The 283726-nt window shown below is 43.0% G+C and overlaps 12 protein-coding genes, 1 long non-coding RNA gene, 3 other non-coding genes and 2 pseudogenes across 46 annotated transcripts in view; 7 read left to right on the top strand and 11 right to left on the bottom strand.

The window, feature by feature from the left end:
- The window catches only part of Prkar2a (protein kinase cAMP-dependent type II regulatory subunit alpha), an 84236-nt gene extending 61766 nt beyond the window's left edge, over nucleotides 1-22470 (bottom strand). The window contains exon 1 of the mRNA XM_047563469.1: nucleotides 21945-22470. Within this exon, the coding sequence (XP_047419425.1) occupies nucleotides 21945-22191 (247 nt within the window). The 5' untranslated portion in view covers nucleotides 22192-22470. The remainder of the gene's footprint in view (nucleotides 1-21944) is intronic.
- Nucleotides 17066-21799, bottom strand: LOC124992759 (transformer-2 protein homolog beta-like; annotated as a pseudogene).
- Nucleotides 22471-28542: 6072 nt separating the features above from the next.
- LOC124993525 (proline-rich protein 3-like) lies at nucleotides 28543-29092 on the top strand (annotated as a pseudogene).
- A 2986-nt stretch (nucleotides 29093-32078) lies between these two features.
- Slc25a20 (solute carrier family 25 member 20) lies at nucleotides 32079-63731 on the bottom strand. Its single transcript, XM_047563769.1, has 9 exons — nucleotides 63485-63731; nucleotides 58262-58354; nucleotides 52576-52703; nucleotides 48719-48809; nucleotides 35764-35881; nucleotides 34757-34829; nucleotides 34290-34399; nucleotides 33272-33396; nucleotides 32079-32860 (listed from the first exon to the last, which is right to left on the bottom strand). The coding sequence occupies exons 1-9, from the start codon at nucleotides 63587-63589 to the stop codon at nucleotides 32798-32800; spliced, it is 906 nt and encodes a 301-aa protein (XP_047419725.1). The 5' UTR covers nucleotides 63590-63731; the 3' UTR covers nucleotides 32079-32797.
- On the top strand, nucleotides 46225-46301 carry Trnai-uau (transfer RNA isoleucine (anticodon UAU)). Its single transcript has one exon. It is a non-coding gene; the product is annotated as a tRNA-Ile (tRNA).
- A 32954-nt stretch (nucleotides 63732-96685) lies between the features above and the next one.
- Nucleotides 96686-151239, top strand: Arih2 (ariadne RBR E3 ubiquitin protein ligase 2). Of its 6 annotated transcripts, none has more exons than XM_047563764.1 (19): nucleotides 96686-96857; nucleotides 101353-101414; nucleotides 103988-104338; nucleotides 119060-119105; nucleotides 119200-119296; nucleotides 122454-122484; nucleotides 131863-131930; nucleotides 136083-136146; nucleotides 138494-138644; nucleotides 139308-139429; nucleotides 140784-140893; nucleotides 142609-142726; nucleotides 143633-143683; nucleotides 143774-143795; nucleotides 145744-145895; nucleotides 146282-146425; nucleotides 147011-147079; nucleotides 148624-148707; nucleotides 148923-151239. In XM_047563764.1, the coding sequence occupies exons 3-19, from the start codon at nucleotides 104084-104086 to the stop codon at nucleotides 148992-148994; spliced, it is 1656 nt and encodes a 551-aa protein (XP_047419720.1). In that variant the 5' UTR covers nucleotides 96686-96857; nucleotides 101353-101414; nucleotides 103988-104083; the 3' UTR covers nucleotides 148995-151239. The 6 variants fall into 6 exon arrangements, with proteins under 6 accessions (XP_047419720.1, XP_047419718.1, XP_047419721.1 ...); XM_047563762.1 differs by having other exon boundaries at nucleotides 103985-104338; XM_047563765.1 differs by lacking the exons at nucleotides 119060-119105; nucleotides 119200-119296; nucleotides 122454-122484 and adding an exon at nucleotides 128459-128521 and having other exon boundaries at nucleotides 96687-96857; nucleotides 103985-104338.
- Nucleotides 151240-151989: 750 nt separating this feature from the next.
- On the bottom strand, nucleotides 151990-163257 carry LOC124992696 (uncharacterized). The gene is made up of 3 exons (XR_007110174.1): nucleotides 163111-163257; nucleotides 159885-160054; nucleotides 151990-152126 (listed from the first exon to the last, which is right to left on the bottom strand). It is a non-coding gene; the product is annotated as an uncharacterized LOC124992696 (long non-coding RNA).
- Nucleotides 153998-168702, top strand: P4htm (prolyl 4-hydroxylase, transmembrane). Its single transcript, XM_047563845.1, has 9 exons — nucleotides 153998-154454; nucleotides 154653-154734; nucleotides 163126-163316; nucleotides 164180-164276; nucleotides 165550-165712; nucleotides 166506-166691; nucleotides 167377-167467; nucleotides 167660-167783; nucleotides 168243-168702. Exons 1-9 carry the CDS (start codon nucleotides 154098-154100, stop codon nucleotides 168461-168463), a joined length of 1512 nt encoding a protein of 503 aa, XP_047419801.1. The 5' UTR covers nucleotides 153998-154097; the 3' UTR covers nucleotides 168464-168702.
- Nucleotides 168703-168839: 137 nt separating this feature from the next.
- Wdr6 (WD repeat domain 6) lies at nucleotides 168840-176261 on the top strand. Of its 2 annotated transcripts, none has more exons than XM_047563840.1 (6): nucleotides 168840-169100; nucleotides 171934-174397; nucleotides 174500-174583; nucleotides 174669-174785; nucleotides 174895-175013; nucleotides 175113-176261. In XM_047563840.1, exons 1-6 carry the CDS (start codon nucleotides 169001-169003, stop codon nucleotides 175574-175576), a joined length of 3348 nt encoding a protein of 1115 aa, XP_047419796.1. In that variant the 5' UTR covers nucleotides 168840-169000; the 3' UTR covers nucleotides 175577-176261. The 2 variants fall into 2 exon arrangements, with proteins under 2 accessions (XP_047419796.1, XP_047419797.1); XM_047563841.1 differs by lacking the exon at nucleotides 168840-169100 and adding an exon at nucleotides 169125-169445.
- Nucleotides 175794-178823, bottom strand: Dalrd3 (DALR anticodon binding domain containing 3). Of its 3 annotated transcripts, XM_047563842.1 has the most exons (12): nucleotides 178623-178823; nucleotides 178246-178541; nucleotides 177866-178122; nucleotides 177707-177786; nucleotides 177497-177625; nucleotides 177090-177163; nucleotides 176932-176993; nucleotides 176748-176830; nucleotides 176480-176662; nucleotides 176291-176404; nucleotides 176125-176193; nucleotides 175794-176024 (listed from the first exon to the last, which is right to left on the bottom strand). In XM_047563842.1, exons 1-12 carry the CDS (start codon nucleotides 178785-178787, stop codon nucleotides 175905-175907), a joined length of 1632 nt encoding a protein of 543 aa, XP_047419798.1. In that variant the 5' UTR covers nucleotides 178788-178823; the 3' UTR covers nucleotides 175794-175904. The 3 variants fall into 3 exon arrangements, with proteins under 3 accessions (XP_047419798.1, XP_047419799.1, XP_047419800.1); XM_047563843.1 differs by lacking the exon at nucleotides 178246-178541 and having other exon boundaries at nucleotides 177866-178064; XM_047563844.1 differs by lacking the exon at nucleotides 178246-178541 and having other exon boundaries at nucleotides 178623-178822.
- Nucleotides 178824-181232: 2409 nt separating this feature from the next.
- Nucleotides 181233-182858, top strand: Ndufaf3 (NADH:ubiquinone oxidoreductase complex assembly factor 3). Of its 5 annotated transcripts, none has more exons than XM_047564740.1 (6): nucleotides 181233-181375; nucleotides 181755-181796; nucleotides 181901-182093; nucleotides 182263-182329; nucleotides 182428-182528; nucleotides 182602-182858. In XM_047564740.1, the coding sequence occupies exons 3-6, from the start codon at nucleotides 181995-181997 to the stop codon at nucleotides 182716-182718; spliced, it is 384 nt and encodes a 127-aa protein (XP_047420696.1). In that variant the 5' UTR covers nucleotides 181233-181375; nucleotides 181755-181796; nucleotides 181901-181994; the 3' UTR covers nucleotides 182719-182858. The 5 variants fall into 5 exon arrangements, with proteins under 5 accessions (XP_047420696.1, XP_047420697.1, XP_047420698.1 ...); XM_047564741.1 differs by having other exon boundaries at nucleotides 181234-181262; XM_047564742.1 differs by lacking the exon at nucleotides 181233-181375 and adding an exon at nucleotides 181461-181479.
- Nucleotides 182859-183485: 627 nt separating this feature from the next.
- Impdh2 (inosine monophosphate dehydrogenase 2) lies at nucleotides 183486-188468 on the bottom strand. 2 transcript variants are annotated; one of them, XM_047564074.1, is made up of 15 exons: nucleotides 188178-188468; nucleotides 187682-187730; nucleotides 187381-187482; nucleotides 187222-187296; nucleotides 186682-186888; nucleotides 186113-186200; nucleotides 185840-186039; nucleotides 185673-185763; nucleotides 185481-185576; nucleotides 185151-185222; nucleotides 184347-184490; nucleotides 184106-184250; nucleotides 183869-184012; nucleotides 183701-183784; nucleotides 183486-183612 (listed from the first exon to the last, which is right to left on the bottom strand). In XM_047564074.1, exons 1-15 carry the CDS (start codon nucleotides 188273-188275, stop codon nucleotides 183591-183593), a joined length of 1617 nt encoding a protein of 538 aa, XP_047420030.1. In that variant the 5' UTR covers nucleotides 188276-188468; the 3' UTR covers nucleotides 183486-183590. The 2 variants fall into 2 exon arrangements, with proteins under 2 accessions (XP_047420030.1, XP_047420031.1); XM_047564075.1 differs by lacking the exon at nucleotides 185151-185222 and having other exon boundaries at nucleotides 188178-188447.
- A 371-nt stretch (nucleotides 188469-188839) lies between these two features.
- Qrich1 (glutamine rich 1) lies at nucleotides 188840-238018 on the bottom strand. 4 transcript variants are annotated; one of them, XM_047564066.1, is made up of 11 exons: nucleotides 237861-238013; nucleotides 236357-236416; nucleotides 225944-226273; nucleotides 216153-217187; nucleotides 205225-205402; nucleotides 204499-204653; nucleotides 202998-203112; nucleotides 192526-192634; nucleotides 192027-192178; nucleotides 191629-191719; nucleotides 188840-189622 (listed from the first exon to the last, which is right to left on the bottom strand). In XM_047564066.1, exons 3-11 carry the CDS (start codon nucleotides 226250-226252, stop codon nucleotides 189430-189432), a joined length of 2337 nt encoding a protein of 778 aa, XP_047420022.1. In that variant the 5' UTR covers nucleotides 226253-226273; nucleotides 236357-236416; nucleotides 237861-238013; the 3' UTR covers nucleotides 188840-189429. The 4 variants fall into 4 exon arrangements, with proteins under 4 accessions (XP_047420022.1, XP_047420024.1, XP_047420023.1 ...); XM_047564068.1 differs by lacking the exon at nucleotides 236357-236416 and adding an exon at nucleotides 226835-226920 and having other exon boundaries at nucleotides 237861-238010; XM_047564067.1 differs by lacking the exon at nucleotides 237861-238013 and adding an exon at nucleotides 237185-237528.
- Trnaa-ugc (transfer RNA alanine (anticodon UGC)) lies at nucleotides 210803-210875 on the top strand. The gene has a single exon. It is a non-coding gene; the product is annotated as a tRNA-Ala (tRNA).
- On the bottom strand, nucleotides 232025-232131 carry LOC124993889 (U6 spliceosomal RNA). The gene has a single exon (XR_007110403.1). It is a non-coding gene; the product is annotated as a U6 spliceosomal RNA (small nuclear RNA).
- Nucleotides 238019-239176: 1158 nt separating the features above from the next.
- Qars1 (glutaminyl-tRNA synthetase 1) lies at nucleotides 239177-246819 on the bottom strand. The gene is made up of 25 exons (XM_047564126.1): nucleotides 246671-246819; nucleotides 246378-246521; nucleotides 246089-246236; nucleotides 245499-245608; nucleotides 245282-245357; nucleotides 245006-245070; nucleotides 244425-244478; nucleotides 244231-244291; nucleotides 243719-243790; nucleotides 243500-243585; nucleotides 243070-243156; nucleotides 242365-242464; nucleotides 242170-242248; nucleotides 241981-242089; nucleotides 241752-241882; nucleotides 241573-241665; nucleotides 241324-241461; nucleotides 241162-241249; nucleotides 240932-241075; nucleotides 240717-240821; nucleotides 240414-240506; nucleotides 240174-240301; nucleotides 240013-240079; nucleotides 239813-239938; nucleotides 239177-239320 (listed from the first exon to the last, which is right to left on the bottom strand). The coding sequence occupies exons 1-25, from the start codon at nucleotides 246701-246703 to the stop codon at nucleotides 239270-239272; spliced, it is 2388 nt and encodes a 795-aa protein (XP_047420082.1). The 5' UTR covers nucleotides 246704-246819; the 3' UTR covers nucleotides 239177-239269.
- Nucleotides 246820-250057: 3238 nt separating this feature from the next.
- Usp19 (ubiquitin specific peptidase 19) lies at nucleotides 250058-261518 on the bottom strand. 15 transcript variants are annotated; one of them, XM_047564089.1, is made up of 28 exons: nucleotides 261346-261518; nucleotides 259664-259923; nucleotides 259370-259408; nucleotides 259091-259219; nucleotides 258871-259004; nucleotides 258496-258798; nucleotides 258158-258380; nucleotides 257857-258013; nucleotides 257685-257756; nucleotides 257454-257569; nucleotides 257131-257351; nucleotides 256851-257046; nucleotides 256634-256767; nucleotides 256365-256523; nucleotides 256165-256275; nucleotides 255367-255477; nucleotides 255186-255287; nucleotides 254340-254480; nucleotides 254136-254254; nucleotides 253762-253899; nucleotides 253340-253653; nucleotides 253127-253237; nucleotides 252819-253035; nucleotides 252583-252735; nucleotides 252317-252477; nucleotides 252057-252235; nucleotides 251048-251187; nucleotides 250058-250534 (listed from the first exon to the last, which is right to left on the bottom strand). In XM_047564089.1, exons 2-28 carry the CDS (start codon nucleotides 259785-259787, stop codon nucleotides 250528-250530), a joined length of 4011 nt encoding a protein of 1336 aa, XP_047420045.1. In that variant the 5' UTR covers nucleotides 259788-259923; nucleotides 261346-261518; the 3' UTR covers nucleotides 250058-250527. The 15 variants fall into 15 exon arrangements, with proteins under 15 accessions (XP_047420045.1, XP_047420046.1, XP_047420049.1 ...); XM_047564090.1 differs by lacking the exon at nucleotides 251048-251187 and having other exon boundaries at nucleotides 261346-261517; XM_047564093.1 differs by lacking the exon at nucleotides 251048-251187 and having other exon boundaries at nucleotides 257131-257345; nucleotides 261346-261517.
- A 187-nt stretch (nucleotides 261519-261705) lies between these two features.
- Nucleotides 261706-274691, bottom strand: Lamb2 (laminin subunit beta 2). The gene is given in 40 exon segments (XM_047565086.1): nucleotides 261706-261949; nucleotides 262029-262188; nucleotides 262280-262456; nucleotides 262654-262795; nucleotides 262873-263080; nucleotides 263372-263537; nucleotides 263539-263721; nucleotides 263798-264039; nucleotides 264113-264297; nucleotides 264390-264420; nucleotides 264423-264519; nucleotides 264521-264636; nucleotides 264639-264761; nucleotides 264850-264872; nucleotides 264874-264944; nucleotides 265053-265270; nucleotides 265359-265583; nucleotides 265665-265828; nucleotides 265912-266143; nucleotides 266368-266511; nucleotides 266582-266774; nucleotides 266969-267101; nucleotides 270132-270259; nucleotides 270337-270495; nucleotides 270684-270816; nucleotides 270892-270971; nucleotides 271252-271364; nucleotides 271485-271664; nucleotides 271860-272048; nucleotides 272366-272486; nucleotides 272570-272695; nucleotides 272697-272773; nucleotides 273004-273051; nucleotides 273054-273066; nucleotides 273156-273344; nucleotides 273728-273801; nucleotides 273883-274018; nucleotides 274104-274276; nucleotides 274407-274492; nucleotides 274577-274691. Coding segments are annotated over 39 exon segments (5394 nt in total). The 5' UTR covers nucleotide 274492; nucleotides 274577-274691; the 3' UTR covers nucleotides 261706-261812.
- Nucleotides 274692-283726: the final 9035 nt, after the last annotated feature.

Raw genomic sequence — 283726 nt, 5'->3', positions numbered from 1 at the left:
TTTTGATGGCTTTCTCTATTTCATTGCTTAATATTGATCTGTTTAAATTGTGTATGTTCTCCTGGTTCAGTTTGGGAAGAGCATATGTCTCTAGAAATTTGTTGATGTCCTCGGTATTTTCTGTTTTGTTGGAATAAAGTTTTTCAAAGTAGCTTCTCATTATGTTATGTATTTTGGTGGTGTCTGTCATGATATTTCCTTTTTCATCATGAATTTTAGTAATTTGAGTTTTCCTTCTCCTTCTCTTTGTTAGTGTGGCTAAGGATTTGTCTATTTTGTTTACTTTTTCAAAGAACCAACTTTTTGTTTTGTCAATTTTTGAATTTTTTTTTTTTTCAATTTCATTGATTTCAGCTCTGATTTTAATTATTTCCTGTCTTCTACTTTTGGTGTTGTTTCTGTTCTTCTTTTTCTAGGGCTTTGTCATTTAGTTGTTGACTTTTTATTCTTTTCTTGAATGCGCTCCATGCAATGAATTTTCCTCTTAGTACTGCTTTCATAGTGTCCCACAGATTTTGATATGTTGTATCATCGTTCTCATTGACCTCTAAGAATTTTTTTATCTCCTCCCTGATGTTTTCTGTTATCCATGCTTCATTTAATAGCATATTATTTAGTCTCCAGGTGTTGGAGTAATTTCTATTTTATTTGGTCATTGATTTCTAATTTCATTCCATTATGATCTGATAGAACACAAGGTAGTATCTCTATTTTTTTGCATTTACTAAGGGCTGCTTTGTGGCATAACATATGATCTATTTTCAAGAAGGATTCATGTGCTGCTGAGAAGAAAGTGAATTTGCTCGTTGATGGATGGAAAATTCTATACATGTCTGTTAAGTCCAGGTTATTGACTGCATGATTGAGTTCTATGGTTTCTTTGTTTAGTTTTTTGTTTGGAAGATTTATCCAGAGGTGACAGCAGTGTGTTAAAGTCACCCAGAATTATTGTGTTGTGGTCTATTTGATTCCTGGAATTGAGAAAAATTTGTTTGATGCACATGGATGCACCGTTGTTTGGGGTATAAATATTTATGATCGTTATGTCTTCCTGATTTATAGGTCCCTTAAGCAGTATGAAATGTCCTTCTTTATCCCTTCTGACTAACTTTGGCTTGAAGTCCACTTTATCTGACATAAGGGTGGAAACCCCCACTTTTTTACTGAGTCCATGTGCGTGGTAGGTTTTTTTTCCCATCCTTTCACCTTTAGTCTGTGGATGTCCTTATCTATGAGATGAGTCTCTTTAAGGCAGCATATTGTTGGGTCTTTCTTTTTAATCCATTCTGCCAGTCTATGTCTTTTGATTGATGAGTTTAGGCCATTAATGTTCAGGGTTATTATTGAGATATGATTTGTATTCCCAGTCATTTGGACTTATTTTTAGTTTTTAACTTGGCTTGGTTTCTCCTTTGAATGGATTTTCCTTTAAGGTAGTTCCTCCATTTGCTGACCTACATTGTTGTTTTTCATTTCCTCCTCATGGAATATTTTGTTGAGACTATTCTATAGCACAGGCTTTCTACTTGTAAATTCTTTTTTTTTTTTTGGTGGTGCTGGGGATTTGAACCCAGGGCCTTGTGCTTGCAAGGCAAGCACTCTACCAACTGAGCTATATCCCCAGCCCCCTATTTGTAAATTCTTTTAACTTTTGTTTATCATGGAAGGATTTTATTTCATCTTCAAATCTGAAGGTTAGTTTTGCTGGGTATAGGATTCTTGGTTGGCAACCATGTTCTTTCAGAGCTTGAAATATGTTGTTCCAGGCCCTTCTAGCTTTTAGAGTCTGGGCTGAGAAATCTGCTGATATCCATATTGATATCCCCCTATATATAATCTGATGTTTTTCTCTCGCAGCCTTCAAAATCCTATCTTTAGGACTGGAGAGATAGCTCAGTCGGTAGAGTGCTTGCCTTGCAAGCACAAGGCCCTGGGTTCAATCCCCAGCACCACAAAAAAAAAAAAAAAAAATTCTATCTTTATTTTGTATGTTAGGCATTCTCATTATAATGTGCCTTCGTGTGTATCTGTTGTGATTTTGTGCATTTGGTGTTCTGTTGTTCATTGCTTTGGTTTGTATCTCTGTGCCTTCCTCAATCCCGATAACTTTTAAATTTGGTCTTTTCATGATGTCCCATAGTTCTTGGAGATTCTGTTCATGATTTATTACCATCTTCTCTCTTTGGGCAACTTTATTTTCAAGATTAAATATTCTGTCTTCATTGTCTGAGGTTCTGTCTTCCAAGTGATCTAGTCTGTTGGTGATGCTTTCCATTGAGTTTTTTTTTTGGTGTATTGTTTCCTTCATTTCAAGGATTTCTGTTTTTTGTTTGTTTGTTTGTTTGTTTTAGAATCTCCATCTCTTTGTTGAAATGATCTTTTGCTTCCTGAGGTTGCTCTTTCAACTGCTTATTGGTGTGACCATTCATTGCCTGAATTTGCTCTCTTATCTCATCCTTTGCTTCATGAATCATCATAATCATGTATAACCTGAAGTCCTTTTCTGACATTTCTTCTATCATACTGTCACTGGATTCTATTAATATAGAATCTAGATTTGTTTGGATCATTTTCTTCCCTTGTTTTTTCATGTCATTCATGTATCTTCCCCTCTAGCAGTACAGATCTGAGGTATTGCAGTTTCCCCCCTATAGGCTTACAGTGACCCTATAAGTTTCCAAAACCTTTTCTTTAAGGGGGAGATCAATATTAGCAGTGCCCAGTTCAGACAGTATGCAACCCTAGATCAAATAGCTCCAATGAGGATGTTAACAATGTTATCATAATAAAGAGAATGAGTTTAATTATTATCTTCAGTATAACAAATAGACTTGTAATAAGGTCTACAGTTTCTAATGGAGGACAAAAAGGATGAGGAGAGGTGTAGGATGTCACTGTTAATGGGATAAGAAAAGAATATATAGAAGTTCTAGATCATAAAAAGAGAGTGTAATCAAAAGAAGTCGGTTGTTAGCATGGGAAAAGGGAGAAAGAGACTCTGAGGGAACAGATAAACAAAAGGAAAAGAGCAAGAAAAGTAAAGAAATAAAAACTTAAATTTTTTCAATAAGGAGAAAAAGGAAAATCTATACTATAACAGTCAGATAGCATTCAAACTTCCCAGTCTTCAGGAGACCGATGTATGAGAGGTACCTTACAGTGAGCTTCCAATCTCCAGCAGGCATCTCAGCATGGGATTTGCCCCACCTAAAGATGAGAGATATAGCTTCCAGGATTATCCAAGATGGCCCCTCTAGCTTCCAAATGTGTTGGCAAATGGGGAGCTGCAGTTTGGAGTGTGGGCATGGTCAGCTGGAGGTCCTGGAGACGGGGTGTGGTTGGTCTTTTGTGGGATCCTGGAGGCAGGGTGCAATCAGTTAGGGTCCTAGTGGCGGGGAGCAGTCAGTGGATTTGAACTTCCAGGCAACGGCAGGCAGCTGGTGCTCCACTGGCAGTCTGTGGTCAATCTGCTGACTGCTGTCGGACAATTGAGAGGTGAACCTCGGGCAGTGGGTGATGCATAGGTGAAAAGTAGGCAATGGACAGGCAAGCGGCAGGCAAAAATCTGTTGCTTGTATTCTTGATAATTTGCTATTCTAATTGGGGTGAGATGGAACCTTAGTTTTGATTTCCATTTCTCTTATTACTAGAGATGTTGAGCATTTTTTCATATATCTGTTGATTGCGTATAGATCTTCTTCTGTGAAGTGTCTGTTCATGTCCTTAGCCCATTTGTTGATTGGGTTATTTGTATTCTTGGTGTAAAGTTTTTTGAGTTCTTTATAGATACAATGTAAATTTCATTTTAAATTTTTAAAATCTTTTTTAGGTGTACATGGACTCAATACCTTTAGTTATTTATTTTTATGTGGTACTAAGGATGGAACCTAGTGCCTTACATGTGCTAGGCAAGCACTCTACCACTGAGCTACAACTCCAGCCACTGCAAATTCCATTTTAAAGTAATTAATCAGCATTACACTAAATTGAAAATAAACTGAGCATCAAGTTATACTTTTCCCTAAATATGGATAGGTTTTCTTCTGCCCATGGTCAATACATTAATCATAAAAATAAAAATATACCATATACCTTTATGATGGGAAAAAAAACTTTCTCAGTTTTTTTTTTTTTCTACTTTTCACCTATCACATTATGTTTGGTAGTTACCTAAATTCTTACTGCTAAACTATATCATTTGCATAAGCCTTTTTAAAAATTTTTAAGTTTTATTTTTGTGTTACTGGGATCAAATTCAGGGCTTTGTATGTGCTAGGCAAATGCTCTACCACTCAGCTACATCCTGAGTTCTTTTTTTTTTTTTTTTGAGAGAATCTCACTAAGTTACCCAGGCTGGCTTCAAACTTGTGATCCTTCTGCCTATTTTTATTAAAAAAATATATAAATGCATATACACTGCTGGGCATGGTGCACACCTGTAATCTCAGCAACTCAGGAGGCTGCCAGGAGGATTGCAAGTTCAAGGGCAGCCTTGGAAACTTTGAGAGACCCTGTCTCAAAAAAGGGTGGGGATGTAGCTCAGTGGTAAAGAGACCCTGGATTCAATTCCAGTACAGACAAATACAAATGAATGAATGAAAAAATAAACTCAGAATACAGAGGAACTCCCTTAACATAATAATGACCATATATTAAAAGCCAACTTGATAAAATTGCGAAGACCATTCAATGGGGAAGACAGTCTTTACAAAAACAGTGCTAGGAAAACTCAATCTCTTCATGCAAAAAACTGAGGTTGGACCCTTACCTCAGACAATATTTTTAAAATTAACTCAAGCCAGGTTCACTGGTGCACCCTTGTAATCCCAGTGGCTCAGAAGGCTGAAGCAGGAGGATCACGAGTTCAAAGTCAGCTAAGGCAATGTAGTGAGGCCCTGTGCAACTTAATGAGACACTGTCCTCTAAATAAAATATTTTAAAAGGGTTGGGGATGTGGCTCAGTGGTTAAGTGCCCTCTAGATACAAGCCCCAGTACCAAAAAAGAAAAAAAAAAGGAAAAAAAAAAAAAAAAAAAAAAAAAAACCTGAAAATGGATCAAACATATAACTTAAGAACTAAATTATAAAACTTTTAGAAAAAAAATGAGAAAAATCCTTAGGACATCTAATTTAGCAAAGACTTTTTAGAGACAACACCAAAAGGATATGCAACAATAAAAAAAGAGATACATTGAACTATATCAAAATTTAAAACTTCTGTTCATCTATGAACATAATTAACAAAATGAAAAGGCAAGCAATGGAATGGAAGAAAATTATTTGCAAATCAAATCAAATCTGAAATATCTAGAGAAACAAAAAGCCCACAACTCAACAAAAAAAAACAAACAAACAGTAGGCGAGGGAAGGGCTGGGGAGATAGCTCAGCTGGTAGAGTGCTTGCCTTGCAAACACAAGGCCCTGAGTTCGATCCCCAGTACTGCAAAAAAAAAAAAAAAAAAAAAGTAGGGGAGGGAAAGAGTATATATTGGGAATTGAAACACAGAAAACTGTATTATATGTATTTATGAATATGTCAAAATGAACTCTACTATTACATATCATTATAATGCACTGAAAATAAATATATTTGTATCTGACAAGTGGAGTCTCTTTCTTCTTCCTGATCATCATGTGAGTTGCTTCCCTCTGTCACACTCTTCTGCTATAATGTTCTGCCTCACCTTGAGCTCCAAGGAATGGAGACAGCCTTCATGGACTGAGACCTCTGAAACCATGAGCCCCTAAATAAACTTTTCCTCCTCTAAAATTGTTCTTGTCAGGTCTTTTAGTCAGAGCAGTGAAAAAGCTGACTACAACATATGTATATGTGTGTATGTACATAACATAATCACTAAAATATATAATAGCAAAAAAAGGAAATGAAAATTGCCTAGAAAAATAAACTAAGGAAATATTGGTACTGATAAGAGTATAAACCTCTCCACATCCATTAAAATTGTAAAGATTTAATAGAAAGGTGGATCAATGGTACAGAAAAGAGGACACGGACACAAACCCAAATAAATACAATTTTCTCATACTAGACAAAGGGGCCAAAAATATGCAATGGAGAAAAGATAGCCTCTTCAACAAATGGTGCTGGGAGAATTGGAAATCCATATGCAACAGAATGAAACTAAACCCATATCTCTCACCATGCACGAAACTAACTGAAATGGATTAAGGACCTCAGAATCAGACAGAGACCTTGCATCTTATAGAAGAAAAAGTAGGTCCAGAGCTTCAACATGTCGGCTTAGGACCAGACTTCCTCAACAGGACTCTCATAGCACAAGAAATAAAAACAAGAATCAATAACTGGGATAGATTCAAACTAAAAAGCCTTCTCTCAGCAAAGGAAACTATCAGCAATGCAAAGAAAGAGCCTACAGAGTGGGAGAAAATCTTTGCCAATCAGACTTCAGAGAGAGCACTAATCTCCAGAATCTATAAAGAACTCAAAAAACTCTACACCAAGAATGCAAATAATCCAATTGACAAATGGGCTAAGGAAATGAACAGATACAGACACTTCACAGAAGAAGATCTACAAGCAATCAACAAACATATGGAAAAATGTTCAACATCTTTAGTAATAAGAGAAATGCAAATCAAAACCACCCTAAGATTCCATCTCACCCCAATTAGAATGGCGATTATCAAGAATACAAGCAACAACAGGTGTTGGCGAGGATGTGGGGAGAAAGGTACACTCATACATTGCTGGTGGGGCTGCAAATTAGTGCAGCCACTCTGGAAAGCAGTGTGGAGATTCCTTAGAAAACTTGGAATGGAACCACCATTTGTCCCAGCTATCCCACTCCTTGGCCTATACCCAAAGGACTTAAAATCAGCATATTACAGAGATACAGCCACATCAATGTTCATAGCTGCTCAGTTCACAATAGCCAGATTGTGGAACCAACCTAGATGTCCTTCAATTGATGAATGGATAAAGAAACTGTGGTATATATATACAATGGAATATTACTCAGTCATAAAGAATGATAAATTTATGGCATTTGCAGGCAAATGGATGAAATTGGAGAATATCATGCTAAGTGAGGTAAGCCAATCTCAAAAAACCAAAGGACGAATGATATTGCTAGTAAGTGGATGGGGGATGGGAAGGGTTAGCTTTAGGGTTAGAGTTAGGGTTAGGGAGGGGGGCAAGAAAGGAGGAAGGAAGGATTGTATAGAGGGAAAAGAGGGGTGGGAGGGGTGGGGGGGAAGGGAAAAAATAACAGAATGAATCAAACAACATTACCCTATGTAATTTATGATTACACAAATGGTATGCCTTTACGCCATATACAAACAGAGAAACAACATGTATCCCATTTGTTTACAATAAAAAAAAACTGATATAAAAAATAAAGTATAAATAATAAAATTATCATCAAAGAAATTGAATAAACAATTTAAAATGCTTTCAAAAGAAAAAAAAAATGTAAAGATTTTTTTCCCATTCTGTAGGCTCTCTCTTCACATTTTTTATTGTTTCCTTTGCTAAGAAGAAGCTATTTCGTTTGAATCCATCCCATCTATTGACTCTTAATTTTACTTCTTAAACTTCAGGAGTCTTGTTAAGGAAGTCAGGTCCTAAGCTAACTTGATGAAGATTTGGGCCTACATTATAGTCTCTTAGGCACAGGGTCCCTATTCTAGGGCCTAAGTCTTTGATCCACTTTGAGTTGATTTTTGTGCAAGGTGAGAGATAGAGGTTTAATTTCATTTTGTTACATATGGATTTCCAGTTTTCCCAGCACCATTTGTTGAACAGGCTATCTTTTCTCCAATGTATATTTTTGGCACCTTTTTCTAGTATGAGATAACCATATTTATGTGGATTTGTCTCTGTGTCTTCTATTTTGTACCTTTGGCCTACATATCTATTTTGGTGCCAATATCATTCTGTTTTTATTACTACTGCTCTGTAGTATAGTTTAAGGTCTGGTAGTGTGATGCCTCCTGCTTCACTCTTCTTGCTAAGGATTGCCTTGGTTATTGTGGGTCTCTTATTTTTCCAAATGAATTTCATGATTGCTTTTTCTATTTTTATGAAGAGTGTCATTGGGATTTTAATAGGAATTGCATTGAATCTGCATAACACCTTTTGATAGTATGGCCATTTTGACAATATTAATTTTGCCTACCCAAGAGCATGAGAGATCTTTCCATCTTCTAAGGTCTTCTTCAATTTCTTTCTTTAGTGTTCTGTAGTTTTCATTATAGAGATCTTTCACCTCTTTTGTTAGATTGATTCCCAAGTATTTTATTTTTGTTGAGGCTATTGTGAATGGGTAGTTTTCCTAATTTCTCTAGCAGTAGATTCTTCACTTATGTATAGAAATGCATTTGATTTTTGGGTATTGATAATATATCCTGCTACTTTGCTGAATTCATTTATGAGTTCTAGAAGTTTTCTGGTGGAATTATTTGGATCTTCTAAACATAGAATCATTCCATTGGCAAATAGTGATAATCTGAGTTCTTCTTTTCCTATTTGTATCCCTTTAATTTCTTTTGTCTGTCTGATTGCTCTGGCAAGAGTTTCAAGGACAATGTTGAATAGAAGTGGTGAAAGCACACCCAAAATTTCTAACACTGCCTTATCCTTCTACACCTCTTATACACAGACAAGAATTTCCAACTGACAAGCTTGTCACCTCCTGTATACTCAAGAGCTTCAAACTACCATATCCACTATCAAACTCATGAACTTCATCATCTTTTCCAAATTAAAAGCTTTCTCATGTTCGTTTCTTTTTTCTTTTTCTTTTCTTTTCTTTCTTTTTCTTTTTTTTTTCTTTTTGTACTGGGGATTAAACGCAGGGATTGTCAGGACTCTTTTTTTTTTTTTTTTTTTTTTGCAGTGTTGGGGATCCACCAACCCAGAACTTCATGCGTGCTAGGCAACCACTTCCCACTGAGTTATAGCCCCAGTCCCCATGTCAATTTCAAGTACAAGGAAAATGGATAGGAAAAGAAAAAGTATAGTTAATTGTGCCTCAATATCTGCAGGGGATTGATTGCAGGATCCCCCCAAGGAGGGGGAAATTATGGGAACATTTTTAGAAGTCCAAATGGATAAAATGTTTAAAATCAGTAAAATTGTCAAACCTAGTTCAAGATTTAAATACTGTATGTGTCAGGGTAGGGAACTTGCTGTAGGGATTGAACCCAGGGACTCAATCTACTATGGAGCTACATTCCCAATGCTTTTAATTTTTTTGACACCGCATCTCACTAAGTTGCCAAAGCTGGTCTTTAACTTGAAAATACATCTTTCTTTCTTTCCTTTTTTATTTTTTAGTTGTTGACATACACATTACCTTTATTTTATTTATTTTTATGGGGTGCTGAGGATCAAACCGAGTGCAAGTAAGAAAACAGAGCCTCACTATCCTCACAAATTCAATGACAATAGTACTACTTACCACAAAATACCTGAGGGGTGGACTCAATGACCTTATGAATCAAAGTGCTGAGACTGTAAAATGTTAGGGATTTCAATTTGGAGGAGGAGGGTTGTTTATTTTTCAAAATCATATATGTTTAAGAGATTAGAATTATCTTTTTTTTTTTTTTTTTTTTGGTACCCAGGGCACCATGCTGAGCTAAATCCCCAGCCCTCACTAATTTTATTTTCAGACAAGTTTTCCTTGAACTGTCCAGGATGGCTTGAAACATGATCCTTCTGCCACAGCTTCCCAATGTGGTGGGATTACAGGTATGTATCACTGAGCCTGATAGCTTCACATTTTGCTTTCTTTTTTAAATTAAAATTTTTTTGTATTTATTTAGCCTATCAAACATCTTTTGTTAGTTACTTTTTTCTTTTTTTCTTTCTTTTTTTTTTTTTTGCAGCACTTGCTAGGCAATTGTTTACCAGAGCTACCTCCCCAAGTCCTTTTTATTTTTTTAATTTTGGGACCAGGTCTTGCTAATTGCCCAGACAGGCCTCAAATTTGTATCTCCTGTCTTAGCATCCCAAGTAGCTGAGATCAGAAGCGTGTTCCACTGTGCCTGGCTAGTTACAATTTTTGAGTCTTATCATGTGCAAGTATCATGCCAACTATTTTAAATGCATCATCTTATGTAATTTTCACAACAGTCCTATTACCATCCCATTTTGTTGCTGAGAAAATTAAGACTCAGAGAACTGCCCCTTAGGTCACATTGCCAGGAAGTGGTCAAGCGAGATTTGACTGATCTAAATTTGACAACTGAGGGCTGGGGTTGTGGCTCAGTGGTAGAGCACTTACCTAGCACGTATGAGGCACTTGGTTCAATCCTTGGCACCACGTTAAAAAAAAAAAAAAAAAAAAAAAAAGCAAATAAATGTATTTTGTCCATCTATAACTAAAAATATTAAAAATAAATAAATTTGACATCTGAGGAAAAGTAACAATGTGATTAAACAGAAGTTCACTTTATACTTTTAATTATGGACCCAAAGTAACATTAGCATTCCCTCCAATGGAGGGAATGGATGGAGGGCTCATCATATCATGCTGCCTGCTTGCATGATGCTGCCCCACCAGATGATAAGCACCTGCAGGCAGAAACACTGTTACCTTCCCCTGTCTCAGTGCTGAACAGAGCGAACTATAACAGAAAGGCAGAAGGGAGGCTGAAGGCCACTGCAGGGTTTTAGCCTCTCCAGTGAGTACACTACTCCACCCTTCTTTTTCCTTCTAGTTAGATACTTTAGGAGTGACTTGAAGTCTTTGTGGTGCTCTGACCTGCTCCCACTTAGTCAAAGGACAGGGTGCATGATGCAAACTGGGCAGATTACAGTGTTCTCACTGGTCCACTATGGTAACTTGTTCCAGAATGGGAAACTGACCCAAGGCAAGTCACTTAAGAGTTGTTTCCTAGAACATACCAAATGAACACAGAAGAATAACTCATTCTCTAGTTTGGATTAAGAACTACCAAAGGCACTAGGGAGTCAATGGAAGATCTTCAACAAGAAGTATCACAGAAAGATGATTCCAATGAGAACATCACAATGAAAGACCAGTATTGGGCCTATTGTAATAGTCCTACAAGAACAGTGAAAAGAGAACATATTAGGAGATATTTTGGCTTTGTAATGTACCTCACTGTAAATACTGCCATGAAAGGGAAAACCTGTGACCTTAAATCCCTTGTGCAGAGATGACCACTGTGAATCCTTTATTCACACAATCAGGACTTACTGGGTATCTAGAAAGCATTAAGAGAAAAATGTTTAAGAGAATGGAGTCTGAGCCATGCTGCTTTATTTTAAATCTCTACCTCACCTCACTCATAAGCAGACCTTTAACAAGTTAGTTAACCTCTGAGTCTCAATTTTTCTCATCTATAAAAGCAGAATGATAATAGTACCTACTTGATATTGTCACTGCTAGGCAGAAATGGAACCATTGAACTAGTTAATAAAAGACAAGTAGTAGTTCAGCAAGCAAAAAAGAGGGGGAGGATTAGTACAACCACTTTGGAACACAATGTTGATATTCCTCAAAAGACCAGGAATAGAACCACCAGATGACACAGTTATCCCACTCCTTGGTATTTATCCAAAAGAACTAAAATCAGCATACTATAGTGATACAGGAACATCAGTGTTTATAGCAGCACAATTCACAACAGCCAACTTAGGGAACCAGCCTAGGTGGCCCTCAACAGATGAATGGATAAAGTAAATGTGGTATATATACACAATAGTTTTATTTAGTCATAAAAAAGAATCAAATTATGGCATTTGCTGGCAAATGGATGGAACTGGAGAACATCTTGCTAAGTGAAATAAGCCAGACTCATAAAGTCAAGGGTTGAATGTTTTCTTTTGTATGCAGGAGGCGGCAGAGGGAAAAAAAAAAAAAAAAAAAAAAAAGGTCGGTGTGGAGTTTGTGGATCCTACAAAAACAGAGGGGAGATCAGTAGAGTAGAAATAGGAAGTTAAAGGAGAGAGAGGAGGTACAGGAAAAGGAAGGAACTACAGAATAAAATTGATCAAATTATGCTATGTACATAAGTGAATATACCACACTGAATTCCACCTTTATGTATATTTATAAAAAGCCAATTTAAATAAATGAATGAATGAATGAATAAACAGAAGGACAACCAGTAGAGCAGAAGGGAGCAGGGGAAGGAATGAAGAGAAGGAAAGAGGAAGCACTGGGGACTGAAATAGAGCAAATTATATTCCATGCATGTATAGTTATATCAAAATGAATCCCACTATTATATATAGTTATAATGCACTAATACAAACATTAAAAAAAAAAAGAAAAAGAAGACAGGGACGACAGCATTTCAAGCAAAAAGGAAGGTATATGCAAAGGAAAAGAAACAAGATAGAGAACCCCTGGGTTCAAGCCCAATACCATTAAAAGAAAAAAAGAGTGACACTGACTGGGGGTATAGTTCAGTGGTAGAGCACATCCTTAGCATGCCTGGGGCCATGGGTTCAATTCCCAACACACACAAAACAAAACAAAACAATGAAAAACAATGAAACAACTGGTGACTGTGATAGAGCCAGGATATAAACCCAGGTCTACCTAATTACTGTTTAAGTCAATTTCTAGTGAAATTAATTAACATGAATCAATCATCAAGGGTCTATTTAAAGCATCTACTTTCTAGACCTGAAAAAAACTGTAGAAGTGACGAGTCAACTTAAGGAAAATATTCCTTGTTAATAACATTCCCTGACACTAACTCTTCTCACTTAGTTCATATGAGGCCTGAATCACCACATGTGTATTATTCAACTGGGGTTTCCCAGTATTCCCAGTATTCACCCTGGCCCTATGGAACTAGTTCTCAACACTGCTTGCCTAGGATACAAATGTCCTCCCCTTTAAAAGATTTTTTCATGGGTCCCCAGTTCATCACAGCATTTACAAAACAAGTGTGACTATTTTAAATTGATGCAATACCAGTTTGCAAGTATATTACATGCTTAGATTAGAGCAGAAAAGAGAAAAATGGCCTTAGTAACTGATGCAAAAAAAAAAAAAAGTTAAACTCTATAATCAAATACAAAGGGGTTGGGGCTGTAGCTCAGTGGCAGAGTGCTTGCCCAGCATGTGTGAGGCACTGGATTCAATTCTTAGTACTCCGTAAAAATAAACAAATAAAAGCACACTGTCCATGTACAACTACAAAAAAATTTTTTTAAATAAATAAAAAGCAGAGTAGAAAAATTAAGCCATTTTCCTAAGAATAAAATTTAAGTTGGCAAGGTGGTTCACACCTATAAAAACTTAGGAGGCTAAAGCATACCTGTAATCCCAGTGACTAGGGAGGCTGAAACAGGAGGATCACAAGTTTGAGGTCAGCCTCAAGCAAAGATATTTAAGATCAGAGATGTCCAATCAGTTTAGAAGCATTAAACTCCTTTCTCATTAAGTAGCATTTCTGATGCCATTCACCTACTAAACTGCAAAACATTTTTTTTTTTTTTTTTTTTTTTTGTGGTGCTGGGGATCAAACCCAGGGCCTTGTGCTTGCAAGGCAAGCATTCTACCAACTGAGCTATCTTCCCAGTTCCTGCAAACCATTTTTAAAATTTGATACTCACAAAGTTAATCATACTCAGAATTACTGGGTTATCACTAAGAAAAAACTCTGGAGCACTGTCAACCAGATGGTGCTTCTGTTTTGTGAGCTGAGAAACTAATCCACTAGTTCAGCATTGGCTATTTGGTCTGGAAATGGTGAGACAAATCATCTGCCCCATTAATGATCATGGAGTTATTAAACACAAATGCTTAATAATCTCCCAAAGAACCCACAAGATCACCCAAAAAAGTTAGGAAATATGCCTTTTTATAGCATGAAGCAAACTCCTCTATTCATAATTTTACTTTAAAAATATCAAATGCCTAAAACACAAAAGTGCCTAAAACACTGCAGACTGAAAAATAACTATCCAGACAATGGTTTATCCAAAAAATCTTTCTTTATAAGGAACACAAGAAAGTGTGAGAAAGTAAGGTTTGTGTAGAGCCACAATTCCACTTCTTACAACTCTTCATACTTCTTCATTGTGAATTATAAAGCAAAGGAGAACAGCTTTGGGGCTGGGGTTGAGGCTCAATGGTAGAGCACTTGCCTAGCAAGTGTGAGACACTGGGTTCGATTCTCAGCACCATAAATAATATATAAATAAATAAGTAAGTAAAGGCATTATGTCCACCTACAACTAAAAATATTTTTTTATTTTAATTTATTTTTATTGTAAACAAATGGGATACATGTTGTTTCTGTTTGTACATGGAGTAACAGCATACCATTTGCATAATCATACATTTACATAGGGTAATGATGTTTGATTCATTGTTATTTTTTCCTTCCCCCCACCCCTCCCACTCCTCTTTTCCCTCCATACAAAATACTTTTTTAAAAGGAGAACAGCTTTATTATAAGGTATGAACAGAGGAAAATCTGACTAGGTAAAATACCCAAAGCACAGCTACAAAAAAACAAAGAAAATAAACTGAACTTCATAAAAATTAAAAACTTTTGCAGACACAGTGGCAGGTGCCTTATAGCCCCAGCTTCTAGGGAGACTGAGGCAGGAGGAACACTTGAGCACAGCAATACAGTGAAAACCCATCTCAATCAAACAAAATTTAAAACTCTTGTGTTACAAGAATGTGAGAAGACAAGGCAAATGTGGTGGTGCATGCTGTGATCCCAGAGACTCCAAAGCTGAGGCAAGAGAATCACAAGTTTGAGGTCAGCCTCAACAATTTAGTAAGACCCTACCTCAAAATAATAAATAAAATAAAATACAATAAAAATAAAAAGGACCAGGGATGTAGCTCAGTGGTAAAGGGTCCCTAGGTTCAAATAAGAGAAAAATATTTGCAAACCACATATCAGATAAGGCACTAGTATCCAGACTACATAAAAAACTCTTATAACTCAACAACAAAAAGACAACCCAATTAAAAATGGACAAAGAAGTTGGGCATGGTGACACACACATATAACCCCAGCAATTCAGGAGACTGAGGCAGGAGGATCACAAGTTTGAAGTCAGCAAGAGCAACTTAGCAAGACTCTGCCTCAAAATTAAAAATAAAAAGGGGTGGGAAATGTAGCTCAGGGGTAGATCCCCTGGGTTCAATCCCCAGTACCAAAACAATAAAGTAAACCAAAACAAAAAAGGACTTGAATAGATTTTTCTCTAGGAAAAAAAATATGCAAAATGGTCAGCAAACACATGAAAACAGGTTCAATGTTATAAGTCATTGGAGAAATGTAAATCAAAACTACAATAAATTAGGGCACACACCTATAATCCCAGCTATTCGGAAGGCAGGAAGGGTCCTAAATTCAATTCCAGCCTGGGTGACTTTACAAGATGCTATTCAACAAAAGATAAAAAGAACAGGAGTGCTCTGTGGGAGAGCATTTGCTTAACTTGCACACGGGCCCTAGTGCAATCCCTAATATTGAAAACACACACACAAGGTATCATTTCACAACCACTAGAATGGGTATACAGTCATCCTCTCCAATTCACAGGAGATATGTTGCAAGACACACTCCACCAGGCCTGAAACTACAAATAGTACAGAACCCATAGCTATCTCTTGGCTTTCAAGGGAGGAATGGTTCCAGGACCTACTCAGATAGCAGAATGCAGAGATACTCAAGTCCCTTACACAAAATGGCATAGAACTGGACATGTAAATCAGTGGTAGAGTGCTTGCCTAGCATGTGTAAGGCCCTGGGTTCAATCCCTAGTACCCACCTGCCAAAAAAGAAAAGAAATGCAAAATTTATAATCTGAAAACTATAAAACATTTTTGCAAGAAATTAAAGATCCATGCAAAGTCCTGGGTTCGATCCCCAACACCGCACATGCACACACACAAAAAAAAAAAAGGAAGAAGAAGAAGAAGAGGAGGAAGAGGAAGAGGAGGAGGAGGAGGAGAGGAAGTGGAGGAGGAAGAAGAAGAGGAAGAGAAGGAGGAGGAGGAAGAAGAGGAGGAGATCTAGGTTAGGTGTGATGGTGCACATCTGCAATCCTAGCTACCAGAGAGATTGAGGCAGGAGGATCATAAATTCAAAGCCAGCCTCAGTAACTTAATGAGGCCCTGAGGAACTTGGTGAGACTGTCTCAAAATAAAAAATGAAAAGGACTGGGGATGTGGCTCAGTGGTAAAGTGCCTTTGGGTTCACTCCCCAGAAGGGGGGTTGGGGGATGGGGGAAGGGAATTCCAAGGAAACTAAAATAGTCAAAAATCAGTGAAGTTGGAGAACTCACACTTCCTGATTCCAAAAGCTACAGTAATAAAGACTATGACACTAGACATATAAATTAACAATTTATTTTTAGTTAACATTAACAATCAAAAAATGTGTTTCTTTTGGTGTTGGGGATGGAACCAAGGGGGCTAAATGTACTAAGTACCATTTGGCTATATCCTCAGCCCCCAATCAATGATTTTTATCAAGCTTTATTTTTGCTTTTTGTCATGTGGTAGAATTTTCCAGACCGGCTTTGATCTTCAGAATACCCTGGATTCAGTTGAAAAGCTTTGTTTGTTTGGTGCTGGGGATTAAGCCCAAATACACTTTAAGGTAAACTAGCATACCAGTCCTTGCCTTTTTTTTTTTTTTTTTTCCAAGATAGGGTCTCACTAAGTTGCTGAGGCAGGCCTTGAATTTACAATTGTACTGCCTCAGCCCCTGACCAGTCACTGGGATTATAGGTGTGCACCACTATGCCCGCTAAGTAGAAAAACCTTTTAAATGAAGTTTTGTATAATAGAAACTTCTCAACAGTCAAAATACATAGAAAACATATTTTTCTAAAAACACTTAACTTTGAACAAAGCACCAAACTACACAAATGCAAAATTAAAACGGCATTTCAACTCAACCAAAAGTAGTCATCATAAAAGGTATAAGTCACCTAACTTCATTAGGTTCCCTTTCTAAAGTGGAGACAATAAAAAATATTGTCCGCAAACAATATCCCAGTTCTATGGCAGGTTTCAGAAAGTCTTCAACTTCATGCTTTAACAACAACAAGGCAAGTAGGATCAAGTTTTGGAACATAGGGACGGTGACCACTTTCTGTAAATCTTATCCTTGTCTTGAGTAGCCAGATCTCTATGCACCTCCTCCTCTGTATGATCTGCTATAGTAGTCACAAACGTCATAGCCTCAATTGTATCCTCTGTCATAGTAATCCTAACAGCTTGAGGTGCCATCTGTAAATCTTACCACATAAATAAATGCCTGGTATTGGGGTATGTGGTCTTTTTGTATCAGCTCTGATTCTATGTCCATCAAACTCCATTTTGTTAGCATGTTCTTTAGCTTCCCTGGCATCATCTATATTTTCAAAATAGACAAAGGCAAATCCTCTTACCGGGTGTGGTGGCACATGCCTGTAATCCCAGAGGCTTGAGAGGCTGAAGGAGGACTGCAATTTTGAGGCCAGCCTCAGTAATTTAGCAAGACCCTAAGCAACTTAGTCTCAAAGTAAAATATAAAAAGGGCTGGGGATGTAACTCAATGGTAAGGCACTCCTGGATTAAATCTCCAAAAATAAAAAATAAAAAAAGCAAATCCTTTTGAATGCCTAGACTGCCGGTCATACACAACTGACACATAAACAAAGGGGTCATATTTAGAGAACACCTCAAGGTCTCTTTCTGTGATATATAAGCTCAACCCAAACATTCGAAGACAACAGTTCGGGGTCAGGATTTGCCCAACTGACAACATGACCCCTCTGAGTAGACATGAGAAAATAACTGTGGCTGTGCCATCTATAATAATCTCACCTGTAACATCTGCTACAGGAATATCTATGGAGTGGGATGGAGACTGGGGCCTTGGATAAGATCTTTGAGAGCTTCTGGATCTAGACCTAGATTCAGATCTGGACCTCAACTTTGATATGGAACGCCTATAATCATCCTTGGAGCCAGAACATGCAGGGGTATGTCTTGCGGATTTCACCAATCCCTGAGCCCTTCCAGTTTTGGGAGCAGAACAGGAATCCACTCACTGCTATTGCTCATGACTCCTTGCATTGTCACTCCTTGCTGAGTTTCAATCAAAGTTGCCAACCTACTACAGCACCTTCATTATATAGGGTCCACAACAGACTCACAGGACACACTGTTTTCCGAGCTTCTCAGAACACCTGGCACCATCTCCAAATAGGCTTTAAATCTCCTAATTTTTATTTTAGGGAGGGGGGTATACCAGGAATTTAACTCCAGGGGCTCTTAACCACTGAGTCACATCCCCAACTCTTTTTATTTTGAGACAAGGTCTAAGTTGCTTTGGGCCTCACTGAGTTGCCAAGGCGGTTTTGAAACTGCTATCCTCCTGCCTCACCCTCCCCAGTCACTAGAACTACAGGTGTGTGCCACCGCAGGCCTGCTTAAATCTTCCCAATGAAAAGAATAGTCTTTTGGGGCTGGGGTTGTAGCTCAGTAGCAGAGCATTTGCATAGCTTGTGTGAGGACCTGGGTTCCACTCTCAGCACCACATATAAATAAATAGATAAAATAAAGGTCCATTGAAAACTAAAAAAATATTTTTTTAAAAAAAGTTTACCAATTCCTCAAAAGTTTAAATTCAGTTACAATAGGGCCCTGCAATTCTAGGTGTATACTTAAGAAAAATGAAGATTTATATCTACCACACCAGCATGGTGGCACACATCTGTAATCCCAGGAAATCTGGAGGCTGAGGCAGGAGGCAGAATAACCAAGTTCAAGGCCTGCCTCAGCAACTTAGCGAGACCTTGTCTCAAAATAAAAAATAAAAAGGGTTAGGGATGTAGCTCAGTGGTAAAGTGCCCCTGGGTTCAATCCCTAGTACGAATAAACAAACAAACAAACAAACAAATCCACCATAAACTTGTACACATGAATGTTCACAGCAATATGATTCATAATAGTTACAAAGTGGAAACAATCTAAATGTTCATCCACTGATGAAAGGATAATAAAATGTAGTATAAACAATGTGATGGCAATAAAAAAGAACAAAAGGCCAGATGAGGGGGCCCATGCCTGTAGTCCCCACACTAGGGATGATCACTTGAGTCTACAACCAGCCTGGCAACATGGCAAGAACTTGTCTCAAAAAAAATTTAAAAATGAGGATGACCCTGAAAATATCATGCTAAGAGCTGGGCATGCAGCTCAGTGATAAGAGAATTGCCTAGCATGCACAAGGCCCTAAGCTCAATATCCAACACTGCAAAAGAAAAAAAAATTATGCTAAGTGACAGGTATAAATTATGTGGTTCAATTTATATGAAATGTCCAAGATAGGCAAATCCATAGACAGAAAGATCAGAAGTCACTTAGAGATGAGAGGAATGAATAAATGTTGGTGGGTGATGGCAAAATTTATGAGGTTTTTTTTGTATGTAATCCTAGGGATCAAGCCAGGACCTCATGCATGCTAGGCAAGTACTTTACCACAACTGCACACTTCTTTTGGGGGTAATAAAAATGTTCTAAAACCGTGCTGGACACAGTGGTTTTTGCCTCAGGAGGCTAAGGCAGGAAGATTCCAAGTTCCCATGTTAGTGAAACCCTATCTCAAAATTAAAAATAAAAAGGGCTTTAGATATAGAGCACCCCTGGGCTTAATCTCCAGTACTGAAAAAAAGAATAAAAAACTGATTGTAAATTATATCTTCATAAAGCTGTTACCAAGCCAGTTGTGGTAGCACATGCCTGTAATCTTGCCTCGGGAGGCTGAGACAGAAGGATTGAAAGTTCAAGGCCAGACTCAGCAATTAACAACTCAACAAGACTCTATCTCCCAAAAAAATAAAATAAAATAAACTGTTACCAAAAGAAAAACTGGCAGATTCTCAGATATAAATGTTTTATGGTTTTTACAAAAGTGAATCAAGGGCTGGGGTTGTAGTTTAGTGGTAGAGCGCTTGCCTAGTATGTGTGAGGTACTGGGTTCAATCCTCAGCACCACATAAAAAATAAAGGTATTGTGTCCAACTACAACTAAAAAAAAAAAAAAAGTGAATCAAGTCTGAATGCCAGTTCATTGTTCTTATGCAGATTAATTTATAAGTCTCTATTCTTTCAGTTCTCCACAATTTAAATACACATTATTTCATACTTTGATATTCTGTTGTTGTGTCTAGAATGTAACTGAGGGATAGAGCATTTGCCTAGCATGCAAAGTCTTGGGTTTTCACAAAGACCTGGGTTTGATCCCCAGCACCACATACACATACACACACACACACACACACACACACACACACAAAGATGACAAAGAATGAAGACATAAAACAGAAATTTGTAAACTTATCTGAGACTAATTCCTAAAACATTAATTTTTTTGTGTAAATAAAAATAGGTGTGAAGCAGATTATAGCTTTTGTAATTTACAGATTACAGAGAAACAAACCTAGGAGTCATTCCAGAAATAAAGCTTTTAAAAACACATTTATCCCTGGCAGATTTTTGTCACTGTCTTCATTTTAAAGATAAGAAACTGAATCAAACAGGTTTGACAACTTGTTCGTGACCATGAAGCAAACCTGTGGCAGAGATTTGGAAAACTTCTGATTTTCCCAAAACCCATAATGTAACTAACATGCAAGGGAAACACAGAATAGCAATTATCTACTCTTTCTGCATGAATAAACTTAGGGACACTGCTGAAGCTTACAACCTCCCACAGAAATGACCATTAACTCTTTGCCAGTTGTGACTTGAAAAAGTTTTCCACACAGTGTGATATAGTAACATTAAGATTCTTCATCTCTCAAGTGTTTTCATCGTTTGGTTAAATTCTGGTCCATAAAAGTAGTATACTTATATTGTTAAATTGGCAAAGCATATGTGGAAGAAAACAAGAAAATGAAACTACTTCTAGACATTCCTTGTTTAAACAAGATATAAAAAGTGTTACTTGTTTTCTTTCCTGCAACACACTAAGTAAGATAGTTAATGTTTGCTCACCAAATATTATTCAACTACTTTAACTAAATTAAAAATATGAGCACTAATCATCATATATACATATATTACCCCCAGGGACCATATGTTAAGAAATGCATACTCAATCAAGCCAGGCCCGGTGGGGGCATGCCTGCAATCCCAGTGGCTAGTGAGGCTGAGGCAGGAGGATCTCAAGTTGAAAGCCAGTCTCAGCAATTTAGTGAGACCCTGTCTCAAAATAAAAAGGGCGGGGGATGTAGCTCAGTGTTTAAGCGAACCTGGGTTCAATCTCCAGGAAAGGAAAAAGGAAGGAAGGAAAAGAAAAGAAACAAAGAAAGAAAAAAGAAACGAAATGCACACTCAAGCAAGCAGGAATGAAATGATCTGTCTGAAACTTCTAAAATTCTTCAGCGAAGGAGGGAGAAGGTATAGGCGAAACATCTGTGACACATTGACGGGTTGAATGTAACAGCATAAAGGGTTCATTCATCTGTCTATGCTCCAAAGTTTCACACTAACCTCCAAACTGAATTATTTCATATCTACCGTCCTGGTTATTAAACATGCTGGAGGTGAATGCTCTGATCTTCGGAACGAAGGCAGGTTAAGGGTCTCAAGCAAAGGCAAAAAAATCTTCTGGCTGGGCCCAAGTGGGCTCCACGCCTTTCCGGCCCTCTCCTCCACCAAGACCGAAAACCTCACGCTTCCTTCAAGGCTGAATCGACAAATCACCCGGTGTGCTCTCGGACTCCGAGAATCGCGCAGCTCAATTTGGAAATGACACACGCTGGGCGCTTGCCGGCGGCTCAGGAACCCAACAAACTCCATATGAGAGCTCCCAGGTTCAGGCCCTGGGCAGTCGGATTGGCCCGGCCGTAATGCCCGACCCCCCGCACCGCTCCGGAGAGCTCTGAAGACTGCTTGCACCCCTCCCTCGGTTCTCACCACGAACCCTGACTGGTCTGCCGCATACCTTCCAGTTCCACGTCCTCCTCTGAGTCGCCGTCCGCTTCGGCTACAGTGTCCGGGCTGGGCTCTGGCGCGTGTAAGTCTGAAGGAGGGGCGGCGGAAGGGAATGAGGCTTGGGCGCGGGCCTCACGCAGGCGGGTGAAGTAGTCCACCGCGAAGTCGACGAGGTCAGGCGGTTGCTGCCGCAGCACCTCCACTGTGTACCCCTGTAGCAGCTCTGTGAGCCCCGGCGGGATCTGAATGTGGCTCATGCCGGCGGCGGCCTCGGGGTCTGGCGAGTACGGGCCGCCGGCGGCCACAGCCTCCGCGCTCCTTCACACCGGCCTCTCACGAGGCGCCCGCGAGGTCTCCTCACGAGCGGCCCGGGTATGCCTTCCTCGCGTCGCGCCCCTTTTTGACCGAATCTGTTTCCAAGCCACACAACCCTACGCGACCGCGGCCAGTGTGGTGCCGCCGCTGCTGTCTCTGGGCCGCCGCCTCCGCCGCCGCCGGGGGCACCCACCCGCAGGCGAGTTGGACACGGGGGGCGGGTGCCCGAGTTGTGACGCACGCGGCCACGGGCGTGCGCGTCCCCGCCGAGCTCCGGTCTTCAGTGCGCGTGCGCCGCTGGGCGGCAGCCCCTCAGGCGATCTGTTCCAACGTGCTGAGAGTGGTCAATCTGCCGCTCCCAACTGGGAACCGGGCAAATTTAAGTAATAAATGGTCTACCTGCAAGGCAGGCTGGTTAGTGCCTCTCACTTGGTCAGGAAGACCCTTCATTTGTTCTTTTAAATATGCTAAGAGCCTCTTAAAGGAAAGAGGGATACAGATGCAGAAACACGCCCACCACAGTGTTTCTGGCTCTGGTAGAGGGCAAGAGGGCCCGCTTTAGGGGATAACAGTCACGCTGACCCCAAGGAATGAGGGGGACCCGCTTAAAGGAAGATATGGAGGAAAACGATTTTAGCAAAGAGCACAAGAGCAAAGGTCTAGTCAAATTAGGGCCACTCTGACTGACAGGTGGAATAGTGGAATGATGAGAGTCTGGCATGAAGGCCTAGTAGGAAGTAAAACTTTCAGTGAGAGAGTTAGTTTGAGAGCCACCAGCAGAGAAATAACCTTGAAAGAGTTCACTCAGTCAGCTATGTACAGTGAGAAAAAAGAATGCCTAAAGCAGGGAAACAGCTTTTACTTCCTGTTCCTCCTTTTGAGCACTACCACCAGAGCACAGGTCTAGATCTGTGAACCCCTTCTCTCTCTACACTCCACCGTGGACCTTGGGCCAGCACTGCTTGATATAATTGGGTAGACCATAAAGTACTGTTATCTTTTGCCTCTAAGGAGAGGACATAGGTGAACAGGAGAGGCCAGGCTATTACTCAACTTACTTCCCTCCTCCCACTAGATTGGAATGGAATAAAAGAAGGTAAAAACCTTCCTGGGATGTCTATGCCACAGTCTAGATGCTGACCAAAGACCAGAAACATAGAACGGTCCTCCCCCTCCTTTTTCCTGCCATGCACAGCCAGTGATTAGCTATAGGCTTGGGAACATGAAGGACATTTGGGATGGTTAAGCAGCGCCTGGTAATTACACAGCATTAATTAAAATCCTCACTAGCACCTCCCATAAAACTTGGCACACATCCAGGAACTCAATGCTGCTGGGAACTGTGCTGCTGGAAGGAGCATCTCATCTCACCCACTCTGGTGGAGAAACCAGTCCAGGGTTTAGGTTAGGTAGGCCTGTGATTGCAAATAGCAGTATCTCTGGGAATAAGCTCCTTGATTATAAAGAGGAATACTGAACCATCAGCTTTGTGAGAGAAAGTGCAGTGTCCAACTTGTTGCCTGCTGGGTCCATATTGCACACTCCTGGAGAGGGTTTACTGACTAAATGAATGAAAATTTCAACATAGCAAGCAGAACCAAGGAAACTGCTCTTCTTACTTCAGTCTCAACACTGGATCCTTTTCTTCAAATTGTGATGATCTTAGGATATGAAGACCTCAGTAAGGACAGGCAATGAAGGGGTTAGGAGGCCCCTCAACTCTTCCCTGCTCTTGGATTTATTGACCCTTCCAAGTTTCTCAGAGATTAGCCCTTGACAGGCATACCCAGAAAACCTGGTGTGACTCTCACTGCACCAGCACACCTGAGGATCTGTCCCTCTTTATGCAATCCTATGGCCATTTTTTTCTGGAAAGGCAAATTCACAATTCCTTTCCAGGGCTGAGGAGATAGCTCAGTCAGTAGAGTGCTTGCCTTGCATGCATAAGGCCCTGGGTTCGATCCCCAGCACAGCAACAACAACAACAACAAAAAAAAAACAATTCCTTTCCAAAGTTTGGCCATACTGTCAGGTTTTATGTGTTTTAAAAGGGGGAAGGCACCTGTACAGTTAGGACTCTGACCTCAATAATAATAGAGAAGAAAAAAGCTACTTCAGGGACTAGGGTTGAACTCAGTGGTAGAGCGCTTGGGTAGCACATGTGAGGCATTGCATGTGATCCTCAGTGTCACATAAAAGTAAAAGAAGGTATTTTGTCCATCTACAACTAAAAATATTAAAAAAAAAAAAAAAAAAAAAAGCTACCCCAGCACTGTTAACAGCTGGATGTGAGCAAGTTCTCCCAGTCCAAGCAACCCCACTGGCCTCTACCAGAAGCAGCCAGTTCTACCGGACTTGCTCTTAGATGTCCCAAAACTCCACCAGTCAGCCAAGTCAGCAAAGAGCATTCAAATGGCATCCTCGCTGGTTACAGTGTCACATACCTATACACCCAGCTATTTTGGAAACTGAGGTAGGAAGATCACAAGTTTGACATCAATCTGGGCAACATACTAAGACTCCCATGTAAATAAAAAGAAAAAAAATGAACAGAGATTTAGCTCACTAGTAGAGTGTGTGCTTTAGCATAAGCGCCTGCATTCAATCCAATCACCAGAAACAAAAGAACAGAAACACAAAAAAAGGCATCCTAAAAGGAATGAGGGCCACAGAAATTGGAAATCCTATAGCTGCTACTCACCTGCCTCCACAGACCAGACTCAGTCAAGATGAACAACCAGTCTCCATGTCCAACTTGACTCCCTCCCTCAGCCTTTGGCCCCAGAGCAGGGGTCTATCTCAGCCCTTTCTGGTCAATCCTTCATTAACAAGCGGAGCCCCAAGGGGCTTCATGATTGCCCATTTAAGCTTGCCAAAGAAGAAGGCCCTATAACAGGAGAGAACATCAGAGACCTGATCTCTGCATCTTCCATCTTTATCCTGAATCCATCCTGCTTGCATTCAAGCTTGCCCAGCTGCTCTACTGGAGGTTACCATAACAACCAAACCTATAAGCTTCCAGTAACTAGAAAACAACTGCCAACAGCAAGTGACGGGGGTAGAAAAGGCCAAGAGCAGAGACACTCAGAAGTAAAATAGGAGGAGGCTCCAGAGCCCTGGATGACAGAGTTCTATTCACAATCCAGCAGGCAGTCAATATCTTGCATAGATTGCCACACCACCAGCCCCAGGCATAGACCTGGACACTATGGGGCAAATTATCACAGATGTTTACAATTTTACAATTAAGGATGCATAATAGTACAGGTGGGACACACAGTTGTTTAGGCCAATAGCAGTGGGCCTTAATGAAAATGCCAACTTCTATTTCCCAGTGGAACAGTGAATTTCATGATTTTTGTTTTTTTTTTTTTTTTTTTTTTTTTCCCCTTTGTGGTGTTGGGGATTGAACCCAGGGCCTCATACATGCTCAACAAGCACTCTACAACTGAGCCACATCCCGTCTCTTTATGAACTTTTTTTTTTTTTTTTCCCTTTTTTGTGGGGCTGGGGATCAAACCCAGGGCCTTGTGCTTGCAAGGCAAGCACTCCACCAACTGAGCTATCTCCCCAGCCCATCTTTATGAGCTCTTAATAGGTTTATTATTTAAAAAGTCTCTCCCTCAGGCTGGGGAGATAGCTCAGTTGGTAGAGTGCTTGCCTTGCATGCACAAGGCCCTGGGTTCAAATCCCCAGCACCACAAAAAAAAAAAAAAAAAAAAAAAAAAAAAAAAAAAGTCTCTCCCTCACACCTACTGCACCTCTGTCCAGGAAGAAGAGAGAAGCTCAAACTCCTCCAAAACTCTGCTCTTGACCCACACCCCAGGCTTGCATACCTTATCCCCTCTGCCTACTGGGGGAACTCAGCCACAGCAGGAACAACTCCTTACCTGACCAAGGCTCACTTCTCTAAGTCACTCCAGTCTCCCACCTGTTTCCTCGAACCTGCTAGTTACCTGACCATTTCTGCAGGGCAGCCCCTTGCTGATCCAGTCCTCACAGTTCGCTAGTACCTACCACCACCACCCGTTTCACCTTTGAAGTGTTCATGAGCTGGGCGTGGTAGCACAGGACTCAGCTGAGGCAGGAAGATTCCAAGTTCAAGGCCAAACTCAGCAACTTAGCAAGGCCCTAAGTGACTTAGTGAGACCCTGTCTCAAAAAATAAAAAGAGCTGGAACTTACCTCAGGGGTAAAGCATCCTGGGTTCAATCCCCAGTACAAAAAAAATAAAAAATGAAAAGAAAAAGAAATCTTCATGAGCCTGTAGTTGGCAGAGGGGATTAGGGAAGTGGGCTATTTCTTCCGCCTTCACTCAAGTTGCCTTTCACTCTCCAAAATGCCTCCCTCATGAGGCCACTGCCTTTGGTCTGATCTGTTTTAACAAACATTCATGTTCCAGGGAGCAGTTAATTCCCAGGCCTCCTGTTTCTGTACCTGTCAGTCAACCCCTTCCTCAGGACACTGTGTCCCAAGAAAGTGTCAGGCTCTATAGTGAAACCATGGTCTTTTTCTCAGGACCAGGGAAGAAGCTGGGAAACAAGGGGAAACCTAGACAGGGAATCTTGCTTGCATATTTACCACAACAGAAAAAGCAGAAAGGGAGCCCTCAGGCAGCACCTAGCCTTAGGGCCTTCTCAGTGTCTGTGAGGACTTTGTATGCTACCCTTGATGTGATTCACAGGATAGGTACCTGGGCTTTGACCCAGCAATACAGACAGGCCTCCTGGAGTCTGGGTCAAGGAGCCCCAAGACAGCTTCTGATAGCATCACAAGTCTTTCTTCAGGACACCGAGACACCCTCTCTCCATTCTATTATCAACTTGTCAGTGACCTTTACAAATCACTTTATGCAGTCTGAGTTTTGGCTTCCACATCTGAAAGTGAGGGTAAAAAATCTCTATTCATTAAACTTTGAGTTACATGATGAAAAAGAAATGAAATAATGGGAGCTGAGCTTGGTGGTACACACCTGTAATTCCAGCAACTTGGGAGTCTGAGGCAGCAGAATTGCAAGTTCAAGGCCAGCCTCAGCAACTTACTGAGACCTTAAGCAACTTAGAGAGACCCTGTCTCAAAATAAAAACTAAGGACTGGAGTTTTGGCTCAATGGTAGAGTCCTTGCATAGCATGTGTGAGGCCCTGGGTTTGATCCTCAGCACCACATAAAAATAAAATAAAGGTATTGTGTTCACCTACAACTAAAACAAAATATTTAAAAAAAATAAAAAGGGCTGGGATGTGGCTCAGTGTTAAGCACCCTGAGTTCAAGACCTGGTACCAAAAAAAAAAAATTTTTTTTTTTTAAAGAACTGGGGATGATGTAGCTCAGTAGTAAAGCAATCTTGTTGAACTCAATCCCCAGCACTGACTATGACAGTCAGAGAAATTGGGGAGGGACCCAATTCCCTACCCTGCTCCCACCCTACTTACCCCTGTCAGAAGAGAAGACCTACATCAGGAACAGGTGGCATTTCAAAGTGCATCATAAAAGGAAGCCCCAGCCAGGAGGGAGTTACTCACTATCTGCTCTGTTCCCTTCACAAATATACCTCCAAGGGCTTCCCCATTTGATTTAACATCTATTGAACACTAAAAAAAAAAAAAAAAAAAAAAAAAAAAAAAAAAATCTGTCATCACTAAGAAACCAGTGGTGCATGCCTGTAATCCCAGATGTTCAGGAGGCTATGGCAGGAGGGTTGTGAGTTCATAGCTAGCCTCAGCAACTTAGTGAGGCCCTAAGCAATTCAGTGAGACCTGTCTCTAAATAATACAAAAACAGGTTGAAGATGTGACTCAGTGGTTAAGTGCCCCTGGGATTAGTCCCTGATGCCAAACAAACAAACAAAAACCAGAAACACTCCATTTTAAAATGGGAGGGATTTGGGGATGTAGATCAGTGGTAGAGCACTTGCTCAGCATGCATGAAGCCCTGGATTGATCCCCAGCACTGCAAAAATAAACAAAAGAAACAGGTGCTTTAGAAGGCAAATTATCCAAAGCACAAACTGTAAAAATAATCCTAAACCATGGGAATGACTGACATTTGGCTGGAATGCATATATACTAATTGGAGTTTTTAGGCAAACACCACAGTTTCAGGACAGTCTCAAGGACTAGGTGATAGATGATCTCAAGAAGAGCTTTGGAGGGGCTGGGGTTGTAACTCAGTGGTAGAATGCTTGCCTAGCATGTGGGAAGCACTGGGTTTGATTCTCAGCACCACAAATAAATAAAATAAAGGTCCATCGACAACTAAAAAAAATATTTATGAAAAAAAGCCAGGCCCTTCCTCACTGCCCTCCAAATCCCATTGCTGCAGCCATGATGCCGAAACAAAAGAAGCAGAATCAGCAGCAGCTGCGGCCACCACAGCAGCCACCACTGCCTGAGCGGGAAAAGACTGGAGATGAGGAAGATGAGAGTCCCATCAGACCACCCAGCCTTCTGGGCCCTTGCCCCATGGCCAATGGAAAGCCTGGTGACTCCAAGTCAGCTCTTCACAGAGGTCCTCCAGGATCAAGGGGACTAATGATTCCACCACTGCTGATTGGGCAGGCCCAATCCAGGAAGGCCTCGGCCCCAGGTCTGGCCCATATGGTCGTGGTTGATGAGTGGTCAATGCTAAACCCCCTTTTCCGGGGCCAGGCCATGGGGTCCCTCCAGGGAAAGCTTTCACAAAGAGCAGAGAAACCCTCCAAGGCTCAAAAGCTGGTCTCTTATCAAGAATACCTAAGGAAGGCCCCAGGTTATGGAAGACAAATCCGACCACCCTGTTTGTTGACACTTTTCCAAAAAGGGCCACTGTAGATACCACCCAGGTGTCAGTGGACCTCCTCTGTGAGACTGTGCCTTCCCATCCAGGCTGGAAGGAGCCCTCTGTGACCTCATGGCCATTTAATTTCCCTCTGTCCCCATGATGGCTACTGTGAGGTTCTTCCACCCAACACCCTCAATCAATGACACATTCACCCCCATCCATTACCTCCCTAGTTTGGGGTCCAGAGTTGTGTTTCATCACTGGTGTGTAGTGCACTCTGTCTTCTAATCCAGCCTCCAGAGACTTGCCTTCAGGACCCCTTCTTGCTCCCTTCAACTGCCTCTGGATCTTCTTCCCTTTCACCAAATAACTGCTAAACAGGAAACCTCTTTGGTGCTATTTCTTGCGCATATGTCCACCTGTCCCCAGTATTGCCTTCAATTCCTGAGAGCCCTGGAATGGTTTCCTACCCGCTTTAGCTGCTTTTTTAAAGTCCTTTTTATGTGACATCCCAATGTTTTCAGCTGCTTGGGAAACTCACCAGGTTTTCTGACCTGGGGTCAGGTTTGGGTGACTGGTACAGAGTTGGTCCCTGAAAGGCAACTGCCCCTGCTTTTAGATTTTGTAGTTTTTCTGTCAGTAGCATGATCCCCACCACTATGGTCTGTGATCACTGTGCTTTGTTAAACTCTGCATCCCCTTGTAGCCTTTCTCAGTGTCCATGGCATTTTTGTGATTTCCCAACACTAGAATAAGTTTTCCTGCCAAAATGAATGAGCCTCTTGCTGCCCTCTATAGACTTTCCCCACCTCCCAACTTGGGAGAATTGTGAAATTCCACAAGACTGCCTCCCTGTTTCTTCTGGTGTTAGTTATTCTGGGTCTGACACAGGCCAGTGATGTCTTGTGAAGTCTCAGATGGGCCTCCCTACCAACTCCTTTTCAGCCCATTTTAGTTAGACTATGTCATTGTGAAACCACCAGTCCTTTCATTTGAATTCTGTAAAATTCCACCTGGCCTACCTTTGAGTGGAACCTGGACAGTACTGTTGCTCTCTTTTGACACTCTTCCCTCACATCCCTGGCACTGGTTGTTTTCTATGAAAACGGCAGTGAACAGTTTTGGTTTTGAGCTGGCCCTGGGGAAATGGGTCAGGAGTTGTGTGGGCAGAGGGAGGGATGAAAGTCACTGGAGAATTGAGAATGATTTTTTTTCTTTTTAACATTTCTCATTTCTTTATATTAGTAATAAACACAGTGGAAACCAGCATTTTCCTTAAAAAAAAAAAAAGTCAGGTATAGGTGGCATATGCCTATAATCCCAACACAGCAGCTTGGGAGGCTAAGGCAGAAGGATCACAATTTCAAGGCCAGCCTCAGTAAAAGCAAGGCACTAAGCGATTCAGTGAGACCCTGTCTCTAAATAAAAACAAAATAGGGCTGGGGATGGCTCAGTGGCCAAGTTCCCCTGAGTTCAATCCCTGGTACCAAAAATAAATAAATAAAAAATAAAGAAAGAAAGAAGAAGAAGAAAACAACAAAGAGCTTTTGAGCTAGGCACAGTGGTGCATGCCTGTAATCCCAGTGACTCAAGAGACTGTGGCAGGAGGATCACAAGGTCAAAGACTGCCTCAGTAACTTAGCAAGACTCAGTTTCAAAACAAAACAAAACAAATTTTAATTGAATAAAAACTAAAAAGAAATTTAAAAGGACTAGGGATGTAGCTAAGTAGTAAAGTATCCCTGGGTTCGATCCCCAGGACCAAAAAATAAAGGAGAGAATATGAGATATTAAAGATCCAGTATGTGAGGAGACAGGCTTTACTCTGAATTAACCTTCCCAAGCAGACGGTTCACAATTTTCATGTTTAAAAAATTGTATTTTCTACTTGATCTTAATTCTTATCTGGTCATCTAGAAAATATCTTCCCAGAAATAAAGCCTTCTTCCTTAAGCTCCCAAATCTTTATTTTCCTACCAGGATGGCCATACCCCTAATTCCCAGATAGAGGTGGGTCTCTTCTCCTTTCATTCATACAGAGTGATAGTTCTAACACCAAAATCCAAGGATCTCTATGCATCTGCAATGAGGCAGGAAGTGCCAGTGGAACTGTAAATGCCAGATAGGAAAATGCCAGAAGCTGGAAACAGTGGTTCACACCGAAAATCCCAGTAGATCCTGAGGCAGGAGGATCACAAGTTTGAGGCCAGCTTCAGTAATTTACTGAGACCCGGCCTCAAAAAAAAAAAAAAAAAAAAAAAAAAAAAAAAAAAATTAAAAGGACTGGTGAGGTAACTCAGTGGTAAAGCACCCAATGACCAAAAAAAAAAAAAAAAAAAAGACAAGACAATACCAAAAAACCCAACTCTAATAGCTTCAGCAAGTTGTCTCCACTAGACAAGGACAGCCTAGCTCCTGACTCCACTCTAATTTCCTCTAGTGTTTTCTAGACATACTTGCATATTATCATCTACCTGATTAGCAAAGCTAGTCTGGCTACACTAGATCACACAGCAACCCCAAGCCCACATGAAAATCCAGGATTGCTTATGCTCTTTCAGGTTTTTTTGTTTTTAGGGTGTGTGTGTGTTGTTTTTTTATTTTTACTGGGGATTGAACGCAGGGATTCTTTACCAGTGAGCTATATCCCCAGTCTTTTTTAAATTTTTGAGACAGGATCTCAGTTGGTCTTGAACTTGCAATCCTATCTCAGCATGCTGAGTTGCTGGGTTTTTTTGCCCTTTTAGAACAATTGATTTTCCATCTCAGATTACCCATGTGGCTCAGGGCTGAGAAAGGAATGAATGAAGGGATGGATTGCAGGCTAGGCCTATGGGGGCCTGCATCCCAGGCTAACAGTGAGGGCTGTAAGAAGTTACTGATCAAGTCACCCTGTTCTCCCCACCCCCTTGAGTACCTAGGGCAGCCAGAAAAGTCTGGGCAAACCAAAACTTCCTCTTTCTCCTCCTAAGTCTCCCAGGGAATGATACTGAATCCCTAATGGCCTCCATCACCACAGGTTGCCAACTGAAATGTCACAGAATCACAAGAAAAAATAACACACAATGCAAAAATTAGAAACAATATTTATTGTTTCCTGTAAAATTGGGTGCTTTCATGAGACAAAAGTTGCTTTCACACTTATCCAGTAGTTTGGGACTGCCTTCATTGGGTAGGAGGGAAAATTCTCTCTCCTGGAAAATTAGGCCACTCTAGCTTTATTTTTGTCTATTTGCTTATGTTAAAAAAAATAAAAATAAAAATCCAATGGTTAACAGGCTATCTGTTCCTAGGTATATCCACCCAGTACACTTTTACAGATGTAAAGCCCACATCCTTATGTGCAGCACAGGATTAGATGGATCCTGGATGTCAATTAGGTATCCCTGACTGAAGATCAATCAGCTAATCAGCTGGTTGAAAATATGCATAGTGCTGCCATTGATAGATGGAGATTACCTCTTTATCAAGGAGTATTCTGGGTATAGTAGGGCTAGCAGTCAACCCCAATGTAGCACTCTGGCCATAGGTGGTAACTGTTTTAAAAGCTACTTATCTCCATATTCTCTTGAGATCCCCTAAAATTGACAAGGGTGAATTCAAGTTTCAAAATGGCACTCCAAGTTATACAAGGTAGAGGATATCATTAAGGTAACAGTTTCACCAACCCAAGCAGAGCTCTGATCCCACCATCCCCCTCCCCTCACCCTTCAGGACTGCCTAGTCCTGCCCACAGCTTCTCCTCAATGACACTTTCTAGCATCCAGAAATCTTGAACAGCCTTCAGCCTCACAAGTTGGGGGCAACCCAATTAAGAAACTTCATGGCAACTTCAAAGCCAAGGAAACAAGCCTAAGAAGGGGAGAAAGAAAAAAACAAACAAGAGTATGACTATTCATAGATACACCCATAGCACCATGCTTGGTTGGCCTGTTAGGACCAGAACCCCTCCCCTAACCCCACTTCCATCCCAAGGAAGCAAGCTATACTCGAATTCCTAAAAGGAGAAGAAAACAGGTCCTACAATTGCCCACTTCTGATGATCAGGTCATGATATAAAAGTCCCTTTACCTCAGAGAACTTTAAAGTCAATCCTTCTGACAGCTTTAGGAAGTAAGCAAATAAAGGAGACTGGAGACTGGTTGAGGGTGGATTAGTGGGGAAACTGAGTATCTAGTGCGATCCCAGGAGCAAGCAAAAGCAGCCTACCTGTACCTTGCTCTGAGTCTAGAAGGAAAATTACAACTCCTGACAGCTACTCACTGCATTGGCTGGGAAGGCTCGGATCATCACTGCATTGAATCCTTTGTACAAGGATGTGATTCCTTCATCCCGGATCAGCTCTCTCAGCACATCTCTGAAACCATTAGGATATTTTCCTGGAGGTGCTGTGGGGTAGAACCCAATTTTTAAGGCTTCAGGAACTTCCTGACCTGACTCTGGCAACCCACATGGGAACAATCTAATAGTTAAGTCTTCCTGTAGGGTCAGGGTTAGAATCAAGTAAAGAATACCATGCAGTTCATCTAGAACTAGTCCACAAACAACACAGTTCACCTTAGGGCAAGTATACAAGTACTGGTACCAAGGGAGTAGGAAAGAGGGGTAAAGAATGAAACAGGAATAGGGGTAAACTCAGTGGGTTCTAGTAATGTACCTAGTCATGCTAGGCACTTGCCTAGCATGCACAAGGCTCCAGCACCAAAAAGAGGGAGGGAGGGAGAGGGAAGTAGGGAGGGGCAAGGGAGGGAGGGAAGGAGAGAGAGAGGGAGAGAGAGAGGGAGAGAAAGAGGGAGAGAGAGAGGGAAAAAGAAAAGAAAAAAGAGAAAGAATGGAGGAGAAAAGAAAAAATAAAGAAAGGAGAAGAACAAGCTTTCTGGTCATGCAGGGGGAGGGAAAATGGATTTGATTTCTTCAGTTTTTCCAGTACTGGGGATTGCATCCAAGGGGGCTCTGCCACTGAGCCGCATCCCCAACCTTTTTATTTTTTATTTTGAAGCAGGGTCTCACTAAATTGCCCATGCTGTCCTAAAACTTGCAATCTTGCCTTAGCCTCCCAAGTGTAGCTGCCACACTAAGCCTGGATTTGACTTCTTATGTCCTTTATTTGTTTAGGCTGATGTGAAAATGAATTTAAGGTTCTTGGAACATAAATGATCATGAGGTAAAAAGTTAGTCAGACAGATGGGTGCTTCCATGGAGAGGAAAAGTATCCCAGGGTCTTAAGAATTTTGCACCCCAGGGATAGCCAGTGCTAACCATCCACAACCACCCCACTCACCAGTCTGGAAGCGGGACTTGAGCACATCTGGGGGGATTGCCACAGCCCAGTTGAAGATCCCTGCAATGCCCCCAGCTACCAGGATCCGAGGTGCACTGAGTTCACTGACACTGCAGAACAACCACCACATTCCCAGTCAGACAAAGACTGTGAAAGTGGTGGTCAGACCATCCCCCCTGTTGCAGACAAGGAAGTTACTGAAAGGGAGAAACTGGCTGAAGAGAGAAGGTCCAAAGGCAAGACTCCCCAGACATGATAGCATCTACTTCTTGGAAGCAGCCTATTTCAAATACTTGTTCCACTGGGTGAGGCACAGAGTAAGAGGTGTTATCTGAAACTCAGCACACATGAGAGGAAAGGGTACATGGAGGAAGAAATAAGTGTCATTTCTGCCTTCAGACTAACCACAGGAGAGGACAACCCATCCATGAATGGAGAAAGTGGCTTCTAAGATCTAATGTTCTCACCTCTTTCCCTCTGGAGTGAAAATGTTTTTCAGCCACTCATATGTCATGAAATACATTCCACTGGCTGGAACATCTGTTAGTAGCAAAAAAGAGGTGAATTAGTCTATCTATAAAATCCCCACAAACTACTTGGACTTAGAAGAGGCAAGCTTGATCTTGGACCATCGAAGAATTCCTGAGAAGTTCCTCATCCTATTTGTTAATCACTTTGCAGTTATCAGATGTTGCTCTGGCCCAAGCACTGCTGCAAGTGAGTATAAATACACATTTCAGGGCTGGGTTTGTGGCTCAGTGGTAGCATGCTTGCCAGTGTGTGAGGCACTGGGTTCAATCCTCAGTACCACATAAAAATAAATAAAATAAAGGTACTGTCAAAAATATGTGATAAAAAAGTATTAAAAATAAGAATGAAAAGTAATAATAAAGTTCCATCCAAGCAGTCACCACTGACATGCCCACTCTAAGAAGTAATAACCACAGCTAATACATCTGGCCTTCCTTCAAGCTACCATTTCAGAATAACAGTAGGATTATCTCTGTCTCTCCTAATTCCACAAAAATCTGTCTCAAAACCAGTCTGGCGGTTTGGAGAAGGCTGGTGGGTATAGCCCAATAGAGCACTTGTCTAGCATGCATGAGGCCTTGGGTTCCATCACCAGCACTGAAAACACACACACACACACACACCCCAGGAGATTGCCAAGTCACTCTCTCTTATCACTCATCTCTTCAGCCAGGATTTTGATCTACTAGCTCATCCCTCCCAACTACCACTGTTATGATTTCTACTCCTGAAGACACATAGGAAGAATGGAAGGTCCTTCCATTCTTATCTATGACCATACAAGATAAGGTAAGACTGCCTAAAACCAGGTCAAATACTGATTGTCTTGGCAGAGCTGTGGCATATGCCAACACTAATCTGGCAATCCTCTCAGGACCTTTTGTGGTATACCCTCCTCTAGTGACCTCCTCACGTGATCTCAAATGAGGGCCTCAAAGTTTACCTCGCATGAGGGTAAGCACAGTCCCTTTGTAGATGCCTCGGATCCCAAACTCCTGGTATAGCTTCTTTGCACAGTCCAAGGTACCAGTGTATTTGGTTTCCCCTGAAGAAGCCTGAATCTGGGAGGGAGAGAAGGTCATCAGGTCAGAAACAGCAACATCAAAGTCAACAGATCCGGCTGAGTGTGGTGGAGTATACCTGTAACACCAGCTATTCAAGAGGCTGAGACAGTAGGAATAACAAGTCAGTAAGAAACCCTGTCTCAAAAAAATAAAAAGGGCTGAGCTGAGCATGGTAGTACATACCTGTAATCCCAACAACTCAGGAAGCTGAGGCAGAAGGATTGAAAGTTCAAGACCAGCCTCAGCAATTTAGCAAGAACCTCAGAAACTTAGTGAGACCCTAAGACAGGGTTGGGTAGAGCATTTACTTAGCATGAATGAAGCCCTAAGTTTGATCCCCAGCATCACAAAAAGAAAAAGATTTTAAAAAAATAATAAGTTGGATGGGGATATAGCTCAGTTGGTAGAGTATTTGCCTTGCATTCACAAGGCCCTGGGTTCAATCCCCAACACCACACAAAAAAACAAGAAAAACATAAGCGTGGCCTGGTATGGTAGCACATGCCTGTAATCCCAGCAGCTCAGGAGGCTAAGGCAGGAGGACTGCAGGTTCAAAGTCAGCCTCAGCAACTCAGTGAAGCTCTAAGCAACTTAGCAAGACCCTGTCTCCAAATAAAATATAAAAAGGGCTGGGGATGTGGCTCAGTGAGCACCCCTGGATTCAATCCCTGGTACTAAAAAAAAAAAAGCATGTTTATGTTTTTCTTATTGATGAGAATAACCCAGTGGAGAGTGAAAAACTGATACTAAAGAAGAAAGAAAGAGGAAATATTAAAGCAATGTCTATGGCTGGGAAAGAAGGGATGAGATCTAGTACACACACAGAGAGCCAGGGGTCTAATAGAAGCAAAGATCATCCTTGGTAGAAATAAGCAGGTCATGTACAGATGCACCATCACATAGGCAGGTGATGGTGATAGAAAGCATCTGATGAAGTCCTCTCCTGATGGTTTCAGATTCCTCAGTTAAGCAGAAACGAAGTGTTATGGTTTAGATATGAGGTATCCCCAAAAGTTCATTTGTTAAACAATGCAAGAATTTTTTAGACGTGAAATGACTGGGTTATGAGAACATTAACCTAATCATTGGATTAATCCACTGACAGGGATTAACTGGGTAGTAACTATAGGCAGGTAAGGTGTGGCTTGAGGAAGTAGAGTAGGTCACTGGAGGTGTGCCTTCAGGGTTTATATTTTGCCTCTGGTAAATGGAACGATCTCTGCTTCCTGGTGCCTTTGCCTGAGCTGCTTTCCTCTGCCAGACCCTTCCACCATGTTGTGCCACATATTGGGAAGTCCCAAATAAACTTTTCCTCCTCCATGTTGTTCTTATCAGGTCTTTTGGTCACAGCAGCAAAAATAAATAAATAAATAAATAAATAAATAAATAAATAAATAAATAAATAAACAACTAAAATACCAGGTCATCCACTAGAGGGCAGGGGTTTGAGAAGAAGGAAGAGACAAAGAGGTAGCTCAGCAGAGCAGGGGAGTGCAAAAGAAGAGTACAGATAGGTCAATGTCTGATCTAAAAGTAGAAAAGGACTTTGGGCATAAATGAAATGGAAAAAGTCATAGGAGAAAAAGATGATGGACAAAGCTATTAAACACAAACATTCCTTAGGACAAAATCAATATCCAGACTTTTGCTTCTGAAAAGATGAAATAGATGTACTTTTCCCTATTCCTCCTGCTATAAATTCAACAAGATAACTATGGATGCTAATTTTTAAACAAACATTAAAGACTCTGAAAGTTTGGAGAAAAGATATAAGACCAGTTACTAGGGACATTGAGACTTCAGGAATAATGTGGTGAATTTCTTTTTGCCTCTTCTAACTCAGACTTGAAGCTGAAAGAACTGGGAACCTAGAATCAGGCACAGACTGAGGGAAAAAAAAAAAAAAAAAAAAGACACAACAAAGCTGCAAAGACCTTCTCCACAAAGGACCAAGAAAGGAACTGTCTAAAAAGACAGAAATTTTTTAGACATCAACCTCTCTACTCCAGCCAAACACCATAGAAAAACCTGCGACCTCCTCTGCATACATCAACAAAAAACAAGTGGGAAGCCTAGACTTCCACCCTCATGAGGTTGTAATGAAGCATGCAACATGCTACTGGGTGGAGTCAGCAAAGGCAAAGTAGAGAACAGGGACTTTCATCCCTGACAGCCGATAACCATCACTTTCCTGCCCCATGGTATCAGTAGAGATGTTGGAATTCCCACACTCACCCAGCAATAAAAAAAAGAAAAAAAAGTGCCCCACCCTTAGGTATCAACAGAATCCAAGGTAAATGGGAAGCCTAGGCTTCTGCCTCCACCTAACAGTAATGAGGCCTCATCCTTCCCTTCTCTGCTACAGTACTGTCAGAGAAAGTCAGTCAAAACAGAAAAGTTCCTTGAGTTTCTACATAATACATAAATACTCAACTTTTAATAGAAAAATCACTTCTCAGCCAGGTGCAGTGGCATACACCTGTAATCCCAATTACTTGGAAGGCTGAGGCAGGAGGATCACTAATTTAAGGCCAGCCTAGGCAACTTAGTGAGACTCTATCTCAATATAAAAAATAAAAGGACTGGGTATGTAGCTCCGTGCTAGAACACCCCTGGGTTCAATCCCCAGTACTGCAAACAAAAAGAAAAGAAAAATCACTTGTCATACTCAAAGTCAGAAAATCTTACACTGAACCAAAAAAGACAAGCAACAGATGATAACTAAGATATCAAAATTATTAGAATTGTCTGACAATGATTTTAAGGCACTCATCATAAAAGAACCTTTAAAATTCAATTATGAACATGACTGAAACATGAAAAATAGAAAGTCACACCAAGAAATAGATAGGTTTCAGAAGAGGAATAGAAGATTTAAGAAAAAAAAAAAAGGAACTTTTAAAACTTAAAAATACAACTGAAATAAAAAGCATTGTGAATAGCTCACTCAACAGAGTAGAAAAAAAAAGTGCAGGGGAAATTGGTGAATTAGAAGAGAGAACAATGTGAAATTAGGCAATCTAAACCAACAGAAAGAAAACAGAATGAAATGAAATGAACTAAACCTCAAGGAACTTTGAAGTTATAATACAAAATCTAACATTTCTGTCTTCAGAGTTTCAGAAGATGAGGACAAAACAGGGTGAGACTAAAAAGAGGGTGGAACTGAAATAGCTGCTGAAAACTTCCCAAACGTGTCAAAACATAAACTTACAAGTTTAAGAAGTTCAGTGAACAACAAACAAACATAAAGAAATCTATGTCAAGACACATCACAACTTCTAAAAACTGAAGACAAAGTTACTTAAAAATAGCTGGGCTTCAGTGAATAAAAATCAACTTTCCTATAGGAAAAAAGCCATCTGAATGACAGAAGAAAGGGAGATAAGAAGGAAGTGGCCAGCATGGTGGCATAGGCCTAGAATCTCCATGACTCAGAAGGCTAAGGCAGGAGGATTGTAAGGTTGAGGCCAGCCTCAGCAAATTAGTAAGCTTCTTTCTCAAAAAAAAAAGGGAATGGAATATAGTTCAGTGGTAAAGAATACCTGGGTTCAATCCCCAATATTGGGGGGGGGTAGGAAATGGCACAGTATTTTTCAAGTGTTAAAAAAAAAAAAAAGAATTGTCAACCCAGAATCCTATATCCAGTGAAATATCCTTCACAAATAAATAGGAAATCAATCATACTCAGATGAAGGAAAACTAAGAACATTTACAAAAGGAAACAATTAAGTAAACTTCAAACATCAGGGAGTAAATAACATGGTAATCAAAATATGATACATTATATAATGATAATAAGAGGGACATTATACAATGATAAAAAATTAATCCACTAAGAACACATAGCAATCCAAAAATGCATATAAAAAACAACAACCACACACACACAAAAAAAACTGCAAACTATGTGAAGCAAAACTTATCGAACTGAAAGAAACAAAGCCTCCACAATTAGAGCTGGAAATTTTAAATTCCTCTATTAACAACTGGTAGAACAACTAGGCAGAAAATTGGCAAGAGAGAAGAGCTCAGTAACACTATCAAGCAACAGGAACTAATCATCATTTACAAAGCACTCTACCAAAAGATAACGAAATATACATTTTTTTCCAAGAGCCCATGGAACATACTATCCAGGGTCATAAAATAAACCTCAACAAATTTTAAAGAATTTAAATTATAAATGTGTTCTTAAGCTTGAAATGAATAACCATTAAACACTTGGATGCTAAATTACAGTCTTCTAAATAATCCACAGTTCAAAAAGAAAATGTCAAAGGAAATTTTTTTAAAAATTGTGCTGGGCATGGTGGCACACACTTGTGATCCCAGTACCTCAGGAGACTGAGGCCCGAGGACTACGAGTTCAAACCAACATCAGAAACTTAGTGAAGCTCTAAGCAATTAAATGAGACGCTGTTTCTAAATAAAAAATAAAAAGGGCTGGGGATATAGTTCAGTGGTACAGTGCCCCTGGGCTCAATCCCCATTACCAAAAAACAAAAAATTTCACTTGCCTAGCACTAACTCAAAGTGAAAATATAAATCAATATATTAAGATTTGGGGGACATAGCTAAAGCAATACTGAGAGGTAAATATATATAACTGACATCAGAAAACTGGAAAAGGTTCAAATCAATAATCTAAGATGTTATCTCAAAAACCTAGAAAAAGGAGACAGGTGTAATGGCACATGCCTATATCCCAGCTACTCAAAGGCTTAGGCAGGAGAGTTGCAAGTTTAAGGCCGGCCCGAGCAATTTAGCAAGATCCTGGCTCAAAATAAAATTTTAAAAGAAAGGGGTCATTGTGTATATAGTTCATGGTAAAGCACTTGCTTAGCATGCTCAAGGTCCTAGGTTCAATCTCCATTATAGCCAAAAACAAAAACATAAACAAAAACCTAGAAAATCAAAATGAATCCCAAACAATCAAGAGAAAGAAAAGAGCAAAACTAATAAATCAGAAAACAAAAGCAATACACAAAATACATCAAACAATTCTTTCTTTGAGAAGATCAATAAGTTGACAAACCTCTAATGAGACTAACAATGAAAAAGAGAGAAGTTGCAAATGATTAATACCAGTAATAAAACAAAAGTTATAATCACAGTCCCTGCAAGGCATCAAAAAGAGTGTAAGGGAATGCTATATAAAACTGTATGCACACAAGGCTGGGGTTGTGGCTCAGTGGTAGAGCACTTGCCTAGCACTTGTGAGGCACTGGGTTTGAGCCTCAGCACCACACAAAAAGAAAAAAAATAGAGGCACTGTGTTCATCTACAACTAAAAAAATATATTAAGAAAACTAAAAGTGTGTGTGTGCAATATGTTTAGGTTATTTACATTTAAAATAAATAAACAAAATAAAGGTACTGTATACATTTACAACTAAAATTTAAAAAAACTGTAACACACAAATTTGACAACTAACATGAAAAAAATGTGTAAACTGCTACAATTCACCTAATAGGAAATAAATCATTTGAATTGCCTTAAAATGATTAATAGAATTGAATTTGTAATTCAAAAATTCCTTCCCAAAATTATCAAGTCTGAATGATTTGACTGGAAAATTCTATGTTTAAATAAGAATTAAAGACTGGTATGATGGCAAACACCTGTAATGCCAGTCCAGCAACTCAGGAGGCTGAGGCACGAGGATCCCAAGTTCAAGGCTGCCTTGATAACTTAGTGAGATCCTGACTCAAAACAAAAAAAAAATTTTTTTTAAAGGGCCGGGGATGAATCTCCAGTATCCTGAATTGAATCTCCAGCACCACCAAAAACAAAAAAAAAAAACAAAAAAAAAAAACAGAGAATCAACATAAATTCTACACAATATCTCTCAGAAAACAGCTGAGAAAACCTTCCCAAATCATTTTACATTGCTAATATTACCACCACACCAATACCAAAGACAGTACAGAAGCAAGGGGTGGGGAGGCACAGACAAAAATCCCTCATGAATACAGATGCAAAAATCCTTAAAAAATATGAGCAAGTAGAATTCAGTGTATATATATATATATATATATATATATATATACATATATATTATATATAAATTATATATAATATATATAAATTATATAACATATATAAATTATATAACATGACCAAGTTGTGGGGCTTATTCCACAGTGCAAGTCTGGCTCAATATTTGAAAATCAGTCACGACAGTTCACCATATTAATAGAATAAAGAAGAAAAAGGGCATGAATATATATTGATGCAGAAAAAGCATTTGACAAAAGCCTAAATACACTCACAATAACTCTCAGAAAAAATGTAAATAAAGAGTAACTTCTTTAACCTGATAAGCAGCATGCATTATTATTTTTAAAAATTTTTTTTAGTTGTTGATGGATCTTTGAACCCAGTGGCTCACATATGCTAGGCAAGGGCTCTACTGCTGAGCCACAACCCCAGCCCCTAAATAGTATTTTTTTTCTTTTTTTTTTTAATTTATTTTTATTGTAAACAAATGGGATACATGTTCGTTTCTGTTTGTACATGGAGTAAAGGCATACCATTTGTGTAATCATAAATTTACATAGGGTAATGTTGTTTGATTCATTCTGTTATTTTTTCCTCCCCCCCCCGACCTTAGTGTAGTTTTGATTTGCATTTCTCTTATTACTAAAGATGGTGAACATTTTTTCATGTTTGTTGATAGCTTCTAGATCTTCTGTGAAGTGTCTGTTCATAGCCTTAGCCCATTTGTTGATTGGGTTATTTGTATTCTTCTTGTAGAGTTTTTTGAGTTCTTTATATATTCTGGAAATTAGTGCTCTATCTGAAGTATGAGTGGCAAAGATATTCTCCCACTCTGTAGGCTCTCTCTTTGCATTGCTGATAGTTTCCTTTGCTGAGAGAAAGCTATTTAGTTTGAATCTATCCCAGTTATTGATTCTTGCTTTTATTTCTTGTGCTATGGGAGTCCTGTTAAGGAAATCTGATTCTAAGCCAACAAGTTGAAGATTTGGACCTACTTTTTCTTCTATAAGACGCAGAGTCTCTGGTCTGATTTCAAGATCCTTGATCCATTGTGAGTTGATTTTTGTGTAGGGTGAGAGATAGGGGTTTAGTTTCATTCTGTTGCACATGGATTTCCAGTTTTCCCAGCACCATTTGTTGAACAGGCTATCTTTTCTCCATTGCATATTTTTGGCACCTTTGTCTAGTATTAGAAAATTGTATTTATTTGGGTTTGTGTCTGTGTCCTCTATTCTGTACCACTGACCTACCTGTCTATTTTGGTGCCAATACCATGTCGTTTTTGTTACTATTGCTTTGTAGTATAGTTTAAGTTCTTGTATTGCAATACTCTGTTTCATTCTTCCTGCTAAGGATTGCTTTAGCTATTCTGGGTTTCTTATTCTTCCAGATGAATTTCATGATTGCTTGCTCTATTTCTGTAAGGTACGTCATTGAGATTTTAATTGGAATTGCACTGAATTTGTATAGCACTTTTGGTAGTATGGCCATTTTGACAATATTAATTCTGCTTATCCAAGAACATGGGAGATCTTTCCATCTTCTAAGGTCTTCCTCAATTTCTTTCTTCAGTGTTTTTTAGTTTTCATTATAGAGATCTTTTACCTCTTTGGTTAGATTGATTTCCAAGTATTTTATTTTTTTTGAGGCTATTGCAAATGGAGTTGTTTTCCTCATTTCCCTTTCAGCTGTTTCATCGCTTGTGTATAAAAATGCTTTGGATTTATGCATGTTGTTTTATAGCCTGCTATTTTGCTGAATTCATTGATGAGGTCTAGAAGTTTTCTGGAGGAGGTTTTTGGATCCTCTAAATATAGAATCATGTCATCAGCAAATAGTGACAGCTTAAGTTCCTCTTTTCCTATTCATATCCCTTTAATTTCTTTGGTCTGCCTAATTGCTCTGGCTAGAGTTTCGAGGACAATGTTGAATAGAAGTGGTGAAAGAGGACATCCCTGTCTTGTTCCTGTTTTTAAAGGGAATGGTTTCAGTTTTTCTCCATGAAGAATGATGTTGGCCATGGGCTTAGCATAAATAGCCTTTACAATGTTCAGGTATGTTCCTACTATCCCTATTTTTTCTAGTGTTTTGAGCATGAAGGGGTGTTGTATTTTATCGAACGCTTTTTCTGTGTCAATTGAAATAACCATATGATTCTTATCCTTAAGTCTACTGACATGATGGATTACATTTATTGATTTACGGATGTTAAACCATCCTTGCATTCCAGGGATGAACCCCACTTGATTGTGGTGCACAACCTAAATATGTATTTTTTTAAAATACATTTTTAGTTGTTGATGGACACAATACCTTTATTTAATTTATTTATTTTTATGTGGTTTTTGAGCATTGAACCCAGTGCTTCACAGGTGCTAGACAAGTGCTCTACCACTAAGCTACAACTCCGGCCCCAGCCTTTGTTATTTTAAAACTTACATCTAACATTATATTTAACAATGAAAGATTGAATAGTTTTCTCCAAGATTAGGAACAAGGCAAAACATCAACCTTTGCCACTCTTTTTCAACATAGTACTAGAAGTTCAAGTTCTGAAATACAGAAATAAAAGGCAAAAATCATGTATGAGGACATAAAACTTTATATTTGCAAATTACATGATTGTGTACATAAGAAACCAAAAAAAAAAAAAATTTCAAGAATAAGAGAGTTACTAAAGGTAGTAGGGTACAAAATAAATATACAAAAATAAATTGCTATAAAGTACCAGTGATCAAGTTGATGACCACATCAATACTATAATATTATCTGAACTACTATTTTATAAGGTGGAGAAAGAGAGAGAGAAATGCCTAGTTAGATATCAGAAAACAAGCACATAGTCAGGGGAGGTGGCACACACTACAATCTCTGCAATTTGGAGGCTGAAGCAAGAGGATTGCAACTTTAAGAACAGCTTGGACAATTTAGCAAAGACTGAAAATAAAAAATAAAAAGAGTCAGGTGCTGTGGCATATGCCTGTCATTCCAGCAACTTGGAAGGCTGGGGCAGGGGGATCTCAGGTTCAAAGCCAACCTCAGCAACTTAGTGATTATCTCTAAGCAACTTAGTGAGACCCAGTCTCAAAATAAAAAATAAAAAGGGCTGGGTATGTGGCTCAGGGTATAAGCACCCCTGGGTTCAATCCCCAGTACCAAAAATAAAGAGAGAGAGAGAGAGAGAGAGAGAGAGAGAGAGAGAATATGAATATGAAGTAGGAGGGGTCAATATATCCAAAATCAAAACTAATTATATGACAATAGTATAGACTGTGAGATACTGATGGGAGGATAGATACATAGATCAATGGAACAGAAAAAAGAACCTAGAAAGAGAACTAGTATTGGTACTGAACCCAGAGTCAGGCTAGGGGAGTACTCTGCCACAGAACTACATTCCTTCCTTTTTTAAAAAACAAATTAAATTTTTGGAAGCAGTAATAGGGATTGAACCCAAATGTACTCTACCACTGAACTATATCTCCAACCCTTTCTATTTTTAATTTTGAGATAGGGTCTGGCTAAGTTGCCCAAACTGGCCTTGAACTTGGGATCCCCCTAATTCAGCCTTCTGAGAGAGCTAAACACCACCAGGTCCAGGCCCAGTTAATATTTCCCTTCCTTTCCTTCTTCCTTTTTTTTTTTTTTCTTTTTGTAGGATGGCAGATTGAACCCATGGGTGCTGTACCACTGAATTATATCCTTAGCCCTTTTTATTTTTCATTTTGAGACAGAATTTAAGTTGCCCAGGCTGGCCTCAAACTTGTGGTCCTCCTGCTTCAGCCTCCAGAGTGCTAGAAATTACAGATGTGGGCCACCCTGCCTAGCCACTGTTGATTATTAAGAAAGGGGCAAACACAATTTAAAAAAAAAAAGTCTTTTCAACAAATGATACTGGTATAGGTGATCATTATAGGTAAAAGTAAAAAAGCTGGGGATATACCTCATGGTAGAGCACTTGCCTAGCATGTGCACATCCCTGGGTTCATTCTCCAGTACTACAAAATACATAAATAAAAGAACAGATACTCTAAGAAAGGCAATAAACTTTAATTTTTTTTTTTTTTTTTTTTTTTTTTTTTTTAAGATTCCAGGTGCATTGGTACAGGCCTATAATTCCAGCAACTCAGGAGGCTGAAGCAGAAGGATCACAAGTTCCAGGCCAGTCTCAGGAACTTAGTAAGGCCCAAAGCAACTTAGCCAGACCCTGTCTCAAAATTAAAAATAAAAAGGACTGGGGATGTAGCTCAGTGGTAAAGCACCCTGGGTTCAATCCCCAGTACCAGAAAAAAAGAACACTGACCTAATTCTCACACATTATATATATAAAAATCAGGGGGTGGGGAGATAGCTCAGTCGGTAGAGTGCTTGCCTTATAAGCACAAGGCCCTGGGTTCAATCCCCAGCACCCCAAAAAAAAAATAAATAAATAAATAAAAAAAATAAAAATCAATTTAAAAAGGGATCAGAGATTTAAAAGTAAATAATAAAATTATACATAAGTTTTATAGAAAACACAGGGAAAAAAATCTGCAGGATATAGAGCTAGGAAAAGAGTTATTAGACTTAACAATGCTTGATCCATAAACATTTTAAGCTGGACTTCATGAAAATTAGAAACATATGCTCTGCAACAGACCTTATTAAGAAGTTAAAAAGAAATTTTAGACTGGGAGAAAATATTTACAAACCACATATCTGGAAAAGCACTAGTACCTAGAATATATAAATGACTCTCAAAATTCAATAGTTTAAAAAAAAAAAGAGTTCCATTAGAAAATGGACAAAACACATGAACAGATCAAAGACAAAAACAAGATGGCAGGGCTGGGGTGTGGCTCAGTGGTAGAGTGCTTGCCTAGCATGTGTGAGGCACAGGGTTGGATCCTCAGCACCACATACAAAAATAAATAAATAAAGTTATTGTGTCCATCAACTAAAAATATCTTTAAAAAAAAAACAGATGGCAAATAAAGACGTGGAAAGATGTTTGATCCCTTTATGTGGGAAATACATAAAATTCCAAAAGGAAATACAAATTTAAATAAGACATTAATCTACCTGTATCAGAAGAGCTAAAATCAAAAATTATAACCAGGGTTGGGGTTGTGGCTCAGTGGTAGAGCACTTGCCTCCAACATGCGAGGCACTAGATTCCATCCTCAGCATCACATAAAATAAAATAAAGGTATTGGATCCATCTACATCTTTAAAAAAAAAAAGCTGTTAAAAAAAAACCTATAAGCATACCAAATGTTGGTGAGGATATAGAGAAGCAAGAGCACTCATACATGGCTACTGAAAATGTTAAATGGCATACCCAGTCTGACAAACAGTTTGGTAGTTTCTTTAGAAACTAAGGATACAGTCAGACATGGTGGCACACACCTGTAATCCCAGCAGCTTAGGAGGCTTAGGCAGGAGAATCACAAGTTCACAGCTGGCCTCAGCAACTTAACGATCCTAGGCAACTTAAGTGAGACCCTGTCTCAAAATAAAAAATAAAAAATGGGCTGGGAGGAGCTGGGATTGAGGCTCAGTGGTTAAAGCACTTGCCTAGCATGTGTGAAGCACTGGGTTCAATCTTCGGTACCACATACAAATAAATAAAGTAATTAATTAATTGAAGTTTTTAAAAATGGGCTGGGAGATGAGGTTCAGAGGTTAAGTGGCCTTGGGTTCAATCCCTAGTACAAAGGAAAAAAAAAAAAAAAAGGCCACGGGGGAGAAAGAAAGTAAGAAAAGAAATGAAACTAAGGGTACAGCAGGGTGTGATAGTGTACACCTTTAATTCCAGCTACTGGGGAGGCTGAGGCAAGAGAATTGCAAGTTTGAGGCCAACCTGGGTAACTCAATGAGACCCTGTCTCAAAATTAAAAATAAAAAGGACTGGGGTGTGTGTGATGGGGGAGTATAGCTCAGTGGTAGAGCCCCCTGGGTTCAATCCCCAGTACTGTAAAAAAAAAAAAAAAAAGAAAAAGAAAAAGAAAGAGCTGGGGTTGTAGCTCAGTAGAAAACACTTGCCTGACACATGTGAGCCTAAGCACCACATAAAATAATAAATAAAATATTGTGTCCCTCTACAACTAAAAAAAAATTTTTTAAAAAAGAAAGAAAAAAGAACCTAAGAATGAAACTATTATGCAGCCTAGAAATTGTACTCCTAGGCATTTATCTCAGAGAAATAATTATTTTTTCACAAAACTATCTGTATATAAATGTAATACCAATTTTCTTCAAAATAGTCCCAAACTAGAAACAACACAGATGTCCTTCTATGGACAAATGGCTAAATTGTGGTCCATCCATCCTACAACTATTACTCAGCAATAAAAATGAATGAACTATTCATATACACAGCAATCTGAACAAATCTCCAGAAAATTATACTGAGTTGAAAATGTGGTTCGGGAAAGTACATACTTATAATTCCATTTAAACATGCTTGAAATTACAAAATTATAGAATGGAGTACACATTAAAGGTACTGGGCTTTTGGAAAATTGACAGAGACATACAACATCTCAAGTAGGAGCAGCCTCCCTTCTACCTCTGTTGAAGCATGACTCACCTTGTACAGTTCCTAAAATGGCTACTAATAAGAGTGGGTAGGTCTGGGGTGATGTGTCATGGGTATGATATTTTTTTAGTTTGTTATAGTGTGCTGGTTCTCAATTCTACTAAAATTGTTTCCATTTTCCTGGAAACGCTGAAATTGTTTTGCACACCTACCTAAAGTCTTTATAAAGGATAAAAGGATATAAAATGCAAACAAAATTGTACACTAAATGGAGAAAGTTAGCTATCGCCCCCCCATATCACACCTTTACCTGTAATAAGCACTTGATCCGTTCTCCAGGGGTCATAATACCTGTGGTGAACACACCAGATAACATCCCAGCTGCAAATAATTGAGGATAGCTGCATTGAAAACAAAACCAAAATCAGGCACCTGTGATTAATCACCAAAGACAGGAATCCCAGCAAAGAGGATGTTTGTAAGAGAAAGATAAGAACTTGTACTGGAAAGAAGCACAATCACAAATAAATCTGATTTCATATAAAAGTCAAGTTCTACCCAAGCACAGCGGCACATGACTATAATCTCAGTGACTTGGGAGGCCGAGGCAGGAGAACTCTAAGTTCAAAGTCAGACTCAGCAATTTAGCAAGATCCTAAGCAACTTAGCAAGACCCTGTCTCAAAATAAAAAATAAAAAGGGCTAGACATGTGACTCAATGGGTAAGTGCCCCTGAGTTCAATCCCCAGGACCAAAAATAGAGACCAGTTCCAAGAGTGTTCTGATGTCAAACTGACCAAAGCAAGGATCTCATTGGCAAGAACAATGTGAGCCTGGTCACAAGGCCCACTTACTTGAAGTATACAGTCAGAATCCCTCATCCATGGGAAAAGCTTTATATTGTGATATGGTTTCCACCGCTTGGACTGCCGTAGTCAGTGACTATGGACAAGTTCCCAAACCTGTTAGATTTGGATTCCCTATCTATAAAATTCTGGGCTGTTGATGGGGAAAAGGCTCTAATCTAAAATCTGGACCTCAGTAGACACTTGTTTCCCTCCAATGTCATTTCTCCTGGACCACCAAGAGCCTGAGAACACTTTAAGCCAAGACTCAAGGAGGACCACTTCAAAGTCAGGAAGAATGCAAGGCTGTGGCCACCTCTACAGACTGAGCAGTGGCCAGGCCAGTTACAAGGAATGTGCAATTAAGACTAAGTTAGGGATAGTACTAAGTTAGATGATGGCTCCTGTAGCCTTGTGTGAGAAATGGTCCCCCAGGGGCCAGAGGTATGGGTTCTCACTCTGGCTCCCACAAAATGAACCACATGGAATATAAGGAGGACCTGAAGGTCCAAGTGTTTATTACGAAGGCAGTCTGTGCCACTTCTAACACTTTCTTTTCTCTTTGGTAATAGCAATACCACCATGGTCTAGAGGCAATGGGGCACAAAGTCACATTCAGCATTTCAACGGAGTCCCCATAACTTAGCAAGTGTTGCTGAAAAACTTCACATAGGCCTGAGACCCAAGATCCTGCTGACCCCAAGTCTCTTACAACTAAGCCTTCAGGCAAGTCCCACCCAAAAGGAACCCAAGACCTGGGGAACAAATATCAAATGGCAATGGGGGGACATCCACTATAGACTCTTCCCTCTAAGCATAGGTTCAGCTTGCACAGTCCTGTTTTTCCATGTACTTATTCCAGGAAGGACTCACATGTCTACCTCAGACATACCAGGCAAGCATATAGGCTGACTATTGAACAGTCAAGAGACTTGCTCTCATTCATAACCAGTTTCAAAGTTACAGTTTAGCCAGGTGCAGTAGCACATGCCTGTAATCCCAATGATTTGGGAGGCTAAGGCAGGAGGATTACAAGCTCAAAGCCAGCCTGAGCAACTTAGCAAGGCCCTAAACCACTTTATGAGACCCTGTCTCAAAATAAAAAATAAAAGAACTGCAGGCGTTAAACACCCCTGGGTTCAATCCCTGAACCAAAACAACAACAACAAAAGTTCCAGTTTATATTATTGTCCCTAGAGGAATTCTCTCAGCAACTAAATTTCCCCTTTAAGACCAATATGCTCAGGCTAGGGTTGTAGCTCAGTGGCAGAGTGCTTCCCTAGCATGTGTGAGGCATTGGGTTTGATCCTCAGTACCACATAAAAAAAATCAATAAGTAAAATAAAGGTATGGGGTTGTGGCTCAGTAGAGTGCTTGCCTAGAATGCGTGAGGTCCTAGGTTCAATCTTCAGCACCACATAAAAATAAAATAAAGGTATTGTGTCCACCTACAACTAAAATAAAATAAAATAAAAATAAAGGTATGGTGTCCATCTACAACTAAAAGTATTAAAAAAAAATGCTTCATTCTTTTCAGAATGTCTAATCCTAGGCTGGACACATCTTATATCCTGGGACTAGGGACTTGACTTTGCTCTGGATGGGATCTCTGTATGTGCTCAGGGCCCTATGTGAACACGGTGACCACCTGGCCTATTCTGCCACTCAATTCCTGCCCCCATTCCAGAGAGGGACCTGTGAATTCTGGACCATTCTAAGCTTCTACCCTGAGGCCCTGGTTACACTCCTTTCTGCATCATTCCCAAACACCACCAGAGAAAGGTGAATACAGTAGGGCTGACAGGATTATGCAGATGGTGTCCTGAGTGTCTTCAAGCTTTCTTCAGGCAAAGGTTATTTCTCTGACAGCTGATGTGATTGTACAGGAACACAGCCCATACGCATTGTCCTGGTGTAGCATGTGAATAGACATATATGCTAGAAGACCAGGTGTTCAGATTGAACATATGTCCGTGAGACACTTGGACTACCAATAGTCAAGCAGCTTCAAAATAACCTCTCACATGTGGTAGCTGTTGTGGCTAATCATAGAAGCTTGGCACATTCAGAGGGTCACATGAACTCCAGAAATAGTTTCCTGTTACAAGAGCTACTACCTACATACTAGACCCTCACTCTGTCTGCAATGGCCTGAAATGGTGACAGAATACAACCACATGGCACATAGGGATTCCTCCCTTGGGCTCATAGATGCCAAGCCTATCCAGCCTTGGTGATTCCTGTGCTGGTTTCAGCCCTCTCACAGGTTGTCACCCACATGGCTCAGATTAAGTGCAGATTGTCAACCCAAGTTTCCACTCAGAATTCCCTTGCATTCTGAGAAACTCATCTGTTTTCATTAGATGGTTTTAAATTTTTGAGCTATTATTCTGATTCTGCTGTGTCTTTATGCCTCAATTCAACTTCTTGAAGTTTGTTTTTGTTTTTTGTGATACTGGGTATTGAACCCGGGGCCTCACACATACTGGACAAGCACTATACCAATGAGCTACGTCCCCAACCCTTTTCAATTTTATTTAGCAAGACGAGGTCTCACTAAATTGCTCCAGTAAACCTTGAGCTTGTGATCCTCTTGCCTCAGTCTCCTGATTTGCTGGGATTACAGGCATGTACCACCACTATGGTTTAGTGGATTTTCTTGTAATACACTTTACACCAGGCATGGTGGGCATACCTGTAATCCCAGCAATTCAGGAAGTAGAAGGAGGAAGACTGCAAATTTGAGGCCAGCCTCAGCAATTTAGCAAGATCCTATCTCAAAATAAGAAAAGAAAAATGGCTGAGGATATAAGTCAGTGGTAGAGTACCCCTAGGTTCAATTCCCAGTACCATTAAAAAAATACACTAACTTATTTCACTTTAACAGAAAAACAATATTTATAATCATAATCATATTATAATTGTATTATAAAAATGAAGTAAAGCAAAAGCTGGAACCTTCCTTAACCAGGTGACAGAAAGGAAGGTTTGCTGCTGTATTTACAACCATATCAGGTGCTTCCCATGGCATTTTACACATATTTTAGCATTCAGACCTCCCAACAGCATGTGCAGTTGGTTTTACTAAGATCCCCAGTAATTCACATTACCTCATAGAAGACATAACAACCTGGCAGGGAAGGGCTTTTTTTCCTCCTTTTCCCTTTTGGTTCACAGGTACTCCCTTCTTGTGGAACTTCTAGGAGTCAGTCCTGAGAGCCCATGGGACAGTCACTGCCTATCTGTCAAGGTTCTTTCCTTTAACCCCTGTCACACCACCAAGCAGAATAGCATCAAGTGCACTAGACCTGTGAGTACTCACCTGAGCACATCCTCTGGGGATTTCTGTTGTAGTTTCTTCCCCAAACCAAACCCAAAGAAGCATACAGCAAACATAGGGGTGACCCCGATGATAGGGGCAGCCATGCCCCGGTATAGACCTGTGATGCCCTGTAAGGAATCAGAAGCAGAAATTGTTTACAGATACCTCTACCCTTTATACTACTGAAAAAACTGTGTCCTCTAACCTGTGGCTTCATTCTCTTCTCCAAAAGAAAAGCTGTGTCCTCTAACCTGTGGCTTCCTTCTCTTCTCTGAATAAGAATTTTTAAAAGGAAGAAAACTTTCACATGTATCAGAAATAATTGTCCTCTAGGGCTGGGGAGATAGCTCAGTTGGTAGAGTGCTTGCCTCACAAGCACTAAGGCCCTGAGTTCAATCCCCAGCACCGCAAAAAAAAAAAGAAAGAAAGAAAGAAAAAAAAGAAATAATTGTCCTCTTAACACTGCATAAGCCAGAAAGAGTTTCCATTCTAGAAGGCAATATGGCAATTAGTAACTTATCATACCCTTTTACCCAGTTATCCACCCTCTATAATTTGCTCTAAGGGACTACTACAGGCACATGCCTGTAATCCCAGTGATTCTCAGGAGGCTGAGGTAGAATGATTAAAAGTTCAAGGCCAGCCTTGGCAATTTAGCAAGACCCATCTCAAATTTGAAAATAAAAATGGCTGGGGATGTGTCTCAATGGTAGAATCCCCCTGAGTTCAATCCCCAGAACTGCAAAACAAAAACAAAAATAAGAAACAAAGGAAAAAACTCAGATGTAAAATGAATGACATTGGGCATTCATAAGATACCAAAATTTGGGGGGAAAAAAGCTGCCAGATAGGAGATAAATTATGGGAATACTATAAATGAACTATCACACAGCCACAAAATCACATTGTGACATAAAAAGGGATTACTAAGTGGGGAGAAAAAAGTGAACAACATAACAGGATGTACAATATGATATGATTTACTTGGGGCTGGTATTACAAGTGATTAAGAAATTTTTGTGCCAGGTGTGGTGGCATACACCTGTAATCTCAGCAACTCAGGAAGCTGAGACCAGCCTCAACAATTTAGCAAGACCATCATCAACTTAACAAAACTGACTCAAAATAAAAAATGAGCCAGGCATGGTGGTGCATGCCTGTAATCCCAGTGACTCACGAGGCTAAGGCAGGAGGATCTTGAGTTCAAAGCCAGCCTCAGCAATTTAGAGAGGCCCTGAGCAACTCAGTGAGACCCTGTCTCTAAATAAAAAATAGAAAGGGCTGGGGATGTGGTGTGATGGTTAAGCGCCACTGGGTTCAAGCCCTGATACCAAAATAAATAAATAAATAAATAATGAATGTATGAATGATTAAAAAGGACTGAGGATATAGCTTAGTGGTAAAGTACTCCTAGGTTCAATCCCCAATGGTAAAAGAAAAAAAAAAAAAGAAATTTTTGTATTTTCTTTTATTTTAAATACTTTTGTAAGTTGTTGATGGACCTTTATTTTAGTTATTTATATTTATTTATTTATTTACTTATTTATTTATATGGGATGTTGTGAATCAAACCCAGTGCCTCACACATGCTAAGTAAGTGCTCTGCCATTGAGTCACAAACCCAGCCAAATATTTTCCAAGGTAGGGTTTTATTTTCTCTTTTTTTGGGTACCAGGGATTGAACTCAGGGGCACGTGATCACTGAGTCACATCCCCAGCCCTATTTTGTATTTTATTTAGAGACAGGGTCTCACTGAGTTTCTTAACACCTCAATTTTGCTGAGGCTGGCTTTGAACTCAAGATCCTCTGGTATCAGCCTCCTGAGCTGCTGGAGGCATGCACTACCACGCGCAGCTTCCAAGGTAGTTTTGATTTTTGATGGTGCTAGAGATTGAACCTACTACCTCATTCATACTAAACTTTACACACTCTAACATTGAGCTACACTCCCAGTCCTCTGTATTTACTTAGTATTAAGATATGATTTTTGTCACAACTGCACATCTATTTCCATGAGTAGTGTGGTAATGAAAGTAACTATGTAGTAGCCAATAAACACTTGGACAGACAAATAGCTATCACAACCTAACAAGATAATAAACCAAGGAAGAACATCTTGGACTTGGGAGACTAGGGATCCAGTCCAAGGGAGATGAAATAGATTTATAGAATGTTATGGGCTACAGTGGGCCTGAGAAGCAGTCAGTTTACACAGGAGTAGAAGGACAGAAGATTCCAGGATGGATGTTTTCAAGAAAAACAGAGCAAAACAACACATATTGGAACAACAGAAAATAACTATTTAGGCAGTATGGAAAACCAAACTGTAGAATACAGAGCATTTAGGGTATGGAATGACAAGAGACAAGCAATCCAAAGAAATGATTAATATTTGAGGGGAAAGAGATACTCACCCTGATTTGAACATTGTATACATGTATCAAAACTTCACATGGGGGCTGGGATGTAGCTCAGTGGCAAATTGCTTGCTTTGCATACACAAAGCCCTGGGTTCAATCCCCAGTTCCAAAAAAAAGGAAAGACACACACACAAAAAGAACTTCACCAAAAAAAATTAGGAAAATGACAAACTTCACATGGTACCCCATAAATAGACACAATTTTTCTGTGTCAATTTAAAATATTAAAAAGAACAAGAAACAAAGGAAATTGACACAATAATTATTAATCCAACTCTAGAAAAAAAATGGAAAGTTGTGCAAAGAATGAAGAACACACCATAGAGCATTACTTGATTAAAAGAAAAAATATATAAAACTATAATCATGAAAATAGTGATTGATGAGTGATAAATCAGTGATAGAAAGCATGCTTAGTATTCATGAAGGACTGGGTTCAATCCCCAACAAGAAGAACAATAAAGCAAACTGAAATAAAGGACAAAATGTGATAAAATTATATGGATGGGCAGGGGGCAGAAAGAAGGAATAGAAAGTGTAAGAATTAAAATAATCTACCACTAATAGGTAGCTAAAATACATTAAAAATGTATTAAAAAGTAGAGCATGGTGGCACACACCTGTAAGCCCAGTGACTCAGGAGGCTGAAGCAGGAGACTTGAAAGTTCAAGGCCAGCCAGGCTTGGTGGCACATGCCCATAATCCCAGCAACTGGGGAGATTGAGGTAGAAGGATTGTACATTTGAGGCCACTTCAGCAATTTAGCAAGGCCCTCGACAACTTAGTGAGACCCTGTCTCAAAATAAAAAATAAAAAGGGCTGGGAGGTGTGGCTGAGTGGTTAAGCACATCTGTGTTCAATCTCCAGTACCAAAAAAAACCCCAAAAAAAACCAAACAGAAAAAAAAAAAAGAAAGAAAAATAAATTTCCAGGCCAGTTTAACAATTTAGAGAGGCCCTAAGCAACTTAGTAAGACCCTGTCTCAAAATAAAAAATAAAAAGGGCTGACAATGTGGTTCTGGGGTTAAGCACCCCTAGGTTCAATCCCCAATTTAAAAAAGAAAAATTATATATAAATTTATATATATAGATATATAAAGATAAATAAAATACAGTAGTGAACATGTATTATATAGGTAGGTAGAAACAACAAAAATAACTCAAAGAGCTAAAAGCAGCAGCCTCTGGAAAATAAGAAGACCTCTTTGTTTCTTTGTTATAAGCCTTTCAGTAAGGAAATAAGGGTCTTTATCACTTTAATAAAAAATAAGAATTCTGAAAACAAATACAATAAAAGAATTTAAAAGAATTGTTCCTTACAGAAAGTAACAGGAGAAACAAAGCAAGGCTGCACATTGGGAGGGCTCTGTAGACCCAGGCTGGAAAAACATCTTACTGTAGACCCTGGGCATCATCATCTTTCCAGAACCAAAGGGGCAGTTGCATATATCACTATTCCTCCTGGATCCTGAAAAGGACTAATACTAGGCTATAGGTGGATTGACTAAGGACAAAGTGCAGAGGCAGTAAACAGAGAAAAAGACGGAAATCTGAGAGGTATCTACAAAAGTAGTATGTGACAAATTCCTGTCAAAGCCTCTTCTACCGCTCTCTGTGTGGACTGAGAAGGATGCCCAGATCCTGTTGCACTACATGCATGCCTCCTAACAACTCATCTAGTCTAATTTTCACTCAAATGGTCTTCCCAGCTTCGTGCAACAGAACCTGGACCTCTGCCTGGTAGCTCCAGAAGGCAGAGCACAGTCTGGCACAGGAAGAATCAAGGACATGTACAAATGTGGAGTAAGAAAGCTTAATCCAGCAAAGAGTTGAGTTTGGGGGATTGCTGGTTGTTGTTTTATTTAATTTTTGAAAGGGAATCTCACTGTGCTGCCTTGGCTGATCTTGAACTCCTGGGCTCAAGTGAACCTGCTGCCTCAGACTTCCCAATAGCTGGGAATACAGGCACATGCCACTGCTCCTGGCTTAGGAGTTGGGTTTCTACAAGTCATTCTCCCTAGGTCCCCAGCACATGCCCAGGTCTTAGACAGTTGCTCAATAACATTTGTTGATCAAGAGGCATGTAAACCTGCCTCTATTCCTTAAAGGCAGAGGACTCTGTGCAGACATAAAGCCTACAGCCTCCATCAGACACTGATCAGACTCTGCACTGGGCACCATAAATATAAATAGGGTCTTAAAATAGAAAGGGCAGAGCTGGCACAGTGGTGAATGCCTGTGATTCCAGCAACTCAGAAAGCTGAGGCAGGAGGATCACAAGTTTGAGGCTAGCTTCAGCAACTTAGCAGAGGCCCTAAGCAACTTAGTGAGACCCTGTCTCAAAAGTAAAAAAAAAAAAAAAAAAGGCAAGGGATGTGGCTCAGTGGTAAAGTAACTCTGGGTTCAATATCCAATACCAAAAAAAGAAAAAGAAACAAAGAAAGGAAGGAATGAAGAAAGGGCAGGGCAAGCACAGTGGTATATGCCTGTAATCCCAGCTACTCAGGAGGCTGAGGCAGGAGGATAGCAATTTTGAGCCCAGCCTGGGCAACTTATTGAGACCCTGTCTCAAAAATTAAAAATAAAAGGGAATGGGGATGTAATTCAGTAGTTGAGTGCTTGCCTAGCATGCACAAGACTCTGGGTTCAATCTTGGATATTGAAAACAATTATATAATTCCAAACCAATCAAATGTCTCTGTCTAGATGTGTGGAAACTCTGTTGACCTCTGTGTTTCTAAGAAAGGCTGACTTTTCCTCTGTACTTCACATGCATTTTTCTTTCTTTCTTTCTTTCTTTTTTTTTTTTTTGTTTATTGATGGACCTCTATTTTATTCATTTATTTATATGCGGTGTTGAGGATTAAACCCAGTACCTCACACATGCCAGGCAAGTGCTCTACCACTGGGCCACAACCACAGTCCTCTTCACATGCTCCTCTGATATGGAGCCCTGTCAAACTGATTGATTCAGATGTGATTTCCATTCATTTCATATCTCCAATTATTACTAATTCTCTATGGTGCCTTACAAAACAGAAACATTTTATTGATTTCACTTATCTGTATAGGACAGTAGCTGAAATCACTAATGACTACAGAGCAGATAATAGGATGTCTATGTCCTAGCATGAAGAGAGGTACAGCTGTGGAATAGACCTCCAGCATAATCAAAGTTATCCTATCACCTGGGGAGGGGTTAACAAATCAATTCCTTGAATGTGTTCCTATGAATAAGAGGAATGGCCAGCACCAGATACCATACCTCCCTAATAATAGTCTTTCGGAAACAGTCAATGGTCCCAGAGTACATCGGTGGCTGCCCAGGCAAACTTGGTGGCTGTGTCTGCAGTCGGACCTGAAAGCAGAAGTTAAAATAAATTACTCTCCAGAATCATAACTATCTGTCAGCAGCAATAGCCCCACTGTCTGTCAAACTGAATAGGGAAGCTTGCACCTCTGTACATGTCTTCAACATTCCCTTAACCTGTAGATTTGGACTTTTTATTTCATTAATTATTTCTTTTTATTGCCAAATAATATCTTATTGTATATCATATTTTGTGTATCCATTCATCAGTTGCTAGACATTTGTGTTTTTACCTCTTGTGTGTGTGTTTGTATGAGTGAGGATCTCCTATGTTGCTCAGGCTGGTTGAACTCCTGGGTTCAAGGGATTACCCTACCTCAGCTTCTAATAGTTGGGATTATAAGTGTGTGCCAGTAGTGCTGCTAGAGATATTCATGTATCTATATGAATTTTTTTTATATGGATGTTTTTTCAGTTATCTTGTGTACTGTATTGGTCAGTGTTTTCTAGAGAAACTGAACAAATAGGAGATACATAGCTCAAAAGATTTATTATGAAGAGTTGGATCATCAAGTATGAAGACTGAGAAGTTCCAAGACCTGCCATCAGCAAGCTAGAGACCCAAGAAGATACAATATTTCAGCATGAGTCTGAAGGCAGGAAAATTCTGATGTCTCAGCTCAAGCAAGCAGACAGGAGTAGCTTCCTCTAACAGACTTTTTTATTCAGGACCTGATTGGACCAGATCCACCTACATTAGGGAGTACGGATCTGCTTTATTCATTCTACTAGTCAAATATTAATATCCCAAAACACCCGCACACCCAGAACTATGTCTGATCAAATATCTAGGTACAATAAGATTCAGTAAATTTGACACATAAAATTAACCATCACAGGTATTCATCTTGATTAGAATTTTGGATCATATGTTAATGCTATTTAACTTCTATGTGTTCTGCCACCGAGCTACATATCCAGTTCCTCTTTTTTAACCTTTTGAGGGAACACTAGACTGTTTTCCAAAATGGCCTCATCATTTTACATCCCCAACAGCAGTGTACAAGAATTCCAATTTCTCTACAACTACATCAACACTTTATTTTTTAAGTTATAGCTCTAGCCATCATAGTGGGTATGAGGTGGTATCTAATTGTGATTATTGATGGTTTTTTGTTTTTTGGTTTTTTTTTGTTCCAGGAATTGAACTCAGGAGCACTCAACCGTTGAGCCACATCCCTAGCCCTATTTTGTATATTTTATTTAAAGACAGGGCCTCGCTGTTGCTGAGGCTAGCTTTGAATTCACGATCCTCCTGCCTCAGCCTTGCAAGTCACTGGGATTGTAGGCATGTGCCACAGTGCCTGGCCTTGCTGGATTTTTTTGTTGTTGTTTCAGTACTGAGGATTGAACCCCCAGGTTTCACACATGCTAGGCAAGTTATATCCCCAGCCCTTTTTATTTTTTATTTTAAGACAGGATCTTACTAGGTTTCCCAGGTTGGCCTCAAATTTGCTATCTTCCTTGCCTTCAGCCTCCCAAGTAGCTGGGATTATAGGCTTGGACCACCACATCTGGCTTCTCACTGCATATCCACGATGTATGATGATGTTGAACATCCTTTCAGGAGATAATGGGTCATCTGTTTATCATCTTAGGAGAAATGTCTAGATCTTTCATCTATATTTAATTGAATTATTTATCTCTTCACTGAGTTTTAAGTATTCTTCATATATTCTGGATGCCAGTCAACTTCTTGACTACAGCCTCAAAAAAGACCCTGAGACAGACCATCCACCCAAGGTTTCTCCCCAAAATCTGACTCACAAAGATGGTAAGAGTTAATGGGTAATTATTGTTTTAACCCACTAAGTTTGGGGTTAAATTGCTATGGTTCAATAAATAAATGATGCACTCAGTTATTTCTGTAGTCCCTTTCTGCTTAAATCCTTCTTAAGTTTGCCACCATACTAAACTTTCCAAAACATCCTTTTTAACATGTTGGTCTTGAACTTGCAATCCTCCTTTCTCTGCCTCCTAAATCTCTGGGATTATATGTGTTCATATGTGTTCATCATGTTCAGCTGTTCATTTCATTTCTTAAAATATTTTTTTAGTTGTCAATGGACCTTTCTTTTATTTATTTATATGTGCTGCTGAGAATCTAACCCAGTGCCTCACACATGCTAGGCAAGTGCTCTGCCACTAGGTCACAACTCCAGTCCCTGTTCCTTTATTTCTTTAGAATTTTTCATCGATGTATTTGTTAGGGCCTTACAGACCACAGTAAGGAAGTCATTCTCTAGGCAACAGAGGTGACATACAAGTCTGGGCTTACGGGACAGAACAGTAGAAATGTACAGAGGCTACCAATGCTTTCTATCCAGAATCTCTTATATTGGCCTTCACCTTCTACATGGTCAGACATAACTTCCCCTAGTTAGTAAGGGGAACCAAGTAGATCAAAAACTTTTGATTTGGGGCTGGGGTTATGGATCAGGTAGAGCGCTTGCCTGGCATGTGTGAGGCACTGAATTAGAACCTCAGCACCACATAAAAATAAATATAAAAATAAAGCAAAGATATTATGTACATTTATAACTTAAAAAAATTACACAAACAAAAAAAAACCTCTAATTTGGGCCATGGATAAAGATCAGTGGTATAGTACTTGCCTAATCTGCAAAAGGCTCTGAGTTCAAAAAAAGGATTTCTGACTGATACCTTTTTGTGACTCAACCACTGAGCCATATCCCCAGCCCTATTTTGTATATTTTATTTAGAGACACGGTCTCACTGAGTTGCTCAGCACCTCACTTTTGCTGAGGCTAGCTTTGAACTTGCGATCCTCCTGCCTCAGCCTCCCAAGTCTCTGGGATTACAGGTGTGCCCACTGCATCCGGTGTGATTTTTTTTTTTTTTTTCTTTTTTTTGGTACTGGGGATTGAACCCAGGGGCACTTAACCATTGAGCTACATCCCCAGCCTTTTTTTATATTTTAACTCACTGAGTTGCTTAGGGTCTTGCTAAATTGCTAAGCCTGGCTTTGAACTCACAATTCTCCTGCCTCAGTCTTCCCAGCTGCTGGGATTACAGGCATGCACTACCGCACCCAGTTGTAATTTATTATTTTTTTTTAATAAACTTTATACCTGTCATCTTGACACCAGTCATCCCAACCAGTGAGAATTTTAAAGTCTTCAGTTGGTGTTATTTCACATTCTGACCCCCTACTTCAAGCCAACACTTGCCTTGATTCTTACCAAAAAACATACCTTAGAAAATCCAAATGCAACAGTGAAGGAAGTGAGGCCCTAAGGGAGGTGTTTAGGTCATGAGGGCTTCACCCTCATAAATGGATTAATGCCAACTACAAAAAGGCTCAAGGCTCGAGTTTGATCACTTGCACTCTTGTCCTTCCACCTTCTACCATGAGATGACACAGTATAAAGACCCTGGCCAGATGTTGGCCCCTGAATCTTGAACTTCCCAGTCTCTGAAACTACAAGAAATAGATCTCTATTCTTTATATATTACCCAGTCTCAGACATTCTGCTCGGTAGCACAAAATGGACTAAGATACCATGCCAAATTTTCTGGGTCTCCCTACTCTTTCAATCAGAATTCACCCAGCCTTTCAATGTCTGCACTAAGAATTTTCCAAGCCCTACCTCTGAAGTATTGAAGTTCTTGATTTATTAGGACATACGGGCCACAGCTCAGTTGCCTTGAACCCCTGAAAGTACTTCAAGGTTAGGCTTTAGTTGGGCCAACCTAGCTTCTGAAGCCAAAAGAACAGTCAGCAATCTGTGGATTTAGTTTACCCTAAAAAGAGACTTTCTGAATGTCAAAGTGCCAGGTAGTATTTTCAGTCATTTATAATTCAGTACAGAGGTCGTTGGCTCCTTTCCTAGGAGTAATATCAAGGACAAGAGAATAGGGAGATAGAAGCAACATGTACATAAGGCAATAGGGTCTTTTTTTTTTAACGGTCCTAGATACCACTGTCTTAGAAGCACCAACATACAGTATTTACCATCTGCTGAATAAATATCTGATTTCTTTTTGCACAATGTCTAACCAACCCAGCTGCTTTAATCCTGGTCACAGAATGACCCCAGTATGAGCTCTACCTGAGGGCAGTTTCATTCTTGAAAGACATCAAACAATCTGTTGCTCAAGCCTGCTGAAAGTAAGAGCCTTGTTTTCCTGTGGAGGAAACTGGATCCACACATATAGGCTTCTATGTCTGCTACCCACAGGCCCACCCTGGCCATGACCTGTCATTTTCCTTCAAGATTACAGCCAAGAAATAAGATTAGAAAACAAGGATGAAGTTTCGAATGCAAAGTCACAGGACATGGACTTTGGTCTCCAGCAAGGCCTTGCTTAAAGCGTTGCAAGGGGAAGAGTTGAGAAGTGATTTGAAAAAGACCAGGGAAATGATGAGTTTCCTCTCTCCCAGAGCCTTTGACCATGATTTCCTCACTGGGAGCTTTTTTTTTTTCAATTCTAGGCATTGAACCCAGGGCCTCACTCATGAGGGGGTTGAGAATCAGGTTATGGATCAGCCTGGCCTTTGGTAAAGTTGGACATACTTTCCTTGGAAAGGGCTCAGTCACTAAGGATTTCATTATTTCCCACAGGGGAGCCTCTACACAGTATTTATGGAAGCTACTGTGGGTCACAGAATGAAAATTGCAAAGTGCCTCATCGAGCAGGAAAACGTGCAAAAGAGATGGAGATGAAGCACTCTCTTCCCAGGGTCGTCTGTAAAATGACATTTCCAGAATAACCATACCGCTGTCTTTAGTTGTCCTCCTGAGATGGGCTTTACAAGGGACCTGTTTCAAACTTGATGATAAAATGTTACAGTTGGCTGTAATCAGGGATTTAGGGAGACGCTTTCTCTTTTTTATCCAGGGTCAGAAGACTGCCGGACAGAGACCTTTAAATAAGACCTCTTGACAAAGCGATTTGAGACTGCTCACTTTGAGCAGTCCAACTCTTTGAGGCGCTAGGTACAGCTTCCGCCCACTCCTGAAAATGATTCTCTAGACCTTTCATGGAAGCTCATAGGGTTCCTCTTCTGTCCAGGAGCCGAGCTTCGGCAAGGACTCCGCTTTCTGAGCCTTGTTCAGGCCTCCTCCCCAACCCCGCGCCCCAGCCTCCCCGCACCTTGACGGTGTCCAGAGGGTGCCCCACGAACACCAGGCACACGCCGCCAAAGCCGCCGGCCAGAAAGTTCTTGAGCGGGCTGATAGTCTTCGGCTCGTCTGCCATGGTCAGTCCGTCAGTCAGTCTGCCTGTCAGTTCCCGGCGGTCTTGCTCCACCGCCCTAGCTGCAGCACGGGTGCCGCCGACCTTTCACCTACTTTAGGTTAGGCGGGGCATGAGCCCAGGGCAGGTCCGGAGGAGGGCCCAGTTGGACTCGCCGCGCTTCCGTCAGGGGGTTGCTTCCGGCTGCGGCCCCGCCTCAATGGGCGTGGCTTGGGTGCGACGGGCCTTCATGCAGTGAGGAAGGTGAGGGGAGTGGTAGCAGTTGTGCTTGTTCCTCCTATAAGTCGTTTTGGGGTAAATGTTTCCTTCGTAGGGCTTTTGGTCTCCAATTCGTTTTCTCCCTACACGAAGGTCTCTTGCACTCTGCTCACCGGGCACTCTTTCAGGTGCTGGAGGCATAGCCAGAAGGACAGCAAACAGGTTCCAGCCCTTGTGGAGTTTACACACCTGTAAGAAAGGTAAAAGAAAAATGCATAGTGTATCAGGTAGTAATAACTGCTCTAGAGAAAAAGCCGGGAAGAGTTTGTGTGAAACAAATAATTTGCAATTTTAACTAGTTGAGTAAGGGAGGATCTCATTGAGGTGACTGTATTCAAGATCTGAGAAAGTGGAGAAGTGAGTCCTATCCATAGGTATGGGGTAGAGGATGAGGGACCTTACAGGCTGAGGGAAAAGAAAATGCAAAAGCCCTGAGGTGGTTTATGCTTGAGAAATCACAGGAGGAGAGGAACCCCTAATGAGGATAGAAGTAAAAGACTTGGTATGTTGGACTGGGGTTGTGGCTCAGTGGCAGAGTGCTTGCCTGGTATGCAGTGAGGCCCTGGGTTCGATTCTCAACACTGCATATAAATAAAAAGGTCCATCAACAACTGAAAAATGTTTTTTTAAAAAAAAGACGATGTGATGTGTTACTGTGAGGATGATACCACCATTTACTGGTGATGAGTTCTGGTTCCTCAAATGTTGAAGTTTGCACATTAGAGAAGCATGCCAAGGCAAGCATATTAAGCAGGTTTTATTTAAAGGTAATAATACAGACTTCTCCCAGTGGGGAGAAGGGGGCCATAGCTTATGTTCTAGAGTCTCCAGAAGTGAGCATGCTCTGTAACTCTTATAGATTAGGGTCTTCTTTGTTCTGCCCCCCCCCCCAACACACACACACACACACACACACACACACACTTATCTCTCCTTCCTGCCTACATGATTAGGCCCAGGAGTGGCCAGTGACATAGCAAAAAAAGGTGAGCAGCAGATGGGGGTGGGGGGAATGGAGATTCAGGTAGGGGCCCTGGGGACATCAATTAGCAATTCCCTGCCTGCAGCATTTTGGGAGGGATAGTTAGGTAGGTAACCTTGGTGACCAAAAGGGCTCTGGAAACACTGACATTCCAGTCTCCCAGGGGAGGTCTCTAACTTCCCAGACTCTGATGGCCTCCATTTCTAGATTTGACCAGATTCCCTATTCTACACTAACTGCCTGTACTCAATTTTGACTTCAAGGGCATCAGCCTCTTTCTGAAGGAGATGGGTGCCATTGCAAGGTTATGAGCAGGTCTGAGTCTGAGTTAAAAGATTCACTCTATAACTATTGGTGAATATAGACTGTAAGGAATAAGGAAGAAACAAAAGAGACTTGAGGCTTAAACCATGACCAGAGATAGTGACTTGGACAGGACTTGGCAGAGGAGATGGTGAGAAGTTGCCAGATTGTGGATATGTTCTAAAGGAAAATCTAAAGGAACTGTTAATGAGTAGAAAATGACATATGAGAGAGAGAGGTTAGGGAGTGATACTCATGTTTTTGACCTTAAGAACTACAGAAGAGGTATCACCTTTAATTGAGGTGTGGTGGTGGGGACACAGGAAGAGCTCAGTGTTAAGTGCCCCTGAGTTCATCCTCAGTTAAAAAAAAAATGCAGTGGCAAAGCAGCAATGGTTAATTCAAAGCATAAAGTAGACCATTTCCCCACTGTCAATTTCTACATTTCATTTCTATGGAATATGAGTGGTGACATCTTAAAGCTATTACCTACTGAGAGAGGGCAAAGTTGGGGAAAGTGACCTGAAGTCCTTGTTCTCTATCAGGTGGGACATGGATAGTTAAGGGTATTTAGCATCAGGGCAGTCCAGAGGTTCTTGGTGGCAGTTGGTGGGTGACTGGACAAGGCATACATAGGACAGGGATCATGCAAGGACAACAATAAAAACAGTGAAGTATTAACATTTTTGTAAACAATTAGTACAAAAGTATTTCAGCCAGTCTCTGAAAACCAAGTAGACAGTAACTCATACCAGTGAAAAATATTGCATTTATCTGGGTGGGAGGTTAGGAAAATTTGTAGTCTATGAGATTAGGCTCAAATCAACTCAGGACAAACTTGATTCTAGTGTCCTTGGAGATCATTTTTATTAGGCACTCCCATACAAGAACCCTTCTTTTACAACCTCCAGCTTTACTTGCTCTTAATAGGGCTGAAACAAGTGTACATCTTAAGTTACATTAAAAAAAAATCATCTTTCCTTTTAAATGTCCATGTATGACTGTGCTTTCTTCATACTTCCTGCCAGGTGTTTAAGACCAAGTTGGTCAAAATTAACCTTGTTCTTATCCACTCTTAGTGTCAGCTGAGAATCCTCAGAATCACTTTGGGGAACATATGAGAAGCCTGTTGGCTCCTTTAGCCTTCCTCTACTAGTCTTGCCATCTGTCAGGATGGGGCAGAATCTTGCTGACCACATATGGCTTCCTTTTGAAGCATCAGAGACATTTCTCTCTCCAGTGACCCTCCTCTTTGCAAAATGAGCACTGCTTGGCTTCCTCTTTTCTTTTTTTTTTTTAATTCATTTATTTATAGGTGGTGCTGAGAATCAAACCCAGTGCCTTACACGCGTGAGGCAAGTGCTCTACCACTGAGCCACAACCCCAGCCCTGGCTTCCTCTTTTCTAGAGATCGGGAGACTTACTGGAGTTACAGGACCCTTAGAAGGATCTTGTCATTCTTTGGATTATGGCTGACCTTAGAGGGCAAGGCCAAGATATTGGCTGCTTTTTCCTTGGCTCTTTTATTTCCTTGACTTTGGCCTCCAAGTTTTTTGTTTTAAATATCCAACAGACGTGCTGAGGTTGTAGCTCAGTGGTAGAACACTTGCCTGCAATGTATGAGGTACTGGGTTCTATACTCAGCACCACATAAAATTAAATAAAGGTATTGTGTCCATCTACAATTTTAAAAATATTAAAAATAAATAAATATCCAACAGGTGGGTTTCATTTTTTTTTTTTTTTTTTTTTTTTTAGGCAAGTACTCTACCACTGAGCCACAACTCCAGCCCCTTAAAAACACTTTTACCAACTAAATACTTTTTGCAATTTACCTAAACCTTAAGTTTTATATTATATCACCTGTTACCTAGAGATCGCAAAAATCTTTACAACAAAAAAATATTTATCTTTTGAACACAACCTTAAGTAAGCTTATCTAGCCTACTTTGGAGCCATCCTAACATGGAGGACAAGAGGTAGAGCCTTAACTAGGGTGAGGCTGGCCTCTTGAAAAATCTTAAAAGTCTTTTATTTCTGAATCTGATCTCTGCCCTTTTCTAAAATGTCATTCTACAAAGTACTCATGTATTATTTCCTGAGTCTTTCTGAATATCAGTTAATACAACAATACAACTGAAACATTATCAAACAGAAAGGCTGAAGAAAACTCTTAACTTCCCTTTTGTGGAAAAGGTGGCAGAATGTTTTCATGTTCCACATTGTCAACCTGTAAACAAATCAGGCCTTCCTTATTACCTTCCAAAAATACATTTAAATTCCCATCCCAGTGTAAAGAGTAACACAAAAGTTCATATATAACTTATTGACAACAGGTTACCTTTATCCAGTTACAAAATATTAAATGACATAAATGCCAATCAAATTTGTTATTTCTGTATAAATCTGAAGGAAATGATTGCTACAGACAATTTTGCTTGAAGAATACCAACTTTTTATAGTGGTATTTATTTATTAAAACATTTGTATACTTGAAGATCATGAATATACCTAATAATACAAAAAAGCCAGTAATGGTTAGTGACACAATTACACAAATGGTCTTACAATAACTAAGTTTAAAGTTTAGAATCCATAGTGGACAGTAACAATAATCACGAGTTTTGCATGGGTGAACAGTAGTAGCAAAAGTTAAAGAGTAGTCTTAAATCTCTTAAACATTTAGGAAACAGTATTAATGATCATGAATAGTGTTACTCAAAACTAACAGATATAAAGGAAGTTTTCAAATAGCAGTGTGGTTCTTCTATGTCAGATACAATGTATAAAAGAGAGCACTTATTGGTTACCTTGCTGGTAAACCCTACATAAACTTTCATTTTACAAATGTTTAATTAACACTTAGACAAAAAGTTCAGACAAATATGATTCTCAGATATATGTATATCTCTAGTCACATATTAATAATATGATAATAGGGTATCAACTATTTTGTAATAACATAAAATATAGTTGTTTATTTAACCAGTTACAAAGTAATCATTTAAAAGACTTTAAAACAGGTACAAACCCTAATTCCTTTAAGACTTACTCTATATCATAAAACCTAACAGACACACACACACACACACAATTTTTTTTTTTTTTTTTTTTGTGGTGCTGTGGATCGAACCCAGGGCCCTGTGCTTATAAGGCAAGCACTTCGCCAACTGAGCTATCTCCCCAGCCCGACAATTTTTTTTTTAATACTGGGAATTGAACCCAGGGGTGCTTAACCACTGAGCCACATCCCCAACCCTTTTTTTATACTTTTTTTTTAGAGGCAGGGACATGCTAAGTTGCTTAGGATCTCACCAAGTAGCTGAGGCTGGCTTTGAACTCGAAATCCTGCCTCAGCCTCCCAAACGGTTGGGATTACAGGTGTGCACAACGGCACCTGGCAAGAAAATTATCTTGATACATAAGAACAGATCAATGTTTGAGACTTTGCTTCATATCAGTACATTAGAATTTGAATAACTTTAAATGACTAATTATAGTCAGTTTAATCAAATACATGAACTTTTTGAAGTTTACCTTCCATAAACCTTCTACAACTAACTTAGACATTCTACAACTTATTTACATCCTTAGTTTTGTCCTCTTTTTCATCTTGAACTTCAGCATAAGAATATTCCTTTCCATACAAAATATTTTCTCATCCAGAAACATGTATTTTACTTTCTAATTTTCTGTAATAAAATATACTTCCATACTTATATCTGTTTTCTAGTTTACCCTTTCTTAAGTTCATATTCTAAAACAATCCTTATGAATGTTATCTGTGCATTTAATTTACACAACAAATTTCATCCCATGAGAGGGTCAGAAAATTTGGCATATATAAGAATTGCATCTAAATCTTTTTTCTCCCAGGTTGCATTCAAGGGGTTGCAGCACAGGATATTTTTTTAGCCTGACCTGTTTCCCTTATTATCACAATACCATTAACTTTAAGTGAGTTCCCTATTGCCATTTGTATCCAGAGTCTCCTTTTGAGCCTTTTTGTTAAACTAGCATATTGCTATTCAATGGAGGAGGCCCGTTCCATCCTTCTCTTTCCACTTCTTTGAAGATCCCTTTGCAGAGGCTGCCAATAAAACACAGGTTGTCTTTAGTTTCTGTTTTTTCTTTGCTGGACACAGTTGTTTATGCTGTCAGTCTCCCATGCACTTAGTTTGGTGGGATGCTGTTATAACAAGAATTGCTCTGACCCAGTGATGAATACCCCATTGCTAAATGGGATAATCTGTCAGATTTTAAAAGAGGAGACCATTCCTGTCCTCAGGTCATAAACAAACACTGCTGGAACCTACTGTCATGTCCTCTGTAGCCAGCAGCCTATACCACCCATGGGCAAAAGGGACTTGAAGGCAGGGCAGAGGCCAGGATCTCTTTGCCCATTTTTCTACAGCCCAGGCAGCTTTCCCAGGATTTTTTTTTCCCCTGGTCCAGGGCTGGTATTTTGTTTTGTTTGTACCAGGGATTGAACCCAGGTGTACTTAATCACTGAACCACATCCCCAGCCCTTTTTAAGTTTTATTTAGATACAGGGTCTTGCTAAATTGCTTAGGGCCCTGCTAAATTGAGAGCTGATGTTCTTTTATTTATTTACTTTTTTGTGCTGGGGATTAAACCCATGGCCTTGTGCTTGCAAGGCAAGCACTCTACCGACTGAGCTATCTCCCCAGCCCAAGGGCTGATGTTCTTGATCCACAGGGATTATCTGTGATTGGCTGAGACCAGTCTGAGAAATACTGCTGGGACTGCCAGCACTGGGTTGAAAGGATCTAAATCTGTTTTTTTTTAACCCTTTTTTCTGGTGTCCTGTTGTAACAGTGGTCCACTTTATACTTTGAATATAATCTTTGCTGCTCTGCCACTGCAACATTTTTTTTTTTTTGGGGGGGGTAGGTAACCAGGGATTGAACTCAAAGGCACTCAACCACTGAGCCACATTCCCAGGCCTATTTTGTATTTTATTTAGAGATAGGGTCTCATTGAGTTGCTTAACACCTCGCTGTTGCTGAGGCTGGCTTTGCAACTTACTTTTAAAATAGACGTTTCTTTTTCTTCCTTTCTCCCTACTCCTCCCTAATCTCACCCTTCCCTAATCTCAGGTGAAACCGATTACCTTTCTTTCCCATCCTAAGCAGAGTTGTCTGTCCCTGAGTACACATACACCTCAGGAATGAAGTAATTCAGACTTTGGGGATGGTACCAAAAGATTTCAGAAATGACTATCTACCAAATTAACAAGTGAATTACAAATCCAACAGAGAACACATGAAATGTAGCATTTGAATCACCTCTATAAAAGCCCCCAGTTCCTGCTGATGGATAGAAGCACAGTCTTTGAGACAGGAGTCCCCTGTGTTTCTCCTTTGCTAGCAAAGCAATATACCTTCTTTTTCCTTTTTCTTTAAACTGTGTCCTCGTTATTGGATTGGAATCGGAGACAAGGACCAAGTTTTCAGCAATGCATCCTTGCACACTAGAGGTAGTGTCTTTTTGTACCTTCAACTTAGTTTATGATTATTCAGACTCCTTATCATGAAACTGCATAAATGTCTGTACATACAGAATTTCTTCCTTATACTTTATTTCTATCAGATCAACTCCAAGTGCAAGATTATATAATAAACCATTCAAAGGCCAGATTGTGTTACAGTAAAACATTTTTCTCTTAGGCTTTGTAGGTATTGGGGTACCTACAGGTTTGCTTGCACCTGAGGTCTTTCCTCTCGGTGTGCTAGTGGCCGCCATCTGGCTCCCTCTTTGCAGGGTCGCTCCTTTGTGTGAGCGTATCCCTGGTGGTCTCTCTGCAAGTTGAAAGGGCATTGAGATCTTGGGACTGCAGCAAGGTAGGGCCTAGGGAACCGGAAGCCCAGATCCCTCAGATTGCATCTGGTTTTGTGTAGACCAGTCTGGGTCTGGCAAGGCTGTGGCAAGCCTGTGGAAAGTAAGAGACTAGGGGCAGTTCCCTGGGGGAAGCACAAGTTGAAGAAATGAGGGGCTGGGGAGACAGCTCAGTCGGTAGAGTGCTTGCCTTGCAAGCACAAGGCCCTTGATATAATCCCCAGCACCCCACCCCCCCAAAAAAAAAAAGAAATGAGAAAATTGGGCTCTCTCCAGCTCAGTGAGTCCTGAAGTACACAAGGACCAAAGGGGCTGGTTACAATGGGTGGGAAGACTGGAAGTGAGTATAAGGGCATCTTGCTATCGGCTCACCCACCCAATGGGTCCAGTACGTACTGGACTGGAGCTAACATCAAACTTCAGACAACCCCACCTATTGGCAGAGAAGGGAACAGAAAAATTTTGGAAGCCAACTGAAGCAATCATTTAATTTTCCATTGAGACATTCCCTTTTTAAAAATTTTTTTCTTGACCTCTCTCACACCTCTACCATCTTTGAATCCGAATATTTTTCATGCATCAATTTATTGAGGAATGGGATATCTGAATAGTATATGACAGTTTTGTTGTATATTCTTATATTTTTACTTTAAAAAAAAACTATATATTTTTCTCTCACCTGTCTCCCTGAATTCTCTTTCTCACTTCTCTCATACTAACCATCAACCTCTTCCCTTGCACTTTCTATAAATTTTTACCTCTGTCTTCTTTCCTCCTCCCTCATAAACATCACATCTTATATTACTTCTGTTCCCTCATTGTCCATTATTTGAAACAGTAAACCCTTTTAGCAAACTTACTGTTTGTAGACAAAAAGACAAAAAGTGAATACTTCTTTTCTGTTTATTGTAACAAAACTGTAAATGCCTTAATAGGAGCCATTTGGTTTAAGGTGATATATTGTTTGCATTGGGTACTGTTAATATTGGTCTCCCCCTTAGAGGTGAGGTACTGGAAGCCTTCAGGGACACTATAAGACTTGAGGATAGAATCTATACTGCCTCAGATCCATACCACTAGATGAGAAGACACACAAATAACATGAAAAAACAAGGGAACAAAGTACCTCAAATAAACCAAGATGTTCCAACAATTGAATCCATAGACAACATAGTTCAAGAAATGTCAGAGGAGTTTAGAAAACATATAGTTAGACTGATCTTTGAAATAAAGGATGGTGTCAGAGAGAAAATACAGGAAGTAAAAGATCACTTCAATAAAGAGGCAGATATTATTAAAAAAAAAAAAGAATCAAGCAGAAATCCTCAAATGAAGGAAACAATAAACCAAATTAAAAATTCAAGGGCTGGGGTGGTGACTCAGTGGTAAAGCACTTGCCTAGCACGTGCAAGGTACTGGGTTCGACTCTCAGCACCACATGGAAATAAAATTTAAAATTAATAATAAAGGTTCATTGCAAACTAAAAAAATGTTTTAAAAAAATTCAATGGAAAGTATCACCAATAGACTAGACCACTTGGAAGACAGAACCTCAGACAATGAAGACAAAATATATGCTCTTGAAAATAAAACTAACTGCATACAGAAGATGGTAAGAAACCATGAACAGAATTTCCAAGAAATATGGGATAACATGAAAAGAACAAATTTAAGATTTAAAGACTGAGAGAAAAAAATCAAATTGCATATCCGGGGAACCAATTCTGATCTCAGTTAATTTCTCAACCCAGACCCTCAAGGCCAGGAGGTCCTGGAATAACATGTATCAAGCTCTGAAAGAAAATGGATGCCAATCAAGAATTTTATATCCAGCAAAATTGAGCTTCAGTTTTTTGTTTTTTTTTTTTTTATTTATTTTTTTTTATGTTTACATAGGGTAATGATGTTTATTATATTTTTCCCCTCCCCCCCACGAGCTTCAGTTTTGAAGATGAAATAAAAATTTTCTGTGATAAACGAAAGTTAAGAAATTCACAACTAGAAAGCCTGCACTACAGAACATTCTTAGCAAAATATTTCATGAGGAGGAAATGAGAAAAAAAAAAATGAAAACCAGCAAAGGGAGGAACTACACTAAAGAAAAGGTCAATCAAAGGAGAAACTAAGTCAAGTTAAAAACCAAAAATAAACCAAAATGACTGGGAATACAAATCATATCTCAATAATAACCCTGAATGTTAATGGCCAAAACTCATCAATCAAAAGACATAAACTGGCAGATTGGATGTTTTTAAAAAAGACCCAACAATATGCTGTCTTCAAGAGACTTACCTCCTAGGAAAAGACATCCACAGACTGAAAGTGAAAGGTTGGGAAAAAGCATATCACTCACACAGACTGCATAAACAACCAGAGATTTCCATCCTCAAATCAGACAAAGTGAACTTCAAACCAAGGTTAGTCAGAAGGGATAAAGAAGGGCATTTCATATTACTTAAGGGGGAATCACACATCAACAAGACATAACAATCATAAATATTTATGCCTCAAACAATGGAGCATCTATGTACATTAAACAAACTCTTCTCAATTTCAAAAATCAAATAGATCACAACATAATAATACTAGGTTACTTTAACATTCCTCTCACCTCTGGATAGTTCTTGCAAACAAAAACTAAACAAAGAAACTATAGAATTAAATAATACAATCAATGATTTAGACTTAAAGGACATGTATGTAGTATTTCATCCATTATCCAGCGAATCCACTTTCTTCTCAGCAGCACATGGATTCTTATTGAAAATAGACCATATGTTATGCCACAAATCAACTCTCAGCAAATAAAAAGCAAAACCAAACAAACCAGAAATAATACCTTTTGGGCTGGGGATATAGATCAGTTGGTAGAGTGTTTGCCTTGCAAGCCCAAGGCCCTGGGTTCAAATCCTCAGCACCACAAAAAAAAAAAAAAAAAAAAAAAAAAAAAAAAAACCTTTTCATTTTATCAGATCATAACAGAATAAAACTAGAAATCAATGATAAAATAAAAAATAGAAGCTACTCCAACACCTGAAGACTAAATAGCATGCTGTTCAATGATGAATGGATAAAAGAAGAAAGCAGTGAGGAAATAAAAAATACTTAGAAGCAAATGAGAACACCAACACAAGATATCAAAATCTCTGGGACACTATGAAGGCAGTGCTTAGAGGAAAGTTCACTGCATTGAGCTCATACACTAAAAGAATAAAAAGTCAACAAATAAATAACCTAACATTACATCTCAAAGCCCTAGAAAAAGAACAAATCAACACCAAAAGCAGAAGACAGAAAATAATTAAAATAAAAGCTGAAGTCAATGAAATTTAAACAAAAGAAACAATTGAAAAAAATTGACAAAACAAAAATTGAGTCTTTGAAAAAATAAATCATATCGATAAACTCCTAGCCACACTAACAGAGAGAAAACTCAAATTACTAAAATTCATGATGAAAAAGAAAATGTCATAACGAACACTACTGAAATACGAAAGATAATTAGAAACTATTTTGAAAATTTATACTCAAATAAAATAGAAAATCTTGAAGACATCAACAAATTTCTTGAGACACACAATCTACCCAAACTGAATCAGGAGGACACATACAATTTAAAGAACAATTTGAAGCAATGAAATAGAAGACACCATCAAAAGCCTATCAACCAAGAAAAGCCCAGGACCAGATAGATTCTGTGCTGAGTTTCTACAAGACCTTCAAAGAAGAATTAACATCAATATTGCTCAAATTTTTCCATGAAAAAGAAAAGGAGGGAACCCTTCCAAACTCATTCTATGAGACTAGTACCACACTGATACCAAAACTAGACAAAGACACATCAAGGAAAGAAAACTTCAGACCAATATCCCTGATAAATATAGACACAAAAATTCTCAAAAAAATTTTGGAAATTGCATACAAAAGCATGTTAAAAAGATAATGCACCACGATCAAGTGGGGTTCACCCCTGGGATGCAAGAGACAAGAATCATTCAATTATCTCAATAGATGTAGAAAAAGCATTTGACAAAATACAGGACCTCCTTATGTTCAAAACACTAGAAAAGCTAAGAATAGTAGAAACATACCTCAACATTGTAAAAACTATCTATGTTAAGTCCAAGGCCAATATCTTTCTAAATGGAGAAAAATTGAAAGCATTCCCTCTAAAAACTGGAACAAGACAGGGATGCCCTCTTTCACCACTTCTACTCAACATACTCCTTGAAACTAACCAGAGCAATCAGACAAAAGAAATTAAAGGGATGAATAGGAAAAGAAGAACTCCAACTATCACTGTTTGCCAATGGAATGATTCTATGTTTAGAAGATCCAAATAATTCCACCAGAAAACTTCTAAAACTCATAAATGAATTCAGCAAAATAGCAGGATATAAAATCAATACCCATAAATCAAATGCATTTCCATACATTAGCAATGAATCCACTACAAGAAAAATTAGGAAAACTACCCCATTCCACAATAGTCTTTAAAAAAAAAAAAACTTGGGAATCAATCTAACCAAAGAGGTTAAAGACCTCTATAATGAAAACTACAGAACACTAAAGAAAGAAATTAAAGAAGACCTTAGAAAATGGAAAGATCTCTCTTGTTCCTGGATAGGCAGAATTAATATTGTCAAAATGGCCATACTACCAAAAGTGTTATATAGATTCAATGCAATTTCTATTAAAATCTCTATGACATTCTTCATGGAACTAGAAAAAGCAATCATGAAATTCATTTGGAAAAATTAGAGACCCACAATAGCCAAGGGAATCCTTAGCAAGAAGAGAGAAGCAAGAGGCATCACAATACCAGAACTTAAACTATACTACAGAGCCATAGTAACAAAATGGCATGGTATTGCCACTAAAATAGACATATACACCAATGGTACAAAATAGAAGACACAGAGAAAAATCCACATAAATATGGTTATCTCATACTAGAAAAAGGTGCCAAAAACATACATTGGAGAAAAGATAGCCTATTCAACAAATGGTGCTGGGAAAACTGGAAATCCATATGTAACAAAATGAAATTAAAACTATCTCTCACCTTGCACAAAAATCAACTCAAAGTGGATCAAAGACTTAGTCACTAGAACAGAGACCCTGTGCCTAAGAGAAGAAAACATAGGCCCAAATCTTCAACATGTCAGCTTAGGACCTGACTTCCTTAAAAAGACTCCTAAAGTGCAAGAAGTAAAATTAAGAATCAATAGATGTGATAGATTCAAACTAAGAAGCTTCTTCTCAGCAAGGAAACAATCAATAATATGAAAAGAAAACCTATAGAATGGGGAAAAGTCTTTACCACATGCACCTCAGATAGAGCACTAATCTCCAGGATATATAAGGAACTCAAAAAACTTAACTCCAAAAAAAACGAATAACCCAATCAATAAATGGGCTAAGGAACTGACCAGACACTTCACAGAAGAAATACAGTTGATCTACAAACCTATGAAAAATGTTCATCATCCCTTGCAATGAGAAAAATACAAATCAAAACTACTCTGATTTCATCTCAAGCCAATCAGAATGGCAATTATTAACAATACAAGCAATAATAAGTGTTGGCAAGGATTTGGGAAAAAAGGTACACATACATTGATGGTGGGACTGCAGATTGGCACAACCACTCTTGAAAGGAGTATGGAGATTCCTCAGAAAACTTGGAATGGAAACACTATTTGACCCAGCTATCCCAGTCCTCAGTTTATATCCAAGGACTTAAAATCAGCATAATACAGTGACACAGCTATATCAATGTTTATAGCAGCTCAATTCACAATAGCTAAATTATGGAACCAACCTAGATGCCCTTCAATAGATGAATGGATAAAGAAAATGTGGTATATATACACAATGGAATGTTGCTCAGCCTTAAAGAAGAATGAAATTATGGCATTTGCAGGTAAGTAGATGGAACTAGAGAATATCATGCTAAGTGAAATAAGCCAATCCCAAAAAACCAAAGGCCAAATGTTTTCTCTGATAAGCGGATGCTGATCCATAGTAGGGAGTGGGTAGGGAAGAATGAAAGAATTTTGGATTATACAGAGGGGAATAAGGGGAGGGGTGGGGCATTGGGGATGGGAAGGATAATAGAATGAGTTGGGCATTACTAACCTATATACATGTATAATTACACTACTGGTGTGATTCTGCATTTAAAATAATTTTTTAAAAAAAGATTAACATAGGCTGGGGTTGCCTAGCATGCTGCCTATGGTAGAGTGCTTGCCTAGCATGTGTAGAGGCACTGAATTTGATTCTCAGCACTGCATATAAATAAATAAATAAAATAGAGGTCCATTGATAACTTTAAAAAAATCCACTGTTTTTGTTGTTGTTGTTGTTGTTGTTATTATTTTTTAAAGATCAATGTAGCATGGCCCATGTCTTAAAGGGTCAGTAACAAATACAAAAGAAGAAAAAAGAAACAGAGACAGACAGAAAACCATGACTGACATATGGAAATCTTTAAAACAGACCAGGACATACAGAATTTATTCCATTTACTTTACCTATGACAGACCAACTCCAATTGCAAGATTGTATAATAATTCAGAAAGCCATTCAAAGGCCCGATTACAGTAAAACATCATCTTTTTCTTAGGCTTATACCTATAGGTGGCCCTTTCAGCCAAGATCTTTCCCTAAAGACTACCTATGTGATCAACACAGTATTGTTCATGTCTTAAAAGGGACAGTAACACATACAAACTAAAACACACAACCAGAGGGAATTCCCAAAACCATGACCAACAAACAGATAAGAACCTAAAACATATCAGGAGAATAAAAATCCCTAGGTTCTTAAGTCCTGCTTAACCATGACTCCTATACCAGTGGTGCTACAGATGTCCTGACAAAGAGGGACCAAGTGTTCACACAAAGAGGAACAAGATGTGTGGAATCAAGGGACTCAGCATGCACGCCAGGGACTTACCAGATGACCAAGTATATTGTGACTTTATTGCATTCAGTTTCATTTTTCTCAAAGTGAACCAAGGTGGAGCAACCTGCTCTTCAGGGACAGAAGGAAGTAGTTCCCTGAAACAAGAGCTTTGGCAGCTGCTAGGAAGGTCCCTTAGTCCCTCCCTTTATTTACAGGAATAGCTCTTCCACTTCAACCCAGATCAACATACCTACCAAGCTCAGGCAGAAGGATCTCATTTTTTTTTTTTTTAGTTGCAGATGGACACAATACAGTCAATACAGTTATTTATGTATGTATGTATGTATGTATGTATGTATGTATGTATGTTATGTGGTACTGAGGATCCAACCCAGTGCTTGCTAGGCAAGCACTCCACCACTAAGCCACCACTACAGCCCCCAGGAGGATCTCTTGAGCCTGGAAGTTTGAGGCCATCCAGGGCAACCCACACACAGTCTTTGGTTGGGGATGTGTGAGAAACAAAGTCCAGTGGCCTATTTTCAGAACACAATATTTAGCCTTAAATGTAAAATTACTTGGTAAAATCAGCCACAGAGGAAATAGAACAAATGGCTACCAGCAGTTAAAACATGAGTGTGACAAATTCAAAGCCCCTTGACAAACGGGAGGTGAGGGGAAGGAGCCAGCATGATCTAATAAACTTCATTGAGCCAAACAGCACTCAATTCAGGAAGGCCTTCCAGTCACAAGAGAAAAAAGGGATGTGGGAACAAGTAAAGGTATATTTCTTTAAATAACCCAATAGGAGACAGTAAAACCTAGGTGACATTTGGAAAGATTTTGCACATCTTAGTACTCAACCAATGAGGAACTAGGGGATGGACCCTGTGTTCTAGGGGATAAAATGCTTATTGTAACCACTGTGGGTTGTGCCTGCTATACCAGATGCCCAATCTTGCAAGATTGTCATTAGTTTTGCTTTTTCAGTATGGAGATTCCTCAGAATGGAACCACCATTTGACCTAGTTATCCCACTCCAAAGGACTTAAAATCAGCATACTACAGTGATGTAGTCACATTAGTGTTTATAACAGCTCAATTCATATAGCTAAGCTTATGGAACTAACATATATCCAATGGAATATTATTCAGCCATAAAGAAGAATGAAATTATGACATTTGCCAGTAAATGGATGGAATTGAAGACTATCATGCTAACTGAAATAGCCAATTCTAAAAAACTAAAGACTGGATGTTCTCTCTGATATTCAGATGCTAACACACAATAAATGAAGGAGGGAAGAATAGAAGTTCATTGGATTAGATGTAGGGGAATGGAGGGGAGGGGAGGGGGATGGGCATAGGAAAGATAGTAGAATGAATCAGACATTAACTTTCCTATGTTCACATATGAATACATGACCAGTATAACTCCACATCATGTACAACCACAAGAATAGGATCCTAATTAGAATAAGTTACACTCCATGTATGTATAATATGTCAAAATATTGTCAAACAAAAGCCTTGCTTTGTGGTATACCTTATGTCTCTTAGTCCTTTCTTTGGGTCTGAACAGGTGAGACTGTTTCTCACAGATGTAGTTCGGTGTTAGACCATTTGCCTAAACTAGACAAGGTCTTAATAAAAAAAAAAAAAATAGCCAGGAGTGATGGCACACGTCTGTAATCCCAGTGACAGCAAGAAGCCAAAAAGCCAGCCTTAGCAAGAAGTGAGGTGCTAGGCAACTCAGTAAGACCCTGTCTCTAATACAAAATAGGGCTGGGGATGTGGCTCAGTGGTTGAGTGCCACTGACTTCTATCCCTGGTACACCCTCACCACCCCCCAAAAAAGGAAATATCTAAGATAAGAGACTGATAAGAGTCTGGTCTGCAGGTATATCTCAGTAGTAGAGCACTTTCCTTTGCCTATCATGTATAAGGTCCTGGGTTCGATCCCTAGCATCACCAAAAAGAAAGAGAAAAGAAGAGACTCAATCAAGTCTTTTCAACTGAGGCACCACAGAGTACCAAGCAGGACAAATAAAAAAATGCATCTACATGCACTGTAGCACCAATATGGCAAATTTTTAGGATAAAGAGATAACATTAGTTATCTGCCATCAGAGAAGGTATAAGAAAGCAGCCAGTGGAGGATAAGACAAGGAGAGGAATCCTGTCCTTGTTGACAATAAATCCCATTACCATGACAACTCCTGTCACTGAGGACTTCTCACCATGACAAATTCCTGTCAGTTTCAAATTTTAAAATGATCAATGGGGGTAAAATGCCCAGTATTCTTTTTTGTTGTTGTCAATGGACCTTTATTTTATTAATTTATATGTGGTGCTGAGAATCAAACCCAGTGCCTCACATTTGCTAGGCAAGTGCTTTACCACTGACCTATAACCCCAGACCCAAGTGGCCAGTATTATAATTAGGTTTTCTAAAGTAACCAATGGAGGGAAGTATTCTACCCAGGTATCACAAGGTAACCAATGGGAGCAAATGAGGTAAGATCTTCTATCAGGCCTGTATAGGGAAGAGAATGTCCCACAGTTCAGAATATAAGTCCCTAATTTCCAGACATTGAGGTCTTCAGCTTCTCCCTAACCCCCTCACCCCAACCTCTCCCCTTCTTTCTCTCCATCCCCACACTGCTGTATCTGATGGAGTGCTCTCTTCACCTTCAATAAATCTGTACTTTGCCGGTTACTTCTGTGTGTCTTGTTCAATTCTTTGGGAAACCAAAGATCTGGACTTCAACTGGACATCCCAAAGGTAACATTAATAAAAGAATATTGAAAGCTTTCAGAGGAAAAAAAAAAAGCAATTGAGGAACAAGAATCAGAACACATCAGATTTCTCATTTTTTATGCTTACTGCAAGAAAAAATTTGCAACTTCTAAAGCAAAAAAAATTTGTTTTGAACCTAAAACCCTATACCCAGTCAAACTGACATTCAAGTGAGAGAAAGGAACAAAACAAAGAAAAAAAAATTTGCTGCCCAAATTCTTTCTCTGAAATAATTACTCAAAGATATCCTAGAGTCAAACAAATAATCCAACAAAGAACAGTAAGCAAAGAAACTTTGGAAATTTGTATGTTTTTATGATTACTGAAGATAGAACAAAAATTCCAGAAGATTCACAGGAGAGGTAGCATCCGGACCATAACCAAGAGGTTTCTTACTGTATGTGGTTGCAATCAGTTAGTCATTCCTAAGTTTTAAAAGTTAGCATAACCTCATGCCAAAATACAAAAAAAAAAAAAAAAAAAGGAAATGGAAATTAATAACACCTAACATCCCAAAATACTAAAAGTAAAATATTAGCAAATCAATTCCATCAGGGTTTCAAATGAATGAGGTATTGTGACAAGCATGGTTTAAAATCAGCGAGTGCCATAATTTTTTATCACAATACTAACATGGTAAAGAATAAAATTCCTATGACCATCTCAACATATGACAAAAGCATTTGATATTTCTGGTAGACATGGAGTTGGGCCACCTAGAATCTCCTTCAACGAACGTGGTTTGTACTGTCCAGCTGTGCGGAATGCAGTTGCAGACAGACTCCAGCTCTCAGTCCTTCAGATCTGTCCCAGCTTCAGACCTCTCTAGAAGCCACACCCTTCCCAAGACTTGCCCACAAATGGTGACTGAGCAAGGTAGACATAAAAGGGCATGCCCAGTCCTGCCTGGTGGGGGTTATTCAGACAGATAATTCTTTCTGTGTTCTCTGTTGGATTGATGGAATATTCATTGAGACCCGTATCACAGTTTAATTTCTCCCCATGCCTTATTTTTCTTTCCGTTCCTGCAGAAAAACCTTACATAGGTTGGTTCAGAATAAATATCTTGTTCTCTAAATTCCAATTCAACATTTTTTTTTTTTTTGTACTGGGAATTGAACCCAGGGGTGCTTTACCATTGAGTCGCATCCCCACCCCTTTTTATATGTAATTTTGAGACAAGGTCTCCCAAAATTGCTTTGGGCCTCACTAAATTGCTAAGGCAGGCCTTGAATTTGCAATCCTCCTGCTTTAGTTTCCTGAGTTTCTGGGATTACAGATGTACCTGGTTCCCAAGGAGCTCAACCACAATAATACTATTTGAAGGATATGGAAAACAACCCCCAGAGAGAAAAGGATGACAATGGGTCCCAGGGTGAAAAGGAAAATAATGGGCTCTGGACTTTAACCATTTCCCAGCAACAATGGGCTTTGAACTTTCACAACTGTTCCCCCTGACTGCCCAACCCACATATTCTGCTATGATTCAGTTTAACTAAAAACTCAGACCCCTACTGTAACCAGTTGCCATTTTCTCTCTTGAAAATGTGCCTCTGCTGATTAATAAATCATTGCTGATCCCTTGAGGTCTGTCCCTGTTTTGGTTAGTTTTGCTTTCAGTAGTCACCAAAAACAAATAAAAGGAAAAGAACATGAAACTCTGCAAACTTAAGATTTGAAGTAAGTCCCTTTGTAGTAGATAACTGATTTTACTGCAAATAACTGTTTCTACTACTTTTACTGCAAAGCAAATTACTTTATAATGAATTGAGTAACAAAACCAATAGAAGATATTGTTATTCCTATTTCACAAATGAGCAAATAAATCACAGACATGGGATTCCTTGCAAGGTCACACAGCTAGGAAGCTTCCAAGAAGCTTACCTGACTAGCTCCAGACATTACCTTCTACAGACCTAAAAGGGCAAAGTCTGTGGGAGAAGTTAGAGTGTTCTGAACAGGGAAATAACATGTTTTATGTTTTAAAAATATCTTTCTAAACAATGTAAAGATTAAATATAGTAGAATAAGTATAGAAGCAGGGAAACTAGTTAAGGGACTAAGGCTCACATCTATGGATACATGGGGGTGGCTTGGCCTAAAGCAGCAGGTAAAAATTAAATACTAAAGTTAGGACTTATGTTGGAATTACTTTTGGATTGAATGTGAAATTTGAAAGGGAAAGAAAGATTCACAAATGTTTCATGAACTTTCAGCTTGAGTAAACAGGAGAGACAATACAGTTAATGAGCTAGGAAATGCTCTGGGAGTGGGAAGTTTAGGAATAAATTTGATACTTTTATTTGGAACAAGTTAAATTTGAGTGTCAATATGACATACAAATGCAGGTATTGAATAGACAATTGAAACTATTGAGTGAGACATTCAGGAAAATGATTAGGACCTGGAGTGTGCTAGGCTGACAGATCTGACTCCATGAGAATGTTATAGGTCAGACTCTAATGGAAATGACTAACCAGACTCCATTTTGCTCTGAGACTCCATGTTATGTGAGAAATAAGCTTCTCCCACGGGAAGACCCTGCCTTTGTACCCATCATCAGTTACTTAGTGTGACATGTTTAACAATACAGAATGACAATTCCTATGTGAAGAAAAATTGCTCTCTTTTGATTCCTATTGATCCTAAACAATGTACCATGTGAACCGTGATTGTGTGGATGTTAGTAACCATTCTTTAGTTTGTACATAGGTAAGGGTCATTTTGACCCACTTCTCCTTCTGTTGATGATCTCATGATGTTAGTTTGTAATTTAGAATCCTAGCAACAGACACTTAAGATTGATGTGATTTTTGGTATAAGAACCCCTACAACCCTATGGTCAGGGCTGTTATCCCAATAGTCATTTTGGGGGGCACTGTGTGAGATAGTCAGCCAGCCAGCTTAATAAAAACTCTCAAATTTCGACTTCTCAGTGGTGATTGGTCTATTCTTAAGTTGCGCCCCATAACAGAAGTCATGAGTGTATGGGAGGGACTAAGGCAAAGAAATTGTATGAGGGGAGATGCAAGATTGCGGACTAGAGGGAGGCTGCATTCCTTGTTGCTCCAAAACTTGGGTTTCAAGCAGAGGATATCTGTTTCTTGGTGGGGCAGTTTTTGCTGCTTATCCATCCCCTGCTGTTTACCCCATTTGTCTGCTGGATCACTGTCGGGGTACCGCGGACCCCACCCTAGTCTGGCACTGAGCCGGGGTGGCCCAGTTTGCAACATCGAGGACCTCAGTCTGGGGCCCCTGGTTTGCAACAAACAGCTAACACTGCTGACTCATGCTCGCTGCATGCCCTCTTGTTGCCCTTATTGTATTACATTGTTATCATGCTCTCCCCACATGCTCAGTAACTCTGATTGGCTGCTGTATATGAGGTGATTCTTGTAACTGCCTAGAGACTGATCTCAGGCTGACTCTGATTGGCTTATGCTTGCTATATAACCCAGACACTTCCTCGAATAAAGAGCATTGTTTGTTGGGCATTGTTCGTCGTTCATTGTTCGTCGTTCTTTGGTCTTTGTCTTTTGGGCTTTTTTGTTCGTGTGAAAAGGAAGCGTACGCGTTATCGTTGCCTCCGCCGGCGGAGGGCAGTGATAGATCACCTGCAGTCTGCCAGCATATCCATGTCTTTTTGAGTGCAAATTGCTCACTGTCAGGCGCCTATCATCACTCATTTGCCTGCCTCTGCCTGACCATTGCCTGCCTTTCACCTACACATCACCCACCACCCAAGGCTCACAGTAGTCAGCAAACTGAGACAGACCCCCCCAGTGGAGCACCAGCTGCCTGGCAGTTGCCTGGAAGATTACTGTCACAGTACCTGCGGGTTTGGTTACACGTGGCTGCTGCCATTTGAGACAACAGCCAGGTCCCATAGGACCCCTGGCCGGATGACTGAGCCCCATTCTCCAGGATCCCTCAGCCCGACTGATCACTCCCTACCTCCAGGAGCCCCCACATTGACTGACTGCTGCCCACCACCAGTACCCCCAGACCAACTGATTGCACCCTGTCTCCAGGTTCCCACAACCAGACTGACCACACCCCACCTCCAGCACCCCTGTCCGACCAATGCATCCCACCTCCAGGACCTCCAGCTGACCACGCCCACACCCCCGAGCTGCAGCTCCCCATTTGCCAACACATTTGGAAGCTAGAGGGGCCATCTTGGATAATCCTGGAAGCTATATCTCTCATCTTTAGGTGGGGCAAATCCCATGCTGAGATGCCTGCTGGAGATTGGAAGCTCACTGTAAGGTACCTCTCATACATCGGTCTCCTGAAGACTGGGAAGTTTGAATACTATCTGACTGTTATAGTATAGATTTTCCTTTTTCTCCTTATTGAAAAAATTTAAGTTTTTATTTCTTTACTTTTCTCGCTCTTTTCCTTTTGTTTATCTGTTCCCTCAGAGTCTCTTTCTCCCTTTTCCCATGCTAACAACCGACTTCTTTTGATTACACTCTCACTCTTTTTATGATCTAGAACTTCTATATATTATTTTCTTATCCCATTAACAGCGACATCCTACACCTCTCTGCATCCTCTTTGTCCTCCATTAGAAACTGTAGACCTTATTACAAGTCTATTTGTTATACTGAAGATAATAATTGAACTCATTCTCTTTATTATGACAATATTATTAATGTCCTCATAGGGGCTATTTGGTCTAGGGTTGCATACTGTCTGAACTGGGCGCTGCTAATATTGATCTCCCCCTTAAAGAAAAGGTTTTGGAAACTTATAGGGTCACTGTAAGCCTATAGGAGGGAAACTGCAATACCTCAGATCTGTACTGCTAGAGGGGAAGATACATGAACGACATGAAAAAACAAGGGAAGAAAATGATCCAAACAAATCTAGATTCTATATTAATAGAATCCAGTGACAGTATGATAGAAGAAATGTCAGAAAAGGACTTCAGGTTATACATGATTATGATGATTCATGAAGCAAAGGATGAGATAAGAGAGCAAATTCAGGCAATGAATGGTCACACCAATAAGCAGTTGAAAGAGCAACCTCAGGAAGCAAAAGATCATTTCAACAAAGAGATGGAGATTCTAAAACAAACAAACAAACAAACAAAAAACAGAAATCCTTGAAATGAAGGAAACAATACACCAAAAAAAAAACTCAATGGAAAGCATCACCAACAGACTAGATCACTTGGAAGACAGAACCTCAGACAATGAAGACAGAATATTTAATCTTGAAAATAAAGTTGCCCAAAGAGAGAAGATGGTAATAAATCATGAACAGAATCTCCAAGAACTATGGGACATCATGAAAAGACCAAATTTAAAAGTTATCGGGATTGAGGAAGGCACAGAGATACAAACCAAAGCAATGAACAACAGAACACCAAATGCACAAAATCACAACAGATACACACGAAGGCACATTATAATGAGAATGCCTAACATACAAAATAAAGATAGAATTTTTTTTTTTTTTTTTGTGGTGCTGGGGATTGAACCCAGGGCCTTGTGCTTGCAAGGCAAGCACTCTACCGACTGAGCTATCTCTCCAGTCCTAAAGATAGGATTTTGAAGGCTGCGAGAGAAAAACATCAGATTATATATAGGGGGATATCAATATGGATATCAGCAGATTTCTCAGCCCAGACTCTAAAAGCTAGAAGGGCCTGGAACAACATATTTCAAGCTCTGAAAGAACATGGTTGCCAACCAAGAATCCTATACCCAGCAAAACTAACCTTCAGATTTGAAGATGAAATAAAATCCTTCCATGATAAACAAAAGTTAAAAGAATTTACAAATAGGGGGCTGGGGATATAGCTCAGTTGGTAGAGTGCTTGCCTTGCAAGCACAAGGCCCTGGGTTCAAATCCCCAGCACCACCAAAAAAAAAAAAAAAGAATTTACAAGTAGAAAGCCTGTGCTATAGAATAGTCTCAACAAAATATTCCATGAGGAGGAAATGAAAAACAACAATGTAGGTCAGCAAATGGAGGAACTACCTTAAAGGAAAATCCATTCAAAGGAGAAACCAAGCCAAGTTAAAAACTAAAAATAAGCCCAAATGACTGGGAATACAAATCATATCTCAATAATAACCCTGAACATTAATGGCCTAAACTCATCAATCAAAAGACATAGACTGGCAGAATGGATTAAAAAGAAAGACCCAACAATATGCTGCCTTAAAGAGACTCATCTCATAGATAAGGACATCCACAGACTAAAGGTGAAAGGATGGGAAAAAAAACCTACCACGCACATGGACTCAGTAAAAAAGTGGGGGTTTCCACCCTTATGTCAGATAAAGTGGACTTCAAGCCAAAGTTAGTCAGAAGGGATAAAGAAGGACATTTCATACTGCTTAAGGGACCTATAAATCAGGAAGACATAACGATCATAAATATTTATACCCCAAACAACGGTGCATCCATGTGCATCAAACAAATTTTTCTCAATTCCAGGAATCAAATAGACCACAACACAATAATTCTGGGTGACTTTAACACACTGCTGTCACCTCTGGATAAATCTTCCAAACAAAAAACTAAACAAAGAAACCATAGAACTCAATCATGCAGTCAATAACCTGGACTTAACAGACATGTATAGAATTTTCCATCCATCAACGAGCAAATTCACTTTCTTCTCAGCAGCACATGAATCCTTCTTGAAAATAGATCATATGTTATGCCACAAAGCAGCCCTTAGTAAATGCAAAAAAATAGAGATACTACCTTGTGTTCTATCAGATCATAATGGAATGAAATTAGAAATCAATGACCAAATAAAATAGAAATTACTCCAACACCTGGAGACTAAATAATATGCTATTAAATGAAGCATGGATAACAGAAAACATCAGGGAGGAGATAAAAAAATTCTTAGAGGTCAATGAGAACGATGATACAACATATCAAAATCTGTGGGACACTATGAAAGCAGTACTAAGAGGAAAATTCATTGCATGGAGCGCATTCAAGAAAAGAATAAAAAGTCAACAACTAAATGACAAAGCCCTAGAAAAAGAAGAACAGAAACAACACCAAAAGTAGAAGACAGGAAATAATTAAAATCAGAGCTGAAATCAATGAAATTGAAAAAAAAAAAATTCAAAAATTGACAAAACAAAAAGTTGGTTCTTTGAAAAAGTAAACAAAATAGACAAATCCTTAGCCACACTAACAAAGAGAAGGAGAAGGAAAACTCAAATTACTAAAATTCATGATGAAAAAGGAAATATCATGACAGACACCACCAAAATACATAACATAATGAGAAGCTACTTTGAAAAACTTTATTCCAACAAAACAGAAAATACCGAGGACATCAACAAATTTCTAGAGACATATGCTCTTCCCAAACTGAACCAGGAGAACATACACAATTTAAACAGATCAATATTAAGCAATGAAATAGAGAAAGCCATCAAAAGCCTACCATTCAAGAAAAACCCAGAACCAGATAGATTCTCAGCCGAGTTCTACAAGACCTCCAAAGAAGAACTCATTCCAATACTTCTCAAAGTATTCCAGGAAATAGAAAAGGAGAGAACCCGACCAAACTCATTCTATGAAGCTAATATCACCCTCATACCCAAACCAGGCAAAGACACATTAAGGAAAGAAAATTTTAGACCAGTGTCCTTGATGAATGTAGACGCAAAGGTCCTTAACAAAATATTGGCAAATCGTATCCAATAACATATTAAGAAACTTGTGCACCACGATCAAGTGGGGGGGTTCATCCCTGGAATGCAAGGTTGGTTCAACATCCGTAAATCAATAATCGTAATCCATCATGTCAATAGACTTAAGGATAAGAATCATATGGTTATTTCAATTGACACAGAAAAAGTATTTGACAAAATACAACACCCCTTCATGCTTAAAACACTAGAAACAATAGGGATAGTAGGAACATACCTGAATATTGTAAAGGCTATTTATGCTAAGTCCACGACCAACATCATTTTTAATGGAGAAAAACTGAAAGCATTCCCTTTAAAAATGGGAACAAGACAGGGGTTCCCTCTTTCACTACTTCTATTCAACATCATACTTGAAATAGTAGCCAGAGCAGTTAGACAGACTAAAGAAATTGAAGGGATACAAATAGGAAAAGAGGAACTTAAGCTGTCACTATTTGCTGATGACATGATTCTCTATTTATAGGATCCAAAAAACTCCTCCAGAAATCTTCTAGACTTCATCGATGAATTTGGCAAAATAGCAGGTTATAAAATCAACACGCATAAATCTAAAGCATTTTTATACATAAGCGATGAAACATCTAAAAGGGAAATGAGGAAAACAACTCCATTCGCCATAGCCTCAAAAAAAAAAAAAAAAAAACAAAAAACTTGGGAATCAATCTAACCAAAGAGATGAAAGATCTCTCTAATGAAAACTACAAAACATTGAAGAAAGAAATTGAAGAAGACCTTAGAAGATGGAAAGATCTCCCATGTTCTTGGATAGGCAGAATTAATATTCTCAAAATGGCCATCCTTCCAAAGGGGCTATACAAATTTAATGCATTTCCAATTAAAATCCCTATGACATTTGTCATAGAAACAGAAAAATCAATCATGAAATTCATCTGGAAGAACAAAAGACCCAGAATAGCCAAAGCAATCCTGGGCAGGAAGAGTATTGCAGGAGGTATCACTGTACCAGACCTTAAACTCTACTATAGAGCAATAGTAACAAAAACGGCATGGTACTGACACCAAAATAGGTAGGTCAATGGTACAGGATAGAAGACATGGAGACATACCCACATATGTACCGTAACCTCATACTAGACAAAGGTGCCAAATACTTACAATGAAGAAAAGATAGCCTGTTCAAAACATGGTGCTGGGAAAACTGGAAATCCATATGCAGTAGAATGAAATTAAATCCCTATCTCTCACCGTGTACAAAACTCAACTCAAAATGGATCAATAATCTAGGAATTAGACCTGAGACTTTTCACCAAATAGAGGAAAAAGCAGGCCTGAATTTTCATCACATTGACTTAGGACCAGACTTCCTTAACAAGACCCCATAGCGCAAGAAATAAAAGCAAGAATCAATAAATGGGATAGATTCAAACTATAGTTTTTTCTTGGCACAGGAAACAATAATGTGAAAAGAGAGCCTACAGAGTGGGAGAAAATCTTTTCCACACACACTTCAGACAGAGCACTCATCTACAAAGTTTATAAAGAGCTTAAAAAACTTTGCACCCAAAATACAAAAAACCCAGTCAATAAGTGGGCTAAGGAAATGGATAGACACTTTACAGAAGAAGATATACAGGTGATCAACAAATATATGAAAAAGTGCTCATCATACCTAGTAATTAGAGAAATGCAAATTAAAACCACCCTAAGATTTCATTTAACTCCAATTAGAATGGCTGTTATCAAGAACACAAGCAGTAAGTATTGGCGTGGATGTGGGGGAAAAGGCACACTCATAATATTGCTGGTGGAGTTGCAAATTGGTGCAGCCACTCTGGAAAGCAGTATGGTGATTCCTCAGAAAACTTGGAATGGACCCACCAGTTGACCCAGGTATACCACTCCTCGATTTATACCCAAAGGACTTAAAATCAGCATACTACAGTGATGCAGTCACATCAATGTTCATAGCAGGTCACTTCACAATAGCTAGATTGTGGAACCAACCAAGATGCCCTTCGATTGTTGAATGGATAAAGAAACTGTGGTATATATTCAGGATGGAATATTACTCAGCCATAAAAAAGAATAAAATTATGCCATTTGCTGGTAAATGGATGAAGTTGGAAAATATCATGCTACATGAAATAGGCCAAGCCCAAAACACCAAAGGCCAAATCTTTTCTCTGATAGGTGCATGATGATATATAACGCGGTGTGGTGGTGGTGGAGGGGAGAGAAGAATGAAGGAACTTTGGATAGTGTAGAGGAAAATGGTGTAGGAGGGAGTGGGGGATGGAAAGATAGTAGAATCAAACAGACAGTATTACCCTATATATATATGTATGATTACACGAATGGTGTGAATCTACATTGTGTACAACCATAGAAATGAAAAGTTGTACTCCATTTGTGTAGAATGAATCAAATCCAGTCTGTAAAAAAAAATAATAATAATAAATGAATGTACTAAAAACAGTTCAAAAGAAATTTAAAAATTTGATATGACACTCTTCATTTCAATGTAAAATGAGCATAGCAGTTGACTTATCAAATCTATTTCTAGGATCAAAACATTTTTCAATTTGAAAAACTACATACATACAAAATATTCACTGAAACAATGTAAGTGTGAAAAATTGGAAAGAGGAGATCTGCAATAGAAGTGTGTTCAAATAGATGACCTCATGTTTTTTTTCTGGTCCGAGGATCAAAACCAGGATTCCTTTACAACTGAACTACAGCCCTATTCCCTTTTATTTTTTATCTTGAGATAGGGTCTCACTAAATTCCTATGACCAGCCTCAAACTTGTGCTCCTCTGAGTAGTTGGGATTACAGGCATATGTCACCACACCCTGCTTCAAATAGATAATAATACACCCATACAATGAAATGTAGGAAAAGGGTACAGTACTGTAGAAAGAGGGTATATACTCTGGAGTCAGATGGTCAGTGTTAGAAATCTTAGCTTAACTATCTTTCTTCTTTTTTCTTTTTGGCAAGGTGAGAGGGACTGGGGATTGAACCCAGGATTACTCTATTGCTAAGCTACTTCCCTAGCACTTTTTTGTTTTATTAATAATTTATTTATTGCTGTGGTAGGCAAGTGCTCTACAACTGAGCTACATCCTCAGATGTCTCAACCTGCACTACAGTTAGTTCAGAAAACTGCATGAGGGATATGGGAGATTAGAAAAAAAACAAACTGAAACACACAAATAGAAAAAGCTGAGACCCGATGGAGTGCAATGGCTGTGAGTCAGCTCAGCATATTTATTATATACGTTATCATTAAAAAGGATTTATTTTATTTTATTTTATTTTGGGTGCTGGGGATCGAACCCAGGGCCTTGTGCTTACAAGGCAAGCACTTTACCGACTGAGCTATCTCCCCAGCCCCAAGGATTTATTGTGAGCAAGTTTTTCAAAGCATTCAAAGTGAAGGACAAACATGTGTGCATCCTAATTATAGTTATCAGCTTATACCTATAACTCTCTACCTGTGGGCAGCTGGTATTTGAACCCAAGGTTATGGACTGATAACTGGCACAGAATCCCCCTTTTAACAGGGCATCACCATAGCAAATGGGCAATCTTTGATATATGCCTTTGCACTGAGAAATTCCCAAGAGAGGTAAGCCTCTGTCTCTAGAGATAGGTTCTCCCTAAGTTGCTTAGGAGGGCCTCAAACTTGTGATTCTCCTGTTCGTTCTCACAAGTAACTGGGATTACAGCTAAGCACCACCATAAGACATTTACATGCTTTTCTTACACAGTGTTGGTATTACTTCATTGAGGGCAGGGCTGCATTTTCTTCCTTGAACCAGAAGGGACACTTGTAACTCTATCAATGGTAAATATGGTAGAAATAATGCTTTGTGATTTTGAAAGCTAGATCATAAGAGCAAAATAGCTACTACCTGGCTTTTTGTTTTCTTGGGGGGAGGAGTACTTGGAATTTAACTCAGGAGCAATTTACTACTGAGCTACATCACTGGCCCTTTTTTTTTTTTTTTTTTTTTTTTTTTTTTTTTTTTTGATACCAGGGATTGAAGCCAGGTGCACTTAACCACTCTATGCCACATCCCCAACCCTTTTTATATTTTTATTTTCAGACAGGGTCTTGCTAAGTTGCTTAGGGCCTCCCTTAGTTGCTGAGGTTGACCTTAAATTTGCAATCCTCATTTCTCAGTCTCCCAAGCCACTGGGATTACAGGCATACATCACCACACCTGGCTTGGCTGGCTGTCTCAAGACAACTGTCCTTGGATGTCAGGAAGCAAAGGCCACATGGAGAGATCATATGCGTATATGTTCTGCCTGATAGTCCCAGTGAGAACCCTCGCTGACAGTCACCACAGACCACCAGATGGATGAATAAACAACTCTCCTTATGACTCCCTACCCAGATTTTGAGTCTTCTTGCTGAGTATCCAGACATAGTAGAGCTGAGATAAGCCATACCTACTGTGGCCTGTCTAGATTCTTGTTCAAAAGAAACCATGAGACACTTTCCCTCCCTCCTTTCCTTCTTTCCTTCTTTCTTCCCTCTCTATCTCCCTCCCTCCTTCCTTCCTCTACTTGGGATTGAATCTGGAGGCACATTACCACTAAGCTACATCCCAGGCCTTTTTAAAATTTTGACAGGGTCTCACTAAGTTGCGTAGGGCCCCGGTAGGTTCTTGAGGCTGATTTTGAACTTGTAATCCTCTTGCCTCAGCCTCCTGGATCACTGGGATTAGAGGTGTGTGCCATCATGCCTGCTTATATTTATTTATTTCATATGCATTTGCATTTTGAAAATGGAGTTTCTTACAAATGGCTTTGTATCTTATTTTATTAAGAGTATTTTGCAAATATCTTTCCATGCCAATAGATGCCTCAGAACAGCTTAGTTTTGATGGTGCCAAGGATTGAACCCAGGGCCTCACATCTGCTAAGCACACACTCTACACCATTGAGTTATACCCTCAGGTCAGAACAACATAATTTTTAATGGCTTTCTTCACTGTATTTCTTTTTTTTTATTATTAATATAAATATTTTCATTTTAATTGCAGGTAGACACAATACCTTTATTTTTATGTGGGGCTGAGGATTGAATCCAGGACCTCAAGCATGCTAGGTAAGCACTGTACCACCGAGCAATAGCCCCAGGCCCTCTTCACTTTATTTCTTTGTGTGTATGTATGACACTGGGGATTGAAACTGGGTGTACTTTACTACTGAGCTATATCCCACCTTTTTATTTTTTATTTTGAAACAGGATCTAAGTTGCCCAGGCTGGCCTCAAAGTTGCTATCCTCCTGCCTCAGACTCCTGCACTACTGGAATTACAGGCGTGTGGTGCCATGCCTGGCTTCATTATGTTTGTTTGTTTTGGTTTGGTTTTGGGGATTGAACCCAGGGGCACTTAACGACTAATCCACGTTCCCAGTTCTTTTAAAAAAATATACTATATTTAAAGACAGGATCTTGCTGAGATGCTTAGGGCCTAAATTGCTGAGGCTGGGTTTGAACTCATGATCCTCCTGAGCTGCTGAGTTTACAGGCGTGTACCACTGCATGGAGCTCACCGTGTTTCATCACAGTTTAATAGAGTCCTTATTTTTTTGACATTTGAATCCTGCAAACTTTTTTCTATTAGAACCAGTTTTCAGCCAGGCATAGTGGCACAGACCTGTAATCCCAGCAGTTTGGGAGGCTGAGGAAGGAGGATAGAATGTTCAAAGCAAGTCTCACCAATTTAGGGAGGCTCTGTCTCAATATTAAATTAATGGCTGGGAATGTGGTGTGTTACCAAAAAACAAACCAGTGTTCCAAAGCTTTTACTTTTTTTCCCTCAGAATTGGGGATTGAACCCAGAGCTTTGCACATGATAGGCAAGTGTCCTACTACTGTGCTTTCCTCTGCCTCTTCTTATTTTTTGGGACAGGGTTTCACCAAGTTGCCCAGGTAGGCATTGATCTTGAAATCTTCCTGCCTCAGCTTCTAGACCAGCTGGGATTACAGGTGTGTGCTACCATATCTGGTCCCAAAATGTTTAATAGAGTGATACTGAAAACAAGGCTGAATCTGTGCTACTAAGAAACTCACCATTAGCAGGGTAAATATAAACAGGTGAATAAAGGATAATACAGTTGGTTCTCTGTTCCTTCTCCACATCTGATTCAACTGCAAACCAAAAATATCCACCCCCCCCAAATTATTAATTTTTCCTTGTGTTTTTCCTAAGCAAGAGTATAAAAACTATTTATATATATTTTAATTGAATTAGGTATTCTAAGCAATCTAGAAATGATTTAAAGTGTACAGAAGTATGTGTATAGTATTTATGCGTATACATAAATACGATGACATTTTACATAATTGACTTGAGCATCCTTGAATTTTGGTAAGGTGTCCTGGATGAAATTTCAACTCTCTACCCCAGGCAGATACTGTGGAAGGACCGTACATAGGGTTCCAATATTCCAATAAGTATCAAGTGCTCTTAACACTTAGTATCTTCATTCTGTATTTTGCAAATGCAGGAATTTTTTTTTTTTCTTTTTCCTTTTGGTGCTGGGGATTGAAACCAGGGGTACTTTACCACTGAGCTACATTTCTGTTTTAGTCAACTTTGTCACTGCTGTAACTAAAAGTCCTGACCAGAACAATTGTAGAGGAAGAGGAAAAGTTTATTTGAGGACCCATGGTTTCAGAGGTCCCAATCCAGAGATAGCTGGCTCTATTCCTCAGGGTTTAAGGTGAGGAAGAACATCATGGCAGAAGAGTATGGTGGAAAGAAGTGGCTCACATGATGATCAGAAAGCAGAAAGAGAAGTCTCCAATTGCCAAATACAAATATATATCTTAAAGCCACATCCTCAATGGCCCATCTCCTACAGCTGCACCCCCACCCCACCTTCAATTACCACTCGATTAATCCCATTAAGTGATTAATTCATTTCCCCTCTAAACATTCTTGCATTGTCTCACACATGAGATTTTGGGGGAAACCTCACATACAAACCACAACACTCCCCAACCCTTTATATTTTTTGTTTTGAGACAGAGTCTTGCTAAGTTGCTGAAGTTGGCCTTGGACTTAAGATTCTCCTGCCTTAGCCTGGGGCCAGTAGGATCAGAAGTGCTACCATGCCTGAAGTTCAGTAATTCTTTAAAAAAAAATTTTTTTTTTAGTTGTAGATGGACAACTAAACTATTTTTATTTGATTTTATGTGGTGCTGAGGATTGAACTCAGTGCCTCAGACATACTAGGCAAGTGCTCTACCACTGAGCTACAACCCCTGCCCAGTTCTGGAATTCTTTAGAAAGACTGAATGTGGGGTTGGGATGTAGATCAGTAAAACACTTACAGCGCATATGCAAAGCCCGGGGTTCTATCCCAGCTCCAGAAAAGACAAAAAATAAAAAGAATCCCACCAGAAAGACCGAATGTCCTCTTCTACTCCATGGAGTGAATTTACTACTAGTAACCCAAAAGAGATTTGAAATTTCATTTGCAGAAAATGTATTTTGGGTCTATTGCTATTATCATCATAATTTACATGGATATGTTTTGCCACAAAAAAAATGAAACAAGTACACTGGATTATAGTACACAGATTTTTGGGGGGCGGGGACGGTGGGGGTGGTAGCACGGATTGAACTCAGGGGCACTCGACCACTGAGCCACATTCCCAGTCCTATTATGTATTTTATTTAGAGACAGGGTCTCACTGAGTTGATTAGGGCCTCACTAAGATGCTGAGGCTGGCTTTGAACTCGTGAACCTCAAGTCTCAGCCTCCGGAGCTGTTGGGATTACAGTCGTGCTCCACCGCGCCCAGCAAGACGCAATCTTCTACAGCTTGTAGAAGCCGGAAAACTGCATGGCAAACCAATTCGTGGTGGGGAAAGTCAAAGCCTGGAGTTGCATTGCGGCTCGCGGGTCACCTAGCAACTCCTCGAACAGAAAGCAGAAATCCCCAGTCCAGCTCCCCTCTGGTCAGTGAGGTGTGCGAAACCACGATCTTTTATCCAGGCTATGGATACCTGGGTATGAGTATAAAAGTGGAGTGAGCAGCCGGTCAAAAAAGCGACGGTTAAAAGTATTTCGGTTGGAGGAGCTGGTAAGCAAATGCAGGAAAAATATCTCGACCATCCCTTCAATTAGCCGAACTTCTGCAACCTCCCGCAGCCGGCAGAGTGGCGGTAGCCTGACCCGACTTAGCGGAAAACAAGTTTCCAAGAAAGCAGCTCCAGGGGAACCCTTACTAGCAGATTGTAGCTACCCGGGCGACCGCGCGGCGACCCCGGCCGGAAGTGACGCAAGTGCACTGACTACTTCCGGAGCTGCTGGGACAACTCCGCTAGAGGAAGCAGCGCGGGCCCGACCGGCGTCGGTCCGCCGCCTCTCCCGCCACTGCTCCCCAGTCTTGTTGTTTTGACTCGGTCTCACCTGGTCTGGTCCTCTTGGGCTCTGCAGCCGCGGAGCCGAGGCTCCAGGTAAGTGCGCGACGTGAGTCGAGGCCTTGTTTACTTTGACTAGCCGATGTGGGGGGGCCTCTTCGCGCGCCTCCCCGACCCGGCCGAGCTCAGTCTTCGCCGCCTTTGAGGCCCGGGCCCCCACAGCCTACCTTACGTGGTTCCAGAGTCTCTGTCGCCTGGGAGATTCGGCAGGAAACTCCGGCAAGGGCGTATAAGCCAGAGTCTCTCTGGCTTTTCTTCTCAACTCGCAGAGAGGTCGGAGGCCAGCGCCTCTGAGCGGCAGGCGCTGGCACATCTGGGCACTCTCCGCACGGCGCTCCGAGGAAATGCGCCGCCTCTGGGACTCTCCACTTGAGTCATTTTGGGGAGTTCTGGCAGTGGTGCCCGCGTGGTTTGTTAACGCCTGTTTTCTGAAGGGTCTCCCGCCAGCGCGTGGACTTCTTGTTCGCGCGAATGTCCCGTTGATCGCAGCTCTAGAATGATATGACTAGGAACTGCATCTCCACCTCGCCCGAGGCTGCTGAGCTACGGTGTTCTCAGATGATTTCGCTTCAGTGCTGATTGTTACTATGTCCCATAGAACTTTTTGTCACAATGGATATTTTCTGTACATTTGTTGTACAGTATGGTAGCCACTAGCCACACGTGGCCATTGTATGTTTGGTATGTGGCTAGTCAGACTGGGAAACTAAACTTTACATTTTTCTTTTAAGTTAAATTTGAATAACCGAACTTGGCTATCTTATTAGGAGAGATGCAGTGAAGGGTTTTGAAACTAAGTTCCTGATTCATGTTTTTGTGCCAGGCTGTTTTCTTTGGAATTGTAGTTACTAATGACCAGTGCTAGGTAATCATAACTAAAGTAAACGTCCGTCAGACTTGCCAAACCTTCTTTTTGTTCTTATCAGCTTTGAGAAATCTTCAGTTTGGACCCTTTTCCGGGTGTGCCCAGGCCTGGTGTGCGAGCCTAGGGTGGGTGGCAGATCTATGAACATGTGACATTGACTCTGGAAGAAAAATGGTTTAAATTACTCCATATTTAATATCCAAATGAAATCTAAGCTTCACCATCAGTTTTGTTATTAAGGGAATAAACAAGTCTGATATGGTGATGTACACCTGTAATCCCAGCTATTGGGGAGGTTGAGCAGAAGGATCGAAGTTGGAGACAAACCTCTGCAATTGAGTGAGACCCTGCCTCAAAATGAAAAATAGAGGGGGGCTGGGGAGATAGCTCAGTTGGTAGAGTGCTTGTCTTGCAAGCACAAGGCCCTGGGTTCGATCCCCAGCACCGCAAAAAAAAAAAAAAAAAAAAAAAAGAAAAAAAAAAGAAAAAGAAAAAAAAAAAGAAAAATAGAAAGAACTGGAGATGTAGCTCAGTGGTAGACCACTCATGGGTTCACTTCCCAGTATTGGGGTGGAATATTGACCTCTTTGAGCAGGGTTGGCACTCCTGTAAGTGGAACACTGATTTTGAACTTTGAAAATAAAAAAATTAGGTATTTACTTTTTTGGTAGTACAGGAATTGAACCTAGGGATACTCTACTACTGAGCTACTTTCCCAACCCTTTTTATTTTTTATTTTAAGATAGGGTCTGCTAAGCTGCCCATACTTGAACTTTCAATCCTCCTGCCTCAGCCTCCCAAGACACTGGGATCACAGGCATGTGCCACTCTAATTGGCCAACTTTTTATTTAAATCTGAACCTAGAATACCCAGGAAGTAGAATTAGAGTTCTCTTTTCCCCACAGTTCTTGAGTATTTGATTGGTGAGTAGCCTCTAGTCAGTGTCTTAAGCACAGATATTGAGGATAAATCAAAACAATTTTGAAAGTACATTCTTTTTTTGGTGTTATCCCAGAGGCTCTTCCTGCAACTTTCTAGCAGGCTCTTTGGGGAAGGTGATGGCTAGTTATGAATCCTCATAGACCATGGGTGTAATGGAAGGCTGATGTTATGTTCTGTCCTTTGTCAGTTGTATGATGCTGGGGAAGTAAATTATTTAACCTTTATAGACTGTAGTGTCCTTATTGGTAAGAAGGGGAAAATAGCCACTTTGACTGGGATGGTGGCAAATGCCTGTAATCTCAGTGACTCAGGCTAAGGCAGGAGAATTGCAAGTTCAAGGCCATCCTTAGCAAATAAGTGAGGCCAAAAAAAGGGGGGGGGTGGGCTGGGGATGTGGCTCAGGGGTTGAACACTCCTGGGTCAATCTCGTAATTAAAAAAAAAGCCACTTTGAAGGGTTATGAAGATTAATACTGTTGTTAAATGAGATCTATTGTTATCATTTTTGACAATGCTGGGGTTGAACCCAGGGGTGCTCTACCACTGAGCTACATCCCTAGCCCTTTATGTGTGTGTGTGTGTGTGTGTGTGTGTGTGTGTACACATACAAATGTATATATATTTTTTTCTTTCTTTTTTTTTATTGTGGTGCTGGGGATTGAACCCAGGGCCTTATGCTTGACAGGCAAACTGAGCTATATCCCTAGCCCTACATATATATATATATATATATATATATATATATATATATACACACACACACACACACACATATATATGTATTATATATATATATATATTTTGTTTTGTTTTGGTACTAGAGATTGAACTCAGGGGCACTTAACCTCTTAGCCACATCCCCAGCTCTTTTTTGCATTTTATGTAGAGACAGGGTTTCACTGAGTTGCTGAGGCTGGTTTTGAACTGGAGCTCCTGTCTCAGCTTCCCAAGCGGCTGGGATTACAGGCATGCACCACTGTGCCCAGCTAATGAGACCTATTTTGTGGGTTTTTTTTTTGTTTGTTTGTTTTTTACTTTGGGGATTTAACCCAGGGACGCTTAACAACTGAGCTACATCCCAGCCTTTTTTTTTTTTTTTTTTTTTTTTTGGGGGGGTGCTGGGGAATCGAACCCAGGGCCTTGTGCTTGCAAGGCAAGCACTCTACCGACTGAGCTATCTCCCCAGCCCCCCATCCCAGCCCTTTTTAATTTGTATTTTGAGACAGCATCTCGCTAGGTTGCTTATGGCCTTGCTAAATTGCTTAGGCTGGTCTTGAACTTGTAATTGCTGCCTCACCTCCCTAGTTGCTGGAATTAGACATGTGCCCCCATGCCTGGATAAACCTATTGGTAATAGTGATTTTTTTTTCTTTTAAATGGGAGCATTAGTCACATTAGTTTGCCCAATAAATAGTATCTTATGTAAAAATACAGATAAAGAAGCTTTAAAAAATCAATCTTCCATTATTTTTTACTTTTTCTTTTTTTTTTTCCCCTAATACTGGGGATTGACTCCAGGGGTGGTTTACCACTGAGTTACTCCTTCAGCCCTTTTTATATTTTATTTTGAGAGAGGGTCTTGCTCACCACACTGTTGAGGTTGGCCTTGAACTTTGCCATACTCTTGCCTCTGCCTCCTGAGTTGCTGGGATTACAGCTTCCATTATTTTGTAAATAATCTTCCACAGTCATTGTTTGGTCTTAGATTTTTCACTTAGTTTATAATTTTCCTTTCTATATATGAAATATTTCTCTGGAAGTTATAAACCCAGCTTTTCAAGAAATCCTAAAGAATAAAGCAGTCGACATAAAATTTCTTATTGAATAACAGACAGTACTTACTAGTCTGATGGTAGGGTGTATGTCTCTAGGAAAGCCAGATGTCCTGGAAGTATGTCAGAAGAGAAATGGGAGATGGATATTAATATTGCCTAGAGGGCAGCCTATTGGACACAATTTTTTTGAGAATTAATTTTTTCAAGAGTAAAGTGAGATCTGAAATATTACAAGTGTTCTGTGTTAATTAGCATAGCAGAGGTAACTTTATAGTAGTTCAAGTCAGTTACATATTTCTTTGTCAACCTCTGTGTAACCTTTGGAATTGAAATAGTGGTATTTAATTCAGGGACTGTGAAGATTGGACTATAGGAATAAGGAAGTAGGCTTTCAAACTGGGGGAAAGGAATTGGGAATCCATTTCTATCACTAGTACCCCAGATTAAATTGTAACACTGTTAACTTTGAGTGCTTTCTCTTTTTAGAAGATAATTTTTTTATTTTTATTTTATTTTATTTTTTGTGGTGTTGGGGATTGAACCCAGGGTGTTGTGCATGTGAGGCAAGCACTCTACCAACTGAGCTAAATCCTCAGCCCTGATATGTGAATTTCTTTTGGAACCTAAAATAGTAGTTGCTCTGGTCCCTTGTTTTTTTCTGTTTATTTATTTTTGTGGTGCTGGGGATTGAACTCAGGGCCTCATACTTTTTTTTTTTTTTTTGCGGTACTGGGGATCAAACTCAGGGCCTTGTGCTTGTGAGGCAAGCACTCTACCAGCTGAGCTATCTCTCCAGCCCTAGGGCCTCATACTTGATAGTAAATGATCTACCACTAAGCTACATCCCCAGCCCATACTTGTTCTTTTAAATCTTTGTTTTTGAAAATATAAATTTTGTAAAAGCAGATACCAGTTTTAAAAATATAAATATTTTGTCTTTTCATTTTAGATGGAAATCATATGACACAATATTTGGGTGACAGCTGCCTCAAAGGTCTTCATAAATTACAGGTATTTTTAATTTAAAGATTAATATTTTTTTCTAGAGGAAAAGATACCATTTTTAAGTTCATTTGTAATTAGGTTTTATCATACAAAATTTGTTAAAAGTTAAATTTCAAACATCATTTTCCTATCCTATATGTGTGTATGTGTAGACACACACACACTTTTTTTTTTTTTTTTTTTTAAGTGGTACTGGGAATTGAACCCAGGGGCACTCTACCACTAGCTATGTCCCCAGGTCCCCCCATTGTTTTTCTTTTATTAGTGTATTATAATTACACATAATAGCCAGGTTCATTTTGACAAAATCATGCATGTATGGAATTTTGATTTTTTTTCCATTTCAGTCCTTGATGCCCCACCATTAGCCCTTTTATTTATTTACTTATTATGGTGATATGTGTTAGGAATTGAACCCAGCACTTCATGCATGCTAGGCAGATGCCCTACCACTGAGCTATACTTCCAGCTTTTCCCAGCCCTTTTTATTTTTCATTTTGGGACAAGGTCTTGCTAAATTATGTAGACTTGCTTTGGAATCATTCTACCTCAGCTTCCCAAGTTGCTGGGATTATAGGCATGTGCCACTGTGCCTGACTTGATTTGTTTTTTTTTTTTCACTACCTCCTCTTCTCTCTCCATTTTTAGATTTAAACACTAGTTGATATTTTTTTTCTTGGAAGTTACCACTTGAAATAGTATTTGTAGGGCTGGGGTTGTAGCTCAGTGGTAGGGTGCTTGCCTAGCATGTGTGAAGCACTGGGTTCGATTCTAAGCACCACATATAAACAAACAAAGGTCCATCGACAACTTAAAAAAAAGGTATTAAAAGAAAAAAAAGTAGTAGTATTTGTTGAGAGAAGTTAGTATTTCCTTGAGTAGAAGTTAAGATTGTGACTGCTTTTTCAACTAGTGTTCTTTTTTCATTTACATATAACTGAGTAACATTTTGATCTGTGAAGATTTTTTCAGTGACTGGTTGGATTTGAACTCTTATTTTTTACATCCAAAATAGATTATGGTTTTTTCCTAACCTGATCTTGCTGGGCAGAATATGTGTAATTTTTTTCTTCACTGTTGAATCACTTGCTTTTCCTCCTTAGTACCTTGTTTTTTCTTAAATTTTTTTTAGTTATAGGTGGACACAATACATTTATTTTATTTATTTATTTTTATGTGGTCCTGAGGATTGAATCCAGTGTCTCACACGTGCCAGTCGAGTGCTCTACCACTGAGCCACAACCCCAGTCCCCTCCTTAGTACCTCTTTAAAGGTCTTGCTAAGTTGCTGAGGGCCTCTGTAAATTGCTGTAATTGCTTATGATCCTCCTGCTTCAGCCTCCAGAATTGCTCCAGGTGTGTGACCATACCCAGCTACTCAGCAGAACTCTTTAAAACTGAAAAATCACTTAACTTGGCAGATTCAAGAAGAATGTTGAAGAGCGGTGTGGTTTTTAGTTTCCTTTTCTTTTCTTTTTTTTTTTTTTTTTTGCGGTACTGGGGATCGAACTCAGGGCCTTGTGCTTGCAAGGCAAGCACTCTACCAGCTGAGCTATCTCCCCAACCCTAGTTTCCTTTTCTTATTCATTTTTTTCTTTCTTTTCTGGTCGCCCCCCCCCCCCCCCCCCCCCCCGCGGTGCTGGAGATTGAACCCAGGGGTCTTATGCTTTTGAGGCAATCACTCTACCAACTGAGCTACATTCCCAGCACCATCTGTTTTTTAATATATAGTTTTTAGTTGTTGATGGATCTTTAGTTTATTAATTTATTTATATGCGGTACTGAGAATCAAACCAAGTGCCTCACACATGCTGGGCAAGCGCTCTACCAATGAGCATAACCCCAGTCCTTTCTTTTTTTTCTTGTTCCAGGGATTGAACCTAGGGGTGCTTAACTACTGAGTCACATCACCAGCCCATTTTATTTTTTATCTTGAGACAGGACCTTGCAAAGGGCCTTGTAAAGTTGCTGAGACTGACTTTGAACCTATTCTCCTCCCTCAGCTTCCTGAGTCCCTGGGATTGTAGGTGTGTGCCTCTACACCCTGTTTATTTTTCTTTTCTAACTATGCACCTATTTCCAGTCATCTGAGATGGATGTCTGTGAAAGAATAGTTTTCTTCCCCTCACACCGAGAAGGAACTGTGTCCCTACTTATATACTGTCTGTGCCACCATTCACTGGGACGTGATTAGCAAAATTTTAAACTTTGGTAGCTAAACCTTTAGATTATCTCTTCTGTATGCAGTCAGCTGTGAAATTATGATTCATCTTTAAGGACTGGCAAGAAAGACAATTCCATTAGAATTTGACTCCCTGATGTGGAATAGAAAGTCTTGCCCTTTTGTGTCAGGCCCTACTTGTGGAATCATCACTAGCTGCTTTTGCTTCAAGGAGGAGTGTTTCCCTTTGATAAGCTTGAGTCAGGGACATGATGGTGAGATTCCTCATGTGAGACTAAAGTTGGAATATGTCGTTGTGGGCGTAAGGTCAAAGCTATGCCATTTAGGTTCTTTAATGGTTTTTGTTATAATTTCTCATGGGGAAAAAAATAATGTTTCTTTTTTTCCTCTCTTAGAAGACAAAAACACTAATGCATTTGAGACAGCGGTAAAGTTTTGGGGGGAGGGAGAGAAAGCAACTCCTTTCCTGATCTGCAATTTGACTGGATGCTAAGATGTCCGTGGACATGAATAGCCAGGGGTCTGACAGCAATGAAGAGGACTATGACCCAAATTGTGAGGAGGAAGAAGAGGAAGAGGACGAGGACCCTGGGGACATAGAGGATTATTATGTGGGAGTAGCCAGCGACGTGGAGCAGCAGGGGGCTGATGCCTTTGATCCTGAGGAGTACCAGTTCACTTGCTTGACATATAAGGAATCTGAGGGTGCCCTCAACGAGCACATGACCAGCTTAGCCTCTGTCCTAAAGGTGAGTAGTGTCAATTCCAAGTGTACTCTCTCCTGTTAAATCTAAGGATGAGCTGTTGTTAAATAATGTCTCTTCCAGACTGACTGAATGACCTTGTAGCTTGAAACTAAATTTAAGTATATGTTGCACCATCTGGATATTTTGTTACCTTTACTTGTTTTCTGATATATGCATGTTCTGTGATTCCCAGATTACTAAGAATTAGAAAGGAGGGGTAGAAAGACTAAAAAGATAAGAAGTATGTAGTTGCAGAATTGTACAACTTTGTGTTTCGGAAAGTAATTCTTATGAATTCTTATGCAGTGGATAAGCATCAGAATCACCATCTTTTATTAATTTTTTGTGGTACAGGGGATTAAACCAGGGGTGTTCTACTACTTGAGTTACATCCCCAGCCCTTTGTTTTTTCCGTGAGACAGGGTTCACTAAGTGGCTTAACCTGGCCTCAAAGTTGCAGTCCTCCTGCCTTCACCTCCCAAGTTGCTGGGATATAGATGTGCACCACTGCACCCAACTACCATCCTCTATGTAATCCTCTTTGACTCATAAGTGTCTTGAGAACATCGACATCCCTTGGTTTGCCCTAAATAATCAGTGCCTTTGGGTTAACGAACTCACTGACTTTGTATATTGATGACTACTATCTAATGTTGAAAGAGATTTAAGCAGTAACTCTAGGAATAAAGTAGGTTCTTATGATTTATATTTAAATAGATTTTGGGGGATATTAGTATGGACATTTTGAAGAGTGGTTATTCCAACAAGGATATTTTCTTGGCACTTAAGATAGTATACCTTTGGATGTCTTACATCTCAGGCCAGTTATTGTTGACACTGTTTTTTATAGTTATTTAAAAGTTTCCCAGCATGTTTCCTTCTCTAACACTGGCCATCATGTGAATGTTGGAACATTTCTGTTACTTAACTGTTTTCACTGATCTTCCTTCATTAACCATTATGTGGATTTTGTATCTGATCAGATTTGAAAGTTAGAGGGGATAGTGGCATGCTTTCAGTCAAATAAATTTTCTTGTTGATATTTAAGTGGAAACTAAGGTGTGCTATGTATGATTTCTGTAAATGTTGCTTTATTTACTACTTTAGAAATTTTTTTCCTCAAGTGTTTAGCAAAGGCTAAATACCTTGGAGGAATATAACTAGGGCATTATTAGCAACTGATTGGAAGCTAAAAACAGAAGCTTTTTTGTGTGTGATTCATTTCTAGGAATGATTTGTAAGATGTCCTGTCTTGTGCTTATCAGAAAACTGATGAATAGGGCCCTTGGACACTCTGGGTTTGGAGTTTCTGACCTATGACTATAACAAAGATACAGGGACCCCACTTTTGGAGGGCATTTCCCTAGTAGAAAAGAGGCATTAGTTTTCTTCTTTACTCATCATGTATGCCTCTCCTTTCTGGTCAAGTAGTTTCTTTTGTTTTAAACATACTGTTAGCTTAAACACAATATTGGTATTTAAAATCGGAAAAGATATCAGAAAATTTGTGGATGTACACTGGACAAGGTCATTTGACCAAGGCCATTAGGAGTCTCTCATTTTATGCATAGTTGTCGTTTATCAAGATCTCTGCACTGGATGAAGTGGTGCACTCCTGTAATCCCAGCAACTCAGGAGGCTAGGAAGGACGATCCTAAGTTCGAGGCCAGCCTCAGCAATTTAGCAAGACCCTGTCTCAAAATAAAAAATAAAAAGGGCTGGGAATGTGACTCAATGGTTGAGTGCCCCTGGGTTCAGTCCCCAGAACTGGGCCCCACCCACACAGACAAAAATTTCTGTGTCAACTTTTCTGGCCTACTTGAAACATCTGAGGGCCCCAGTACTACTACTACTCCTACTTCTTCATTCTTCTTTCTTCTTACTTCTTCTTTCTTCTTCTCCCCCTCCCCCTCCTCCTCCCCCCATTTTCTCTTGTGGTAAAATACTCATAACATAAACTTTACTATTTTATGTTCTTCCTTCTTGTGACATGGTCAGCCCCTTCCAAAACTTTCCCTTCATCTTCTCCCTTTTAGTGCCCTCAGGACTTTTTCCACAGTCTGGCTTCTACTTTTCCCTGAGTCAGGGTACTTGAGAACCCTTAGGACACAGTGGTCAGACCCTCCTTTGGTCTGTACTGAAACAGTATAGGTATGTCTATATTTTTAATCTTCCAAATGCTTTATGTTGTTTTACACTTTCACATATTTTTGTTTTTGTTTTTTTGGTATGAGGGATTGAACTCAGGGGCAATTAACCACTGAGCCACATCCCAGCCCTACTTTGTATTTTATCTAGAGACAGGATCTTACTGAGTTGCTTAGCACCTCGCTTTTGCTGAGGTTTTCTTTGAACTCGCCTCCCTAGCCGCTGGAATTATAGATGTGCGCCACTGTGACCAACTCCCTTTCACATATTTTGCATGATCTATTCAAATAGATTTTTGGGTCCTGACCACCATTCCTGTCACAATATTTCTTAGATTTGTATGCCCACCATGCTAATCAAGCACTCTATCACTGAGCTGTATCCCTAGCCCTGTCACATCATTTTATCCACATTGAATAATTTCTTGGATACTTGTGGATTTTTTTTTTTTTTTTTTTTTTGTATGTGGGATTTAATTCAGAGGTGCCTTACCACTGAACTGCACCCCAACCCTTTTTATTTTTATTTATTTATTTATTTAAATTTTGAGACATAGTCTTGCTAAAGGTTTTTGCTAAATTGCTGAGTTTGTCTTTAAACTTGTAGTCCTCCTGCCTCAGCCTCTTGATTCTCTGGAATTAACAGGAATGTGCCAACACACCTGGCAGTACGCATGGATTTTGTTGATTGTTGACCACGGTAGCTGCTATTGTTGGTGTGAGCTAGATTTCCTAATCCTTGCTGTACATCCTTCTCTATTGTCATGAAAGGGCATTATACCAAAAAGGCAAGCAAAAAACTTGGAACAGAAATGAGGGAATAAAAAGAGATGGAAGAAAGTTGAAACAGAAGAAAAGAATAAAAAGGAAATGGGGCAAAGTAGTAGTTATCCACAAAAGTTTGTTTGGTAGTAGAATAAGATTTTGTTTATTTCTCTCCCTAGTCCTCACTGAGGAAGGAACATATTAACATGCGTTTTGTTTTTCTGGGATTGGTCATCAAGAGTCATAGCTTGGCTATACCTAAAGGAACTCAGTGCTGTTTCAAGTGCTCAGAAACTTTGCTGAAGAGGCTGAACTGAAGCAATTGATTAAGAATAAATAAATAAAGAAGGGGGAGCTGAGTTGTAGCTCAGTGGTAGAGTACTTGCCTAGCACATGTGAGGCACTGGGTTTGATTCTCAGCACTGCATATAAATAAATAAAGTTCTCATCGACAACTAAAAATTTTTTTAAAATTAAAAAAAGAAGAAGAAGGGGTGAGGATTGTGATATGTGTTGTCCTACCCCTTGGGAAATTGAGGCAGGAGAATCATTTGAACTCTGGAATTTAGGGACATTCTGAGCAACATAGTGAAACCTTGTCTGGGGAGGGGAGGGGGTGTAGTAAAGGAAAAACAATCACACACAGTTTTTCTCTATTCATTGTAAAAATTAAAAACTGGCGTTTTTATTTTTATAATATTTTTTGAGTATGGAAGGGAATGATTTAAGAATTGAGTTTACTCAGTGGTATTTATAATCTAGTTCTCCTGTTATATGTTTTCCTGAAAATGGGATCAGTAGTGACAGTCAACTAGGTCACCCCTGGTGTACTCATCAGTTGTGCTACTTGTACAATTCTGTGACATATTGAGATATTTAATTTTTTTGTATGGTTTAGGTACTTTTGGCTTACAGAAATTGTTAGGTGTATATAACTTAAAATTATAGCCTGTGAATAGCTGTCTATGAATAAAATCTGTTTAAGGAGTAGCTTAAAATTTTCACTATGTTACTTGTTTGTTGTATCCTGGAAGTTGCCTATAGATGAGCCATATTATAGCTTAAAATTAAGCCTTTTAGGAATTGAAGTCTTTTAACTTAGAAAATTCCTATTGTCTGGGATACTGGGTTTTTAGTTTAATGAGGACCCTGGTGTTAGACAGTAACGTATGTTCTGGGACTGGTCTCCAACTAAGATTATTAATCAAGAAAGTTGCTGGGTGTGGTCACACACCTGTAATTTCAGCCATGGGAAAGGGTAAGGTAAGAGGATTGCAAGATTGAGGCTAACTTCTGCAATTTAGCAAAACCCTATTTAAAAATAAAAGGAACTGGGATGAAAAAAGGAGGATTGGAGCAGGGATGCAGTTCAGCAGAACAACCATAGTTTCAGTCCTTAGTAGGCTTAAAAAAAGATGATGAAGGAAGGAAGAAGCATAAAAAATCAGATGAAGAGCTGAATATAAAGTACAGAGAAAATACCTGTTATTGGAGGAAAACGGCAGGTATTCAAATAGAGGCAAACAGCTCTCTTGTTACATGAATGGAATAATCATGAGAGATGAGATTACTGCCAAGAGAGGTGTTGTGTTGTAGGAGTAGAAGAGTGGAAAATCTCTGACAAGTATTTTTAGCAATCATGTATAAGTCTTTAAAGAGAGAGTTACCTTCTTTACTTCCTATGTTTTTATGTGAATTTTATTATCATAGATGAAAGAAGTCCTTTTTCATAGTGATAGATGGATGAAGAAATAGCTCGTTTTGGAGAGCGCTCGCCTAGCATTCGCAAGGGCCGAGGTTTGAATCCCTGGTGCCTCAGAGGGAAATAAACAAACAAAAAACTCAGTGATAGACATTTAATTGCAAAATGTGTAGCAGTTAGCTAAGAAGAATTTTGTCACTTATTTAGTGAATTTTGTTAATACTATTCCATCAAACTCTTGAGGCAATTACTGACAGACTGCTCAGGAGTCTCAATGTTGGTAGAGCCCCAGAGGGAGCCCAGGCAGTCATGACTGGCTTTTGTTGCTGATGGGCCAGAAGTCTCTCTCTCCATGTGTGCTTCTTTTCTTAGACAGGGGTATATCCAGGGGAAGCAAAGGTTGTTCAAGGACCCGCTCAGTTGCTTATTGAGGGAAAACAAGCCACTTTGTACCACATCTAGTTGAGGAACTATAGTAAGCTATCTGAGCTTTTGGGTGAGGCAGGAGGACCTTGAAGGTGACCTGCAGAAGTTCATACCCCATAGACAGTGAGAATTGGAGGTGGGAAAGTTACCTTCAGGGCTAGAGGAAGAGACTAAGATATAGTATAGGTAAATGGGATTAAAATTGAAAGAATCATGAATGTAGTCCAAAGTGTCTTTGTTATTAGAAGAAAGGAATGGTTTTTTTAAAACTTCTGTAACACTTAAGTGGCACAGTGAACAACACTGCTCACTTCTCAGGTCTGGTGTTCCCAAGATAGGATTGAAGAAATAAGCCAGTTATTATGTGTTCTTATTATAGTTCTTGCTTTGTGAATTGCTGTATTAACTGCAGTAGAACTGGGAAAATGTTTCCTAAACTATTTCATTCTGCCACCCTCTGCTTGAATTTGTCTTAAAAATTAGTGTTTGCTCCAACAAAATGTGGGTAAAAAACTCTTTAAAATTCTTCTTCTTTGGCTCATTTTTCCCCTTTGTGGATGAATCTTAATGACTTTTCAGAACTTTTGACCTTAAGTACAGAAATCTTATAGTCTTGTGTTCCAGAGAACCTGATTTCTATGCCTTTGTCACTTGTAACATGATCAATTATGTTTTTAACACAAATATTGATACTTAGCCTTTTTCTTAAGCAGCACCAAATACATGTATTTATCAGTGAAGATTTTAACTTTAATTATTAAATCAACTTTCTTTTATCCTGATATAGCTGAATTTTAAGACTTATTAATTAACAAAGTAATTTTTTTCATTGTTACTACTCATGGGAAAGTATTTTCAAGCTGAGCCCAGTAATGCTGAGTGTTTCTAAGCTGAGCAGCCATCTGATTTCTGTTTTTGTGTCTTGGTATCAGATATTTTTGGATGCCTGTATCTGAGTAGAATCTATATTAAATTCCTGTGTTTTAAGTAGTTGGCTGTTGATGATATTATGATGCTGGAAGTGTGATGTGTTTTTCTGGTGTATAAGTTATTTTTAAAAGGGGGATGAGAAATGTCTAGAGTGACATTGAAAATTGCCTGAACACAACTGGTGCAAAGTTGTCTCTGACTGACTTAAAAAGGTTATTGTCTTTACTTTGTGACTGGCGTCTCACACAACATGCCTCACTACCTTCCAGAAGAGTTCTACATCATATTCCAGGCTACCTTTCATTGTAATCTTCTTGTCATGTGTTTATACTACCTAAAGAACCAAGCAAAACTGTGCGCAATCAAGAGGTGATTTCACATTTGTGTCCTGATTTATGTTTATTTATTTATTTTTGGTGCTGGTGATTGAACGCAGGGGTGCTTAACCACTGAGCCATATCCTCAACCTTTTCATTTGATCTTTTGAGACAGGGTTTCATCAAGTTGGTTAGGTCCTTGCTAAGATTCTGAGGCTGGCTTGGAACTTGCTATCCTCCTGTCTCAAACTCCCAAGTCACTGGTATTACAGGCCTGTGCCACTGCTTGTGTCCTTATCTTGAAGTTTTATTTAAGTTTTTATTGTCAAGTTGTTACTACAGGATTAAAGAATATCATTCATGATTCCATTAACCTAAAATAAAGTTTTATTCCCTGCTCATTATCCCTTAGGTCTTGTCCATATTCATAACATATTACTGTGCTGTTGCAATTCATTAATTTATTCAGTCAATATTTACTGAGTACCTGTTATGTGCCAGGCACTGGAAAAGTAACTGTGAACAAAACAGACAAAAATCCCTGCTTTGCTGGATATTCTAGAAATCATTTTACATGCATATTTATGTATTCTGCTTTTGTGTGTGTGTGCATTTCCCAATGTTTTCCTGTTATTTACTTAGTCCCCATAAATACTTAAAATGACTTTATAGTACACTGTCTTGTTCTTGAATCATAATTTTCTCCAGCTTTATTCTTTGGGCATTTAGGTGAGTACTTTTGTGTTACAGTTGTGGGGGACTGGTTGTATTGCTACAGATATCTTCATGGATGTGGCCTTTGTGTCTGTTGGGCTTTGTCTAGAGCCTGGGGTAAAGGTTAGGTGATATGGTTCCAGTCCTTTTTTTGCTGTTTAATGTAATGTGACCTCTGGCAAGTCCCTCGAAATCTCTAAACTTCAGTTTCCTGATCTATAAAATAACGATTTTTACCTCCTTCACAGATTTAAATGTGATAATAATGTGTGTGATGTGCTTGAATATTCAAACAAACATTGCTTGGACATCATGGAGGTAGGACAAGAATGGAGCAATTGGAATGTCATGTTTGCTGTGATTTCTTAAAAACACATTCTCAGAATTTTGCGTCTTGGGTGGTAATGGAGGAGTCACATTAAGGAAGGTTTTAGGCAACATATTGCTAACAAGTGCTGCTAAATGTACATATGATATTAGGTCATGATTGGATAATTTTGCCTTAACTCGTTGGTGCCCTTCTGTTGAGGCCCACTGATAAGAAAAATGAAAACACAAAATGAATTTTAAATAAGGGCCAGAAAAAGGATACGGGAAAATATAGCCTGGTGTTATTCCTACATTTCAGGTCCACTGCAGTGTTTGGTGTTGACAGGCACTACTTAATGAAGTGCTTAGTTGATTTGGGGTCTCTGTTATTGAGGAACTCCCTTAATTTTCTGTAACTTTTGTTCTATTCCCAGTCTAATCCTTTTTTTTTTTTTTTTTTTTTTCACTTTGTCTTTGCCTCTGTTACTCCATGAATAATTTGAGGGATTAGAGATGTCAGCCCAAAAGAGGGATGAATTGTAGGAAAGATTTGAGAAAGGTACAGATTGAGAAAGCAGGAAACTTATCTCACTTCTCCTGAAATGTGTCTGCCTGTGGCTTCATTACTTAAACGGGCATGGACGGTCAGAACATGGACGGTCAGAACATGGACTTGTTGTGTTCCTTTTTTTTCTTTTTTTAATGGTACTGAGGGTCGAATCCAAGGGGCACTTAACCATTCATCTACATCCCAGCCCTTTTTTATTTTTCATTTTGAGACAGGGTAAAACTAAGTTGCTGAGGTTGACCTAGAACTTGTGATCTCCTGTCTCAGCCTCCCAAGTAGTTGGGGTGGCAGGCGTGTACCATCACTCCCAGGTGTTTCTTTTGATAATCACAAATCTTTGTAATCAGAAATGGTTTCACAGTGGTAACCACAAGTTATCAACACTAAGTAAAGAGGTACAAACAGGATAAGTGCAACGTTTGTCTAGAGACTTTTTACAGGAAAACAGAGCTGTTCCTATATTTGTGAACAAAATGTTGTCTCTGCCTGCTAAAGTTGATCTCTTTGGCAGTTTCTTTCATGGTCAGCTCTTGTTTCTTTTATCCCTTATTTTAGTCTCCCCATCATTTCTCAGAGTCTGTAGATAGCCTTGTCTAGTTTTTCTGTCTTAATTGTTGGTACCACCATTAACCAAGCTGTAAGCTCTTCCCAGGAAGCCTTCCCTTATCTCCCAAGTTCTTGCTTTATGCATGTTTCTTGGTATACTTTACGAAGATTACAAATTAATAGCTTGTAAGCCAGGGTGTGAATTCTTTTTCCAATGGAGTTCCACAGTTTTTCTTTGCATATCAGCACCTACCAAAAATGCTTGATCATGTTGTGTTCTTGGTAAGTTTTCCTTGTTGTTAACTGGCTGAGCCCATGTCAATAAATGCAAATATTGAGAATTTAACCCCAAAAGTTCTACTGTATGCTCCCACTTGTAAACGAAAGACATACTTGTCAAAGGGCCTTTTTCATGAAAAAGCTGGCCTCTGAGTAGAGGTGGGGTAAATCTGATGGTTGTCTAGTTCCCGGCCTGTGATACATACTAGAGTTAAATTTGGCCATTCTCATATAGAAACCTGAACTTTATACAGTTGTAAAGAAACAGTCTTCAGGGGTGAGGTTAAAGCCTTTTCTATTTTATTCATGTGAATGTATTAAAAAATAAAAGTTAAATGATTCAGGTTACTGAATTAGGGAGGAGTGTTTGCTTTCTTTGACTGCTGAAAAGTATGTGTCCAGTGTTTGGAATGTACTGATTTCATAACCATAGTGGGAGTAGGCCATAAACTGCCCAGTTATACTCACAAGTTGAATAAACTTTATGTAATATTTTTCATATCTAAATGTAATTATATATTTCATTGATTATCAAGATAAAGTAAGTTCTTATGCCTTTTCAAATAATGAGTAGCTGTAGACACAAATAGTATCTATAATCATAATTACAATGTGTTTTAAAAGTTTTGAATTTTATGATAACTGAAGTAGAACTTGCCAGATCTTTCCTTCCAAACTTATTAACACCAGCTTCTGCTTCAAAACGATTGGCTACATTCATATTCTTTTACATCCCCTCTATTTGTTTTTGCTTGTTTTGGTATCAGATATCTGTAGCAGTTTTATTTGCAATAGCCAAAGATTGGAAACAACCTAAATATCCATAAACAGAAGAATGAACACACATATACAGGTTGAGCATCCCTAATCTGAAATCTGAACCTTTTTTTGAATACTGTTGGTGCTCTCTGGTAAAGTATTTTTTTGTTTGTTTGTTTGTTTGTGGTGCTGGGGGTTGAGGGCCTTACACATTTTAGGCAAGTGCTTCTACCACTACCTCCCCAGTCCCTTGACTGAAACACGGAAATCTGAAACACTTTTGGCCCCAGGTATTTTGCATAAAAGATATTCAACCTGTAGTGGAATACTCTTAGAACAGCATACTTCTCAGCAACATAAAGAGAATGAACTACTCATATAAGCAACATTGATTAAACCTCAAACTAAGTATATCACCTGAAGGAAATCAGGGAAAAAAGAATAAATGTTTATAATGTCAATCATGTAAAGTTGTAGAAATATGCAAACTAATCTATTGCAAAGGAAAATAAATCAATGGTGATCTGGAGGACTGGAGAGCACAGAGAGAATTATTAAAGGGAATGAGGTAAATATGTGGTTGCCCCTCCATTTTTAATTACCATAAAAATGAAAATAAAGGCACACACATAAGTTTATATTAACAAAAAGAATGGCTTGAGACTGTCATGGGACATCATTAAACATGGAAACCAGTTTGTTCAGCAGATCAGATTTGACAGACAAAACCTGGAAAAGATAAGTGTGCTGCAGATATGGGGATTAATTAAAGGTCTATCTATAGAACGGTCATTCTTGCTCCCATTTAGTTTCTGGAGGGAAAAATCTGCTTTTTTTTTTTTAGTTTATTTTTATCGTAAACAAATGGGATACATGTTGTTTCTGTTTGTACATGGAGTAACAGCATACCATTTGCGTAATCATACATTTACATAGGGTAATGATGTTTGAATCATTCTGTTTGTTTTCCTTCCCCCTACCTCTCTTTTCCCACTATACAGTCCCTTCTTCCTCCATTCTTGCTCCCCTCCACCCCCCATTATGTGTCTTCATCCACTTATCAGTGAGATCATTCGTCCTTTGGATTTTTTTTTTTTTTTTTTGGGTGCTGGGGATCGAACCCAGGGCCTTGTGCTTGCCGTCCTTTGGATTTTTGAGATTGGCTTATCTCACTTAGCATGATATTCTCCAATTTCATCCATTTACCTGCAAATGCCATAATTTTATTATTCTTTATAGCTGAGTAATATTCCATTGTATATATATACCACAGTTTCTTTATCCATTCATCAATTGAAGGACATCTAGGTTGGTTCCACAGTCTGGCTATTGTGAATTGAGCAGCTGTGAACATTGATGTGGCTGTATCTCTGAAGTATGCTGAAAATCTGCTTATTTTTAAGAAATAGAATAAACCAGGGAGAAATAGAACCCTTAGAATATGATATTTAACTGATTTCATTTATCCCTTGAGTTTTGAATAACGACTGCTTCTGATCAATCACCCTAAAGGAAAAACCTGTCAGTTGACAGGTTCTATCCATATACACAGAGCTTAGGGTTAATTTTCCTGATCCTTGTCTCCTTTTAAGGAAATAAAGCTAATATCATGTAACATAAAATTAACCATTTCTGAGCTGGAGATGTGACTCATTGGTAGAACACTGGCGTAGCTTTCGCAAAACCCTAGGTTTGATCCCTAGCACTGCTCCCCATCCCAAACAAGAGCATATGCTTAGCATGCACAAAACCTAGGTTCATTCCCGAGTACCAAAAATAAATAATGTGTACAATTTAGTTGCATTTAGTACCTTCACAGTGTTGAACAGCCATCATCTCCATCTAGTTTCAAAGTGTTTTCATTGTCCCTAAAAGAAACCGCGTACTCATTAAGCCATTATTCCCATTCCCTGTAGGCACTGGCAGCCCACTATTATTTTGTCAATTTACCTATTCTACATATGTCACATAAATGGAATCATGCAGTACTTGACCTTTTGTGTCTGACTGCTTTCACTTAACATAATACTTGAGAGATTCATCCAAGTTGTAGCGTGTATCAGTACTTCATTTTTTTTTAATAGTGACGTTTGTTTCTCAATGTGAAGGACTAACCAAGAATCATGAGATATTGAGGAAAACATGCAAAATGAAAGAGACATAGAAAAATTGACTTCAGCCAAAACAGATCAGCAGATAATTTTGCTTGTCTTTTTTTGTTTTAATATTTTTTTAGTTGTTGATGGGCCTTTATTTTTATTTATATATTTATTTATATGCAGTGCTGAGAATTGAACCCAGTGCCTCACACATGCTAGGCAAGCATTCTACCACTGAGCCACAACCCCAGCCTAATTTTGCTTATCTTTAATAGTGGACTATTTAGTATTTTCTAGGATATTCAAGATGTGGCATCCTTAAAACTTATCAGATTCTATCAGGAAGAAAAGAAAATAAAAAGCTTATGGGACAGGTTAATAAGTTTGCTAAATTAAAAAATATTCCATAAATCAGAAGTTAAAAATCAAGAAAACCTTTCATTTTTATCTTCTAGAAGGAATGGATTTGGTAACCACTAGAAGAACCTAGACAAATGACTGGAAAAGATTTCTCCTGGATAGGAAGACTGGTAGTGGTGGAGAGAGGAATGAGATGACAGCGTCGTTCCTTTTTTTTTTTTTGGTTTTTTTTTTTTTTTTTTTGCGGTGCTGGGGATCGAACCCAGGGCCTTGTGCTTGCAAGGCAAGCACTCTACCGACTGAGCTATCTCCCCAGCCCCTGTCATTCCTTTTTATCAATGTGATGTATTTCTTTTCTCTCTCTCTCTCTCTCTCTCTCTCTCTCTCTCTCTTTTTTTGGTACTAGGGATTGAACCTAGGGGTACGTATTCACTGAACCACATCCCTAGCCCTTTGTTTTTTATTGAGACAGAGTCTCACTAAGTTACTTAAGGCTTTGCCAAGTTATTGAAGCTGACTTTGAATTTGCAGTCCTCCTGCCTCTGCCTCCCAAGCCACTGGGTGGCTTGTACCACCTTACTCATCGAAGTGATTTTTATGAGCCATTAGGTTTTCTTTGTCAATTGATAATTGCAGTAGGTTAAAAATTGTTTCTCAGTAAATGAATGCTTCCGTAGAAGAACTTAAAGATTTCTTTACCTTTAATTTTGGTCCTTTGACTTTTTAGAATGATGAGAGAAGTATTGATAAATAATATAACCTTTTATACTTCATATTTTTCTGATGGAACCACTGTAGATATCTTTGATTATCTTATTCTGTTGAAAAACAGTGACTTCTTCATACTCCCCTGAACAACTTCATATTGCTCTTTTCCCTAATTTTGAGGAAATTTTGTCCCCTCAGACTTCTATCAGCATCTCTGCTCTTCCTGCTAACCTCAGGACACCTCAGTCCTCCATCCATTTTTACCGTCCTCAAAGGAGCTATATCTGGGTGCTCCACTAGATTGAGCATTGCTGAGGGCTTGGATGGCTTTTGGGTCTGCCAGCACTTCGGAGGTAGTGGGTGTGTGATGATTGGAGACTGGACTACTAGTAGACAGGCAGAGGGTGGTATTAACAGATGGTATAGACATTGCCCTGGATGCTTGAATATGTTAGGAAAGGAAACAAAACAAATAAAAATCTGTTCCTTTCAGGAGCTTCCATTCTGTTCCTTCTTGTTTATGAGGTTTTACATAAAGGTTATAAAAACTAGATTATGTGTTTTGAGCATAGCAGAGTAGATAGCTTAGGATAGCAGTCCACAGGGTGGAAACCCTGTCTTCAATACCTGCTGTTGAAATCTGGCTTCGTCATTAAGTTGCGCTGGCCTCTTTCTTCCCTTTGGAGAAGAGGAGGGGCACACATGGTCCTGCCTACCTGGTATTTAGTATTCCCTTTCTTTTACCTAGCTGGAAGAGACAAAATACTGTTTGAAATAACATTTGGAAAAGATGGGATTGTAGTTTCAGGAATGGAGATTCAACTTTTATTTATTGTGTGTGGTTCATTTGCTACTGGCTCCCATCTACATTTCTTTTTTTTTTTTTTTTTTGTGGTACTGGGGATCGAACTCAGGGCCTTGTGCTTGCGAGGCAAGCACTCTACCAGCCGAGCTATCTCCCCAGCCCTACTTTTCTTTTGATTGTGTTTGCTGTATATGACCATCATCTGCTGAAATGAAGTTACTCTATGTGATATACCCCTGGAAATTCTAGAAGGGACTGTAACTAGCATTTTGTACCAAGTACTTCCCAGAGGGTTTTCAATTAAATGCCCCCTAAAAAGATATGCTGGCTAGGATTTGCTTCACAATAATCTGGAGGGTTGGAATGGAGACAGAGTGGGCCTGACCACAAGTTGATGTTAGAGCTGGGTGATAGGTACATGGTTTTTATTATTTTCTTTACTTTTGTAGATGTTTTGAGATTTTTCATAATAATAAAAAAGTACCCTTTATGGTCAAAGAATGATATTTTTTGTATTATTCTATTTTGCATAAATTAACTTTTGAGTTTTTCAGTTGATTTTAATGATTGGCAACCATAGTAGTTAGGAATGTAATAAGGTTAGACTGGTGAGAAATTTTCAAATTTGTGTTTATTAATCAGATTTGAAAGCATGTATAATATGGGTGCTTCAGTTAAGTCAGTCATCCTTCCAGTGGGCCTATAAAGAAAAAGTGAAAGGGGGCAAAGTTATGATCAATTGCCTGAGAGCTAACCTTTTTAGAGACAGAATATGTAAGTGTGAAATATGGGAAAAGTGAAGTCTCACCACTTAAATTAGACTTTAGGGATAAGCCGTGCCTATTAAGTCAGAAGCTCTCTGGGACATCCTCTACTACTACCACCTCCCATGCTGATTTTTCCCTTTTCTAGTCTGGTGTTCACCTATTTCTTCGTCTCTGTGCCTTCACCTTGTTTCTTCCTCTTACCCTTTAGTACCTTCTTATTTCCCTCCCCTCCTTCACCTCCTAAGACCTGAATCCATCCATCTTGACCTCTTTAGGTTAGATTTCCTGTATCATGTCCCTTTCTACCCCAAGTTCAGAAACTGACCCACAGTTCACTCCTTTTCTTCATCTCTACTTTTTATTGAGTGACTACTAGTGTTTGTTATCAAATGTGATTGGACCACATAGTGGCTTAACACAGGCTGAGGCATGAAGACTCATTCATGTAGCCTTAAAAGATTTCAGGCAGTTGGCAAGTAAGAATTCTAAATAAAAATTGAAACTACCACCTGTATTTTTTCAGGCCGTTGATGCTCACTGCCATCAGCTGCATCCTCCCTATGGCACTGGTAAGTGTGGGAAGGGCTGTTGACAGTTTTGGTGGGCTGCTGGATTTCTTTTTTCTGGGGGAATAAATGCAAGCTGTGTTAACTTGTCCTTTAGGGCTGGACAGCTTGAACCAGCTAGAGAAGGTTAAAAAGATAAAGCAACTGATCATGTTCTGGATTTCCTTGGAATTGTCAGGAACAGAAGCAATTCAGTATGTGCCATGATCTTTATATAAAATTAGTATGTTCTATGCATTATTTTTGAATATAACACACTGTCCAAGTGCTCTGGGATGTCAAATAATAAATTTCCTGAAACTCTTCAAAACATTTGTCCCAAAGATAGATGTTGACTTTGTATTAGAAAAGGTCTTGAATGTCAACTGTGCTTAGAATTTCCTTCAGTAGCAGGATATATCTTCCTTGGTATTTTAAGTTTTTTGTGGTTAGGGGGCCCAGATGTTTGTTCCAGTGATTAACTTGAAATTTTGATAGACTCTTGGTTAAAGTTTTTAGTTGTGAGAAGCTTAGTGTAAACCAGAAAAATTTGAGGCTATCATTTACTAACATACTTCATGTGGACTTGGGATTTGTGATTTGAAAAATGATTTCACCACAGTCTGCTTTCTGTTCAGAGACCTAGTAGAGAAAATAAATACTGATTAAAGTTGAAAAATAAAGTGAAACTGCAAGTCACAAAACTATTAAAGTGTATACCCACAACAGAATTGCTGTTGGCATTGTCTCCTTTCTACCCTGCAACTGTCTCTTGTAGTAATCAGTAAAAGACCACAGAGATTCAGAAATTTTATTTTTTACCAGGGTAGTTTCATTCTAAACTGACAGTTGGAACTTCATTTCTCTGATCCCTAAAACCCTTTGAGACTCTTGAAGAAAATGCCTCCAGAACATCTTATGTAATGCTGAAGTTTTGGTTTTGTGTGCTATGCTATTGACCATGTGAGTAACTGCTTGCTGGTAACAGCAGCTAAAGCATTTATATATATTTCATTGTATCTCTGTGAGAAAAATCTCAGCATCATTAATCTGTATCTTGGATTTCCCTGTGGTCTCTACTCTCAACTCGACAGCCCTGCTTGTGGATCAGAGATAGAATCGTATGGTGCATTAATTAGTTTTTCATTTTTGCAGTACCTGGGAATTGAATCCAGGGCCCTCACATATGCTAGACAAGTGCTCTACCACTGAAATACATCCCCAGCCCTTTTTGTTTTTTATTTTGAAACAGGGTCTCACTAAGTTGCCCAGGCTGGCCTTGAACTTGGAATCCTTCTGCTTCAGCTTCCCAAGTAACTGGGATTATAGATTTACTAATCCTTTATTAAAAAGCAGAAAGGAAAACTTGACTTTCTAGCAGCTGACTACTTTATCTGTGCACAGTGTAACGAAGTGGCAACTACTCAGTGTGTTTGAGGCCCTGTGTCAGAGATAGACACCTTTCAAGTTTCTGTCATAAAGACAGAAGACACATAAAGATGATATAAAGACACAGGCTCATGACCTTTGGAAAGTACTGATGATCAGAAGCAAAGTCCTTTTTAACATGCATGTAGCTAAATGCTTCCTGAAATTACGATCTGGAAACCACCAAATTGTTGAAGTTTCAATGTAACAGCAAAACAAAACCATATTGGATTAAGGCCTGTGGGTAATGCAGAGCAGTATCTAGAGTAAATGATAACAAAGGTGAACCCGCAGTCCTTGTAGCTGAAAGGGAAGCTCCCCATCACTGTCTGATTCATTGTGGTACAGGTTTTAAGGGCACAGGGGAAAAGGCAGGGAAGATGGGCTGTATTAGGCCTTTGCTCTAACCCCATCTTTGTGTGTGTGTGTGTGTGTAGGGGGTGCTGGGGATTGAACCCAGGGCCTTGGGCTTGCAAGGCAAGCACTCTACCAGCTGAGCTATATCCCCAGCCCCTGACCCCATTTTGACCCTGTAAAAGCCTTCTTTCTGTAGGCCTCCCAGAAACTTGTGGGCATCTTCACTCTTTAATGAACTTTATGCATTACTTGTTTGCCTCTCCTCTACCTTGTGCAGTCAGACTACCTTTCCCAGTTCTCAGCAAAATGAAGAAGAGGTCTTGACTTTGGTGCTTATGTTCATACTAATTAAGGTTCAGGCACAAATTTGATTGCTCAAAGAGAGGGCAGAGAATGACAAGAATGAGAGCCATATCTTGAGGAACAGTGACAATTATGGAGCTGGTAGTTTGAAAGTGGAACACTAAAAAGGTTTGGTCAGGAAGATTGAGAAAGAGTCAGAGTATTTTGAAATTATTAACATTGTAAACCTGTGTGGAAATTATATGACTTTTATACTATAATTCATAATGTATAGTCAACCTTTAATTAAAAGTGGGTTAAAGGGAAATTTTTAATTTTGAAGAAAAAGTCAATTTGCAGTAGCATAAGTTTCAACCCATAAGTATATTGTGATATTTGTTAATGCATGCAATTGCCATTGAATTAAATTTGGCAAACTTTCCCCCTCTTTTATTATGAAAACTTTTAAACATCAAAAAATTTGAAAGAGTTTTACGGTGGATATCCATAAATCTACTATCTAGATTGTATAATTGCCAATATTTTGCTACATTTGCTTCATCATTTCTGTCAGTCAACTTTCTTTTTTAAATAGTTTATTGAAGCAATTTTACATACCATTAATTTTATCCATCTTAAAGTGTACCATCATGTTTAATAAATTTATACATCTATGCAGCCATTACCACATTACCAATTTTAGAACATTTCCATTACCCAAAAAGTTATCTCTGCAGTTAATAGCCACTTGTAGCCCCAAGCAACTACTGATCTTCTGTCTCTATAGCTTTGTCTTTTCTAGATATTTTATATAAATGAAATTATTCATAGATTTTTGTTGCTTGTTTTGTTTGTTTATTTATTTATTTATATTTTTGGTACCAGGGATTGATCCCAGGGGAGTTTAACCACTTAGCCACATCCTCAGCCCTTTTCATTTTTAATTTTGAGACTGGGCCTCTTGCTAAATTGCTGAGACTGGCCTTGAACTTATGATTCTCCTACCTCAGCCTCATGAGTTGCTGGTATTACAGGCATGCACCACTGCACCCAACTTGCCTGGTTCATTTAACATAATGTTTCTGAGATTCATCCATATTGTATCATGTGTCAGTTGCATGCTCCTTTTTACTGCTAAATAATGATTTTCCATTGTATGGATATATCACATTTTGTTCATGCATCCATTCATCAGTTGATGAATATTTGGGTTGTTTCCAATTTTTGGCTGTTATGAAATATGCTGCTGTGACCATTCATGTCCAGGGCTTAATGTAGATGTATGTTTTCATTTCTCTTGTATAGATATCTAGGAGTGGGATTGCTGGGTCACATGGTAAGTGTATGTTTAACATCTTAAGAAATTGCCGAACTGTTTTCCAAGGCAGCCCAATTATTTTACCTTCCCATCAGCATTATGTAAAGACTCCAGTTTTTCTACATTCTTGCTAACCTTGGGATGGTCAGTCTTTTTTTGTTATTAATTATTCTAGTGACTGTGAAGTGGTATCTTTTGGGTTTAATTTGCATTTTCCTAATGACTAATGATATCATTAGTCATTAATGTAGTTAATGATCTTTCCTTGTGCTTATTTGCTATTCATGCCTTGTTTTTTCTTTTTTCTGTTGTTTTTTTCTGGTGGTGAAATGTTGAAATGTCTGTTCAAATCTTTCACTGTTTTTTTTTTTTTTGGTACCAGAGATGGAACCCAGGGGTGCTCTACCACTGAACTATATCCCTGTGCTTTTATTATTAATTTCAAAACAGGATTTGTTAAGTTGCTGTGACTGGCTCAGATTTGTGATCCTCATGCCTTGTCTTCCTGAGTAGCTGGAAGTACGGTGTGTGCTACTGCACCCTGTTCTTTTGCCCATTTTTAATAATTGGATTATGGGGTAGGGGATATAACTCAGTGGTAGAGTGTTTGCCTAGCATGTGCAAGGTCCTGGGTTCAATCCCTAGCATTAAAGGGGGAAACATAATGTTTCTGAAATTCATCCATATTGTATCATGGTTTTAAAAATTGAGGATTGTGTCCTATTCTTGGGTTGTAAGAGTTCTTTATATATTCTGAATTAAGTTCTTTGCCAGATATAAAATTTGCCAGTATTTTCTCCCACTTTGTGGCCTCTTTAATTTTTTTTAATGATGTCTTTTGAAGAACAAGTTTAATTTTGATGGAGTCTAATTTGTTCCCCCTCCCCTCCCCTTCTCTTTTTCTCTCTTTCTTAGGATTGTACTTTCAGTGTTATATCTAATAAATCCCTAAATCAGGGTTGTAAAGATTTTCTTTTTTGTTTTCTTTCCAGAGTTTTCTATTTGTAGGTTTTACATTTAAGTCCTGTGTTCTGCATTTTGTCTGTTTTGTATACATAATTATTCATTGATTCCAAAACCATTTGTTGAAAAGATGCTCCTTTCCATTATTAAGTTAAATTGACACCTTTGTTGAATATTGGCCATACACATAAGAGTTTACTTCTGTACTCTGTTTTGTTAATCTGTGTCTGCTCTAAACCTGTATTCCCACTGTCCTGATTACTACAGTAAGTCTTGAAGTCAGAAATTGTGTCTTCCAACTTTGGTGTTCTCTTTCAAGATTGCTTTTGAGGCCTGGGGATACAACTCAGTTGGTAGAGTGCCTGCCTCGTATGCACAAGGCCTTGGGTTCAATCCCCAGCACCACAAAAAAAAAAAAAAAAAAAAAAAAAATTGCTTTTGATATTCTAGATCCTTGGACTCAGAATGAAAAAAAGGCATGAAAATATTTTTTTGTGGATTACATGTTGAAATAGTAGTTTTGTATATTGGGTTAAAATATTAAAATAAATTTGACTAGTTTAAAGTTTTATTTACCATTTGTTTGCAGTTGTATAAATATTTGATTTTGGTATAGTGACCTTGTACTTTGTTACCTTACTAAATTCATTTTTTATCTCTAGTACTAGTTTTTTAGATAAGTTTAGGATTTTCTGCATAAACAGTCATCTTATCAAGGAATATGTTTCCTACATAAACAATTATTTTGTCTATATTTGTTTCTTCTTTTCCAATATTTATGTCTTTTTTTCTTTTTTGTGCATTATTGCATTGACTAGGGCCTCTAGTATAATATTAAATGAAATGGTGACAGTGTACATTCTGCCATTTTCCTGATATTAACAGTCACTATTTCATCATCATTTGATGATGTTTTTCACAGAATCCCTATATTGGATTCAGGCAGTTTATTTTTCTTCCTAATTTGCTGAGAATTTTTATCTTGAATCAATATTAAATTTTGATGGGTTTCTGTATCTCTTGAAATGATCATTTGGATTGTTTTCCCCCTTATTTAGTTAATTCAGTGAATTATATTAAGGAGAATCCAAAAGTTAAATCAGCCTTGTATTCCTGGGCTAAACCACACATGATGATAATGTATTATCCTTTTTTGTTTTTTTGTTTTTGTTTTTTTTTTTAGTTTTTTTGGATTAAAGATTTACATGTTGTTTTTGTGGTTATGCTTTTGTCAGTTTTTTTGTTTTGTTTTGTTTTTAAATCAGTGTTGTGCTACCCTAATAAAATGAGTTTGGAAGAAATGTTTCTTCTCAAGTTTCTGAAAGTGTTTGTATAAAGATTAGTGTTGATAGAATTCACCAGTAAAACCCCTAGGCTTGGAATTTTGTGGGAAAATTTTTGATAATGAATTCAGTATCTTTAATAAAGAGCTATTTTGTTTTTCTTTTTCATTTTGTGTCAGTTTTTCTGTGTTTGTTGGGGGGACAGGGGATCTAATCTGGGACTCTCTGCTTCATATCAGTTTTGGTATTTTTCAAGGAACTTAATAATTTTATCTAAGGTGTCAAATATATTAGTAGTAGATTGTTCATAGCGTTTCCTTATTTTCCTGTTAATATCTAAGATTTTTGTAGGGGGTTTGGGATATAACCCTTTGGTTGTGCAATTGCCTGTCATTCTCCAGGCCCTGGGTTCAATCCCAAGCACTGAAGAAAAAAATTTGTAGGGATAACCTCTCTTTAACTTTTGTTTTGGTGTCTTGTATCTTCTCTCTCTTTTTCCCTCCCATAATTGCATTAGGTTTTATCAACTTTGTTATCCTTTTAAAGAATCAACCTTCCTATTTAAAAAATTTTTTTTGGTACTAGGTATGGAACCGTATATATTTTTTATTTTGAGACAGTGTCTCCTTGCTAAATTGTGAAAGCTGGGCTGGAACTTGCAATATTCCTACCTTAGCCTCCTGAGTTGCTGGAATTGTAGGCATGTGCCACTGTACCCTGCTGGACTTTGTGAATTTTTGCTGTTAATTGTTTTGTGTTTTGGAGCGGGTGCCAGGGATAGAAGTCAGTGGCACTTGACAACTGAGCCACATCCCCAACCCTATTTTGTATTTTATTTAGAGACAGGGTCTCACTGAGTTGCTTAGTGCCTCGTTTTTGCTGAGGCTGGCTTTGAACTTAGGATCCTCCTGCCTCAACCTCCTGAGCCACTAGGATTGCAGGTGTGTGCCACTGCACCTGACTAGTTTTTTATTGATCTCATTTTCTTATTTTCCTTCCCTTTAGTTTGTGTTTAACCATTTTTTTCTATGTCATTGATTTTGGAACTTTCCTAATATAAACATTTACTTAGAGTTGTAAATCTCCTTATAGACTCTATGATAGCTGCATCCCCCTTATTTTATTATGTGTTTTTTTTTTCATCATTATTTAGGTTAAAACATTTTTTACTTGTGATATCTGCCTTGACACATGGTTCTATAGAAGTAATTGCAGTCGTTGGCTGCAAAGATGATCATTTTGGACAGAGAAGAGTTAGAGAAGTACATGGGGATGCTGGAATGATTTAGTTTATTGCTATACTTCAAAGAGGGTGGTGTTTCAGTGGTAGATCCTGTTGACTCTTCTAAATTATAAAGTTTGTCCTGTTAGTATTGGAGAGCAGTTGTGTGTTATAAACAAGTAAGAACTGGCAACATATAAGGACTCTGTAAGAATTGTCTGATACTGTTACTGTTATATAGTAGTTCAGGAAGTTCATCCTGAGGATGATGGAGTAGAGGGGTCCATACAGTAGAGTAGATAGGCATATGCATGAAGAATCTTTCCATTGTCCAGGTATAGCAAGTCTGTCTTGATGGGAGTGCTGAGGAGATGAAGGACTAGAGATTGGACAGTGGAATGAAGAAGGTGAAGTGGTAAGGAAGAATGAGACATGGAGTCAAAAGCCAAGAGTAAGATGTCTACTTTGAAAGGTGTGGGAGCATGTATGCACTGTGCCCCACTGCAACTCCTTTCCTCCACTCTTCTCCCCCCTCCACCAAGATGAGAGTACAGGAGGAAGAATTGCTGCAAAAGACTCAACACAGACCAAGAGAGGGTATTAAGGTAGAGGAAATTTAAATGTAAGAGTCTACCAACAAGATAAGGCATAAGGGAGGGCTGGGGATGTAATTCAGTAGTAGAGCACTTGCTGAACATACATATGCATGAGGCCCTGGGTTTAATCCCCAGTATTGCTAAAAATTAAAAAAATAAAAGCATGAGAAATATTTGTTGAATTTGTCAACAAGATGAATTTATATTTATTGCCTGGTGTATGTGTATAATGAATATCTTAGAATATCCACTGTTGGCAGTTCTGAATAGATTGAAATTAATAGTTGAAATCAAAATCATGTCACATTATGAGACAAATGGAATTAAAATCAGAAATAATCCAAGAGGATTTTTTAAAAATGAATTTGGTAGTCAAAGCCACTAAATTTTCTGGACTGGGGTTGTGGCTCAGTAGTAAAGCACTTGCCTGGCATGTGTGAGGCACTGGGTTCAATTCTCAGCACTACATAAAAATGAATAAATAAAGTAATGGTATTGTGTCCATCTACAACTAAAAAAATTTTTTAAAAGCAACTAAAATTTCAGAAGTATTACATATTATGAATTCTTAAAAATGACTTTAATATGTAGTTTAACATGATTTGGGATGGGGTAGGATAACATCTTCTCTCTGCTCTTGAGAGTCTGTTTAAATTTATTGTAACTGGGCTGGAGATATAGCTCAGTGGTAGTGTTTGTTTTACCATGTACAAGGTCTTGGGTTTGATCCCCAGCACGCATAGTGCTGGCACACATTTCATTGTGACTCTTCTTGACTCATGATCTTGTAAATGTCCAAAGTGCCTATCAAAGATAGGTTTCTCCTGGGGAATAGTGGAATAAGGAATGGGTTTACTAGAAATGGTAACTTATTCCCATTGAGAAATAGACTGGCTCCTGAGATAAAGAGAACAATAAAGACAATTCTGTCTCTCGATTACAGATGCAGATTATTCTGCAAGTAATTACCTTGAGAATGTGAATTTTTGGACAACATACTTTCTAGTTCTTCATTTATAATCTTTTTCTTCAGTTAATGTTTCAAAATAGAAAAAATATTCATAAATATGTTATTGATCTAATAGAACTGCAAGTTTATTCTGAACTTAATATCAGTTGTAGGGGCTAGGGTTGTGGCTCAGTGGTAGAGCGCTTGCCTCACATGCATGAGGCACTGGATTCACTTCCCAGCACCACATAAATAAATAACAAAAATAAATAAATAAAAGGGTATCGTGTCCATCTACAACTAAAATAACTTAAAATAATATTGATTGTATACCTTCCTAAGATAAATAAGTTTTGGGGCATTGAAAGAATTCATTTTCCTTTTGCAAAAGGTTTGACCTTTTCCTTATGAATCACCTTCATAATACTTAATCCTTACTACCAACAGATTGTTAGTTTCAGTAGCACAGCAAGAGTCCCTCCTAATTTGCTGAAAGATTTTTCTCCACAGAAAAGATTTCTCTTAATGTGCAGAAAGAGTGGAGAACCCTTCTATAACTAGAAGTGTTGGCTGTTAATAGGTTCTGAGTAGATTGCTGAGCTCACTCATTTTGTATGTTTTGGGGGGAGGTACTGGGAATTGAAAACAGGACTTTGGACAAACACTTTCCAACTGAGCTATATCCCCACCCCACTCCACTCCCCTTTTTTCTTATATTGTGAGACAGGGTCTCGGTAAGTTTCCCATTCTGGCCTCCAACTTTTGATCCTCCTACCTCAGTCTCCTTAGTACCTGTGGTTATAAGCATGCACCCCTGAGCCCAGCAGGTTGCTGAACTCTTGGAATATTAAATAGCGATGGTGCAAATATTAGTTCTTTCCTGAAAATAATGCAGCTGTTTGCACATAGACTGATTTTTTTTTTTTTTTTTTTTTTTTTTTTTTTATACCTTTTATCTGGTTTAATATCCTCCAAAAAGCCTTGTCCTGGCTCTTCTATCAGGAAGCCACTTCTTCCTCTGGAAAACTGCTGGGCTAAGGAGGTGAGTAGGTACAGTTAATTTTTCTTTGTGACCTGAATCAGAAAAGGGATAGCTTCCCTGCTGAGACACCTTGTAGAATAAATTCTAGAGTGCCAGTTTCTTTTTGTCTTCCTCCATCCCTATGCTACTTAAAAGGCCTTTTTTTTTTTTCCAAATTGAACTCAGGTGTACTCAACCACTGAGCCATATCCTCAGCCCTATTTTGTATTTTATTTAGAGGTAAGGTCTCACTGATTTGGTTAGTGCCTCGTTTTTGTGGAGGCTGGCTTTGAACTTGTGATCCTGCTGCTTCAGCCTCCTGAGCCACTGGAATTTCAGGTGTGTGCCACTGCACCCAGCTTAGAGAGCTTTTCGGAACCTGGTGTCCATTACTGGATGAGGTATGGTTACACCCTTTTAATTTTGAGACATTGTCTCCCTAAGTTGCAGAGGCTGACCTTGAACTTGTGATCCTCCTACCTCAGTGTCCTGAGTAACTGGGGTTACAGGTATGTGCCACCTCATCCAGCCCTGTAGTGGATCTTTGGACATTATATGGGCAGTGTCTTACTCTATGACTTGGTTATTGCAGTAGTTCCTCCTACAGAAGGCTGGTGGGATATTTGTGTAGCTGACACTTGAATGTGTCTGTTATCTTGTGTATGTTGATGTATTGATGTATTCTTGACTGTTCATATCACTTCACTTTTATAAAGTGCTAGTGTCTCGTGCCTTGGCTCTTATTTACTTTTTAGTGCTAGGGATTGATCCAGGGTCTCATGAAGGTTAGGCAAGTGCCTTACTACTGAGCTATATCTGTAGTCCACTAGTACTCTATTCACATTATCTGTTCTCTCCAGAACTCAGCTCTACTTGAATAATCTGTCTGGTTTTGTCATTAGCAGACTTGTAGTGATCTGTAAATTTTTATTTTAACTGAGGGCCATGTTGTTATCTGTAGGTGGGCTCTACCTCATGTTTTATTCTGAAACTTCATTGCAGCTATAAGTACTATTATGATCAAGGAATCAGATTTATTTCAGTCTTAAACTTTCTTGACCTTCTTGAAGAAATAGCAGAATTTATTTTTTAAATGCACAGGTTAAGGACATAATATTACTTAGTAATCAGCTTAACTGAGTGGCCATCCTGTATCCAGTGTAGTTCTGCTCAGTGGATCTGTGAGGGGCATAGTGAGACATTTAGAAAGCAGTGAGTATAATGCAGATTGAGCCTCACTAGATAAAAGAAGGAGTTTATCCAAAAGAGTATAGTGGTGGTATTAACTATTATATTTTTGTTTTTGGTACTGGGGATTGAACCCAGGGGTGCTTGACCACTGAGCCACATCCTCAACCCCTTTTTTATATTTTATTTAGAAACAGGGTTTCACTGAGTTGCTTGGGGCCTCACTAAATTCCTGAGGCTGGCTTTGAACTTGCGATCCTGCTGCCTCAGCCTCCCAAGCCACTGGGATTACAGGTGTGTGCCACCAAGCCCAGCTAACTACCATATTTTTAAAAAGTATTTTTAACCAAAAGCTACATTGAAGCAGTTGTTTAAGTTTAAACCAAATATCTGGTTTCTGTTTTCATTTTGTGATAATGGTGTGTTGTAATGAATAGTTTTGTTATGGCCACTGTTAGAAAATATCCACCCTCAGTTAGAAATAACACCCTCAGAAAATATCAGCTGTAAGTGAGGAAACCTAGGCCTAAAGCCTCCATGGGCCTCAGTAAGAGAATACTTATACATTGTGCATGGCTCAGATGCTTTTCACCTTTTGTGGAAGGCAAGTGAGGACCCCTGCTCCTTTGTAGTAAGCTGTCTTTAGTCTTCCAGATGTACTTGGACTGTAGAACTGGAACACACTCTTTGATTGCTCAGCCTTTGACAGTGATTGTGCCCTTTTTAAATTGTGCTCAGTTTTGTCTCCTTTCACGGGCAACTTGGGCTCCAGGGGTGTGGATCACATATTGGTTACTTTGTCTGCCTCCTGAAGTTCTTTTCTGTGGTCCAGGCAGGCCATATTTTACAAGTCCTTAGTGGCTGCCATGTAAGGACTCAGTCCAGTGAGCAGAGTATGTTCTGTGTGTTTTCCTAGCCTGAAGTTTGCGCCTTATTTCTCCTTGAATCCGTGGTACCTTTATTCTGTTGCTCTCTGGGAAGTTTGATCTAGGCCTCCAAACATATCCTGATCTTTTGTGGATCCACCCTAACTTTGACATTTGAGGTGTTTTGTTAGCTTACTTAACAATTATGACTGATATTATGACTATAGTGTGCTGTCTTCCTACTTGCTTCTTTAACTTAATATTGAAATGGGAACTTCTTTCTGTCAATAAACATCTACAACATTCTTTTCAAAAACTGCATAGTAGTCTGTTGCATGAATCTGTCATATATTATTTACCTAGTTCATTTTTGTTGGGCAGTTTAAGTTATTCTAATCTTTTACTATTGAAAATAACCCAGTGGCTCACTTGCCCACTAATATTTCTAAGGAGGAATTTGCAAAAGTGGAATTGCTAGTTCAAAATACCTTTTGAGGCTCTTTAATAGTTAGGAACCATGTGCTTTAAATGTTCAGTAGTAGAATGCAGGGGCCAGAAAGACTACCCACAAAATTTTAAGTAGTCTTCACAGTTAGTGCTCATTGGATTCTAGGAATTCAGGGATTTTAGACAGGAGTTTGGTTTGTTTTCTTTGTGGAATTAATACAAGGAAGTTGAGGCTGGGAGATTTTCTTTAAGTACAAGGTGTGCTTTGGGTGTATGGCCTCCTATAACACCCTCAGGAATATACATTATGTTAGGGAACCCATAGCTCTTTCGTTTATTTTGGATGCTAAGTTATTTATTTTTTACTTTTTTTTTTTTTTTTTTTTTTTTTTGGTACAGGGGATTGAACTCATGGGCACTTGACCACTGAGCGACATCCCTAACCCTATTTTGTATTTTATTTAGAGACAGGGTCTCACTGAGTTGCTTAGTACTTCAAAGTACTTGTACTTTGAACTTGGAATCTTCCTGCCTCAGCCTCCCAAGCCGCTGGGGTTACAGGTGTGTACCATTGTGCCTGGCTGCTAAGTTATTTACTGTAGAATGAGTGGTTTTGTTAAGTTTCAAATTAGAGTTTGCAATTTTTTTAGAAGGGTCATTCACCAAAACAAAGATAGAAAATCAAGAGATTCATAAAAATCACTAAATTTAAAACTTCAAAGAGAAAAACATTATCAGGAGAATAAAAAAATGGAAATCAAGCCTGAGCCTGGCATAGATGTAAATGTAAGCATTTCTCAAAGTATGTAGCACTCTAAAAGAAACTTCAGTTTATTTGATTTTTTTTTTCTTTCTTTTCAGGTATCTCATTCAGTTGCCAAACTCATATTAGTTAATTTCCACTGGCAAGTCTCAGAGATATTGGACAGGTAAGGTCTTTAGGGAAGAGAAGATAATGTTGCCCATAGCCCCCCATTCTGCCTCCCCACTCACTAGTGATTATTGTTTATATTTTGAAATATATTCTGATGTGCATTTAAAATTTTTAAAACACTGGATCATACTGTACATCCCTTTCTCTCAATATATTATGAGCATTTCCCCACATCTATAGCTTATTCTCCTTCAGTGTTAATTCTATCACAGTATTTCATTATATAGGTGTTCCATACTTTACCTAAGCTTCTATTGTTTGACAGTGAAGTTAGTTTAAATATTCTGTGCTATTGTTGATTTTTTAATCAGTTTCCTTCTAGATAATATTGCCAACATCTCCAGCTACTTCTTTTGGATATATCATAATACATAGCATATTGCCTTTAGAAAAATCGGCCATTGACAGACCTGGAGACACATGCCGGTGATCCCAGCTACTGGTGAGGCTGAGGCAGGGGATTGAAAGTTTGAGGCCAAGCTCAGCACCTTAGCAAGGCCCTAAAGCAACTTAGTAAAATTCCGTCTTAAAACAAAACATATAAGGGTTGGGGAAGTTGGTAAAGTGCTCGCCTCACATGCACAAGGCCCTGTGTTCAATTCCCAGCACCACCACAAAAGAAAAAAAAAAAAAGAAAGAAAGAAAAGAACCGATAACCTTAATAAATCCCAATATTCCTTTAAAAAAAAAATTAAAGAACTGGGGATATAGCTCAGTAGGAAAGTATCCTTGGATTCCATTCCCAATACCAAAAAATAATTAAAAAATAAGAAAGAAATCTATGCAGTGGTTCATCCCTATGATTTCAGCTCCTTAGGAAGCTGAGCCAGGAAGTTGACAGGTTCAAGGTCACCCTTAGCAATTTGTTGAGACCCTGTCTTAAAATAAATAGCAGTGGAGATGTAGCCCAGTGGTAGAGCATATTCCTGCATGTTGGCCCTAGGTTCAATCCCCAGTACTGTTTAAAAAGAAAGAAAAGAAAAAGAAAGCCATGTATGGTGGCACACACTGTAAATCCTGGTGGCTTGGGAGACTGAGGCAGGAGGATCAATTCAAAGCCAGCTTCATCAACTTAGTGAGTCCCTAAGCAACTTAGTGAGACACTATCTCAAAATAAAAAATAAAAAGGACTGAGTATATGATTCAGCAGTCAAGTACTCCTGGGTTCAATCCCCAGTACTAAAACAAGAAAAAAAAGTTTGACCACGTTAACCACATACTGCTGCCTTCAGGATATTTGAGTGTTCCTTCTCACCTGCTCCAGAACCAGTGTACTTTTTTTTAAAAAACACTTTTTTTAATATGTATTTTTTAGATATTGAGGGTCCTTTGTTTTTCTCATTTATTTATATGTAATGCTGAGACTTGAACCCAGTGCCTCACACATGCTCGGCAAGAGCTCTACCACTGAGCCACAATGCCAGTCCAGAACCAGAGTTCTTCAACCACAGACCTCAGAGATGTTTTAGAAGTTGTCATGAAAAGGGATCCTCCTCCTCTTACAGATCTCTTGTGTCCCACCTTCAGATGCAGATGTTTCTCTCCAGCTCAGTGTTTCTCATCCTCAGCACCAGTAACACTGGACAATGTCCACAGCCCTTTTTTTATGTTTAGATGTTTTTTATGTTTCACTTAATTGCCCAGGCTGACTTTGAACTTCCATTCCTCCTGCCTCAGCCTCACTGGTAGCTGGGGTTACAACTATGTACGGGCTGGGGATATAGCTCACTTGGTAGAGTGCTTGCAAGGCAAGCACAAGGCCCTGGATTCAAATCCCCAGCACTGCCAAAACAAAAACAAAAACAAAAAAAACCAAATATGTTGTCAGTGGATCTTTATTTATATGCGGTGCTGAGAATCGAACCCAATGTGTCTTGTATGGTAGGCAAGCTCTCTACCACTGAGCTACAACCCAGTTCTTTATTGTGTTGGGGACTGCTCTCCAATTCGTAGAATAGTTGCCAGTGCCTCTAGACGCAGCCTACTTGAGGTCAGTTAGGGAATGGCATCCCTAAGTCCTTGATAATAAAAAACGTCTTTAGACATTGTGCATCAGATAATCCCTGGAGAACAGAATCACCCTAGCTGAGAAGCACAATTATTACCTCCACCCATTCACAGTGTAGTAAGTCTTCCTTTCTACTTGTGGTGTGATTTCATTGATCTGTGAAAAAAGATTATGCCTTTGCTTCTTTAGGCTATATACAACTGGTGTAGTTATACCAACTGGAACAGCTCAGCACAATCAGGAAAAGTCAGATGATTCCTGATTCACTACAACTTTCACATGCTCGGTACTTTAGATCTTAATATGTTTAGATAGACTTGCAGATGAACTTCTATTATTATAATAGTAATAATAATAATAATTAATATTTTTATTATTACTACTATTTCTACTACTGCACCGTAGGTTCTGGTAATGGGGTTTCTCTCTATTATTACTGCACCATAGCTTCTGGTAATGGGGTTTCTCCTTATTGTCCAAACTCTCAAGCATAACTTGAGAGTATATATTTGAATTACTAAAAGTGTTTAGAACACTAGTTTGAGAACCAGGGATAAAACAGGTCCTTTAACAAAGGTAGCTGAAGGAAGCATTCTGACTAGATAGGGTAAGGTAATCACATAAAAGAGGTACAGTTCGTGCCTGCTGCAATTACTTGTATCTTGTTTTTGATTTTTGCAGTACTGGGGATTGGACCGCTGAGCTACATTTCCAGCCCTTCCTTTTTTTTTAAGTATGGGTTGGAACCCAGTGCACTTAACCACTGAGCCACATCCCCAGCCCATTTTATTTTGAGTCAGGGTCTCACTAATTTGCTTAGGGCCTTACTGAGTTGCTGAGGCTGACTTGGAACTTGGATCCTTCTGTGTCAGCCTCCTGAGCCTCTGGGATTACAGGCATGTACTGCCATGCCCAGCTGCCAGCCCTTCTTACTTTATTTTGAGACAAGTCTTGCTAAATTCTCCATACTGACCTTGAACTTGTCGTCCTCCTGCCTTAGCATCCTAAGTAGCTGGTATCACAGGTCTTCATCACCACACCTGGCCTCAAATTGTTTTCTAAAGTGCTTATTCAACTTTGTTCCCATCAGTGGTATTTGAATGATCCTGATACTGTCAGACTTCATTTTGTAATCTGGTATTTATACATGGGATTTCAGTGGTGTTTTTTTTTGTTTTGTTTTGTTTGTTTGTTTTCCTCTCCCTCTTCTCTGGTTTTTTGTTTTCTTTTGTTTCGTTTTGTGGGACTTGGGATTGAACCTAGGGGCATTCTTACTACTGAGCCAACCCTTTTTATTTATATTTTTTCTTTTGGATCAGGGTCCTACTAAGCTGCAAGAGACTGAGCTTGGGATTCTTATGCCTCAGCTTCTGGATAGTGGATTATAGACCTGTGCCACCATCCCTAGCTATTGTTTTTAATTTCAATTTTTTTTTCTCTGTCCCCTGAGTGAAATGCCTGTTCTTTTTCGTGTGTGTATGTGTATGTGTGTGTGTGTGTGTGTGTGTGTGAGTTAGAGTTATTTTGTCTTTTGAAATGGACTTTTAGTTTTAATTTATTCTCATACTAATTCTTTGCCAGTTTATAGAGAGATGCACATACATGATTTGATTATCTTCCAATATATGGCATGGGTTTTTACCATATGGTATCTTTTGATAAACTGAAGCATTTAAATGCCCCATAATTTGTCAGACTCTTTTATATTTTGCCTTTTGAGTCTTAAGGAATTCTTCCTCCTTGAAGAGATAGAGATATTTTCCTAAGGCCTGGGGAGATAGCTCAGTTGTAGAGTGCTTGCTTTGCAAGCACAAGGCCCTGAGTTCAATCCCCAGCACTGTAAAAAAAAAAAAAAAAAGAAAAGAGAGAGAGAGAGATTTGCCTATATTTTCATAACTAGATTTAAAGCAGATCTGGTCCATTATAGATATTTTTACAGTTCAGTAAGTTTGAAGCAGTTATTTTTCTTATACCGATTGAGAGCTAAAATATTGAGAGAGAACAAAAATCTTTTTGTAAAACAGACTGGTTCTGTGAAAAGGTAATGTGATCACAACACATGGTGGTCTGTCCTTTTTATTGTTACTATTAAAAATGTCTTTAATTTCTGATTTCATTTATTTGCTTTTTGTTTTGTAGATACAAGTCCAATTCTTCTCAGCTGCTCGTTGAGGCACGAGTTCAGCCTAATCCATCAAAACATGTGAGTGTCTTCTACTTGAATGAGGCTCCTTTGGATGCCTGTTACTCTTGTCGAGTCTTAGTGTCATGGAGAAACATTTTTGCTTTGTTTGTAGTCAGCATGTCCAATCAGTGAGCATGCCAGTATCTTTTAGTTGGGAAAGTTTCAGGCTGGAGGTGTAGTTCAGGGGTGGGACATTTGCATAGCATATGTGAAGCCCTCTTGTACTACCAGAAAAAAAAAAAAAAGTTTCCTTTACAGAAAATAACTCATTGTCTATCCCTGGACCCTTTCCAGCCTGACCTTACCTTCCTTTCTTTCTGCACCCTTACACAGCTTATACTCCCTTCCTTCCAGGTGCTTTGGTGTTGTCAAGATCACTGCATACCTCTTTGAGTCTGTTTATGCCTTTTCTGATCTAGAATGTTTGGACTTTGTCCCTATGTTTGCTTGTAAGAAGAAATTTGCCTTCTTTTTCCCTCCTCATTATTGGTGATTGAACCCATGCATCCTCTATCACCTTATCCCTTTTTTATTTAAGACAGGGTCTCACTAAGTTGGCAAAACTGGCCTCAAACTTATAATCTTACTGCCTCAGCTTCCAAGTACCTGGTATTACAGGCATGTGCCACCACACCTGACTGAAATTCACCTGTAAAGATTCAAATCCAGCCAGGCATGGTGGCATAGGCCTGTAATACCAGCAACTTGAGAGGCTGAGGCAGGAAGATCACAAATTCAAAGCCAGCCTCAGTAACTTAACAAGGCTCTAAGCAACTTAGTGAAATCCTATCTCAAAATAAAAAAATAAAATAAAAGGGCTGGTGATATGGCTCTGAGTTCAGTGCCTGGAACTGAATGAAAAAAGAAAAGAAAGATTCAAATCCAAGTCACCGATTCACAAAACCTCTTCCCTGTGAATCATTTCCCTCAAAACTTGTTTAATTATATCTTTTAATTTTTACATGTGTGATGTAGTGATTAATTCATATCTTCTTATCTCCCCTACTATAAAAACTGTCTTAATAATGCATAGCAAAATCTTGCGTATATTCTGTAAACATTTGTACAATGGTTTTACACTTATATTTGTTTCCTTTTCTTTTTAAAAATTAATTTATTTTTTTTATGTGGTGCTGAGGATCGAACCCAGTGCCTCACACATGCTAGGCAAGCACTCTACCACTGAGCCACAACCCCAGCCCCGTATAATAATTTTTAAGTTAGGGCTGTGTTAAAAGAGCCCTTAGGAAGGAGAATTGGAGCATAGATCCCCATATAGTTTTTGCAGCTTCTATAGGAGAAAGGTTTCCAGAAGCATATTGGACAAATAGAATGTAGGCCTTTTCCTTAACTTTTTTTTTGTTTTGTTTTTCCCAGTGAGCCAAAAAGAACCCAATGAAGCTTGTAAGTGGAATTTTCCATTGGTTTGTAATTTTAGCCAGGGTACCCAAATTGTCTTTGCCCATTTATATATCATGCTGTGAATTTTGGAGTTAAAGCTGGAATAGTTCCTTTTTATCCCTCCAAGTTAATTATTTGTGACATCTCTTTGATATGTTAAGGATGAGTTATAACTAGTAATATCTGTAATAATTTGTGGTTTGGGCAGTGTTTGGTTTTGTTTTTGTACTGAGGATTGAACCCAGGGGTACTTTTTACCACTGAACTACCTCCCAACCCTTTTTTTTTTTTTAATTTTTATTTGTTTTTGAAGCAGGGACAGGGTCTCTCTTAAGTTGCTTAGAATCTCATTCAGTTGCTGAGACTGGCCTTGAATTTACAATCCTTCTGCTTCAGCCTCCCAGATTGGTGGAATTAAGGACATGCATCCAGTGATGAGCATATTGATAGGGAAAAACCACTGTCCTTGACATGTAAAACTGCACTGTATGCTGTGAGAAGCTTCACAGACTCAGCTTCTCAGAATCTTTTATGCCTGGGTTTGTACTTGTTGAGGGCCAACTCTGTGTTGTGCTGAACAGGAGTAATTCCTCCAGTGTCAACCTCTTGATTTGCTGTGATTACAGGCATGCTTTACATGCCCAACAATCCTGTATAATCAGCCATCATAAACCACTGTAAGTTTTCATTTCATTCTCTGTTCTCTGAATTCTAGTGGTTTTGCAAGCCCAGCTGAGATATCACCTCCCACAGAAAGCCCTTCTGGTATATGCTTTAGCCCCTTTGCTACTTAGTCTCTGCTACTTAACCCCTTTGGGACTCAAGAGTCCACATGTTTCAGTTGGACTTTGTCTTGTTGCAAAGTCAGGATCACCTTCCATGCACCCAACTACTTGAGGTACTCCTGTGGCCTCCTTAGACCTGAAGGATGTTCTTTGGCTCATGTGGCTCTACCTCTCTCCAGGTCCCCACCTCCCTTCCCCCTCACCATTGTGCAGTGTGTATGCAGTTTGTGCGGAAGGAAAACCTACTCTCTCTGGCCTGCCAGCACCAGTTTTGCCGCAGCTGCTGGGAGCAGCACTGCTCAGTACTTGTCAAGGATGGCGTGGGTGTGGGTGAGTCTGCCACAGAACTTGTAAATGTCTGGCATGAAGTATTTATCTTCAAATTTGCCTTTCAATTCTCTAGTAAACTTGACTATTTTCTTCTAAGACTGAGCTTTTTATCATCAGAACTAGTGATTTCCAAACACATCAGTCCACATAGTGGCAGAGGTTCCCCCAGTCCTCAGCAAAATGAGGAAATTAAAGCTATTGTATATATTAGTATAAGCACAAGGTTATCATCTCTCACCTTTTAGGTGAATAGCCCTTTAAGCTGCCTACCCTTATCTTAATTCCCCAGGTGGCAGCCATAACTCAGAAACACCTAAGAGAATCTGCCACTATTTAGGCAACTCATAGTGTAAATCAAATTTAGTGATTAGTTTCAGGTGTATTTGTTGTACTATGACTTGATGACATTGATACTAATTATCACATTAAATGGTATCTGTAAAATCTCATTGTATTAATATTAATCACAAGCACATAATATTAAGTATTAGAACTATCTTGTTAATCAAGAACCAAAAATAAAGAATCACATAAAACTTGTGATTTTGTGGTGCTATTGATGATATATATGTAGTATGGGATAATATCTGTTGGTTGAACCCCATGGGCAAGTATTGTGTCTCCTGCAATATCGTTGCCTATCAGGTTGTCTTTGTTCAACAGGAGTCTCTTGTATGGCTCAGGACTGTCCACTCCGTACACCAGAGGACTTTGTGTTTCCATTGCTTCCCAATGAAGAATTGAGAGACAAATATAGGCGCTACCTCTTCAGGGATTACGTGGAGGTATGACTGACCCCTGTTTTTCTGCTCTCTCTTTTATTGGGCTTACCTTTATTTGATGGTCACCATAGTTACTTATTTTATAGATGAGGCTTCATTAGGTATTGTTGTTTGATGAGAGAGTTTCTTGGCTTTAAAAAAGTTCAGAAACCACTAGAGTGGTAGTGAAGATCATAGGCCCTGTAGTCAGGAAGACCGCTGTGCAAATCTCAGATATATTGCTTCTTTGTTTGTGACAGTTGACTCATTAGTTTTTCTCTCTTGAGTCTTGGTTTCTCGTTCCATAGACTGGACAAAAATCCCTACTTTATACATAGTTGCTTAAATAAGCTATTGTATGCTGGAATGAACACAAACAAGTCAGGTGAATCTCAGGATTCCAGTTAGTTCCATGGGATTCTGCATACAGAAGTGATATTTCTTTTTTCTTCTTTTTTTTTTGAAGGGGGCAGAGGGTTAATACTGGGAATTGAACGCAGGGTAGTTTAACCTGATCCACACCACCAGTGCTTCCCCCACCTTTTCATTTTTTTATTTTTAGAATCTCACTGAATTGCTGAGGCTGGCTTTGAACCCACAATCCTCCTGCCTCAGCCTCCCAAGCAGCTGGGATTACAGGCATGTACCACTGTGCCTGGCAGGATATTTCTTTTTTAGCATTTTGAAACCTCATCTAGGATTCCATCATCATCAGTTTTGAAATCTTTTTTTCTCTTTTGAGCTACCTGTCTGGTGTTGATGATTCTATGCAGAACAGTTTTCACCTTTGTCTTTTACGGCTGAACTTATTTGATTGATTTATGGTCTCGTGCACATGGTGCAAGATAAACAGAAGGCCTTGTTCTTTGTGATATATGCTGCCGTTGGTAGATTCCTGAGGATCATTGAGCCCTCAGAGCTGTCATATTCACATCTGGGTGGACTGTGTTCCTTTCTAGCCTGTGTTCTTAACCCCCCAACCCCCCCCTCCCCCCCGGCCTTCTTGAGATGATTTCTCATGTTACCCAGGCTGGCCTTAAACTCCTGGACTCTGGTGATCCTCCTGTCTCAACCTCCTGAGTAGCTAAAACTATAAGCAACTGCCACTGCATGTGACTCACAGATACGTTTCTATATTCTATTTTGTAATATAATCTTAGGTCATTCTAGTGAATTGTTACCTGGTTTAAGCTAAACATTTGTAGTTCTTCATTATCTGTCCAATGTCTGGTCTTCAGGGCATCTGTTCTAAATTTGTTCTTGACCTATGTCAACCACTGGAAGAACAGAAAGAAGGCATTTTAGCACTCAACACAGGTCTGTTTTGGAGGCAGCAACTAGGCAATATCCTCATTGTTTCCCCTTGCTGTGTTCACAGAGTCATTACCAGCTCCAGCTGTGTCCTGGTGCAGACTGCCCCATGGTTATTCGGGTACAGGAGCCTAGAGCTCGCCGAGTGCAGTGCAATCGGTGCAACGAGGTCTTCTGGTAAGATTGAATGGGTGCTAAGCAGCTCTGGGCTTGAGCTACATCCTTCTCCAAAGCACCACTGTTGTTGCTCTGTGCGAGGGTGGGGCTGAAGGAACCAAAAAAGCAACTCTGCTCCAAGTGAGCAGGTTTGTGCCCAGCATCTCATGTTCCATGAGGTGTTAGATTAACACGCTCAGTCTGGAGACAAGGAAGTAGAATAGATTCTTAAGAGAAGGTATAATGGTTTATGTTACTCGTGGCCCAGAGATTGTGTTTGTGTGGATCTACCTGCACACATTACTGACATATTACTGTTTTTGGAAGGTACAACACTCAGTGTTTTGATTTTTTTCAGTCTTGGTCTTTCTTGGCTAATTTTTGTAAAACTATAATTCATAAATGTATTTTACATCTACATTTGAATGTATATGTAGGTTTACTTTATTCAGTAGATATTGCAGCTAACCGAAGGCTTACTGGATGACAGTATCCTAATTACTTTTCCTGCATTATCACAACTGTATGATTGGTTCTTTGTTATAGGAGAGTAAGTTTGGGTGCTAGTAAATGGCAGAGCCAAAATTTAAGTCCAGATCTGTCCTACTTGTGCCTTCCTGGAATATTCATGATGGGACTTCAGAGACAGTATCTGGAAAATGTGACGTACATGTCTTCTGCCTTTTAAGGCAGCGTTAAGGGGGACTGTGTGGCATACCAAAGGTTAAGAATAACTAAGTAGTTGCTCTTCATCCTTTGTCCCACATTATGAACTTGTTTTTCTAAGGCATTTATTTGGCTAACTGCCCAAAGGCCTTTGCTATCCACAGAGTACTGTTGGCTTGGACTAAGAGGAAGTTGAAAATATGAGAGCTTAGACCAATAGGTATCAGTCTTTTCTTTTCTGATTTTAAGTTTTAAGTTCCATCAGATGTATTTTGACCCTATAGATTTTGCAAGTTGTAGAATTTGTGCATCCTCATGTGCACATGTGGCTAGAAGATGATGTAAGACTCACAAAACTGAGTCTTTTGGTTCTTAATCAAGGGGTCCTTCTCAGAGCATCTTGCCATACCCTTCAAGAAACTGGGCCTGGGTGGGGATGTTGCACTTGTCTAGCATGTGCAAGGATCTTGGGTTTAATCCCTAGCACCTCTGGTGGGGGGAAAAAAGAAGAAACTGGGCTCAGGGCTGGGACTGTAGCTCAGGATTAGAGAACTTATCTAGCCTTGCTTCCATTCCCAGCAACATTCACACATGAATAAGAAGAAGCTGGGCTGGCTGTGTTTTTGTTTTTTTTTTTTTTAATATTAATATTAATTTTTTAATACTTTTTAGATGTCAGTGAACCTTTATTTATTTATATGTGGTGCTGAGAATTGAACCCACTGCCTCACACATGCTAGGCAAGCTCTCTACCACTAAGCCACAACCCCAGCCCCTGGGCTTGCTGTTTGACATCCTTTCAGGAAGAGTTGACACCATGCAAAATGTTTAAATGGAGACATTTTATTTGAACATATCAAGAATATGTCTTAGAGGGGCTCAGGTCAAGTAGTCATATTCAGTATAATATACCGAATATCTTGGTAAGTAAAGGTTCCAAAGGCTTTGGAGACTTTGCCTCTTCGAAAAGCTTTAATTCAGGTTCTGCTGGCGTGGTCAAAAGGAAAATTCAAAAAACACTGGACTCTGACTTAATGAATATTTGAATGTTTTTCTTTTCCAATTTTAAGTTTCAAGTGTCGTCAGATGTATCACGCCCCCACAGACTGCGCCACAATCCGGAAATGGCTCACGAAGTGTGCAGACGACTCTGAAACAGCCAACTACATTAGTGCTCACACTAAAGATGTAAGGACCATATCTTACCTGTCACGGATCTGCCCTCAGTGCTATCCAGGGCCCTGGCTTGGAGATTTGTCACCTGAGAACAGAACACACAGAACCCCAGGGTTTTTGCTAGGGGTTGTGGATGCTCACCCAGGGTTGGCAGAGTTTGTAGTAATTTGTCATAGGATGCATTGGGTGCATATAATTTAATAAAATGCCAAAATATTTGGGAAATTTTGACCCAAAGAAGAACTGATTAAGAGGAAACTAGTTTTTATTGAATGCCTACTAGTCTTTAACAGCCCTGGGAAAGGGTGCTGGTTGATAGCCATAAAGCAAGGCTGTAATGTGAACACAGACCTAGTCAGTTCTTGTTTTGAAATTTCTCATGGGAAAGCATGCAGGCTTTAGAGGCCATTATACCCTGGACCTGCTAAGTCAGTGCACTCACAAGCACAGCTATGGCCATGACAGTAAACAGTCTCTTTTCATGGTACTGGAGACACAGCAGCAAACTAGTCTGTCTTGGTGTTTGGGGTTTCAGTGCCCTCTTCTGGAAACAGGCAAGCCAACTAGGACTTAATCCAGTGTGGCATCTCTAGGACTTCTTTGGTAATCTTCCCCCGTGGATAGGCCTTCTGCTGATTCAGCCTGTACTTAATCTGAGCGACTACGTGGCAGGACAGATGGTGGAAGACTTAGTGGGGTTCAGCTGGTGCTTGAATTGTTTCAAAGCCAAACATGCTGACCTCATTTCCTTGAATTGCTGTTCCAGCTTCACCGACCTGCCACATTTAAGTGAGATGCTCCTCCCCAGAAGTGCTCTCACGATGAGCTACTGGGCACGGGTGCCAGGAGTTTTGTATAATTTGTCTTAGAACTGGCCTGATGGTGCGTGAGCCTAATGGCACCATTCTGTCTCCTCAGTGTCCCAAGTGCAACATCTGCATTGAGAAGAATGGAGGCTGCAATCACATGGTGAGCAGAAGCCTGTACACTTTGCATGTATGACATGGAGCCTTTGGTCAGCGTGCCCTTAATGTGTTCTCTTCTGTTTCCCTCTGACAGCAATGCTCCAAATGTAAACACGGTGAGTCCCAGGCCTGGTGCCTAAGGCCCGGTGGCACAGTCTATATTTCTTGTGCTTGGGTCTCCATTGTTTGTTTAGTAAGTTCTTTTGTAGTGAAATGATAAAATAAAGGGGAACTTTAGTCACTATAAGTCATTATAAGGCGTAAAACAGCTTTTTATTTATTCATTTATTGGTCCCTTGTATAATTCCAATGAAGAGTGACAGCCAGGTGTGATTGTATGTGCCTGTGCTTTCTGACATGTAGTCAGACGTGAAGTTTGGGATGACCCTGTGACCCTCAGTCATCCAAGAAGATTTTAGTGTATTTTAATTTTATTCTCTTTGCTAAGGAAGGTAAGTAGCAAGGAGCTTATAGTTTTCCTACTACAGGAATTTTCAGAGGGGCTTTTGATTTGACTTTTCAGATCTCCTTTATCAGGAACATTTTATATAACTAGAGCCTACTGATTCTGCTTTCCTTCCTGCCAAATCAAGAAACAAAATTCCTCCAAGTAGAAAAAATATTCAAGTAGTCCCCTACACAGCTGCACTGATGCTGACTAGGAGACTGTAATAGATTGTTTGTAAATCAGAGGACACATTGCAAGGTCCTAGATGGAAAGAGTGACTGAAGATGTTCGAGAAATATATCATACACTTAGAACAATAAACATTGTTAGGCAAACATTTTAAAGAAGAGTGACAGCCAGATGTGGTGGTATGTGCCTGTAGTTCCAGCTATTCCAGAGCCTGAGACTGTAGGATCACTTAGCCCAGGCGTTCAAAGGCAGCCTGACTAACATAGACCCTTTCTCAAAAGATAAAAATGAAAAGTGACAGATACTCCAGTACCTTCCATATTCCTAGTGCCTGTGAAGCCCCCTCCGTGCCCTGCTCTTAGCCAGTCTTTTGGTCTCCCAACACCCAGAGTTAATGATCATCCCTTGCTTTGCTCTATACCATCTATTAGAGCAACCCTATGCAATGTACTTTTATTTTTCATTTTGAGTTGTGGGCCTTGCTAAATTGCTAAGGCTGACCTTGAACTTTTAACCCTCTTCCAAATCACTAGGATTACAGGCTTGCTCCACCATACCCTGCTTATACTCTTCTTTAAAACAGGAGCAAGCACAACCTAGCTGATTAAGTAGAGGGCAGTATTACCAATGTTAAATGAAGATTCCCAGGAAAAGAGAAGTTGAATGACTTCTGGGTCTCTGGGTTTGACTTTTGTTTTCCTAAAACTTTACAAGAGCCTCTTTTGGAATGGGAAAGAGCATAGTGTTGAGCACGTGACTAGTGTGCCCAAGACCCTGGGTTTCATCCCTAACACTCCCCGCCCACCCCCCCCCCCAAAAAAAAAAGAAGAAGAAGAAAGAAAAGGACAAAAATAGAAAAAAGAAAAATTTCACTATATGCAGAATTATCATTTATCCTTCACCATTAGATTGCAACAGTTATCTGAATATGTAGCGTCCATGGGGATCTTTAATTTTTCCCTCTTGGTTTCTTCATTATATGGAAGTAGAATTGTAATTCTGAGTGTGATCTGTTGACTGAATTTAGCTTTTATAGAAATGAGCTCTTTTAAAAAAAAAAAAAAAAAGCTTTTATTCCCAGCTTCACATATAAAAACTCTTTCTAGAATAAGCAGGGGTTGTGAGGGTAGGAGTCTCAATGACCAGGTAGACCTCATTTGGACAAGTTTCTGCTTCTCATAGTGACATCAACATAACAGGCCAGTGACTGTACATTCAGCATCTATGTGATCAGTAAGGCACACAGCACAGTATATAGGGACAGTAAGATGTGACTGGGATGAGAAATGCACATTCCTTTTAGAAAGAGGCACTATTGAGAGGTTCTGCCCCTCTGGATCAGGGCTTATTCATTTCACTGCTTTGCCTGTGCCATAGATGAGTGTGGGTTTTCTTAGGGTATAATGATCACCCTTTGTTCTGCACAGACTTCTGCTGGATGTGTCTAGGAGATTGGAAGACTCACGGCAGCGAGTACTATGAGTGCAGTCGGTACAAGGAGAATCCTGATATTGTCAACCAAAGTCAGCAAGCCCAGGCCAGGGAGGCCCTCAAGAAGTACTTGTTCTACTTTGAGAGGGTAAGTATCATCTCCTGCACCTGCCTTTACAGTGTAGGCTTCTTTCAGTTGACCTCTTGAGGTAGGATAACTGGAGTAACTGAAGGACAGGGCCAGTCTGTGCACACAGAAGTCAGTGAAGGGAGCTCTTGCAGCAGCCATGGGTGCTATCTCTTTAGATGTGACTTTCTGGTTATACAGAGCAGCCACAGCTGACTGGGAAGACCTGGTACTTACCTTGGTTGAATGATGGATTGTAGGACAATGAAGGGTCATCAATCTTTCCCATAAGTTAGAGGGGTCTGTGCCAGGTTCTACTCGTCAAGATGTTGGTCCTGAACTCCTGTGTGGATCTCTGTACCTTCCTGGGATTCCTGTACTTTTCTCCATCCTTCTCTGCTTTGTAGTGGGAAAACCACAACAAAAGCTTACAGCTGGAGGCACAAACATACCAGCGGATTCATGAGAAGATTCAGGAGAGGGTCATGAACAATCTGGGCACTTGGATTGACTGGCAGTACCTACAGAATGCTGCCAAGCTCTTGGCCAAGGTATCTATCAACTCGTTGATCCCCAGTCTCAAGCCTAGCTTTGTTACGTGCAGACCTCTAAGGGTAAGAGACCCCATCCCTGAAGGTTGGAGGGATTTGGCATCCTACATATACATGCATGCTTGTTTATGGATTCACATTTCCTTGTGTTAGGCCTATCAAGGACCTTGCCTTTGAAGAAGAATCTTTCACTTCCTCTGCCTGCAGGAAAAATTAGAACCCTTTTCTTCTTTTATTGCATCTCTGCATCACTCAAAGGAAAAGAGATTATTATCTTTGGACAAGTAATAAGATAGATAGGTGAACTCTGATACTCTATTTAAGAGGGAAAGTCATGAGGTAGCTACTGGTAATTAAATCAGTTTGAAAAAGGAACTTTGGATGTTCTATGTCCATCCATTGTTGTTTCAATTTTCCCGTGTCTTCCCCTAGTCCATTCTCTCTTTAGTTTAGCTTCATTTCTTTTGGGCCCACACCTACAAAGTCAGGTTAATTTGTATGGTGAGGTAAGAATTATAAGAGCAACCGGAGATATAGGTTGGTTAGAATAACAGATACAGGTTTTGTTTCTTTTCTCCTATGCAGTGTCGATATACCCTGCAATATACCTACCCATATGCATACTACATGGAGTCTGGTCCCAGGAAGAAGCTGGTAAGGCAGAGCAATCCCTGCATGCTTGTCCTATAGCTTCAGAAACACCCTTGTCTATAAGCATTGTGCAGGAGAGCAAGGATCGATTCAAGCCTAGGCATTTGAAGGACAAAATCAAAACAAAACTTGTCTAATTGCAAAATTCCATTTCTATTCCGGGCATCGCCAAAATTGATCTTAGGTACTGTCATTTTGTGTAATGGTAAGGCAGGTGCACCTAACCCCTGAACAATGCTGACTGCTGAACATGGTCACATGCCTGTATTCCCAGCAACTTGAGAGACTAAGGCAGGAATATCACAAGTTAGAGGCCAGCCTCAGCAACTTAGCAAGACCCTGTCTCAAAATAGAAAACAGCTGGGGATGTAGCTCAGTGGTAAAGTGCCGCCGGGTTCAATGCACAGTACCTCCCCTTTAAGAAAAAACAAAACAAAATAAAAAAAACAATTGGCCAGAAAGCTCTGTGTACATTTGGTAGGCCAGTGTCCATGCTTTGGGAGGAAATGTTCTTTACCCATTGAATCTGCTCTTTTCCCCTTCCCTTTATTTAATTCTTTATCTTAAATATGGGTTGTTTCCTGCTGATTTTAAAGTAATTTGTATTTGTTGTTAAATGTTGGAAAACATACAGAAGCATTTATATCAGCCTTAATGTCAGCAAACAGAAATGATCATCATTATCCTTTTCCATTCTTTTAAATTAATATTCTGGGGACTGCAGATGTAGTTTAGTGGCAGAGCACTTGCCTAGCATGTTTGAGGCTCTGGGTTCAATTCCTAGCACCTGCCACCAAAAAAAAAAAAAATTTTATACACACACATACACATTCACACATATATGTATGTATAAATGTACATAATGATAAATATAACATTATTACCACAGTTTATTTTTATAATTGTCATTATTTACCAGACCGGTAGATTCCTTTTCCGAAATGGCTTTATCAGTGTTCCCATTATTGAAGGGATTGTTTCTGTTTTTCACTATTATAATTAAGACATTAAGGAAAATTGTTGTGCATAAAGCTTTCTCTCTTCATATGTGTAGTTAGTAAGTAAAAAAAAAAAAATGAAAAATGTTCAGTGTGAATACAGTATCTGAGCATATCCATTTTGACTTTTTGTACCGTTTCCCTATAATGTTAGAAGCATTCATATTTTTTAAATGACTTTTTAAAAAATATTTCTTGAGTCGTTGATGGACCTTTATTTTATTTATTTATATTCAGTGCTGAGATTGAACCCAGTGCCTCATGCACGCTAGGCAAGTGTTCTATTACTGAACCACAATCCCAGCCCAGGGAGCATTCTTTTTAGTGGCTTTAAATTCTTTCCCTTTCTTTGGTGTTAGAGGACAAATGTAGCCTTGCCATTTTGCCATACTCTTCAGGTAGCTTTTTGTTTGGATGTTGTTTTCTGGCTCTGGGAGTAGGCTGTTGGGTGTTGTCTGTAGCCCGAGGTACTGCATGTGACCCTCCATCTGCAGGCCCTGCCCAACTACATCCCCCTCTCCTTTTGACCCTTCTGCTCTGCCCATACAGTTTGAATACCAGCAGGCTCAACTAGAGGCTGAGATTGAAAACCTTTCATGGAAAGTGGAGCGTGCAGACAGCTATGACAGAGGGGTAAGTGCCTGCTGTCCTCTTGCAGTGAAGGTAAGGGAAGATGGGTAGGGTAATAGATGACAGGGTGTTGATGTGTGGACTGGAAGCTGCTTCTGAGAGGGTGGAAAGGGAAGTGCTTTTGGCTTTGGAGCTCCTGACATGGTGGGTGTGACTTTGGTCACTCTCTGCTCCTAGTACTGGACCATACAACCACCCATCTTGTTTCCTTTGTGCAGGACTTGGAGAACCAGATGCACATAGCAGAACAGCGGAGAAGAACCCTGCTGAAGGATTTCCATGACACCTAAGTTGGAACAAGGACTTGCCGGGGTGAGGAAATGTGGCTGCAAGGACTCCCGGCTGCCGTACTGCATGCTGCAGGCTCTGCCTTTCATGACCCCAGGCGACAGCCAGGGCCCCACTCCTGAGAGACACTGGCAACACACCTTTTAGTTAATTTGTTTTCTTCTCATCTTTTTGCTTTTTGTTTCTACCAGGGTAGAGTTCATATTGAATTGGCCTCTTTTCAGGACTTTTTAATTCCCCCGATGGTTGTTGGGAGGGAGGGAACCTTTTGTTTTGTTTTTTTTTTGTTTTGTTTTGTTTTGTTTTATTTGTTTTTGAGTGGCTATTAATAGTATTAGATCATTACAACTTGTATAATTTTCAAAGATTGTACAATTATTAAAAAAAAAAAAAGGTAAACTATAGGATAACACAGAGCCCTTTTAAAAAATAAATTGGCATTGGAGTGTTTTACCCTGTAGCTATTTTACTTGGAATGTAACATATGCTGCCCACCTACCCTGCCTCAAAATAGCTATACTGCAGGGAGCCCCAGGGTGGTCTCTGCTTTCCAGCTTCACATGTTTGGCCATAGCTAGAGTCCCAGTGAAAGAGCATAAGTGACAAATGGTAGGGAACTGAGTTGGCCTGTGTCATGGGCCTGGAGCACAGGGAGTCACATCATGCCTCCTGCCTTAGTTGGGCAGTAAGGAGACAGTACAGAACCGGTTATCTTCTGTGGTTTCATCTTTATTCTTGAAAGTGAGGTTTACCTGGGTCTGGCAACCGAAGCCAGAACCCACAGCAGAACACAGGTGGGCTTGTGTCCATCCAGACTAGGGGACACTGGTTTAGTTAGCATGGTGCTTCCTTTTGTCTCCTAAAGATAGAGATCCATTGTTGAAGGGAGTTGTTCCTTAAAATAAATTTGCTGTACCTTGTTCCCTGCTTTTGTGCCAGTATTCAAGTGGTATAATGCTGACCAAGGTCACAGGCAGCTGTACCTGAAACTGACCTGCTGCACTCTTATAAATATCAGGGTCAGAGTTCAGCATGGCCCGCCTCAAGAGCATTTGCCTTTCTGGCTCAGGGGCTAATTTGTGCAAGTTGTTTTCATATTACTTGGAATGTGACCAGCAGCTACTCTGGTGGACCCTTCAAAGGGTCCCCTTTGCCTGGATCCAGCCATTAAGAGGACCCCACCTCTAGGGTCTGGGAGTGTAAGGCCAGGAGAATCCTTGTGGTCCCAGTTTCTGTACTGGGAAAAAAATCTGGCCAGAGGATCAACTTTTGCATACTTGAGTGCAAGGAAGCAAACAGTTTGCCTGGTATCCTGCCTGTCTTGAATCTGGTCCTGTGGGCCTTTGAAAAGTTAGATCTGTGATCTCTGGGGTTTCTGTGGCTTTGTTCAGTGCCTCCACTCTGAGACTGGCAGAGCTGTCTATACTTGACAGGGCCTCCTTCACCTCCTGGGAGAGCCTTTAGGAAAATCTGTGAATATTATAATGGAAATTCTTTGATATCCATACATTTTCACCTCTAATCAGCAATTTTCTAGGTACCGTGTAAGCTGTAAAACTGAGTCATTCTAGAAGACAGAGGACAGCTGTGACTTTTGAGGTACATGGCTGACTGCAGGTTCACTTTTTCCCCTCAAGTTTTGTCTCTTCATGTAGTTTGCAGCAAGGAAGGGGACTTGGGAGAACAAGTCAGGAAATGTAGAGAATGAACCCAGAATGGGACAACAGGGAGCTAATTGTGAACAGAGAGTGCCTCCTACGACACCTGGGGTGGGATGTGAATTCTGTATTGACACATGAAATATCCTGGTGTCTGGAGCCTTTTCCTCTTTGTCAAGTCCTTTCTGTAGCACTGCTGGGGCACAGGACAGAGTTGTAGCCCTGCATCTTTGTCATACCCTGGCTGGGTATTCTCCGGACTTCATGGCTGCCATGTTCTTTATGTACATCCAGTTGTGACCCTGACCACTGGAGCTACAGGGGGGTTCTGTGTCTAGAATATAGCCTGTAGCACTTGACCTGTGGCGAGAGCTTCCTTTTGTGCCCCCAGTGGCTATCCTTTGTTAACATTACTAGGAATATGGAAAACGTCAGGCAGAATTTTTTCCCCCTGCAAAGGGTAGAAGAGAGGCACAGTGTTTTCATGAATTTATCATATCTCTTGTTTTTCTTCAAAGAAAAAGTTAATTGAAACAATGTCATCTGCTCAAAGTTGAGTGGTTTATTCAAAATAAACTAAGTTTCTGATTATAAAAATGTGTGTAGAGTCTTTTTTCAAAGGGTCCCTTCAAAGCAGAGTAGACTCCTGAGTACCACCAGAGTCTGGCCAGTGAACACCAGATGAGTGTACTCCTGTCTGTTTTCCCCCTCCCCACTTAAGTGCTGTGAAGGCCCCACTGGCCAGATTCAGCTCTGCCTTTTTTTCCTTACTACTGAATGGGGAGAGGATACCTGTAAGTAGGTTGTTGGAGGGAAGTCATCTCTCTGGGTGTAGGCTGAATCATTCTCCACCACAAACATCCCAGGGTAGATACAAATGTGCCAAACCCTTTATTTAAGCCTCTGTGTTCCTCCAAAGCAGAAATGGGAAGATATGGATAATGTGGCCTCTGGTGCCCTGAGGGTTACAAAGAGGCAACTGAGGACATAAACAAGGGTTTGGGTCCTAATCCCAAGGGTGAAGAACAGGAAACAGGGTTTGGGTTCTGACTGAAGTCCATGTTTGTGTTGTCATGTTTTGTGATAAGATGATCTTCAGAACTGTGGGCAGCATGCACAGGGCAACTGAGGCCAGCAGAGACCTCACACTGCCCATCAAAGCTCAGTGGGAAGGTATGGAATCTGAGCATGACATGTTTAGTAGGCTCTATTTTGGGCACAGACCATCAATCAGAAAAAAACAGACCAGTGCCTATTCCCCCAAGACAAACCATGCTAATGGTAACAGCACATACTCATGTAGTCCTCATAGCAACCCTGTGCAATAGGTACTGTCATGGTCCACATTATATAACTGTTTAAAATGAGAATCCAAGTGTGGCACACACCTGTAGTTTAAGTTGCTTGGGAGACTGAGGCAGGAGCATGATGAGTACAACAGGAATTTAGGGTCAGCCTGGGCAATATAGAATCCATCTAAAAAAAAACAAAAAAGAAAATGAGAAATGATTTGCCCAAGGCTGCCACTGCTGGTAAATGACAAAATGACATGTTTACTTTTAGAAAGGAAGTTAAATTTTTGTAATACAATTTAGAACATAGCTCTGCACAAATTTGGCAATGTTTATGTATCAGCTGTTGAAGTGAGACTGCCCTGGCATCAAAAGGGTCAGAGGTTTTAAAGGTTAAAAAATTCTGGTTTATGAATTATGTTTGTGAAATTCCTACTGATATTTCATAAGTGGGTCAGAAATGGGTGAGGCAAGCCCCTTTACTTGCCTTCTGCTATCTGGTGCTGAGCTAGGAGAGAAACCTATGTAGATACAGGTAATAGAAAGGTAGAAGAATGGCAGGAAATAGGTTAAGACAATTTTATGGTGATCTAATTGTGGTTTTTAAAAGGCTAGAAACGATTTCTACATTGATACCAGAAAATTATGAGATCCTTGGTAAAACTGTGGTTCTATTTGTTGATATTTGCCTATAATTGAGAATTGTGCCATTTTGGAAACTTTGAATTATTTCTATTGTAACTATACTCAGAAACTCAGAGATTTCTGACCTAACTAGGATGAATTAAAGACAAGCTGCTGAAAAATTTGAATAATCCTGAACTGGTAAATAGAATTTTTGTATATTGAACTCACAAACATTGATAAGTAATTACATTTCCTTTACAATTCATTTTAGGGGAAAAGGAGTAGGTTCTTTACTTTCTCTGCCTCTGTGCACAAGGAGGTCTGGACTTGCCCCATTCCCTTCAGAGCTGTGGGTTCCCATTCCCTCTGACACAAGAGCTCCCATTGCTGTCATGGAAAAAGTCCAGAACGTCTCCTTTTGTGGAATCAGATTAACAGTCCTCCTTGAGGGTGGCTTGATTAGGGGCACTGATGAAACCTATCATTGTAGAATCTTCAGGTTAAGGAAGTGGGTCTGCCCTTGGAGACCTTCGCCTGCCCTGACTGAGAAGACCAGAAAATGCAATGTTAATGGTGTTGCTCTTGAATGCATGTGTGTTTGCAGTGTGTGTGTATCCTAGAAAAGCAGAAAGCTCAAAAATGTCTTGGCACTAGGCCACCGGTATGTCCCTTCCATTCCCGTTTTTTACAATAATCTGAGGCAATGGTGTCTCAATAGCAGAAAAGTTCCTTCTTCCCTCTTACAATGTGCCAGCTCTGAGGCAAGAAGTGTTCCCTACACGGAGCACCTCTTGCACTCCTGGAAGTTACTGTGGTGGTGGTGACCCCCAGGAGCTGACCTTCCTAATGCCAGGGCTTCTCCAGGAATTCCCTGACCTCCCCAGACTGGGTCCCACCGCCTATGTAAACACCCACTTCCCCCACCCGGCACACTCAGGCAGCTTCTTCCTGAATCGGCCTGATTCCTGCAGAACTCCCTAGAAGATAAAGACCCATCGCGTAATGGACCTCCAAGAATGCCTACAAGAAGGTTATGGGACCTGCTACATCGTCACGAGTGCAGTCATCGACCTCCGCAGTATTGAGTCAACTCCTGGCTCTGCCTCCTCCCTGGTGCCACTCCCTTCCCCAACCTCCATTCCCGGGAGCGAGACAATTGCAGACCCTACTTTTCTGGGTGGGAGGAGGGAAGGGGGCGTCTTAACCAAGGACAGAGTAATTACCAGAGGGATTTGCCTTAATGCTGCTGCTCCTGTCTGGATCTACATTTGGTGGGTGGGCTACTGCCCTGGAGGGTATTTAGATCAGCTTGAAGATAATCCAGCTCGGGAAGAGAAAACCCATTGTGGGCTGGGATTCTAGGTGCAGAGAGGCCAAGCACTACGCGGGCGATGGCTGCAGGCGCAGCGTCCCCGGGAATGGTCTAGTGACCGCAGTGCGCGCGGCCTCGGAGGCTATAGTCCCAGCGACTGCGCAGCACTGGTACCCTCGGCCCCTCCCCTGGGCGCGCGTGCGCAACCTAGGCACCATGGCGGCGGCAGCGGCAGCTACAGGCCTGCGTCCTGAAGCCGTGGTAGCTGATGAGGCTGCGAATCCACAGTGGGCTCCGCCTGAGCACAGCCTGGTTGGAGCAGCAACCCAGCCAGGCGATGACCAAGATGCACCGGTGCGGCCGCTGTGCAAGCCCCGCGGCATATGCTCACGCGCTTACTTCTTGGTGCTGATGGTGTTCGTGCACCTGTACCTAGGCAACGTGCTGGCTCTACTGCTCTTCGTTCACTACAGCAACGGCGACGAGAGCACGGACCCAGGATCCCAGCGCCGCACCCAAAGCCCCCGGCCTGTGTCAACCTTGGGCCCCCTCACCCGCCTCGAGGGCATCAAGGTGAGGACAACCCGCCCCCGCGACGCGCTCCAGACCCTGCATGGTCAACTCAGCCCCATCCCCAACGTTGACCCCCGAATCACACATGCAGGTCCCAAGAGCTTGCTCGCTGTTGAGCCCGGGTGTACCGGTCGACTTTCCCCTTTTTGAGCAGTTTGACCCGGCACCTCATCTATTCGCTGTGTGCCTTTCCTTTAGGTGGGGTACGAGCGTAAGGTTCAGCTGGTTACCGACAGGGATCACTTCATCCGAACGCTCAGCCTCAAGCCGCTGCTCTTCGGTAAGTCCACCGAATACTCCTGGGAAGGGCCAGGGGCTGCTATGGGTCACCTCGAGGCCCATTCTGACCACGTGCTTTCTATTTTGAAAATGGCTACTTCAAAGTAGCCCTTTCTTTATCCATGTAGATGATTAACAAAATGAAGTACCTACTCTTTCCCCATGACAGTGTAACAGAATGGCCTTTTCACTCCCTCTCTCAGATCCATTATTCTCTGCAGCAGATTCTTTCATCACATGGCCAGGCAATGTGACCCTGAGGCTAGCATCCAAACATTTCATTGAAATTGTCTTTGGACATTCCATGCCACCACTAGTTCTGTCATCTTCTAGACTGGGGGAAGGTGGGGAGTTGGTAACCAAGTCCCAGCAGATCTCAGGGCCTGTGGGGAAAATCACATTCTGGAAGTGGTCCCTGTGATCTTATGAGAAACAGACTATTCATATGTGGATAAACTGATGTCCTCCCAAGTATACCCACTAAGACACCACCAGTAAGAGGCTCAGTTTTTGCTGCCAGCACTCTATATTCTTCTTAGTGTTCTTTTTAGTCATCATAGGCAGAACCTTTCAGGGTGACCCCATTCACAGCTGTATGTTCATGTTTTCTGAGTTCTTATTACATTATAGAATTCATGTGATTATTTCATTTAATTCTCACAAACCCCCTTTGAGGTAGATGTAGACATATCCTTAGGCAAGAAGGTGAGAAAATGAGGCAGAGTCCCTTGACTAGGCTCACATAGTAGTTCAGTGGTGATGTTAGGATTAGAACCCAGGCAGCCTGCCTCTAGAACCTGCACACAGAAGCCTTCCAAAGATTATCAGAGTCAACAAGGTGGGGGTCCCCAGACCTATGGAACTTAACAAAGATACATTTGTACAGCCCAGTCCTGGGTACCTGGCCTTAGTGACATATATTTACAGATCCAGCGCAGACCCTGGCTGCAAGGGGATGAAGTTTATATATAGGGAGTTTTAAGAACAGGGCTGGGGCAGAGTGCCTGAACACATGTTGTTATCCCTGTGCAGAGGGCCCTGACTGGGGATTATGGCTAGACCTGTAAGACTGTCACGTGCATCCTATTCATAGGGAATTAGGTTATGCTATCAGTTCTGCTGTGAGAAGGACTCTAAAACATGACAGCTTTTGTTATCAATATTACTATTGAATGATATTGAATCCTATCCCAGGCACTATTTTAAATGCAAGGGAACACAATATGGAACAACGAAGGGAGGGAACCATAACAAAACAAAATCCTGAAGCTGAAATTCAGATGGAAACACAAAAAGAAACAAATAACTATACATCAGATAGTGCTATGTGATTGCAAACAAGTAAGGCAGAATTTTACCTGGGGTTGAAACTCTTAATAGGGTAGCCAGTATGGGCCTCCTTGAGAAAAATATTTGAGCAAAGACCTGTAGGAGATACAGGATCAAGCAAGGTGGCTGTCAGGGAAAGGTGATCCAGGCAAAGGGAACAGCATTTGCCTTTTTAGTACCATACTTCTGTGGACTGGATATTTAGCTTGGTGGTAGAGTACTTGCTGGCATGCATGAGGACCTGGTGTTCAATCCCCAGTTTTTTGTTTTTTTGTTTTTTTAAGTTACTACTACACTCCTGTGAACAGACACACACTGAGCGATTTTGTTTTCTTTCATCAGCCTTCCTGGGATCTGTATATATCTAATTCAAATCCATGTTAAGTTAAGTGAGCCATGAAGCCAAAGTTCTCCTAACATGCAGCTTGTCCTATAAAGCACAGAATGAAAAACCCAGTTCTGAAGTTCCCAAAAATAAATTACAAGAAGCAGAAGAGATTTGACAACAGGTAAACTGGTTCTAGTTAGGCCACCAGATGGTCTCCTGTTTTTGCAATTACAAAGGGCATAGCTAAGAGATTTGGGCAGCTGTGGCTTGGGCTTCCTGTTTGTAATCCTCATTTCCCTGAAACATTCACATTGCCTGCTAGTCAGTTGGTGGAAGCTGTCCCAGTTTTCACCCTGAAAGCCCTGGAACATGCTTCTTGGTGAAGTGAGGTGGGGTGAATGAAAAAGAGATCAAGGATTACGAGAAGTTTGGTTGGTGAGAGAGAGTATAGGCTCTGCCCCTTCTGCCCTGCTGTTCCTGACTCCAAACCTGTGACATGCCAGCCTCAGAAGCTCAAGATGCCAGGGTCTGGAGCGGGGGTGGTTTAAGATGTGAGTTGAGAGCCAGGGATTGTGGCACACACCTGTAATCCTAGCTACTCAGGGAGGCTGAGGCAGGAGGATTGCAAGTTCAAGGCCAGCCTGGAGACCCTGTCTCAGAATAAAAAGGAAAAGGACTTGAGATGTAGCTCAATGGTAAAGCCCCTCTGAATTCAATGCCTAATATTGCAAAAATAATAAAAAATAAAAATGTAAACATTAAAAAAAGATGTGAGTTGGTTCAAGGGGACTGGGGTTCCATCCCAAGATGCCTATTTTTCTGTAGAAAAGAAGCCAGCACTGTAGGAAATACCCCATACAGCCTCTCATCTCTCCCTTGGGGAACATTTACTGTTTCCCAACCTTGTTCCTGGAGACACTTGGCAAGTGGGATCTGGAGCACAAAAGTCTTTACTCTGAGCTCCTAATGAATACCTGGGCAAGGATGGTAGGCATTTTTCAAAGATATGGGACACTGGGAATCCATTTCTGAGTCATTGTGACCTCTTTGGGGACATTGCCTTCTTAAATGTGGCTTACTTCTCTCCCCACCATAGCTACTTCACCCTTGTTCTATCTCTAAGTAACAGATTAGATCTTTTCTCTTCCTTTCTTAAAAGTCTCCAAGATCACCCCCTTTCATTTCTCTCTTCTTCCCTTGCAGTGCTGGGAATTGAACCCAATTCCTTGAACATGCTAGGCAAGTGCTCTACCACTGAGCAATCCCATTTTATGGGTCTTACTTGGCCCCAAAGCCCTCTTACCACTTAGACCTCATCTCCTGCCACTCCCCCTCATTCCTTACAGATTCTCAGAGACACCAAGCTGCCTTAGGGCCTTTGTATGTGTGATTATCTCACTAGAAGGCTCAGACTTGGCTCTTCCCACAGATGGTGGCTTTATCTCCATCAGGCGTCTTAGATGTTCCTTCCTCAGAGACTTCTCTTGTCCTTAAACCAGTCTTGAGAGGTTCCCAGGCAGCATGTTGCATCGACCTATTTGATTTTCTTCTTAATGTTTAGCCCTGCTAGAAACTAATTTCTGTTATCTCTGTCATTTGTCCCTCTACCCACAAAGAAAAGCTGCATATATGAGAAGCTTGATTTGTTCTATGGGTTCAGTAGCCAGAGTTGTGTCTCCTGCTGATAACTATTGGGTAGCTTGGAAGGGTTGACTGGATGCTCAGGCCAGGCCAGCACCTGTCCGCTTGCTCAGAGTGTCCTCTGCCACCACTCTCCTGACTTGGCATCCTCATCAAGGGCAGCAGTTAGCACCTCCAGTTAGCCAGTGAGAGTTTTAATTCATTTTTCTTAACTATTTAAGGTAAATGAGTAATTGTCACTAGTACACAAAACAGTTTATTCAAAAATCATGACTGCTTTATCATAGGATTTCCAAATATATTTTCTTTTTTGGCTTAAAATAATTAGGCAGCTGTGTCAGATCACTATGCCCATAACAAACACTGGAGGCCCAGAAATAGGGAAAGAATTGTAATGTGCATATTATTTCAAGTGTTTAAGCATATTAATATGGTTTTATCTGTGGACTGCCTCTTTCCCTGAGCCACATGCACACCCCTAGTGTTTCACTGTCTGGCTGCTCAGCAGAGCAGACTCAACAGAGCTCATGTGGATACAGTTGAGTGTGTCTGAGACTGGACAAGCACCATCTTGCCCAACATAGGCATAGCCCAAGGCTGTGTGCCTGCTCTGAGGTGCAGCTTTGGGTGGTAGGGCTTGTGGGCAATAGCAGGGCAGTATCTAGGCTGTCATCCCAGGCCTGCTCAGCACATGCCAAGGAACCTAGCTAGCCTGCATGTTTTATTGACTGGAGAGAGCTCAGGAAGCAGACCCACCATGCTTGAGACTGGGGCCTCTCTGTCCTCTGGTCTGCAAATCTCCTTAGCGGGGGCAGCAGAAAGAGGGTTCAATTCATGTCCAGGAGATCATATACAATTAGTGTGACCAGTGCAAAGGCCACGGCTAAAAGTCGAAGGCTTTCTCTGGTGTGTTTAGTCTCTGTTCTTGGCACTGGTAATAGTGCCATCAGTGCACAGCCAACTGTAGATTTTGGTGGCTCTGGCTCCAGGCATAGGCTGTCATTACCAACAGACGATTGCCCTGAATGCTCTCACTTAGTATATAGGTCCCTGCATGCCTTCCTCGCAGGAGGTTATAAACGCATATGATATCCAACTGCAGCCAGTGTCACAGGGTAGGCACTAACTGTGGGAAGCAATGTCCCCATCTTCAACACCTCTAGTCTTGAGTCCAGGTCACAGTCCTAGGGACCAGAGGATGTCCTGTTATATTGGAAGAGCCTGACCTTCACTGCTGAATGGGATCGAAGGGGCCAGGTGATAAGCTGGACTTCTAGGAATGCCCCCACCCATCCCATGGCTACTGAACTCATGTCTGGTGCTCTGGCTTTGGAATCAGTCTCCTAGGGATGCCACCTTCTGTAGCAGAATTTTTGTCTCGTTTTGTTTTTAGCAATATCACATGCTTGTAAAGGAATTTAGTTATCAGCTTTAGCCAAGCATATTTGGATATTTCCTCTAACATTTGCCTTAGCACTGAGCCAGGTGCTAGTATGAAGCCATTTGTAAACACTGTATAAAGGATGCTGTCCACTCAGGGCTTACCAAAGTCACTGGTGCAGAGTGTGTCCAGGACCTCCTGGGGTGAGCCTGCATCCTGCAATTCACAGTCCCTGCAGCTGGCACGTGGCACTGGGAGGAGGGACTCGAGTGAGGAGGCAGGCAGGAGAGGGGGGTGATCAACATGAATTCCTCCTGTCCACCCCTCCCCATCTCAGTTTTACTCTTTTTGAGACAAACTCCCTGCTGTGTGGGGTGCTCTTCCCCTCCCCCAAGTCCAGTTTACCTGATCCCCTCCTAGACACAAAAGACATGGGGGTGGAGACATGTAGGGAAGTCACACAGAGACTCACATGGGTAGTTTAGGCGGGAGCCATTGGACATAGCTGAGATGCAGAGACCATGGCGCACGGGGAATCGTCCACAGTTCAAGATGGCTGGCCAGGAGTAGCCATAGCAGGCCATGATGGGTGAGCAGCTGGCTTGCATTACCTCACACAGGCTGCAGCACTGGTAGATGACCCTGCAGGGTGGGGGAAAACAATTGGTGTGGCTATGCTGGTAACTGGGCACCCAAGATCAGCCTGAAACTCTCCATGGTTGCTGGGCAGTGACACTAATCACCTAGCAACAGCCCTGCAGCTTTGCATTCCTACTTGTGCCACATTTCAGCCTTCAGCTCTGCCTCCCCTCTTATCTCCCTGTAACCCAGGCTTCTTTCCAGGTTTGCACCTCCCCCTCCAGATCCTAGGCCATCTAGTGTCTGGTGAGAGATATGGGAAGGCCCTGCTCTCTGGACCTTCACCTCTCATGTCAAAGGGAGAAAGCAGGGCCCTCCCTTTTGTCTTGAAAGACCTCCAGGGCACTGCAGTCTCCGGCCAGGGTTGGTGCTGGCACAGAATGCAGAGGCCCTATCCTCCAGTTCTGAAAGGACTCCTTCTTGCTGCTACTGACAGTCACTAGGGGCTCTGGGAAGGACTCCCTCTGCCAAAGGGGAGCTGAGGTAATGTTCACAGGAAGATTAGGCTGGGGAAGAGGAATTAGCCTTATGACCTCTAGGCTTTAGGAGAAAAAGTCACCAGATGGGTCTCAGCTCAGTCTCTTGCCAGCATCCCGTGGGCACATGGAACTTCCACACTTCACTGCAGAGAGGCTCACAGACCCCAGCCTGAAGTGGCTAGCCACTTGCCCCTGTCTTAACATTGAAGAACTTTTTTTAGGCTGTAGGTACAGACTGAGGGTCCAGCCCCACATACCATTATTGATGGTACCCTGCCCCATGATGGTCACCTTTATCTCATGGGTACCTGTTTTCTTCTGCTGAGACCACTTATAAAAAAAAAAATAATTCTTCATTTTCCTCCCTGCCCATGTGAGTGACCAGCAGTGATAGGTGCTCAGAGGATTAGTGAAGAGCTGAATTGCCAGAGCAGGCCCTGGCTAAGGACATCCTCCCCTCTTCCTGTCCCTACCCTACCTGTCAAGGGAGCAAAGGAAGGGCGGGTGTCAGGGTGGTACTCCTGGGTAAGCAGGGGCAACCAGCTGACTGACTGCTGGATGGCCTCAGCTGCTGTGTTCAGCTAGTGGTCAGCTAGTTGGGCAGCCACATCTGTGTAGACAATGTTGTAGCACAGTTTCATTGCTTGGGGAATGGGCATGCATCACATGGAGCTGCAGGGAATCCCTGCTGTGCCATCATTCCACAGCACCACCAGCAGCCACAGTCCTCTCTCCATTACCTGCCTTCTCTGTTCTGGCCTCACTGAGCTGAGGTCCTGGGCTTTATAGGGTTGTACTCCAGGAACCAACAGAGGAGAAGGTCCTGCAGGTATTTGCAGAGCTCCCAGGTACCTGCACCCCCCTGATTAGGCCCCAACATGCTGACTGGGCTGTTTGCTTTTGATTAGCACATAGTGGGGTACATAGAGACTGACAACATTTCCAGTAGGCCTATGGATTACTGGCACCTAATAAACTGAAGAAACCTCAGCCTGTGTTTTCTTTTCCTTTCTGGCTTGCTTTTCTTTCTTTTTAAATGTTATGTGTTAAGCAATCAAGAGGTGATAATTAGCAATTTGGTCTGACCCATTGTCCAGCAGTACTCTCTCCCAGTAGCTGACTCACATGTTTTCTGGGTTTCATGGGTTTGACAGTTATACATGCTGGGGGTAGGGGTCCTTTGTCCTGTCCTTAATGTTATTACATCTGGGATCATATCACCTTCCTCTGGAAGTTGATCTGGTATTAAACATAGATTCTGGGTAGAACAGCCTGGGTGGCCCTGGGCAAGTCACTGATCTTTCTGTGTTGTGATTTCTCATGGATTGAAAAGGTCAGTTAATGGAGCCTGGCTTTCTAGGACGACTGTAGGGATTAAGGAGTTGATGTGTACAAAGTGTTTTAAGACATTTCCTTGGGCAGAGTGTGTGCTACCTGAATGTGATCTGCTATGATTGCTATTAAAAATCACTACCATCCTGGGTCTGAGAGACCGTTTGCCTTCCCCTGAACGATGGCTGGAACTTCATGCTGGGAGTATGACTGAGAGAAGTGACAGACTACTCTACAGATGGCATTGTGGCCCTTCCTCTAATATGTTCCTTTGTGAACCTTTTGTTCCCCAAGGATGTTCTCCTCCTAGGAAAAGGAGAAGGAAGCAGGACCCAGGCTTCTGACCTGGAAGTACCTGGGACCACTAGGTTGTGGACTTCCCAGGTATAAAGCTCATATTCCAATTCCACCAAGCCACCGACCAGCTGTGGTCAAGTGTGTGGGCAGCCAGCCACTAGGTGCAGGTCCCGGGCATGACTGATCTTTACTCAGGGGCTTAGATGCACAGAGTAGGTGCTGAGTGACCCTCCACTGACTTCCCAGCAGTAGGCAGCTCAGCCCTGCTCAGATGACCAGCACCTACTTGTACAGGTGAACAGAGGACAAGGCTGTTGGACTGAACTACAGCATTGGATGTCCAGGCTTCATTTGTTTTTATTTGAATAATGCTTGAAAGCAATAGCCAGCCAGTATCTCTCCATGCTAAAAATATATACCTGGTTTAAATTAGGCATGGTGGCTCACACCTGTAATCCCAGCAACTCTGGAGGCTGAGGAAGGAGGATCACAAGTTCAAGACCAGCCTAGGCAACTTAGCAAGATGCTGTCTCAAAATTTTTAAAAATGAAAGGATCTGGGATGTAGCTCGGTGGTAAAGCACCCCTGGGTTAAATAAATAAATAAATATTCCCAGTAAGAAGAGGTTAACCCTCTGCCCTTCAGGTCCACTCTCTGGCCTTTAGTTCCACCCCAGGGTGTGTCAGCTCATATTTAACTTAGCATAGCCTGCTTCCAGGACTCCCCCCAGAAAATATGTACAGTCATCATTAACACGAGAGGCCCCACATTCCAAACACTGGCCAACCTTTGCAGGACAGCTCCACCTTGACATGAATACAGAGCATATAAAGGGGTGTGTGAATTCATCCAAACACGGCGACCACCAGAGGACAGAAAACCCCCTGAACCCTGCAGGGAGGAAGGTAACTCAGCGCACAGTGCTCCAGCTCAGTCCTTGGCCTCACCCACCTCCTCTTATGGCAGAAATTCCTGGCTTCCTGAGTGACGAGGAGTGTCGGCTCATCATCCACCTGGCACAGATGAAGGGATTACAGCGCAGCCAGATCCTGCCCACTGAAGAATATGAAGAAGCAATGAGTACTATGCAGGTCAGCCAGCTGGACCTCTTCCGGCTGCTGGACCAGAACCACGATGGTCGCCTGCAGCTCCGAGAGGTTGGGATCCTGGGGCCGGAGTAGGCACAGGGAGGGAGTGCCTAGAATTACTTTTCTGGTGGCCAGGCCATTTGTCTGGCTCAATCCTGGTCCCATAGTTAGATGCCAGCTCAGAACTTCTTGGGCATGCCGAGGCCCAGGGTCACTCTTTCCTCTCTGTAGAGTCTCTGCTACCCTGGAAACCCCAGAGATGGCAGGAGGATCCATGTGGGGGTGATGGGATTTATCACCATGTTATAGGAATGGTATTTCTTTTGTGGTCTGGATTCCTTGCTGCCATGGCTGGAAACCCACAGAATTCATGGTAGATGAGGTGGCAGCTCTGAGGTGGCCAGCAGCCTGCCTCTCTCTTCAAATACCCCTCATACCTGGGTTTCTGAGAGAAATTTGGCAGGGTGTGTGTTGCGGGGTTGGGGTAGAGGTCTTTTGCTAACACAGAGCACTCCACTCAGCTTGGTGGTCCTGAACTGGTTATGTCTCCTCCTGTTGCTTCTTCCCTCTTTATAACCAGGTCTTGGGCTCTCCCTTCCCCTACATTACCTGAGGTATCTGAGTGTGATACAAGGTCTGTACTTTACTCTGTCTCCAGTCAGTCAACAGTGCTCCGCTGAAGGCCACAGTTCCAGCAGGGATGGGAATGCCAATGGTCCTCAGGCCTCTTGACCCTTTCCCTGGCTTCCTCAAATATCTCTGGACCTTTCTGCTGACCCTCACTCAGCCTAGGGACCCTGGGCTCTGTCCTGAGTCTTCACCCATGCCCTGTTACTACAACCCTTAACTCTACAACAAGAACTGGTCCTTTTGTGCTTTGATGGCTCTTTACCCCTGGGGTCACCCCACTGAGGGACCCTCTTGTACCTTAGGTACTGGCCCAGACTCGCCTGGGAAATGGACGGTGGATGACTCCAGAGAATATTCAGGAGATGTACTCCGCGATCAAAGCAGATCCCGATGGTGATGGTGAGCTCACACCCCTCCACAGTTCTGTCCCTGTGAGCCACCTCCTTTCCCTAGACTATGATAGTCTAAAGGGCAGTTCCTGGAGATCATTTTGACTTTATCAGGCAGAGTTTAGAATCTGGGACGTAAGAAATAGGACTCCTACTTGGTAGATGGCAGAGTAAGTAAAATGAGAGCAAGAAGACAATGAGAGCAGCTTGAGTTTGGCCATTCACCCCGCTCCATCCACCTCTTCAGGCCTCCCTGGTCTCAGTGAGGCCTCCCTGCCTTCCTTTTGCCCACCTGGAGTTTTAATGGAGCACTAAAGTGGTAATGTTACTAATTCTGATAACTGCCAGGAGCATGGGGCAGAAATCAAGAGGTTTCTGAGGTGTAGTCTTAACCTTGTACCCAAGTTCTGGACCAGCTGAGGAAGACAGAGCAGTCAAATAGGTCCTGGAAGAATGCCTTTGTGACTGGTGAACAAAAGTGAAGATCTTGGAAGAATGGCCTGTAGCTGGAGGGCTGTCATACTGTCCCTTGTATAGAAATGGTATCAGACTCACAGTGTTTGAATGTTCCCCACCCTCATGGGAATCTAAGCCAAAGGGTAGAAGTTATCTCCCTTGGGTCAGCCAGAATAACATGGAGCAAAGACAGAACCCCAAGAAGGTGGGGCCTCCGTGTTCTGATTTGGGCAAGAACACAGAGCGTGTTCTCATTGGCATGGCTTTCTTTGCCAAAGTGGGCTGGTAACCCAGCAGGCAAGACTGGCTAGGTGTGTTCCACCCAGGATGGGACCTGAGTTCATAAGGGAATTCCTGGGGACTTGCCCTGCTTGCACCCTACTGTGTGGAAGGCCCTGGGTGAGACCCAACACCTTGCTACTCTCTCTTTCTTCACCTTCTACAGGTTGGAGCATGGTCACCACACTCTATGTGGCCAGGCTGGAAGGCATAGGGTGGCCCATTGGCTGGGGTCCTAGCCATATGGCTCAAGCTTCCTTTCCCACTCTGGCACTCTAATAGGTGTTGAGCTTCTTCCTTTTGGGAGCCAAATCAAGGCTTAAACTGAGAAAATGAACTTCTCTGGGTCTTCCCTTAGGGCCCGATGTGACAGAAACCAGGTTCATCTGACCCAAGAGTCCAGGTGGGGACAAGTGCACATGGCCCCCCAGTGCTTGAGGCCAGGGGCTGCTGCTGCCTTTGGGGTAGGTAGGGAGGTGCTGCCTGCTACTGTGGTCTCCCCACATGGACCTGGCAGGCACTAATGGCAGGTGCCCTGCTCCACACAGGAGTGCTGAGTCTGCAGGAGTTTTCTAACATGGACCTTCGGGACTTCCACAAGTACATGAGGAGCCACAAGGCAGAGTCCAGTGAGCTGGTGCGGAACAGCCACCACACATGGCTCTACCAGGGTGAGGGTGCCCACCATGTCATGCGTGCCATCCGCCAGAGGTGAGCACCAGAGGCCATGCTCCCTGGGGCAGGGCCTGCACATTAAGTCTTTGGAGGGGGCTGATAGGATGGAATTGATTAGCCAATTTGGGATTAAGTTGGCCACTTGTTAGACCAAGACTGGGACCCACTGAAAGGCAATTAATGAAGGCAAATTTTCCCCAGTTGTGGGCAAATAGTGTACAATTGGGATTAGAAGTGTTTGTTTTCTGCTAATTAGAAAAATGACTCCTTATCTCTGCTCATAGGACCCCTGCCCCTGAACCAGCAGGAGTTTTAGATAAACATCCTGAGAGGAGGGCTTTAATTTTTCCCATCCTCCCAATTTTGTGAAAATCTCATCTTTCTCAAATAGTGGGTACAGTCAGGGGAAAATGCTCATCAAGAGTAACCCCTTCCTGCTCTTACAGAGCCAATCTTGAATGGCTCTTGGGGCTGAGCATGGTAGCACACACCTCTAATCCCAGTGATTCAGGAGACCAAGGCAGGAGGATCACAAGTATAAAGCCTGCCTCAGTCTCTTAGGGAGATCCTCAGCCACTTAGCAAGACCCTGCCTCAAAAAATAAAAAGGACTGGGGATGTAGCTCAGTGGTAAAATGCCCTAGGTTCAATTTCCCATACAAAAAAAAAAAAAAAAGAAAGAAAAGAAAAGAAAAGAAAAAAGATGGCTCTAGGGGCTTCCATGGGTGGTGGGCAGGAGTAGAGCTTGTGGCAGGTCTTGGGTTCATCTTGGCCAGCTCCTTTAGGCTACCACCTAGGCACTGCCCTGCCAAATAACTCCTGCCCACCAGGGTGCTACGCCTCACTCGCCTGTCACCTGAGATCGTGGAACTCAGCGAGCCACTGCAAGTTGTCAGATATGGTGAGGGAGGCCACTACCATGCCCATGTGGACAGTGGGCCTGTGTACCCAGAGACCATCTGCTCCCACACCAAGCTGGTAGCCAACGAGTCGGTACCCTTCGAGACCTCCTGTCGGCAAGTACCTCCCACTAGGGGCTGGCTTCAGTTCCAAAACCAAGCACCCTCATGACACTGACAGCCCATCCCTATGGACCTGCCCCTTGGCATAGGGTCAGGAATGCACTTGGCCATCCTGGTCAACGATGGCTTTATCTGTTCCCTAAGTTATTTACCAAGTGGCAGGAAAGGCTGGCTACTGGTCATTTTGTCAACTTGAGTCAATATAGACCAAAGTATCCAGAGACACCAAAATTTGCTCCCAAAACTTTGAAGCAAGGGACAGTCTACTCCTCCAGTTATCAATCTTGATCCACTGCTGTGTCCCCGCCCCTGCCAAGGCACAAAGTTAAGTCTCTCATTTTCATTTGGCTTTCTGGCTCAGCCCCTTCCAGTCCCCAAAGAGACCTTCTACATGATCTTCCTGCTTCTAGTAGCTAACTTTTCCAGCCAGGCCCTTGGTCGTGGCCATGTAACTTAGCTATGTGTGATCTTGGCCAATAAAGCATTGGCACACACAATAAGAGACTGGGTTTGTGGGAAGAAGGAGGGGCTACAGATATTTTGCCACTGGACTACCCTGTTGTCATCCATCCTAGCCTGTCCCTCTGACCCCTCGTAACTTGGGCAGCTTCTGCCCACAAGTAAACCTTTGGGAATGTCTGCAGTTAGGGACCCGCTCAGAAGCCCCCCTGCCTTACAGCTACATGACAGTGCTGTTTTATTTGAACAACGTCACCGGTGGGGGCGAGACTGTCTTCCCTGTAGCAGACAACAGAACCTACGATGAAATGGTAAGGGTCAACTGGGCTATTCTTGTGGGCTGGCAGGGCCTTGGGCAAGTGTAGTACACACCCCACCAGGCCTGGGATGAAGGCCCAAGTGGTCTCCTGGGCACATCTGGTTGTTTTTCCTCTAACCACCTTTGGCTGCCTGGCCATACAATGGGGGGCAACCTGAAAACTCCATCACCTTACTGCCCACAGAGTCTGATTCAGGATGACGTTGACCTCCGTGATACTCGGAGGCACTGTGACAAGGGGAACCTGCGTGTCAAACCCCGGCAGGGTACAGCAGTCTTCTGGTACAACTACCTGCCTGATGGGCAAGGTGAGGGCCTGTGACCAGGTCAGGGGATTCTTTGAGGGAAGATTCCCCTTACCCTGCTCCTGTCTGCCACCTTTGGCTTTGTCTGATTTCTTCCAAAGACCATCCTCTAGTTTCAGTAGGCCTCTCCAGCATCTCTGCAACCTCTTGGGTTATCTCAACCCCTGTCATTCCCTGATGCCTTCACTCTGGAGCTGGAGATATATGTCTCTTACCAAACCAGGCTGGGAAGAGCTGTGAACAAGGCTCAGCAGCAAGAAAACTGGTTTCAGAGGGCCAGTTTGACCAGTTGACCTGTTGACCAGTTGGCCAGTTTGACCAGTTGACCGTATATTAGTGGGGTAAGGGCCAAGGTATGCACAACTGGCCCTACCTTTGCCATGCTACTAGTCTTTAGCTCAGGTCAGCTCAGCCTAGGGTCCCTCCCAGTTTGTCCTTTCTCATTCCACGCTCCTGTCCTAGGTTGGGTGGGCGACGTGGACGATTACTCCCTGCACGGAGGCTGCTTGGTCACACGCGGCACCAAATGGATAGCCAACAACTGGATCAACGTGGACCCCAGCCGGGCGCGGCAAGCCCTGTTCCAGCAGGAGATGGCGCGCCTGGCCCGTGAAGGTGGCGCCGACTCGCAGCCCGAATGGGCCCTGGACCGGGCCTATAGTGATGCACGCGTGGAACTCTGACGGTGCACGCGTGGAACTCTGACGGGAGGGTCAGTCCCAGCTCTCAGGCGCGAGTCGCACGCGGCCCAAAGGTCTCCGGTGCCCCGCTGGTCCCCATGTCCTGCGGCAGACTACAGTTCTGGCTGATGTCTTGTCCCATTCCTGCCTCCAGCTGCGATTACGGCGCAAAAACTATATTCATGTTATTTATTGTGTACAGCTCCCATGCTGCTCCGTCAAATAAAACCGCAGGGCTTCAAGTTGCCTGGCCAACAAGCTCCAAGTTGGCGTGGGGGGTTGGGGGAGACGCCACCAGCTACCCGGCAAACGTCATGTGAGGGGGCGGGGCGAGGGTCCTCTGCGGGACTCACCAATCATCAGCTGGATTGTGTGCGGCAAAGGGTCTTCATTGGATGTCCGCAGCTGGGCGGCCCTGGCCTCTGCTACCTGTAGCTAAGGGCTCAGTTGATCCGCAACGAGGCGCGCAGGGAGGGCTCGTTCTCGCGAGAGTGCAGCTCCCTTCTTGGCGGTGACAGCGGAGGCTGCCAGAAGGCGGACATGGACGCCCTCGGTGACTACGTTTGGCCGCGGGCAACCTCCGAGCTCATACTCCTCCCGGTCACCGGATTGGAGTGTGTTGGGGACCGGCTATTGGCGGGTGAGGCTTGGTTTGAGGCGCGCTAGTAGGCTAAAAAACTGAGCGCCCACTTGGGCGGGGCCGTAGGGACAAAGGGATGCCTCGAGGAGGACTGGTGGCCGGATGAGGCGGGCTGGAAGATGGGAACTGAGACCAGGAGATGGCGTAACTAGGGACAACCAAGGAGAGCTGGGCCGGAGAGACAGAAAGTTGATGCGGCTGTTACAGCCCCACGTTGGACCCAACGTGGAAAGGGTGGGAAGAGACGCGGGAAGGAGTGGAGAACGCAGTCGTTCGAAGCTGGGGGAGTGGGGTGCGTGTCCCGAAGAGCTGGGCGGATATTTGGCCTCTCCTGAGGACGCCCGGGTAAGCCCAGAGGTGAAGAATTTGGCGTGGGGGGTGGGGGGCGTGGCAGGGATATGGCCTCTCATGGGCGGTGAGGCTCTTCCCCAAAAGATAGGTGGGCGATGAAGGTCCTCTGAAGAGGGTGGTGTCGCGAAATATTGCGCGTGAGACCTTTGAGTAGGGCATTGCCCAGAGAGACCAGAGCTGAGGCCCCTATCGAGATGGTTGGGGTATCTGAGGACTGGTGCACATGCTTCAGTATGTATTTACAAAGGCTTAAGACCTGAGATCTCAGTCCTAGGCTTGACGTGAAGCCATTAGTGACTGATGATGGTACTGTGAGCTTTATAAGGGTTCCTAGGCAAGGCACTGGCCATCAGGCCTTAAGTACACTACTACCAGCCCTAAAAGAGTCAAGTATATGAATGTGCATGTGGTGGGATGGATAGCATAGGTTTTTTTGGCTTTTGGTACTGGGAATTACCTCCAGGGCCTCGTGCATGCTAGGCAAGGACTTTACCACTGAGCCACATCTCCAGCCCAAAAGTTTTAAAGGGAAAATGTAATTGATTGGTTCTTTCATTTTAAAGACCAGGAGTAGGTCTTGGAGTGTAGCTCAGTGACAGAGTGTTTGCCTAGTATGCACAAATCCCTGGATTCTATCCTCATGTTTCATGACCCCTCAGTTGCATTCTTTCTAGCCCTTTCTTGAGCCCTTCATTTCCTGCCACATTACCTAAAGCTCTTGTGCAATTCAGAGCCATCAACCTGTTGTTTCCTCTGCCAAGAAAGCTGCAACCCCATTTTCCCTGCTTCCTGTAGCTGACAGTTCTTTATTTTTGAATCCTCACCCTAAATGTTGTGCCTTCATGTTGGCCTCCCATGACTTTCATCTAGTCCTATAAGATTGAACAAGGTTTCTTAGTCTTGCCACTATTGATATTTGAGATCAGATCATTCTTTAAGTGAGGGACTGTCTGTGTATTGTAGCATGTTTAGCAGCATCCCTGGTCCTAGTTGCCAGTAGCACGACCCCCTAATTATGGCAACCAAAAATGTCTTTAGACATTGCCAAATGTCTCCTGGGAGGAAATTGCCTCTTGCTGAGAATCACTGGATTAAGATGTGTGTGTGTGTGTGTGTGTCTGTGTATGAACGTGTACATACACCCATATATGTGTATGTGTACATATGTGTGTATATTTATGTGTGTATATCTCAAATATATAAAATGCAGGGGTTGAACCCAGGGCCTTTTGCATGTCTAAGCACATGCTCTACCACTGAGCTACACCCCTAGTTCCTTATTTATTTATTTATTTATTTATGCAATACTAGGGATTATTTATTTTTGCAGTACTAGGGATTGAACCCTGGGCCTCCCACACACTAGACAACTGCCATACCACTGAGAAAAATTCATAACCCTTTTTCCAAAATTTTGAGACAGGGTATTATTGCTCTTATAAGAAGAGAAAGCACCCCTGGGTTCAATAATCCCCAGTATCACAAAAAAAGGGAAGGAGAAGGGAAACAAATTGAACACATTGCACAGAAGCTAGAAGAAATTACTTTCTCTTTTGTTTCTGATATGTCCCAAATCCCATGTAGGCTCTGATGACTATACATCTGTGCCTTCTAAGGGCTCTTTATGTTGCTTCTGTGCCAGAACTCTCTAAGTGTAGGCCTCCATACACAGAGGGGTCTTTCACTACTGAGCAGTGGTAGGGCTAGGACTCAAGCCCACACTTTTGTCACCAGAGTATGAGCTGCTGCCGCCTGGTGTGGTAGCACACACTTGTAATCCCAGTAACTTGGGAGGCTGAGGCAGGAGGATTGCAAGTTTGAGGCTAGCCTGGGTAACTTAGCAAGACCCTGTCTCAAAATAAATAAATGAATAAATAAAAATAGGACTGGGGATGTAGCTCCGTAGAATATTTGCCTAACATGTGTAAGGCTCTGGTTTCAATCTCCAGTATCACACACACACATACATACACACATACAAATTGTGTGGGCTGCCTCTGCTACTTCCCTTCATTGATATTGAATACACTCATATATTCTATGACCCAGGGAATAGGTTCTTGGAAATCAGGAGGGAAGTTGCTGTGGCCTCAAGGTGAGAAAGGTTGCCTTACTGGGCACAGCCTTGCTCCTGGTGAAGGGAGGATCAGGAAGAATAAATGTAGAAGTAGAGAAACTGAGAAGTCAGGAACTAAAGGTGAGGGAGGGAGTTCCCATCTGAATGTGAGAGGGAGGGGAACTGTGAGTTTTAGGAGTTCATGATGAACTGAATGTCAGTGGTGATTAATAAGAAGAGCAGAAAGTTGCAGTGGAAGACCAGCTAAAGATGAGATGAAGGGTTTTCCAAGGTTCAAGCTGGAGGATTTTGTGACTTAATTCATTCATAGGCTGTATGCTGAAAAGTTTCCCTATCCCCATCTCCTCTCCATGAGTCATCAGAGTTTGGTGAGTGATTCTGATATGACTCTTTACCTCTGTCTAGGTGAGGGACCTGATGTCCTGGTGTACAGCTTGGACTTGGGCGGGCATCTGCGAATGATGAAGCGAGTGCAGAACCTACTTGGCCACTATCTTATCCATGGTTTCCGAGTGCGGCCAGAGCCCAATGGAGATGACTCGGAGGCCATGGTAGCTGTGTTTGGGAGCAAGGGTCTCCGAATCGTGAAAATTAGCTGGGGCCAGAGCCGCTTCCGGGAGCTCTGGCGCTCTGGCCTATGGAATATGTCTGACTGGATCTGGGATGTACGCTGGCTTGAGGGCAACGTCGCCTTGGCACTGGGCCACAACTCAGTGGTGCTGTATGACCCTGTGATAGGATGCATGCTGCAGGACGTACCCTGCACAGATAGGTGTACCCTTTCCTCAGCCTGCTTAATTGGAGACACCTGGAAGGAGCTGACCATTGTGGCAGGTGCTGTTTCCAATCAGCTCCTAGTCTGGTACCCAGCAGCTGCTTTAGTAGACAACAAGCCGGTGGCACCTGACCGACGGGTCAGCGGCCATGTAGGTGTTATCTTCAGCATGTCATACCTGGAAAGCAAGGGCTTGCTGGCAACAGCTTCAGAAGACCGAAGTGTCCGTATCTGGAAGGTGGGTGACCTTCGGGTGCCTGGGGGTCGGGTGCAGAATATTGGTCACTGCTTTGGGCACAGTGCCCGTGTGTGGCAGGTCAAACTCTTAGAGAATTACCTTATCAGTGCAGGAGAGGACTGTGTCTGCTTGGTGTGGAGCCACGAAGGTGAGATCCTCCAAGCCTTTAGAGGCCACCAGGGCCGTGGAATCCGGGCCATCGCTGCTCATGAAAGGCAGGCATGGGTGATCACTGGGGGTGATGACTCAGGCATTCGGCTATGGCATCTGGTAGGGCGTGGCTACCCAGGCTTGGGGGTCTCAGCTCTCTGCTTCAAGTCCCCTAGCCGGCCTGGTACCCTCAAGGCCGTGACACTGGCTGGATCTTGGCGACTACTGGCAGTGACTGATACAGGGGCCCTCTACCTCTATGACCTTGAGGTTAAGTGCTGGGAGCAGCTTCTAGAAGACAAGCACTTCCAGTCTTACTGCCTGCTGGAGGCAGCTCCTGGTCCTGAGGGCTTCGGACTGTGTGCCATGGCCAATGGTGAGGGTTGTGTCAAGGTTGTCCCCATCAACACTCCAACTGCTGCTGTGGATCAAGTCCTGTTCCATGGGAAGGTGCACAGCCTGAGCTGGGCCCTGCGTGGCTATGAGGAACTCCTATTGCTGGCATCAGGCCCTGGCGGAGTTGTGACTTGCTTGGAAATTTCAGCCGCACCCTCTGGCAAGGCCATTTTTGTCAAGGAGCGTTGCCAGTATCTGCTGCCCCCAAGCAAGCAGAGATGGCACACATGCAGTGCCTTCCTGCCCCCAGGTGACTTCTTGGTATGTGGTGACCGCCGCGGCTCTGTACTACTATTCCCGTCCAGACCAGGTCTGCTTAAGGACTCTGGGGTTGGAGGAAAGGCTATTGCTGAGGCACCCATGGGAGGGAGTGGTAGTGGGAATGCTGTGGCTGGGTGGGGCCCTGTGTCTACCCTCCATTCTCTGCATGGGAAGCAGGGTGTGACCTCGGTCACCTGCCATGGTGGCTATGTGTACACCACAGGGCGCGATGGCACCTACTACCAGCTCTTTGTGCAAGGTGGCCAGCTTCAGCCAGTCTTGCGCCAGAAGTCCTGTCGAGGCATGAACTGGGTGGCTGGGCTTCGCATGGTGCCTGATGGGAGTATGGTCATCCTGGGTTTCCATGCCAATGAATTTGTGGTGTGGAGTCCCCGGTCACACGAGAAGCTGCATATCATCAACTGTGGTGGAGGGCACCGCTCCTGGGCCTTCTCAGATACTGAAGCAGCCATGGCCTTTGCCTACCTCAAGGACGGAGATGTCATGCTATACCGGGCTCTGGGTGGCTGCACCCGCCCACATGTGATTCTTCGGGAAGGTCTGCATGGCCGTGAGATCACTTGTGTGAAGCGTGTGGGCACCATCACTCTGGGGCCTGAATATGAGGTGCCTAGCTTTGAGCAGCCTGACTACCTAGAGCCTGGTAATGAGGGCCCTGGCCTGACAGATATTGTGATTACGTGCAGTGAGGACACTACTGTCTGTGTCCTGGCACTCCCCACAGCCACAGGTTCAGCCCATGCACTCACAGCTATATGTAACCATATCTCCTCTGTGCGTGCGGTTGCTGTGTGGGGCATTGGCACCCCAGGTGGCCCTCAGGATCCTCGGCCAGGTCTGACAGCTCATGTAGTGTCAGCAGGGGGCCGAGCCGAGATGCACTGCTTCAGCATCATGGTCACTCCTGACCCCAGCACCCCAAGCCGCCTTGCCTGCCACGTTATGCACCTTTCATCTCACCGGTTGGATGAATACTGGGATCGGCAGCGCAATCGGCATCGGATGGTCAAGGTGGATCCTGAGACCCGGTAATATGCACAGGGGAATGGGGTGGAAACATGCAGGGCAAGCCCTGGGTAGTGTTCCCAGGCTTTCAGACTCCACCTGACACTGTATTTTCTCTACTGTAGGTACATGTCCCTTGCTGTTTGTGAACTTGACCGGGCTGGCCTTGGCCCCATTGTGGCTGCAGCCTGTAGCGATGGGGCAGTTAGGTGAGAGCATGAGGCCAGTAGGTGGGGAGATAGGGTGTAAGGTTGTCTGGCATGGCTTCTGAGCTGGGCACCTCCTGGCCCCCAGGCTCTTTCTCTTGCAGGACTCTGGGCGAATTTTACAGCTCCTTGCTGAAACTTTTCACCATAAGCGGTGTGTCCTCAAAGTCCACTCCTTTACCCATGAGGCACCCAACCAGCGGCGGTAAGGGGCTGAATGACAGTCCTGCATGGGTTAGGTGTGTTGGGGCGGGGGGGTGGTTCCTGCTTCTCTCCATTCCTCACTGACCTGGCTGCCCTTTCCTGATTCCCAGGAGGCTGCTTCTCTGCAGTGCAGCTACTGATGGCAGCATAGCCTTCTGGGATCTCACCACCGTGCTGGACCGTGGTTCCACCATCTTGGAGCCTCCAGTGCACCCTGGGTTTCCCTACCGTGAGTAGTTAGTGTATAGCCATGACTGTCCTTCCCAGCTCTCACTTTGCCCTCACACATGAGGCAGGCAGGGCCCTAAAAACCAACCTCTTCTTTCAGAGCTGGGCACTCCCTGCCTAACCCTCCAGGCCCATAGCTGTGGTGTCAACAGTCTGCACACCTTACCAACACATGAGGGCCACCATCTTGTGGCCAGTGGCAGTGAGGATGGCTCCCTGCACCTCTTCAAGCTTGCTGTGGAGATGCCAGAGCTGGAAGATGCTGTGGGGGAGGCTGAGCTGGTGCCCCAGTTGCATGTGCTTGAAGAATACTCTGTTCCTTGTGCACATGCTGCCCATGTGACAGGCCTCAAGATCCTAAGCACAAGCCTCATGGTCTCAGCCTCTATTGACCAACGGCTAACTTTCTGGCGTCTGGGGCATGGTGAGCCCACTTTCATGAACAGCACTGTGTACCACGTGCCAGATGTGGCTGACATGGATTGCTGGCCCGTGAGCCCTGAGTTTGGCCATCGCTGTGCTCTTGGGGGTCAGGGGCTTGAGGTTTACAACTGGTATGACTGAGGTGTCCCATGATGGCTGGTGTGCTGGGTAAGGGTTCTGTTCACAGATAGTAGAGCAGGAATCAACTGTCTGTGCCCATGCCCAGTGTGCCTTGTGGAGGGGATGAGGGGTGGAGATGGAGGCTGTAGGTTCCTGACTCCAGAGCAGAAGCTGGAGGTGAGTAGAGTACTGCCTAGGTAGACCAAGAATATGCCCCACTCCCCATAGCAGACATAACTTTGTAACAAGCAATTTATTTTGGCTTCAAGCTCCTAAAGTCTGTGGGGTTTTAAGTTTCTTCCAGTTGATAATTTTACAAACATTCCCAGATACTTGGCCCTCTGTGGCTTTAGATGTGGCTCAACGGAGGGATGCCCAGCATAGCCAGGCCAGCGTGGAGCACCTCACGCACAGCTTTCAGAAGCTGCAGGCGGGCAAACATCTGACCAAAGAGGTGTGGCCGAGGTTCCTGGAAAAGAAGGAACCTGCTGGTCTCATTTTTTGCTTCCCTTGTCTTTAACCTGAACCCCTCTACACTTCCCTTGTACCCACTTTTGCTGTGTACTCACCCCTAGGACATGTACCCGGTTATAGTATGAGCTGAAATCCATACTGAGCTGTACCAGGAACTTGCATACCTAGAGACAGAGATAGTTACTGGCCCGTGTCTTTTGTGTCCCATCCCAGAATAAAGAATAGAGTATGACATGTCTGTTCTGGTTTTCTGTGCCTCACCATCTCTGTGCGAGCAGTGACATGGAGCCCTGGGGCTATACAGGTCAGGACCGCAGTCTGACTCAACACATCCGGGAAGGGAAGGACACTGTTGAAGAGCAGCAACCACTCCCCCTGTGGGGCACAAGGGTGCTAGAAGGGAAAGTCCAATGTTCCTACTTGTGTAAGATACCCAAGAAGGGCACTCACCTCATCTTGTAGCAGCGAGAAGTCCAGACTGCTCACAGGTGGGAAAGTGGGGTACAGACCTTGTTCCATACTGCATTTATAACCCTCGAAGAGCGTGGCAAGACGGGCACAATTATACATGACAAAGATGCCACTCCTTGTGCCCTTTGTGGAGATGCTGCTGTCAGCCAGGGCCAGGAGGAGCTGGGGAATGAGGACACAGTTTGAGAGACAGAGCAGACATAATACCCTGTCTCCCGCCTTAGTCCTGTGAGGTATCCAGACTCACCTGACTCTGTGGAGCTGTGCTTAGCATCTCAAACTTGATGGTGGCCACGGAAAGAACCCCAAAGATCTCTGTCCAGTCTGGGTCTGGGGAGTATAAGTTAGTATTTCAGTCTCTGCAAACAAGGGACAGGGATACAAATAACCTGGCCTTACTCTATGGCACAGCCAGTGTTTCCCAGGAGCACCTTGTGCCAGATTGCCACCATGTTTCAGAGCTGAGGCCTTGCACACCTGTGTATGCCGGGACCTGCATATTGAAAAGAAGAGAACCAGTAGGTAGGGTCCCAGTAAAAATCTCTACCTCCCGATCTCAACCACCCTGCCTCAGGTTGGCCTCACTTACTCATAGTATTCAGAGGCAGTCATCAGAGTGCTAGGTACACCAGCTACTTTTACTGGGCCACAGACCAAGTGCTTCTGTGGAAGACAGCAGGGGCTCAGCCCAACTGGCACTGCACTCCAGCCAAAAGTCCATAAAGAAACCCAAATCTGGTCCCTCTACCCTCCCTCCTGTATTCACCAGGCACAGTGCCTCCCTTTTAAGCCCAGCCCCTCAGGGCATGGTACAGTTTCTTTATCTTATTATTCAGTATTCTTGGGATGTGTCTTCAGACTCCACTTTCTCCAGGGTTTCTGCAACTGTTGCACATGCCTTCTCATTTAATCTCTCCCAAGCTCAAGTCTCAATTTCTGGACCCACCAGTTAATGAGCCTCTCTCAGTTTGAGGGAGCCTATTATCATTAACCTACCTGTCTGGGTGGAGCCTGGTCATCCAACTTCCACCAAAGCAGGTCCAACTTTTGTTGTTGGAACTCCTCCTCACAGCTCACCACATGTACAACCATGCAGCTGTCTTCACCAGCATCTGGGGCCACTGTCTTATAAAGGAAAAGGACAGATACTGCAGAAATGTAGGTTATTTGGTTTGCCGGAGGCTTATGGAACTGGAAGTTACTAACCAGGCTTGGGTTGCTGTCCTCAGGCCAATGCTGCACAGCTTTCTGCAGCTCAGCCAGCAGAGAGAGCAGGTCCTCAGTCACTGCAAAGAAAACAACAGACAAGTGATGAGACTGAGAGGTATTTCCTCCTTTCAGGTTCTGCTAGGCTCCAGGTCCTACCAAGACAGTTGTCCACAGTGGGGTCATAACCAGCCCTGTGGCTCTGTTCTTCCACCAGATCCTTCAGGCACAGTCTTCCCAGGACGCCAGGGGGCAACTTCTCCCCATCATGCACAGAGGTAAACCCTGCATGCACGCGGCTCTTCAGGGTTTCAATCGACGCTCTTTCCGAGGCAGTAGGCCAGTCCACCCTCAGTTTCTGCAGGAAGGTTGACATGTGTGGGTCCTGCACGGCAGGCACTAGGTGCACACACATCCTGCAAAGCGAGGGTGGCCACCTTAGCCTGGGCACCGAGTCCCAGATCGCCAAGGCTTACCACCCTGAGGCTGTACCCAAAGATTCCCGCCTTTCTCCATTCTGGCTTCAAGTCCGCGCTCACCCTTGAGCGCGCAGAGCTCGCGCCAGGTGATCCGCCACAAGTACTGCACGCAGCTGGCTCAGGCTGAGTGTGCCAGGGCTGCAGCGCAGTGCTGGGCAGTGCAGGACGATTCGCGGTCCTGGCGAGGCAGGTCTGGTAGGCGTGGCATAGGAGGCCACTGAGCCAAGGACACGCTCGAAGACTACAGGTCGCTGCAACTGCAGCGACAAACCCGCGGGTGTCGGCGCGCAGCACAGCACTGGAGCCACACCAGGACCCTGCAGGCAAGCGACCGCATGCAACACATGCTCCGGCACCTGCAGGCAGACAGGCGTGTGAGCGGATCGCAACTTCCCTGAAACCCTTGTGACTCACATTCCCGCCGGACTCACGCATACCTGCTCGTCCCCGAAGCGCGCCCGTAGGGCGCGTCGCGGTGCCAAGAAATCTCGGATACGCAGGTGCCGGGCATGGGTCTCCTTGAACCACACAGGACCTCCAGGTCCTAAGGCGGCATTAAGGGCCCCCAGCATATCCCTAACCCCAAGACGCCCAGTCGCCATTGCGACCGGAAGGAGCGACCGAAACCGGAAGTGAAATATTCGGAGGTGGAACTTCCGGTAGGGCCGAACGGTAATGGGAGGTTCTAGCTGGTCCGCTTAAATGGACAGGTGGGCGCGAGTGAGCCTAGTCAGACACGTTTGACCTGCCCGGCATTCCCTCAGTGTGGCCCTCCTGCACTTCTGGACCCGGGTCCCCTCCGCGCCAAGGGTTCTTTTATCGTCGCCCCGCATTAGCAATCAGGAAAAAATTCTTGCGAGGGGGTGGGGGCACAGAGAAGACACCTTGTCATCAGTCTCACGTGTTTGTGTTCGTGTGATGTTTCATTTCCCCCATTTAAAGCGTGATGAAAACGTCAGAACGAGTTGTCATTGGAATATGGCTGTAACATTAAACGCTTTCATGACCTACTTTTAAAAAACCTTATTTTTAAAAGAACTGTGTGCTGTGGTTTCAGGTTATTGGCAAGCCTTCTCTTGAGATTCAAGTAGTCTTTATTCCCAATAAATGCCCAACCCGATAGAATTGCCCGTTTCCTTCTCTTGTCACCTGAAGAATTAGAACCATCATGGTTCCAGAATTACCAGTTTTTAATGTTTCTCCTTTAACCTGGTGTAATTTACTAGGGAACCTTTAATACTTCAAGAAGTATGGGCCAAATAAACAATGCGACCATGAGAAGACTCAGCTAAACATAGGAGCATCCTGCTCTTCTACCAGCAGGAAAACTCTTTTTTTTCTGTATACCTAGAGGGTTCTAAATGTTTTCATTTTAATGTAACTTAAGCCCCTGCTACCTTTCTAATAGAGATTGAACCCAACTCATGATCTCTGTTCTGGAGCAGTAGGAATGCCCAGAACTTGGGCAAAGAGGGAAATCTAAGGACAGGGAAAGCTTAGCAAGGTCCCTTTCTGGGTGGGAGCTGTGAGGCCCTGTTGAAGGCTCCGAAAGAGCACTGGGCGGACACGACATTCCCGATGGCTTCTTGGGTGCCCACTCAACGGGAGTGATCGTGTCATTCCAAAGCACTTTCATGGCCATAGGCGCAAGACCTGGAGACAGCTGCTGCTAGCAGGGTTAGGGGCCCACCGACATGTTGGGGACTTCAGCTACTTTCAGTCCAAGAAGACGGTTGGGGTGGTTTTTCCCCAGGAAGTGAAGGGCTATCTTTAGCAAGTTGTGGGCTGGGGTGGCCCTGTGGGACTCACCGCCATTGCAGCCCTACCCGTCGGACCTACCCAGGGCCTCCCTCGCCAAAGCTCCCATGGAGTTCCAGAGATGGCTATCAGCCCCAACTCTTCGATGTCTACGCTTGCCATCTGCAGCCTGAGGGCGCACCTGAGAGAGGGACAGAGACCAGAGTGGCCCAGTACAGTGTGCCTGGGCGTTAGGGGCCACCCCATCTGGGCTAGGGCCGCTGCTCAGGCAGAAGAGCAGGGAACGAAATCCAAGCGCAGCTGGAATGCTCTGGAGACAACAGCTGCTTTTGGGATTCCGTTGCCCGCTGTCCAGCCGTTGGAGGGGGGCTCCTGTCCCCAGGTCACTCGCCCTGGGATCAGATCAGAACCCGCCCATCCCCAGTCCCAGGAGTAGTGGTGCAATAGAGTCTAGTGAGAACGAGGCGCTCACCTGGACCCTAGAACAATAGGAGGGAAGATAGGAGCCTCCCCTGGGACCGGGTCCCGATCCGGATTAGATCCGCAAGACAGGATTAGCCCTGTCGGTCCCACGCAGCTGGAGCCACTGGTGCGGTGATGGTGGTGGGGCGGGCTTCGGAATCTGCCAAGAGGAACGCGCACCCGTGGGGCCGGAGAGGAAATCAACGCGCGCGCGCCCACTTCGGGGACATCTCCTCGCTCGGGGGTGGGGGGTGGGGGGTAGGGGCTTTGTCCTGTGTCGCTGCCAGCGCCCAGACAGCCAGGAGCCGAATGGGCCCACACAGTAGCCATAGGACCACTGGAAGGCCGTTGAGATCGACCCTGGCAAACCCAACTCCAGACCCGACTGGGCCTAGCCTCCTGCCCACCCGATCCCGCGGGTAGCAAACGCAACAATGTGCCGCTGAGGCCAGAACAGAGCCAAAGCGCAGAGATGTCCGAACCCCGCGCGGGCGCCCGCGAGTCTTGCGCCAGTAGGCCCTTTACTTGGCTGAGGACAGGGGGCGGGGAGACCCGGGACGCGCGAGCAGAGTGAACGAGGACGGGATGATGCTCCAGGTGCTGTGTAGTTCACGTCTGATCCGGTTCGGCCCGGTTAGTCCCACCTGAACAGCTACACCAGCCATACCGTGGCGTGCCCTTCCGCTGGCTCGGGCTGTCCTCAAGCCTGAAGCCATTTTAAGGCGAAATCACCTGGCCACGCCCCCTCGCGCTCCCGAGAAGCCAATCCACGCGCGGCCACGCCTTCTGCTGCGCGCGGCAGTGCAGCCAACGGTCGCGCGAATGACGGTTGGGGAGGGCCGTGATTCCGAGACTTGGTAGGGAAACCTTAGCCTGCCGTCCCGCCCACGAAGCCCGACTCCCAAGAGCCTGGGATTAGGTGCTTGGAGGCCGGATCCACACCCCGGCCAGGTGTGCAGGATAGGACCAGGTGCGTGGTCGCTCCGCCCCTGGTCCCCGGAGCCCTGCATAATGGCTGAGAGCCCGGGGCTAGGCCTAGGCTGCAGCCCAGGAGGCGTCCTGAAGGCGGCGACGGTATCAGGTGTCCCCACTCCCTTGGGACGGTGGGTGGAGATCAGGGAGGGGCGGGCGGCAGGTGCTGTCACCCTAGAGGCGCCAGCGGACGCGCGTTCCTCAGACAGCTAACACTGCCCGCTGGCCCGACTCAGCTGCACAGTCCCCTCCGGGACGCAAGGGGCGCTGCAGCTACGCTGGGCCAGATTCCGCTACCTTCTTACTATACCTGCGGGGGACTCGGCTACGCTCAGAGAAGCCATGGCCATGGCTTTACCGCTTCGCTTCCTCTGCAGAACGCGACCGGTGCCGCGCTTCCTACAAACTGTGCGGCAGTGGTAAGCCCGGATCCTGCGCCCCTGACCATCCTGCCCTCTTTGGCCCCAACTTCTGCTCCCCACCCCAAGATCGGCACGCGTCCCTGACCTTACCCCCTCCACAGGGGTCCACGGCGTGGGTACCGATTGTCGCCAGCGGATGATGAATTGTATCAGCGGACTCACATTTCTCTGCTGCAGCGCGAGTTCCCACACGCCATGTACATCGACAGCTACAACAGCCGAGGCTTCACTATCAACGGAAATCGAGTGCTTGGTCCTTGCGCGCTGCTCCCGCACTCGGTGGTACAATGGAACGTGAGCCCTTCCCCGCAGTGGGCAAACAGGCCAAATCACAGTCCTCCTCCCTGCTTCTGGCAGATCTGACTTTTCTAGTTACCCCGTAGTTAGAACTTGGAGCGGGGGCGGCTATAAGGTAGCTTGGGTATATTTTATTGTCATATTAAATTGGCTCCCACCGGTACAGGTGGGATCCTACCAGGACATCACGGAAGAAAGCTTCTCCCTCTTCTGGATGCTGGAGCCCAGAATAGGTATGGGGGAAGGAAAGACTTGAGGCGCTGAGCCCCGAAAGGCTACCTGACCCTCTCAACAGACCTGGTTGTAGACTAGCTATCTCTCACTTCCCTAGAGATTGTTGTGGTGGGCACTGGAAACAGGACTGAACGGCTACACTCTAAGGTTCTGCAAGCCATAAGGCGGAGGGGCATTGCTGTCGAAGTGCAAGACACGGTAAGTCCAAGACGGGGAAGTGCTGTGGGAGCTCAGACCTAACCCCAAGGAAACTAATGACTTATCTTTGCAGCCGGGTGCCTGTGCCACATTCAACTTCCTGTGTCATGAAGGCCGAGTGGCAGGAGCTGTTCTCATCCCCCCACCTGGAGAGACTTCACTCACATATATGGGCCAAGACAAAGAATGAACCACCAGGAAGTGATCAGCTGACCAGGAGGGCATTCACATTTTATAAAGTGCTGATGTTCCCATTGTGTTCACTATCCTCTCCTTTGGCACTTTAACACTTTAATGCTTGACAGGAAAATAATTTATGTGCTTCTCCCACTCTGTATCAGGTGTGTTGCTGGCCAGGGGCTGCTGGGTCAGTGGGCCTTTGGTGAGGGGTGAGAGAAATCAAGGTTCACTATTTTATCTAAACTATTGCTGATTCCCTGGTTCTTCAGAGAGGCCAGGAGGCAGTATATTTTGTTTCAGATCTTCTTGCTCAACATGCAGATTTGAGGGGATCCCTGTGAGTTTCCCCAAGATCCTTTTAAAGATTCAAGTTAGGGAGTACATGTCCAAATCTTGAATTGGTCCCATGCAGCCGAGCTTTGGGCTAGCAGGAGGCCTTGTGGATGCCCATTACAGATTATAATGTAACATCCCCCAACTCTCTCAGGAGCCAGAGTTTCTCAGTGTGAGACAAAATCCTTAGGAGCCAGAACTGATTTGAGAACAGCCCCAGAGGAATTTTTTTTTTTAAATATTTTTTTTAGTTGTAGATGTACACAATACTTTTTTATTTTCAAGTGATGCTGAGAATCAAACCCATTGCCTCATGGTGTGAGGCAAGTGCTCTACCACTGGGTACAACCCCAGTCCCCAGAAGGAAGTTTTTAAACTGGAACTACCTCTTTTGCAGGTCCATGGAACACTTTTATCCATGGAACAAAATGAGGGTGCTGTTTGTATCTACAGGACCCCCCCACCATGTGCCTGATAACCTCAAAGATCAGGCATCACTTTTTTTTCAAACTTTTATTGAAAAACTGAGGGGGCATGCTGGATTCCTTTTCAGAAAAGCCGTTTTTCGTACCTGTAGGTAGAGACCACCTGTGAATTTAGGCCAGGAGGAAAGAGATGAAACATGGAAGAAGCTCCCACCCAAGGATAGGATCACTTACGAATGGAGGCTGTGGACACCACCTTCCACCTGAGCCGAGGATGTTCTCTTCTCAAACTTTAGTTCCCCAGAGTACATCATGGCTCTAAAGAGGGGCAGGGATCAGATGTAGGTAATAGCTGACCCTAGAATATAGTCCTTGTCCCTTGTCCCAGTTACCCAAGCTCACCGGACTTGAGTCAAACTCTTGGCACCAATGTCCTGGCAGGAGTGCTGGATGCCAGCAATCAAGTAGGGGACAAATTTGTGGATGGACCCTTTGTCCTGTACAGCCCCTGACACCCCTTGGGCCACTTTGATTTTGTCAGCTTCACTATAGGAAGAGGCAGAGAAATGGACAAAGTTACAACAGGGATGAAAGTGTCAGTGAAAAGTTGGGACAGGGTAATTGGTTTGACTGTCCCACCTGAAATATCGGTTCTGGCTGCTGAGATGCTTGTCCATGGCATCAAGAGAGCCCATACCACGATATTTCTTTAGCCGGATCCCATCAGAGAAGAAGTACTCACCAGGGGCCTCAGTGGTGGCAGCCAGGAGGGAACCCATCATGACTGTGGACATATGTGGAGCGGTCAGGGCAAAACCTCAACAGCATGGTGGGGGGCGGGGGGGGGGGTTCTACCAGTTCTAAGGGTACTGGGCCTCACCTGTGGACGCCCCAAGGGCCAAGGCTTTGGCAATATGGCCCACATTCTGGATTCCTCCATCAGCAATGACAGGAACACCAAAGCGCCGTGCATACTCAGAAACCTTGTACACAGCTGTTGCTTGGGGCCGCCCACAGGCCAACACTGTTGAGATGGAGGAACAGATGGGTGGGTGGGGTTAGTGGGAACGAGCAAAGGGCCAAAATTAGCACTCAGGAGCTTAGCTACATCTACACCAGGACTGCAAATGGGCTGACGAGATGTCTGGGATGGCTGCTGCCCCAACTGCCTTTTAACAGTTTAAAAAAAAAAAAAAAAAAAAAAACTCTGCCGGCCTTACCCCTGCATGTGCGCGTGCATGGGTGCAGGGTCCAGGGCAGCCTCAGGCACATGCAGTCTTAGCAGCCGGGAAAGCCCCGCCCAGCTGGTATCAGATGGGGCAGGAGTCACTGTGCAGTTAGTACCCAGAGGCACCATGTCAAGCCCAGACTTTCTGAATAGTGGGCACCTGAGGCAAGATCAGGGCAGTGGTAATGTGAGAGCAGGCTACAAAGCTGGTCCTTGAACCACTACTGCAGAAGATTTGGGCAAAGCAGGGCCTGCTATATAAGCACCTCATATAAGCACCTCAGGATGAAAAGGGAGCTGTGATCTCAAGTAGCCCCCAAACCATGGTCTGTATATCTATTTGCCCTGCCCACCCATTAGCACCACAAACTCCGGGAGCTACAGCTACAATCAACCAAGCAGCTGGGCAGTGGGCAGCGGGCAGCTGGGCCGGCCAGTGGGCCAGGCCGGACTTACTATAGCAGCCCGTGACAGTAGAAGGGCATTTGGGGCTGTGGGACTTTATGTCTGGAGGGATCTTGGGAGCCGCTAAATAAAACAAACAGACCAGAGTTTAGAGAGGGCGCAGAGCAGGAGCAAGGAGGCCAGGCTAGGCAGGAAAGTGGCAGGTAAGGGATGACAAGAACTTGTCTTGCTTCAAGTCATATCACCCATTCAAGAGGCCTGTTTGGCCCTAGAGTTGCCTCTATTAGAGGACTCCTTGTAGTTCACATTAAGAGTGAGTGACCCCAGGGCATGTGAGACCCAATGCCAAGGTCTCTGGGCTGTGCCAAAGAATATCCTTACCTTCCTGGGTGATGCAGATAGAGCCACTTCCCATGCCCACCCGCAGGGCATCCACACCTGCATCAATGAGGTTCTTGGCCTGAGCAGCAGTGACAACTACAGTAAAGGAGAAGGAAAGGTTCATGTGAGGGTCCAGATGGGAGCCCAGCTCTCCATCCCACTCCACATTGTCAGTGCCCAGTCTCGCCTTACCATTGCCTCCAATGACTTGGAGAATGGGATATTTCTCTTTGATGTACTTGATCATATTGATCTGGAAGATAGAGTTTCCCTGGGAAGAGTCCTGGGACAAGAAAGAAGTCCCAATTACTGATGTGACAGTAGCTCTACTGTCCCACCCCACTTATGCAGTAGCTTACCAAAACCACTACGTCCACACCAGCCTGGGCTAACAAGTCCAGTCTATATTTGTCATCCTCATGCGTGCCAATGGCTGCCCCACACAGTAGCTGCTTCTTGGCATCTTTGGAGGCCAGTGGGTAATCCCGGTTCTTCTTCAGGTCTGTCCGGGCAATGATGGCTACCAGCTCATCGTCTTCATTCACAATGGGTAATTTTCCTGAAGTCAGGGTAAGACATAAATCAGGTACTTGAGCATTAGTTCTATGCCCCTTCCCACCTCTGGGACTCACCCTTCTTGCTGCGCTGTAGAATTTCATTTGCTTCCTTCAATGTGATGCCTGCGGGAGCTACCACCAAGTCTTCTCGCTTTGTCATGATCTAAGAGGGAAGGAAGTGATAAAGGCCAGACCTCTCCACAGACCTTGCCCTATAAGGGGCAGGATCCAAAAACCACCACATTCCCATACCTGACCCCAAACCATTCTGCCTCAAGAGAACTTGATAGTTCCCACACCAGCATAGTACAGTAATACTGAATAGGAAGGACTACACTGTATACAGAGTAGCCTTTTACACTAGAAAATTGCACAGGAACAACGAGGACCAGAAGAGAAGGGCTGATGGTCCTTGAGAACTGCACCCCCTTCAGGATATCAAAGAGCAAAGCATGAATGCTAAAAGGCATTTTGGAAGTTTGAGACCCTGGTGAGGGGAAGGAGAATGCAGGGACCCCATGAAGCAGTCAGAAATGTGGCTGGGTATTCAGTTTTCCTAGGCAGAAGAGAAATGTCATATGGGCAACAGGCCTCCTTTCTTCAGTGTGGGCTACCAGAACTCAGCTATGCTGTCAGTGACTTACCTCTTCCAAAAATCGGTCATGCTCCTCCTCTTTGAGAAAATCGATGTCTCTTGAGGAGATGATACCCACCAAGCGGCTCCCCATCCGGCCTGTATCCGTGATGGGGATACCACAAAAGCCATGCCGAGCCTTGGCCTCAAAAACATCCCGCACACGATCCTTGGGGCTGAGGACCACAGGGTCTGTGATGAATCCCTGCTCATATTTCTGGAGGGGATGGTAAGAAAAAGCATTGTATCTCTGAAACACTTTTATTAGGGTCTTGGTTTAGGCATGGGGTCTAAGCCTAAATTACCCTTTTGGTAGTGCTATAGGATCAAATCAAATCAATCCTGCTAATAAGTGACAGGTGGGCTGGAAACACTGTGCACCTGGTGCTCTTCTGATGGCATAAGAAACGGTTTCAGGCCTTTCTCCTAAGTAACTGAACCCCACAATGAGAAGAAAGTATCCTAAATTAGAACAAACCTCCTACTCCCACCCCACTGCACCTCAGTGCAATTCCCAGGAGTTCTTGGCCACGATCCTTGCCCTTCTGACCTTCACTTTCCGAACTTCATTTGCCTGGAATTCAGGTGTACAGTTGTGGTGGATGAAACCAATACCGCCAGTAAGCTACAGGATAAACAGAGAGACACCACTGCATGTCTCTGGGGAAGACGGTATCCCTGCCTTCTCCCATTACTCCATAGGGCTCACCGCCATTGCAATTGCCATCCCAGCCTCTGTAACTGTGTCCATGGGTGAGGAAACCAGTGGGGTCTTCAGTGTGATTTTCTTGGTCAGAGCAGAGGTTAGGTCCTAAGAAGACAAAGGACCACTGGTGTGGTGAAGTACCTCTTATACCACAGAGTGGTATCAGACACCCCCAAAAATGGATCTGTCTGACCTGCATGCTGACGATTCCATAGAATCCACCCCCAAAACCCAATCAAGTGAGGTAGCCCAGAGACCAGGCAACAGCAGCACCTTTAGCCCACCTTTCCCTGGTCATACTCACCACCTGGTCTGCAGTGAAGTCGATGTACCCAGGGAGAATGAGAAAATCGCTGCAGAGGAGGGGAGTGAATTGGGAGTAGGGCTCTCAGAGTTATGGTACCATGAGACTCCAACTCCACACATCATCCCATAAGGCATAAGAGCAAAGAGTGGCACTAACTGAACCCAGGTGTCACAGGCAAGACAGCACAGCGTGGGGACGGTAACAGGTGACCTTTTCTGCCACCGAGCTGTCACCAGTGCTCCCGGAACCCTGACAATTCCACGTGTTCAGAAAATGGAGTCTCAAGTCTGAAAATTTAAGTACCATCGAGATGGCTCCCCCTAACCCAACCCCGCTTCGAATCTGTCAAAATGAATCCCTGAGACAGGTGGGTAATTTCCGGATCCTGTCCCCCATCCCCGCACCGAAGAGGGCTCCACTTAAGCCCTCATCCGGCCTCTTAGACCAGAGTGCCTCCCCTCTACTGGCCCAGGTGAAACCCCAAGGCCCGCACTTGTAGGTGAGGCCATCCCCGCAGTTGAAGAGCTGCTGTGCTGTGAGTCCGTCATCTGGCACGTAGGACGTGCCCCCGCTAATCAGGTAGTCGGCCATTGCCGGCGCGGAACACTACCGCGTGTCTCCGAGGACCGCGCTGCAAAGGCCTGGGTCGTCTGGGCGGCGCCAATATGCGCTGGCCGATTCCGTCATTGCGCCGCGCGCACGGTTAACGTCACGGCGCAGTACGCACGGGAGGAACTGCAGCGTCCCTGCGGTTAGAGGTGGAGCTGACTGGGAGGAACGGGCGCTTGCGCAAAGGGCACACCAGCCACTCCCCCCGCCCCGCGTCCCGGAGAATTGGGCTATTTCCTGTTCCACCCCCTCCCACAGGACCTTGGGTAGTTCGAAGAACCAGAAAGGCTAAGCTTCTGTTGTCCCGCCAGGTACGTCCCCAAATAAAGACGCATCATTCACTAACATATTGAAAAGACGTGCTCGTCATTCTTAATAAACAACTAGAGTAAGAATACATAAGAGAAACAGAGTGGTATCTTTATATGATACACAAGTGTATGTTACAAGAATTCCATCAGGCACAGGAGCCTCAGGTTTAAGGCCTCAATGTTAGGCCAAAAAAAAAAAAAAAAAAAAAAAAAAAAAAAAAAAAAAAAAAGGCATGGTAAAGTTTTTACTTTAACATCTAAAATGTCACTTGTCATAAAGGAGGGTGTCAATAGAAACTGTCTTTAATAAATCATAATTGAAGTTCCCCCTCATTTTTCTTCCATTAAGATGCTAAGTTTATGTCTGAGCATGAAGAGGTGGCTCCTCTAGTGAAGTCTGCCAGTCCAGAGGGAAAGCCAGCTGGGGAGATTCCCTGGAGGGTCGATCCATCATTATTAATTCCATCTTTCTTGAGGAAGGGAAGGGGCCACATTTCTCTCAACAGTCCAAACCCTTTCTCCAGGGCCCAGACCAAAAAAAACCAAAAAACCAAAAAAACAAAAGTCAGCCAGCAACTTTGTAGGACACCTGGCTCTCAGGAAACCTAGAGCCCCCATGGACCAAGAAGTTTGCCGCAGGTCTGTGAAGATGTAAAGAGGGCAAAGTTTTCTTTTACATTTTAAACAGAAGTAGCCCGGAAGGCTTCATAACTACACCAAGAAAAAAAGAAAAAAAGAAAATAAAATAATGGAGGCCTCTTCTTTAGTGTGAAAGTGTGTCCAGTTTTTCCTGGCTGGGTTTTCTTGTACTATGACTGAGGCATCTCAGTGCATGGTGCTTGCGTTGGCCACTGCAATGGCCTCCTGAATTTCTCGTATCACCAGGATCCGGGTCAGCATTTGTCCCATCTGCTCTCTGCTGATAGGCTGGACTGAATACCAGATTGGGCTGTTGGGGGCCACCACTGGCTCAGGTGTTAGGTAAAAGGTGTCATTCCGGCCTTTCACACTCTGGGGGCTGAAGAACATGTCAGTAAAAGCTAGGTAAACACCATTACAACTTCAACCCTCCCAGCCTGAACCTCCCAGACAGGGGAAATCTGAATGCCATATAGCTATTGTATATTACTTCCAGGATGTCTAGTGAGGGCTACTGTGAATGCCAGTGTCAGGCATTCCTTTCTGGCCCTCCTTTACAAAAGACAGCCATGATCAATCAGACTGTACTTTCCTAGGGTACCCTGGGCTTGACTATTTGAGTTCATTTATATCCCACTTGGAGTCAACCTCACTGCTCAGAAGATCTATCTCCAAGTGTTATCTCCCCCCACACTTTTTTTTGGGGGGGGGGGCGGGGGGGGGGGCGAGCCAGAAGAGAATGGTGATACTGGGAATTGAACTCAGAGGCACCTTACAACTAAACTACATCCCCAGCCCTAAAAAGTTTGTTTTTTGAGATAGGATCTCACTAAGTTGCTGAAGCTGGCCTCAGCCTCCCAAGCTGCTGGGATTATAGATGTGTACCACCATGGCTCATATTGTTCTCTACCCAGAAACAATGGTTATGATACTAGAGCCCTTACCTTGCCCCTGCCACACACACACACACACTGTGGTGCTGTACTCCTTCATACTCAGCACATACCATCCTCTTAACATTTATTCATCCATTCAAGGTTTATTAAATGGTTACTATATGCCAGGAATGCACAAGATGCAATATTAAAGAAACGAGCAGAAATAATAAGTAATTCCTACCTCATGGAGACAGCAATTAAGATATTACACAAATACACAAAAATATTACACAAATACACAAAAAATGGTAACAGGATTTAAGTGCTACAGAGGAAACAGATGGAACAGGTAGGGAATCTGATAGTTTCTTGAAAAAGCTATGTTTAAGAACAGAAAAGGGGCGGGACTGGGGATACAGCTCAGTCCTTAAGAGTGCTTGCCTATTAAGCACAAGGCCCTGGGTTCAATCCCTAGCAACACACACACACACACACACACACACATACACACACACAAAAAAAAAGGGCACGGTGGGGAGAACAGAAAAAAGGGCTGGGTACCTCAGTGGTAGAGCACTAGCCTAACTAGCCTAGCACATTTGAGGCACTGGATTCAATCCTCAGCACCACATAAAAATAAACAAACAAAGGTATTGTGTCCATCTACAACTTAAAAAAAAAAAAAAACCACACACACAAAGAAGCATAATGCCCTTGAGTGTAAAAGAGCTAGTGTAGATTGAGGGCCCAGAGCAGCACCAACATAAGGCTAACAAAGGGAAGTACACTAGAGATCATGTTCATCATGTAAGGATTATTCTGCAGAGTAATGACAAACCTTGAAAGTTTTAATCTAAGTGACATACCAAGACCCACAACTCCCCCCATCAAAAAAAAAAAAAAAAAAAAAAAAAAAAAATCCTGTGGCATTGCTATGAAAATGACATGCCAAATTGCAGGGGGAAGAAGAAAAAAAACCCAAAATCTGAAGGAAGGGGTCTCCCCAAGGTTGACAGTGGCAATGACAAAAGGACAGGGCCAGGATGATACAGGGCCATATTCAGTTTGTGATGAAAGTGGCCTCCCTGTAACATATCTTCTCCATAAGACAACTGTTAGGAGTCTGAGATGGGAGGATTGGGAGTTCAAAGTCAGCCTCAGCAACTTAGTGAGGCACTTAGCAACTCAGTGAGACCCTGTCTCTAAATAAAATACAAAAAAGGGCTGCAGATGTGGCTCAGTGGTTAAGCACCCTGGGTTCAATCTCAGTATCCAAAAAAAAAAAAAGGTGACTGTTAGGGTTCAGGGACCCTTTTAATGTCAATGCCAAGCACACTACTTTGGAAAAGCCACATAGTTGTTTCTATATTTATATTTTTAGAAATGATTTTACTCTGTTTGGAGCTACAGAATGCCTTTCTCCTTAGATAAGATATGCACACAAGTAAGCACATGGATAAACACATACATACACACATTAGCCAATGTATAAAGAAAGCCTCCTCACCATTTGAAGAGGTAGAAATCATAGAGCTTGATGGGACATCTCAGTGGATTCTCTGGATTTTCTGTCTGTTCTGCATACATGTCATCTGTAACTATAAAACAGCCCCCCCACCACCACCACCATCACAGACCTGGCATAAGAACTGTCTTAGCTCAGGCCTAGATTAAGAACCACAGGCATTCAGTCATCCTATCTAGGAAATATTAGGTAGGAGGAGGGAAGGATGAGGCAGGAAATAACTAGGAAGGGAAGAGGATATCTTGTCCAGAGTTCCCTGCTTCTAGGAGAAAAGTTTTTGGCTGGGGAAAAGGGACTGGAAAATTCCTACCCAGTAAAACCCAACCTTCACATTCATCACTAGCCCCATAGATACAGGGCAAGGTGTCTTCTTCCCCTACCTTTCTGGCCAGTCTGATGTATCCCAAGGGCCTTCAGGTACCGGATACTAGTGCTTTTATCCTTGGGATTAGAGGGGTTTTTCTTTGTCTGTCGTAAGACTTTGGAGAAGGCCAGCTTCATATGCTGGTCAACTGTCTTCAACAGGAAGTACCTGGACCACAAGTGAAAGCAAGGCAGAAGGAGGGGTGCCGGGAGGATACCATGATTTACCCTCCACCCATGTGTATTTCAGTGGCGCCCACACTCCCAGATCTGGGTAGGTCTATACCCAAGCACTGTATCCAGTGGAGCCATATCGAGATAGACAGCAGAGGTCTGGCAAAGCTATTGGCCTCACTGGTTATCACAAAAAAATGCAGTCAAGTGGGGCTGGGGGCTTTCAGTAGCTCAAGGTTCTCAAATAAGTTTCAGAGGAATTCAGAAGTCCTCCTAGAGTTTCTACCCTCTTCACCAGGAAAAAGCCAGCAGAGGCCAAGTCTGAATTTCTAGAATACTTACTTGGTGTTAAAGAACATGAGGGTGGTCAACAGGGTGGAAGGTGAGTGTGCCCCAAGCTGCTTGCATTCCCATAGCATCTCCTCAGTCACGTGGCTGGGCAGGACATAGCCTAGGAGCAACAGAGTAATGCTAAAACAGATGGATGGAAGGAGATACCACAAAGGCACAGCATATGGACCATAGGGGCATAAGTCTTATCAAAAGAAGTCTTCTGGGGTGTAGCAAAATAATCTGGAAAGCTTGTTAAAAACATAGATGCCTGGGTCACAACCTAAGTTTCTGAGGTGGGTTGTGACAATAAGCATATATTTCTAACAAGTTCCAAGGTGATACTGCTCCTGCTCTGGGAAACATACACTACCTCACATGATTACTTTTACCTGACAATTCTTCCTCCGTAATCCAAGGCTAATACAAGACAAAAGGATTGCCCTCAGGTTCATGAAATACATAAAACTATAAATCAAACATGCATATATGCTCTCGCTCGCTCTCTCCTCCATGACAACTTTCATTAAATTTTCAAGGTGTCTAAGGTCCAAAGACCTACAATGTATATCCCTCTTTGCCCTTATCAAACCTCTTATTAGCTATCATTTCTAGGAAGCAAGCCCATTTTCATCACTTCCCTGGACACAACAAACACTGATATTTGGACTTTTCTCTAAAAGAACAGGTGTTCATAGACAAACCTAGAGCTTGGAGAGGCTAAGGGCCAATTGTTATGGTTTAGATATGTGGCATCCCCCAAAAGCTCATGTGTGAGACAATGCAAAGAAGTTTAGAATGAAGGGGAGGGAGGGGAAATGGGAATAGGAAAGACGGAATTAACTGAACATAACTTTCCTATGTTCATATATGAATACATGACCAGTGTAACTCCACATCATGCACAATCACAAAAATGGGAAATTTTACTCCATGTGTGTATATATCAAAATACATTCTACTGTCATGTGTAACGAACAAGAACAGCAATAAAAAATTAAACAATGACAAAAATTTAGAGGAAAATGATTGGGTTATGAGAATGTAAGCAGTGCATTAATCCCCTGATAGGGAATAACTGAGTGGTAACTATAGGCAGGTAGGGTATGGTTGCAGGAGGTGAGTCATTGCAGGTAGCTTTGGGCTTTATATTTTGTTGTGGTGGTGAGAATTCTCTCTGCTTCCTGATGCCATATCCCCAGTTGTTTTCTTTCACCACATACTTCTGCCATGATGTTCTGACTCATCTCAGGCACAGAGGAATGGAGTCAGTCATCTCTGGACTGAGAACTCTGAAACTGCGAGCCCCCAAAAACTTCCTCTAATTTTTTTTTGTCAGGTCTTTCGGTCACAGCTACAAAAAGCTGACTAAAACACTAATAGTTTGAACAAGAGCTCTGGGCAGCCAGGACTGCACTAAAGAAAGATGACAATGGGTTTGACCACCAAGCTTATTTGCTCAATTCAACAATTCCAAGTGTTTGTGTACAGAGGACATGGTAGGGTGCAGCAGACACAGCATTCTCCTACAGGGTCTCGGGATTCTCCAGACAGACAGTGAAAGTTACACTTCCTGGAAGCACAAAAAGGAAAATTCTGCACACTACAGTCCACTTGTCTATTCTTCCCACAGGTAGACCTTTGACCATGTAGTGTACTCTTTAAGGCAGCTCTGGTGGTACTTTTGTCCACCCTTTGGCTATTCAGTGGTGCAGCAACAATGGGAAATACTTTCTTGCTCGTGAACATATTTGAAGCACCCGAGATGCAGGATAAGCAAAACAACTTCTCTCAGTCAGGAAAAACTATCTTCCTAAGAGTAACTCCTGCCACAGCTTGGGATGCTCTTTCTCTGCCTTCACTCAGCAACATACCTCCTCTGATGGTGTTTCCCTAACAGTATTTTATTCCCAGCAACACACTTTAAAATTAACTTTATACTCAGGATACTGAGGCAGGACAATCTGAAGTTCAAGTCCAGCCTCAGCAATTAAGAACGTTTTACCTAATAAAAAATTAAAAAGGGCTGGGAATGTAGCTCAGAATACAGGGCCCTTAGGTTCAATCCCCAGAATGAATAAATGAATGAATGATTATTTACTTTAATGGATAAGCACCAAGATTCCTTGTCTAAGGAGACAGATTTTTAAAAAATTATATAAGCCTTATAGATTTGATTCTCAACAGCAAGCATGAAAAGGATGTATTTTATCTTTAAAAAACTTTTATACTTCTTGTCCACTGAAGGGCATACACACAATGACCAATCCAGGAGTAATGATCATCCCTAGCATCTAAACTACTGTATTGAAATTCCATTTCCCACTAAAAGGAATCAGTTTCATAGAGAACTGATGGATTTCACAGTAGGACAACAAATGTTTAAAAATGTAATGTTCGGTCAAATCAGAAATAAGAAAGTTGCTGGCTGTGGCAGTGTACACCTGTAATCACAGCTGTGAGGTCAAGGCAGGAGAATTGGAAGTTCAAGGTTAGTCTGGGCAACCTGGTGAGACCCTATCTCAAAATAATAAAAAGGAAAGGGCTGGGGATGCACCTCAATGGCTGAGCATTCCTGGGTTCAATACCCAATAACACACATACACATACAAACATGGAGAGCAAGAGAGAAAGAGAAAAAAGGAAAGTTATCAACAACGAACAGGGTCAAAGTACATAGGGACCAATTTAAAGATATTCCAGGGGCTGGGGATATAGCTTAGTTGGTAGAGTGCTTGCCTAGCATGCACAAGGCCCTGGGTTCAATCCCTAGCACCACCAAAAAAAAAAAAAAAAAAAAAAAAAATTCCAGTTGGCCAAAGAGAACAAATAGTCTGTACATCAATAGACCACTGTAATGAACTGAATCATAACAAATTACCAAATATTTTAATGATTCTTAAAAAACAAATTTAAAAACACCTCAATTTTACATTACTTGGAATGCTGGTGAACTAACTTATTACTGTGAAAATTGATAAGCAAATTAAAAAAAAATTTTAAATCCTTTATCCTGCCTCTTCTACACAATCTGTACTGTTAGCAACTCAGAAAATTGAGGTTGGAAAGTCATGGTTTTTTGTTTGTTTGGCACAGTACTGAGGATTGAACCCAGGAAGACTACCACTGAACTACATTCCTAGTCTTATTTTTAATTTTTTTTTCATGATTTGGCATTTATTTATTTATTTTGCACTGGGGATTGAACCCAGAGGCACTTTACCTTGAGCCAGAGTCTTGCTCATTTGCTGAGACTGGTCTGGACCTTACAATCCTCCTGCCTCAGCCTTCAGAGCCACTCAGATTACAGGTGTGTGTCACCATGCCCAGGTTATTTTTAAATTTTGAGAGGGCAACTTAGCAAGTTAAGGCAGGCTAGCCTTCACTTGTAATCCTCCTGCCTTTGTCTCCTGAGTAACTGGTGTTTCAGGTGTGAGCCACCATCTTTGGCTTGCTGGGTGTTTTTTAAATTATGATAGTGTCCCTGTGGTATGTCAATAACACTTTTCAACATATTTAAAACATTCACAGATAGGGCTGTGAGTATAGTTCAATGATAGAGCTCTTTCCTAGTATGCATGAGGCCCTGAGTTCAATAGCCCAGAACCAACCCCACCCCAACACACACACACACACACACACACACACACACACACACAGACAGACACACAGACACACAAAAAAAAATCTGAAAAGAATATTTATGGATAAAATGTCCGGAATTTCCTTCAAGATAACAAAGGAAGAAAAGCTCAGGAAATAATGTCAAGAGTTAAGAAATGGGCCAGGAACAGTGGTGCACAGCTGTAATCCCAGTGGCTCAGGAGGCTGAGGCAGGAGGATTGAAAAGCCAGGTTCAGTAACTTAGTGAAACCCTAGGCAACTTAGTAAGACCCTGTCTCTAAATAAAATAAAAATAAATGGGCTGGGAATGTGGTTCAGTGGTTAAGTACCCCTGGGTTTAATCCCCAGTTCAAAAAAAAAGTTAATAAATGAAATGGCATCAAATTTAAAAACTTCTGCACAGGAAAGGAAACAATTAGGAATATGAAGAGAGAACCTACACAATGGGAAAATAAATCTTTGCTAGGTACTCTTCTGAAAGAATTAATATCTAGAATAGATACACACACACACACACAAAATAACCCAATTAATAAATGGTCAGATGAATTAAACATACTTCTCAAAAGAAACACAAATGGCCAAGAAATAGATGAAAATGTTCAACATCTTCAGCAATTAGGGAAATGCAAATCAAAACTACACTATGGAGCTGAGGCTATAGCTCAGTGGCAAAAGCATTTGCCTAGCACATTTGAGGCACTGGGTTCGATCCTTAGCAGCACATAAAAATAAATAAATAAAATAGAAATAATAAAAAAAAAACTGCATTGTTGATTTCATTTCATGACCAGTCAGAATGGCAGGCATCAAGAATACAAATAATAAATACTGGAGAGGATGTGGAGAAAAAAGAAACACATTAATAACACTGTTGGTGGGACTGTAAATTACCACAACCATTGTGGAACTCATATGGAAGATCCTCAAAAGACTAGGCATGGAATCACCATATGACCCAATTATAGCACTCCTTGGTATTTATCAAGAATTAAAGATATCATAATATAGTGATACATGCATAGCCATGTTTACAGCAGTGCAATTCACAATATCCAAATTAGGGAACCAGCCTAGGTGTCCATCAATAGACGAATGGATAAAGAAAATGTGGTATACATACTCAATGGAATTTTTAGAAATAATGTTTTTGTATTTTTTATACCTTTATTTTACTTATTTACTTATATGGGGTGTGGAGGATCAAACCTAGTGCCTTACACATGCTAGGCAAGCACTCTACCACTGAGCTACAAACACAGTTCACAATGGTATTTTTTTATTTCAGTCATAAAGAAGAATGAAATTATATCATTTGCAGGAAAATAGATGGAACGAGGTACCATTATCTTAAGTGAAATAAGTCAAACTCAGAAGGTCAAGTGTCATATGTTTTCTCTCGTATGTAGAAGCTAGAGAGGATAAAAGAAAAGAAACGGGTGGGAGGATCTCATGAAATCGAAGAGATCAGTAGAGAGGAAAGAGAGGCAAAGTGCTGGGGAGGGATACTGGCCAAATTATATTGTTCTGTTGTGTGCATGTACAAATATGTAACAACAAATTCCACTATTATGTATACTATAAATATGCACCAATAGACAATGTGAAAAGAAAAAAATATGAAAAGGGAAACACATGGTAGTATACTTGAAACAAGATTTGCCACTGACTATTAGTATATGACGGTTCATTAATCTATCGTTTAGTTTTATATATGCTTTAAATTTCCACAATAAAATACTCAATGTCTAAAATACCGAGAAGGACATTGTAGGCACTCAAATGTTTGTTTAACCACTATTTTGTTGTTGTTGTTTTTAAGAAACGGTTAAGCAGCACACATGTTAACAAGTGGTGACATGAGAATTAAAATTCAGGTGGCACACACCTATAATCTTGCTGACTCCAGAGGCTGAGGCAGGAGGATTACAAGTTCAAAGCCAGCCTCAGCAACTTAGCCAAATACCAACCCACAAAAATAAATAAATGAATAAAGAAATGAATAAAATTCAGGTAATTGATGTGGACATATTTTCAACTTGTTTGGGTAAATACTAAGTATGACTGCTGTACCATAATACATTTACTTTTCAAAAAAAGAGCCAGATTGTCCTCCAAAGTGTTTATGCCAGTTTTCCCAATAGCATTATTCATCCTGTTATTCCCTATCCATGCAACCATTTGGTGCTATTAGCATTTCGGATTTTAGCCATTTTAATAACTGTATAATGGTTATCATATTGTTTTAATTGAAAATTCCTAGATGGCATATAATAATGAACACTTTGCATATATTTTGTCATCTGGATGTCTTCTTTAGTTAGGTACTTGGGCAGATCTTTTGTCTATTTTTTAAAAATAATTTTATTTTTTTATGTGGTGCTAAGGACCAAACCCAATGCCTCACACGTACTAGGCAAGAGCTCTACCACTGAGTCATAACCCCAGCTCATCTTTTGTCCATTTTTTAAATCAGGCTCTTTGATTTCATATTGTTGAGTATTAAGCTTTTTTTTTTTTTTTTGTACTGGGGATTAAACCCAGGGATGCTAACTAGTGAGTCACATCCTCATCCCTTTTTATTTTAAGGTAGGTTCTAAATTGCCTAGGGCCTCACTAAGTTGCTGAGGCTGACTTTGAACTTGCCATTTTCCTGTCTCAACCTCCCAAGTTGCTGGGATTACAGGCATGTGCCACCATACCCAGCTGAGTATTAGGAATTCTTTCTAGGGGCTGGAGTTCTATGTCAGTGATAAGAGTGCATACTTAGTATGCAGGAGGCCTGAGTTCAATCCCCAGTGTCCCCACAAAGAAAGATTCTTTGTATATTTTAGACACCAGTTCTTTGTCAAATGTGTGTTCTGCAAATATTTTTTTTCCCAGTCTGTGGCTTGTCTTTTATTCTCTTTAAGACCATCGTTTGCAGAACATAACTTAAAAATTATACTTGAGATGGGGTTGGTGCTCAAGTGATTGTCCTGCCTTGGCCTCCCCAGTAGCTGGGACTACAGCAGCATGTCACCATGTTGGGTTCTGATTTTTTTTTTTTTTTAAACTGGAAATTGAACCCAGTGCTTCACACATGCTAGGTGAGTGAGCACTCTGCCACTGAGCCACCCTCAGCCGCTTGATAAAACTTTAAAAATGCATATTGAAAGAAATAAATCTGAAAAGGTTACATAGTAAATTATTCCAAATATATGTCATTCTTGAAAAGGCAAAACTGATGATAGGAAAAAGGTCAGTGGTTGTCAAGGGCTCAGGGCAAGGAAGGGAAGGAAGGCAGAATGGGAGGAAGAGGTAGAGACCAGATTTTTTGTTTGTTTGTTTTAAATGCCACAGAGTGAACCCAGAGGTATTTAATCACTGAGCCACATTCCCAGGTCTTTTTTATATTTTATTTAGAAACAGAGTCTCATTGGTTGCTTAGGGCCTTGGTAAGTTGCTGAAGCTGGCTTTGAATTTGTGATCCTTCTGCCTCAGCCTCCTGAACTGCCTGGATAGGCATGTGCCACCACAACAGGGATTTAATAAGACTGGGAAACATTCTGTATTAATACTATAATAGTGGATACATGCTTTCAGACATTTATCAAAATCCACAGCACTATAGACAAAATGAGTTGAGCCCTAATGCAAACTACAAACTTTAGACAAAAATGTAGCAATATTGGTTCAAATTTTAACAAATGTACCATACTAATGTAACACTGTTAATGTAGGGGAAATTGTGTGAGGGTGAGCCAGCACACAGAAATTTCTGTGCTTTTTCTGCAAATCTTCTGGACACCTAAAACAACTCTAAAAAATTATGGACCCAGGGAATAACAGGACCCCTCTAAGGGCTCTGCAACTCCAGATTTAGAGGACCCTAAAGAACAGGAAGCCAACCATGTACATTCTGCAAAGAGGATGGTCATCAGTTAAGGCTTGCCTTGCTTCCAAGGCAAGACACATGTGGTCAACAAGACCTTTACCCATCCTGGCAGATGGCACAACTGGTAGAGGAAAGCTAAAGGACCAAGAGGCTTTTTGAAATTTCCCAAGAGCGATCCCTGAGGAAATCACAGCTGACTTTTAAAGAATATAAAAGAAGGTCAATTTTGACCAAGTTGGTATTTGTGTGTGTGTGTGTGTGTGTGTGTGTGTATTTAGATGTAGATGGACACAATGACTTATTTATTTCTTTATTATTTATTTTTATGTGGTGCTGAGGATACTAGAACCAAAAGAAAAAAAGAAAAAAATGTCCACGTATCAATGTGCTTTGGTTTTACTCCTGCCAGGGGCTGGGGTTTGTGGCTCAGTGGTAGAGCGCTTGCTTAGCACTTGTGAGGCACTGGGTTCGATCCTCAGCACCACATAAAAATAAATAAAGGTGTTGTGAACGCACATTCCTCCTGCCTCAGCCTCCTGAGCCACTATTATAGGCACCTGGTGCCACCTGGTGCAGCATACAAGGACATTTAAAAGGAAAGACAGCGTTTTCTTTTCTTTTACTTTCTTCTTCTTCTTCTTCTTTTTTTTTTTTTAATGTAACCAAAAGTGAAGTTGGAGGCTATGCAGGGAGGGTGGGAGTGCCTGATAATAACAATCACAAAGGACTCTAGAGTTACAAGTTTGTTCTGAGTCAATTTGAGCCTCATCTCACAGACCTACAAATCTTCCTTCCTCCTACATTGAAAACCTGGATCAGTTTATCACTGATATGATTATGTAACCCCGATATTTATTCCTCAGATTGGCCTAAAAGATGCAATGTAGCACACAAAAGACCTAACTAATTTATCAGGGGAACCTAAATGATACAATTAAAGGGATGCCTCTACTAAACATAGAGGTAATGCTAATGAGAAAGCTATTTTATAGAAATCATGTGATACTGGATATTTTAACTACAGCTCAAGGGTACACCTGTGCCATTATAAAAACTAAATACTGAATATATTTCTAACAACTCTATTCAAGTTTCTAAAATCTTAAATGGCTTCCTCACAAATCAATGCCATGTTGGAGCCCACCTTAAGCTTTAATGAGTTACTATCTTCATGGTTTTCAGAGACTGGCTAAAATACTAATTGCTTTTCTGCTAATTGTTTACAAAACAAGTAATGTGTTGCTGTCTTGTTTACTGTTGCCCTAGTATGATCCCTGCCCTATGTATGCCTTGCCCAGTCACCCACTGAAGGCCAGCATGGACCTTTAGGTTGCCCTGATACTAAATACTGTCCATGCCCCACCTGAGAAACAAGGACTTTAGGTCACTTCCCCACAACTTTGCCCTCTCTCAGCAGGAAGCAGCTTGGTGATTTCTCACCCATTTTTCCATAGAAATGGAATGTAGAAATTGACAGTGGGGAAATGGTCTACTCTATGCTTTGAAAATAGCTCTTGCTGCTCTGCTGATGCAACTTTTTAAAAGTAGACATGTTTCTTTTTTATCCTCTCTCTCCCGACCTCCCTAAGTTAACTGAGGGGGGCGGGGAGCAGATTACCTTTACTACCCATCCTAGGCAGTTATCTGTCCAGATTTCAGGGATGGTACCAGAATATATAAGAAATTAACAAGTGAATCACACAACTCCCTAGGTAGAACATGTGGAATGTAGCCTTTAATTCACTGCTTTAAAAACCTTCTGTTCCCCCAAATTGCCAAAATCATAGCCTCTGGGACAGAAGTCCCCATGTTTCACTTTTGCTAGCAAAGCAATAGAACTTCTTTTTCCTTTTGCTCAAAAACAAACAAACAAATAAATATTTATGTTCTACAGCTGAAATGGTTCTTTTTTTGAGTGAGGGGCGTGGTTGTGCTGGGAATCAAAACCAGGCTTGGCATGATAGGCAAGTGCTCTGATAGTGAACTGTATTCCAGCCCCTTTCAATTCTCTTTCTCTCTCTTTTTTTTTTTTGGTACTGATGACTGAACCCAGGGGCACTTACCTCTGAGCTACATCCCCAGCCCAGCCCTTTTTACTTTATTCTGAGACAAGGCCTTGTTAAGTTGCCCAGGTTGACCTCAAACTTGCAGTCCTCCTGTCAGACTCCTGAGTTGCTAGGATTACAGGAATGTGCCACCATGCCCATCTAGGCCTTGAGATAGGGTATCACTATGTTGCCCAGGCTGACCTGAACTCCTAGGCTCAAGTAATATTCTCCAGCTATGATTCTGACTTTAATAATAACCCCCCACCCCACCTCCTGACCCCTGGTTCTGGAGATTAACTCAGGGACATTTTACCACTGAACTAGATCGCCAGACTTTCTTATTTTTTATTTTGAGACAGGTTTCACTAAGTTGCCACATAGGTCTCACACTTGCCATCTTCTTGTACTTGCCTCCTGAGTAGCTGGAATTTTAGGTATGTGCCACCACACCTGGCCAATCAGTAAGTTTTGATAGGGAAAAAAAAAAAAACCATAGTAACCACCCCACTAGTTTTGCATGCCCTGGGTCCTTGCCACACTGGGACTAGCAGGATTCTCTGAAGAGCAATGTCCCTTCTGTATCAGGTGAAGCAGCACAAAGGCCAATACTGTTGCTGGGATTTATAAGACCCTTACCTGCTTACTGTAATCATTGCCAGTCACAGAAACTGCCCATCTTCCTCCCCCCCACCCCCCCAGTGCTGGGGATTGAACCCAGGGACACTTAACCACTGAGCCACATCCCCAGCCCTTTTTACTTCTTATTTTGAGACAAGGTCTCATTAAATTGCTGAGGATGGTCTCGAACCTGCAATCTTCCTGCGTCAGCCTCTGGAGTTGCTGGGATTATAGATGTGTGCCACCACACCCAGCCCAAAATACCCATGTTTTAGAAACTCAAATGGGAAAAAAATCCAAAGACTCCAAAGACTTACCAAGTGGAGTGACCCGAGGCTGAACATCCTTCAGAACTTCATGTAGCCACTCAGTGAATCGAACATAATAAAGATCGGAGAAAATGTCATCTACCCTTCCATTTTCAAAAAGATACTAAAAGTAAAACAATAAATGAAAGTTATTGGTTGTTTCTTGAATAAGCTTTCAGGAGAAAGAAACATGTTTTTCACCGCACCACTACTTCTCCCTATACATTATCACCTCAATAAGCAAGGTATCACATCAAAACCATCCAGTCTGCCTATGGTATAACTGATTCCCACAACATCCTAGAGTTGGGTCAATGAAGATTTTCTGATGTTATTTCACCTAAGCAAGGCACTGTCCTGTGGTAGTAAAATGATGAATAAGCTCTGAGGTCAATCTCTTACTAGTATATTATTTAAGATAAATAATACATACATAGCATTTATACTGAAAGTTAGTTTTCTTGTCTGGAAATGGAGATAACTATGCCTTTCTTCTAGGACTGGGGAAAGCATAAGCAAAGAGATCAAGTAAAGTAATTCACATGGTGTCTGGGTTAGGAGCAGAAAGAAACTGGAACAAAGTGGGAGGCAGTTTTTTCTCAGGACCAGGCAACAAACTCCCGACAAGTAAGCCCTATTCCATTATATTATAGATTCTCTTCAAAAGACTTCAAATACTAAAAAATGCTCCGGTACTCCTGAAACTCCCAGTCTGAGTTCCTCTTTTATGTTTCATGTTATATGTCCTAAAAATCTAACTATATTCATATATAATTTTTCAGGGAGAGGTATCAAGGATTGAACTCAGGGGCACTCAACCCGAGCCACATCTCCAGTCCTTTTGTGTATTTTATTTAGAGACAGGGTCTCACGGAGTTGCTTAGCGCCTCACTTTTGCTGAGGTTGGCTTTGAACTTGAGATCCTCCTGCCTCAGCCTCCCAAGCAGATGAAATTATAGGTGTGCACTACCACACCCAGCTCTATATTCATATATAATTCTAATCAGACTTCTTCAGATAATTGCTTTGTGTTAATGTAGTACTAATGTGAGAAGCTTTGTTAGCACCAGACTTTGTTCTGAATAAGTTACTTTCTGATAAAAATCATGTTCATTTTTTTAAAAAAGTGTGAAATAAATGCTTTGTGATTTAAAAAAGGCACTTAATAACCAAATATGTTAACAAAAATTTTGCTAGATGGTAGGATTATGGATGTTTGTGTGCTTATTTTATTGTCTAAAGTGAACATTTAGGTCTTGATTTATTTTGTTTTCTTTTGAGATGCCACGCTGAGGAGGAAATTCAGGGCCTTGTGCATGCTATGCAAATGCACTAGACCACTAACATTTAGGTCTTTGCAATTAAAGTGAAGTTTATTTTAAAACTCATTGTGTAGCTCAAAGAGAATTTCCTTATTTTCACTTCTTGTCATTTTATTAAACTTGACTAATCAGCAAATACCCAGTGGGAAGAGAACTTAAACATACTTCTGTGTAGATCTGTTTCCTACCTTTTGAATACACAAGAAAATATAGTAGAGCACATCTGGATCATAGGGTTCACCATCTCCATTTCGAGCTTCCCGTGTCATCAGACAGAGCCCATAATTCAACTCAGCCACAGCAGAGGAGATGAGATCTTCCTGGAATCGCAGTAACTGGCGCCCTGTGACACAAGTTCCAAAGGTGAATGGGAGACTGGGAATAGGTGTTTCTTTATTGGTTACTCATTTTCCTGAAAGGAGGGCTCAGAGCATCAGGTTGCTGGTATAGGAATGATCATTTCTATCTATGATCAGAACTGGTCTACTAAGACTGTGATCACATATAATATTACACCAAGGGGTTCTTTCTTATAACTCTCCACATCTCACATATATTCCCCAAATTATTACTAGGGTCAAGAAGTAAAGCTTAAAAAAACAGAATCTACTCTGTAACATAGGTCTAATGGCAAAGAAGGGCATTGAACACACTCACTGGGTTCATGTTTCTTCTTAAAAGTCACTTTGCTCTAGTCTGCTAGATTGACACCAGAAAGCCACGTGTACAAAAATGCTTGGACTTAGGCAAATCCTATAAATCCTGATCATCTGTACAGGTCAGGATTGCTTACTGATAGTCACAATGCAGCATACTATTTCAAGAGGGTGCTCTCTACAGAGCCAGAGGATACTAGTTTCCTGTTGTCCTGATATTTAGATTGTAAACATATCCCATCTTCCCCAAACACTCACTCCCAATGGGTGCCAATCTATTCTGAGCATCCTTCTCTAGTTCAGCATTCTTGGTCTGGGCCCAGTTTTTCCATACTTCAAGCCCTTCTTCTGGTTTCAAAGAATTTGGAAGCAGAAGTTCTGGGGAAGGTTGTGGCTGTGTCTGTGGTTCAACTTCAGCAACCTGGACAGTTTGAGCCTATGAGAGGAAAATCATCAGGATGTGTTAATACTGTTGTACATTCAGCAAAATTGCCAGGAAAATATTAAATTCATTCAACTTAAAAAAATAAAAATCTGTTCTTGCCAGGCACAGTGGCACATCCCTGTAATCCCAGAGACTCAAGAAACTGAAGTAGAAGGATTGCAAGTTCAAGGACAGCCTCAGCAATTTAGCAAGACCCTGTCTCAAAATAAAAAAAAAAAAGGACTGGTAATGTAGCTCAAGAATAAAGCATTCCTGGGTTCAATTCTTAGTACCAAAAGAATAAAACAAATACAAACAAAACAAACAAACAAAAACCCTCTCTTCTTGCTGTCCTACTTTGAAGAAACTCTGGAGTTCTACTTCCTCTAAGGATAGCAAATACAGCACTACAACTGAGATAGGCTTTTCAGTCTTGGCTGCACTTTTGAGTATGTTATTTAAAATCAACACCACCCTGGCATGCCCTAGAATGTGTCTCTGGAATGGAACCTGGGTATCAATACTTTTAAAACTATACAAGTAAAAAGTTAATTCCCTACCCAGGGACTGAGGTAGGAGAATTTTTAAGTTCAAGGTCAGCCCTGGAAATTAAGACCTGTCTCAAAATTTAAAAAAAAAAAAAAAAAAATTGAAGGGCTAGGGGTACAGAATACCCCTGGGTTCAATCCCAATATGGACATGGGAATGGAGGGAGCACATTCTGATTGAAAAGGTCTGTGGTGTGAAACAAGATTTTGTCTTTCTATCAAGTTTCCAATTAGAACCAAGGTGGCTAGTCTGAAGATAATACTTTCAGTAGAAAATGTGCAGAGCAGTGAGGCTTAAAATTAGTAGCACCTTAAAATCCTCTGGACTGGATTTTAAGAATATCCATGACTGGGTCTTCTTCCCAGAAATTGAGGGTTAGTTGTTCTAAGGTGAAGGCCTGACATTAGCATTTTTTTTTTTTTGGTCTTTCTTTTTGTGATGCTGGGGTTTGAACCCAGAGCCTTGCACTAGCTATGCAAGGGCTCTACTCCTGAACTATATCCCCAGTGCCCCACTTTTATTTTTTAATTCTGAGGTAGTCTCACTAATTTGCTCAGACTGACCTTGAACTTGTGATCCTCCTGCCTCAGATGGGATTACAGGCATGCACTACCACACTGGGCCTCTGGCATCAGTTGCTCCTCTTTTTTATTTTTTTAATGGTACTGTGGTTTGAATTGCTTTACCACCAAGTTACACCCCAGTCTTTTTTTTTTTTTTTTTTTTGGACGGGATCTCACTAAGCTGCTAAGGCTGGCCTTGAACTTTCAATACTCCTGCTTCAGCCTCCTCAGTTGCTGTGATTACAGGCATGCACTACTATGCACTGTTTAAGAAAGAAAAAGGTAACAAATTAGTGGTGTTGTCTCCTCTGCCACTGCAAAAAGTAAGATGTGAGAATTGTTATAGTTTTTCTAGCTATAAGGTTCTAATTTTTTAAAAATTTTTTTTCAGTTGTCAGTGGGTCCATTGTATTTTATTTATTTATATGCAGAGTTGAGAATCGAACCCAGTGCCTCATACATGCCAGGCAAGCGCTCTACCACTGCACCACAATCCCAGCTAAGGTTCTAATTTTTCCAGGCTTCTTCTGAAATTAGATTCTCACACTCATAAGAGCATAATTCAATTTCTAAAGACAGGAGGCACCATTCTTCCTTTCAAAGGAAGCGTGGCCCTATCATCAGTGGTCTGACTGCCAACACGCGCAGAAAAGGGACAGAGGTGAATCTCAATCACAATCCTCAAGATGTAGGGCTGGGGATGTGGCTCAGTGGTTAAGTGCCCCTGGGTTCAATCCCCAGTACCAAAACAACAACAACAACAACAAAAAAACAAAAAAACAACAATCCCCAAAACGTTAGACAATCACAAAGATGCCAAGTACAGTTTCTTGAGTCTCATACACACCACATATCTACATTTTTCTGAACAAATCCCCTTGCGTTCAGAACCTCTTAGGACACAATCAACACCTCCCTTACCCAAAGGGCTGAGGAATACGAAAAATCACTCCAACTGAAGGCAAAATAGTTTCTACATCACACAAATTTGCTCACCACAAATAAAAACAATTCTGTTAGCTTCGATAAGATACTTTTAAATGGGGAAATAGAGCAATACATAGTCTTTACTGTTATGTATTAAGCCTCAAGAAAACATATGTTTTGACCTGGAACTCTATCCTAAGGAAATCACCAAAAAAAAAAAAAAAAAAAAAAAATATATATATATATATATATATAATATATATATATATATATATTCTGTACTGGGGCTTGAATCCAGAGGTGCTTAACCATCTTCAGACCTTTTTCGTATTTTATTTAGAGACGGCCTCACTGAGTTGCTAAGTGCCTTGCTAATCTGCTGAGGATGGCTTTGAGTCTGCGATTCCCCTGCCTTAGCTTCCCAAGTTGCTGGGATTACAGGAGTGTGCCACTGCGCCCAGATAGGAAATCACCAATACTTTATGTATCAAGATGCATAAAATGGCTGGGTGTGGTGGCACACAGTTGTAACCCAGTGACTTGGGAGGCTGAAGCAGGATGATTACAAGTTCAAAGCCAGCCTCAAAAACTTTGCAAGACCTTGTCTCAAAATAAAAAATAAAGAGGGATGGGGATGTGGCTCAGTGGTAAAGTGCCCTGGGTTCAATCCCCAGTATCCAGAATAAAAAAGAAAGGAAAGATGCACTGGCTTCTAATCAAAATGTATACCTGATGCAAAAGAGTTGTTTGCATTAAAGAAAAACCTAAAATAATGTGAGGGTCCAACAAAAGGGACCAATTAGGCAAATTATATTATATCCATCTAAATAGGACTAGAAAGCAGACATTAAACATGTTAACTAAGACCATAAATAACTTATGTATATTTTACTTATATAATTAAGAAAAAAGAAACAAGACCCAAAAATGTAGAATGAGTATACAAACAACCATGGAAATGGCCTGATTATCCCTTCTACTTAAACTATAAAAGAGTGAGGAATGTATGAACAATGACAACAAAACTTTCTACCTTTCTATTTTCCAGTATTTCTATAATGGGAAAATAATTCACAAATGTTCCTGTCCACAAGAACTTGAGTTTTATATAAATAGACAAGAAAGGAAAGCATCTAAATAAACAGAGAGGAAAGTGTCTAAAATCTAAATAGGCAGCTAGGTGTGGTGGTATGTGCCTGCAGTTCCGGTTATTCAGGAGGCTGAGGCAGAAGGATCATCTAAGCCAGGCGTTCAGGATCAGCCTGGATAGTATAACAAGACTTTGTCTCAATTTAAAAAGAAAAAAAAAAAAAAAAAAAAAAAGGTAGAAATAATCACCTTTACATAAAGTTAGGTCCACAACTATTAATGCCTACATGGGCTTCTAATCAAGGTACACATCTAATACTTAAGAAAACAGATTTTGCTGGGCACAGTAGTGCACACCTGTAATCCCAGAGGCTTGGGAGGCTGAGGCAGGAGAATCACTGAGTTCAAAGTCCACCTCAGTAACTTGGAGAGACCCTGTCCCTAAGATAGAATATAAAAAAAGGCTTTGGGATATGGCTCAGTGATTGATTAAGCACCCTTGGGTTCAATCCTTGGTCCCCCCCCACCCCCAAAAAAACCCAAACCCTCCATCCTTATAAAACCCCTCCACCCAAGACTTCATGTTTACTTGACATTTAATCTAATCTTAATGATTCTAAAGAGATTTCTAGACCCTCAAATATTAGAACTCCAACGTTAAGATTTTCAATTTCCAGGGCTAGAGATGCAGCTCAGCAGTAGAGTGCTGGTCCAATATGCATGAGGCTCTGGGTTTTGATCCCCAGCACTAGGGGGTGGAGAATTTCAGTTTCTATAGTAGAGAATATGATTTTAAAGGAAACTGAGTTACTGCATATTTTGAAAGAATGTGATTAGACTACTCTCAAAGGTGCAGAAAATCAGGAAAAATAAAAATAAAAACAAAAATCAGTTCAAATATGCAAATACCCCAGTTTCTCTAATGCATTGATTCAACAAACATGTAAGCAAAGTTTTGTCTTAGGCTCAAGAGTACAGAAATGCATTAAACCACAGTCTGGGGCAAAGAGATGATTGAATTTGTAATGATCTGAAGAAAAACCCCGGAATGCATTTTTCTTGACTCCAGTCACTAAAGAAAACCATTACTCCAAGCTGAGGTTGTAGCTCAGTGGTAGAGCACTTGCCTGGCACGTGTGGAGGCACTGGGTTCAGTTCTGAGCACCGCAGATAAGTAAATGAATAAAAAGGGCTAAGGATGAAATTCTGTAGTAGAGCAACCTGGGGTTCAATCCCATTGGACCTCAGATACCTAGTATAGACCAGGAAGGCAGTTGAGCTCAGGGTCAGTGAACCAAAGAGCACCCAAAGCGTCTCAGGGGGAGTCATGAAGAAGTCCCCTCCTTCCCCTGCACACAACCCCAAGTTCCCCATCGCCAATCAGTAAGTACTTTCTCAGCTTATCCAGCAACACACTTCCCCCCTACTCCATTTTCATAATGTCTGTCACCAATTACTATCCTGCTCAAGTCAAGTCTATAGGCCTGTACCATAGGCAGGTCTCAGTATTCTTGCCCTTTCTTTTATTTACTGCAGACTTATTCTGATTTTTGAGTTCTGCAAATCTTTGATTCCAATGCTGCATTCAGAGCTCTAGTCCCTATTCTAGCTACCACAGAAATGAGCTATCTCTTCTTTATCCTGTTGGTAGCTGCCACTACTGCTGCCACCACCACTACCATACCCTATACCATCCTGTCCAGAATTCCTGAAATAAAAGGGTCACATACTGTGGATGCTTTGTACCTAACCTACTAGGCCTTTCTAGCACATCCCACGATGCCACTTGCAACATTCTCTTTTGTACTCTGTCCAGCTTCCTGACATGACATTCTCCTGGGGCTTCCCAAGACATCAGGCAGTTCTTTCTCTGCTTTAGCTCCATTCTAGACTTTTTACTTCAACTATCCATTCTCCCTGGTGTATCTCACATACTTTCCCAGACTGGATTTCCTTGTTTGTGGAAATGACTATAACTCCAAGTCAGATCTCCCCTTAGTATGCTCAGGTGTTACTGTACATCTCCAACTAAACATCTTATAACTACTTCAAACTAACATGTACAGGAAGAACTCATCATCCTTCCTGCCCAGATTTATCCTGCCCACCCCAGAGTTCCCTCCCTATCCTGTTCAATGGTAACACCATCTAACTATGCTGGAAATCTAGGCATTTGGATAAGTAAACAGGTACAAGAGCATGTGGGGCAGTGCTTCTCCACTGGCTTTATAGAAGACCTATTTACTATATGTTTCTACCACTAAAATGTCAGTAACAGGCGGCTGGGGAGATAGCTCAGTTGGTAGAGTGTTTGCCTTGCAAGCACAAGGTCCTGGGTTCAATCCCCAGTTCCATCAAAAAAAAAAAAAAAAAAAAAAAAAAAGTCAGTAACATTCCCAAAAATCATTTTTACCATCCGCCCCACCCCCCCAAATCCCTGCACCAAGGATTAAACCCAGGGGTGCTCTCCTACTGTACTACATCCCTGAACTTTTTAGTTTTAATTTTGAGACAGGGTCTCTTTAAGTTGTCTTCAAACTTGCAATCCTACTTCCTCAATCTCCCAATTAGCTTGGATGACAGACATGTAGCATGTGCCTGGCTTCCAAGCATCTTGACAATCCAAAGTTCTTTCAAATGTGTCCAAATATCTACTTGAAGGCTGGGGACAGCACTAATACAACCCAGGTTGATAAGTATGAATACAGAACCAGGTGTGCACATCTATAATCCCAGTAACTTGGGAGTATAGGGCAGAAGGTTCATAAGTTCAAGGTCAGCCTGGCAACTTGGTGAGACTCTGTCTCAAAATAAAATAGAGCTGGAGGTGTAACTCTGGCAGAACCTCTTGGGGGTTAAATACCTATAACACACACACACACACACACACACACACACAGGAAGAAAGAAAAAGGAAAACTAGGGTCTTTTACACTGTGGCACATAGATTTTCTTACACATAATGGAAGTCTTGGGGCATTTTAATGTGGGAAGTGACATAATTTTACATTTTAAGATTATTCTTAGGGCTGGGGCTAAAGCTCAGTGGTAGAACTGAAGCATGAGGCCCTGGGTATGATATCCAGCAAAGGGAGAGGAGAGGGGACAAAAGGGGAGGGGAGGGAAGAAAAGAAAAGATTATTCTTGCTGTTAAGTAAATGGTATGCAGGTAGTTCAATGTTTGGAAAGGATCCTAAGGGGGAAGACATGGTCTAGAGATTTAGATCTGTTTGTCAATGCAACATAGAGGTTAAGACACAGGCTCCAGAGACAGCTTGGTCCAGGGCTAAATCCCAATTCTGCTACTTACTAATGAGTTCTAAGTGCCTTAGTTTCCTAATCTGTAAAAATGAAGGAATTAAAACATTAAAAGGTACATGAAAATTAAATGAATTAATATATCTAGAACATGGAGAACAGTGCCTGACAAAAAGCAATTACCAGAGATTACCATTTTCAGCAGCAGTGAGAATCATCTAGAGGTTAAAAACCATGGCAAGACAGAAATCCCTTAGGGAGAAATGGGGCCCTAAGAAACATCAACATGTACAATTCAGACAGAAAAGACAAAATAAGCAAGACTGCTGTGAAGGAAGAAGAATCAGCTTGGCAGAAGAAAACTAGGAATTTGAAATAACACAGAATCAACAAGGCAAATATGGTCTGTTGAGTAGTGTGAAATGAAAACAAACAGGAAGTCAGGTACAGTGGTGCACACCTGCAATCCCAGCAACTTGGGAGGCTGACGCAGGAGGATCACAAGTTCAAGACCAGCCTCAGAAGCTTAGAAACGCCCTGTCAAAATAAAAGTAAATGAATAAAAAGGGGTAAGGCTGGTAAAATGCCCCTGGGTTCAACACCCAAGATCAAAGCAAGATAGTGGGGTGGGCAGAGAAAGAGAAAAAGACAAATGGGCCCATTAGATCTGGCCACAGGGAGGTCACTGCTCACCCAGACAAGAACAGTTTCAGACAGGAGTCAAAAAGAAAACTAAAGCTGAGCACAGTGGCTTAACAATGGAGAAGCTGAGGCAGAAGGTCTATTTACATCCAAGATGTAAGGCCAGTCTGGGCATTAGTGATGCTCCATTTTGAAAAAAGAAAAAAAAAAAAAAAAAGTGCTGGAAAGCAAGTAGAGCTCTTTTGTGCACATAATACTTTTGAGAATTCTTGAGAAAAAAGGTAAAGCAGAGAAATGGGGCAACAGATAGAAGTGGATATGAGATCAAAAGGAAGCAAAAGGAAGTTTTACCATAAATCTGGTTTTAAGGACAGAAAATATGAAAGATTTCATAAAAGGTATTGCCCTCCTCAATCCATGGCAGCAGAGAAAGGACACTTGTTTTACCAGTTCTCCTTAAGGTTTAACTCTTATTCCAGCACAACTGTCTCCTTGGATTCTAAATGATCCTAGGGTAAAAGAGCCTGTGTTGTTCATCTTTATTCCCCAACACAGCCCAAATCCTGGTGAGGAAAGCAGAGGTTTATTTGTGATATACACAAACAAACTCACCTTTCATTTGTGATGGGTATTCTCAATTTTTCTTTTCTTTTTTTTTTTTTTTTGATAATAAAACTTCACATAATTCCCTAAAAGACTCTGCCAAAAGAGAAAGACTCTGAAGAACATGGGTACACTAAGCTCCAGAAAAGAGCTTCTCATACAGGAGGGCCTAGGCAGATAAATTACAGAGAATAACCTACAAAGAAAGCCTCACCTGCAATTGAACCATCGAACCAAAGAGAGCTGAGGGAAGGCCTAATGTGCTCTACCTTTGTGAACACAAACTGAGCAGAGCCCCATTACAAATCTCCTGGATGGTCTCTCCTACATGCAATTAACTGTACATACCTCTGCTTGATTGTTCTCGTCACTATCGAGAAACTTCATATTTCCTACCACAGATCAGATCAGATCTAGTTCAACTCTTCACTTTGGAAAGACATCACTCCCCATTCTCTATACTAACTCCTCTCCCACTGTTTCCCTCTCATGTTGCCTTAAGCAATGTCCTTTTGGTTCATCTCTGTATTTATTATGTTCCATTTTTCTATTCATCTAAGCTGTAAATTATTTTCCAGATACCACTGTTTACTTTTTTGTTGGTGGTGGTGGTGGTACTGGGTATTGAATTGGGTGGGGGAGCAGTTTCTACTGCTAAGCTACACCTCTAGCCTTTTTATTTTCAAACAAGGTCTCCCTAAATTCCTGAGTCTGGCTTTTAAACTTGTGATCATCCTGTTTAAGCCTCCTGAGTAGCTCTGTTTTCAACCTAGAATTTCTGAATTCCCAGTGTGTACGTATCATGTTATGTCATTCTTAATTATGCTGCCTTAAAAATAAATCAAAAGGCTAAATGCATGCCTGTAATCTTAGTGGCTCCATGGCCGAGGCAGGAAGCTCAAAAGAACAAAGCCAGCCTCAGCAAAAGCAAGGCACTAAGCAACGGGGATGTGGCTTAGTGGTCGAGTGCCCGTGAGTTCAATCCCTGGCACCCCTGCCCCTCCAAAAAAAAGAAAACAAGGGGCTGGGGAGATAGCTCAGTCGGTAGAGTGCTTGCCTTGTAAGCACAAGGCCATGGGTTCGATCCCCAGCACCCAAAAAAAAAAAAAAGAAAACAAAATCAAAATAACAGAAATCATAAATCCGTGCCCCACCCCCCCCTTTTTTTAACAGTACTAGGGATCAAACCCAGGGCCTCATGCATACTAGGCAAGCACACTCAAGCACTCTCCCACTAAGCTACATCAACATCCCTTTTTTTCCTCAAATTTTACTTTGAGACAAGATCTCAATAAATTGCCTGTCTGACCCTTAACTTTTGATCATTCTGCCTTAGTCTCTGAGTAGCTGGAATTAAAAGCATGCACCAGTGCTCCCAGCTTGCAAACGAACTTCTTATTCTCGCAAGTGGACTGTAAGCTATTTTAAACAAGGATCATCTCGGGTTGGGGTTGTTGTTCAGTGGTAGAGTGCTTGCCTAGCATGTGTGAAGCACTGGGTTTGATCTTCAGCACCACATAAAATAAATAAATAAATAAAATAAAGGTGTTATGTCCATCTACAACTTAAAAAAAAAAAAAAAAAAAAAAGGACCATCTCATTCGCTTCTAGGCCTGAGAGCCAGAAGTTTAATAAGTCACCTAAGATGATACACTGTTTTCTCCATGAAACAAACCAGTCAACCTTCACTTAATTAGTTGCTTAGTTTGCTTAGTTATTTGTGGCCTGAGTTTCTGAGTGCAGTCCTTCATCTAACTTGTTTGGGCTAGCTCCTTCACATGCATTCCCAGAAGCTTCTGAAAGTAGGCACACTACTTTCAGCAGTCCCATAAGACCAGAGGGTTCTGTATGATATTCTACAGGTCTGCTAAACAAGGGTCTAGAAAGCTTACTAATAGCCTAAACAGATTAATCTATTCACATCACTGAGTTATCCTTAAGATTAATAATTAGAAAAAATAAAAGAACCCGTAATTTTAAAGTTGAAATTTCAACAGTACTATTTTGAGAAATTTCCTGGAAATCAAAAATTCTGAAATAAAAGCTGGACATGGGGGTGTACAGCTGTAATCCCAGCAACTCAAGAAGCTGAAGCAAGAGGATTGCAAATTTGAGGCCAGCCTGGGCAACTTAGCAAGACCCTGTCTTTAAAAAAATAAAAATAAAAAGGACTGAGGTTGCAGCTCAGTGGTAGAGAACCCCTAGATTCAAAGGTTTAAGCCTCAGTACTATAAAAATAAACAAATAAAATAAAGAAATAAAATATAGAAATAAAAAGTCTGGAGATGTAGCTCAGTGGTAAAGCACTCCAAGTTCAAACACCAGAACTGGGGGAATTGGGTGGGGGTGGTTAGTTTTCAACATAGTTGCCATGTCAGAAAATCCAATTAATCAAGGCTTATCTTGACTATTTTCAAGGAAGACAAAAACATGCTTGTGAGGTGCCACTCTACAGGCAACTTATTCAAGGCTCCCAAAGGTGCTTTTTTTAAAAAAATTAATAATTTTTAGTTGTCAATCGATTTTTATTTATTTATTTATAAGCAGTGCTGAGGACTGAACCCAGGGCCTCACACATACCAGGCAAATGCTCTACCACTGTGCCACAACTCCAGCCCAAAGAGCTAACTTTTGACAGGGTCATTAGGAGGTAATTTTGGTCTTCTAACTTACCTACACTGTGTCTAAAGACAATTAGAGAAAGCTCATAGCCTTTCCATCATGATGAGTTTACAAGTTATATGCTAAACTATAAGGTTTCCACCTGAGTCGTTCACTTGTAATCCAAAGAAGTAGCGTATGGGAGGCAAACAACTTTTGTGGTGTCCTATTTATCCCTACCTTTAAGTTTACTCTTCTTAAGAGAATACAAAAGAAGTGTTCCAGGCATTCAACCCTCAAACCTTTAAGTCTACAAAGTAGTTACTGGTCATTTTGAACCTCCAGGTAGATACTAGGTACAATCTGTAGTATAGTCTCATTAGCTGCTTCCCATCCTTCTTCAAAATGCTGGGTACTCTTATCACTATAAGACTAACATCTTGGCAGAAAACAAGCCTAACACTGGAGGCAAGTTCTGTGTTTTACAGATCTCTGAGGAAGCATATGCTCTAACGATAAGTCTCACTTACTGAACAAGTAACCTGGAGCTGCTGCTGCTGTTGCTGTGGTGGTGGTGGCGTCTGTTCTTGGGGAGTTTGTTGCTGCGGCTGCTGCTGGGGGTCCCATATATGGACAGTCTGAGCCGTATTCTGGTATGTGCCTGCCACAGCCTGCACAGCCACTGGAATGTGGATGTTGCCATTCATGAACTGTGCTGGAAAGAGAGAGTTTGCAAGGGTCTGCACTACCTCTTCATGGGAGTTTTTCACTACAGACGTGGTGCCCACCATCTTCTCCTTGTCATCCTCCAGCTTTACAGCTGCCAGGGCTGTGGGTGAGCCACTGACGTGAACTGCGTTGTAGGCTTCCTGGGGAATGGCAATGTGGGTAATGCTCTGCTGCTGAGGGTCCCCCCGGGGCTGGGCAGAATAAACAGGGATGGTCCAAGTTTCTCCTGTAGGGCTAGTAATGGTCCCAGTGGCACTGTACAGGTGGGCACTGTCTACTGTCAGTAAGTCTGGCCTCAAAGACACATAACTCTGCTGCTGGCCCTGTGGAATGGCCAGCACGGTGGCCACCGGCTGCCCTGAGATGGCGTAGGACACAGTGATGGGCATGTCCACTTTGCGTTTCTTCACTGGCTGGAGGACACTGGCCGTGCCAACCCGCCGCTCCCCTTCCCGGGGTGAGCCCTGCTGGGATGGTGGTGGGGAAAGGGCACCCACGGTCTGGATTTGGATCTGCTGACCCCCAGCAAGAGACTGGCCAGCCACCAGCTGAGCCTGGATTTGCTGATGTGGGATGTGCTCCTCCGGGATTTCTGCAGCCTGGATCTGCTGGGCCGCCTGCACGTGCTGCACCTGGATCTGGGCTGCTTGCAGCTGCGAGGGGCTGGGGCTTTGCAGAGACGGGGTCTGGATGGAGGGGGCTGCTGACTGTGGTGCCTGGCCCTGGATCTGCACCTGGACCTGGATGGGTTGCTCGGCAGGCTGGTGAACGGTGAGCTGCGGAGAGAGCTGCTGAGCCGAGACCTGCTGCGGAGACTGCTGTACCTGCACCTGTACCTGCAGCGACAAGATTCACCAGTGAGTAAGCCAGGCAGTATTGAGAATCCAGCCCCCAGGGAAACGAAATCTCAGGCAAGGGCCCTGTGTAATGTGAAGAAAGCCAGTGGGTTGGGGGTGGATAGACAAAAGCTTCTAAGAAGGCCACAATCCCCAAAAACATTCTTCAGCATCACATTGCATTCAGTGATCGATATCCACCTCAGAGAGCAAGCAAGACAGTTAATTGGGATATTAAAAAAAAAAAAAAAAAATCAGAATTTTTGCTCATTTTTTTAATCTTCTTTAAAAATGCAACCCCTTTGCTTTTTGTATATCAATACAGTGGTATGAGCAAATAATTTATAAATATATACTTAGATGTATGTTCAAGAAATATTTTATCTATGGAGTGAGTGACAAAAAGATTGGGGTCTCTTTTTCTATGAGGCCAGAAAAACAAACACAACCCAGAGGCATTCAATTCCCAATTGCTCAACTCAGGGTCAAATATATTTTCCACTATGAACAAGTAGAAAATATAGCAGGACAAAGTTCTTGCAGTCTTCTCTGGAATAATTTCCAAATTTGCTGCTTAATATTCAAACACTGGGCTGGGGTTGTGGCTCAGGGGTATAGCGCTCGCCTAGCATGCGTGAGGCCCTGACTTCGATCCTCAGCACCACATAAAAAATAAAATACAGGTATTGTGTCCACCTACAACTAAAACAAAATATTAAAGAAAATATTCAAGTACTGTTACATGAGTCTTTAGACTACTTAAGATACTTTTGCTAATGAAGAAGTCACTAAAAAAAAGTACCACAGAATCTAGATAATTTAGTCTGAACAAGATTACTACATGCTGGAAAAACATTTCTGGTAACAATGTAGCCTGAATCTTTTTACTGTTACTTAAGCATAAAAAGTAGCAGGAAAAGATGCTAGTTATACATACTATGCAATAAAAAGAAAACCTTTTTCACTAACTAATTAGGAAGACAGAAAACAAGGGGGAAAAAAAAGGCAAATATTAAGGAAGCAGATGAGGGTATAAATCAATCTATTAACAGAAAGATATACATGACACAAGATAAGCAAGGCTGATGCTGGGAAAACTGGATATCCATGTGCAAAAGAATGGACCTCTTCCTCATATCACGAACAAAAACATGGAAAAGAATATGAACAGATGTTTCTTCCAAAAAATATTCAGCCAGGTGTGGTGGCACACCTGTAAACTTAGCAGCTCAGGAAGCTGAGACAGGAGGATTGCAAGTTCAAGGCCAGCCTCAGCAACTTAGTGAGGTCCTAAACAACTTAGTGAGCCCCTGTCTCAAAATAAAAAACAAAAAGGTAAAAGGGTGGTAAAGTGCCTCTGGGTTAAATATCCAGAACCAAAAACAAAACCCATATACAAATGGCCAACAAGTACATAAAATTTTTTGTTCAACAGAACTAGTTATCAAGGAAATGCAAATCAAAACCACAATGATACCCATTCGGATGGCTACAATAAAAAAGGTAAGGGCTTGGGGGATATAGCTCAATTGGTAGAGTGCTTGCCTCACATGAACAAGGCCCTGGGTTCAATCCCCAGCACCACACACACAAAAAGATAAGCTGGGAACAGTGCCATACATGCCTGTAGTCCAAGCCACTCAAGAGGCTGAGGCAGAATATCCAGCCAGCCTGGGTAAAATATCCAGACACAGTCTCTCAAAAAAAAAAAAAAAAAAAATCTATAAGTGTTGCTGAAGATGCGGAGAAATCGAATGCTTACATAGTATATATAAAATTGACACAGCCACTCTGTAACATGGTCTGATTTTCCTATGTTTTCTATATAACAAACATGATAAACAAATCATATGACCCAGCAAACACACTCCCAGGTATCTATCCAAGGGTAATGAAAACATATATCCATAAAAATATGTACATAAATGTTCACTGCAGCATTATTTATAAGACAAAAGGTAGAAATCCAAAATATTAAGCTAATGAAGTTTGTCACAGAAGACCACATGTCGTATGATTCTATTTGTATGAAATGATCAAAATAGGTCTACTTTCTATAGAAACAGAAAGCAAAATCTGTTACACATAGGGGCAAAGGAGAGTACGGGTTGGGGAAAACATGGAGTATGACTAATGGAAATGAGATTTTTTTTTTAATGGGGTGATGAAAATATTATAAAACTGAGAGTTATAAAAAAATCATTGAACATACAAAAACCCACTGAACTATATACTGCTTTTTATTTTTTTTGCAGTACCTGGAATTGAACCCAGGGCCTAGCACTTACTAGGCGAGTGCTCTACCACTGAGCTATAACCCAGTCCTGTACACTTTATTTACTTATTCATTTATTTGGTGCCAGGGATCAAACCCAGGGCCTTACACATGCTAGTATGCACTGTTCCACTGAGCTATCACTACCAGCGCCTAAACTGTATACTTTAAATGGGTGAATTATATTTCAGTGATAATGTTTCTCAATTTAAAAAAAAAAAAAAAAAGATAAGTAATCAAGTTGTGTAAGGAGTTCAAGTACCGAGATCACAGACTTGAACTGATATTTAACTTTCTTGGCTTCAAATCCATTAGTAACTTGCCTAACTTTAAGCTTCTCTCTTTCATGTATATAGAAAGGGAAGTTTCTATCTCCTAAAGAGTAATTGAACAAATTACTGGCCTTGCACAATGGTGCACACCTGTAATTCCAGCAGCTTAAGCAACTTGGTGAGACATCCATTTTCCTACAGAGTTGTTGTGAGAATAATATTTAATGATATTTAGTTAGATGCTAAAAAAATAGATTTTCTTCCTTATTTCTCTCCACGAGTAAAGTAACATTTCTTTACATTTCTCAAAATATTACGCAGGCCAACATCATCAGCATCACCCAGGCATTTATCAGAAATACATTGGTCACATGTATGTCTTCTTTTGAGAAGTGTCTGTTTAATTCATCTGCCCATTTATTAACTGGGTTTTTTTTTTTTTATTTAAAGTTTTTTGAGTTCTTTACATATTCTAGATATTAATCCTTTGAAAATTTTTTATCCCATTCTATATGTTCTCTCTTTACATTCTTTTTTTTTTTTTTTTCTTTTTTTTTCTTTTTTTGGGGTACTGGGGATTGAACACTGGATCCTGCATACTTGGTAGGCAAGTTGTCTACCACTGATCTACATCCTCAGCCCTCACATTCTTGTTTCCTTTGCTGTGCAGAAGCTCCTGAGCTCCAGGGGTCCTACTGAGAAAGCCACTGTTTATGACTACATGCTGGAGTGTTGACCCTGAGTTTTCTTCTAGGAGCTGCATAGTTTTTGGTCTCATTCCTAGGTCTTTGAGTTATTTTGAGTTGATTTTTTGTGCAGGGTCTTAAGGTCTTAAGAATAAGTACACCCTCTACTAGTTAGCTATAACTCCCAGTCCCAATAACATTTTGTTTTGTCCTGGCTATTTTAAGTATAAAATTGAGATTTTATTTAAAGGAAAATAAGCCAGATCAGTATGTTGGATTTCTAAATTCCATCTCCTAAAGAGTAATTGAACAAATTACTGGTCTTGCACAATGGTGCACACCTGTAATCCCAGCAGCTTAAGCAACTTGGTGAGACGTCCATGAAGAAAAAGAAAAGAAAGACAATAAATTACATTCATAGTTCATATCTCTCTAAAGCTACACTGGTCCAGTGTCCATTAATTACATGTAGTCAGCAATCACTCAAAATGTGATTAGTCAAATTACAATTGCAAAGACACATACCAGATTTGAAAGATTTGTACAACAAACTAAAAGAACTCACTAATAGTATTGTATTAATTACAAATTGAAATGATTTGTAATAAAATATTAATGCTAATTTTTAGAATTAATGTCAACCCCTGTACCACAAACAAAAGGCCACTAGGTTGAAATATAGCTCATTAGTAGAACAAGTGCTTATTAGCCTGATTAAGGACCTAGGTTCAAGCCAAGAAAGAAAAAAAAAGGTAGGGGACTACCAAAAAATTTGGAATGAAACAGAGCTCACATTTCATGTCTTAAGATCCACTGAGGAAGGACCACTATGAATAGTGCTCAGTGTACCAGAAGAGAGCCCCACAAAGTGCAGAATCACAGCACCTGTGCTCCACACCCATGTGTAACTTTTAACGATTGCTCAGCAAAATCTTAGGGATCTTGGTAGAATTTTACTGTTCACATAATGCTCTTCTAAAGGTGGTCTTTACCAAAATATTAAACATTTATCAAACTTCCCATTATTTACCAAATGAACATAAAACAGTGGTTAGGGAAGAGATTTAAATGAGAGTAAAAGGACATAAAGGGTCAGAAAAGACAACAATAAATGGTCCAGCAATCCTAAGTGATGATGATCAGGAGTCCAATGAACTCCCAAAGTGCCAATAAGAAAGTAGCTGATTTAAGTCCTACTTTTGGCTACAAACCTTATGTTTGCACAACACACCATATATTATGAGAATTGCCTCCTCAAGGCAGGGGCCAAAATCACCTTCCCAACCTCTCCCACAGCTGGAATGTAGGCATGTGACCAAGACTTCCGAAATTAGAAACACAGCATGAAACGTAGACTCAGAAGGGAGCAACATGAGGCAGCAGGAACCAAAGCCTGTATTTGCTGGTGAAAGTGAAAGAATGTGGCAAAATGCAGCAGGATGACCTAAGTCCCAGTAAAGACTGGTAGTGTGAAGACCTGTGCCCAAAGGTGAGGCTGAAGGTCTCTACCAGAGCAGGCTAGTGATGTGGCCCGAATCCAGTTCCTGGCTTGATAGCCTTCAATGTTTATTCTCTGGCTTTCTCATAAATCCTTTGAATTAGCTTCTTTCTGTTCTTTAGTCAATGGTTTTTGAGTAGTAAACTTGGGAGAGGTATAGTGGTCTTTGAGATCATCTTATATTTATAACTAAAAATTGAATGGATAAAGAAAGGATCACACTAAGTTCAAAACTTCAAAATAATATTTACCCAGGGGAAGGGGAGTATTCACAGAGGGTACTACAGATTCCAAATGCATCTGTGACACTGTATGTCTTAAAAAAAAAAAGAGAGATAAAAGCGGGGATGACAAATGACAAGGAGTGAAAGAAACACTAAAGTCTTCATATCTCTGCTTCTAGCAACAAAAGGAACAAGTACTGAGAAGTCCCTTTCTTCCAAAATATTCTTCATTTAGTAAACCCCAGCAAGGCTAGACTGACCAATCAGCCTTATATGAAAGGTCAGTTCCTACCCTGTGGAAGGGCAGAGGAGAAACAAGCAATTTATGGGTGCTAAGGGAAACCAAACCCTGGCATTCACCATCAGGGGAATGGCACATTTACTTCTTATGGAAAGCCAAGTTCCAATTGAACCTCCACCTAGCTCACAAAGACCTAGCAGTAACAAAGAAGTTGGCACTTCCCCAGTACTGTACACATTTAAATGAGAGTTCTTGGCTGGGAGTGCTGCTCAGTGGTAGAGCACTTACCTACCACACATGAGGTCCTGGGTTAGATCCCCAGCAATGCAGGGGATATTAGTATTCCACTCTCCAGCTCAATTACCATTGGGTTTTACTATTACTGTTCAAGGACCGCTACATTCTACATTCTGAAAACCATGGTGATTCACATCTGTAATCTCAGCAATTAAGGAAGCTAAGGTCAGATGACCCCAAGTTCAAAGCCAGCCTGGGCCATTCAGTGAGACTATACCTCAAAATAAAAAAAGGCTGGGGATGTAGCTCAGTGGTACAGCACCCCTAGGTTCAATCCCCAATGCCATAAAAAAAAATAAAAAATAAGGTGAAATCAAACTGATTTTTAGGTGCTTGGAATTGAACCCAGGGTCTCATGCACGCTAGGCAAGTGCTCCACCTCTGAGCCATATCCCCAGCCCCCAGACTGATTTTGAAACAACAATCTGTTAAACATCCTCCCCTATCAATATGCATCTCATTCTTCTGGCCACAAAGGTCAATACACTAAATTTGTGCCATTTCTCTTTCTGGAAGAGATTTGTTTCCAATATTGCTACTGTAAGCAATACAACAGTGAATATACATATAAATCTGTGAAGATAAGTTCAAGGCCAAAGGTATACACATACTTCACACTTGACAGTACTGTCAAATTCATTTGCAGTAAAATTATACAATTTTTTTCTAATTTATTCTGTCATACCATTGTGCCCACCCTGATTCAAATAACTCATTTAAAATTTTTACATTCCATAATCACTGGTAGTATGGAGTTTTTGATATGTTTATTAGCACCATTTATATTCTTCCATGAACTGTCTACTTATAACCTTTGTCCCATTTCTCTACTAGATTACCTTTTTCTTGTTTGTATACGTTTTCTGTATTTTGGAAATACTAGCACAGGTTTGAGGGCTGGAGGTGAGGTTCAGTGATGGAGTGCTTGCCTAACAAGGCCTTGGGTTTGATTCCTAGCACAGCCTCCCCCCATCACCCCCCACCCCAATCCCACCTTGCCCACAAAATAGAGCAGTTAAGTCAGAAAAACTTGGGTACAAATGTGAGCTTTCAGAATATAACTTAATCTCTATGCTTCATTTGCTTTAGTTTAAAAAATTATACTTTTTAAAATTTCCTTTTGCTTCATTTGGCTTAATGAACCAACACCCACTATGCCTATATTTGAGTCTGAAATCATTCAGAAGGATTTTTTGGGGGGTAGTGGGCATGCTATCACCAAGGAACATCCCTAGCCCTTATTTTATTTTATTCTGAGGCAGGGTCTTACTCAGCTGCTGAAGCTAAACTTGCAATCCTCCTGCCTCAGCCTCCTGAGTTGCTAGGATTATAGACATTGCACCACTGTGCCCAGCTATTTTTTCTTTTTTCCATGACTGAGTTTAGTCATATTCTTCTTCATATTGTCTGGTTTACTATTTTGGTAGTTTTATTTCTTTTTGATTTTTAAATTTTTTTGGTTGTTGATGGACCTTTATTTTACTCATTTATTTACAAGCTAGGCAAGCACTCTACCACTGAGCTACAAACCCAGCCCCAGCTTTGGATTTATTAACACTTTCAATAACTTTTCAAATAAGCAATATTAGAAAACTCAATTTACAGTATTCATTTAAATTAAATATGCAAAGCCTACCATTAGACAAATTAAATCCCATTTGGCTTAAGGCAGTTATTAATTGAAATACACTTATTTGCCTCACTGGTTTTTCTTCAGGGGGTAGGCATTCAGGCAGGGGCACTTAACCACTGAGACACATCACTAGTCCTTGTTTTTTTATTTTTTATTTTGAGAAAGGGTCTCACTAAGTTGCTTGGGGCCTTGCTAAATTGCTGATGCTAGTCTTGAACTTGTGATACTCCTGCCTCAGCTTCCCGAGTCACTGGGATTATAGGTGTGCACCATCATGTCCGGCTTACATTTTGAATTTTATGAAAATGGAAAACAAACTTAAAAACTAGGCTTAACTATCCATTTGTCCAAGAAAGCTTGGCTAAAAAGTCTTATTTTTATGGTATTGGGGATTGAACCTGGGGCACTTTACCCCTGATCGATAGCCCAAGATCTTTTTGTTTTTTATTTTGAGACAGGGTCTTGCTAAATTGTTGAGCGTCTCACTAAATTTCAGAGGCGAGCCTTGAACTTGTGATCCTCTTGCCTCAAACTCCCAGTCAAAACATCATTTAGCACTCTACCACTGAGTCACATCCCCAGCCCTTTTTTCTATTTTACTTAAGAGTCAGGGTCTCATTAAGTTAATTAGGGCCTTGCCAAGTTGCAGAAGCTCACTTTGAACTCATGATTCTTCTGCCTCAGACTCCAGAACCACTGAGATTACAGGCATGTGCCACCATGCCCAGCATTTTTTTTTTTTTTTTTTTTTTTTTTTAACATTTTGAGACAGAAAATCATTAAATTTCCCAGACTGGCCTCAAACTTGCCATCCTCTTACCTTGGCTTCCCAAACAGCTGGGATTATAAGCAAACACTACTGATCCTAGATAATCTTAACTATTTTAGATAAGGGACTTAAAAATCCACAGATTTTGGTATCTGCAAGGAATAACCTCCCATGGATACTGAGGAATGACTGTATACACATGTACATGTGTTCTTTAAAATTCCTGCTCAAGTGCTGGGGTTGTGGCTCAGTGTACAGCACTTGCCTAGCATGAGCAAGGCACTGGGTTAAATCCTCAGCACCACATAAAAATAAACAAATAAAATAAAGGTATTGTGTCCATTTACAACTAAACAAAATTTTTTTTTAAATCTTTGGTCAACGTTGGTCACAATGGTACATGCATGCAATCCCAGCAACTTGGGAGGTTAAGGCAGGAGGAATACAAGTTCAAGGCCAGCCTCAGCAACTGAGCAAGATATGGTCTCAAAATAAAAAACAGCTGGGATGTAGTTCAGAGGTAAAGTGCCCCAGGTTAAATTCTCTGTACCAAAAAATAAAAAATAAAAATAAAATCCTTGATCAATTCCCAATCTTCTGGCACAGAGAGAGGGGATGCCTCACTCAAATACAGCTATCACATCCAAATCTAGTTCCAGATCTCTAATTTCCATACTGTTCAACTCTCCAAAGCAAACAGCAAGAATGTGTGGTTATTTTTAGTCCACATCAACTGTAACAGTCTCAGTGTTAAAAAAAAGCTTCAGAGATTCCCTAAAATAATCTCTTGATCTCTGTACAGATTAATTAAAACCTTAATAGCAAATAGTATATTTAACAGGCTATACATTTCCCTTTTACCTGAACCTGCTGTGGCTGCTGAACCTGAATCTGCTGTTCTTGCTGTGTTTGTGGCTGAACACTGGTGGTGACTGGACAAGCAAGTTCAAGCAAAGACCCAGCCACTTCAGTGCTGTCTGTGTAAATGCAGTTCCCACCCTGTTGGTACACCATGGTAGTGGTAGCTGTCTGCTGGAACTCCTGAAGGGCTTCTGGACCCTTAGAGGCCAATGAGTCCAGAAATTCCTTCATCCTGTGTTGTGGGACAGACCGTGCCTTCACTCGAATATACTCTTCAAAGGAGATGGTGTTCTCCAGAGAATTATTCATATTGCAGAGTCCTTAGGGTTCCTAAAAATAAAATAAATGAACAGAAATAAAAATTATGCTTTTGTTTCTACATCTTAAAGTGCGAAGAAGCAAACAGCCTGGTATCAGAGTAGAAAATTCAGGACAGATGTGTATGTCTGGAATCCAAAGTAAAGTTTTATTATATCACCTTACTTTCACAGTGGATGATGTTTCAAAATATTTCTCAACATTTCTTAAACCAACTCTGTCACACTGAAAACAAAAAACAAAAGCATGCTTCACAGTACTGAATGAAACAGGCTGAAAACACACTCCCAACCAGCACTAGCCAATCCCATCTTCTCTGCAGAGCCAAGCACTGGACAGTAAATGTCACATGCAAAACTATTCTCTGACCACCACAGAGAGGACAAACAGGCAAAGAGGAAGGAGGTAAGAGCAGAGATTCCATCTGACATGTTTTATTTCTGCTCCCAAGAATGTCCTATACTAGAGAGACAGGTATGCCACCTAGCTGTGGAAAGAACCAAGAGAGGGGGGACATGTTCTTCAACTCCCACCGAAAACACAAAAAAACTCATTTTGCCATAGACTGCTTACATTCTTTTGTAGAATGGCTTAAGAGGATGGCCTCTGAAGTCTGACTGCTTGGGTTCAAATCCCAACTTGATCTCAACTGTGTAACTCTAGACAAAATAAAATTTAGTTTGTTTATAATGTGGGAATAAAATAGTACTTACCTCTGAGTTCATGTGAGGACTAAAGCACTTAGAAAAGTACCTGAGACAAACAGGCAACACTATGTAAGTATTAACTAATTTTATTAAAATAATTGAAGCTAGTGAATTAAATAATACTTTAAATAACAAGGTCTCTACTAAAATTCAGAAGTCAATTCTGCAGATTTTTCATCAGGTATTTGTTTATTTAAGAACTGATCTGCAGAGATTGACAATAACTAATTACCTTGGAACAATCGTGCAATCGAAGGATACCGAGTGACCTGCAGCTACCACCTTTGCACCACCCTCCTTTGACCAACATCACCTCCAGATCAAAAGCAGAAATGGACAAAAGAGTAACACAAACCAAGAGAAGCTTCTTGCCAAAAAGGAATCAATCTCAAATGTCTAGAAAACTGATTTGTTTCCTTAAGCAATCAAGCTAGAAATACTAGTCTCTTTTTTACTACCCAGGTGCTCTGCATTATGTTCAGGTATGTGGATAACCATCTCTCTTCTTAAACCTGGCTTTAAACTGGCAGATGAGACTGTCCTGGTCCTCTTAAATAGCTCAAACATAGAAGGTGCTTCTCATAAACTGGTTGCATTTGGAATTTAATATGGAACAGGAAGAACTGTAATTCCTTTTTCCTGTAACATCTATAACTTACAACCATAAATCATACAATCTAGTTATATATACACTAGGGAAAAGGCACACACTACTTTTCCCTAGTAAATTGTTAGTATGTACGTTGGGGAGAAAACTATACATCCAGATTTAAGAGGGAATTCAAAGAAAAAGTATGTCCTTACTGCTATTAAATTACTGACACTGGCATTATTTCTGTGGGACACTATAAAATATACTTGGGTACTTTCAAACAGAACAGATCCAGCAATGAATCTTAGCAATGTATACTATGTATTATGAATATATGTCTCCATAAATAAAGAACATACATATCTTATCCTGTCTGAAATCAGAATTTCCAAGCCACTACCCTTAGGAGAGTCCCTATTTCTCAGGAAACTCCAAGCACAATTGAGTGCAGAGAACAACTAGTACAGGTTATGGAGGTATAAGGTGAAACCCTTGCTCATAGCCTCTTCTCTGCGGAAACAGCACTCATTTGCCACTTTTCCATGTTTTCTTGACCACTTTGTCCTGTTTTCCCTTTCTCCCTACTGCAGGGGCTTTCAGTTATCTTGTCTCAAAATAGAAAATGAGGTCTACTATGAGACTTCAAAACAACATTATCAATGATGTCCACAGTACATATAGAGAGAGTATCAAGGCCAAGCATTCTGTTCTTCCAATAGATTCAGAGAAGTTTACTCAGCATGGGTGAAGAGTGGTAAAGAATGTGTTAAAGTTTCCCTTTGTTTAATAGCCTAAAGGCTGGAATTTCTTTAAAGTCTCTCTCACAATAAAGACCAAATTCACAAGTGGACCTCTTTTAATCACATATACCCCCCCCTTGCTCAAAATGGTCAAGGGAAAGATTAGGTGAGAAGCTTCTACTGGGTCCTCTACCATGCAAGCACATTTCTGTTTTTCAACTCCATTATAAAAGAAGAGCCGGATAGGGTGCACCTCTGTAAACCCAGCTACCCTGGAGGCTGAGGCAGGAGGAAGAATGAGGAGTTCCAGGCCAGCCTGGCAATTCAGTGAGACCCCATCTCAAAATAAAAACGGCTGGGGATATAGCTCAGTAATCCCCAGTACTGAGGGGAAAAAAGAAAAAGAACAGCAGGGCTAGTGATATTGCTCAGTGGTGGAGCACTTGAATCCCCAGAACTGCAAAAAAGAAAGAAAAGAACAGAACAGCTACCAGGCACAGAAGTGCTTGACTGTAAGCTCAGTTACTCAGGAGGCTAAGGCAGGAGGATCACAAGTTCAAGCCCAGCCTGAACAACTTAGTGAGACCCTGTCTCAAAATAAAAAATAAAAAAGGGCTGGAGATGTGGCTAGTGGTAAACTACCTCAAGGTTCAGGGTTCAATCCCTAGTACCAAAACTAACAAATAAAACAAAACAAACCAGCAAAGGTCAATTGGAACCGAAATTTCCTAAAATTTATTTTCTTCAACATGTAGTTGAGCTAGGGATATAGTTCAGTGATAGAGCACTAGCCTGGCAGGAGTAAGGCCCTGGGTTCAATCCCAGTACTGCCGAAAAATAAAAATTGCTTTCTCACAGTCACTATAACTCTAGCACAGGCAATTTTGAAAATTCAAGCAGTCTCTCATTGGGTTTTGTTTTGTTTTTGTTTTTTTTTTTTTTTTGTATGTTTGCTTTTGAACCTAAGGCACAAGGCCACTAAGCTACATCCCCATTCCTTTATTTTGAAATAGGTCTCCCTAAATTGCAAAGGCTGATCTTGAACTTGTGATCTTCCTGCCTCAGCCTCCAACAATGCTAGAATTACAGGTGTGTACCATCAGGCTCAGCTGTCACAATTTTTTAAAAAAGCATAGGGAGAAAAAAAAAAGAGAGACTCTCTACAAGAAAAAAAAAAGCACAGGGAGTCATGAAGCAAAATTTTTTTGTCAGCAATCTGGGAGCTAATAAATATGAGTAAACACCCATTCAAAGAAATACTGCAAAGTTACAGAGTTGGAAAACCTTCAGATAAGAACTGCCCAGTAAAGCCAGTCCCTAGGATAAAAGGTTTTATTTCCCCTCACTTAAATTTCAGAAGTTCAGATAGGGCAGATCAAGTTTAATTTCAGGTCTGATATTAATTATGAAGGAGTATTTCCCCAACATGTCTTCCTAGATACAAGTTTCCTTCAAACATTCAATTTAGAATTCCACCTAGTTTTTTGTTATTATTTTGTTTCTTAATTTTTTAGATTTTTTTTTTTTGGAGGGGGCAGGGATGTGAAGTATAAAATGGAAAATAAAAACTAAACATGCTTTGACCTCTGGTTCTTGATCTACCAAGAAATAATTTTATCAATTGTCTAGGAGAGTTTAGAGCATTTAAATCACCCTCCTCTCCCCCTCTCTCATGATTAACCTCTGCCAATAACATTACTTTCTTTTTTTTCTTTTTGTAATACTAAGGATCGAACCCCAGAGGCACTCCACCATTGAGCTATATACCCACCAAATTTTTTTTTTTTTTTTTTTTTTTTTTGAGAGAGTCTTGCATGTTGGCCTGAAACTTTCAATCCTCCTGCCTCAACCTCCAGGGTTGTTGGGATTACAGTCATGAACCACCACCCAGTCTTATATTTTTTTTAATTTTTTTTTTTTTAGTTGTCAGTGGACCTTTATTTATTTATATGTGGTGCTGAGATTCTAACCCAGTGCCTCATACATGCTAGGCAAGCACTCCACCACTGAGCTACAATCCCAGTCCCTATTTATTTTTTAAATGTGATGCAGAAGATCAAACTCAGGCCTTGTACATGCTAAGCACATGCTCTACCATTGAGTCATACCCTAGACCCCTTTCCCCTCTGTCAAGCAATTAGCTTAGTACAGTTTCTATTTAATATTAAGTGTTTTAGTTTTAAAATAGAGCACTTCATACCACATCAAACTCTGGAAACATTTTTTTTTTTTTAAACAACGTTCCAAAGATGATGAAGGATATTCTGCCCATGTCATCTCCAAATGCTTTCTATCAGTATATCTAGAATAGTACCTTCAAAAGAGTTACAAGAAACTCTAGTCCAATATAAATATATTCCCTGAGCAAAAGAGCAAATGCGCTATATATTAAGTTCTCAAAGAGAATAGAGCAAAAGCTTCAAAAAGTGGCTGCAATAGCCAGGCATGCTGGCGCACACCTGTAATCCCACAGGCTCAGGAAGCTGAGGCAGGAGGACAGTGAGTTCAAAGCCAGTCTCAGCAATGACAAGGTGCTAAGCAACTCAGTGAGACCCTGTCTGTAAATAAAGTATAAAATAGGGCTGGGGATGTGACTCAGTGGCCAAATGCCCTTTAGTTCAATCCCAGGTAACCCCCAACCCCTGCCGTGAAAAAAAAATAGCAGGTACTATAAAGCATCAAAATGCATTCTTTAGGGCTGGGTGTATAGCTCAGTGGTAAAGCATTTGCCTAGCACATCAGCAGCCCTGGGCTGGATTCCCAAAACAAAAATAAAACAAAAGTAATTCCTTAAATTTTCATCAAAAGGGGTTTTCATAGCATGTGTGAGGCATTGGGTTCCATCCTCAGCACCACATAAAAATAAATAAATAAAAATAAAGGTATTTTGTCCATCTACAACTAAAAAATATATATACTAAATAATTTTTTTCATCACAAAATAAAAATGACCAACAAGGTGTTTTGTAGTTTTTTTAAAAAATATTTTTTAGTTGTAGATGGATACAATACCTTTACCTATTTACTTTTGTATGGTGCTGAGGATCAAACCCAGTGCCTCACTCCACTACTGAGCCAAAACCCCAGCTCCCAACAAGGTTTAAGTAGGAAAAAAAAAAAATCTATAAAACTGTTAGAAAACGCAAATACGCAGGTATTTATCATATTCTTCTCTATTCTTAGAAATGTTTGAAATATTCTATAATACTTCATGTTTCATAAATCTCTAGCCATGTATTTAAAGTGTTTTAGACCATAAAGTACAAAACTCTGCACTGCTCCATGCTTACAGCCAAACATGAGGGGGGGCCTTCAAGCAGAAGTCACTGCTTCTCAAATGCTGTTTTCTATGCAAATCCACAGAATCATCTGAGAATCACTGAATCAGAGGACAGTAAGAAATTTTAACAAATAATGGGTTCAATGAAAACTTAAAAATTCTTAATGGAAAAAACTAATTTGAAGGAACCTTACAAATCTGTCCATTTTTATAGACTTAATCTTATTTCTGGTTTCCTTTCTTGTCCTTTCGATTTGCACTCTTGAAGTATCTACCAGACAGACCCATCCCAATAATAACCTGACACCTGCTGTTACATAAGTACTGCTTAGAAGAATTAAAGCTTCAGAAATATATTTAAAAGTTCTCTCAAAAAAAAAAAAAAATCCTCTTTAGCCATAGATCAGATTATAATTTATCTATTTTAGTTTTCACCATACTTTTTAAAATATGTAATACTTAATGAATTTGTGTGTCTTCCTTGCACAGGGGCCATGCAAATCTTCTCTGTATTGTTCCAATTTTAATATATGTGCGGCCAAAACAAGTACTTTTTGCTTTGGTAGTGCTGGGGAATCAAACCAGGGCCTTGTACACACTGAACATGTGTTCTACCTCTGAGTTGCATCTCCAGTCCATCAGTATGTTTTTATTAAAATACTTTGATCCATTTAGAATTTAATTTGCATGGTGTGACCTAATAACTTGTCTCAATATCACATATTTTTTTTTTCAGATTGGTGCACTGTAGTTGTATATAATGGTGGGATTTGTTATTACATATTCTTACATGCCCACAATCTAACAATATAATTTGGCCGATATCATTTCCCAGTATTTCCACTTTTCCCTCTACCACTTACTGAATTACTGGAAGTCCTTTACCCACCAAACTGAAACATCACTGTTACTGTATACCTAATTCACAGGAATAAGGACTGCTTGACACTGAAACACATGACAGCAGTCAACACAATTTTATTACTATATCCCAGTATTGTTTAATTATACACTAGGAAAAAAAAAAATGTCAAAATGTAACAGAATGCTAACCATAGTTAATGCCCAGCTAATAGAATAACAGGATTTAAGTTACTTCCTGTTTAATACTCCTTCTTTCCACAAGTTTTATTTTGTTTTTGTTTTTGTTTTTGTTTTTGTTTTGGGTGCTGGGGATCGAACCCAGGGCCTTGTGCTTACAAGGCAAGCACTCTACCGTCTGAGCTATCTCCCCAGCCCCCACAAGTTTTATTAAATCAAAAAAGTAACTAAAAAGTCATCCTTTTCTACTCTATTAACAGGAACAGATATACAAATAATTCTTGTAGACGGCAGTATAATTTTCCCTCAATATCTGAAAAATCTTAAAAACAAAACCATCAAGTACCAAAAACTTACATAATAAGATTGTTAATTTCTTCAAGATGCTGCTCACAAAACACAAAGGCTGAGCCTTGGTAATAAAGAGAAACTTGAGAATATGACCCTCCATAACCCCAAAGAGACAAAAGATTCTTAATTAGCTCCAACTCAAAGACTTGGTGAGGAGCAGAAAGAAATTAATTAAAATACTTCTACAAACCCAAGAATCTATGAGGATCTTTGAGCACTCCCAATTTCTGGGAGTTAGATGAGATTAATAATCAAAAAAAGACAAGAAAATACACTAGGTTCATGGGTATCGAGTCTATCAACAAATATTTGCTTCTAAATACTTGGAAGTAGAAATGCTTTGCAGAACAACAAAGACAAATTAGTCCCTCATCAATAGATCCAGATTTTCACTCTTAAGAACAAATAGATCATTGGTATAAGCCCTGTACTTGCTCCTATATGAGCTTGGTACAGTGTGCAGAGCTGTCCCTCAACACATATGCTATTATTTTATAACTAGAAAAAAGATGGTACCATGGAAAAACATTACTCTAAAACAATAATCATTTCTGTAGTTTTCTGTTTGTTTGTTTTTGCTAATTCCTTTTTTTTATTTAGGTACTAAGGGAAGATCAAAGTGTTCAGCAGAATCACCCCCTCTTGGGTTACTTCCAGATTCTCCATATGGCTCTGCTGAACAGGTCTTGAATTTGTGATGGACTAACATAGTCTGAGCTGCCTCAAAAAGTCCTGCCTATTCATTCCTAGGGCCTCAAACCCCTCTCAAGGATCCCATCTAGCAATGGCTCCTCATAGTTTACTTAAGTCTGATTTGAAGAATACGTTCACAAGAAAAAAACTAATTTCCATTTTAAGGAGTTACAGTCATATTTGTCCTAATTAACATAAGGCATTATTTCAAAGCAGCAAAGCAGAAGACATATTTCTTTCTTTGTGTTTAAAAAATTATTTTTATTTGTTTATTTGCAGTGCTGAGGATGGAACCCAGGCCCTCACACATGCCAGGCAAATGCTTTACCACTGAGTCACATTCCCAGCCTCTCCCTACATATTTCTTCTTTTTTAATATTTTTTTTAATTGTAGGTAGACATCTTTATTTTTATTTATTTATTTTTATGTGGTGCTGAGGATCAAGCCCAGTGCCTAACATGCACTAGGCGAGCGTTCTGCTGCTGAGTCATAACCCCAGTCCCCATATTTCTTCTTAAAGATACTAACCTACTAACAAGGTTTGTGACAGAAATTATCCCACTTTGCCATTCATCTGACCCATGCCTTTATAGAGGAGTTCCTAATTTGGGGGCATTTTCATCATGTTTCTATTTTGGGACAACACATACTTTCAACCAGGAACTTAAAATTCACATTCCTACCAAATATTGATAGGCTGTAAAGTGGCACCACCACTGCATTAGCTAGTGAAGTTAAAAATACTCATTTTATAAAACTAAGCAATCCTGCCCCTAAGTATATAAGACATTCATTTGTGTAAAAGATACTTATACAAGAAATGTTCGTGGAAGCTTTGTTACACAAAAACTGGAGGCAATTCAGATGTTTATCAACAGTGAAATGAGCCAGGTGCAGTTGCACACATCTGTAATCCCAGCGCCTTGGGAGGCTGAGGCAGGAGGAACCAGAGTTCAAAGCCAGCCTCAGCAATTTAGTGAGGCTCTAAGCAACTCAGAGACCCTGTCTCTAAATAAAATACAAAATAGGGTTGGGGGTGTGGCTTGGTAGTTAAGTGTTCCTGAGTCTCTGGTACCAAAAAAACAAAAAGCAGAATGAATAAAATTATATATATTCACATAACAAAATATGGAAAAGGGTATCAACTACAACTGCAAAGGACATGGACAAATTTAAAAAGCATAATGGTACAAGGAGGTGACAATAATAAAGTATGATTCCACTTATACAAATTTCAAAAACCAAAATTATGTTTAGGGATACAAAGGTGGTAAATGTAAAATGAGAAAGAAAGAATGGGATTATCACACAACTCAGAATTATAGCTGTCTCTAGGTACTGAGAAACTGTGATCAGGAAGGGATACCATAACAAGTTCGAAGATTGTGGAATTGTTCTATTTCTTAAAGAAGTAGTTAATTTCAACACCCGCTACCCCCCAACCCCGGGGAAAAAGTAGTAGTTATATTGGGGTTCACTTCATTATTTCTCTCTCATTAAGTTGTACACAGATCATATCTGTATACAATGCATATAAACAGAAAAATATTTTATAAATATTTCATAATTGTTTTCAAAAGGAAAGCATCAGCCCTGCCTACATTTTTGCCCTGGTCTGAACACTGAGACCAAATCCTATTTTCCATTTTAGCACAGTAAAAAATTAATGTGTCAATTTTACATGCAGTCACTTCAGTTTAATAATAGAAATAACAATGGGGGGGGGTGCTCAATGATAGAGTATATGTAGGCATGCACTAGGTCCTGGGTTCTATCCCAGCAAAAACAAACAAAAAAACAAAACCAAAATCCCAATCCAATATGACAGGGAAAAAAAGCCACAGGAAGCATGAAGAGGACTCAGAACATCTGGAACAAAATGCAGGGCAACAAAGTAACAGAAAAGAACAGGAGTTCATGGAGTTCATGTAATACCCCATTCTGAGACCAATTCGGAAATAAAAGACCCTCAAAGATAAAAGGTTGTCATTTAAAAAGCAGACAAGCAAGAAGCATGGCACATCAAGAATAAACTACAACTGATCAAATTCAAAGAAAGCATGCAAGCTTAAGGGAAGACATCCCTAAATTTTGAAGCTGCCATATAGAAGGTTGCCCTTTATAACCTCTCAATATGATTATTTTATTGGAATAATTTGAACTTTAAAAAAATTCAACTCTTTAGTTTGAAACGGCAACATAAACTGGAAAGGAGATGGGGAACTGTAGAAGTTCATGGAAAGGTACACAAATAATTCACAGAGGACTAGAAGATATCTATAAGTAAATCTTAGTTGATGAGCTTATGAAAACATTATTTACAAACGACAATTTAAAAGATCTCTACCTAGTTCAAAACAAACATGATCCAAAACAAGCCTAAGAAGTGTAATAAATTGTGTAAGTATGTCCTAGATAAGACTGTTTTGTTTTGCATTTAGGTCCTTAGTTAATGCTTTGTTATGCTAAAACCTGCAGGTTGTAGTAACACTTATAAGAGAACAATGTTCAAGCAACAAACTATGGCTGGATTCAAAGATGTAGTAGTCTCCCACATCTTAGGTTTTCCAGCACTTAGCAGATTCTGGCAGACAGTACCCAGAATGACTGACAGAATTGTAATGTTTCAATAATAGCAGAAAAAAAAACTATGCACACATACTTCCAGCATATGAACAATTTTAACTCACCAGTCACCATGTTGCATGTATTTCTGCTGCTTGTCCTGAGTTCTTAAGACTTCTAACATTCTGAAGAAGACAGAACAAAAAAGTTCCTTCCATCCTCAGCCTCTTTTTAAGTTTTAACTTTGTTCTTAAAAAAATACAGTGTATTAGAAAAAACTACCATTATCAAATTTGATTGCTAATTTAGCAATCCTTAGCTTCCTTTTCTTCAATTTTATACAAGACTGTAATTTAATACAAGTCTGTAAAACACAAATTGGCAGCTATTTTATCTGTCTTTCTTTCAGACAAAACTAGAATTCCCTTGCACCAGAAAACAGTGCTGGAGTGTGTGGGGGGGGGGGGGGATTAAAAGGATCTGTCTTTCGGCTTCTTCAGTGATACTTGGACAGATTTCTGTTAGGGAATTTGGGTGGTGAGGGGAAAGGCAAAGCACTGTTTCTTAGGTTGATCAAATTTGTTCTAGGCAACTTCTAGGCTGAAGTAACGGCTGAGTAAAAGCAAGCCCCTCCCACCACGCGGAAGAAGAAGAAGAAAAAAAAGGCTGCATTTAAAGATTTCAAGTGGCATTTTAGAGCTCAGAGTTTTCATATCGTCCACATGAGAACATTCCCTTCCGGAGCGCACAGAGGTGACGTGTATGAATTGCGCTTATGGAAGAAATGGTTTGTAATGAAAGGAAACAGGTAGTACTGAAGGGCCTTGAAATGTTAACCTTCCCTCCCCGGCATAAAGCACCAGTATAAGCTGAGGAAACCCGAGGGGGCTCACTGCCCTCTCGAGCCAAGACTCGGTTTCCGAAGCAGAGCAGCACCCTCCGCAGGCACCCACCCTGCACAGGGGCCTCGGGTAACCGCATTCTTTGAGGACAACCAGCAATCTCGATCGCTTCGCGGAGAAGCGAAGCCGCAAGACAGACAGAAAAGCCGCTAGATTTCTCCGCAGACATAGGTCACAGTTGTCCTGGGACGTCACTAGAGCAAGAAAAGCCCAACCCTCAACCTTCCCCACGGAGCCAGTCGTCTGCCAGCCACCCGTCCCCAGCTCAGAAAAGGAGTCCTGCGCGCACTCGAAGCGGCACCAACACCCAACAGCGGGGCGCGCGCCCCCAAACTGAGGGTCGCGGCGCGCGCCCCGGAAGCAACTCTTGCCCACGGGCCACAGCTTTGGAGCAGAAAGATCCGGACGGGGACGCGCACGTCGCCGGGGACGCGCACGGGGGCCCCCCCGCACAGCGCGCGCCCCCGCACGTAAAAACAGATTAGGGTGCGCGCCCGCACCAGCGCGCGCCCGCGCACCGCGCCCACCCGAATCCCCAGCCCGCCCCTCCCCCACCCACAGGGCGGGGGCACGCGAGCCCAGGGACGTTCTCCGCTCCGGAGCCGCCCCGAAATCTCCTGGGCCCAGCGGCAGAGGCCCAGCCGCCCCCGCCCGCCGTTGTGTGGTGTGGGCCCCCTAGTTGAGGCCCGCAGCTTCGCCTCATCCCTGCCTCCATCAGAGCCCTCACCCGGCGACGTCACCGCCGCCGCTGCCTCCGCTCTACCCGCCGGCCCCGCCGCACCGCCCGGGGCCCCGGTTCTGCCGTCGCTGCTCCAAGACCGACAGGATTTTCTCCTCACAGCTCCCTGGGCGCCATCTTACATTCAACCCTTACAGCCAATGGGTGCCCAATGCCCCTCTCGCGAGAATCAGAGCGTCGAATCCCGCGAGAACTGGCTCTGCCTCCCGGCCAGACTTAAAGTGAACGCTTCAGACTAGGAGGGGGCAGCGCCTTGGACTGCTGGAGCCCGAGGTGAGAGGCGGGGCGTCCCACCTATGGACGCTCCTCCATGCGGGGCGGAGCCAGAGTTGGGGTTCAGCCTAGCAGCAGAGGCTAGGCGGGCTGGGACTCAAAGCTTGTTAATTGAACCAGCCTTCTGCCGCATGCTGGAACCTCCTTTGGTGGAGCAGCCCCACGCGGGGCGGAGCCCAACCCGGCCTGGCCTCTCACTTAAGGTGGTCCCCACAAACCCCTGACCTGGGCCCAGCGTCCCCAGCCGTACCCTGCTCGAGATATTACTGGATCATCTACATCCTCGGGGGGAAGGGCCAGCATCTGGGACCCTTGCAATGCGCTGCCATTTGAGCTCTGCCGTCCGCAGTCAGGTCCACCTTAAGCGGACCTCCGGTATCCTGGTGTTTGTATACAGGGAAAATGTGGAAGGCAGTTAAAGCTGCAGACACAGGTATTATCAGCAGCCCCCATTACCGTAGAGGGCATCCAGCCCATTGTAGTGCCATACTGGCTCCAGGGCTTTGCACTTGTTCCTCTTGTCCCGGCAACTTACTTTGGCCCCTCTGGGTTCCTCATAAGTCACTGCCTGAGAGTAGACCCAGTCTGGATCAGGAATACCTTCCCAGCTTTGCACAGGCCTAAGGAGATGGCTCACCCACCCTGTTTGGTCACCCATGTTTCCCTTTTCCTAGATGAATTTGAAAGGCTACCACAGCATTTATGCATCATTACACTGTGCCTGGTACATACTGGACGCTCAATAATTATTTGCTGAATGATGGGAGTCAGGCCTCTCTCCATCTGCCTGGCAGGCAGAGAGACATCCTTCTGGCACAAGGCTCTTAACTCCTAACTATGAAGCAGCATTTCCAGAACCTGCCAGTCCCTCAGACCAGGTGCAGAGAATATTAATTCCACCCAAGCCCTGTCCTCCAGCACCAAGAAGTGCAACAATGATTTCAAAGCTGTCACAAGCACAATCCCAGCACCCACACAGCATGTCTCCACAGCCCTCAGATGCTAAAAGGGCAGACAACACAGACTCCAGGGGAATTCAGCTATTCTTTATTGACATGGAGTGTGGGGTGGTGAGAGCCTCCCCTGTCTCCAGGAGGATGAGGTAGGTCCACAGTACTTCCAGTTCACACCTTTCCTGGGTCCTCCTTTAGTGTGACCGTTCGGTTGAAGACAAGCTAGAGGACACAGGGAGAAGAATAACCACCAACCCAGAACCAGGCCAGGAGGCCTAGGTAGGTTTCACCAGACAAAATCCCCAAAAACTCCTTCTTCATCCCAGAGGAGCTGAGGGACCAGGGGGTCAGGAGACCCAGTTCTCAATAACTTCCCCTATGCCTGCCCACTATTTTGAGGAGTAAAAAATGTAGGGTCTGGAACTGGGGCTGTGGCTCAGTGGAAGAACACTTGCCTAGCACATGTGAGGCACTGGGTTTGATCCTCAGTACCACATAAAATTAAATAAACAAAAGAAAGGCATGGTGTTCATCTACAACTAAAAAGTTAAAAAAAAAAAAAAAAAGTGGGGTCCACTTAAGTCTGTGCATGAACTTAACCTCTGAGTTTTCTCAGGAGTTGACAGTTAACTAAGGCATCATGGGCAGAATGCTTAGCACAACAAATGGCAGGGAACATTACTATTGCAGAGACAGATGGGTAAAGTAAAGTACCTGTCCTTGGCGGCTATCTGGATCCACGGAGAAGTACCCGAGGCGCTCAAACTGGAACTTATCAAAGGGTTTTGCCAGGGCTACAGAACAATCCACTAACGCTTCTTCCACCACTTGTAGTGATGCCTGCAGGCAGGGAAGTCAAGCAGATATCCAGCCACAGAGGCCCACCACCCTCACTCCACAATCCATGAGCCTACCGGGTTCAGGTCACTTAAGAATCCACCTGGCACCTCAGCAGGATCTTCAGGGTTCTTGTGATGGAATCTATAGTCAGAGTGAAGGTCACACCCCTAGCTGGCCAGCCCCAGCAGGTAATGCCCTTCTTGTAACCACATCCATCCCAGTTCTGTTCACTCACAGTCGCTCATAAAGGCGAATTTCACACATCAGAGGCTGTGACACCCAGTGAATAAAAGCCTTGGGCTTCTCTCCAGCATCAGCCCGTCTACAGGTCACCTCCAGTCTCTTTACACAGCCACTAGGGTCCTGGAAGTGGGGAAGTTTGCAATCAGACCAGGGAATCACCCCAGGATTCTTGGCTAAACACAAATCCTGAACCCAGCAGGCCCTGTGGTAGGAAAGTACAGCTGCCTCTCACCTTGACAACATGCTGCAGCTCAATGACATAGCCTGTATGTCTCAGGCCCACAGGCTGACCCCAAGCCAGACGCTTATAGCCTGGCTCTGGCTCCTAGAGGTAGGAAGTGAGGTAAACACAAGAGGTCGCAAGAATCAGACAAGAATGAGGTGCTCTTCCTTACATGTCTAGCAGCGATTGGTTTATCTGAAGTAGGAAATGGGGGGACTGACAAAAGGGATAAGGAGATAAAAGAACCCCAGGGCAAGACAGCAGCAAGAGGACCCTCTCTCCCCCATTTAGGCCCATCTATCCCCAATTCACCTCCTTGAAGTCAGTCCTCTCAATGAAGACAATGGGTGCAAAAGGAACCTGGTGGAAGCCCTTGGTCTCATCAGCTGGGAAGTTGGGCACCTGAATGTCCAAGGGCTATAGCAGAAGACAGGTATCTGAATCACACCAGGCAGCAGGATCCCCACAGCTAGGCACATACCTACCCACCCATATCTACACACATAGAACATAAGAGGCAGGTCCACCTTAGCAGCAGGGAAGTTGGTAATGACAACTTGTAGTGACTCCAGCACAGCCATAGCCCGTGGAGCTGTATCATTCAGCACATCACGTACACAGGCTTCAAGAAGATGTGGCTCCATTGTGGTCTGTGCCACTGTCACCCCCACCTAGCAGGAGAGTTCATCAGTTACAACCACAACCTCAAATTACCACACTCAGCCTTTATCTGCGCACCTAGCCCACTGGCATATACCCGAGCACAGAAGTTGTTGATGGCCTCAGGTGGAAAGCCCCGCCGTTTCAGAGCAGTCAATGTAAAGAGTCGGGGGTCATCCCAGTCTCTGTGGATAAGGAGGTGGTAAGAAGGCCTTTGGAAACACATACCACTAGTACCAATCCAAAGAGCCAAACTTACCGCACCGCACCAGCTGCTACAAGCTGGAGGATTTTCCTCTTGGAGACAACAGCATAGTGCAGATTGAGACGGCCATACTCCCACTGCACAGGGCAATATACATCCAGTGCATTACACAGCCAGAAGTAAGAAGAACGTCTAGGATGGAAGAATAGGGTTAGAACTGGCCACTTTGGGGACCATGGAGAAACCATAAGGGCTGCTAGAATCCCACTGGTCCTCCCCACCCCATGCCCTTAGCTCCCTCACCGGGCCTGGAATTCCTTGGTGCACAGTGAGTGGGTGATATGCTCGATGGAGTCACAGAGGCAATGTGTGTAGTCATAGGTAGGATAGATGCACCTGTAGGACATAGGCAGTGGGTCCCTACCCCATGGCCCACAGTCTTGCTCCACAGCCCCATTACACCATCCCATGCCCACACCCACCATTTGTCCCCTGTACGGTGGTGTGGTGTATACTTGACTCGATAGGCCACAGGGTCCATCTTGCCATCCTCCATCACCAGCTTCATTCGAAGTGTGGCCTCACCTTCTGAAAATTTGCCCTTGCGCATTGCCTAAGGGAAGCAAGGGTTCAGGCTGTCTCTAAGCCCAGGGGCATCTCATTCTCAGCATTTTGGCCCACCCAAACCAAGCTGTCTTTTCAGGAGCCCACCTCAAAGAGCAGCAGTGACTCCTCCAAGGGACGGTCCCTCCAGGGTGAGGGCAGAGGGTTGTGTCCTTTGAGCTCCTCCCCTCGCTGATGGCATACGTAAGCCTGACCCCTGTGGAGAAGGGTATGAGTACCCAGGAGAGTCATGATCTGGTCAGCCTACCTGGGTCTACATTATGGCCTTGGCCTCACCTATGGATGAGCTCCACAGCCCAGGCATAGAGCTGGTCGAAATAGTCAGAAGCGTATGTCACCTTGTAAGGTGTATAACCTGAGGCAATATGAGACAAAGTATGAGCAACCAGCAAGAAACACCCAATAGCAGGCCATGGCTGAAAAAGAGGTCCACTGACAACCAGTCCTGCCCGGGCCTCACCCAGTCCATACCTAACCAGGTCACCATGTCATAGATAGCAGTGAAGAACTTTTCTTCCTCTTTCTCAGGATTGGTGTCATCAAAGCGCAGAAAACAGATACCATTGTTGGCCTAGGAGATTCAGAATATCTGTGACTACCCACATATCTATCAACCCCACATAAAACTCATAAAAGTCCTGAGGGCTCATAAAACTAGGAGATTCTGAGCTCTCTCATGTCAGAATTAAAAATACCTTCAATAACTTCTCTCATCTTCCTGTACCTAAATGCCCCAGAGGCGCCCACTTATAATCCCAGTAGCTTAGGAGGTTGAGGCGGGAGGATCATGAGTTCAAAGCCAGCCCCAGCAACTCAGCAAGGCCCCAAACAATTTAGCAAAACCCTGTCTCAAAAAGGACTGGGGATATAGCTCAGTGGTTAAGTGCCCCTGAGTTCATTCCCTAGTACCAAACATACATACATACATACATACATACATACATACATAAATCTCTATACCAAGTTGGGACAACTACATAGTCTTTTCAGAGTTTTTTCTCCAATATGCCCAATGGGTTCCTATGTATCTGACATACATGTGGTTCCCTGCATGGCCTCTGCCCACCCAGGCACATTAATGAGAACGGAAAGTAAGACAGGATCACCTTTCTGGTATCCAGTCATGGAAGGAGCCAGAGGTTATCTTGCATGCCAGGGCCCTAGACACATGCTCACCTTGGCATAGCCAAAGTTGAAATTGATGGCTTTAGCATGTCCAATATGCAGGATTCCATTGGGTTCTGGTGGGAACCGGGTACGTACCTGATGGGGATAGGAGCAGAGGAATAAGGCCAGAGCTCACACCACCCTAAAGAAACATATGGCACTCACACCTGTAATCCTAGTGGCTCTGGAGGCTAATGCAGGAAAATCACAAGTTCAAAGCCAGTCTTAGCAATTTAGCAGGCTTTAAGCAACTTGGTGATACCCTGTTTCTAAATATAATGTACAAAAGGGCTGGGGATGTGGCTCAGTGGTTAAGTGCCCTTCCTATGGAAATGGATGCCCTTTCCTATGGAAATGGATGAAATGAGGCAGTATGGAAGTTCACTCAAGGAGGTACTTGATGGCACTAGCTCGCTCTCCTGGACATACTCCCATATACCTGCCCACCAGTGATCTCCAGGTGCTGCTTCAGTAGATCCATGGTGTGTGGAGTGGTCACATAGCCTGGGGTCTTGTAGTTTTCACCTGCCAAGACAGGAACAAACTTGAGGATCAAGCTGTGACCAATTGATCCTGACCCCAGGGGCCTGGCTGCAGGAGTCATTGCCAAGAAACAGTCCCCCTTCCCCAACTCCAAGGTTTCAACATGCCCACTCACCAGGCTTATGGAACTTAAGGGCCTCCCCCCGGAGCTGCTCCATCAGAGACAAGGTCTGGCCAGAAGCCTCACCTGCAAGGAAGAAACCAAGGAAAATTTGTTCACAAATTAGCTACCATTTTCAGCTCAGAGAGATTCGTATCACTACTGCCCATATCCTGCAACTAGAACAGATCTGAGTAGGTCCTTCTTACTCAATTCCAGAGAAAGAGATATAGAGCCAGACTTCTGAGGCCTAATACAGCAGTCTCTGGGGAAAAGGAACAATGGGAACAATAAGAATTCCAGTTTTGGGGCTGAGGAGATAGCTTAGTCAGTAGAGTGCTTGCCTTGTAAGCACAAGGCCCTGGGTTCGATCCTCAGCACCCCAAAAATAAAAAATTCCAGTTTTGAGGCAGAAGGCATGGTGTTGAATAAGTCAAAGACCTGATGATCCTGGGCTATAAGGACCCTTCAGAGGGAATGCCCAGAAGAAAGGGAACTGAATGAGACAGGAGTCTGAAGTCTCTCACCATTCTCTACCACATCTTTTGCTGTCCCCTGATCTGTTTCTTCCAAACGAGCCTTTGCCACCTGAGAGAAGGGCCAAAGTTGGGTCAGAATCTCTCCTGAGCAGGATCTAGTGATCAGACACTCCCTTCTCCAGCCTGAAGTCTCACCCTATCCCACTTTACCCCCAAGAATTCTGGGTCATGCCCAGACTCACCTTGGGTTTCTTCTCCAGGTCAGCTTCCATCTTGGGACCCAGGAGGTGGAGGACCTGAGCAAAGACCACAGTCAGGCAGGTCAAGAGTATCCTCTTTCTCAAGGATTTCCTGAATGCCTCTACCACCCACCCAAGGGCTTCCTGGTCTTTCTACCAGCAATGCCTGGAAGAATGTGGCTACCTAGCACATCCCCTCTCATCTCCTCATGTAGTTTTACTGGCCTCAAATGCTTTCTCCTGCCTGAGGGTCCACAGAGAGCCCAGATAACAAGGGCTTCCATTTACAGAGAACTGTGGGCCGAGCATCAGGACAAGCAATCTTTCTTAGCCACTATCCTCTGTGATTCTATGCCAGCATCCTGACATGAAGACCACATCACCCCTGTTTATGGGAAATTGAGGTTCAGAGTAAAATGATTCACCAAAATTAGACACACCCAGAGGCTCAAGTCAAGTCCTGCACACTGGGATCCACTATCAGAATAGAGACAGGGGTGTCCTCCCCAATTTTATCCCTCAGTGGATTTCAGGCCATGTCTATGCCAGGGTCTTTGCCAACTTCAGTTCAGGGAGGTGCCCACCTGCATGTCCACTTCGTGCTTGATCATTTTGCCATCTGCCCACTTAAGCGCAGCCCGAGCCTCTCCTAGGAGCATGGGCACAAGAAGCTGCAGGAAGGTAAAAGAGGATACCCCTCCCCTCTTCCCCAAGAACAGGTCATATCTGACAATAGGAACCAAAGTCTGGGCCCAGCCAGAGCACATGTAAGGTGCTCCAACTCTCCCCACCCCCATTCGTGCCCAGAAAAGGCATGATCAGAGAGAACAACATAACTCTTCTCCCCAGGCTCTGCTTACCCATCAGCAGCCCCATGTTGAACCGGTAACGCTCCACCAGGATCTGGGCCCGATGCCTATTTATAGTGGCCTCCACCTGAAAAAAACAAAACCATATGGTTCAGGAAAGCCCCTTCAGAGACATTTTAAGAACCAACACCCTCACCCTGGGTCTTCCTAGTTAGAGAAGCTACGTCACTCCTTTCCAGGGCTAGGACTGGCCCAGGTAAAGACTTACAGCCTCTTCAATCTGCTCTGGGGTCACCATGACACCCACACCACATTCCTGCTCAAAGTCCATGGTGTCAATAGGGTCCAGGGGGTGACTCCGCACATATTCAAGGGCAGCTGAGAAAGGAAAGGCAGTGAGTTTTTATCAACTCAGCACCAAGAAGCGAGTAGACAGAGCTCTAGCCCCAAGAAACCTAGAAGAGTCTGGCCTCCTGAGAGGTTAAGCCCTAGCACCACCCCAAAAGTCCTAAGGTCACAAAGGAAGAAACACATGTTCTAACCAAGGCTTTTTCATCATGACAGTTCCCCTAGGAGTGTCACCAGAGGCCATCCCCTCCATGCCCAAAGCCTGTGCAGAAAGAAATTTAGGAGGCTAAGGCAGGAGGATCACAAGTTTGAGGCCAGCCTGAGCACTTGGCCAGACCCCATCTCAAAATAAAAAGGGTTGGGGATGTAGCTCAGTGGGTTCAATCCCCAGTATCCAAAAACAAACAACGAAACCAGAAATAAAATGAGGAACCTGGCCAAAAGGGCAGATGGGGGTCTTAGCTAAAGGGACTGGGGGTGGACCTGGTATTACAAGTAGGGGGGTCTCACCGCTCAGCTGAGGCTCAGTGTGGATCTTCTTACTGGCTATATAGCTCACGAGGAAAGAGAGACGCCTGGTATCCCTGAGTCGGGAAGCTAAGCCATATAGAAGGGTCCCGGTAGCCTTGTCAATGGTGGAGCCCAGAGTCTGCTGAGCCTAGGGTCAGAGGGATCAGAGGGAAAGCCCCACACCCAGTGAGATAGGAAACAGCAGGGCAAGGGGCACAGGTTGGGGGATTTGTACCGGGCCCCACACTGCTTTGGAGTACCACCCCCTTAGGCGCAGAGGGGCACGCACCTGGGTCGCCGCCTCTCGCAGCTGCGTGCTCAGAGCCGCGTTCTTGAGCGTCTCGCGGGCCTTGTGTTCGCTCAGGCCCAGGCCCGTGAAAAGCGCCAAAGAGTCTGGAGTCGCCATCGCAGGAACACCGGAAACTAAAAGAAACTTTGGGCCGAATCTGCACGTTGGCATTCTCCCATTGACCAATAAGAGAATGAAACCTATGAGGAGAGCCAATAGTGTTCTTTCTTGGTGGGAGGGGGCGGAACTCTCCAGATTGTCGACGCCATTTAAGGGACAGAGAGCAGACTAACCTGCTTTTCCGTCCGCTTGGCTTCGATATTCATGGTCCAGTCCTACTGAAGGAGTGGTGCAGCCGAACTTTTAGATTTTCCTCGGCCCGCAGGAAAGTGTTAAGTATCGAGCAAGGAGGAAGATGTGGGCAAAAGAAGGACCTTTTGCTCTTTGATTTTTCTCTTCCAGCCCTGGGAATGCATCCCAACATTGTTCTCAGGGAGCAAATGAGTTCCTGTCGCGTTTTTGACGTCACGGCTTTGAGGTTGTCATGGAAACAGTTGAGCAAAATGAATCCCAGGAAATCCCGATATAGACTCCAAGGAAGAGAATGTGCGTACAGCCTATGGAGGGACTACTGGGACACACTTGGCCAGGAGAGGAAAAGGAAGGGTTTGGGCCTGGAGGTACCTCAGAGAAGTTCTGTGATGATTTAGTTTAAATTTTCGTGTTACACTGTTGCCAGAACATCCAAATGTAAGGAAACTCACAAGTAAATTATGACTTTACAATGCTTCTGTGGGGCGGAGGTTGTGGCTCAGTGGTAGAGCATTTGCCTAGCACGGGTGAGGCACTGGGTTTGATTCTCAGCAATACATTAAAAAAATAAAGATATCGTGTCCATCTACAGCTAAAAATATTTTTCAAAAATGCTTCTGCAGGCCTCTTTTTTTTAAGTTGTAGAAGGATACAATACCTTTATTTTACTTATTTTTGTGCAGTGCTGGGGATCAAATCCAATCCCTCACATGTGCCAAGCAAGCACTCTACTACAGGGCCACAACCCCAGTCCTACACCTAGTACCGTGTGGGCCTTATGGCTCCATGTAACAGGATGACATAGTAGCCCCATTAGTGCCACCAAGCATGTCATAAGTGGAAGTGACAGGGAACAGAGGATATCTAGCCAGTCCTCTGGAATCATGATTTGCCCAAAGCAGAAATGCAAAAGTTCTATGGCCCTAGTCTGGAGGTTAGCCTGCCTGCAGGAGCCACATGCCAGGTTCTGTCCACATGCCAGGCATTGCTTCCAGGAAAAGTCCAGAGAAAGATGACCAAAGAGAAAAACCAGGCAGCAGCCAGCAAGGCCCACTCGGGCATGGGGTAGGGCTCAGCAGCCAAGCCAATGAACAGGTCCCTGTGGCACTGGCTGTTAGCATAGAGGCAGTACAGGCCACAGTCCTGGTCACAGCAGCCTCATGCAGATTCCACAGAAGAGGGTACAGCATTGTGGGTTCAGCAACAACAGTTGCTAACACTAAAGCACAATGTTGTAGCCCATGCCCACTTAGCAGGCCCTCTAGCAGCATCACAGCTACCAGCACCAGCACAAGTTAACAATTCCATTATTTCTGCAAGACCCCAGGCTCAAGGCCATCTCCACAGTCAGTAACCCCACATTGCCCTAGGTTGTCCCCACTGAAAAAGAAAAACCAACATTGATCATGGGATTAGATTTCCCCAGAAGCTCCATCTGCTCAATGCCACCCCAACTCCATCTGAGGCCAAGAACCACTTAGCAAGGCCTGAATGCTAAGCTACATTTAGATGGGCATGGGGATCAACCTACAGGACTGCCAGGACCCTGCCTGACCTCTTATTGCTTCTCCAGCTTCTCTAAATACCTGCCTCATAAGTACTTTTGCTCCTCAATTGGTGAATAAAAGAGGCAGCATTATTCAGGAGGAAAGTAGTTGTTTTGTGGCACTGGAGATTGAATCCAGGGCCTTAGGCATGCTAGGCAAGCACTCTCCACCAGAGTTATATCCCCAACCCATTTTTTAAAATTTTTTAGTTGTAGATTGTAGATGGACATAATGCCTTTATTTTTATGTAGTGTTGAAGATCGAACCCAATGCCTCACACATGCTAGGCAAGCACTCTACCACTGAGTCACAACCCCAGCCCCCCTCAACCTATTTTTTGAGATAAGGCCTCATTAAGTTGCTCAGGCTGGCAGGGCACAGTGGTACACACCTGTGATCCTAGCAACTCAGGAGGCTGAGGCAGGAGAATCACAAGTTTGAGGTCAAACTCGGCAACTTATTGAGACCCTCCCTCAAGATAAAAGGGGCTGGAGATGTGGCTCAGTGGTAAAACACCCCTGGGTTCAATCCCCAGTGCTTAAAAAAATTAAAAAAAAATTACTCATGGGTTCAGGTTGTGGTTCAGTGGTAGAGTGCTTGCCTAGCATGTGTGAGGTCCTGGGTTTGCTCCACTGCACCACGTTAAAAAAATAAATAATATAAAGGTACTGTGTCCATCTACAACAAAAAAATATTTTAAAAAAATTACTCAGGCTGACTTAAAACTTGCACTCATCCAGCCTCCAACTCTGCGATTACAGGTGTGTGCCAACATGCCTGGCTATAAGAAAGCTTCTTACAAGATGTGTGTACAAGGCTGCATAGGCTCTGAAGCTGAACAGACCTGCTGACCTACTGTGGAACAGCTTGGGATAGTTGCAAGGTCTCAGCGCCTCTTAAGGGAAGAAATAGCTTGGAAGGGTCCAGCACTCTCCCTCTAATAGGAAGTCAGGCAAAATTAGTTCTGGTCCTGTCCTTTTTTCAGTACAGAAGAGGTGCTTAACCACTGAGCCACATCCCCAACCATTTTTATTTATCTATTTTTTTGGTACCGGGGATTGAACTCAGGGGCACTCAACCACTGAGCCACATCCCCAGTCCTATTTTGTATTTTATTTAGAGACAGGGTCTCACTGAGTTGCTTAGCACCTTGCTTTTGCTGAGGCTGGCTTTGAACTTGTGATCCTCCTGCCTCAGCCTCCTGAGCCACTGGGATTACAGGCGTGCACCACCACACCTGGCTTATTTTGAGATACAGTCTTGCTAAGTTGCTCAGGTTGGCCTAGAACTTGGAATCCTCTTCCCAGCCTCCCAAGTTGTATTATAGGCATGTGACATGATGCCTGGCTCTGTCCTCTTTTTAGGACAGGATCTTCCTCACAGTTTTCTTCCTGCTGTTCTCCCCCAGAGGAATGCAGCAGATGGTATTCAAACTACAGCAAAGACTTGAAAACAGGAAAGATACCCGCCACGACCTCCCTGCCTCACACCAAGTCCTCAGTGTCCAACTTTCACACCATACTATTAACTCCAGAGCTTCACAGAGCACTTCTCTACCCCTCAGATGTGTTGAGATCTTGATAATAATGCCAGTCACCTCCATGTGGCACTCTGAACCAGTGTGATGACAAGGCAGCAGGCAGCTTCAGAGAGCTGATGACACTGGGGCTTTCATGACACAGGGAAGGAGCTGTGGTTCTACCATCTCCCCTGATGAGAGCACTTTCAGGGTCTTCAATATACAGACACACATTAACATACCAAATGATGGAGAGGGAGGGGATACCATCCCACAGTATGTGGTGGATCACAATCACTAAGTCTGCTTATTTATTATTTATTTTTAAAATATATTTAAACAGCAGCAATCACTTCGAAAATGCAAAAAAAATTACAGTTTTTAGAATAAAATTATAACGTTTATAATGCGGGTCAGGAAGAATTGAAGGTACAACTGAGAATCATATCACACAGCACTGGAGGCAGCTGGAGAAGTTAAGGCCCACTGGGGACCAAGCTGACAAGAGGTCACAACCTGTGAGGCCCCCACCCTCAAATCATACCCCCCAACTCCCCACTGATGGAGCCAGTGTCCTCTGGGTTAGAAAAGGAGAAGCGGCAAAGAGATGGCCTCTGCAGGGGATTCCCCCAAACCCAGTCCCCCCATCAGCCAGGGACCTGCTAATCGACCTCCTCCATGTTGCTGTAGGTAGGGGCTGGGCGGTCCACAGGGGGGGCGAAGCGTTCAGGGGCTGTCCGCGTGGGGGCCACCTCGGGGGCCTGGCCAGGGCCTAGTCCCTGCAACAGAATATGAGGACAGGGGTTGGGGGCTGCCCAGCATGCTGCCTGGCATCCCGGGGGTGCTGGCTCAGAGCCCTGGCACCCAAGGGAGGGCCCCAAGGCAGGCGCAGACAGCAGCGACGTTGAGACAGAGAGACGAGATTGGGCCTGAATAGTCTCATTTTATTAACACTTTAAATACAGGAAGTTGCTTGAGCAGGGCCAAGCCCCAGGCCAAGGGTCAGAGCAGTAGGAGGAATGGACAGACAGCTAGACGGATACCCACCCTAGGATGCTCTGCCCATGCAGGGGCAATAGTCACCACCCTTTCCCATCAGATGCACACTGAGGCCCAAAGCCCAGAGCTGTTCCCCACCAAAGGCAGGCATGGCCTGAAAGGTAGAGAGGAAGGACAGCTCATTAGTAGCTGCCTGCAGGTGAGCTCATCTCCAGTGACTCTGGGATACCAGAGGATAGAACACGTTGAGCACAAGGGCCACCAAAGCTGCCACGGTGCCCAGGACAAAGTACCGGAGACAGCCCTCGTCTGGTGTGGTAGAGCCACGTTGCGGGGGGCCCACCCAGTCTTGGGGCCCCCATGGACCCAGTGGCCCCGGCCCCTCAGGCACCAGCTCCTCCTCGGCCTCGAGCTCCTGCCAAATCCGGGAAGCCTATGGTATGTGGAAACGGCTATCAGCACCCAGGGGTGGGGAGGACCCAGTGTCCCTGAGACCCCTGGTCATGACAGTCCTGCTTGGGATGACTGGGGCTAAAGCCCCTGCCTTCCAGATCAAGCAGCAGGAAATAAGCAGGTGGCTAATTTCAGGGCTGTGTGCAAATTCTGTCAGCCTTCTGATCTCCACAGCTTCCCAACCCACATATAGCATCTCATGGGGATAGGCAGTGGGCTACCTGGTAATTTTTTAGGTCAGGCCTCCCACAGAATGAACTAGCTCAAGAAAGATAGGCCTGCCAACACCAGGGCAATCTCCTGGGGACTGTACATATCCAGACCACTCACTGTCTTCTGGGGTATTTCTCCGAGTCTGACAAGAGTGGGGAAAGGGAGAAAAGGGGACAGCCAGTCCAGAAAAATGATGTGACTATGCCCACCAAATGGGCCTAAGGCACATGCTGTCAGTAAGAGACAGAAGACTCTAAAGGTTCAATGGAAATAGCTGTTCACTTCAGCCATGAGCATGATGATGGTAAGCAGAGGAAAGCTGGGAGAGATCAGGTATCTAATCTGTTCAAAGCAAAGTGCCTGGTGAGGTTCAGAGCAGGAGCTTGACCTGTACCTTTGTACACACAGTGACAGTGTGTTGGTGTACATGTGTGCACCTTATGGACCACATGAGTGTCTGTAGGGCACCAGGATGTCTCTGGATAAAGCTTTAATGTTAGGGAACCCTGTCTGCAACCTCTATGAGTTCCAAGGCTCAAAGGGGCTACGGTTGGAAGAGAGAAAGCTGCATGCCCCAACCCTTCCCCACAACTTGAGTTGGCCCCCACTACCTGTAAAGCCTCCCCCATGCCTCACCTGGCTAGCAGCAGCCTCAGCTGCAGGGCCTAGGTCTGGGTGGTGCTCAGAGTGACCTGCCCTGGGGGGCCTCTCCACAGGAGAGTTCCGCCGGCGGTAGAAGAGTACATAGGCATAACGTGTCACGACCTGGCTCTCATCTACTGTCGTCACAGTGCTGTCATCAAATAAGCGCCAGCCTACAGCAGGGTGGGAAGAGTGTGAACACAGCATGTACCACCACCTCTACCACCTATCCTGCTGGCTGTGTGTGCCCTCACCCACGTCACTGCGCTGGCTGGTGCGATCATTGGGCAGGCGTGCACAGGCAGTGTAGTGGCCACCAATCATGCCTCCATAGTGGTTGATGACAGCATACAGGTCGTAGCTGGGCAACTGCTCCTCTTTCTGACCAATACAGAACTTGCTCAGATCTAGGTTCCTGCATACCCAATAAAGGGAATCATGAGACAAATGATCAGCAGGTGCCCAGGAATGCCCCTGACCCTCCTTGCTCTGCCCACAGGCACCAGGGTCCATCACTCACCGAACAGGGAACTCCACCAAGTCATTGATCTTGTCACGCCAGATAAAACTACGAAAGGAGAAGCGCTTGAGCTGTACAATGAGCACATTTGGCAGGCGCCACAGCAACAGCTGTTTAGAGGCCTCACGATGCTGTTTGCACTGTGGACAGTACCTGATAGGACAGAGAAGAGGGATCAGGACCAGTCAGTTTCCCTCCCACCGTGCCCCACTACCTGTCTGCTGCCCTATTCTCACCAAGCCTCCTCAGGTGCCAGCACCTCAGGCCGTGTGAAGAGGTTGAGGCACTGGTCCAGGGTGAAGTGGCCAGCGCGGGCAGCCTCACCAGCAGAGCCTGGGTCCTCAGCACATTCCAGATCCTTGGAATCTACCAACACAAACTCCTGCAGGCGCTCATTGTTCCGCCAAACCAGAGCCAGGCTACAGTCATCACCCAGCTCCAATGGGGTCTCTCCTGGATATGAACAGGAACAAAAGTCATGTAGCTATGGAGAGCGGCTGCTTCAATCCCTCTCCCCATGGCTTCTACCCATAGCCTCAGACACCTTTATCCTCTAGCCGCTGCTCTCGGTTAGATGCATCAATTTTATAGATGAAGAACTGGGGTGTGTGGGCATTTATGGCTTCACTTGGATGTTGGTATCCGGGCACAGCAGCTATGAGAGAACATGACAGTCAGAGCTCCCCTGCCCACCAGGCTCTGAACAATCTTCCCCCAATCTCCCATCACAGTCCTTGGAACTCTTCACTGATTTTACCTTCAGGCCGGGACACCCTCTCACCAGCAGGCAAGGAACTACCCTCAATAGGCCCACTAGTCAGCATTTCAGAAGAAATTCCACTGGTGCTAGGTACAGGGCACCGATCAGGAGATGCCCACACCCGGGGAAACCCTGTATCTCCTTCAGCCACAGAGGTCACCAGCTGGAGCTCAGGAGGCTGAGTGGAGTCCCTCTCGCTGTCCCCAGCCTCCAGGGAGCTACTGGAGAGCAGTGTGGTGCAGCCAGGGCTCTGAGACTCCAAGGCCATGCGACCAGGCTGGAAGGGTGGCTGGAATACACTCACAGAGTACCTGGCAATAGACAGCAAAGCAAGGAAGAGTCCTGACCAACCCATCTGGTGGCTCTGAGCACCATTTTTCCTCATCCATCCCATCCTAGTTTAACCTCTGGGCACTTACCGAGCATAACCCTCTAGCAGCTGAGCAAGACGGGCATAAGTGAGGCGTGAGGCGGGTACACTGACCAGGAAGGGATAACCAATGTTCTCAGGGCGACAGAGACCCTTGTGGTCAGGCCAGTGGGTTTTCTGGCAGAGCCTAGAAGGGATGGGAAGATAATTATAGGGCCTACTCCCATCTCTACAACTCCATATTGGAGCTAGTCTGAGGCCCTGGAAATTAGGTATACCAGTCTGCCACCCCCAGGGTCTGGTGAAGTAGGGTAGCGGGCAGAGGGCTTAAAAATATGTGGTAACTTTGTATGGAAGGAAGAGTCAGGTTGGCAAAATGGAAGATGGAGAGGAAGAGTGGGGGGAAACCACTGGGGTCCTCACTGGTTGCAGTAGCCCACACGGTAACACCGGGTACAGCGCTTCAGTTTTTCATCCTCTGACTGCTGCTTCCGCTGGCAAGCTGCACACTTGGAGATAGGGATGCTGGGTACCTGGGGGCGCTAAGGTGGGTTGTCTGGCTCAGCAAAGTCAGAAAGGAGCATCCCTACTACAGGGCCCTGTGCCATCAGGTTGACCCCCACTCACCTGTTGTACCTCTAGCACCACTACCCGCTCCTTAGCCAACTCTGGGGATAGTAGCTCAAAACAGAGAAGCACATCAGATGGGGACACGGTGTCCAATGAGTGAGAGGGCAGGAATATGCGATGGAAGCGATTCTTAATGACCTGGGGATAAAGGACACAGGTCCCATGAGAGGATAAGCTCTTTCCCTGGCCATGACCTAGAACAGAAAGACTTGGCCAAGACTTGAGTCTACCAGACAGGGACATGGTTTGTGAGCCAAAAGAGTTACACACTTGTATTGGCATCAGTCTCAGGGCCCAAGAGCATAAGATGCTGAAAGACAAAGGCCTGGGTGAGGATCAACCATACCAACTCTCCACACTGAGGGCCTCTACCCTGCTATAACTAGTGAGGTCCTGCTAAGACTACAACACATTATCATAGAGAGGTCACATTTGAGGATCCTCTTCCATACCCTTATCCCTCTGAGACAAATGGCACTACTAGCTTAAAGGAGAGGAACTTTTGGGAAGGGCCAGCAGATCTGGGATAAAATGAGAGAGCAGCTGGATGGAGAACTACAGCAAATGGTAGGATAGTCCTGCAGCTTAAGCTTTTTATCTAAAGCAGGAAAGGCACTTAAGATCCACCACAGAAAAGGGTAGTAAAGCTGGATGATGACTGAGAACTGAGAGCACCTCTGCCCAATGTCTGGTTTCAACAGTGCCTCAAACCAGAGCATATCATCTACATGCAGTCACGTGCACATTCAGGTATCTGCGCAGATGCATGACTTGACTACTGTCTATGCTGTAAGTGTGCATGCATGTCTGCATATGTATGAGCCTGGGGAAAAACAAATTTACCTCAGCCAGACGCAGGTTCTCAGGCTTCACATGGACACTCTGAGAGAGGGAATCCAAAACTTCACTCACACTGGAGTTTTCCTTGCTAACACTCACTAGGAACTATGGAAACAAGGGGAGAGTCAGTGGAGGAGGTGAACCAGTTCTCTGGGATAGCACAGAATAGGGGCTTACTCCTCACCTTGATGGGCTTGCTATGTGGCTCTCGGGCAAAATAAAAGACAGGGAGAACCTTTTGTTTTTGTGGCAAGGGCACCGGTAGATAAAGGAATGGGTCAAATGTGATGGAGACCTGTGGATACAGAAGTGGTACATGAGTGGCTGTACAGGGACAAGATGTTGGTGCCCAGAGCCTAATCCAGGCCCTCTGATAGCTCTCAGAGCCCTCACTACCAATCAGCAAATTCTCAGACTTAACACTAGATGAAGCTGGAAGGTCCACTAGAAAGAAAAATCCCCCTTTACAACAAAATTCCCCTTTTCTGGCAGTTTAGCCATTTTCCCTTTACCTGAATCCCACACGCCTTTTCTCTGTGTGTGTGTGGCAATGGGGGGTTACTGGGGAATGAACAGTGTTTTACCACTTAGCTACATCTCTAGTCCTTTTTACTTGAGACAGTCTTGCTAAATTGCTAAGGCTGGTCTTAAACTTGAAATTCTCCTGTCTCCCAAATTGCTGGGATTACACATATGCATCACCACACCCAGAATCATGTGCCTTTCTGATGTTACCCACAACCCTGACATACCTTACCTCTGTCACACCACTACACCTGAGCCCAAACATCACTTTTGCCTCAGTTAGGAAGCCTATCCTTCCTGACTTCTTCAATTCACAGAGGAGCCTAAGGCCTCCCTGTGGCTTCTTTGCCCCAATTTTACCCTGTAACACCTGAAAAAGGCAAGTGTTTCTGAACCTAATCTGACTAGGCAAGCTGAGCTTAACTAGAGGGCCTCTTCCCAGGGAAGCCCATCACACCTTGGCACATACAGGGCACACCAGTTTCGACTTGTACTGGCCCTGAAATAGATCCACAATGAAAGAATCGTTCCTCATCTTGTGCCGCTGCCATGCTTCCTCAGCCACCACCTGAGGAAGAGAATGATAAGAGCTGAGGGATACCTAGGAGCTAGGATGCACATGAGGCATACCCACCCTCTGACCTCCCCCACCCCCACCTCATCGGGCCGTCCATCGGAGTCCACAGTTTCTGTGTAGGGCTTGTTCTGGATTCGATTCAGGTCCTCATGTAGCCCATCCAGCAGGAAAGCCATGAACTCTTGGGCATCGTGCTGGGCATACCCTGTGAACTGGCTGGCCTTGCTTGCCACAATGGCCTGGATGCAGGGGCCAAAGTATGAGTGTAAAACTTTAGCATCCAATGCACATCCAGTTTGCTGATCTTCCCCACCCTCTCCAGCCAAGGGTAAGAGTGGCCACAGATCACCTTCAACTTGGAAGGCTGAAAGGCATGGTGAGTGCCCTTCCACAGGGCCCGAAGCAACACAGCAAAGCCAATGGCCAGTCGCCCACCAGTCCCCAGTGGGTTGTTGTAGTTGATCTCTGCCTCAAAGGAGCGGTCTAGGAACAGCATACAAACAGAGGTGTGAGGAACACAGGCAACCCCTTCTGCCCACACCTCAGGGTCCTGGCCCTGTTCTCACCATGGAAGAAGTCCCGAAGTTCCCGAGTGTTGGAAAGAGACTGAATGACACTGTTCATGAAGCAAGTGTTGCCTAAATTGACAAGGCCGGTGAAACCTGGCAGACACACCTTCTTCTCTTCCTCCTCCTCCTCTTCCACACTATCTCCGCTAACAGGGCTGTGGGGCATTGGAGGCACCATACATGTGGGCTTGGGCTATAGGAACAAAGGGGCCATGAGAGACTATCCCTGAGGCCCTCCAGCCTCCATTCTTGGTCCTTCCCAATCCAGGATTCTCACCGAGGCCAGGTGTGGATCTGGCTTTGGGACAACATGATCCAAGGTTGTGCGAGCCACCACACCATCCAGCCCTGTGTCCTCAGATCGAGCCTTGGATTTATCCTTCTCCATGGCCCTGGCTTCCTCCTGGCCTGTCAGGGGGTGAGGGGTACCTCCCGGAGGTGTTGAATCCAGAGGGGTTGGACCTGTCGGCACGGCAACCTTTGCACCACCCACTGCACCTTAAAAAGGGGGAATGAGGGGGCTGGTGGTTAGCAGCACGTGGCAGGGATGGAGGTCCTAGTCATGCAGGGCTGGGCAATGAAGGGAGCTCGTGTGCAGACCTCGTGCAGCTGGGGCCTCCAGGCCCCCCCAGCGCTGACTCTGCCGCTTACGGAGGCAGATGTCGATTCGAGAGGTCGTGAAACAGAAGGTACAATGTTCTGGCTCAATCAGGTTCCTGCAAAAAAAGGCTGAGCTCAGGGACTTAGATGGAGAAGGTATCAGGGTTAGACAGCCCAGGAAGAAGGAGCCCTGGTGGGACAGGGACAGTGGTGGGGCCGAGCACCACCCACCTGAGCTTCACCTGCCAACGGAAGATGGTATGAGGCCCACAGCCCGGATGCAGCCTCAGGAAGTTTCCATCCCTGCAAATGCAGGGCAAAAGGAAGGATAAAAAGGAAAAAGCATGAGATATATGGTCCCATTTGAGGCATACCAGCTGCCCCGCTCCTTCCCACCCCTTACCTGGTTTGGAAGATGAGTGTGAAGTCCTGTTCACGGAAAAGTACTCGAGAGGTATCCCTGCAGATCTCCTTCACATACACATGAACCACCACTGAATCTGGGCCCTTCTCATATGAGTCATTCTTGACAAATGCCAGGTTCACCATGGACTCAGGCTCTATGTTGAGATCATGGCTCAGGACATGTTCTAGTCTATGGCTCACCACCCAAGACAGGTTTTAGTCTATGGCTACACTACTCCCAGCAGCCCAACAATCCTGCAACTCAACCTGGGGCTCTGCCTGCCCATCCCCAGCCCCACCTTTACCATCCACCAAGGTTGCAGCATCTGTTGCTACTGTCATCTCCTCTTTGACAAGGTCATCTTTCCCATGGTCTCTGCTTTGGGTCACAGCTGGGGAGACTGGATCATTCCTCGGGGACATTGCCTTCTCTCCTGCCAAAAGGGCTAAATTCTTCTCTGAGCCCAGGAGGCAGGTTTGTGGGTTCAGTGCTGGTACACAGAGCTGTTCATCAGCTTCAACCTATTTGTGGCAAGATTGTGGGCAGGATCAGCCATGGGTCCAACAGGTAGCCCCACTCTAGTCCATACTCCTTCCCCCCAATCTCCTATCACCCAAAAAGGCACCAAGTTCTCACCTGGGGGACTGGATCAGCCAGGAAGGGTGGAGCATCACCCTGCGGTCCAGGGCCATCCCTGGACCCTTCCCCCTCTGGTCCTCTGCGGAGATGTACAGCCCTCTTGGCGCTGGGTCCTGCCTGGGTCCCGGGTCCAGCCCCTGAGCCTACCTCACCACGGCCCTGGGCCCGCTTCTGGTTCCGGGCCTCCTGCTTAGCCCGGCGGGGCTCAGGGCCTGGCTCCAGGGCAATGGGAGACAGTTCTTGCCCATTTTCCTGGCACCGCAGTCCAGGCGCGAGCTCCTGGGTCCCTAGAGGTTTCTTCTGCCAAAATACAGTAGTTAGGTGCTGAAGACTACATTGTGTATCGCCACCCTGTCCTTTACTGGAACTCACCAGGAGAGAGGGCCATGTAAGCAGAGGCACCTTCTTGGGCAATGCCAGTTGTAGGAGTCCACCCTTGCGGGCCTGCACTTTGGCGCATGAACTTTCTATTTCAGCATAAAGGACACCACCCCACTGCCGACCACCTAGAGACAAAGGGGTAGCAGTAATGTGGGGTGGAGGATATCAAAGAATTCAAATACACTGTTGTAGTCAGGGCAGATGGACACACCTGGAAGTCGCACCACACAGTTGGTGTCTGTGAAAGCAGCATCCACCTCCTCTAGTCGCAAGGGACCTGCTCCCACGCGCAGCTTGACAATTACTTCATCTGCATTCTGTCTCCAATCAAGCAACAACTCTGTAGGGAAGTAATAAAGAGATCACAAGGAATTCCCAAGTTGCAGATAGGGGTAAGGAGGCAAGATACCCAGCCCAAATGGGACTTCTGTAGATGGGAGCTAAATTCCGAGTCATCTCCTCCCTTAGCACGCAAAAGTTCATTACTTACCCTCTTTGGTCTGCTCCTCTTGAAGAGTGGACACTGACCCTGACAACAAAATAAGGAACAGAGAGGAAATGATGAGAGCCAGTCCCAAAGACCCTACCACATCAAAACACCATTTTATGGATTTAGGTCAAGTATCCCAGGCTCAAAGCAGGAGCTTTACTCATGCTGGTATGGAGCCTTCTATGAGCATCAGACCAAGAAAGCAGCTAAAGAGCTCTCCCAACACCCAATCTGTGTGGCCAATGAGAGGGAAGAAAGAGGAAACCATGAGCACTCTGAGAATGTCATTCCCACCTCTCCTAGGATCTCCATCCTTGCTCTCCTGATTCACTCTATCCTTCTGCTTCTTCTTACTAGTGGCCTCCTCCAGTCCTGGGGGCCCTCTCCTTGGACCCGTGGCACTGGCCCCACCAGACATTCTGAGCCGCTTGGTTGACAGCCAGAGTGTCCCGGGGTCGGCAACAGCGTCTGGGTCAGGGCTGCGGCGCTTTCTTCCTGGCCCAGCTATTTTGGCAACTCTTTGTGGCCAAATTCTCCAGCAAGGAACCAACAGCCTAATGAAAAAAGATCAATGATCTCTGTCAAGGTCCAATAACTTGCTCTTTGGCTATAGCCAGAGCTTAGCAACCTAGCTTAGCAACTCCTAACCCTAGAGAGCGATATCTCCTCACCACTTAAAGTAGCCCTGGATACCCTCAAGCTATTCTGAAGAGGGAATAATGCAAGTAGCAGCAATCACTTCTGACCAAGCCTCCTATATAACTGCCACAAAAGACCTTCGAAGTTGAAAGTCTCATTAAGGAGGTGCCAGGTCAAGGCAGTCATGGCCTGGGACCAGGATCCTTCTCTGGACAGGAGCCATGGCTCCAGCCCACAGGGCTGGCTGGCCCTCTAAGCAGGGTGCTCCCTTTTCTTCACTCTCACTGGCTGCTTAGTCACCACTGGAGAAGTAGAAGGTGGAGGAGGAAGGCAGGAAAGGCGGAAACCATCAAACAGCAGGCGGGCCAGGCTCTATGGCTGAAAGCAGGCCCAGCCCAGGTGCTGCCAACTGCTCAGAAAAGGTCCTAGTGCTAAGGTGCCCCACCTGCCTCCTGTCAGCTTCCACCTTTATTGTGAAGGTGATTTTATTACTTGGTCTTTCTCCCTCCCAAAGGGATTCCTCTCCCCAGCTGCAGAGAAGGGCTAACTCCAGTGCTAAGGCATGATGGGCATCCAACTTGAAACCAGAACATCATCATGTTCCTTCCCAAGTCCCTTCATTCATCAGCTCTAAGTCACAGAGACATTCTACCCAGTTTCTAATGGACTTCCCAGTGGACTCTGGGCTATAGCTCCATTCAAAATGAAGTTCTCAAAACCAGATACAGAAACAAGGTGGGGAAGAACCATGAATCTTAGATCCCTGGTAGGGTCATGACTAGCCTGAGCAGGTAACATGAGAGTGACCAGTTTGTTACCATGGGGGAGGGTCTGGGGGCTGAAGGTGGTAAGATACTCCTCAATGGGTTAGATGTGGCAATGGTATGAGGCAGGTCCTGAGTTGAGGGACGGACACCCCCTGCCGCCTCCTCATACCTAGGCCCCAGTAGAAGGTAGCGTCCCTCCCGCTATGCTCCGGGGCTGTCCGGCGGGAAAAGAGCTGTCTAGAGACTGGAACTGGCCTCACAAGGCTGCACAGAGCTACTGACCACAGACCAGCGCCCCAGCTGGGCTAAGACCCAGCTTCAATCTCCCAACCCCCGACCGCAACCACCTCCTCCAGGAAGCAACCCTAGCTCGCTTCTAATCTTCTTTGTGGAGGGAGGCCGGTCACCGACGAAGCGTAACGGCTTCGCAGGCATCGGTAGGCCCGGCACTCCGCAGGGCTCGAGATGTCCCGGCTGTCACAGCCCGTGACCTTGAACAGGCCGCCCAGGGCCCGCACAGCGGCCTCTCGGCTGCGGTCAAACCGGCGAGTTGCGGCCCGCCCCACTCACCGAGCTACACCGCCGCCACCAGCCCTCTTCGGGCCCTGGCAACCCGCCCTCGATTCCGGTTCCGGCGTCAGGTCGGTTCCGGTTCCGGCGCGCCCCTCCCCCGTCCCGGCGCCGCCGCCGCCGCCGCCGCCTTAGCGGCTTGTTTTGTTTCGACTTCTAGTTACGGCCGCAAGAGGCAGAGCGCCGAACTGGCGACGCACTTCCGGCGGGAGACAGCTCGCGGCGACAGGCAGTTCCGGGGCGGATCCGAGTGGAGGAGGAGGGGCTCCGCTTAGGCCCTGCGGGAACCCAGCTGGTGGCAGTGTGGAGATTCCGCGCAAACCCCGCCCATCCCAAAACAGCCCAGACATCACTGTAGGGGTTCACACTGGTTTATTGAGAGCCCTGCCAGGCTGAGAGCTCTTTAATGTACAGGCAGACAGGCATGCGGAGCGGGGCTGGGGATTGGAACAGGCCCTAGACAGGGGTCACTGGCAAGTGTTGTAGATCTGGACCTGCAGATTGATGGCTTGAAGCACGCTGCGCATCCTGGCCTCTAGCCCGTCCAGCTGGGCAGCCTTACCCTCCAGTGCACGTTCGTTCTCTTCATAGGTGCCCTCCAGTTCTAAGAGGGACATGTATCAACTTAGGGGTCCTTTTCCCACAGTCCCACCTCTTTGGTTCCTCCCCACCACAGTCCTCACCCTGTAACCGCTGCAGCTTGTCTTGAGCAGCCTGCAACAGGCCCCGAGCCTCATCCCGCAGTTGTTCTGCCCTGGCCTGTGCAGCTAGCACACCCTGGGACTTGCGTTCAGCCAGGGCCTTCACAGTTTGGTATTGATCACCCACTGGGCCCTGCAGCAGCTGTAGATACAGACGGCAGCATTGGCATGGTAGCCCAGTGGAGGCTCAGCCATCACCCCTACCTCCTCCAGCAGGCTCTGTCTCAGCCCACCTGCTCAGCCTCCCAGGCTCGGCTCTGGGCACTGCCTGCTGTTTCTTCAGCTGTAGAGGCTGCCAGACTATTTCCTGCCCGTTTCAGTTTCAGATCCTCCAGGAGAACATCCAGTTGCTGAGCTCGCTCACCTGCAGAGCTCAGTGCCTGCTCTGCACCTGCCATTCTCTCCTGTACCTGCCATGAGTAGGCCCAGGGTTAAACAGATCTATGGGGGAGCTGGGAAGATAGCTCAGTTGGTAGAGTGCTTGCCTTGTAAGCACAAGGCCCTGGGTTCGATCCCCAGCACCCCCCCCCCAAAAAAAAAAAAAAAAAAACAGATCTATGGTACATGCCCATAATCTTGCCCCACTGATGTCCTAGGGAGACTACACCTGGTGCAATGTCTGCTCTGTATCCTGTGTGTCAACCACTGCTCCCTGGATGGCACCCTGGGCAGCACCCTGTGCCCGCTGGGCCTCTTCCAGTGCTGCCTGTACTGTTTCCGCCTTCTGTTTCTCACCATCAGCCCGGCTCCTTGGGACAAAGGGGAATCAGGGCTTGCAGGTATCAGAATCCCGTATCAGGGATAGGGGTCAGGATCGGGATCAGACCTTGCCCGCTGTGCATCCTGCAGTAGCTGCTCAGCTCGGTGCACATCCCCCACAGTACGTGCCAGGATTGTGTCCACATCTGCCAGGCTTCGAACCCGTTCTGCAATTGCAACTGCCAGGTGCTGGATCTGGTCTGGTGAAGCTGGGATGGAGAGCTCCAATACCTGTGTAGCCACCATCTCAATGCTGTCAGGATCAGCACCCTCCTCTACCGGGACACAGACAAGAGTTTAAGGACAGATACTCCAGCATGAGTATGGAGACATAATCTTGGTGTGGACTCTGGATCACACATGAAATAGGAGTTTGTAAATAGGTATAAAGATGTGACCACAGGGATGGGGACTATACAAAGGGCACAGACCCAGGGACATGGACCAAAGGATCACATATGGGCAGTGACTTAGGGACCAGACCTGGGGTCAGATGAACAAAACCAGTACAAGCCCTGAGACCCAAGTATAAATCTAAGAAGAGCATAGACACAGGAGAGGCTCACGGCTAAGGAAGTCCTTCACACTTTGGATAAGTTCTCGAAGCTCCTGGTTGGCTTGCTCCACTTGTCCCCTGGAAGCATTAGCTTTGTCCAGGGCTGCCTGGGCTCGCTGCTGTGCCTCGCCTGCCTGCCGTCGAGTCTCAGTCACTCGGCTGAGGATGCCACCACCTTTCTACCAGTGCCCGCTGTAGCTCTGCCTCTGTGTGCCGGGCCCGGCCTAGTGCTAGGTCTGCTGTGGCTGCTGCCCCACTGCAGCCAAGGCCCCCACAGCGGAGTTGCCCATCTTCATCTCGACAGCCGGCTCCTCCACAAGGGCTGGTAGCACAAGGTGCATCCCCTGGGGCCCCACACACCTGCCAGACACAGAAGAATTCAGGACTCCATGAGAATATCCATACCTACCTGTCTCACCCCAGACTTGCACCTCACCAGTTCATTTATGCCTGTCAAGCTCAGGGTACGAGCATGGTCAGAGAGTTTGTCCAACGCTCGCTGGTTGGCTAGGTGTTTTCGGTTGAAGTCTTCCCTCTGGCCATCCATTAGCACTTCTGTCTGATGCCGGGTATCTGCTGAGTTTCTCACAGGGCTATGCACTAGCAGGGCTGAGGTGTTAGCACGACGTTCTGCCTCTACAGACTGGCTATGGGCATGGCGGATGCTATCATAGGCACCTAAGTTGGGCAGAGGCAGGCAGTCAGCTGAAGATCAACCCTGGTCCACTTGCCTAGTTGACCAACTACTCACCCAGGAAGTTTGAATGCTTGAGCAAGTCCAGATGCTGGTTAAGCTGCCGTAGTGTAAGATTAAGTGCAAGTCCATCTCGTCTAGACCACTGAGTGCATTGTTGGCATTAAAGTTTCTCATCCTGCACATCTGTCAACTTGGCCTCCAACTGAGTCAGATGCTCAGTGGCCTCTCCAATTTCATGCCTGCATCAATGAGTGCCTGTTTAGAGAGGCTTCAGCCCTCGTACACTGAGCCTCTACCCCATCCCACCATGTATCCTCTGGTCCATTCGCACCGAAGCTCCTCTGTGGCCTCCACAAGCTGTGTGTGGAGGTAGCTGAGGTGTTGTGGGCACCCACAATGGCCTGCACCATGCCCAGTTGCTCCTGCATGTGCCAAAAGCTGCTCTCAAAGGCACCCAGCACAACCCGTCTGCTGAAGTTCCTGTGCCCACTGCTCCAGGCGCCGTGTACGGGCAGCCAAGTCCTGCACCACACGGTCCCAATCCCCGAAGCATGCATGGCAGGGGTGGCAGAAAGGAAGACACCCGAAAAGCCACGGGCACACTGATCACAGCGCACACCAGACATGCCTGGGCGGCAGCTACAGTGACCTGTGGAGCGGTGACACTGAGGTGTGTCTATTCCACGAGGGTCACAATCACAGGCTGCAAGAAAAGGCAGACCACAGAGTTAGGGCCCCTATGGGGCATCCTAGGAAGTCCTCCATCCACCCTGGCTCCCCAACTGCCTCACCACGACACTGCAACCCAGGTCTCCCAGTGGAATTCTTGGCACTCTGAACAAGTCCGCCCACCAAAGCCAGCATGACATTGGCACTGCCCTGTGAACTAGGGTGGAAACAGAGCAGGAGTCAGAGCCTCACTAGAGGCTGAGCCCTTGAGATGAGGCAGACTGCTGGGCCCATCTACCCAGGGATCTGCAGGAGAGTTCCATACCTGATTGCAGGTGGGGCCTCTGGCCTGGCTTAGGTGGCAGGCACAAGGCTGGCAGCCATGGCTACTGGTGAGGTTCCAGAAGTTGGGGGCACAGTGGTCACAGCTAAGGCCTTGGACATTGGGGAGGCATGGACACTGCCCACTGCTTGGATCACAGTGGCATTGGTCAGTGGATGGGCAATGCTGGGGATCTGTGCCCACCATATTGCAGGTGCAGCCTGTGCCAGTCAAGATGAGCACAACAGTCAAGGGGAGCTCAAACCATGGAACCCCACCCCCACCATTCCTTCCCATATCCACACTCACGGTGACAACTCTGCCTGGCAGCCTGACCATGGAAGCCAGGCTTGCAGTGGGCACAGTGTGGTCCCTCCGTGTAGTGTAAACAGCGCAGACATTGCCCCGTGTGGGGGTCACAGGCATCAGGGTCCATAGGGTCAATGTTCCCACTGCACTCACATGGCTGGCACCTGCCACCTGGCCTTGATGGGTCCCCGAAATGCCCAGGGGCACAAGCTTCACACCGTGGCCCTGCTCACAGTCAAGGAGAAACCATGAGTGCTCAGCCCAGCCATTTCACCCTGATCCCATACCCGCCACCTACCTACTTACCTGTGTAGCCTGACTGGCAGTGGCACACAATCTGCTGAGAGTAGCCATCCCGGTGGCAAGAAGTAGCAAAGTGCCTTTGGCTTCCAGGGCCTTCAGGGCAGGGACAGGGCCGGCACTGGCCCCCATATGGCAGCCGTGGATCCCCATGGAAGCCAGCAATGCACCTGCAGGGATATAAAGGAAGATATGGGTGATCCCCAGGCAGCCTACCTACCCACCAACCTACTCATATCCCCTCTAGGCTCACCTTTCACAGTGCTCACCCCCTGTGTGATCACGGCAGCCCAGGCAAGTGCCTGTGTGGGTGTTGCATTCATCAGCATGCCCATTGCAGACACATGGCCGGCAGCTAGGAAATCCCCACTGGCCACGTCGGCAGCGGTCACAACGAAGCCCAAAGGCACCAGTGCGGCAGGGACATTGCCCACTAATCCCTTCACATAGGCTGCTGAGTGCCCCTTCAGGGCTGCACTGGCAGGCTGTGGGCAGTGCAAAGTCTGAGCTGAGGGAAAGAGCCTAAGGGGAGTCTGTGTGGAGTCAGGGTGGGAAGGTCAGGGAATGGAAGAAACTGCAAGTGAACCAGGGCTAAGAGTTAGTATGGGGTCCAAGGCAGAGTTATAGGAAGGAAGCAGAGCCAGATGAAGGAGGGAGAACAGTAGTGGGAAGGAGAGAGAACAGAAGGGAACAAGGGGGAGGCAAATACCTTGACAGCCTGTGGGGCCAAAGCCATAGTAGCCAGTGGCACAGAGGTCACAACGGCGTCCAACCACTCCAGGTTTGCATTGGCACTGGCCACCATGAGGGTTGCACTCAGAACTCAGTGAACCTTGAGGGTCACACTGACAGGCTGTGGAACGGGGGTGCAAATCAGGTTGGGCTCCACTTCTGCCCAACCAACCCACATCATGGGTACTCACGCAGGGCACCATTGTAGATCAGGGTGGACAGGCTGATGAGAAGAGGGGCACAGGCCTCAGAAGGAGGGATCTTGCCAGGCACCAGACCTTCTTCATGGCATCGGTAGTGTTCAAAGGTGGCACGGCGCTCCAGGGCAGCAGCATCACCCCCACTGAACATTTCTAGCACCAGGACATGGGGCAGCAACACCAGCTAAAGAGATGAGCAAAGAAGAGTGTAAGTCTTATGAGGGACCACATTGGAACTTCCAGAGCACTGCTATGGGTTTGCCCATCCCTGCACCACCATGAACCTGCCTCTTCTGTCACAGACCTCTCTTTTCTACTACCACCACAAGCCCCATCCCATAGACCCTGTCATCTTGGTTGGTATGGGCAATAGTTCACCGAGTCAATGAGTAGGTCAGGTCCAGAGTAGGAGGTTTCAGGCTGGGTACTTCCTCCTGTTTGCAACAGCTTCAGATGCAATTTGTAAGAGATGCCAGGCTCAAGGCAAATAGCTCTAGGAAGCATCATGTATCTAGAGGGAAGCAGGTATAAGACAGGGGTCATCCTTGGTCCCTGTACCCATCATGCTGGGCTTCTCACACCCCACTTGCAGCAACCAGCACTTGGCCAAGGCAGAGACTATGGGTGGTTAGGATGGTCTGGGCCTGGGCTGAGCCAGGCTAGTCCAGGCCAACAGACAGCTGCTGAGGACCTCACAGAGATCTGTACAAAGGATTCTCGTAAACAGGGCTCTCTGGATCATACACCTGGGCAGACAAAGCTCATTGGAAACACTCATACATCCTGACAAATCCACAGCATTTCCCTCGCACTTCAGGTTGTCTCTGACCCTGACTTACAACCTACAATCTCTGCTCATTTTCACTAAGAGTACATCACTTTCTCTCTCAGTGTCCTAGGTCATTCCCATCACCCTACCAACCCATACTTTGGTTATTTGATCTCACCAAAATCCTCCTTTAATCCCTTGAGTCTTCTCCTAGTTTCCACCTCACTTTTGTTTTGTTTTGTTTGGTTTGGTTTGGTACTGGGATTAAACCCAGCCACATCCCCAGCCCTTCTTTATATCTTATACAGAGACCAGGTCTTGCTGAGTTGCTTAGGGCCTTGTTAAGTTTCTGAGACTGGCTTTGAACTCAGATTCTCCTGACTCAGCCTCCCAAGCCTCTGGGATTACAGGCATGTACACCTGGCTTTCCACCTCACTTTTGCTCTCTTAAAAAATAAATTCCTGGACTGGGTAGATAGCTCAGACGGTAGAGTGCTTGCCTTGTAAGCACAAGACCCTGGGTTCGATCCCCAGTACCCAAAAAAAAAAAAAAAAAAAAAAATTCCTAAATAGAGACCACTATAGTCAATGTCTCTTCTCTCTAGCCCTCCACTTAAGCAGACTTCTGTCCCATCCTGTGCCAAGGTCATCAATGACCTCCATGTAACTAAACCCAGCAGCTACTTCTGTTCTTATCTGACCCAGCATTCAGCAGCATGTCATGAACTCACTGTGCCTTCCTTCTCTAGACACATTTTTCTCTTACCTTCTTGGTCCCCACCTACACTCCTGGTTTCCCCCCAGCCCTCTAGTTTCTCCTTCTTTACTAGCCTCTAACACTAGAGTACCCGGAAGCTTGGTTTTAGTCCTCTGTCCCTTTCTCTGGTCATTTCATCTAGACCCACCCCTTTATTAGTATAAATCCCAATTTTTTATCTCCAACTTGGCTCCTCCTAGTAATTCCAGGCACAGAAATCCAGTCACACACTTCCATGGCTAAGCATCTCAGAACTGCTCCTCCCTATGTCTCCATCTCAGTAAAGAGCCCTACCCCCATTCAGATGCCCAGGCCAAAAACCCAAGTCACCTTTCCACTTTCTCTCACTTCCCTACACGTTTAAGACATCAGCGCTACTACTACATCCTCTAGAGCCTTCCCTTTTCTCACCATCCCTATTATACCTTTGACCCATTGGCTGTCACTTATCCAACTCAGTAGTCTTTAGCATATCTTCCAGCTTTTTACCTTAACCCTTTAAGTCTGTTCTCCACTCAATAACTAGGAGAACCTTTGAGGTTTTGTTTTGCTTGTTTTGTTTTTCCTGTAGTATTGGAGACTGAACCCAGGGCACTCTACAACTGAGTCACATCCCAGTCATTTTTATTTTATCTGAGACATGGTCTCACTAAGTTGCCCAGGCTGGTCTGGAATTCACAATACTCCTGCCTCAGTCTCCCAAGTCATTGGGATTACAGGTATGCACCACTACGCCCAAATAGGTGAATCTTTGTTAAACACAAGCCACAGTTGGGAAATGTTTATAAAGGGTGCAACCACATTCATTATACTATTCTCTCTACTTCTGTGTATGTATAAATGTTTACATGATAAAAAATGTAAAAAGAGCAGCACATGGTGGCATACGCCTATAATCTTAGCAACTTGAGAGGCTGAGGCAGGAGGATTGTGAGTTCAAGACTAGTCCAAGTGATTTAACAAGTCTCCATCTCAAATAAAAACAAATAGAAAGGACTGGGGAGGTAGCTCACTGGTAAAGCACCCTAAATTCAATCCCCAAAATTTTAAAAAAAAAAAAAAGTACAAAAAGAGGGATGTGGCTCTATGGTACAATGCTTGCCTAAAATGCATGAGACTATGAGTTCAATTCCCAGCACTGCAAAGGAAAAAAATTGCTAAGTTTTGGGGCTAGACATGAAGTTTAGTGACAGAGCACATGCTTGACGTGCACGAGGGTTCAATTCCAAGCACCAATAAAAAGGTAAAATGATGAAAAAGATACATGAAATAAATACTGCCCAAAATATAATAAAACATTAACCAGGGCTGGGGTTGTAGCTCAGTGGTAGAGCGCTTGCCTAGCACGTGTGAGGCACTGGGTTCAATACTCAGCACTACATATAAATAAATAAACAAATAAAATAAAGGTATTGTGTTCATCTACAACTAAAAATATTAAAAAAAAAAAAAAAATTAACCAGACTAGTGTTCAGAGTGCTCTGATGCCACTGCCCCACAACCAACATGACCACCATGGACTCTTCCTATAGTAACACTGAATAATTCTCATTAATTCTTGCCTTGTCCTCTGAACCTTAGACCTCAGAGAGCAGTCCTTGTTTTATCTACTTTTTTTTTTTTTTTGTACTAGGGATTAAACCCATGGGGGCTTAACTTTACCCTGAGCTACATCCCCAGCCCTTTTTTGTTTCATTTGTTTGAGACAGGGTCTCACTAAATAGTTCAAAGCCTTGTTAAGTTATTGAGGCTGGCATTGAACTTGTGATCCTTCTGTCTCAGCCTCCCAGGCTGCTGGGATTACAGGCATGTGCCACTGCGCCTGGCTATTTTGTCTTCACTCTTCCTGTGACCACAGCCATGTCCAATAGAGCCTGACAAACAGCAGTCAGGAGGAGACATTTGAAGGAAGAAACAGGTGAATGAGCAGTAGGATCTTCCAGGTGTCCTTCAAAGATCTTAGGGCTGGCCCTACAAACCCCCATCATTATGAATGCTACCATCAGTACCCTCACCTGGTGTTTGGTTGCAAAGTCCCTTGGATACGGTCATCCTTGGGCAACACATGCCCACACAGGCTGTGGGCAGACACAGGCCCTGGACGTTCCACAGTCAGTTCTATCTCTGCCCATTGTTCAGGAACCTGGGGAAAGGGAATGATGGAGGAGATGCTCCCATACCCAGAGGTTCAGCTCCAGGTCAGTTGTCACAGGGTCTGACCTGGGGCTCCAAACGCAGCAGCAGGTCATAGTCCATGGCCCTTGGCAAAGAAGTCACCAGGAACTCCAGCACCTGACCCTCCCGCAGTTGCACGAAGCCTGGGCCAGTCCAAGATGGAGTCTCCCCGGTGGTTGCCACGCGTTCCACCACATCCAACACCTGAGAGGTAATGCAGTCAGACATGGAGGCTCAGGTGAGGCACTGCCTTTTCTGCCATATCTAGCCCCAACCCTACTTTTCCTGCCAAGGTCTCACCCAAGGTTGCATAGCACCCCTATCCTCCACAAGGCATCATCCTCAATGCAGCCTCTTTAGCCATTCCACCCATATCCTATGGGCTCACCCACCTGCCCTCGGGCATCCTCAGCCTCCCAAGTTAGGTGATCCAGGAAGGGCCGGAAGTAACCAGGTTGAACTTGCTCACAGCGCCGCCCAACCATATGTTGGCGGCAGCGGCACTGGCCCGTGGCCTCATCACACCTGAGGGGTGCTATGGTTACTCAAGAATACCCTCTTTTCCCCCTGCCCCTTCCGGGTCCCCTTTATAGCACTCACTGAGGATCCAAGGCACCACCCACATCGCAGTCACAGGGGCGGCAGCCAAGCAGGTCGTGGCTCAGGCCCCAGTGGCCAGGCTGGGAGAAAAGGGTTGCTGGGGGCCAGAAATAGACCTCGCCCGCCACCCAGTGGGGAATCCAACCATACCCCTCAGCCTTTACCACCCCTTGGTGAACACATGGCCTTCAGTCTACTGGGACACACCCCTGCCCTCCCAAACCTGAGGCTTCTCATCCAGGACTGAACCTTTAGCTTTAAGTACTCATCCACCGGGACATGGACACTGGTGGCTGAGGGCACCCCAGAACCTCAGTCTTGTACCCAGGACCCCAGAACCACAGCTCCCTCCAGTCATACCAGGCAGTGATCACACCCACGTCCAGTCACCAGACGCTTGCAGAAACAGGTTCCACTACTGGAGTCACAGGGGGTGCCCCCAGGCACCGTGCCCCGTGTATTACACTGACAACCTGCAGGCAAAGAAGTATATCAGCACCTTGGGGAACTGAAGCAGTACTCAGGTTCAGCTGAGTAGGAGTAAGAGGCTGGGATTAAAGGTCAGCATGGGCATCAGGGCAGGAGGCACTTACGCTGGCAGCCTAGAGGGTCACTGGCACTTAGCCCAAAGAAGCCATTACGGCATTGCTGGCATCGAGTGCCCACCACATATTCTTTGCAGCGACACTGGCCTGAGACCAGCCCTAGTGCAGGATCATCATGAGAATCACAGCGACCACCATCTTGGGAACCCATAGGATCACAATCACAAGCTGAGAACAAAAAGAGGTACAAAGTCATCCTAACCCAGTTATCAGTCCTCTTCTAAGTCCCCACCCTGGGTCCCTGGTCTGGTTCTACCCTAAGTCCTCCCCACTGCAATTCCCCATAACCTGGACAACAATCTGGCTTCCCAGTTTCTGCCCCAGGCTTAGCTTTCTCTTGCTCATGTCCAATTTCAGCCTTACCACGGCACACAGCTGGGTCCCGCAGATCCTTGGTTGGGTCACGATAGAAGAAGGGTCGGCAGAGCTCACAGTGGTTCCCAGCTGTGTTGTGCTGACACCTATCACACACACCTCCACTCACATTGCCAGATGCTAGGTATACAGCCATGTCAAAGTGGCAGCTGTGAGTGTGCCCATGACACTCACACTCTGTGGGGAGGGAAAGGCCACTTGAGGGACCAGCTCCTGAGAGTAAGGGACAGAGGAGGGAACCCTAATGCCACCTTAGATCCCTGTCACAGGCCAGAATTTGAGGGTTGTGACCTAAGGACTGCAAGTTCTCATCATCCTGGACCCCTAGCCCGAGTAGATGATGTGGGAGGTTTGAGGAGGTCATCAGGGATATTAAACCTGGATCTCCTTAGATATAAGGTGGGTGTTAGGGATTAGACCAACCAGTTCTTGGATCACCCAGAGCACAGCCAGGCTGCAGAGTTCTGGAGCTATGGAGCCAGGGTCTCACTTACTCTTACAGGCATGACTGTGGCCATCCTCAGCCGGATGCCAGGGCAGGTCATGATAGAAATCCTGACACTGCTCACAGTTGAGGCCACGGGTATTGTGTTTGCAGATACAGGCCCCATGTACCTATGGGCAGATAGGTTGTCAAAACTGTCTGGTCATGCCCTGCCTCTTCCCTAACCATATCCCAGCTATCTGAAGCTCCTTACCATGCCCTCAGCATGGGCTGGTGCCCCTGGGGCTGGTGCACACTGTGAGGCATGTCCATAGCAGAAGCAGTTGCCACGCACAACCAACTCATATAGGGCATAATAGTACTTCTCTCGGATCTCCCGCCCTTGGATCGAGCAGGTTGTCTCCCAGCGTGTGAAGCCGAGTCAAGTTCACTCGTAGATTGGTGATCTTCAATAGATCTGAGTCAGGAAAAGGGTTGGGGTCAACTAGCCAGACTGGACCTTGCTGCCCTGTATTTACCCAGGGGCTGCAGCTGCCAAGGTCACCTTGGGAGACCTCCGGTCAACTGCTTCCTGAGCTAAACTGGGCTTGGCACCTGCCCTAGAAAGCACCCAAAATAGTTACTGAGACCTCACATAATCCTTAGCAAGTTACTGGAATTGTGCCAGCTCAAGGTTGAGGCACTCACTCTGGATCCGTGAGCTGTAGGGGTCTCGGATAGGGATGGCAGGATCAACACACGATAGATGACCTGGAGAGGCAGGAGGTTCATAGAGATACAGGACCTTGCTGAGGCCCATTGTGCCCTCTTTCCACCCCAATCCAGATCTTAAACCTTACCTCGCCTTCAGTGGATGGCTCAATTTCTGAGTAGCGGGACTCACAGACTATATCATCCCAATGCCGTGGAGGGGCTAGTGGGACTCCTGGAAAGTCAGCCCCACAGTCATAGGAGAAATATCGGTACACATGCCAGGTGCGGCCAAAGTCTGCTGAGCGCTCCACAAGCATGGCAGCAGGGCGAAATGTCTAGGTAGGGGGCATAGCTGATCAGCAGACACCAGACCCAAGCCCAGCCCAGGCTATGGAGAGTCATCCTCAGCCTGGGATTGTCCTCACAGACAGGTGGGGATGACCATGCAAAGACAGGCAATAAACTAAGGGGGGTAGCCATCTCTAATGGGGAGGCCCCAGGGATCATGGGGCCCAGGAAAACAGCACCTGTCCCAGCCTTTGATGAGGGCAGCAGAACAGCATGTGCAAAGGCCTGGAAGTGCAGACATGTACAGTGTGGGGAAATAAAGGCGGAGCCTCCCATGCAGTCAGTGCATAACACATGAGCTCAGAACTAGATTGAGGATCAGGGGCTCTGTCCAGGGGTAATGGAGAGTCAAGCAGGGTGATTTGGGCACCTTGAAGGTCATAATGAGGTGCGTGAAATGAAACTCAGCCTCCAGGTCCAGCTGGATGGTGACCATGGGAATACCTGGGGCAGGAGTTGGAGGTCAAGGACTTGAGGCAACTGGTGGGCATCCTTGCTCACTCCATACCCCACCCATAGCCTCACCATTCTCTGATTGCCACCAGGCTGCCCGGCGCTGTGGTGCAAAGCTGGTGACTACATTCTGGATGCGATGGCTATGTGGGTTGTCTCGAGCAGAGTAGGGTCGCCGGGAATCACATAAGAAACATTTCTTCTCATCCTGGTTTGAGTGAGGGTTAGGATCAGTTCCTCAGCCAGTATGAGCCCCACCCTAACCCAGCCGCCCACCCAGATCCCAGCAGCACCTGCAGGTGACTGACAATGCAGTAGGGTTGGGGACCATGCAGGCCACAGGTGGATGAGGCAGTCAGTCTGTCAGCACGGCCCACCAACAGGTCACCTGTGGCTGGGTAGCAGCTTCCTCTTGAACAGCCAGGCACATCTAGAGCTAGGGCCTGGGCCAGTGTGGCTGCCAGCACTGAAGACAGTGGGTCAGCCAGTTCTGCTGTACTTCTATTCTGTAGCCCCATCCCATGTGCCCAAGAGACAGCCACCCCAGGACCCACCATCACATCCCACAACCCTTGGCCCTCACCCAGCCCCCTCACCACTTAGAAGCAGACCCAGTCGAAGTTCCCAGGGCACAGCCTGTCCCTGCCGGCCCCTCCCTTTGTCCCCTGAGGCCCACTCCATCCTGAGGAGGAGGAAAACAAGGGAGAGGGAAGATGAAGGATCCAGTGCCCTAGCCCCACTTCTCCCTTCAGGATTCCATGCTGACCCTGCTTGTGTGGGTCTTTGGCGCTTTTCCCTCTGGGCCCTCTGTTGGTCCCAGTGTCTGTCCAGCGATCCCTCAGCTCCGATTCTGGCGACTTTGAGCAAAGTTGGGAAGCACGGCAGGAAGGAAAGCATGGTGTGGATCCCAGGCAGGCAAACAGCACAGGACAGAAACCCAGATCCCCAGCCACTCCACCCCCAACCACTCCCCAGGGAACCAGACTTTGACCAGATTCCAAAAATCTTTACTGTGCCCCTAAGGCCAAATCTATGCAAGGGTCAAGGGAAGGTTGGGGGTTTGGTGCTTTAGGCCACCTCAGGAAGAGTGTGCATGATGTTGAGGGCGTGACAGAAGCAAATGAAAGGTTTCTGATCTGCAATAAAGGGTCAAGCAGCCTGTAGCTGTTGTCACTGGCATCAACATGGAAATCACTGTCACCTCAGTTGTTTGATCCCAGGGTTCCAGTATCAGTGATGAGGCAGAAGGGTGCAAAAGAGGCACCAATTCCCCTATTCGGGGTTGTGGGGAGCTTTAGGACAGCCCCAACTGAACAGGACAGAGGCTGGGGAAGACATGGGGAAAGCCACACCCTGCCTAAAACACAGGACCGGGTAGCTCTGCTGTCCCTAGTCATTGTAACATATAGGCAGAAGTGCTGCCTCGGTTTCCAAGTATGAAAATGGGCACTAGGTGGCGGACACTAGACTGAGAAGCAACTAATAAATCCGGATCTTCTTTGGGCTATTAATCCGCTCCGGACCTTCCAGCCCTCCGGGCCTCGGAGTTGGAATGCGCGCGACCGGCAGGCGCGTGCCCCACCCAGGCCCTGGGGACCGTGGCGGAGGCGGGGCTGGGGCGGGGGTTGGGGGGTGCTGTCTAAGGAGACTGAGGGTCTTCAGGGTGGGTCAGGCTTGCTTTGAGCCGCTACAGATGTATCGTACTGTCTGGGGCAAGGCAAGGACTACCCGAAACTGCCAGCCCCAGGCAGGGGTAAAACTGGGAGTTCCTCAGGGATCCACTTTACTTCACAAAGGAGCATGGGGGCGGGGCAGTCAATCTACTGGACTTTTGGTATCACCAGAGTAGTCTCCAGTCCACCAGGTGACTGTCATGTGGTTAACCTATGGATTTCAGATGTACAGTCGAACTCAGAAGTTTAGATCACTCTAAATTTCTGCAGTGACCCACGGGGGCTGATGCAGGAGGATTGCAAGTTCTAGACCAGCTTCAGCAATTTATTGAGATTCTGTCACAAATAAAAAATAAAAAGGGCTGGCATATAGCCTAGTGGTAGAGTGTTTCTGGTTTCAATCCCCAACACAAGGGGAAAAAGAAGTAGTAGTTTAGATCACTCAGAGATAAAGGTCTAATAGGCTTAGGGGCACTAGATGCCTTAAGGAGTTACAGAATCTCTCTGTTCTCTCAAGGTCAGAGGACAAATAGCGGACATGATGGGGTCACATAGGGCTCACTCAAGGTCAGCGAGCACTAAGTCGGGTCTCTGTTTTCTCAAGATCAAGGAATTTCTGGGTCATTATGGGGTCTCACTGAGCTACCCAGGTGTTCCTAGAGTCCTGGCTGGCATTCATAGATGGCAGTCAGCAGGGTGACATATGCATTGGTACCCAGCCACATGTACTCAAGCAGCTCTGCTGCCTGCTGCTCCAGGGCCTGCCTTCTTTCAGGGTGGCTACCTTCTTGCCCAGTGCCTGCTCATTCTGTGCCAGAAGGCACTCCAACCCTGAGAATCAGTTCATTTGAGCCAGACTTTGATCCCTGTACCCTCCTGCAGCTCTGTCACAGCCACCTGGACCATCAATGATTCCTAGAGCAGATCCGGACGTGAAACCCCACTCTACTCAGATCCTAATGACCCATTTATCATTGCCTAAGGTCTTGAGGGACAGGGACTTAAGAACTGAGACCTTGCTCCAGCAGTCTCTAGCCAAGCCTTAGCCTCATCTCCACTTCCCACTGTTCCAGAGGGGTCCCCAAGACCCAATTCCCACTGTTCTGAATCTCTCCTTGGCTAGGACCCCAGTCATGCCTATGGCCTATGGTGCCTGTTCTTCTCTCTGGGGCCTGTTACTGACTCAGAGCAAAACATGTCCTGAGGGCCTCAGCTGCCCAAGACAGATACTCCAGGACTAAGATGATATCAACCGCCAGGCACCCTGCCACATGGGGCGGGGGCGCGGTGGGGTGCAAATATTGGGAGTTATAGAAAGGTCACATTAAGCTAGCAACTAGGTTGAATACTCACATTATCAGGAGAGAATGCGGATCACAGCCATCATTGAACATGGATGCAAGGGAGATGAGGGGGACAAATGGGTTATTACATCCTATACACTGGCCTCCAGGCTTTAAATGGCTACCCACAGCCCTTGCTCTGCACCCCCACCTCAGTCAGAACCCTCTGAACATCCAGCCATTGGTCCTGACTGGACCCTCACCTGAAGGGCACAAGATTCTCCTTTGGGCTCCCTTTTATACCCACCCTTTGAGCTCTACCTCCAACCTCCTAACCCTTCACCTGGTCTGCTGGGCATGAGGGAGGATGTCTCCAGCTCTGAGCAGATCCAGGCCCACAGCATCTAGTGCAAGGGAAGCACCCTGGATCTGATCCAGCAATAAGGTGATGCCTGCTGCCTCACCTTGCAGGAGGAACACAGCTAGCCATATTATGACACCAGCTCCACATTTGTAACAGCTGCACCTTCATCTATTGGGAAGGGAGTAGAAATGTTGAACCCTGAATCCTGATACCTCACCAAATGAGTCCTGACTCTAACTTCTCATTGACTCTACCTCACAACTACCCAATGGCATGCAAAAACAAAAACAAAAACAAACAACAACAAAAAAAAAAACTTACCAAAAAAAATGTGAAATTTCAGAATTTTGCAAATTAGTTGTTAAATGGTACATAGACTGAAATCAGTCATAGTAGGATTACTTACACCATGAAAATTAATAAAGTCTACAAATCAGTACCCCTGATTCCCAGCCAGTTGTCAAACATTTACCAGCATACTAGGGCCCCACCACCACCACTGATCCCTGGTCAGCCCTATGAATACTCATTCTGGAAGGAGTTTCATGACAATATCCTGGATGGCCACTTGCCCCCACCAGTTGTGAACAGACATGTAACAAGTAGACATGTACCCATAAGGAAGCACTGGATGATCTGAATTGTTGTTTGCATAGGAGCCATGGCAGCCACGCTTCACAGGCCCTTTGAACAATGCCATGTTTCCTGTGCCTGGATTTCTTGCTGTTTCCTGGATTTGTTGTAGCTGATAGGAGTGGGAGTAAGATGTAAATTGTGTCTCCTACAATTCCATGTCTGAACCACAGTCTCCTGTGGCTCCCCCTGTGACTCCCATCCATAGTCCCCATGGCTCTGTACCCATTGCTGTTGCTGCTCCAAGGCTGTGACTGTTAAATACAGGCTACAGGAAAAGTTGTAAAAGGCAATCAGAGCCCACTGGGCAGTGGGCAAGGTCCCAAGGCAAGGGGTTCTCAAGAACACAGGTCAGCTTAAGTCCTGATGCTTATATTCCTGCAAACAAAATGACAGTGCATGTCCCAGATTTCCTGTTGCCTTATACCCAGCATACTCTGGAGAAAGTTCTCACTAGGCAACACCTTCATAGTAATCTATATCTCTACCCATCATTCCACTTCTGACTGTGATCCGTGAGTGTGGCATCTGGACCCTATCAGCTAACTCCTTCATTTTCAAACCACCATATAACTAACTCCTCTTGTGGGCCCCCCTATCCTCCAGAGAAATTTCTCTGTCTACTGCTGGGCATGTAGACCTGCCTCAGGAGGCTATCTGATCTTCTAAGTGCAGCAATAGCCTGGACTGTGAGCATTATCTCCTGGGAAGAGGTCTGGGCTTCAGCATGTGTAGGGGATGGGAAGGGTGGATAGAAGAGTTCTCAAGGTTAAATTCCATGAGACAGGAGTAATCCACTTCCTGTGTACCCCACATACACAGTACACTGGTTCCTTCCTCCTGCCTAGTCCCCTTCACCAGCTGCCCACTTATACTCACCTTGGGTTCCTATGGCCCTCTGGGGCCAGGTCAAGCCCTTGACATGATCTAGTTCCCAGGATAAATACTTCCATGCATTCCTGCTATCTCCTGATCTACATACAACTCTCTTTTGGCTACAAGCTATTCTGTGGCCCACAGTGTCTATGTCAATATAGTCATTTTCCTCCTGTGAGGGAATGGAGCATTAGTTTGACCAGAGGTGCCCTTTGCTCCATGATTCCTCACTTAGAGAAAACCATCTGACTCCCAGAACCACGACTAAACAGACCAACTGTGACCTTCTGTATCCCTGACTCTGACTGGAGACTTCCCTGCCTCCTAATCCCAGGACTCCTTGCCTGTGTCCAACTGTCTACTCTTTAAGTTGCTGTGGAATCCTCACAGGGAGTGAAGGAGACTCCAGGAATACTTGTACCTGCTGCAGTACCCCATCTTGGCCCCTATCACCACAGTCAGGAATCCCCTGGCATAGGACAGCCACCTCCTAGGCCACAACTGCCACCTACAACTGAAGTAGAGCCAAGTGTTTAATCCCAGGAAGTGAAGCAGATAGAACAGAACCTACAGAAAGGAACATCTGGAGATGAGAAGGAACATCTGGAGCCACAGGCACATATCTGGCACTTCAACCCTGAGATACCGTCTCTGCAGAGGCAGGCACCCATGTGTGTGAGATGGAACCCTGTAGGTCATAGGCACAGCCTGCAGGAGAGAGAGAAGGTCAGGGCTGAGAGCACAGGGCACTAGCCCTGCCTCACTTTCAAGATCCTGATGGCGCTAGCTCTAGCCTCACCTTCAAGAACGACTTGTAAGTGTGAGAGTGCACACCAGTCCTCACTTGCTGAGAATTGCCATGGGCACTGGCTTCCATCTGACCAGAGAGACCATATTGCATAGCAGACTTTGTTACTTGTTTGGCTGTGCTGGGGATGGAACCCAGGGTCTTGCACATGCTAGAAAAGTGCTCTGTCACTGAGCTATATTGCGAGCATGCACAGCAGGCTTTGAACAAGAAAACAACACAGAACTGTAGGGGCTCTAAAACCCAGTCAGGGATAACCAGGATTAGGAAAGAGCTACCCAAGGGGTCTTCTCTGTGGGAATCCTCTAGCTAGGCTTGCCAACTATTTTCTTATTTTTTTTTTAAACAAATATTTTCACAAGTATTTCTTTAAGATTTTTGAGGGGGAACAGCAAGAAATGTGCTATGTTCTCCCTCAGGGAAACGTCACCTTCTCCCTTATCACTCCACACTCTGTGGCCCTTCAGGGTAGCCTCATACCTCTCTCTTCTTTTTTTTATTGTTTGTTCTACTTAGTTATACATGACAGCAGAATGCATTTTGATTAATTGTACACAAATGGAGTACAACTTTTCATTTCTCTGGTTGTACAAGGTAGTCACATCATTTGTGTAATCATACGTGTACATAAGGTAATGATGTTTGTCTCATTCCACCATGTTTCATTCCCCCTGCCCTCTCCCCTCCCCTCATTTCCCTCTACACAATCTGAAGCTCCTAAATTCTTCCTTTACACCTGCGCCCCCCCATTACATATCAGCATCCACTTATCAGAGAAAACATTTGGTCTTTGATTTTTTGGTATTGGCTTATCTCACTTAGCATGATATTCTCAACTCATTCATTTACCTGCAAATGCCATAATTTTATTCTTCTTTATAGATATATACCATAGTTTCTTTATTCATTCATCTATTGAAGGGCATCAGATTGGTTCCACAATCTAGCTATTGTGAATTGAGCTGCTATAAACATTGATGTGGCTGTGTCACTGTAATTTGCTGATTTTAAGTCCTTTGGGTATAGGCCAAGGAGTGGGATATCTGGGTCAAATGGTGTTGCATTCCAAGTTTTCTAAGGAATCTCCATACTGCTTTCCATACTGCACCAATTTGCAATCCCAACAGCAATGGATGAGTGTGCCTTTTCCCTCCATCCTTGCCGACACCTATTGTTGCTTGTAATTTGCATAATAACTATTCTAATTGGGGTGAGATGAAATATTAGGGTAGCTTTGATTTACATTCTCTAATTACTAGAGATGTTGAACATTTTTTCATTTTTTTTTTTATCGATTGTGTATCTTCTTCTGTGAAGTATCTGCTCAGTTCCTTAGCTCATTTATTGATTGGGTTATTTGTATTTTTTTTGTGTGTGTTGTGCTGGGGATTGAACCCAGGGCCTTGTGCATGCAAGCAGGCACTCTGTCAACTAAACTATGTCCCAGCCCAGGTTATTTTTATTTTTGGTGTTAAGTTTTTTGAGGTTCTTTATAAATTCTGAAGATTAGTGCTCTATCTGAAGTGCATGTGACAAAGATTTTCTCCCACTCTGTAGTCTTATCCCTCTTGATGGTCTGTGGAATACCCTTCTTGCCTCTGCACTCCTGGGTCAACCCAATATCCATCCTGACACTAGGAGTACATGTGACCCACAAATCCTGCTCTTCAGAAGTATTGACTTAATACTTGAGGAAAAGAGAGTACAGACAAATCAAAAGAGATAAGAGCTTCTTCAGAAGAGAAAAAAATATGAGTGCCTCAGCCACAGCATACACAGGTGCACACCCAAGTCTTCTCTTAGTTCTGCTCTTGCCCCAGGCATCACTCACTATTGCATTTGGCTGAGGGTCTCTCCCTCCTGCCTTCTCTGGTATTGACCTCTTGACCACTCTTGACCAATCTCCACCATCCCCACATTTTCAGTCCATGCTTCACATTGGCCCACTGAGTTTTCATCTCCTAACCTGCTATGCTTTGATCCTCTATGTCCTGAGCTGCATGCTCTCTGAGTCTCTACGCCCTCACTCCCATACCTCCCACACCTCCTGAGTCTAACTTCTACCTCACCAAGACTGCAAGAACATAATTCAGGAAGGGTTCATCTTCCCTGTAGCCCCTTTCTGTTCTCTCTGCTTCCTAGCTTCCACAAATGGAGCAACACACACCTCTATCACAACTTTCTGCCATGATATTCTGACTCACTTTGGACCCAGAATGATGAAGTTGACCCATCACGGACTGAATGTCTGAAACTATAAGTCAAAATAAACTTTTCCTCCTCTAAGTTGTTTTGGTCAGGTATTTTGGTCACAGCAATGAAAAGCTGACTAATACAAGGACTCACCCCATTCACTCACTACTCTTTTCTTGGAAACACTTATTTCCCAAGGCCATCCTGCACTGCCTGTGCCAGATCTCAATCCTAACTCTCTGCCTGTGCCTTCTTGGCTCCTTCCTAGCTCCGACAATCCCTCACCCATCATACTCACTGCTTGCCATGACCCACTTTCAGTGGTTTGTTCACACACTGTACATGGGTGCACATGGGGTCAGGTTAATGCAGTCCATATCCACACTTCCCAGGCTCTGCTATTAGCTCATAGTTAATGTCATGCAAGAGCACAGACTCACACATACACTGTTTTCAGTCATATACACCAGTGTTGATGGTCACATAGACACTGACAAGTCACATGCAGTCATAGGAAGGCACATGTTTGCTCACACCTGCCTAATACCACAGTAGAACATAGGCTTACAAACTGGGTGACACATTGGTTGCAAAATGTGTTGGGCATGACAGCCACAAAGCTCATGGTCCCAGAATTTCCCAAGGTTCCAAAACAGAGGAGTTGCAGTGTCTGTAGTCTACCCAAGTGCTACAGTTACAGGGGCACTGTCCACTAATATGACTGCAGAAGCAGGCTTCAGGTGAGATAGGAAACATATGGGATCAGTGCCCTGGGGTCAAAGGTTAAGCCTGAGAGAGAAAAGGTTTTGGCAGGAGCTGCAGAGGAAAAACCACTCTCAGTCTTTTGGGAATGTCCTCATCCACACCACCCACACATTGAAGTTAGCAGTTGCCTGGACACAGGCTGTTCTACAGTGGTCACATACAGGTTATCACTATGATACAAACAAGCACTGGTAGTGCCCACTGAGAAGATCATAGGCAGCAGGATCACGGGAATCAACATTATTGTACTAGAAGGGCCAGAATGAGGGGTTTTCTCATGGCTAAGGAAACCCAAAGTAGCTGGAGGAGTAGTGGTCACAGTGGAGGCTAGAATTGGTGTGTATGTGGGTTTTCTTTGGGCCTGTGGGTCACACATACCTATAATAGTTACATTATAGCCCATCTTCCTGGCTGGATTGGATTGGTCAGCATTTTGTTGCTGTAACAAAATACCTGAGAAAAACAACTTATGGAGGAAATATTTATTTTGGTACATGGTTTCAGAGGTTTCAGTCCAAAATTGGCTGACTCCACTGCTTTGGGCTGAGGCAGAACATTACGGTGGAAGGACATGGCATAGAAAACCTTCTCATTTCATGGTCACCGGGAATGAGAGAGAGAGAGAGAGAGAGAGAGAGAGAGAGAGAGAGAGAGAGAGCGAGCGAGCGCAAAAGAGCAGGAAATAAGATATAATTCCAAAGGGCACACTCCCAAGAACATTCAACCTTCAACTAGGTTCTACCTTTTACAGTTTCCAACACCTCCCAACAATCCATTCAGCTATGAATACATCAATTAATTAATCAATTTATAAACTTAAAACCTTTATGATCCAATCCCAAAGCTCCACCTCTGAACATTGTTGCACTGGGGACCAAGCCTTCAACACATGAGCCTTTAGGGGACATTCCAGATCCAAACCATAACACTGGCTTACACTGCCCTCCTTTCACAAAAAAGGAACAGTAAAGATAGGTGTCCAACCTACAGTTTAGCATATAGGTGGTGTTAAGGTTTGAATGTGGGGTGTCCCCCCAAAAAATTCATGTTAGATAATGAAGGAATGTTCAGAAGTGAAATGGACAGATCATGAGAGATCCATTTGATGGGTTAAAAATATGAATAGATTACTAGGTGGTAATTGTGGAAAAAGTAGGTCACTGGTGGCATACACTTGAGCATTCTATATCTTGTCCCTGGATCATGGTGTTCTTTCTGTGTCCTGGCTGCCAAAAACTGAGTACTTTATTCTATCATCACCTTCTGCTATAATGTTCTGCCATACCTCAGGCTCGGAGCAATGGAGTCCGCTGAACATGGA

Source organism: Sciurus carolinensis, chromosome 9 (assembly GCF_902686445.1).
Source record: "Sciurus carolinensis chromosome 9, mSciCar1.2, whole genome shotgun sequence".
NCBI lineage: Eukaryota > Metazoa > Chordata > Mammalia > Rodentia > Sciuridae > Sciurus > Sciurus carolinensis.
The sequence above is the reverse complement of the archived record's forward strand: the minus strand, read 5'-3'. Positions and strand labels throughout refer to the sequence as shown.

Bases quoted from the DNA above. Each gene is read 5' to 3' on its own strand.
- Wdr6 (XM_047563840.1), top strand. From the start codon at position 169,001: ATGGACGCCCTCGGTGACTACGTTTGGCCGCGGGCAACCTCCGAGCTC. The intron at 169,101-171,933 runs GTGAGGCTTGGT...ACCTCTGTCTAG, and splicing joins TGGGGACCGGCTATTGGCGG to GTGAGGGACCTGATGTCCTG. The intron at 174,398-174,499 runs GTAATATGCACA...TCTCTACTGTAG, and splicing joins AAGGTGGATCCTGAGACCCG to GTACATGTCCCTTGCTGTTT.
- Ndufaf3 (XM_047564738.1), top strand. From the start codon at position 181,720: ATGGCCATGGCTTTACCGCTTCGCTTCCTCTGCAGAACGCGACCGGTG. The intron at 181,797-181,900 runs GTAAGCCCGGAT...CCCCCTCCACAG, and splicing joins CTACAAACTGTGCGGCAGTG to GGGTCCACGGCGTGGGTACC. The intron at 182,529-182,601 runs GTAAGTCCAAGA...TTATCTTTGCAG, and splicing joins CTGTCGAAGTGCAAGACACG to CCGGGTGCCTGTGCCACATT.
- P4htm (XM_047563845.1), top strand. From the start codon at position 154,098: ATGGCGGCGGCAGCGGCAGCTACAGGCCTGCGTCCTGAAGCCGTGGTA. The intron at 167,468-167,659 runs GTAAGGGTCAAC...TACTGCCCACAG, and splicing joins ACAGAACCTACGATGAAATG to AGTCTGATTCAGGATGACGT. The intron at 167,784-168,242 runs GTGAGGGCCTGT...CTCCTGTCCTAG, and splicing joins CTACCTGCCTGATGGGCAAG to GTTGGGTGGGCGACGTGGAC.
- Qars1 (XM_047564126.1), bottom strand. From the start codon at position 246,703: ATGAATATCGAAGCCAAGCGGACGGAAAAGCAG. The intron at 242,090-242,169 runs GTGAGGCCAAGG...CCTTCTCCACAG, and splicing joins GCTGTGGAGCTCATCCATAG to GGGTCAGGCTTACGTATGCC. The intron at 240,822-240,931 runs GTGGACCTGCCT...CTTCTGCTATAG, and splicing joins CCAACTTCCCTGCTGCTAAG to CCCTTGGACATTCAGGTGCC.
- Dalrd3 (XM_047563842.1), bottom strand. From the start codon at position 178,787: ATGGCGACTGGGCGTCTTGGGGTTAGGGATATGCTGGGGGCCCTTAAT. The intron at 176,405-176,479 runs GTGAGTGCCCTT...TGTGCCCCACAG, and splicing joins TCTCGCTGCTACAAGATGAG to GGGGAGTGGTTGCTGCTCTT. The intron at 176,194-176,290 runs GTGAGGCACAGA...CTCTGTCTCTAG, and splicing joins TCACTGCTCGCACAGAGATG to GTATGCAAGTTCCTGGTACA.
- Usp19 (XM_047564082.1), bottom strand. From the start codon at position 259,787: ATGTCTGGTGGGGCCAGTGCCACGGGTCCAAGGAGAGGGCCCCCAGGA. The intron at 257,570-257,684 runs GTGGGTGGTGCT...CTTTTTTTGCAG, and splicing joins CGTTGGCAGGTGAAGCTCAG to GAACCTGATTGAGCCAGAAC. The intron at 257,352-257,453 runs GTCTGCACACGA...CCCCTTTTTAAG, and splicing joins GGAGGCCCCAGCTGCACGAG to GTGCAGTGGGTGGTGCAAAG.
- Arih2 (XM_047563764.1), top strand. From the start codon at position 104,084: ATGTCCGTGGACATGAATAGCCAGGGGTCTGACAGCAATGAAGAGGAC. The intron at 104,339-119,059 runs GTGAGTAGTGTC...GTATTTTTTCAG, and splicing joins GCTTAGCCTCTGTCCTAAAG to GCCGTTGATGCTCACTGCCA. The intron at 140,894-142,608 runs GTAAGATTGAAT...TCCAATTTTAAG, and splicing joins CGGTGCAACGAGGTCTTCTG to TTTCAAGTGTCGTCAGATGT.
- Slc25a20 (XM_047563769.1), bottom strand. From the start codon at position 63,589: ATGGCAGACGAGCCGAAGACTATCAGCCCGCTCAAGAACTTTCTGGCC. The intron at 58,355-63,484 runs GTGCGGGGAGGC...TTCTGCTTTCAG, and splicing joins ACCCTCTGGACACCGTCAAG to GTCCGACTGCAGACACAGCC. The intron at 34,400-34,756 runs GTGAGAACATTA...GTTGTTCTGCAG, and splicing joins TTCACTCCAGAGGGAAAGAG to TGTCAGTGAACTCAGTGCAC.
- Qrich1 (XM_047564065.1), bottom strand. From the start codon at position 226,252: ATGAATAATTCTCTGGAGAACACCATCTCCTTTGAAGAGTATATTCGA. The intron at 217,188-225,943 runs GTAAAAGGGAAA...TTGTCGCTGCAG, and splicing joins AGCAGCCACAGCAGGTTCAG to GTACAGGTGCAGGTACAGCA. The intron at 192,635-202,997 runs GTAAGTCTTTGG...TGTTGCTCCTAG, and splicing joins GCCTCGGGTCACTCCACTTG to GCTATGTCCTGCCCAGCCAC.
- Impdh2 (XM_047564074.1), bottom strand. From the start codon at position 188,275: ATGGCCGACTACCTGATTAGCGGGGGCACGTCCTACGTGCCAGATGAC. The intron at 185,223-185,480 runs GTAAGGATATTC...TGTTTTATTTAG, and splicing joins TATCTGCATCACCCAGGAAG to CGGCTCCCAAGATCCCTCCA. The intron at 183,785-183,868 runs GTGAGCTTGGGT...GCCCCTCTTTAG, and splicing joins AAGAGTTTGACTCAAGTCCG to AGCCATGATGTACTCTGGGG.